This window comes from Vulpes vulpes, chromosome 1 (assembly GCF_048418805.1).
Source record: "Vulpes vulpes isolate BD-2025 chromosome 1, VulVul3, whole genome shotgun sequence".
NCBI lineage: Eukaryota > Metazoa > Chordata > Mammalia > Carnivora > Canidae > Vulpes > Vulpes vulpes.
The window spans coordinates 183,505,902-183,794,259 of record NC_132780.1 but is presented as its reverse complement, the minus strand read 5'-3'; the positions used below and the strand labels follow the sequence as shown (position 1 = coordinate 183,794,259).

Here is a 288,358-nt window from a genome sequence, read left to right as displayed (position 1 = left end):
TAGCCAGCTTCACACGGCATCACCCTAGCAGAGCATGACTCTCCTGTCTCTCCTGACCCATTCTGGAAGCTCCAGGAGTCACCTCCTTATAGCATAGGACCCAGAGGATAAAAGTTCCCTTTCTCTCCCTCTCTGCTGGGTTTGCAGTGCTGAGGTGCGTTCTGGATGGCTCTTCAAAGGCTCTTAACCCAGAGCAGTGGCTGGCCCAGTAACAACTCCCACCCCTTGCTGTTGATTCTTTCCATCCTTATTTTACTGTTCCTCTCCCTCCCTCTGGCTCTCTGGGATCACTTCCCAAAAATAAAAGCCCTCATCTCACAGATTCTGCTTTTGACAGGAGAAGAGGGAGGCTGATGCAGTTGCAAAGAACAGGGGTTCTTGAAGTCTCCTGAGACCTCCCACATTTAAAAAAGTAAATAAACCAAAAAAACCAGCAAACAAACAAAAAAGACTACACCAAAGACTTGTTCAGCCCTGTTTCTCGGTTTATAGCAGTGGAATCTTTATTTGTTTGTTTATTACAAACACATTGTTACTGGAGAGAATATCTTCAAAACCAGGGCCAGGATGGACTTCAGGGTGTGTGTCCTGTGCAGGAACATTGGGCCCTGTGCTTGGTTTAAATCCTTGCTGACAACTTTTTGAAATTCCTAGTAATTTATGAAACAAAAGGCTCCATGATTTCATTTTGCACTGGGCTCTGCAAATTATGTAACTGATCCTGACCTGGGGTGGGTCGAAAGAAATTCAGACCATCGATTTCTCCAGGAAACCTTTTGCAATCCTATAGTTCTTGGAGTTGGAAGAACCATGCACTAAAAACTGTGGGTCTTTAACCCTTCCTTTGCTGCTTTTTCCATTATGCAGGTGGGCTAGTGATTGAATCTCTCTGGGCTTCAGTTTCCTTGGCCATGAGTGGAAGATTAGCTCAATGGCTCTCAATTGGCTGCACATTAAAATGTTTGAAGGGCTTTGAGAAATATTAAGTAAGTCAAGATGGGGCTGTGGCAGCAGTATTTATTTTTTCTTTTCTTTTAATTCAAGTTAGTTAGCATATAGTGTACTATAGTTTCAGGGGTAGAATTGAATGATTCGTCATTTGTGTATAACACCCAGTGCTCATCACATCACATGCCCTCTTTCATGCCCATCACTCAGTTACTCATCCCCCCACCTATCTCCCCTCCAATGACCCTCAGTTTGTTCCTAGAATTAAGAGTCTCTTATGGTTTGTCTCCCTCTCTGTTTTTAACCTGTTTTATTTTTCTTTCCCTTCCCCTATGTTCATTAGTTTTGTTTCTTAAATTCCACATATCAGTGAAATCATATGGTATTTGTCTTTTTCTGACAGACTTATTTGGCTTAGCATCATACACTCTAGCTCCATACACATTGCAAATGGAAAGATTTCATCCTTTTTGATGGCTGAGTAATATTCCATTATATATAATATCTATATAATATAATATATATAATAATATATAATATAATATATATATCACATCTTTTTTATCCATTCATCAGCAGTACTTATTTATGTATTTTTAAAGATTTTATTTATTTATTTATGGGAGACACAGAGAGAGAGGCAGAGATGTAGGCAGAGGGAGAAACAGGCTCTCTGTGGGGATCCCAGTGTGGGACTTGATCCTGGGACCCCAGGATCACACCCTGAGCCAAAGACAAATGCTCAACCACTGAGCCTCCTGGGCGTTCCCAGTGCCAGTACTTTAAAATTCACTCCAGTAATTGGGAAAGTCACCCAGGGTTGAGAACCCAAGATAGGACAGGGCCCAAACTTCCAGCTTTTATTCTGTGTGTATAATGTCAGGGACAGGCTCAGGCTATAAAAGCTTCCACAGGTCTCCTTTTATAACATAGAATAAATTATCAAGAGAACGTTGGACATGATTTATAGCATAGTAGTCTTTAGGGAAGAAGGGAAGAAAGCTTACATTTTCACAGGATCTTCTTGTTGGAAAGTATCTTGGGATACTGTTCTCACAACTAATATGAATAGTATTTGTTATACTTTAACTATACACACTAAGACAATAAAAAGTATTGTAGGAAAGGGGAGGAAAGTTCAGAAGAAAGGAAATCCAGATGGCTTTAATATGAAGAATTACTCAAACATGTGATGAAAATAAACAAACAAGAAGCAAGCAAGCAAAGAAAAACAGAACCAAGTATTGGCCCGCCTTCATTTCAAGGACAAAGACATAGCACCACATGAAAGCATCACCAGAACTATATCTGGAGGTTTGCAGGGCTTTGGGGGAATAGCATGATCTTATCTGGGAAAAGAGTAACTGAATCAAAGACAAGGCCTGGGGCACCTGGGTGACTCAGTGGCTGAGCATCTTCCTTTGGCTCAGGTCATGATCCCGGGGTCCTGGGATCGAGTCCTGCATTGGGCTTCCCATGGGGAGCCTGCTTCTCCTTCTGCCTATATATCTGCCTCTCTTTCTGTGTCTCTCATGAATAAACAAATAAAATATTAAAAAAAAAAGACAAGCCCTCAAAGAAAAGGAAAATAATCTTGTAAATATTAATTAAATAGCTGTCTCCACCAGAATATGGGAAAGCTCTGGTATGCAGAATGGACTCAAGAATATTATTTGATGGATAGAAAATATGCATCTGAATCCTTTCCAGGTTTTTCTCTGCTAACGTAGAAGGAAATCATTAGTAATTGGCTGTCTGTTGGAAGTTGAAATCTTTTTAAAACCTAGCTTTTACATTACTAATCTGTGCTTCATCATGTTTTTCCTACATACCAATTATTTTTTAGGGGAAGGAAGAGTCATATCCCTGTCATTTTTCTAACAAAATATGTTGTTTTGTGCTTCCCCTAGGATCACTAAATGCTTGATGAAAGGAAAACCACTTTTATTTATTATAACCCACTAGTGTTAATCTCCTTAAATTCTGAGAGAATCAATGGGAGCTCCATAAAAATACATTTCTACTTTATTCTCTTTAAAAAAAAAATACCATAAGATCAAAACTCCCTGCCTTCCCTTGCTGGTTTCTGCATTAAATGTAGTTCTGCAGGATGTGCGTGTCACTGTGCAGAAGACAGTTACTCAGAGCATCGCATGCCCTCATCAGCCGTCACGATCGCCCTAGCTTTTTATTCTTTCTTTTCGGTCTGTTTCAATCTCAGAAACTTTAGTTCTTCTTTTGAAGCATAATCAGGTCAATGAATTAGATGAGATCAGTTGCAAATCTTCTGTCTTTTTCTGTCTGCCTGATTTGGTAAGAGTCTTCCTCTGTGCCTTGGCCTGTCTCTTGAGCTTTGGGATGAGCTCCTTGCACCCGCAAGTACACTTTCTATGCTAAGCCTAATTTTTGTTTGTTACTATGAAGGCCCAGGAGGGCTTTGTTAAATTAAAGTAAAAGAAATGAGGTTGGCAGTCCTCTGTATCCTCTTGATCGGGAGGATGGACTTTTATTTAGGAATAAATAAATGAGAAAAGAATAGATTACACAGCCTCAGTGTTCATTTTTGTAAAATCTGATGCAGGGACTTCATTGATATGCTGTCGACTCAGGGCACATGTCAGTGGGATGACACGCTGAAATGATTGCATTGTGCTGGGAGAAAATTATTCTGAAGGAATCTAAGGATATTCTGCCGATTCTTCATTCCATGACTTAGCTATATTTCATGTTTTATATTTTTGTAAAACCAACAGGAAAAGAGCAGCATACTACCACTTAAGATTTATGTACCCTGTCTTGCTCTAGCATATGTGTTATATGCCCATCATTATCCTAAATCTTTATAGTATTCATATGCATTTTATAGAGTGAGAAACTGGGGCTCAGAAAGCTTAAATATCTTGCCTGTAGTCGCTGCATCTAGAACTCTCAAGTCTTTTTAGTTAAGTGTTTGCCAGGTTGATCACTCTGCCTTTTAGTTTTTTAGTGTGAGACACGTGTATAGCCCCATGGAGATACTTTTTATACCTATCATACAAAAAAGAGTATAATCATCCTGCCCCTGTTGAATACATTTTTATGGTAAAATATGTAACTGAAAAAGTGTGTTTGTTAGTGAATTTTACAGTGACCAGTAAAGTAACTTAAATGTAAAATCCAATTTCTTGAGTATTTGCTGAAATAAGCTTTAGATACATGTCGTATATAATCTACTTTCTCATTTGTTCCCTTTGGAATCAATACAATGTTTTTTTTTTTTTTTTTTTTTTTTTTTTTTAATAGCATAGGCCTTCATTTGAACTCCCAAATGAGTATCTGTCCCTTACTTCAAGCTTAGCAATTCTTGAGACAACAAAAGATTGTTTCTTATATTTAACAGGCTCATTAGAACAATAAGAATTTCTTACAGCCTTGGAATTTTATGGTAAGGACTAAGATGACCATCTTTTGAAACCACAATAACTTTGATGTGTTTTAAAAGGATAATTATGTAACCTGCACATAAATAATGATTGAGAATGAATTTTACACACATAAAAAGAACATACTTTAGGAGAGTGGCCTAAATAACCAGTTTGGTTATTTAGGGATAAATACGAAATTAATAATGAGTAATGTTTTCATAGGGATAACAACAACAACAAAAAAGTCTAGTCTCTCTCTCCACACACATACACATACACACACATTTTTAAAAGATCCATTCTGGTTTGTTCAGATTTTTGGCACAGGAATAGACTAAGAAAGCAGCATTCTACATGAAGTCATTAACTGGGTGATCCCTGGATCCTAGTCCAAATCCTACCCCTAACCTACACATACCGAAAAAATGTTAGCAGTTACCTTGCACTTCTCAGACCCAGGGACCCTTTTGGATATCCAGCCTCCTTGATCTCTTTAGTGTTTTGCTCTCTGCTCATCTCTTCCTTGGGACATGCTCTCTTTCTCTGGGCCTTGGGGACTCTGATAACTTGTTCTCCTCTTGTTTAGGTCACTGTTTTTTCAGCCTGCTTTATTTCCTGTTCTCTCTACGTAGCTGCACCTCAGTTCAGTCCTGCATCCTTTATTCTTTTTTCTTTTTTACTCATTCTTTCTGCTATCATTCATGCCCTTGACTTCAACTCTCTTCTGGCTTACAGGCAAATAATGCTTTTGAAATAAATGGCTTTCACTGGATTTTCCCTTCTCAGATATTTCTTTTGTATGCCCTGCAGTCCAGTCTCATTAAGGCTAAGTCACGAGGCCAAAGCTTATTGCTGTAAGGAAGGAAACAAAAGATACTGTCTACAACCAAAAATCCATTGGTTGGCTTTGAATTTCAAATCTGACACTCTAAAGTTCCTAGAGAAGTAGGTTTAAAAGCTAAGGGGCTGTTTTCAAATACTCAGATACAGTTGGAGAATTCAGGGCTTCCAAAAGTATAGCCTGAGGGAGCCTACATGACTCTCAAGAGAAGTTCATATTGAATGTTACCATGCCTACCGTGATGTGGGAATAGTTGAGTAACAAAGACAAAGGCAGGTGGCCTAGGCAGCTAAACTTGATGACAATGTCACTGGATCCAGTACACATCAGAATGATTCAGAGAAAGCAACTGAGAATTCCAAGGTCTCTAAGGGATAGGGGACACAGAAGTGCTGGAAGCAATATCAGAGATCTTTGATGGGGATAAGGTAGATGCACCACTTTGCAGCTGCAGGCCATGGCATCTGCCACAGTGCCCGAGTAATGCTCAAGTGGCCACATGGGACAGTCGCAATTCAGTAGAGAATGCAGGACACCAAGGGACTACATGGGTCAAGGTGCAGTTCTATAGACATAGCAAGATCCAGAAGATGGCATAAAGACTGAGCATCCTCCCCATGAAAGCCACATGGGTATATAGACTTTCTGGAATTTAATTTTAAAATTGGAGAGATGAGGAGGGGAGATCACTTAGAGAAGAAAGAAATCTTTACAACTAGATACTTACCCCAAAGAGGGTGTTTTAAAATATAATACATGTCATTGGCAAGATCAGATATTTTCCCTATCACCAACCATGTCCTCTGTATCTGCTAGGTGTGATGTGCTGTGTTTGGGCCTGTGGGTAATGAGAAAAGGACTATCTTCCTACTTTCAAGGTGTTCATGATTAGTTGGCATTGTTTCCAAGCCACTTTCTTTCTCCAGCACTGCGCCTTTCACTGTCTAATGGCTAAGATGTCAGCATGCTGAACTCAGTGCGTGCAAGACTTAACTCATTGTTTTCCTTAGTGTATCTAATACTCCACTTAAATTTATCTCTTATAACTATAATTTTTCATTGATATCTCTCACACTCATAATTTAGGTAGCTCCTTGGCATCTCCTTTCTTTTTTTTCTGAATTCCTCAGAGACAATCTCCAAGCAATCCCCCTTGATTCCATTCTCATTGCTATGACAGTAATTCAGATAACTGTGAATAAATGCAACAATGTGATTCATCTTCATCACATTATTTCCATCTTAGCTTAGAAACATTCAATGCTTGCAGGGAAGATTCCCAATTATTTAGTATGGCTAAATACTAAAGTTTTCTCATGCACTGATAGCCTATTATTTAGATGATAAATTGCCACAGATGGAGTGGCATAAGGCAGCACATATTTAATCTCTTACAGTTCTGGAAATCAGAAGTCTAAAATCAAGGTTTTGGAGGGTTGCATTCCTTTGAAGGAGAATCTGTTTTCTTGTCTTTTCAGCTTCTAGAAGCTCACCTGCATTCATTGGCTCATGGCCCTTTCCTCATATCACTCCAACCTCTTGCTTCTGTCATAACATCTCTTTCCACTCACTCTGATCTCCTGATGTTCTCTTATAAGGACTCTTGTGATTATATTGTGCTCACCTGCATAATCCAGGATAATGTCCCCTCAAAATCCTTAGTCACTTCTACAATGTCTCTCTCTCTCTTTTAAAAGATTTCATCTTTTAAGTTATCTCTACATCCAACATGGAATGTGAATTCACAACCCTGAGATCAAAAGTCACATACTCTACCAACTGAGCCAGCCAGGTGCCCCCAATGTCTCTTTTGCCATAAAAGATAACTTTCACAGGTTTTGGGGATTGGACAAAGATATCCTTGTGGGAACATTATTTTGTCTGTTTCCCACTAACCATTCTAGTCTTACACTATATCCATCCCTGCGGTAGCCGGATTCTTCCAATGGCTATCCCATGGACATTCTCATCTCCATACCTCTGCTCTTGACTTTCCCCATATTTGGAATGATTTTACTTGTGCATTCTTTAGTTCTTAGCTTTTCTTACTACTCCAGCCAACTGTGATTTTCTTTTTCTTGACATCTTCTAATTGTTATTGTATATACCATGTGAGAAGGAATGTATTTACTATATTTTAACTTGTGTTATCACAATTATCATGAAAATATTTTTAATCAGAGTCTACTCTAGGTATAGCGTTAATTGTAGAGATTAAGAGAAATACAGACATACATAAAGGTGACTCCTGACTTAACAGAATTTATCATTTGATCTGAAATAAAAAATATTATTAGGTCAATGTGATGGGTTTAAAAGAACATATATATTTTTGAATCATAATATCCTGAGTTGAATTACAGCTATAACTTGGGGGCAGTTTATTTCCATGGAAAATCAAATGTTCTTATCTACAAAATGTAGATATTATCATTGTAAGATTGATTCAAAATGCAAATTATAGTTTTTTAAAGTACTTGATTCATAATATAAACTCAATAAAGTTTCCTATATTAAAAAAATATTTAAGGGGGTGCCTGGCTGGCTCAGTCAGTAGAGCCTGTGACTCTTGATCTCAGGGTTGTGAGTTCAAGCCCCATGTTTAGCATAGAGCTTACTTTAAAAAAAGAATTTATGGGTGTTCAGAGGACTGAGAAACCAACCAGTCAGAGATGGCTTTATGGGAAAAGTACGATTTGAGTTAGGCCTTGAAATCTAATTGGAGATAGAAAACAAGATCGTGGCCATAGGAGTTTGGTTCCTAGTGACGTAGACAGCCAACCAGTTTGGGAGAAACATGGTAGGCTGCTGCAAGGAAGGCTTAAAATTTAGGCTGAAGAATTTAAAGGCCAGGCTAAGGGTTCTTCCTCTTGTCAAAAGAGAGTGATTCATTCACAAACCTTTGTGGAGGACTTTATCATTTCTACAGATAGAAACTATGTCTGTTTTGTTCCTTTCTATACCCCAGCAGCAGGGCAGGGCTTGAGACTTACTAAGCACTCAGGAAATGCTCATTGAATAAACAAATAGAGAAGCACAGGAAGATAAACATTACCACATCATTCCTTTCTCTTTTCTCATGAAGGACAAAATGATCTGGAGATGTAGATATCTTAAACAGTTTTAACTCTTCCTAAACTAACTCTTCCTAAAAACCTGTAGTGAGGAGATAAATTATCTGCTGTTCTTGAAGCTAGAAATACCTACAGACATTGGCTTTTTAAAAAGATAGTAAACAAAAATATCTTGCATGTAAGTCTCAAAGTCATTTCTGTGAAAAACTATTAATCTTATTCCTATGATTCAGAAATTTGGATTGATTTGGTAATTTGTGGTGATAGTTTGTATGTAGACTCAAGAAGATAGGTCTGACAAAAAATGGAAATGAATAAACAGATTCAATTTGCTGATGCTTTCTGGTTTTTAAACAAATTTGTATTTTTGCATAATTCATGCTATCTCTCAGCAAGTTTCTCTCTTCCTGGGAAGTTATAATGACTCTATGAAGCATAAAATGTTTATCCCTTTGAAAATTGATTACTGTAGCTAATAAGGGAGGAGAAACCTGCTCATACCATAGACACAAGAGAAGGATCTGTTGACTGTCAGAGCCTGAATTGGTTTCTAATGCCCAAACTTTTGTTTGAGAAGTTTGGACCTTACAATCTGCTAATAAACTGAAACCTCTTCTCTGTTTTCAAGATATACATTCTAATGAGCATAAGGAAGCAAGTTTAATCATTAATAGGTAGATAACCATGGCAACACCATAGTTACACTGCTATAACCAGCATCATTTTCTATCTGAGCTAAGTATAGCATAACATGTTGAGAGTTTTACTTTAAATATGATTTCTAAGATGGGAGATTGGTAGATGAGAAGGTTTAAATGCCATATTATAATTGTTCAGCCCAAATTTTGCATTTTCTCACAGGTAACGGAAACAAGTTATTGAGATGTCAATGATATTTACACCGAATGTTAATATATTTCCACCACGTCAGGCTACATCTTAAAGGGATGTGTGAGATTTTTCAATAACATTTTTTCTACTTTTTTTTTTTTTTTTTTTTTTTTTAGAAAAATAGCCACTCAGGAAGTGAAAAAGAAATGACCAAAGGTCACAGATTTGGAGGAAAATAGAAACCTATTTTCTGATGTATGTGGCAAAGCCTGCATGTTAGGTGGGACCATGAGACTAATTCTTGCTACAGAATATGAGGAGTTATAAGTGTCACCATCTAGCCTGAGATAGGCTGGGTATCTTTTCTTTGTGTTATCCTTTATCAACTGTCTAGGTGGAGAGGATCTCATAAAAGAAAGATGGTGGAGTCCCTAGATAGAAGGGTTTGTGATCCCAGAATCATTTCATAAAGAAGAGCCCACCATCCACCCTTACTGTACTATTACCTGAGCAAGAAATTTAGGTAGTTGTTCAAGGAGCATCCTAGTCAATATGGATGGGGAACTTTGAAAGTTGAGGAAATCCCACTTACTGTTGACTCAGGCTCTGGAAGAGATGTTGGCACATTGCATTCTCCTTTGTCTAATGAGCCACAGCAGGTGGATGTCTTGTCCTTCCCTGTCTCCACCTGTGCTTTTGAGGTCCCCATCCCCAAGCAACAAAGGCCATACCACATGCCTTACCTTCAGTGCATGACACAGACCTGGGCTTGATGGAAGTGGATTGTCAAAATCATCACATGTTGACAAATTAAGAAATTTAGCTAAGCTGCTACTTAAAACTCATTGGTACTGCTTTTTTATTTTTGCTTTGCTAGTAACTATAACAAGATATAATGCCAGTAAAATAACTTCATTTCTTTTCTTTTTTATGAGTATTTCATTTTCGGTATTTACTTTTCTTTTTATATGGTACAGGATATCAATAACCTCCTTTATGAAACATGGATTATTTTTATATAACCTCTTTTTAATAGCATACCAAATATTCAAGAAAGAAAGCAATTGGTAACTTTTAGAGTACATTTTTTGACATCTGGTAGTCTTAAGTAAACCCTAGGAATATTTATTCCCATGTATAAATTTTTTAATTAGCCAAAAGATCTTTATTTTACTCTTAAAAATATTTCTTCAAGGAATATAAAATGGAAATGGAGAGTCATAAGAACACCTGGGGTTTGGATCATCTATCTGAGGCTTAGGTTTAAAGAGAAAACTCACTTTCAGCTTTCTCTTAAAAATTCATTTATGAAGGTGTTGCTTAGGATATTTGTAAGAAAGTGACCCACAGGAAGATGACACATAGGATGACTTAAAAGTAGTCTTTCTACATAAAAGCAATATTCCATCTAGTTTTTGGATTTGTGGCTGCCATCTGCTTGGTTCATAATCTGCAACTCCAAATGGAGGCATCAGACATGGGTGCATCACAGAACTGGCAGTGACAGATGATCTTTGATCATGGCTACTGAGGCAGAGAAGAGCAGGGCAAAAGCAGATGGACAGAAATAAGAGTGTGGGTGTTGCCTTTCATCTTTTAGTGATTTAAATGGTACAGTCTTTTAATTTAACTTTTTGGTGACATAGCAAGACTAAAATATCTCTGATTTGAATAAGATGCATTCCTAAAGAATTAGTTATATAGTATTCTAAGGAATGATTGTTCTTAATGCTCCAGGTAGATTCTCATAATGACAATGAAAGTGTTATAGAGAAAACTCAGGGAAAACAGTATTTTATAGTTGACCCTTGAATAACTTGAGGGTTAGTAATACCCCACCCTGAGCAGTCAAAATTCCACATATAATTTTGGCTTCCCTCAAACTTAACTAGTAATAGCCTACTATTGACATACCTATAAATAGTTGGTTGATACATATTTTGTATGTTATATTTATTATATACTGTATTCTTACAATAAAGTAAGCCAGAGAAAAGAAATTTTATTAAGAAAATCGTGAGGAAGAGAGGGGAGCCTGGGTGGTGCAGTCAGTTAACTGACCGAATTTTGGTTTCGGCTCAGGTCATGATCTCGTAAAACTGAGCCCCATGTCAAGCTCCACACTCAGCCTGGGATCTGCTTCAGACTCTCCCTCTCTCTCTCTCTCTGCCCTTCTCACCCCTCTATCCTGCCTGCATTCTGTCTGTCTCAAATAAACCATAAGGAATAGAAAATACAGTGCTGTTATATATTTATTGAAAACGATCCCCTTGTATTTTTTAAAATTTATTTTTCCACTTGTATTTTTTTAATGATTTTATTTATTTATTCATGAAAGACACAGAGAGAAGGCAGAGACATAGGCAGAGGGAGAAGCAGGCTCCTCAGAAGGAGCCAGATGTGGGACTCAAACCCGGAATTCCGGGATCACACCCTGAGCAGAAGGCAGACACTCAACCACTAAGCCATCCAGGGGTCCCATACACTTGTATTTATTAAAAAAAAGTTCACACGTAACTCATAGATTTATTGGGAAAAAACCCCCACATGTAACTAAATGCAAATTTATTGAACATGTACATACTTAGAAAAAGAGACTTGGAGAAAATACATAAAACATAAATCCTGTTTTTTTAATTTTTACTTTTTTCTTTACACTTTTATGTGTTTTCTAACTTTGGGCAATGTGTATATTCTCTTGCAATTAGGAAAATACAAGCATTGAATATAAGCCATGAATTTTAATGCAGGTTAGCCCACAGTCATAAATCCCCAGTCCGTAAAGAAGGAACCATGGAATGGGGGAGGCTGTGGGTGGCAGCAATCAGAGGAACCAGAAAGCAGAACTGAAATGAACTGAGGACAGTTTGGTTGCGAGTGAATGCATTTGGCCATGAACATCAGTTAATCATAGTGAGTATTCATTTCATTCTTAGTCCGTCCCACATGCTGTCCTCAGAGCCTTACCTTAATTAACTCATTAAATCTTCACAGCAACTCCATGAGGGAGGTACTATTTTATTATTCTCATTTCATAGTTGATAAAAAGACAGAGGCAGAGAGATTAGTTAGCCTCCCCAAGTTCTGACAGCCGGTGAGTGCAGAGGGCAGGATGTAATTAAGGGCCATCACATCCTAGAGTCTGTGCTTTTAATCCTGATGTTCCAGTCTCCGTGCTGGCATGTATTCACTGGCCTTATGGTCCGGGAAGGGACTTTTAAAGAGGCAGATGCTCTTGTAGGCACATTGACTTTGACTACCAGAGTCCCTTTATTGCCATTTTAGTTGTGTGGCTCCAGAAGTTTGGCAGGGGTCAACACCAATATATTTGAATCTAAATTTCATGTTCTTCCTTTCACCATGCGAATACCAGGAAAGTGCTCTCATGTTTTATAAGAATGAATTTTGGGGGGCACCTCAGTGGACCTGGGTGGCTCAGTAAGTTAAATATCTGACTCTTGATTTTGGCTCAGGTCATGATTTCAGGGGCCATGAAATTGAGCCCCATGGTAGGCTCTGCTCTGGGTGTGGAGCCTGCTTGAGACTCTCTTCTCTATCCCTCTGCCCTCTCCACCCCCCCTAGATCCCCCCCAACCCCCTGCTCCTTGTGTGTGTGCTCTTTCTCTCTCTCAAAAAAAAAAAAAAAAGAATGAATTTTCTTGTAGGAGGGCTTATTACTCTAAAAGGCCAGCTTTGCTGTGTTGGGTAGCAGCTTGGTGCAAATACTGCTGATTATTAAACCTAATATTTCGATTAATCATGAACCATTCATGTTTTGTTTTCTAGGTGGGTTAAGAAATAATACTGTTATCTTACTTAGAAGGCAAAAGTGCATTACTTAAACATTATTATTTAGCTAGATTGTGAACATTACCAAGAGACATTATGACACAAGAAAATCAACTTCCAAAATCGAAGGAACACAGCCCCATCTGCCTTACATCTAAAAGTAACTTAGTCATCAAATTTTACAGGTAATTTTTGTGGATTAAAATAATACAATGAAAAAAGTTTATGAACTCTTTCAGTATCCTGAGCTGTCATATGCCCTTTACTAAAGGTACTAAAATATGCCAATTAATTGTGTCCTGAAAATAAATGATCTTTCCCTTAATTGTGTCATAGGAGGAATTAGCTTCAAAAACCCCTAAAAACATTGTCAATACAGAATGATTTGAGAATAATTTCAAAAGCAAAATAAATGAACCCATTACTCTCCCTAATTAAAGCAAATTAACTTCTTAGAGTGCTATACAAGGCAGGTGAATATAATCAATTTAAATAGCCCACTGATTGCAAAAGAAATTCAGATCATATGAGATTTCATTAAGGAGCACTAGATAGTTGAAGTCTGTTACAACTGACAGTTTCATACTGTTCCAAAGTACTTCATATTTTTTCAAAATATTTTGTTTTAGTGAAAATTATGGGTTTTACAGTGTTGTAAATACAATCCACAGACCAATTCTGGTGGTATAGGACTTCCCCCATCACATCCTTATTCATGGTGTCAATTCTCAGCCATTCAAAGAAAGACAATATTTTTCATTATGCACTCAATGGTTTCTTTTCCCCTCAATCTAGAAAAGTAGCCTGGATTGAATAAACAGGTTCTTGAGAAAAGTTCAATTTTGAAGATATTGTCTTAGACAACTTGCAAATGGGAATTAGGGATGATGTGGCAGTGAATGGATGAATTTGATTAAAGATCAGCCTTGAATAAATCCATCTCCCTGACCCCAGTATGAAGAGATGATGTTATCAAGGACTGGCTAATCCCACCCAATGGCTCCCTCCCACCCCACATGCCATCAGAACATGCATCTAGCTCTGGGGAATTGAGATTAAATTGCTGCTGCTTGATGGCTTACAAACTAAAAATAATAAAATTTCAGAAAAAATTATATTTCTTTTGTGTGGATGTTTGCAGACCAGTGAGGGAGAGAGGGAGAAAAAGACTGAACAGATATTATAGACACACACACACACGCACACACACACACACACACACACAGAGGTATAATGCTACTGAATTTCCAGGAGACACTTAAATTATGTGAGCAAGAAAGCCTGTCAGAAAATGTGATATTTAAGCCAAAACTTGAAGGATGCATTGAAATAGATCATAAAAATATGTGGAATCTAAAAAAGCCAAACTCATAGAAAGAGAGTATAATAGTGATTGCCAGAAACTCCGTGTGGGGTGCGGGGGGAGCGGGGAATGAAGAGACATTGGTCAAAGGATACAAACTCTCAGCTATAAGATGAATACATTCTAGGAATTTAGTGTACTGCATGGTAACTCTAGTTAAAAATACAAATTATATACTGGAAAGTTGCTCTGAGAGTAGATTTAAATGTTTTCACCACACACAGATACGCACACGTGCAGAGTAACATGTGAGGGATAGAGATGCTAACTAACCCTATTGTGGTATCATTTTGCACTATATACATATATCAAAACCATCATATGTATAACTTAACCTTATACACTATTAGATGTCAATTGAATCTCAATAAAGCTGGAAAGCAAGCAAGTAGAAAAATATGAAGAAAAAACATCGTAGACAAAGGCTGTAGCATGGGGAAAGCCCTGAGTCAGGAGAATGCTTGTACTGGGAGGAACCTGCAAGATGCCAATGTGTGTGTGTGTGTGTGTGTGTGTGTGTGTGTGTGTGTGTGTATCATAGTGAAAGAAGATGTGAGCTATGCAAGGTCAAGTAGAATAGGTCAACAGAAGACACATTTCTTCTCTCAAAATACCCCATCTACTTACAGTACTGGGAAAGGTCAATGTAACTTAACTAGACTCTGACCCAACTTCAGTATTCTTTCCCTTGGACATCTAGAATTGGGAGTAGAGGCCGAGACAGGGCAGTGGAGAGCTGATCAGCACAGCCATACTGTGTGGGCCAGTATCAGCATCAGGCAGAGTAAAAGTCACATGGAAGGTAAGGTCATGGGGAGCCAGAAACAGGAGTTTTTATTAAAGGCTTTCTTTTTTTAGTAGAGAGAACAAAGGAACATGCTCAACAAAAAGCAGAAATGAGAGCACGCATAGATCTACAGACTGAGAGACTATCAGAGACAATGGTTGCTAACAATTTTTTAGTTTCTGTGCGGTCCTGATCCTCATTCCTATAAGGTCCAGCTCTCCATAAATCACGTGAGTCTGTGATCGACACTCACCATTTTTGTCTGTTTGACACTCATTCATCTCTTTCTGGTGGGATTATCCATTACAGCATTCCTCTGGTCTTTTGGTCCAGGGATGAGCCTATAGCCCAGAGATCTAAGAAGATCAGATTTAATCTTGGTTAAGAGAACCATCCTTATCTATGATTTGGCTAACTAGAACACACTCAAAATATTAATATAATATGTACACATAAACATAGAAAACTTTCCAGGAGGACACACCTCAGTGTCTTCAAAGTGGTTATCTTTGATTCAACCAGAGATATATGTTAAAGTTCTTTATTCTACCTGTATTTAAAATTTCTCATTAAAATGACATGTATTACTTGCATAAATAAAAAAAAACTATACAAGCAATTTAATAACATAATTCATGTCCTTTAAATTTAAAAAATATTTTAAAAATATATTCTCAGCAGTCATTCAAAAATATGTATTATATTCCTATGCTGTACATGGTATGGTGCCAGGTATGGTAACGTTACTGGAAAAGGACAAGGGCAAAATAATCCATATCCATACTTTGATGGGAAAGATACGGATGTTTATACACAGACCAAGCAGTTCTTCAAGTCAACACCATAGAGTCACAGAAGAAGAGGAAACACCTGAGGCCTTACAGAAGGGTTTTGGAAAAGGCAATTGACACAGACCTTGAAATATTACACCAGATGTAAATGAGATGAAAATTAGTCCAAGGAGTAGCAGAATGGGAGTGTAAAGGGTACTGCATGTACAGGGCAGGGCCGGAGAGATCGTCCCAAAGGACCAGAGCAGGGCACTTTGTGATGGGAGATGAGGAAAGTCCAAGTGATTCACCTATGAAGACTAGATGGAGAGGCAGCATTGCCCACAGGAAAGAGCACAGCTTTGGGGTCAAAAAGACCACGATTGAAGTCTTGAAGTTGAATTCTCAGAAGATAACCAAGAGAAGCAGCTACAACTCTGTTCCACCAAGTGCACCTCTGCAATCTGAATCAGGCACTCTGAGAAGCACATTCTGGCACTAATGGCCTCAGAGGATTCATTCTAAGCTCCCCTATAAATGACTCACAGCATATGGACACTTAGCAAAAACAGAACAGGAAAACACTAACTTGACTGTTTTCCTAAAACGACCTTGCAAGTAAGCGTTAGTCCATTTTTCTTTATATTATTTCCTACCCCAAGCCTCCCAAAACTTCATTCCTTCAAGCATATATTTCAAGAACAAATCAAAATTAGAGATCTCCTTTATGTACCCTTTGCCTGACACCTATTTTCCTCATGGAAGGGAGATGCTTACCTGACTCCTTCCCAGTGCAGCGCCACCAGTGGGGGCTGAGCGGACAGTTGCAAGCCTTGCAGAGTGAGAGGATGTGGAGTGTGGCAAGCCCATCCCCAGAGGAGTCTTTTGGCACATAATACAATGTCCTGTGAGATCCATGCTCACATTTAGGCAGCTCAGACACTTCTATTTTTATTCTTGTGCCATTCTCTAGTGGAACATATAAAGCCAAGCCATTGTTACGTGCAAACTAAAGATACTGATCCAGTAAATTAGCCCACAGGCAGAAGAAATAAACTGAAACGTAGACTCAGGTTGAAAACAGCTAGGAAGGGCCATATAGTTGAGATATCTCGAGCTGTTCCATAGAACAAGACTGTTATTTGCTCTGGCCCACTCTACATCTTGGAAGCTATGAAAGTAAAAGCCAGTCACTGGAAGTATTTGGAAAGAAGAGTTTAATTGTTTGAATAATTGAAGCAACTACTGGCACTTGGATGCAAATTTGCATCATCCCAGCATCCCCAGACACCCACTCTCCAACCAAGCCTGTGAAATTCCTCTTCTGCTCTGTTCCTGGATCTCACATTTTTGTTATAACCGACACCTCTTCCTGGAGACAGATTAATGTCTACACATTACTCCTTGATGAAATCTGTCTTCTGATGCGGTAGACTCTGTAGGAGGTAGATGTGATGAAGGGGTCTAGATGGGATAGTTGGCTTCAGTTCCTGGGACTTTATTAATAAATCAAGAAAAAAAACCACCTTCTCCTCTTTCTAAAACAGGGTTCTTAAAATGTAGTCTTTCCCAGAACTGCATCATTAGAATCTCCCAGGGAATGCTTATTAAATGCAGATTCCTGAGTCTTTCCAGACACATCACATCTCTAGAGGATGGAGATCTGGAACTACATATTTTGAAAGCACTCTAGGCAATTTTGTTAGGTATTTGAGAACCACTTCTAAGGCAAAGGAGTAAAACTACCTCCTTTCCTCTCTCAGATTGCCTTGTAGCGAATTCTTTTTCCACCAAAGTTGACTTTGAAGGTGTGTCTTCGTCTTTTTGGGGTTGCTCTCATAGAATACCATAGACTAGGTACTTTATAAACAACAGAAATTTATTTCTTACAGTCCTGGAGACTGGGAAGTATAAGATCAAGGCACATGCAGATTCAGTGTCTGGTGAGAGCCCACTTCCTGGTTCATAGATGGCTGTCTTCTTTCTGTGTCCTCAGTTGGCCAAAGAAGGGACAAGGGAACTCCTTGGGGTCTCTTTTATAAGGGCCCTGATCCTGTTCATGAATAGTCTGCCCTCATGACCTAATCACCTCCCAGGTGTTGCACCTCCAGATACCACCACGCTTGTGATTAAGTTTCAACAGATTAAATGGGGGGGGGAGGAGGATGTGTGTGAGGATGGAGGGAAGTTGTGGGGGATAGATTACAGAGAAGGGATAAGAAAATCTGATGAAAAAGATCAAAATTCAAGATCCCTCCCTCATCATATCCTGACAACAGAGCTCTTCTCCTGGGACTTCCAACATACAGATTGTACCATGGATATTTTTGAAATATATACTTTCAACTTTAATACAGGATTATAGTTACCACAATTTTGATGCCTCTGATTCCTGGAGAGAAAGTTGTTGGCAGTTGAGGATGGAGATTGCAGGAAGAAGACTACAGTCCATCCGAAAAGTATTACATTTGTTTCAGGCCGATTTTGGGATATAGCTGATTGATTGCATCCATTGTCAATACTTTAGGAAATATCAGGATTCTCTGCATATGTACAATAAATTTTCATTCATTTATGCATCAGTTCAGTACTTATCCCATTATGATTAATAGATGCTCAATAAACAACTCATTTAATGCCTGTTTTTTGATATATTTGATCATTTACTTGATGTTGAGTAGTTGATCATGAATATAACCCCAATTATGTTGCTGAAAAGATGGAATGGTATAATGGAAACAGCTCATACTTTGTGGATAGAAGTTAGTGGTTAACCTGAAACAAGAGAGCTTTTCTCTTTTTAAAGTTTATTTATGTAAGTAATCTCTACAACCAATGTGGGGCTCAAACTCACATGACCCTGATTGAGATCAAGAGCCACGCGCTCCTCCAACTGAGCCAACCTAGCGCCCCAACAAGAGAGCTTTTTAAAACCATGTAACACAGTGCTGGGTGCATAATCTTTGAGAGATAGAGTTTGGGTCCCTTTGGTTTTAAGGAAAAACATGATTCTCATTACAACACATGTTCCTAAAGAGCAGCTGATAGGAAGCAGAGAGTTTAGGTAGACTGTGAGGAGCTGATTAAAACTTCTGTGGAGAATAGAGCTCTCCTGCTGGATGTCGAGACAGCATGAGGCACAATGGCTTTCATCAGCAGGTGCAAGAAGGGAAGACAGACAACCCCGAAGAACACAGTTTCTACCACTCTTGGATGCACACAGATGACAAATAGAACTAACACAAATGTTTTGCAAAAGGATATGCACTTTAGAGACAGTCCACATAGGTAATTTTTTTTTAACCTTTCACTACAGATAACAAACAAACCTATATACAAAAATTCCCTTTCCACTGATTCTTGGATAAAAGCCAAAGTATAGAAACTTTGTAGAGAAGTTCTATAGACAAACTGATCGCTAGCATCTACAAATAATCCTAAAGTAAAATCAGTAAGAGAAAAAGAACTATTTACCTGTTTTTTGACCCTAGACAATTTACTTAGCTTCCTTTAAAGCCTTAATTTATATATTTATAAAAATGGGAATAATAATACTTAAAGGGATTTTGTAACTATTAAATAAGAAAAATAAATAAATACAATGCATGGCACAAAATACATGCCCAATGAATAGGAGCTATTTACATTAAATACAATAATATGGAATGGCTAATAGTAATCAGAAATGTTATTAAAATATGGCCCTGAAAATAAGAACTGGGGAGGATGTTGAGTCTAAAACTGGACTTATTTTGACAATGAGCTGTAGATATTTTTACTGCAGCATGTGTTTTTTGTTGTTGTTGTTGTTTAAGATTTTATTTATTTATTCATGAGAGACACACAGAGAGAGAGGCAGAGACACAGGAGAGGGAGAAGCAGGCTCCATGCAGGGAGCCCTACATGGGACTAGATCCGGGGGCTCCAGGATCACGCCCTGGGCTGAAGGTGGCGCTAAACCACTGAACCACCCGGGCTGGCCCCTTGTGTTTTGTTAATTACCCTCTCCTCCAGATGACACAAATTTTATTTTTTTAAAAGATTTATTTATTTTAGAGAAATAAATATGTATTTACTTATAAATATTTATAAATATTTATTTATTTATTATTTAGAGAAAGAGAGTGAACACACATGGGGGTGGGCAGAGAGAGAATCTCAAGCACACTACCCACTGAGTATGGAGCTAGGCATGGGGTTCAATTGCACAACCCTGAGATCATGACCCGAGTGGAAATTGAGTCAGATACTTAACTAAATGAGCAACCCAGCCGCCCTGGCACAAAGCATTTTAAGTACTGAAGTAGATTTAAAAAATGGCTTTTACTTGGTTATCTTTCTGAAGTTACTATAATAATATCCATAAACCCCTCAAGCCAGCCATGTTCTCATATCTGAGGAAATTGCTTTAGTAAGTCATGTGCAAAGTCTCAACAGTAAGCTGCACAGAAATTTAGATCAATATTTTTTATGGGAGGGATCCCTGGGTGGCGCAGCGGTTTGGCGCCTGCCTTTGGCCCAGGGCGCGATCCTGGAGACCTGGGATCGAATCCCACATCGGGCTCCCGGTGCATGGAGCCTGCTTCTCCCTCTGCCTATGTCTCTGCCTCTTTCTCTCTCTCTGTGACTATCATAAATAAATAAAGATTAAAAAAAATGTTTAAATATTTTTTATGGGAAAAATTACACTTTTGGATAATGATTCTTTTTCCTCTTTTTTTTTTCTTTTTCCTCTTGAATATAAAGTTTGCAACCAAATTTCAGCCTATTTTTGGAATTACACAATTGCCGTGAATCAGTTAAATGAGCAGGGATGAAGTAGGTGGAGTTTCCTTTTTAAAAAATTTGTATTAAATCTTTTTGGCTTTTCAAATAAATACATAAGTGAAATATAAGAGGAAAAATATTTTAAGGCTTTAGAGATTATTATTTATTCTTGTATATTATAGTTTGGGTAGATTTAGTTCACTTACATGAGCCTATGAGTTTATTACATTGGCTAAGATGCAAGAATAAGACACAATTCTGTCAAAGAGCCTACATAAAGACATGAAAATAATGATACAAATAATATCTTTAGTAAAAAACCAAATGAGATGTACACGTGCTATGTGTGAAGTATACAGCATTATGGTGCTAAGGGATGTGGGATGCTTCATTGAAGCTTCATTGAAGAAGTACATTTGACCTGGGCTTGGGGGCTTAGAAGAATTTGTTTTCTAGAAATGAGTATTCCACTTGTCAGGAACGGCATAAGCAAAGTCTCAGAGAGAAGAAAATAATGACAAATTAAGGGGACAAAAAATGTAACCAATTTTGGTGGAAGCAAGGAATAATGGGAGTCATATGTAATAAATCAAAATGGTAAGCTAAGGCCCTATATGAAGTATCATAATCTTGGGAGTTGTAAGCATTGAATTATACTGAGTGGTAATCCTGATGAAAAAATTATTCATGTGAATAGTGGTGGGGACAGTAAACAGGTTGAGAACATCTGCTATAGTCAATGGAAAATAGTTGCTTTCATCACCGGAAAAGTTGATTATTTCTAAACAGAGGATTGACATGACCAGGGAATTAGAAGACTAGTGACTTACTAGCCAAGAGCAAATGATGGCCAATACCTATGTAAACATGCAAGTCAAATATAAGAATTGAACTTCTGCCCCTCTCTCAACCCATGCTAAATTGACAGTATGAGGATTTTAGTTTTTAAGCCTGAAATGCCTAAAGGAATGGAGAGGAGCCAATAGCAAAAATTTGGAAGCTGGCGGAGTTGATGGATAAAACTTAATTGGCAGACCTGAGAAATATGAAGAGCTGAAAAGTAACCCAAGTTACAGTGCAGAATTCTCAGTGGCTAAGGGGTTGGCAGCACCAGTTGCTTCTGGGACTGTGGGTAAATTGGGGCTATAAACCAAAATAATTAATTGAAAGTTTATTTAAATAGAAGATGATCCTACAGGGGAAGCAAATTTTACTTCTATCCATCTTAGGTTTTCAGCTGAGACTCTAACAAAAAGATTAACAAGAGCAAACAACAATTTATTAATATGAGTTGTACATACCACGTGGGAGAAACCTAAATCAAAATCAATTCAAAACGGTGGCTTAGAATTCAAGCCAACGTAGCATCTTCAACAAAGAATAATATGTTTGTAAAGAAATGACATAAAGAAAGGCAATTTTAGACTTCCAAGGGCAGCATACTGGGAAGGTAAATACATGGGAGGAAACTAATGGAGTCAGGTTTGTTTGTAGATTCCTTTAGTGCCATTTCTGGGCTGATAAGAGTCTGACTGGTAAAAGAAGAATTTATATCCTACCTTCAGGTAGAAAGTGGGGAGCTGTCCTTGCGTTTTCTGCTAATTGCCTTCAGCTCAAAATAATTTTTATGTCAAAGGAGCATATTTTGGAGTGACATATTCTGATTTCCTTCATCCCCTCTGCTCTTTCTTCCATTGCATAAAGCTAAGACGATCCCCTTGTTTAACCAGGCAGGAGTCTAGAGATTTATTCTCTGGGGATTATAAAATAGGTCTTAAGAGTGGGGAATACCAAATAGAGTTTAAGGCAAGATTATTATATGAAAACAAGGGCATTAAATGAAAATTTACTCTGAATCTGAGACTCTCAGCCCACTTTTTCCTCTTGTGTATTGTAATGCTGGTAGCTAGGCTTAGGCCATTCAAGCAGAAATTGGAAGTTTTCCCTATGGAATCTGATCAGCAAGAGGAAAAGTTTTATAGAAATTGATATCAGATGTTTCTCCCCAAATCTAATCTGACTGTTTGAGATTGTCCTTTAGTCAAGCTCCTCATTGACAGCTCCACATATTCATTTTTTTCAAGGCTTCCAAACAGCCCATTAGTGGGCCATTCCAAAATGTAACCTATGATATGGAAGATAGAGTCTAAAACAAAAACTTAGAGAATCATACTATACAGGGAAAAGAAAAGGAATATTATTCAATTATATATATTATGTAGAATTCAATTAAATAGATAATATTTCAATTACTTATTATCTTATATATAGTATATATAATGTTTATATATATGTGTGTGTGTATATGTAGAAAACAGTGTCTTCTAGCCTCCAGTGTGGCTATTATCTGTGACATTTTTGATCCTTTGTATGAATCTCCTTTTCCTCCTCCTACTATTTATTTTTCTATACTTCCGGAAACTTGTTGAATCTTTCCTTTGTCTCCAGTGTCCTGAAACTTCACAATGATGTGCTTTGATGGGGGTGTATTTTCATTTATTTTGCTGAGCACTCAAATCAAAGAGCCCTTTCCATGTAGAAACTTAATGTCCTTTAATAGTGAAATTTATACATATATTATGTGAGACTTATACATACACTATTCATACATATATAACACATGTATAACTCTCACTATTAAGGGACAGAAATTTTCTAATCTAGAATTCTATACCCATACATACTCTCAGTCAAATGTGAGGGGAGAATTTTACAAGTCTTAAAAAATGTACCTTCTATGCACCATTTCTCAGGGTACTACATCAGCAAGATGAGAAGTTATAGCTAGAAAAAAAGACATGGGGTCCAGAAAACAGAGCTCCAACCCAAGAGTTGGAAGATGGGATTCATCAGGGTGATGGCAGAGGGTGGTTGGCCTGGGTTGGGACAGGGGTAGGGCACATCTGAAGTTCAGTGAGGGCTGTCACTACAATGATACCGGAAGCACACCTGAGCTCTCTGAGCATATTGAGAAGAATGCTGACACCATAGGGGAGATTCATTGTTGAATTCATGATTGAGAACTCAGCAAATGACACTCCAGAGTAAACAAACTGTTCATTAAGGAAGGGAAAGACACATTATGTTACAGGAGTCAATAAAAGTGTTTACTTGGTCATAACAAACACTGATCGAACCAAATTACGAAGATTGCAGTGAGAGTGGGAGCTGAGGAGGAAAAGAGCAAAATCTTCATCTTCTGTTGAGAGAAATCAATGGCCAATGCCTAACATTAAAAACTCAAACAGTAACAGTATACACATGTTGCTTAGAAGTCAGGATGTGGGGCAGCCCGGGTAGCTCAGCGGTTTATCACTGCCTTCAGCCCAGGGCCTGATTCTGGGGACCCAGGATCGAGTCCCACGTTGGGCTCCCTGCATGGAGCCTGCTTCTCCCTCTGCCTGTGTCTCTACCTCTCTCTCTGTCTCTCTGTCTCTGTGTCTCTCATGAATAAATAAAAATAAAATCTTAAAAAAAAAGAAGTCAGGATGTGCATATCTGAAAGAATCATCTAAAAGAGCAGGGAAAGGAAGTGGGAGTCTAAAATTAGATGAGAATGTGAGTGGGGGGCAGGAGCAGTGAAGAAAGGAGGGTTAGGATTAGGTGAGAGAGATGGATGAAATTAAATCTATGGGTCTGGGCAACTAGCTAGATAAAAGAGGTCTGGAAAAGGATGACTGAGGGTTCAGGCAGGGTAACTGAGAGTACAGTGAAGTTGCTAACAGAATTCGGAGAAGAGAATTCCAGAGAAGGCATGTGTTATAGTAGGGGCAGATAAAGGGAGACAGTGGAATAGAGTAGAATTACAATGGCCCGGGAGTTTGAAGATCCTAATTCTGCCACTTTGTCTATGTGGTCTTGGATAGGCCACAAAAACTCTGTGGGTTGCAGTGTCCTTACTATCAAGTGGGGGAGGTGGTAGGGTATGGTGGTGAAGAACTCAGTCTCTGGAATTGGATTGCCCACATTCAAATACCAGCAAACCTCATGCTCCCACCCCAGGTACTAGCCATGTGGTTTGGCCCATTTACCTAACTTCTGTGTGCCTCAGTTTCCTCATCTGTAAATGGAGATAATAATATCCGCATAATATATGTTTGGAGAACTAAATGCATTAATCCATGAAGCACTCAGGACAAAATCCTATATACAAACTTGCTGTTTTTATTTTAGGTAAACTCTAATGTCTATTCCACTTCTAAGCTTTTATGAATGCATATTAGGACATGTTGTATTTGAGATTCCGATGGAATATTTGGGGGAAAGAATAAGACAAGCAGTTAGAAATACACTTCTGGAACCTGTGGGGGGAATGAGGATGGTAAAGGTAGGCAAGTTCTTTGACTGAGGGGATTGGCGAAACTGGGAGAGTGAATGAGATTGTTTAAGGATAGGAGAGAAAAAAACTTTATAATATAAAACAAAATACCCCATTATATTATAAATGGACTAATTTTAAAAATAGGAAAAGGCTGTGCAGAAGCATCCTTAGACTTTCTCCAAATGGACACCAGGTATCATAAACAGGTTTGGGCAAAAACTTGAGCCTTGGATCTGAACAGACCGGAGTGTAAGTCTTGATTCTCAAGCTATGTGGGTTGGTGACAGTTATCTTTCTTAAACCTACTCTACTGGATTTCAGTTGGGAAACTCATAGGAGTTTCGTATGGATTAATTTACATGTTATGAGCGATGTGCCCGATACAGTGCATGTCACAGGATAAGCATTCAAGTGCTCTACACACATAATGGAAGTTATTTAGGTGCAGATACCTGGGATACCTCTGCATGCACGCCATCTGGAAGTGGAGCTGTTTCATTCCTTCTGCCAATCTCTTTTCTAGGTTACCTCTCCCATCAATCAGGTCTTCATCTCTCTTAAAGTCTTGTGCATCTATAACTATCTAATAAACGTCTTTAATCTAGTGTCTGCTCTGTCAATAAGGTGAACTGACTTAGGTCACAGAGCCATGACCATGTGCAACACAACATCTATAAAGTAGGCATTGGATTTTGTGTCTCCCTACAGAGTTAATGCCGATGCTGTCATTGCACTCAAGATCATGGTTAGATTTGAGAGTCCACTGGTTTGATGTAATGAAGGAAACTAAAATCCTGGAAAGTGATATGTTGACCTGAGAGTTATATCCAGTAACTAACAGTGAAGAAAACAATCAGATTTGATGGGCAAGATATGAATACACCAGAGGTTGGTTGCGAAAGTAAAAAAGTAAAAGTAGGAGTTCAATTCATGTTTGTTTTATTGAATGCTCAGTCTACGACCCAAAGCACTGGTCTGTGTGCTTGAGGAAAGCAGGAAGAATTTTAAAATGACAACGAAATACAAATAGAACACAATCCTTCGGATAGATTGACACACAATAACTAACAGTAAGTTAGGATCTGATAGTATAAATTTATGCTAATTGTCATGGCATATTCAGAGTCTTATAACAACCAACATTTTAGCCTTTCCTTCCTATTTGGGCATCCTCACGCTTCTTCAAAGAGTTATGATATTTTGTCATTTAAAAATATGTATGCAAGAAGTTGAGCACAACTCACAGAATATCTGCTACACCCTCCAAAGTGTGTGATTAGAACCTTGGGCTTTGAAATTGTGTCTTGCAGAAGTAGAAGGAAGAAAATCAGAAAATCCTTCATATCCTTTGGATATATTCTGTTAAATAGGTCCATCTGAGAACAGAAGAACCAGAAAAGGGAGAGGCTTCTGATTGCCCACTCAGAGTGCTACACGTCTTTGTTTTCCAGTGAACCCCAGTATGATTCCAACATGTGGGTTTATGCTCTGTTTTATGCTCTAGGCTTAATGCTCTTGGAAAGGAATCAGCTGGTTCTAGGTAAACTGCTCAGGGTTTAACCATTACTCAGCATTAGTTAATGATCCTTAAGGTTTCACCTGGCCTAGCCCAAGCCAGTCAATACGATCAGTGTGGCCTCTAGTAATAGGCAATATTGTGGTTATTATGAAGAGTTTCCCTCAGCAAGTAAGGAACTGCTTAGATCCAGCAGGACACATGCAGTGTGGGGAGGCAGCACTGGCTTTGAAGCTTGAGAATTTGTGTGCTGTGTGTCTTTGGCTAATATTAAAACATCAGTTCCCTCATCTGTAAAATGAGGATAATAATACTTTGCAGGGTTATTGTGGACACTGAATGATTAAACATAAAACAAGTCCCCAACTGAGGGTCTGGTATTTAGAACTCAATAAATTAAAAAAAATAACTCAATAAATTTTAGCTGTTTTGTTTATTTCTCTGGGAAAAGAAAATGCTCCTAGATAAATGACTACAAAACCTATTTTTGTGTAGCTGAAGGCAGAGAGGAGTGTACCTTCATAGTCATGTCAGCGCCCCTCCATTTCATTATGGCCAGAGAGGTGAGCATCTGTTGGCCCTGGCAGCTTAAAACTCCACAATCATTTTTAGTGGGAGAAAGCTGGGAAAGGCAGGCTTGGTAAAATGCCAGCCACTCTTGCTTGCTCAATTGATATTAATTAATCCTCCCTGGCAGCATTTTGACAACAGACCTTGACTTGTGTGACCTTTCATGCTGGATCGAATTATTCTCTGGTTTTACCTTTCCTCAGCCAAGCCCTTCAGAACCTTCTTGGGCTTTTGGCAGAGTTCCATCAGCACTACCGTTTCCTGAGAAGTCTGAAGCTGGCACCTTAAATGTGTTATTGCTAAATAAGTAGAATGTGAGACATTACATATCCAATTTTGGTGATGGAAGATACCCAAATGATCGTTGTAAATATACAAAAATTCCCCCTCTGAGCTCTGTGGAGACTCAGGAGGATGGATTCAGGAAATAGTCTCCTGCCTCCCACCTCCAATCATTCACAAGGCCTGTTATTATTCAGCCCATCCACCTGCCATGACAAGGGGGGTATTGCTGGCAAAACAACTGCATCTCTCAGAGGATCAACACCATCAATTTAGTGCCTTGAGTTGCATGGACTTTACCTTGGTTTTGAGTCTCATTTCTTCTCCTGCTGCTTATGAAGTTTCTTATTATGTGATTTTATTTTGTATTTGAAAGGAAGGCAGCAGGAGACACAAAGCTGACACTTCTAGTCCTAACGTGGACTTCTTTCCTCCTTGCCAATGATCATGCCCAGGCCGCAATGGTGGCAGAGGAGGAGCATGTAGAGTTCTAATTATCTTTTGCATCCCCACCACTGCATTTTCTTGTATAATGTATTTAATGCAACTTAAAAAAAAAATCTACTGTCAGGGCACCTGGGTGGCTCAGTGGCCGAGCATCTGCCTTTGGCTCAAGGTGTGATCCTGGGGTCCTGGGATCGAGTGCCACATCGGGTTCCCCGCAGGGAGCCTGCTTTTCCCTTTCCCTATGTCTCTGCCTCTCTCTGTATCTCTCATGAATAAATAAATAAAATCTTAAAATATATATATACTTGAAGATAACTCTTTTTTTTTGTATATTTTTTATTGGAGTTTGATTTCCCAACATACAGTATAACACCAGTGCTCATCCTGTCAAGTGCCCCCCTCAGTGCCCGTCACCCAGTCACCCCAACTCCCCCCACCTCCCCTTCCACTACCCCTTGTTCGTTTCCCAGAGTTAGGAGTCTCTCATGTGCTGTCACCCTCTCTAATTTTTCCCACTTGTTTTCTCTCCTTTCCCCTTTATTCCCTTTCATTATTTTTTATATTCTCCCAAATGAATGAAACTATTTAATGTTTGTCCTCCGATTGACTTACTTCACTCAGCATAATACCCTCCAGTTCCATCCACGTCGAAGCAAAGGGTGGGTATTTGTCATTTCTAATGGCTAATATCCCGTTGTATACATAAACCACATCTCCTTTATCCAGTCATCTTTTGATGGACACTGAGGCTCCTTCCACAGTTTGGCTATTGTGGACATTGCTGCTATAAACATCGGGGTGCAGGTGTCTCGGTCTTTCACTGCATCTGTATCTTTGGGGTAAATCCCCAGCAGTGCAATTGCTGGGTTGTAGGGCAGATCTATTTTTAACTCTTTGAGGAACCTCCACACAGTTTTCCAGAGTGGCTGCACCAGTTCACATTCCCACCAACAGTGTAAGAGGGTTCCCTTTTCTCCACATCCTCTCCAACATTTGTTGTTTCCTGTCTTGTTAATTTTCCCCATTCTCGCTGGTGTGAGGTGGTATCTCATTGTGGTTTGGATTTGTATTTTCCTGATGGCCAGTGATGCGGAGCATTTTCTCATGTGCTTGTTGGTCATGTCTATGTCTTCCTCTGTGAGATTTCTGTTCATGTCTTTTGCCCATTTCATGATTGGATTGTTTGTTTCTTTGCCATTGAGTTTAATAAGTTCTTTATAGATCTTGGATAGTAGCCCTTCATCTGATATGCCATTTGCAAATATCTTCTCCCATTCTGTAGGTTGTCTTTTAGTTTTGTTGACTGTTTCTTTTGCTGTGCAGAAGCTTTTTATCTTGATGAAGTCCCAATAGTTCATTTTTGCTTTGTTTCCCTTGCCTTCATGGATGTATCTTGCAAGAAGTTGCTGTGGCCAAGTTCAAAAAGGGTGTTGCCTGTGTGAAGATAACTCTCAAAAACTTGGTGATAATAGTTATTATTTTGTAGTTCCAGACACTGTTACTATTATCGATGTTAATTCTCTCCTGAAACCACACAGCCCTTGTCTGGTGTGTTGAAATTGTCAGTTTATGTTTCTCTCTCCTCTAACTTCGTTTAGGATTTTTTCCATTGCATCCCAAGCATCTGGACCTATGGCAAGTACAAAGTAAACTACTCAATAAATATATGCTGAATGAGTGAATGATGTGGTCCTAATGTGAGCCGTGAGACACCAATGATAGAAATGTAGCCAAAAATTTAGACTTCATCTGCTGAAAATTAGTATTTTTTGTAAATGGTTTCACTACCTAAAACCTGATCTTGGTTAGATCCAACTTATCCTTCAGAGAAACTGAGTTTCTCAGGGAAGACTTCTTTCAGGCTCCTTATCTTTTAAGCTTTGAAAGGGCAGAGACATTGTTGTTTTGTTGTTCTTGTCCAATGTTCTATTCATAGCACTGAGTGGAGAGCCTGACATTTATAAGACAGCAAATATTCAGTGAAAAACTACTCTGTGCTCTGACTGCTCCTTTTTTTCTCTACATGTAATCTGGTTGTCTAGGCACTTATGATTCATTTAGACCACATTGGTGATCTTCCCACTGGGCTTCCCATATCTCCCCCCTCTTCACTAGTTTTGGCATTGGGCATAGCTGCCAAAATAATTTTCACCAAGAAATGCTCAGGTTATAAACTTTCTGTCCTTAATTGCTTTCAAATTACTTCTATTTATTAACTTGTAAATAGAGACTTTTGAGTTTCTTTTGAGTGTGATGGAGTTGCTCTCCATCATCTTTTGAAAGCTCATTTCTCCACACAAGTATTTGTACTACTGAGCCATTTTATGCATTGTCTTTATTTTTATTTATTTTTTAAAAGATTTCATTTATTTATGTGAGATAGAACACACCGGTGCAGGGGGAGGGGAGAGGCAGAGGGAGAGGGACAAGCAGGCTCCCTGTTCAGCGAGGGAGGCTGATGTGAGGCTTGATCCCAGGACTCCTGAGATCATGACCTGAGTTGAAGGCAGATGCTTAACCAACTGAGTCACCCAGGTGCCCAGGTTGTCTTTAAATTTATATATACGTCTGTCCAGGTATGCCCAGGTTCTTGTTTTTCCTTCAGTCATGAAGGTCCAAGTCTTCAGAGTCATTTTTATATTGCATATCCCACATGCTTTACATGTATGAAAATGACCCAGAAAATGTTTCAGTTCCATAGAAAATGGGCTCAGTGGATAAAAACAAGTAACATGAGGAAATGAACTACGGGCAGAGACTTGAAATTATTGAATCATCTGAAAGAAATGATAAACTAAGCATATTTAAGCTGATCGTAGAAATAAGTCTTTCCCTGTTAGCAGGGAAAGGGAGAGGAGGAGGAAGCAGGGAGTGGAAGTCCCCACTGTGTCACTGCTGCCTCACTGATTCACTGAGCTGGAGTGGGATGGGGTGGAGGTATGAGTCTTGGAAGTGAGTAGAAGCATCTGGAGGTGGTGGTGGTAGCAGATAGGAAATAGTGGATAAGGATAAACTCAATAATGTCAGCAGCAGCAGCAGCAGCATTGATTGACATTTGGAAGTGAGAGAGTCAGAGTCTGGGGAAAATATCCAACTCTATCGGAAAGAAATCAGAGGTCTATAGGCCATCTTATTAGAACTTGAATGCCACTCAAAATATGTGCTGATATCTATGGTCTATCTATAATATTTTTTTGCCTTTTTTGAGGCAAAGTATAGTTTGTCCCCAAAACAACAACTATTTCTTGAGAATATAAATTGAGGGATTGGGGGGTGACGGAGGTGCCTGAGTGGCTCAGTCAGTCCAGCAAACAACTCTTGATCTCAGCTCAGATCTCAATATCATGGTTGTGAGTTCCAGCCCCATGTTGGCCTCCACACCCAGTGTGGAGCCTATTTAAAAAAAAAAAGGATGGGGGAAGTATACCTTGCATTCACTAGGGACTATCAGTGTACTGTTGGCCTATAAATTCAACTGCCTATGTTTTTTTTCTTCTCAAAGGAAATTATAAATATTAATTGAATTTATTCATTTTATAATGAAAGTAAAATATGGTACAATATTGAATCATGAATAGTTGTGAAAGATTTCCATTAAGTAAGATTTGGAACTTATATAGAAAGCCTTTCAGCTGGTTAAAAATTAATATGAATTTCTGCAAAGACAACAGATTATTGTGGGGAATTTGATAATGCAGTTGCCATGATGAATGTAGAAGTGCTTACATGGATTCTTCCTGTATTTTTGAAGTTTCAGGGAAAATGAAGCCAAATTTCAGTAGATTCATAATACCATCAGAGTATGATCAAAGAGGAAGCAGATAAGCAAAAAAGTCAATTTAATACTGCTTACCTGAAACTTTTAATACAATATACTTTCATTTTTAAAACTATAATGTGTACTAAAAAAAAAAACTATAATGTGTACTAGTTTTTTCCCAAATAAATAATGAATTTATGTGTTCCTCACCAATTTATCATTTAGTAAGTGGCAATTACCTAAGAAATAAAAGCTTTTCTCCATTTCTAAGTATGTTTCTTATCAAATTAAATTACCTATTCCATTTTCAAACAACTTTTATTCTAAAAGGTTATAGCTATACATTCCAAAGTATAAACATAGAATTGATCTTATTTTTCTCTTTAAATTTATTATGACTGAAAATACTAATTATTTTTATCCATGATTTCTTTATATTTATTTACCTTTTTATTTAAAAAATTTTAATTCCAGTGCAGTTAACATACAGTGTTATATTAGTTTCAGGGATACAATGTAATGATTCAATAATTTTATACATTACTCAGTGCTCATCTACCATAAATGTACTCTTAATCCCCATGGTCTATTTCACTAACCACCCCCACCACCTCTCCTCTGGTAAACAATCAACCAGTTATATTTCTATATAGTTAAGGGTCTGTTTTTTGGTTTCTCCCTTTTTCTCCTGTTGGTGTGCTTTGTTTCTCAAATTCCACGAATGAGTGAAATTATACGGTATTTGTCCTTCTCTAACTGACCTATTTCACTTGGCATTATACTCTCTAGCTCTATCCATGTCATTGCAAATGGCAAGATTTCATTCATTTTTTCTTTTTTGAGAGAGAGAGAAAGAGAGAGAGAGATGGGGGGGTGGAAAGGGAGAGGAAGAGAGAATCTTTTTTAAAGATTTATTTATTTATTTATTCATGAGACACACACACACACACACACATAGACACAGAGACAGAGAGAGAGCAGCAGAGACACAGGCAGAGGGAGAAACAGGCTCCATACAGGGAGCTTGATGTAGGACTCGATCGTGGGACTCCAGGATCATGCCCTGGACTGAAGGCAACACTAAACTGCTGAGCCACTGGGGCTGCCCAAGAGAGAGAATCTTAAGCAGGCTCCAGATCCATCATGAGCCTGGTATGGGGCTTGAACTCATGACCCTGAGATCATGACCTGAGCTGAAATCAAGAGTCAGTTGCTTAACTGACTGAGCCACCCAAGAGTCCCAAGATTTCCTTCTTTTTTATGGCTGAATAATTGTCAGGATCCATTTGTCTATTGATGGACACAGGCCATTTTCATAATTTCCCTATTGCAAATAAGGCTACAATAAACATTGTATGTATCCATTTGAATTAGTGTTTCCATATTCTTTGGGTAAGTACCTGGTATTGGAGTTAAAAAATATATTGTAGCTCTATTTTTAATTTTTGAAGAACATTCATATTAACTTCCACAGTGGCCATACCAGTTTGCATTTCCACCAATGAGACACAAAGGCTCCTTTCTCTCCATATCCTTGCCAACACTTGTTTCTTGTGTTTTTGATTTTATCCATTTTGAAAAGTGTGAGGTGCTATTTCATTGTGGTTGTGACTTGCGTTTCCCTGATGATGAGTGATGTTGAGTATCTTTTCATGTGCCCGTTGGCCATCTGTATGCCTTCTTTAGGGAAATGTCTTTTCATGTCTTCTACCCATTTTTAATCAAATTATTTTTTTTCTGGTATGTGTTGCATTGTATACATTCTTTATATATTTGGGATACTAACCATTTATTGGATATGTCATTTGCAAATATCTTCTATTCAGTAGGTTGTCTTTTAGTTCTGTTTCCTTTGCTGTGCAGAAGCTTTTTATTTTGCTGTAGTCCCAATAGTTTACTTTTGCTTTTGTTTCCTTTGTCTCAGGAGGCATATCTAAAAAAAAAATGTTGCTATGGTTGGTGTCAGAGAAATTATTTCCTGTGCTTTCTACTATGATTTTTATGGTTTCAGGTCTCACATTTAGGTTTTTAATCTAATTTGAGCCTATCTTCGTGTAAGGTGTAAGAAAGTGGCCTAGTTTTATTCTTTTCTATGTAGCTGTCCAGTTTTCCCAATACCATTTGTTGAAGAGACTTTTTCCCATTGCACATTTCTTGCTTCTTTTGTTGAAGATTAATTGACCATGTAATCATGGATTTATCTCTGGGTTTTCAATTCTGTTCTATTAATCTGTGCCAGTACCATACTGTTTTGATTACTACAGCTTTGTAGTATATCTTGAAATCTGGGATTATGACACTTCCAGTTTTGCTCTTTTTCAAGATTTTTTGGCTATTCAGGGTCTTTTGTGGTTCCATATAAATTTTAGAATTATTTGTTCTAGTTCTGTGAAAAGCACTGTTGGTATTTTGATAGGGATTGCATTAAATCTGTGGATTGCTTTGGGCACTATGAATATTTTAACAATATTTGTTCTTCTAATCCATTAGCAAGGAATATCTTTCCATTTTTTTGTGTCATTTTCAATTTGTTTCATCAATATTTTAAAGTTTTCAGAGTATAGGTCTTTCACTTCTTTGGTTACATTTATTTTATTATTGTTGGTGCAATTGTAAATGAGATTGTTTTCTTAAATTCTCTTTCTGCTACTTCATTCTAGTTTATAGTTAGCTGTAAGTTTTTCATAGGTGGCTAATATAATATAATATAATTTTGTCGAGGATTTTTACATCTGGTATTTTGTTTGTAGTGTCTTCATCAGAGTAATGCTGGCCTCATATAATCAATTATATATTTGGAATAGTTTAAGAAGAATAGGTATTAACTCTTTAAATGTTTGGCAGAATTCACCTGTGAAGCCATCTGTCTTGGACTTTTGTTTGTTGAGAGTGTTTTAATAACTGATTCAATTTCATAGCTGGATATTGGTCTGTTCAAATTTTCTATTTCCTCCTGCTTCAGTTTTGGGAGGTTATATATTTCTAGGAATGTATGCATTTCTTCTAGGTTGTTCAATTTTTTGGAATATAATTTTTCATAACATTCTCTTGCAGCCTTTGTATTTCTGTGGTGTCAACTGTTATTTATCCTCTTTCATTTCTTATTTTGTTTCTTTGAGCCTTCTCTCTCTCTCTCTCTCTCTCTCTTTTTTTGATGAGTCTGGCTAATGGTTTATCAATATTGTTGATCTTTTCATAGAATCAGATCTTAGTTTCATTGATGTGTTCTATTGTTTTTTTTCCAATTTCTATATTTTGTTTATTTCTGTTCTAATCTTTATCATTTCTTTCTTTCTACCGTTTTGAGTTTTGTTTGTTCTTTTTCTAGCTCCTTTAGTTGTAAGGTTAGATTATTTGAGATTTTTCTTGCTTCTTGAGGTAGGCCTATATTGCAATAAATTTTCCTCTTAGAGCAGCTTTTGCTATTCCAAAGATTTTGGACTTTTGTGTTTTCATTTTGATATCTCCATGTGTTTTTTAATTTCTTCTTTGACGTTTTGGTTGACCCATTCATTGTTTACTATCATGTTATTTAACCTCCATGTATTTGTATTCTTTGTATATATATACATACATATACATGTATATATATGTGGTTGATTTCTAGTTTCATAGCATGGTGGTAGGAAAAGATGCATGGTATGACTTTGATCTTTTTTGATTTGTTGAGATGTGTTTTGTGGACTATTGTGTGATCTATTCTAGAGAATGTTACATGTGCACTGGAAAAAATATGCATTCTTCTGTTTTAGGAAGGAATGTTCTGAATATATCTGTTAGGTCCATCTGGTTCAATATGTCATTCAAAGCCACCAACAAGTTTCCTTATTGATTTTTTTAAAAGTTTGTATACAAATTCCCATTAGTTAACATACATTGTAATATTAGTTTTAGATGTACAATATAGTGATTCATCATTTTCATACAATACCCGGTGCTCATCACAAGTACTCTCCTTAATCCCCATCACCTATTTCACCCGTTTTCTCATTCATCTCCACCCTGGTACCATCAGTTTGCTCTATATAGTTAAGAATCTGTTTCTTGGTTTGCCTCTCCCATAGTTTTCTCCTTTGCTCATTTGTTTTGTTTCTTAAATTCCACATACAAGTGAAACAATATAGTATTTGTCCTTTTCTGACTGACTTATTTTGCTTAGCACTCTCTATCTCCATCCATGTTGCAAATAGCAAGATTTCATTTTTTATTGCTAATAGTCCTTTGTATATACATACCACATCTTCCTTATCCATTCATCAGTTGATTGACACATGGGATGTTTTCATAATTTGGCTATTGTAGATAATGCTATTATAAAAATGGGGGTGCATATATTCCTTTGAATTAGTATTTTGGTGATTTTCTGTTTGAACAATCTATTTATTGATGTAAGTGGCATGTTGAAGTTCCCTACTTTCATGTATTACTGTTGATTACTTCCTTTCTGTTTGTTATTAGCTCCTAAATGTAGTTGGGTACTCCCACATTGGGTACATAAATATTTACAATTGTTGTATCTTCTTGTTGGATTATTCCATTTATTATTATATGGTGTTTTTCTTTGTCTATTGTTGAAGTCCTTGTTGTAAAGTCTATTTTGTCTGATACAAGTATTGCTACCCTGGCTTTCTTTTCACTTCCATTTGCATGAAAAATGCTTTTCCATCCCTTCACTATCAGTCTTCATGTGTCTTTGTGTTTGAACTGAATCTTTTGTAGGCAGCATACAGATGAGTCTTGCTTTTTTATCCATTCCATTACCCTCTGTTTTTTAATTGGAGTGTTTAGTGCATTGACATTCAAAGTAATTATTTTTAATTTTTTTAAATTTATTTACGATATTCAGAGAGAGAGAGAGAGAGAGAGAGAGAGAGAGAGAGAGGCAGAGACACAGGCAGAGGGAGAAGCAGGCTCCATGCACCGGGAGCCCTACATGGGATTCAATCCCGGGTCCCCAGGATGGCGCCCTGGGCCAAAGGCAGGCGCTAAACCGCTGCACCACCCAGGGATCCCGACATTCAAAGTAATTATTGGTCCGTATACACTTATTGCCATTTTGTTGGTTGTTTTGGTAGTTATTCTTTGTTCCTTTCTTTTCTTGCTCTTTCCTTTCATGATTTGCTGGCTTTCTTTAGTGACATGGTTAGATTCTTTTCTCTTTATTTTTTGCATTTCTCTTACAGTTTTTGAAAAAATTTTTTTTTTAAATTTTTATTTGTTTATGGTAGTCACAGAGAGAGAGAGAGAGAGAGAGAGAGGCAGAGACACAGGCGGAGGGAGAAGCAGGCTCCATGCACTGGGAGCCCGATGTGGGATTCGATCCCGGGTCTCCATGACCGCGCCCTGGGCCAAAGGCAGGCGCCAAACCGCTGCGCCACGCAGGGATCCTTCTCTTATGGTTTTTGATATTCAGGTTGTATATGACATCTTATGCATATAACAGTCTATATTAAATTGATAGTTGCTTACATTTGAACCCATTCTTTACTCCTCTCCCCTCTGTGTTCCAGATATATATAGTCATATTTTATATCCTATTATTTTGTGAATCCCTTGACTGATTTTTATAGATAGACTTATTTTTACTGCTTTTGTGCTTCCTACTTTTCTTACTTATGGTCTTTTCTTTCCACTCAAAGAGTCCTCATTAACATGTCTTGTAGGACTGGGTTAGTGGTGATGAATTTCTTTAACTTCTGTTTGGCTAGAAAACTCTTTATCTCTCCTTCTATTGTGAACAATAGCCTTACTGGACAGAATATTGTTGGGTGGCAGTTTTTTCTTTTCAAGCTTTTTGAATATATCATGCCACTTTCTTCTGGCCTGCAAAATTTCTGCTGAAAAATCAGCTAATAGCCTTGTGGGGTTTCCCATGCGTATAACTGTTTTCTTTTCTCTTGCTGCTTTTAAAATTCTCAATTTATCATTACTTTTTGTCATTTTACTTACTGTAGTGTCTTGGTGTGGACCTCTTTGAGTTGATCTTGGTGAAGGCTCTCTGTGCTTTCTGGATCTGGATCTGTTTCCTTCTGCAGATTTGGGAAGTTTTTAGTTATTATTTCTTCAAGTAAATATTCTGCCCCCTTTTCTCTCTCTTCTCCTTTTGGGATCCATTTATGTTAATGTTATTATGCTTAATGATATCACTGAGTTCCTTATGTCTATTTTCATTTTTTACTATTATTTTTCTCTCCTTTCACCTTGATTGCTTTCATTACTCTGTCCTCCATGTCACTGATCAGTTCTTCTGCTTCCTCTAGTCTACCATTTACTTCCTCTAGTGTACTTTTAAATTCAGTTATTGAGCTCTCATCTCTGATTGGTTCTTTTCTACATTTTTTTTTCTTTTTGTAGAGGATCTCACTGAAGTCCTCCATTCTTTTCTCAAGTTCAGTGAGTATGTTTATGACCATACTTTAGAATCTCTAACAGGAATATTACTTGTCTCTATTTCACTTAGGTCTCTTATTGCGATTTTATTTCATTCTTTCATTTGAGACATATTCCTCTGTCTCCTCTTTGTTTCTAACTCTCTGTGTCTGTTTCTATGTGTTAGGAAAGTCAGCTATGTTTCTTTCTCTTGAGACTAGTGGCCTTATGAAGAAGAGGTACTGTAGTGCCCTGAAGTGCAATATCCCTTGTTCACTATAACCTACCACTTTGGGGATATATCCTGTGTGTTTTTGGCACCCTCATGTTGTACCTAAGCTGTGTTTACCTCTAGTCCAGTCATTTACAATGGCTCTCTTTGTCTGTTGTGGGCAGTGTTTGGTCCCTGTGTTGTTAATGGGCCAGCATGGGCTGCCTTGGTCTTAAGTTGAATAAGAGTAGGCACTCATCTGAGATGCAGTAGCACTGAACTGCGGTGTTCCTCCTCTGTGTTTCCCTGAGAAGCTTTTGTGGGGAGCGGGGCCTGTAGTCACACCAGATGTCTTCCCCTAGCCCACTGCTGCAACTGAAGTCAGACTGGTGTATATGGTTATCTTTACTTCTCCCTGGGGGCAGGAATCACTTTGGATGGTGCTGGACCCTGTTAGGGCTGCTTGCACCAAAAGTGGCTCCAACCTTATGGCAATACTTTTGATGGGTTCTGGCCAGGGTTATGTCTGAAGGAGAAGGTGGCGGTGAGGAGCATGGTGCCCACAAGGTCCATGATGATCTGCTGCAAGAGGGGACCTGCAGCTGCAAAGCATTGAGGCTGGCATGGTTCTAGGGGTGGATCTGCAGAAGTACTTTGGGGCAAGGCTCATGCTATAAGCAAGGTTTGCATGGGTCCACTCTGGGAGAATAGCTGGAGCTCAGGCTTGACTGAAGAGTGCATATCTTCATGAGAATATGGGAATGGGATGCACTACTAGCAAGTTAGGTAGTGAGTGTTGGCACCTACTGGTTCTTACAGGTGTAAGTGACTAGCCTTGGGGATAGGGAAAGGAATGGTGCCTTCCAGCTCCTTTGTTTTTGGAGAAGTCTCCCTGAGAAACACTGGAATCTCAACTGCATTAAACATAGGCCACCACTGAGTCCCAGGTTTAGTTAACCAATGAAACTGTTAGAGCACATTCTGTCTGTACAAGTTAATTAAACCAAATATCTCTAGTAAGGGCACCAATATAAAAGAATTCAGGAGATCCCTGGGTGGCGCAGCGGTTTTGCGCCTGCCTTTGGCCCAGGGCGCGATCCTGGAGACCGGGATCGAATCCCACGTCAGGCTCCCGGCATGGAGCCTGCTTCTCCCTTTGCCTGTGTCTCTGCCTCTCTCTCTCTCTCTCTCTCTCTCTCTGTGTGTGACTATCATAAATTAAAAAAAAAAAAAAAAAGATTTGAATCACCCAAAAAAAAAAAAAAAAAAAAAGAATTCAGCCTGATAATGTATTATAATTTATCCTTGGTATACAACTTTAAAATCTATTCATATACATATTTCTCAGGATTCTTCAAAATACATTAGCAAAATATTACAATTCTTTGGTATGTAATACTTATTCTTTGGTCATACTTGTATTTGACTCCCTGGAGCAAGTGCAGATTTGACCTTAGTTATGGCTCTAGTCACAAAGGGTGTTGGAGTACATTTTGAGCAGAATGGGCATCGCCTATTAAGGCATCTGTCTCAGGTGTGGTTATTATGGGGTTTACAAGCAAAAGAAGGGTATTCTTACAAGGAAGAGCAAGCTCATTCTCCTGGTAAGAAAGGTTGATGACTCAGGTTTAAAGATTCTCAGTGTTGTCTCAGATATTCCCATTCAGTTTCAAGGTCCTATTCCTTACCAAAAAGTGCACTAAATTTTACATAAGAAACTTGACAAGGCTTCAGATTAAACTGTTTTTGTAATTTTGCAATCCACGTTTAAAATTTTATATTTAATTTTAGTTAATTTTTAATATTAAAATTTTCCAGTTCAAATTACTGGTGTAATCTCTGTCTACTGACCAGATTCTTATTTATACAGAACATGAATTACAGAAATGTTTACTAAAACATTGACTTCAAAATGTCAGCATCCAGTTAGAAGATTAAAATTATGGTAGCAATGACAAGAAATAGCACTGACTGTGATGTGAAATAGATTCTCTTAAGCCCATTTAAGTCCTTACATAAATAGAATGACAAGCTCAAGTCACAGTCTGAGGGCCAGAGAGTTACATAGATTCCTAAAAGAATCTTTAGCTTCTCAAATTTATGGGGCAGATATTTCTGGGGGAAAAAAGTCTCTTACTCCTGTATTTTCATCTTCTCCCTCTAACACTTGCTATTGGCAGAGCTGATATCAGGTCAGCTGGCAAAGAAGAAAAGTAGCTTGCAGAGTTCAGGTCCAGCATCATAAAGTAGGGAAAAGACAGGTAGGCTTGGCTCCAAGGGGCAATGAGTTATAGGCTTGAGGCAGACCTAAATGTGGCACAAATAAGCAGCCTGAAAATGAAACAAGTAGATCTATTTCTAACTAAAAAAAAAGTATAAGTTGTTCCGTGATTTATAGGAAAAAAGAGATAGAAAAGAAATTCATGATTTAACCACTCATTTATAATCATTTTTCTTACATATAAGAATTGTGCCCTTAAAATAGTGATACATATAGATAGCCAGCTTAAGGAAGTTAGGAGATGGAAAGAGGTTTTGGCTTTCTAGTCTATCTTCTTGTCTTTGGCATGCCTGTGTTACAGAATATTAATATTAGCCCACTGTATTCAAGCCATGTTTCTTTGTTCTGAAATAACATCCTCACACAAGAGTGGAAAAAGGACCTAATGAGAAGTTAATTCAGTCGTCAGTTTTTGTTAATTTTTAGTCACCAGCTTGCTATTTTTTAATGGGAAAATAGATTGACTCCTTTGGTTCTTGGTTTCTTTACCTGTGAAATAAAATCTTTGAGATCTGATATCTGATATCTTATGCACATGTATGAGAGAATCTCACAGGATGCCCTCACATTCCACTGGGATTATGGAAGGTATCTGTTAGAACCACATTTCCAGTTACATGTTTTACCACTGAAATGGTATGGAGGTGGAAAAAATTAATTTTCAAATGACCCCTGTCACAAGATTTTATTTCTGAGAATATGCTGATACTTAGTATTTGTGAGTTTTATGGTAATAAGCCAAGTTATCATATGTTGGGATTTTTCAGCTGTCATTTTTAAATGTATGAGAAATGTTACTATAAAGAACCAGAGAGTATTCAAGCTCATTAAAAGACAGAGGCAGCACAATACTAAGTTTCTTTTTTTAGGTTCAAGATTTAACTGTAGCACTTGTGAATTTCTAAGGTTTCAAACTTGACTATTTTCGCATCCATATTCATGATGCTGTATCTTATCTGTAAGTGCTACCCACTAGGTTTATTTTAGATGATCCTGTTAACACCCTGACAAGCAGTGAACTTCTCATCCCATGTTTCTGTAGCAGACTCAGAAGTATAGCACAAAAGATTTGGTGTGGTGGGGGAGGGTGAGAAAAAGAAAGAAAAAAAGGGGGAAAAGTTCTTCTATTAATACTCAAATACCAACAAGAAAAAAATTTGATGTGGAAATGAATGTGAAATATGGGGAAACAAAAATGTATAAAATATTCTAGTGATTGGGGCATAGAATATTCTATTCACTATCTTAAATTATTTAGTTATTTCAGAGCAGAGGAATATTTTCAACTATATCAGAGATGTATTTTTCAAGGATTAAGTACCTTAAGAATGGTGCATTTGACTATTTTAAAAGAAAGAAATCTGAGGGGTGCCTGGGTGGCTCAGTTGGTTAAGCTCCAACTCTTGATTTTGGCTCAGTTCATGATCTCAGGGTCCTAAGATCAAGCCCCGTGTAGGCTCTGTACTCAGCAGAGACTCTGCTCTAGATTTTCTCTCTTCCTTTCCCTCTGCCCCTCTCCTGCTTCCTGTGCTCCTGCTCTCTTTCTCTAAAAAAGAAAGAAAGAAAGAAAGAAAGAAAGAAAGAAAGAAAGAAAGAACAAAGGAAGAAAGAAAGGTAGATCTGAGATCACTGAAGGATCATTAATCATAGCTTTAGACTCATACTTTAGTTTTAAGTTATTTTCTACTATTTTTGTGAAAAGAGTAACATTTTAATATAATCATAAATATATAAAATATAAAAATTAGATTTCCATGACCTTTAGGGTAATCTTTTCAGCCACAATAACTCAACAAGAGGGTTTGAGGCAAACCTGCTTCACTTATTAATTTAATTTTTATTTCTGATGCCTAGTCATCTTTCATTTTTTTCTTTCAAAATGTGCAGTCTGGGGTAGATATATGTGTTGGTGTAAGAAGGAGGAAAAAGAAAATCCATTTTAAAAATTGATTATAATCTGTAAAATAATTAGTTTTTTTGCAATTTAATAACTTCAGTAATGTACTTTTTAAGAAGTACACTCAAATGTATCTAATAAAAATGTCAGTTAGGGATTATATCATCAAATTACTCATTACATTGAGGAAATGAGGAGTTTGACTCAGTCTTCCACTTCCACTTCATATTATGTTTAATAGAATGGATGACATGTGTAAATTGTCTTTCTATGCTCAGTGTGAAGAGTACTTAGGCCCTGTTTGGCTGGACAACCTGTAGAGGCATACCCCTGGGCACTTTTGGTTCCATTTTGAGACTTAAATTGTAGAGCTCTTGAAAAGATAAATGAAAACTTGGTGTAGAGACTTCTCTCATCCAAGTACAAACCAGGTCCAACGCTGCTTAGCTTCCCAGATCTGACAAGATTGGGTATGTTCAGGGTGGTATGGCTGTAGACTGTAGAGACTTCTGATTTTAATATTGGTCATTTAAAGCATCCCTTAGTCTTACCAATGTAAAATAAAAATGCCATAAGCACATTACATTCTCCTATTTTCTCTAGGAAGTCAAAAGAATCCCACAGAAATGGAATTTTTATATGGTATCCTCCAGAGTTCCTGAAGTGACAGTGATATCTGTATCTTAAATCAGAACATATCTGTCACTGGCAAAATGAATTAGCATGACTAAAACTCAAATGAATCTTATTTCTATTCCGTCACCACCTTCCGGGTACTTTATTTCCTTTTATTGTTATTGTTTGTTTCATTTTCTGCCTATGACAGTATAAGCTAAGTAAGGACAGAATTTATGTATTCTATGTTGTAAAACAATCTGTATTAGATCTAATTAGATTGTTTTACTCTGTTGTCACAGTACTTAGTGCAATGTCTGGCTTATGGTAAATTGTTTAGTAAGTATTTGTTGAATGTGTGTCTGAAGAATAAATGGATGAATAATGCTATGATCTCATTGCTAAAACAATTCGCTACTAGAGGGAGAGCAAAAATTTTTAAATAAGTGCACTAAAGCCCACAGTAGGAATAATAAAATGATTCATCCTTGACCAAGGGTCAAGGTCTGAGCCAATAATATTCAATGTACTGGGAAATTATAAAGTTTAGCCATTCATTAATCATCCTTTGAAAAGTACTTAGGAAACACGGTTATAAACTGGCTCCTGGAGAAAGCATTAGGGTGGCAGTTTCCATCAGGAGCAGTACCTAACTCCCACCTCCCTCCCTGGTGGTGTTTTGCAATTCACAGGATATATTTTGTTACCGCATTCATGATACTTAGCAGTCAGGAAAACAATAATTCTAGACCTCTTGGAATTTGTAGGACAGTACTTCACAGAGAAGAATTGTTCCAGGTTCCACAGGATTTCAAAGTATTTTGTAAGACTTTTTTTTGTTTGTTTAAAAATTTTATTTATTCATGAGAGACACAAAGAGAGAGGCAGAGGCATAGGGAGACAGAGAAGCAGGCTCCCTTGGGAAGCCTGAGGCGGGACTCCATCCCGAGACCCTGGGATCATGACCTTAGCCAAAGGCAGACACTCAACCACTGAGCCACCCAGGTGCCCTGCAAGACATTTGTGTATCATATTTCATTTGATATAGATACTATTAATTTCAAGATGTACCACTATTTTATGTAATTGAGAAGGAAGAAATGCTGCAGGTGAGACTATGGCACGGTGCCTTTACTACAGTTCTGCGTAACACTCACATCAGTTTCAACAGCTCTTGTTCCTTTGAAATCTCCTCTACCTACTCTGAGGGAGCTACACATTCTCCTGCCATCTGTTGCATTGAATTACATGTGATAAGCAATCCTTGCACAGGTTTCATTAAGAAAAAAATATAAGCCACCAGGTATTCATGGTGCCTTCCTTTCTTAAAGAAGGATTGTGCTCTTCCTTCTTAAAGAAGGAAGCAATTAGGTGTTCTTTTGGAAGACAAATATTGAATGGTGATCATTCTTCCAAAGATGAATATTTTAAAATTTCAAAATGATGCCCCACTGCTCTGTTTCCATGCTTGTGAATAGCTATTTATTTCGATGCTGAATCACAGCATAATCCTTGAAAATGACATTTTCTATAGTAATTAAACTCAAAACAGATAACACAATTCAAGTGACACTAAGCAACTGACATAGTTTGCTGATTTGACTGCCACCTAGTAAAGAGACTGTAAGAAGCCATCGACTGTAAGATGAATTCCCTAATTTCAGAAGTTAAAGTGTGAAGAAACAGTGTACTTAGTGACAATAGGTGAAAGTTTTGTCTTTGTAATTATCTGAGTCCAGAGCCGAACTCTATTGCATTAATTTATTAATGCATGTGTGACCTTCCCAAGAAGGCAAATATTGTGTGAAGCACAAGATTGTACTTTGCTTCCTTTGTAATGCCAAGTTGTTTGTCATTTTGCAAATTTGAGTCACTGATGGAAAAGATATTTGTGGTATATGAGTCTCTTACATATTCCCCATAACTGTCTGCATCAGGAACTACTACAATGTAATGCTTCACATAGTTGCAAATATCTGGCTAATTAGAATTTTGTTCTGTTTAAGGATTTATGTAGTGACATAGAGCCTCCTTAACTATAGATGATTTCCTTTTGTTATTCCTTTATACTATAGTTGAAAGCATTTTTAAAAAAGCTTTTAATTTATTTGTCAGAGAAAGAGAAGGACAAGAGTGGGGGGTAGGAGAGGTAAGTAGAAAAGGAGAAGCAGACTCCCCACTGAGCAGGGAGCCTCCTCTACTCAGGGCTCTGTCCCAGGGACCTCAAGATCATGACCTGAGCTGAAGGCAGCTGCTTACCTGACTGATTTCTTTTGAACATGGAATGCTGCTTTATTGTATTTAAAGTAATATATAAAAATATAATTTCAAATGATTGGAATGACATTGTGTATTGTGGTCAATAGCATTTATATATTGATATTGTGATAGAGTTTATATGATATTTGAAATTCACTGACCTTCATACAGATGTAGATTTGGGATGCATGCACATGTTTTTCTAAACTTTTAATCTGCTTTTATTCATATTCTTAGAATTTTCACACATCCTTAATGCGTTAACAAAGCTCAAGGATGTTTTTTTCTGAAAGAACTTGCCATTTTTACTAAAACAATTATTCCCCAAAGAAGCTGTTCTTAATAGTACATAATAAATGATAGGATACTGATGGTTTTTACCTAGTTCTTCCCATTTAGAACAAAAACAAAAACTTCCACCAAGCATTCAGACTGTCTCCTAAAGACTGGCTATATCCTTGAAACAGAATTCACTCAAAGACATTTCAGACAGCCATTTCCATTTTATTAGATGAAAATTGTAGCCTTCAATCTGAAAATCTTCAGCTTTGAAGTTACTAATTATCTCAACTTTTTGAAGATTGTGAGCTGGAGGAGAGGTCTAATTATCAATGGTCTGATGTGATTTAAATAATCACGAAGATCTCTCAAAATTTGTTCGCAATCACATGGCTTCAGGTCTGTGATGTGTGGGATGGTGTAGGCGATGCTGAGAGGCCCCTGCAGGACCCATGTCTCCAGTTCCCTTGTAAGTAAAGTTCACTGTAGAATGATAACTGGACAGCACCAGCACTGTCAAAGTGAGATTTTTGTGGTTTTAAGCACATGCAACGACTCTTTTGTCATTGGTTTGGTTTTGATTGTGTCAATAACTGCTGGCAGTTGGTTACTTCCTTGGTTTGAATAATCTGAATTCATCGCTTTGCATTCTGTCCCTGAGTCTCCACTGAAAAGACTGGTTCTGTCTTCTCCTGGTGAAAATCTTAGACTCTCCAGAAAGGTCTCTGGATCCACGGGCATCTGATCTTTACTTTCTTGTAAGACAATTCCTAAGTGTGTGTGTATGCCTTGATAAAGCACAGTAATATCCTCTCAGGATAGGGATATGGCACCTGCACACCGGACACGGATGGTGCTGGCATGTCCTCCCTGAAGCCACAGTGAGAATGTGTTAGGTCTTCCTAGAGTGACCCCAGCTGCCTGCAGGGCTCTGGCTCTGTGTCCCAGTAAGAGGGCTCCAAAAGTCAATAGTTCACTCGTGCAGCAGGCAACTCCTTAGGCTGCTGGTAAGGCATGGGGCTTATTGATATTTTATGTGTGTGTTTATGTAGGGTGCATTAACTATGGATTTCATTTCAGGGTGATGAAAGGACTGAATATACTTCTACATGGAGGATTTGGTCTGATAAGATGGAGAGCCACTGAATAGAAATACACTATTTCTGCCCTTAGGTAGCTAGTAGTGTCATGAAGAGGCAGAAATAAACAATTGCAGCAAAGGGGTTGGGGGAGAAGTGTTGTGATCCTGGCAAGCACACGGTGGTGCTATAAAAGCAAGCAGGAGGACACCTAGCACTGTCAGAGGAAGGGACAGGCAGGGCTTCCCAGAGAAGGGGATTGCTGAATTGCCTTGAAGAAAGAATGGAGTCCGCCAGATGAATGGACGTCTTTCCAGGCAGATGAACAAGCTCTGGAGATGCGAGCCAACATAGCATGCATGAAGGAGATCTTCAGAAAGATTGGAAAGTTGAATCCAAAGATTTAGTCATTAGAGTCAACTCTCAACTTCCTTTCAGATGCCCCTCCCCATCCCAAACAAAATGTATAAAACCACAGGGTAAAAAAAAGAATGAAGGAGGGGATATTAGTAGATGAAAATTTGTTACATTTTACGAAGTAACAGAGTTAATAAGAGTCAGGATAATGTTTAAAATATTTGAAAATAATGATGGCACAGGGTGTAAGCAACAAAAGAACTGTCAGGTGTAGTGTGGGAGTAGTTTTCTGGGGACCCTCTGCTGAGACAGTTGTGTGCTGCATGATCTCTCTCATGGGCTGTTCTCCTCCTGACCCTTCAGGCTGAGAGGGCTCCCCCGTTCCTTGGCTTGGGTTCCTGTTCTTAAGCAAACAGAGACACAGGGATGGGTTGGTGGTGGTGGCTGGCTGCTTCCCTCCCTGGCTAATGTTTGGTGGTTCCCGCTGTGCTCTGCCTGTGACCACCACTTCTGCAGGGTGATCACTCACTCTGGAGCTATGACTACGCTTAGTTGTGACAATTGTTCCCTTTCCTTGTCTCTTTAGGCCCAGAGGAGTTGAGAGCTTTTTAATCTTGATGATTCAGGGAGCCCGTCCTGTCATTTGCTGATTTCTCTTAACCCTGTCCACATCTATGTCAATGGTGTCTTCATTAAATCCTTCAACCAGTCCATTTCAGGGTACTGTCTGTTTCCTGGTACAAGGTGTGTGTGTGTGTGTGTGTGTGAAGTGGGGGGTTTCCAGGAGAGCTCTGTAGCAACAGGGTACAAAGGGGTTTTGAGGTGATGGCTGATGACCAGCAGGTACAAGAGTATTTCTCTTTCAAAAGCCGGCATGACTAAACTCCTGAATCCCAATCGACTATCAGCACTGGATAAAATAAAAATTACATACTCAGTAGAGCAGAAGTTTATTAAGGAGAGGGGAGGGCTCCTTTGACCCCTCAAATGCAGAAATAATAAAAACTTAGGGATAGTGTGAATGTCAAAATACAGGAAGGAAAGCCCAAAACTGAAAGTGGTGCAAACAAAAGCATGGGTTATATCTCTATATGGAACTGAAACCTCGGCTACTATGTCCCTCCCTGTGTACATTGAATAAGTATTTGGATGTGTAGCTGTTAGACATGAGATTGTGGGTTATTCCTCTATAGAAGTTGAGCAAGAAATGTTTGATATTTAGGGCAAATGCAGGGGTGTTAAATGAAAGTCTTCATCAAAGGGTGACTGATCTCTATTTCCTTGTCCCCATCCAGCCTACCTCATGTGTACCTCCAGACAGGATATTGGAAAATTCTTCTCTGGAGAACAGAATGGCTCCAGAGAAAAGTTCTTCACCCATGGAGCTGATCCAACAGGAAGTCAGAGAACTCCTCAGTGAAAATATGGCTCCTACTCAGTCACCCCAAAGTGAAACATGCCAGTTGACATAGATCTTCCATACACGGAGAGCAGCAATTAGCTTTTTAAACCTTTATCCTTAATGTGTATTAACAACCAAAAGTCTCTAGGCATGAGAATAAAAGCCCCCAAATGAAAGATAGGCAAAAATAAACATTCAGAAAAAGTATCCGGAGGAAACAGAAACAGTGTAGTCGGAATTAACCTGTCCCACATAAAATTTCATGACTCTAATATTTTAAGATGAGCAAAAATATATTACAGCTATTAAAAAGAAATTCAGATTGTCTTTTGGTTTGCTGACTGTTTCCTTTGCTGTGCAGAAGCTTTTTGTCTTGATGACATCCCAGTAGTTCATTTTTGCTTTTGTTTCCCCTGCCTTTGGAGATGTGGCTGGCAGGAAGTTGCTATGGCCAAGGTCAAAAAGGTTGCTGGCTGTGTTGTCCTCCAGGATTTTGATGGATTCCTGTCTCATATTTAGGTCCTTCATCCACCTTGAGTTTATTTTTGTGTGTGGTGTAAGACAATGGTCCAGTTACATTCTTCTGCATGTGGCTGTCTAATTTTCCCAACATCATTTGTGTTGGGAAAAAACGAGAGACTTGTCTTTTTTCCATTGAATATTCTTTCCAGCTTTGTCAAAGATGAGTTGACCATAGAATTGAGGGCCCATTTCTGGGTCCTCTATTTTGTCCCATTGATCTGTGAGTCTGTTTTTGTGCCAGTACCATACTGTCTTCATGATGACAGCTTTGTAATGGAGCTTGAAATCCAGAATTATGATGCCACTGGCTTTTGTTCTCTTTTTCAACATTCCTCTGGCTATGTGGGATCTTTTCTGGTTCCATACATATTTTAGGATTATTTGTTCCAGCTATGGAAAAATGTCAATGGTATTTTAATAGGGATTAAATTGGATGTATAAATTGCTCTGGGTAGCATACATATTTTCACAATATTGTTCTTCCGATTCATGAGCATGGACTATCTTTCCACTTCTTAGTGTCTTCCTCAATTTCTTTTATGAGTGTTCTATAGTTTTAAAATTAAAAAGTAAATAAGTAAAAAGAAATCCAGAATACTACTTTAAAAATCAGTTCAATCCAATAGATTTTTTTAAAAACCGGGTGCCTGTACTGGTATAATAAAAACATTTGTCAGCATGGAAACAGAAAGATGAGTCTGGAAAAGTAGACAGGAGTCTAATCTTGTTTATCATGGTTAGCAGTTTGCAGTTTAATGTGAACAGATTGGTGTTTTGGAGATGACTCCTACGGTAATACGGAGGATACAGCCAAAGGGGCAAGAATCGGTAGTTATACTAAACAACAAAGAAAGAGGCTTTTGTATGATTAGGTGACATAAGGAAGATTAAATCAAGGCTACTGCAGAGAGGCTCAGGTCAGGCAGTTTCAGAGAGAGCTAGAACTGACAGCTGTGTTATCAACACCGAGAAGAGAGTGGGGGCAGGGAAGAGGTGGTGCAACAAGTGGTGAGGTCCCTGTTTCTGGATTCCTTCTGTCCCATTCCATCACCCATTTTTGTTTGGGCAAGCTTCTGTAATGGTGCTATGCTCTCTGTTCCTCCTCTGTCAAATGGGTCTAATGATAGTATCTTTCTCACAGGTGTGGTGAACATGACATGCGAGAGCACTTAAGAAAAACTTAGCAAGACGCTTAGTACAGTTTGAAATAGTGGAGTTGAAATAGAACTCTTAATAGAATTAATAGAGAAATATTTTTAAAATTTTCAATGAGAACAGGGACAAAGAGAATGAAATGTTTATGATCTTAGGGTGTGACAAAAGGCATCAATGTCAACTGCTGTTATTACTGTAGTTGATACATCCATGAAGAGAAGCACAGGAAAAGGCTCAGAGCATGGACTGGGAAGACCTTAAAGTCTCTTCTGGAATGTGAGGTTTGAGGTACTGGCTATCTAAGTGACTTGTCCAGGAAAAGAGGAGGTACAGGAGAGAAGTTGGGCTCATGCAGGAGTCACTGGGATCTAGGCAGAATTTGAAACTATGAGGAAAATTAGTTCTTCATCTAAGAGCAAGGAATGGGGAAGATGGCAGGAATGCCACTATGTAAGGGAAAGGGAGGCTTCAAAGAAATGAAGAATGAGAAAGCAGAGATTTGATCATAGGATCAGTGGGGAAGAATTGGAAATAATTTCACAGAATGCTTCGACATGCTTCAGCACGATGAGGCCATTAGACATGTCCATTGGCTTAGCACCTAAGGTACTGATGCCAACCTTGGTAGCCTGAAGAATGCAGGGGCCAGAGGGCACAGAGCAAAGGTGCTGCAAACGTGAGAAAAGCAAATGGAGCCCCCAGTTGAGGACTGTCCTTTCTAGAAGCCTGTCTGGGAATGAGAAAACTGGGAGAGATTTGAGAGTGTTTACACATGAAAGTAAGATTTCAAAAAGAGAGATAGAGAAAAGAGGTGAAAGACTGTACATGAGTGAACGGGGTCCCCGAGGATCTGTTCTCTTCTGATTTTTCTATTTTGCCTTCTTAGATAAGCAAGATCTGTAAATCCCAAAAAGATGAAGTATTGTTTCTGGCACTTACTTACATAAGAGCTGCTTTAAAGCCCTCACGGGAGAGTGTGTTTTTCTTGTTATATATCCTTTCTCTGCATGTTTTCTTAAAATAAATAACAACATATGCAAAGGAACAGTGAGAGGGGAATCAATCTGAAATGACATCACATGTCTGGGGATTATTCTCTGTGCCCAAACAGAAATAGCTCTTTTTGACAGCTTCTCCTATTAACATGCCACCTGTAGGAAGAATAGGCAAGTGCTGTGCCCCACAGTCAGAAAACTATTTTCTATTTCAACTTCTCCAGAAAGGTAATTGAGTGATTTCATCTGGCTATAAAGGTGTGTGTGTGTGTGTGTGTGTGTGTGTGTGTGTGTGTGTGTGTTTAAGAGAGATTGGGAGTTGAAATAGAACTCTTAATATAATTAATAAAGAAATATTTTAAAAAATTTCAATGAGAACAGCGACAAAGAGAATGAAATGTATATGATCTCAGGGTGTGACAAAAGGCATTTCTGGTAACAGGCAGTAATGCACACAGCCTCTGACAGGCGGCTTCTGCCCTGAGCTCTCTGCTCCTGCAGCTCTGTTTCAGAGCCGCCCTGAACAGGAATAGTGCACCTAGGAGAACAGATTAGCTTTCCTGCCTCAGCATCGGATCGACCCAGGAAATGAACCGCTGTCAGAGTAGAGGATGAGCACTGGATGGTTATTTTAAAACTAGTTTGAAGGTTTTCAATGCACATGCTGCTTGACTTGTAAGGAAGAGGTGATTTACATTTATCATTTTGAAAGAGCTGATGAAAGCTTGATGAAAAATTGCCTTCATGATTACCAAACACATGTCCTTGTAATGCAGAAATGCTGTGATTTGTGTTCCCCATGTGAGTTCTGATTTCTTTTTTGCCGGGCAACCGTGCTACATATTTTAAAAGCATTTACAAATTTTAGTGATTACAATTCTATGTCATAAATACTAGTTGCCCCCAATCAGACGATGAATTTGAGACTCAAAGGACTTTCCTGCATTTCGAGATTTGGTATGTGAGATTAAAAGCTGTGAGGAGGGAAGGCCAGTCTTCCTAGCAGTGATATTCTGAGGCAAAACAACCAAGATGCAAAGAAAATTTCCTTATGTAGGTGCACTAGCCATTTGTCTAAAGAGAGTCCTCATGTCTAAGAAAGTTTGGTCTTACCTGAAAAACTCAGCAAAGTTCTGCTATTCTGATTGGTTATTTTCAATCATTTGTTCATATATGTTATATGAATAAGATCTAATTACTTTTCAGAGCTCCTCATTTTATGGAATTGATATACTCCTCAAAAATTGTGCCTAGTATTTTTTCCTTCATTTTTTCCTTCCTTCCTTCCTTCCTTCCTTCCTTCCTTCCTTCCTTCCTTCCTTTCTTCCTTCCTTCCTTCCTTCCCTCTCACCCTCTCTCTCTCTCATTCCCCCTGTCCTCCTCCTCCTCTTTCTTCTCGATTTCTAAATGCCTACAGCTCAATTTGAAGGGGCTCCTGCTGTGAACACTGGGTAAAGAATAGTTTTATGTTATTAAAAAGTATAAATGATTATTTTCCAAATAAGCACACTTGTCTCTAACTAGCTACACAAATGGGGATCTGAATGCTTCAAAACATGGAGTTAAGATATGAACTCCTTATAAATTGAGTACCATGGCACATGGTGGCTGCTTAGAGATGGAGCCTCTCTCCTCCAAGGTGACTGAGCCAACTTGGGCCTAGGATTACCTATAGTCCAGTGGCACACAATCTCATGTCCCCTTTTTGCTGGGGTTATCTATTCCATCAATGTTTCCATGGTTCCAAATATTTTATGGAATATTTTTTTTAGGTTTCCTCTAGTCTACTAAGAAAATGTTACTGTGTGTTCCTTTATTTCTTGCTTGTTATTTTTGTGTTATTTTAGACTTCTAGCAATGTGAGACAAATAATACAAAGAACCAAGCACACACCCTTACCCAGGCACACCACTTGCTTACACTGTGCCCCACTTACTTGCTCTATCATTTTCTGTCACTCTTTCTAGATGTTTATTTGGATTATTTTCTGAAACACTTGAGACTAACTTGTAGACATCATGCCCCATTGTCTAACTTGTAGACATCATACCCACTAATGACTTTAGTGTGTATTTACTGGAAGCAAAAGATATTCTCTTATGTAACTTACATAACTGCAATTATAAAATCAAAAAACCTGACACTGTTATATATCTATTTTACTTTTTTAAGATTTTATTTATTTATTCATGAAAGACATAGAGACAGAGAGAGAGAGGCAGAGACACAGGCAGAGGGAGAAGCAGGCTCCACGCAGGGATCCTGATGTGGGACTTGATCCGGGACTCCAGGATCATGCCCTGGGCTGAATGAAGGCGGCACTAAACCACTGAGCCACCTTGGCTGCCCCTAACTCTGATATATTATTATTATTATTATTATTATTATTATTATGCAATCCATGCTCCATATTCAAATTTTATCAACTGTCCTAATGATGCTCTTTATAGTTATTTTTACTCCCAGTCCAAGGTCCAACCCAGGATCATTCATTGATTTAGTGGTCATGCTTCTTTATTCTGGAACTTTTTCTGTGTCATTCATGATCTTGACATTTTAAAGAGGTATGGGCTAGTAATTTGCTAGAATGTCCCTCAGTTTGGGTGTGTTTGATATTAACTCACGATTAGACGTTAGATCATGTATCATTAGTGACAATACAAAGGAATGATGTTGTATCCTTCTTGGTGCTTCACAGCAGGTAGCACAAGATTCACTTATTCCCGTTGCTAGGGATCCTAACTTTCATCACAGTTTAAGTGCCGTCTACCAAGTTTCTTCTCTGTAATTCTTTCTCTTGGTAATTAGCAAGCAATTTGAGGGGCATTCATTGATGATTCTTTGAATCACTTATTACTGTGATGTTGCAAAATTGTGATTTTGTAACTCTTTTATAGCAAGGAACTTCTTCTCCACCATAATGTATTTATTCACATATTTATTTACATCAATTTGGATTTGTGGATTTTTATTTTATTGAAAGGGCACAATATTTTATTATCATTATGAGAGGTGATAGATGTGTTAACTAACTTGATGGGGAAACCCCTTCACAATTTACATGTATGTCAAATAATCACATACACTTTAGATATCTTACATTTTATTTGTCAATGATACATCAATAAATCCAGAAAAATACATTCTCAGAGCATGGATTTTGACACTACTTAATATATACAAAATCAGTTATGAATAATTAATGATTTTAAAGACTGGTAGTTTTGTTTTAATTAGTATGCAACTTCTTAAACAATCTACTAATACTACTGATATTTCCTTAAAAAAAAAAACTAGTATATTATGAAGTCCATCACCATCGGTAGCATGGTTTTCTTTTTCAGATTTTGGGTGCTGGTACATTCACATGAGCCAAACCTTCTGTAAGATTTTCCTGCTTTCTCTGCTTGAGCACCCTCTCTTATCCTCAAAGAACAGAGGTTAGGAATGGATCAAAATATACGTTTATAATAAAGAGTCGCTCCTAATTATTATTGATTCGTTTCTTCTGTGTAGTTTAATTGAGTAAGCATTATTCATTTGGGCTGTCAGTAGGTCGGTTTTGTTTGGGATATCTTTGGGTCAGTCCCTCTTTTAAAACCCTACATTGTAGTATTTTCAAAATTGGACCTTATTTGCCTGTGTGGAAACCTGTAGACTTAACACCCCAAAGTAGATCTGTGGGCATAAACTTAAGTGTGAACCTATTGATTATCATTGCTTCTCATATTGTCAGTGAACAAGGGAGGCATGGAAAGATTTTATTGATTTTGTACCCACAAAACTCTGCACACTGTTTAAAAGCTAAAGAATAAGGAATCTATTAATTGTGAAACTTCCTGGAGGAACATTTCTTGGAGGAAATTAGTTTGGAAGACTTGCAATCTAGATCTGAAGTATGGAAGACATAGCTATAGTGCCTTTTTGACTAGGCCTCTTCTTGGACTTAGGAAAACAGGTGGGGCTATTAGTAGTGAAGGAAAGGCTTTCTTGGGCAGAGGCATTGAAATAAGACAGAGGCATCAGTTCAGCAGTTTATTTAGGGCTTGAACTAGTTTTGTATGTAACCCAAATAAGGCATTCTTTTGGTGGGGAAGTATTTTCCCTAAGATACTCTAAGTCCTTATTGTGTTCTGTGGTATTTTTGGAAAATAGCCTTGACTCTCCATTAGAGAGAGGTTTCCTTGAGTATGCAAGTATTTTACAAGGTGAAAGCCATACTGATGTAACACTTCACTGGAAGTATGGTCCTAAGTACTACCTACTTTTAATCATATTTAGATACTTCTCTTGGAAAAGGAGTTTCTGTTTGTGTGCATTTAATTTTAGGGAAATGCTATTTGGTTAACAATGGCCTCAATTTAACCTATCTGAAATGTTGTTGGTGCAGGAAAGAGCAATCTATACGAGGTTCACATTTATTTGCCAGAATCACTGATAAAAAAGTTAAATATCTCCATGCTGCCTAGAGTAGAATATAGAAAATGAGTTCAGATGACCTCTTTCTATGTCCAGATGTTACGGCTTCCATTCTTCTCACACCGATTCAAACAGCTTAAAAAGTAAGTCCAATTGCAGAAACGGAGTGGTGCCACTGTTCTGTGGGTGCATAATGGTTTGCCGTTCAGCCTTGCGGAGCTGGCTGTGGCTCAGTGATTGCTCATCAGCTCTGCAGCAGAGAGCTTCAGTATGAGGATGATGAATCCTCCCAAATTCAACCGTGTACTGCTCACACTCATTTTAATGAGAGGGCCTTTGCCTCTTTACTATTGCTGTTATCCTTTTTTTCTTACAAGAATGTAAGTATTTACAATCATTTAGTCAGTTAATTCGGGGAATGTTTTTATATTTTAGACTCATTCTTATGACCATTTGATGACTAGTTTCAAGTTAGAAGCAAATGTTGATTGATGATAATACTTATTAAATGTTTGCAAGTACTAACTGAAGCAAAAAACGTTTGCAAGCTATGTTTCCTATCATCTAACAGCTCAATCTAAGATGATAAAATAGTCATATATTCACCCTTCTGCCTTACTTATCCATTTATCCAAAGGAGAGTGGCAATTAGTCTGTGAGTGAAACAATACCTTCTTTAGACATTCTTTTTTTTTTTTTTTAAGATTTTATTTATTTATTCATGAGACAGAGAGAGAGAGAGAGAGAGAGAGAGAGGCAGAGACACAGGCAGAGGGAGAAGCAGGCTCCATGCAGGGAGCCCGACGTGGGACTCGATCCTGAGTCTCTAGGATCAGGCCCTGGGCTGAAGGTGGTGTTAAACCACTGAGCCACCTGGGCTGCCCTTTTCTAGACATTCTTAATTAAGTCAGCTCTTTGTTATGTAGAAGGTGTGTGAGAATGTTTTGGGGAGGGGTAATTGATTACAAGTGGGCCCAAGGGAACTTTTTGGATGATCAAAATGTCCCCCATTGATTGTGCTCACGGCTACATGAGCGAATACGTTTGTCAAAACATGTCAAACTGCATATTCGAAGTGATGAATTTTAATGTATTTAAACCATACCTTGCTTCTAGTTTATAAAGCAATCCTACAGGTTAATATAAAGCCTACCTGATATAATGTTCTTCAAAGTATATGAGCAATCAATTTACAGAAAAGGAAATACATATACTGATGCTACACTCTCCTCAAAATAAAGGAAAAACACATTAAAATAACATGAAATACTCTTTTGCACCTGTAAGTTTGGAGATGATAATTGATAACAAACACATTGTGTAGAAAAATAGATGCTCTCATGCTTACTTGCTTGAAATGTAAACTGGTACATTTCTTTGGAGGGTAGTTTGTTTGCCCAAACTTTATGCTGGGGATAAGTTAGATTTAAGAAATAAATTTGTAATTTGCTTTTGAATGACACTGTTAGAGGATGAAAAGGAAAGGCTAGACTGGGAGAAAATATTTGCAAACTGCATATCAATAAAAGACTGGTAAGTAAAATATATGAAGAACTCTTAAAACTCAACAGTAAAGAAAATCCAAATATAAAACAAGGCAAAACATGAAACATTTTACTGAAGAGGATATAAAGATGGCAAATAAACACATCAAAAATATGTTCAGCATCATTAGCCACCAAGAAAATTCAGATTAAAGCATGATGTTACTACACACCTTTCAAGATGGCCAAAATAGGGGCACCTGGGTGGCTCAGTGGTTAAGTGTCTGCTTTGGGCTCAGGTTGTGATCCTGGGGTCCTGGGATCAAGTCCCACATCAGACTCCCCACCGGGAGGCTGTTTTTCCCTCTGCCTATGTCTCTGCCTCTCTCTGTGTGTCTCTCATGGAAAAATAAAGCCTTAAAAAAATCCCATAAGGTTTAAAAAAACCCAAAAAACCCCAAAATGGCCAAAAAAAAAAAAAAAAAAGCTAGTGACAACACTAAATGCTGGTGAGGCTGTGGAGAAACTGGATCACTTATATAGTACTAGAGGGGATGTTACATGGTAGAGCCACTCTGGAAAATAGCTTGATAGTCTCTCATTAAACTAAATATACAATTACCTTGTGATCCCTGAGTTTTACTCCTGGGAATTTATTCCATATGAATACAAACTTAGATACACACAAAAACCTGTACATGAATTCTTATATTGGTTTTATGTATAATAGGCATACATTAGACATTTCTCAGTGAGAATGAAGATACAACCACTCAAAATCTTTGGGATACAGCAAAAGCAGTCTTGAGGAGGAAATACGTTGCAATACAAGCATCCATCCAAGAACTGGAAAGAACTCAAATACAAAAGCTAACCTTGCACCTAAAGGAGCTGGAGAAAAACCAGCAAATAGATCCTACACCCAGCAGAAGAGAGTTAATAAAGATTCGAGCATAACTCAATGAAATAGAGACCAGAAGAACTGTGGAACAGATTAACAAAACCAGTTGGTTCTTTGAAAGAATTAATAAGATAGATAAACCATTAGCCAGCCGTATTAAAAAGAAGAGAGAAAAGACTCAAATTAATAAAATCATGAATGAGAAAGGAGAGATCACCACCAATACCAAGGAAATACAAATGATCTTAAAAACTTATTATGAGCAGCTTTATGCCAATAAATTAGGCAATCTAGAAGAAATGGACACATTTCTGGAAAACCATAAACTACCAAAACTGGAACAGGAAGAAATAGAAAACCTGAACAGGCCAATAAGCAAGGAGGAAATTGAAGCAGTCATCAAAAACCTCCCAAGACACAAAAGTCCAGGGCCAGGTGGCTTCCTAGGGGAATTCTATCAAACGTTTAAAGAAGAAACCATACCTATCCTCCTAAAGCTGTTTGGAAAGATAAAAAGAGATGGAGTACTTCCAAACTCGTTCTATGAGGCCAGCATCACCTTAATTCCAAAACCAGACAAACGCCCTATCAAAAAGGAGAATTATAGACCAACATCCCTGATGAACATGAATGCAAAACTTCTCAACAAGATACTAGCCAATAGGATCCAACAATACATTAAGAAGATTATTCATCATGACCGAGTGGGATTTATCCCCAGGATGCAAGGCTGGTTCAACAATCGTAAAGCAATCAATGTGATTGATCATATCAGCAAGAGAAAAAACAAGAACCATAAGATCCTCTCAATAGATGCAGGAAAGCATTTGACAAAATACAGCATCCATTCCTGATCAAAACTCTTCAGAGTGTAAGGATAGAGGGAACATTCCTCAACATCTGAAAAGCCATCTATGAAAAGCCCACAGCAAATATCTAGGAGCCTTTCCCCTAAGATCAGGAACACGACAGGGATGTCCACTCTCACCACTGCTATTCAACATAGTACTAGAAGGCCTAGCCTCAGCAATCGGCAACAAAAAGAAATAAAAGGCATTCAAATTGGCAAAGAAGTCAAACTCTCCCTCTTCGCAGATGACATGATACTCTACATAGAAAACCCAAAAGGCTCCACCCCAAGATTGCTAGAACTCATACAGCAATTTGGTAGCGCGGCAGGATACAAAATCAATGCCCAGAAGTCAGTGGCATTTCTATACACTAACAATGAGACTGAGGAAAGAGAAATTAAGGAGTCAATCCCATTTAACAATTGTACCCAAAAGCATAAGATACCTAGGAATAAACCTAACCAAAGAGGTAAAGAATCTATATCCTAAAAACTACAGAACACTTCTGAAAGAAATGAAGGAAGACACAAAGAGATGGAAAAATATTCCATGCTCATGGATTGGAAGAATTAATATTGTGAAAATGTCAATGCTACCCAGGGCAATTTACACATTTAATGCAATCCCTTTCAAAATACCATGGACTTTCTTCAGAGAGCTGGAAAAAACCATCTTAACATTTGTGTGGAATCAGAAAAGACCCCAAATAGCCAGGGGAATGTTAAAAAAGAAAACCATAGCTGGGGGCATCACAACCAGATTTCAGGTTGTACTACAAAGCTGTGGTCATCAGGACAGTGTGGTACTGGCACAAAAACAGACACATAGATCAATGGAACAGAATAGAGAACCCAGAAGTGGACCCTCAACTTTATGGTCAACTAATAATCAACAAAGCAGGAAAGACTATCCACTGGAAAAAAGACAGTCTCTTCAATAAATGGTGCTGGGAAAATTGGACATCCACATGCAGAAGAATGAAACTGGACCACTCTCTTTCACCATACACAAAGATAAACTCAAAATGGATGAAAGATCTAAATGTGGGACAAGATTCCATCAAAATCCTAGAGGAGAACACAGGCAACACCCTTTTTGAACTCGGCCACAGTAACTTCTTGCAAGATACATCCATGAAGGCAAGAGAAACAAAAGCAAAAATGAACTATTGGGACTTCATCAAGATAAGAAGCTTCTGCACAGCAAAGGATACAGTCAACAAAACTAAAAGACAACCTACAGAATGGGAGAAGATATTTGCAAATGACATATCAGATAAAGGGCTAGTTTCCAAGATCTATGAAGAACTTATTAAACTCAACACCAAAGAAACAAAGAATCCAATCATGAAATGGGCAAAAGACATGAACAGAAATCTCACGGAGGAAGACATAGACATGGCCAACATGCACATGAGAAAATGCTCCACATCACTGGCCATCAGGGAAATACAAATCAAAACCACAATGAGATACCACCTCACACCAGCGAGAATGGGGAAAATTAACAAGGCAGGAAACCACAAATGTTGGAGAGGATGTGGAGAAAAGGGAACCCTCTTGCACTGTTGGTGGGAATGTGAACTGGTGCAGCTACTCTGGAAAACTGTGTGGAGGTTCCTCAAAGAGTTAAAAATAGATTTGCCCTACGACCCAGCAATTGCACTGCTGGGGATTTACCCCAAAGATACAGATGCAGTGAAAGACCGAGACACCTGCACCCCGATGTTTCTAGCAGCAATGTCCACAATAGCCAAACTGTGGAAGGAGCCTGGGTGTCCATCGAAAGATGAATGGATAAAGAAGATGTGGTCTATGTATACAATAGACTATTACTCAGCCACTAGAAACGACAAATACCCACCATTTGCTTCGATGTGGATGGAACTGGAGGGTATTATGCTGAGTGAAATAAGTCAATCAGAGAAGGACAAACATTATATGGTCTCATTCATTTGGGGAATATAAAAAATAGTGAAAGGGATTAAAGGGGAAAGGAGAGAAAATGAGTGGGAAATATCAGAAAAGGAGACAGAACATGAGAGATACCTAACTCTGGGAAACGAACTAGGGGTGGGGGAAAGGAGGTGGGGGGGGGTGACTGGGTGATGGGCACTGAGGTGGGCACTTGATGGGATGAGCACTGGGTGTTATGCTATATGTTGGCAAATTGAACTCCAATTAAAAATAAAAAGAAAGAAAAGAAATTTCTCAGTGAGTGAAAACTTGAAGAAACAGGTATGTCTCTACTGTGAAATGGTACTTAGCAAAAAAAAAAAAAAAAAGGAATGAACTAAATATATGCGACAACCTGAACAATGTCCATCCATTTCATCTACCTGCTTCACTGACTCAGTTTTTTTACCCCTAAGATTTAATTAAATTAATTAATTAACTTATGTATTTATTTTAGAGAGATAATATGTACACGTAAGCAGGAGCAGGAACCACGGTGAGGGGAGAGGGACAAGCAGACTCTGTGCTGATCATGGAGCCTGACATGGAGCTCCATCTCATGACCCTGAGATCACAACCTGAGTCAAATCAAGAGTCAGTTGCTCAAAAGACTGAGCCACCCAGGCACCCCTCATTGACTCAATTTTATCTCCTGTTATTGCGTGTATGTGTGTATGTGTGTGTTTGGTGGAGGGGGAGTAAGGAAGGAGAAATGGCATATCCTATGCCATTTAGGCATAAGGCATTTAAGGCATTTAAAGACCCAATTTAGTCTTTGGGTTTCTAGTCGTTTCTCAATTTACTTTCTATCCCAAAAGCCCACACGTATTAAATAATTATATGTACTATGTAAATACTTGATATGTTAGTTAACTTAATCCTTGTTATATTGCTATGAAGAAAGTGTTATTATTGTCATATCCATTTTAGAGATGAAGAAAATAAAGCTAAATGAGGTAAACAACTTACCCAATGTCATCTAGCTAGTAAGGGGCAGAACAAAGATTTAAATGCAGGTGTTTCTGACATCAAAGTGTATGCTCTTTGCTGCTTAGCTTATCCAGATGAGGAGTTATTACATGAGCTTTGGGAGAACAGAGGTGATGCTTCAATGAACTACATGTAACACATCTCCAGAAGATTTCATGGGGAGAGAGGTGAGAAATGGGTAATATATTGATCAGGTTACAGTAGTCTGTATATGAAGTGCCTGAGTTACCATCAGTGCTTGGGTCATCTTGAAGGAAATGCATCCTTTATAGAACGAATGAAAACCATTTTGTAAAACAATTGAATGTAGGAGAAAGGAACAAAAGGTTTGAGGTTCTGTATTGGGGAGAAAGACATGGTTGTGCCTCTTACCAGGGATAAGTGGTAGTAGAGTTAGCTTGGTTATAAAAGAGAGAAAGAGAGAGAAAGATAGATAGATAGAGAGAGAGAGAGAGAGAAATGCTTTTATTGCCTGATTCTTCTAGATGTGTCAGAATGCTGTCCAGACAGATAATGAGGAAGAGGACTGGCTACTTGACATAAGGGAAAGTTGGTGATGTGAAATTTATCCAGAAATTGTGACTCAGGACAATTAGAATGGCTAAACTTGTTTACATAGTGTACTTGGAAAGAAAGCTACAGTGCCAGAACAAAGATTAAGAAAAGAGCTAAAAAAAAAAAAAAAAAAAAAAAAAAAGAGAGAGAGAGAGAGAAAAGAGAAAACAGACAGCTAGAGAAAAAGAGTAGGGAAGAGAGTTGACCATGAACCAGTTCAATGATAGATTGATAAATTTGAAATAGATCTTTGAAAGAAACTATCAGATACATTTTGTGTAACTGTTTAAGATAGGATGGTTCCCTGTGCTGAATTATGTCACTGCATAATTTTCAGTTAATTTTGGGCTGATAGAAACATCACTTTTATGTAGCCTGCTATATCTCACTTCTCCTCATGTTTGGATTTCTGCCACTGAAAGTGTACTCAGGGACCAGAGCCATAACAAAGTGCCAAGTCCCATTTCAACTCTAACATTGACCATTATGGCCCTTTGGGAACCCCAAAGATAAAGAGTCTTCAATTGTAAACTGTTGCCTTTCCTTTCTGCACCTCTTCACTTTGTAAGGCCAGAATTCGTGCCTGGCTCCCTCAGATAAATGTTGGGTGGCGGCCAGTCCTGACTGAGACAATGGTTTAGAAAAAGCCTCTCATTGATTTCAGGGAATTTTCACACAACATGGGAGAAATACTCCTTCCTGTGGAGTGGCTTCCACCTCAGAGGCTTCATGGACCAAGTAACTGCACACAAGAAAGCTCTGCCTGGGGAGACAGCCTCTGTGTTAATCCTGTGTCTTCAAGAGAGAAAGTCTAAGCCCAAAGAGCTGTTGTCAAGGTCATTTCTTTCTTGAGAGTCCTTCCTCTAAAGTCAGCCTCCCTCCCTTGCACTGTCCAGTTGTAATGAAAGACTCTCTACAGCTTAAAGATTATCACCCAATCCACAGTTTGGGGCATGTACAGTAGACTTCTGTAGGTTTGTTAAATCACTGTGTTCCAGTATCCAATGCCCCATTTGCTACTGATGCTTAACACAGAAGAAACTTTTTTTTTTTTCCCCTCAAAGGAAATGGTTCCTGAGGGGCTTACAACTATTTAACAAGAATCAAACATAGCCTAAAATTTAAACAAAATGGTAGGGGAAAATAAGGTAAACTTTGCAGAACTAAGGACTTTTCTATTCTTCCTGGTTAGAATTTATCTGATAAGATGCTTTCTGAAAATAAAAATTTGGTTCCTCAATGCTGACCTATACCCCTTAGGGCCAGGACATCTAGTAATGAATGAGATCTAGATAAAATGGGTTCTAAAAATGTAATTATTAATTAAATACCACGTAATGATTATGTTCTCTTACAAAGAGCCCTTTTCTTTTAGAGAGTCATCCTAAAATTCTTATAGATAGGGATTTGCTTCAAAATAATTTGTATGAAAAAAAATAATTTGTATGTGACATGAAGGGAATAGGTAGAGGTACAGATAAGAGATTGGCAGGGAGTTGGATTTGGGTGACAGGTACATGAATGTTCATTACCTCACTCATCCTACTTTTGCATATTTTTTCCATCATAAAAAGAAAAAAATAATATCATGTAATGATTCTTGTGAACATAATTATTCTCCTCAAAGATAGATCATCCAAAAGTTCATAGCAACTGTACATTATACTTACTACTTACCTACTTGTCCCCTAGGTCTTCATTTAGCAAGCAATGTTGACAAAAAGTATTAATGACTTTTTGAAGAGAAGCTCCAGGGAATTCAGCTTGATAAGCCAAGTGGAGAAGAATCTATCCCATACCTACCTGTCTTCTAAGAAATACCTGTCTCCCTCTTGGATCAAGAAACTTACATGTTCAAAGCTAGAAAAAAAAAAAAGGAGGTTTTAAAAAAAGAGGATAGAATGTGAACAGAACTCAGTTTTTATTACTCTTTCTGAGCTCTGGAGTCGAAGCCCTGTCAACAGATGTTTATAGGATTTACTTAATTAGAATTTTCTTGAAAATTCCAGTAAGTGCATTTCAAATGCTCTTATTTTGCAAAATACCAGATTACTGAGTTCAATTACAATCTCATCCAGGAAAATAGCATGCCCAAATGTACTGATTTTTTTTTTTTTTTTTTTAGAGTTGGCCTTTGCCATAGCACAGTTCCCAGATATATTATGCTTATTTTCCAAACAGGTCAGCAGTTATGGCTTAAATAATGTAGGAGTCGTAACTGTTAGAGCATTAACTGTTAGAGAGTACAATTTTAGATATTGGTAGAAAAATAGAGAGGATATAGTTTATTCATTAATCAACTATTTATGAGGAATTATGATCTGTTATATGCTCAGACTCTAGAACCAGACTGTGTGGTTGCATGTCATTTTTTTTTTCTGCTGGTGTGGCCTTGGGCAAGTTGTGAAACTTTTCTGTCTCACTTTTCCCCAGCTCTGTCATAGTGGACTGATTAAGTTAATATTCATGAAGACTCTAGAACAGTATTAGCTTTTGCACTCATGGAGTATGTTGTTAGACATCAATTCTAGAATTTGATGCTGGAAAAAAGATGATAAAGTCTTGTCCTATCCTCTTACTTTATAGGAGGAGGTTTTAAAAAGTACTGATGTCCAGTCTCTATCGTCAGGAATTTGGAATCTGGGGTAGAGCCCTCAGGTGACTCTACCGTGCCACAGGAATGAGAACTGTGGCCTGAAAGTTATAGAAAACCAGCCTTCTGGAGGCTTTTCTTGCTAACTTTAATATCTGACATCCGGATGGAACATTCAATGTGAGATCCCAGTCCTTCTCCCACATGTCTGTGCATCTGTTCGTACTATGTTAAAGCAGAGCAACACAAACATATAATTAGCATGCTCAGACCTAATATTTATTACTGTGAAAACGTCTGATTTTTCCCAGCTTAAAAATAGTTGTTTGCTTTAAAATGCCATATGTGAAAAGGCCAGCATTGCTAGGGGTAGAGGTGAAAGCATTTGCTTAGATCTGAAGCTAAGGAGCTGGGACTAATCCAGTTAAATTGCTTTGGACAGTAACAATTTTCTGCCATCTAGTGGATAATTCAAAGAATAAACCATGTCTTTATTTTAAGACCACATTATCACAAAACTATGATTTCCAGGCCTCCTGCAGCTAGAAGAGAATGTTTTTGTGTTAAGAAAGCAAATAGTTTTCCACAAATTGTGCATCAAGTCTATTCTTACATTTTTATTGATTTGCTAATTTTTTTAATGTAAAAAAATTCGCTACATCTCATTTCTTCTCTTGATGTTTCTAAAAACAACTGTGGATGCTCAATAGAAGAGAAACTCAAATACAGTTGTTCCCCATAGACACAGTTTTGCTTGCTGTGGTTTCAGTGACCCGGGGGTCAACTGCAATCTGGAGGCAGCTGGTCCTCCTTCTGACCTATCCGAAGCTCCATAGTAGCCTAATGCTATGTCATTCACTTCACTTCATCTCAACATGTAGGCATTTTATCACGTCACATCATCACAAGGAGAAGGATGCATGCAGTACAGTAAGATATTTTAAGAGAGGGACCCCATCCACATAACTTTTATTATACACATTGTCACAGTTGTTCTATTATATTATTAGTGTTAACCTCTTCCTGAACCAAATTTATAAATTAAACTTTATTATAGGTATGTGTGTATAGGAAGAAACATAGTATATAGAGAGTTCGGTATTATCTGTGGTTTCGGGCATCCCCTGGAAGTCTTGGATGTATCCTTCCCAGATAAGTGGGGGGAAGGGGGCGAGGCTACTATCTGTTCGATTTGTGAATGTTCAAAGGCACAAACAAATGTGTTTATATTTTGCTCTTTTAAAAAATTCTTTTTTCTCCAATGTTGGAGGAGACAGTAGTTTCCGAGGTTAAAAGCATGGGCTCTAAAGTGAAACCTCCTGATTTAGAGTTTGGGATTTTCCTTGTGCTAACTATGGGAATCTGGAGAACTGAATCTGTTTGTTCCCCAGTTTCCCCATCTGGTAATGATAGCACCTGCCTCATAGGGTTGCTGGAGGGATTAAATCCATGCCGAGCACTTGGTGTTCAATATCATTACTGTTTTTAGCATTGTTATTTGTTTGCATGTGTACCAGTATTTCCTAATTATGAGGAAGAAGTTCAGAATTGGCTTGTGCTTAGACTCAGTTCAATTTAAATAATCAACAAACCTTTATTTAGACTTATTTGATATTCAACATTATGGGTGATACAAAGCTGAATAAGACACTGCCTCATTCTTGAGTCAATGTTCTCATAAACTAAGGGGGGAGAATTAACTATAATCCAGAACAAATATAATGAGTACGAGCCCCAAATTATCATAAACAAAGTTTGGAAGAGGAGAAGGATGTTTCCAGTGGGAGAAGTTGACTAATGAACTATCATTTTAAGTAATAGATAACATTTAATGGAAATTAAATCATGTAAGTGGAGATGGTGGGAAAGACTCCCTAGGTAGGAGAACTATTTTAAGCAGAGGAATCAGTTTGGAAAAAAATCTAGGATTTATTTATTTTGGGAGCAATAGGTAATAAGATCTGGCTAAACCACAAGACTTCTTCATTCTTATTTGAGCACCACCTCTGCCAGGCTCTGTTATTGACGGTACATATATGCTAGTGAACAGAATATACGAAGACTGCATCCTCAAGGATGTGTATTCCCGTGTGGAAGCAATACTGGGAGAGAAACCTAGGAAGAGTTTGGGGCTAGCTTTTGGAGGGGATCTAATGGAGAGCCAACCAAGGCTGCTAAGCAAGATGGAGCCATGATCAGCCATGACTTAAGAAATATTTATCTGCTGGAGGAAGTATGTAGGATGGACAAAGAATGAGGCCATGAAGCCAAGGAAACATATTTCAACAGGAGGCATTTTAAAGAGTCTATGCAAGATGTAATGCAGCCTTTGCACCATGGATGTGAAAAGGACAAAAGAGGAAGATATCCAACAGGTGGAAGATTGGCACCTGCAGGGAGTGGGCATGTGGGGAATGCTGTGAAATGATGATTCTAGGTTTGCTGCAGAGAGAGGAGGCATAGTGTGTCCAATGTATTGTTTGCATAGCTGACAGCATAGATTCTGGAGTCAGGCCCGCCTGTATTGGAATGAGTCCAAGCAATCATTTTATCTCTTTAAACCTCAGTGTCCTCATCTGTACAATGGGAATAACTAAAAATACCACTTTATCAGACTGTTGTGGAAAACAAAGACAGCTACCCGCACATGACTGAGGATATGGTGACACTCCACCCTGGCATCTGTAATGAGACGAGCAAAGACGTAACACAGAGTCACCTACACCTGCCTGCCTTTGGCATCAGATGCAATTGAAGGAGAATTTGCTCTCACCTTAAGACTACAATTATTCACAAAGAAAGATAATTAGCTGATAATTATGATTCCACATGAGAAAGCAAACCACAAATCAAAAGATCTTATTCTGCATTTGGGAATCAAAATAGTTGTGAATTTTGATATTACTCTGCTCACCCACTGGGAAAGACCTCATACTAGAATGAGGAAACATACCTTTTACGAGAAAGGTATGGAACATACTGGAAAGGTATGGAACATACTGGAAACATACCTTTTATGAGACATAAATATTTCATGAGAAACCCAAGAAAGAGAATTAGACTACAGTTTCAGTCTGGGTGGGGTTTTATTTCCCCACATCTCGGGACCCATCTCTGAACATTTGCTGGCTGCAGACCTCTATTATCCCCATCCTTAGAAGCTAGACACAAAGCTTAATATAGAAGCATCAGGCAGCAGAAATGTGGGCGCTGGTAAAGGACCAGGCAGTACGATTTCAAAAGGGCCTTGATGTTTATTTTCTGGAATTCCACCCAAAGTAATGCTGTGACTAGTTAGAAATCTAAGTCTGGAGAGAATGAATGCACATTAAGAGAGAGAGAGAATACAGGAGAGGTGAAACTGTCAAGAAAAGGAGAAGCTTAATAAGGAGGAACAAGAGCAGTGCTGTATGCCCTGGGAGGACTGGGGCAGCCCATGCATGCTGCTCCGGCATGATAAGAGAATTTAAGAGGCCCAAAGCTACACATTCTCAGCAAGTCAAAATAAAATCCTCTGCACTTTGGAGAGACACAGAGAATGCATTTTGCCTTTTGAGCAAAGTAAGTGCCATTACATTTCCAACTGTCTGTAAGTACCTGATACAAAGCTTGTTGGACAGATTGACTCCAAAGTTGACAGGCGTGGGGACGTCTGGCTTAACACAAAGCTACACAGTGTATGCAAAATCTACTTTAGAGGTCCTCGAGGAAAACTTCAGATGCAGGCAGTTCTTCTCCGGAACACCTGAAAAGTAAATGTCTCAAGACACCCGTGTGCGTGCTGGTTGAGGGGCACCCTCTACAGATCAGCGGTCTGTAGACAGAGGAAACAGTGACACCAGCTAGAAAACTCTAAGCAGACCCCTGAAATTGCAACTGCTGATTTTCAATCGAGCTACTTCTTACGTGGGCAACTCCGTATGACATGATCAAGGTGAGGGGCAGCCCTGGGTGGCTCAGTGGTTTAGCGCTGCCTTCAACCCAGGGCCTGGTCCTGGGGACCCAGGATCGAGTCCCACATCGGGCTCCCTGCATGGAGCCTGCTTCTCCCTCTGCCTGTGTCTCTGCCTCTCTCTTTCTGTGTGTCTCTCATGAATAAATAAATAAAATCTTAAAAAAAAAACAACAGATCAAGGTGAGTAGCAAAAAGGATTTACATATTCAATCATGGTAATTGACAGTCAACACAAGGAGAAATGATAATATTTTCACAACTAGAATTTTGTTCAGTAAGTATCTTTTGGTTGTGTATCGAGTGCCAGACCTTTGGCTGAGCACTGGGTATATGAAAGATGATAAGTACATGACCTACAGGTGGGCTGGGGGTTGGAAGGAAGGTGAAGGTAACTGATATTTAATAAATTACTGGGTTAAATATGTGCTGGCTAGATTTCAAGCAGTTTGCATGTATTTCATTTAATATTAACAGCAACTTTTTGAAGTTCGTATTATAGATCCCCAATTAAAAATAGGAAAATCCAGGCCCAGAGAGTTTAGTAACTTTACTGAATGTCACACACCAAGGAAGGGGCAGAACTGAGATCTGAATACAGTTTTTCTGGCTCCAAAGACCATCTTCTTTTAGATTGCCTCCCATTCCTAACTTGTAATTTAAATCAAGCTGTTCAAAGTTCTCACAGAACTGTAAAGGTTAAAGAATGATGACTACATTTTTCTAAGGGATATTAAGTTAAGATTTTACATAAGGAGTAACTTTGATTTGGGCTTTAGAAGTTGATTAAAATTTTGACGGGCAGGTGAGAGGAAGGAGACTCCTAGGCACAGAAAAACTAAAAGCAATGGTATTTGGGGGGAAAAAAAGCTTGCAAGGAAAAATTAAAAGGTTGTAGCTTTTCTTGCAGGATTCAGAAGTAAGGCACTGGGGAAAGGAAGAGTCAGGACAGATTAAAAAAAAACACAGCTTTGTTGAGATATTTTACATATCATACAATTCACTAATTCCAAATATAGAATTAACTGATTTTTAGTAATTTTATCGAGTGATACAATCACCACCATAGATGAGTTTTAGAATATTTTCATTCTCCTCAATAAAAGTTCCTCATTCCCACATAGAATTAATTCCCATTCTCACTCCCAGTCCCAAGAAACCATGAATCTACTCTCTGTCTATAAACGTGCCTTTTCTGGATATTATATGTAGATGGAATCATACAATCTGTAGCCTTTTTTGTCTGACTTCTTTTCCTTAGCATAATGTATTCAAGGTTCATCCATGTAGGGGCACTTGTACTCCATTCCTTTTGATAATTGAATGATATTCCAGTCTATGTTTTGCTAATCTGTTCATCATTTGAGTACTTGAGTTGTTCTACTTTTTGGCTATTATAAATAATGATGCTGTGAACATTTGTGTGAACATATGTTTTCATTTCTCTTGGGTAGACACCTAGAAGTAGAATTGCTGGGTTTTATGGTAGCTTTATATTTAACTTTTTGAGAAGCTGCCAAAATATTTTCCAAAGTGGCTGCACCATTTCCCATACTTGCCAGCAATATATGAGGCTTCCTGTTTCTTTACATCTCAACAGCACTTGGTACTCTCTGTCTTATATATCATAGTTGCTCTAATATGGGTGAAGTGGTACCTCGTTGTGGTTTTAATTTGTATTTTTCCTAATGATATACGGTGTTGAGCATCTTTTCATATGATCAAATCAAAACTTATAAAGGCTCTGCTTGGATAATGCATTAATTAAGATGCAGGATGTAAGAAGATAAGTGGAATCTGCAGGAAGGATAATAGAGTTGCAGTAAACTGTCTGCACAGCACTGGGTTGCATTTGTCCAGAAGCCAGCAAAAAATTTGAGACAGTACCTCAGAATTTAAGGCAGGGGATGTAGGTTTGGGATGCAGCTACACAGAAAAGGCAGTTGAAATCAGGAAACTAGGGACAGCTGGGTGGCTCAGTGGTTGAGCATCTGCCTTCGGCTCAGGTCATGATCCCAGGGAGGGATCCCACAGGGAGCCTGCTTCTCCCTCTGCCTATGTCTCTGCCTCTCTCTGTGTCTCTCACGAATAAATAAATAAAATGTATTTTTAAAGAACCCTAAAATCAAACAAAATAAATCATAAAAAAAGAAATAGATGAATGGTATACAAAGTTTTAGGAGACATAGGAGAAACTGGTGTCATGGATGCCATGGGAAGAAAAAAATATTTTTTGCTAATGTTAATATTTTATTGCACTTTAACAAAAATTATTTATTTATTTATGAGAGACACAGAGAGAGAGGCAGAGGGAGAAGCACCCTGGGCTGAAGGTGGCGCTAAACCGCTGAGCCACGGGCTGCCCTTTTATTGCATTTCTTTGCAGACTTTTCTTTCATATATAAATAAATAGCAACATCGGATATCATATCATACATGTTATTTTATAAAATTCCATTTCCACTTAACCTTACATCATGAACATTTTTCCATGCCATTAGTCATAAAGTTATATCTTTCTAAAAAGGATTTTATGTATGTATGTATGTATGTATTTATTTAGAGAGTGAGTACGAGGAGGGGAGGGGCAGAGGAAGGACAAGCCGACTCCACATTTAGTGCAGAGCCTAATGTAGGGCTCAATCCTAGGATCCCGAGATCATGACCTGAGCTGAGCTGAAATCAAGAGTCAGAAGCTTAATAGACTGAGCCACCCAGGCACCCTAAATGTTATGTTTTAATGACGATTTTTAAAGTATTTCATTGCAGTTAGATACCATAATTAATTTTTCCCTTTTATTATATATATATTTGATATATATATGTGTGTGTATGTCTGTGTGAATATATATATATATATATATATATACATATATATATTTTTCCTTTTTTGGACCTTTTATTTGGTCCAAATAAATTCATTTTTATTTGGATTTTTAGGTTGGTTTCTTCTGGGGGGACTGTTTTATTTTATTTTATTTTATTTTATTTTTTATTTTATTTTTTTTGTAAATTTTTTTTTATTGGTGTTCAATTTGCCAACATATGGAATAACACCCAGTGCTCATCCCATCAAGCGCCCCCCTCAGTACCTGTCACCCAGTCACCCCCACCCCCCACCCACCTCCCCTTCCACCACCCCTAGTTCGTTTCCCAGAGTTAGGAGTCTCTCATGTTCTGTCTCCTTTTCTGATATTTCCCACTCATTTTCTCTTCTTTCCCCTTTATTCCGTCACTATTTTTTTATATTCCCCAAATGAATGAGACCATATAATGTTTGTCCTTCTCCGATTGACTTACTTCACTCAGAATAATACCCTCCAGTTCCATCCACGTCGAAGCAAATGGTGGGTATTTGACGTTTCTAATGGCTGAGTAATATTCCATTGTATACATAGACCACATCTCCTTTATCCATTCAGCTTTCAATGGATGTTTTAACATAAATAATAAACATTCTAGCCTAACAATATTTGTGTGGCTCTTCAATGACTTCCCCAATATAAGTTCTTAGGTATGGGAATATTTTGGTCAAAACTTATGAAAACGACTTGAAGGTTCTCTTTACATGCATTGCCAAATTCTCTTCCAGAAGTATTTTTCTCTCCCCATCAATGTATGGAAGTAATGAACATCTGCTGACTGCTTTTGAGCATTTGTGTGTTTTTTTTTTAGTTTTTGAAATTATTGTATTTTTAAAGATAAAATTTGTATATTTTTAAGATGCACACCATGATCATTTGTCATACATCTACATAGTATGACAAATCATTACAATCAGATTTTGAAAAAAACTGGGGGAAACCAACAATAGCAGATACCTCACAACAGCAGAGAATGCTGAAGAAGAAATGAATATTGGCTTCAGCAACTACATATCCATTGGTGGCACCTGAGAGAGTACTTCTTGCTTGGAGACAGATACTGTTTTGTAGTTCCCAAGTACAAATGGTTTTTGCAATTTTTTTGGTTACAATAAATAAAAATAAATAAAATAAATTTTATTGCAATTTATTTTGATTCCTGTGAATGCCTTGCAGTTTTGGAAATTTTTTATTATATCAGGAAAAATTTTTAAACCTTCAATTTAATTTTCCATTTTTTTCAGGGATGTCAATTTTTATTGCCACTCTTTTTTCTTCATTTCTCCTTTATCCATACTCCCTCTACAGCATCTCATACTTCATTTCCTATTTGAGGGCTTGAATTGAAGTTCTCAGGTAAACAGCTTCATAAGTGATGCTGTAGAGACAAACCAGAGATAGGCTGTCATCTGTATAAAGAATAAGCCTTTGGGATTCAGTGTGTGGGCTTCCATAAATATCAAAGTTGATTTTTGTTTTTGCGTGTGATGAGAATAGCATTTAATGTCACTGTTTGAGTCATTGAATGGATGTCTGTTGAGCTCATTACTGTTTCTCGTTCAGAGAACCCTTTATGGACATCCACTCCATAAATTTATTACCATTCGTGGGAAAATATTTGACCCAAATACTCTCTGCTCCTCTGTGACATGGTTCATAATTCTATCACAGTGAGCTGTTTCCTTTTCAACCGCAGAGATATACAATCCAGTCATTCCAGATACACATAAATGCTGTTATTTCTTTTATATAGTCTCAAACTTGAGCATGAATCTCTTGTTTCTTTTCCCTCCTTTCTGGTTTCCAGTTTGAGAAATATCTCTCCCACCTTCATGTTCAACAAGGTAGCTGGTCCTAAAGCTAGTCATTCAGGAAAATCCAGAATGGCCAGAATTCTGAAAAAGAACTTCTCTAATTCTCTTTGGATGGTGCATATTTAGTATGATGTAGGAAGCCAAGTCTCAGTGGATTTCTATTTTCTCTGGGTGGTTTAAGTGAAGATCCTTGCTCCTTGGTGTCCCTTTGTTATGTTGGCATAAAAAATCCAGACACAGTAATTTCTGAGAAGTTGTAAGGTCAAATCTATTTTATGACATCTTTTCCCAAGTTTTGATAGATCTTCTTTATCTCTCCCTCAAAAGCGCTCCTTAAAATTTCCCAATCGTTTCTTTATAGTTACTCCCAGGTAACTCTTAAAATGTTTCTGGTTGAATAATAAAGATCTAAAGGTCTGAAGCTTCTTGGGGAAGAGGTTCAGGATAAAAGTAATATCCTAGCAATTATTTCTAGTCATATTCTGACTCTTGCTGAAGAAACACTATTCCAAGGCATAGGGTTTTTTTTGAGTGCCTGTTTAAATTCATTATATTTTAAGGCCATGTGATTTTCAAAAATGAACTAGAAGTGTTTGGTAAGAGATGTTTTTCCAAATATTTCTTTGTAGGACACATCTGGATATTAAATGAACTCATAATCTATAACATAACTCTGAAAAGAACCTAACTAATGCATATAGTGTGAATTAGCTAGTTTCTTAAGACTTGTGTTACAGACACACAGTTTGCTTAAGATAAAATAAGAGCTTAAAACCACTTTGTTCTTTTTTTGAGGTATAATTGACATATAACCTTATATTAGTTTCAGGTTTATAGCATAATGATTCAGTATTTATATATATTGCAAAATGATCACCCACAAGTCACCATACTAGTTACAGTATTTTTCTTGTGATAACACTTTTAAGATCTACTCTTGGCAACTTTCAAATATGCAATGCAGTTTTATTAACGGTAGTCACCATACTGCACATGACATCCCCACGACTTATTTATTTTATAACTGGAAGTTTGTACCTTGTAGCCCCATTCACCAATTTTACCCTCTCCTACTCCCCACCTCTGGCAACCACCAATCTCTTTTCTGTACCTAAGAGCTTTATTATTTTTTCTTCTCCAAATTTTTATTTAAATTCCAGTTACTTAACATACAATGTAATTTAGTTTCATGTATAGGATTTAGTGATTCATCACTTACATACAACAGCCAGTGCTCATCACAAATGGCCTCCTTAATCCCTATCACCTATTTAACCCAACCCCCTGCCTACCTCCCCTGCAGTAAACCTCAGTTTATTCTCTGTAGTTGAGTGTTTCTTGGTTTGCTCCCCCCACCGCCATGTTAATTTGTTTTGTAAATTCTACATGAGTGAAATCATATGGTGTTTGTCTTCCTCTGACTTATTTCACTTAGCATTAGCATTATTCTCTCTAGCTCCATCCATATCTTTTTGCAAATGGCAAGATTTCATTCTTTTTATGGCCAAGTAGTATTCCATCGTGTATATAAACCATATCTTTTTTATCCACTCATCAGTTTATAGTTTGGCTTTGTAGATGATACTGCTATAAACATTGGGGTGCATGTATCTCTTTGAATCAGTATTCTTGTGTCCTTTGTGTATCCATGAACTTTAAAACCACTAAGAATCCCAGCAATTCCTCCAATATGGAAATAATAAGAAATTAGCTAAAGACTATCTCAGTCAAAATAGGATAGTCAAATTAAAGTGGGCCTTTTCCAATAGAATATTTTTAGAATCACAGGAATGATAATTAGAAATAAAACAATTCCCAGTTTAGAATATTTAAAAATTTGGTCACTGTAAGAAAGACCACAGATGTGTTTCTCCTAGTTTAACAGGAGAGGCATTAGTATCTGAGTCAGACAGAATTCAATTATGCTATTTTTCTAAAGACTTTATTTATTTGTTCATGAGAGACAGAGAGAGAGGAGAGACATAGGCAGAGGGAGAAGTGGGCTCCTCGAGAGGAGTCCAAAGTGGGACTTGATCCCCCATAAATCCCTAAAAGAATTTTGAGGAATTTGTACTATGCAAATCAATTCAGCATAAGAAATTTCTGAAAGTGACAATTAGTAAAATAAGTAAAAACTGCATTAATATTATCTATAAATATATTTGAGAATAATTTATGTGCTCGGTTAAATATATCTAAGACATACTATAACAATCATTTTCTTATTTAAAATATAAATTATCAGTACACCAAGTAGATTACAAAATACCTTTTTCCTTAAATTCAAAAGTGGTATGACTAAAATCAGACATATGTTTTTCCGTTGATTTTTAATTTGTGGTTCTGTATTTCACAACAACTTTTAACCAACACCATTTGTGACAGTGTTATGCATTTTCACAATGGTTGGCCAATCTTTCATTCCGATGAACAACTTAATGTTTCTTGTTTTTTTCTCAATTTTTAAAATAGTTTAGTGACTGTGTAAGTTTTGAATCCATGATGGTACCGTCATACTTGGCTTAACCAATGAACCTATATTTTTCTAATATAACATATTTGTGATCTTGTTAAGGGAAAATTGAAGCCATAATAACACTCTACCTGTTATTACGGAAACAGAAATTCTTTTCTACATTTTTCTTTGTCATATTTAATACTAACATGATAACATAAAATACATTGATTTGTTACTTGTATTCTCATCTCTTGGCTTGCATTACCCATTGCTTCTTCTCTCTTTTCTGTAGCCACTCACCAAATGTGCTACTGCGTTAAGAGATGTAGCCTTTGAAATCTTGACCTCTTCAGTTCTAGGCCATACAGAATCATTAGCATAATGTTCCTCAAACACTGTCATCATGCTTTTCTCCTTTATTTAAGAGCAGTTAGTAACTTTCTAGTGCCTGTTGTATCAAATATAAAGCTTTTATCCTAAGAGTTAATATTCTGTCTTCATCTGACCTTTTTCTCTTTTAGCTATCTCATTTCTTCTTGCTCTTTGGCACAGTCTCTCTGATACTTCCAAGCCATCTGGTTGTTATTAGCACACAGGATTGGCTTCTAACTGCTTCTCTGCCTGTGCAGATGTCACTCCCTGAATCACTGGATGCCCACTGCTTCCTGAGGCACTCTGGTCCATCTTTGGATAGGTCAGAGAGCTTTTCTCTTTACTGACCCGAAACCAATTATAGTACACAGTGTAAGATTTTTACTTTCATCTTTGTATGTATGGCAGTCTAATGAGATCTTCCTTCTTAATTGTTTTGCGTATGCATCTTACGTCCACAGTGACACTGTTGATCAGCTATAGGGAAGAGCTTTATATCTGGTAATGTCGCATTTCCATACCCTGATCTACCCTCCCACCACCCCAGAACCACAACAGTCTGAATTCTAACTCTATGAACAGTACATGTTTAATACATATCTGATAACTAAACTATTTTCTAACTATGGAATTATTTACATGTGAAAATATATATATTTATGTATACATATCAAAGCATAACAGAATCTCTATCCCAGAAATGATTCTATGAATTTTAACAAAACAGATAGGATACAAGCCTGATCATGTGCCTACTCACTCCCCACATGAGGGAAAAATGCTTAAACAGTACTAATTGTTTCAGAAAACATTAGATTTTGCATGTTTTTCTATAATTGGTTAACAGAGACAATGTTACATTTTGTATATTTATCCAGACCTAGAAGGGCTTGGTTTTCTAAATATATGTTCTAGATCATGGAACAATTGGTGTATTTAGTTCTATATGTGCAGTTTCAAACAATGCAGCAAAAATATTGATAGCTTTACCTACTTTTTATACTGTGAATGTGAGAAATTATCTTGGTATTGTTACTGCAAAAAAAAAAAAAAAAAAAAAAAGACAATTATCTTTTAAAGAGCCTTTGTAGCCTGACCTCTTATTAGCAACTCTAAATTGTTAACATCCTCAAACGTCCTTGCATTTTGAACTATTTCAAAAATTGTTTCCATAACAATTTTAATTGCATCTTCTGTGATACTATTTTAGTTATTGTAATCAGCTACATCATATAATTAAATTTCAATCAGAACCTTTAATGCTATGCGGTGATCTGAGAGTTGACACTTATGAAAATGTTATGTTTGTGTGGGTTTCTTCTCCTGACCTTCCCCTACCCCAGCTAAGTGACACTTATATAACAAGGACGACAATTGACCATGGAGAAAAGAGGTTGCTTTCCATTTGTCCCTCATTATGTGGAAAATATAGCCCAGGAACAGCTTGGTATGGCCATCATCAGTTGACGTCTGGTAGAAAGCTATGGATATATGGTGATAGAATTCTCACTAAGGCTGTTACTTCTCTTGTGACCAATAAACACTGAATTATTTATAGAATGGCTGCTTAAGGTTGGGAATGTACCTCTGGGCCACACAGGTGATTGGAACTCTCGGGACATGGTTGGCATGGGGTGCAGTGGATGGCACAGGTATGGACACACAGTGGGGAGGGCTCATCTATAGCCCACATTGCTCTATTGTACTGCTTTGCAGGTCCTGAATTATCAGCAGTGAATTATTCTTTTTCAGTTCTTTTTATTACTAGAGTTTGTGAAAGCCCACTTTTATGTCTTCCCATTAATCATCTATGTAATTTTAGAAGGCAAATTCATGAAGCTCAGAGCTAATTATGCATTCTATTATGCTTTTAGATATCTGGATGAAAGTCATGTTCCAACGCTCAATCCCTTCCCTAAAACTCATTTCCACAAGTGATGACTTAATGATCTATTTACTTTAAAGGTTTGCCTTTGGGGACAATGATTATCCTGGTTAGCTCATTTGAAAGAATAGACTTCTCTTTCATGGAATCTGTAAGTATTTAGAAAAATCATTGTGCGCTTTGAAAATGCATTTGATACAACGTGTTGAAACCTGTGCTTTGACAATCTCTAGATAGAGAGGACCCCTTTATACCCATGCAGAGTAGGAGAGCCATGATGTCCAAATTCTCATTTCCATTTGTTAAACATGGAACCAACCAGCTGTGGAAGCAGTGCGGAATAGGGCAAATTGCAGGTTTCTTTTGCAACTCCAAAGGCAGTATGTGTGAATAAAAGAATGATAAAATGATAGAATTCTCAAATAGGGTGATTACTAATCAGTTTTCCCTGACCCATTTTGTTCTTCTACCACAAATAGCTAGTCTATCTCATTATATATAACTACCTAGCTAGGAATGCAAACTAGCTTCACATGTGACTGTCAATTTAGTCCCTTACTTTCCTTTTCTTCTGTGCAGTTTTGAAAAACATCAGTCTTTGGTAATAACATCCATGACTTCTAGGTATAGGTTATATGTTTGATTAGACTAAAGCAATATTTTCCTATGTTTTTAACAGCAGAGTGCAGTATTTTGCAAGGAGAGATGCCTTGTGAGTTAGGATACACTCAATTCTTTTAGACTGTGCTTTTTCTGAGCTCTTGTGATACAGCTGAAACAGAATGTGTGCAAAAATCCTTCTGCTATAAACTCTACATTAATATTTGTAAAACTTATTTCACAAGCACTACTTCAACCAAGTTCTGGATTTAGTATGAACAAAACCAGAGTGGATTTCAGGTGAGGAAAGATCGTCTTCCTCTAGATGTCGGTGTCCAATCCAGAACCACATTTGCGGCAGAAGATTTCCTTGTTCTGGGTCAGGAAGCCTTCCCCCACCAAGGAGACTGAGCACTTCCCACAGTTAAAGCATTCACTGTGCCACTGGCGGTCTTGAAAGCAGATAAACTTGGCACCTCTGAGACCTGTAAAGGAATTGGGGGCAAAGAATATTCTTCCAAATGAATAGATTAAGCATTCCATCAGGTACTCTTCTAGGAACTGTTGATAACAGCAGTGAGCAAGACTACACAGAGGCAAGGAACCTAAGAAGGAATGTGGCCTCCCACGTTCCTGTGTCCAACTGGGAATGTCACCAGAGGAAGTTCCTCTGATGAGATCCAGCCTGATTCCCAAATTTTTCCATAATCTATAAAAATAGGTAAGAATCTAAATATACAAACAGATAAAAATTGCCTAAGGCAGATAAAGAAGTACAGTATAATGCTGTGGGCAGAGGGCATAGATTTCAGTCAGGGATATCTAAGTATGAATATCTTCTTTCCCTTTTTGTAACCGTTTTTCCTACAAGCAAAATTAAGATACAATAAAATAAATGTATACTTCCTAGGCTGCTGTCTGATGTTTTAATGACTTTGAGTTCTCTTTCCTCTATTTCTGCTTAGTTTTACTTAAGATAAAGTTCTCTGGTCATACTGTGGTTTGGGACACAATTTCCAAACACTCCAATAGAAAATTTCATTCTGACCATTATGTAGCTAGCCTAACATGATGACCTTATTACCTTGCCCAAAGACAACCTCAGCCTAGACTTGCAACAAAGACCTGTGAATCTGATCATTCTGGCCACTGAGGCCATGCTATCCAGTAACTAGTCTTTGCCAAGTGCCTTGTCAGCCTCTACCACTTCCGCTTGGGCTTCACTTGAGCCATAACATTTTGAAGAAAGGTAGTAGAATTTGAGTCTTCAGTGAGAATCTCTTTCTCTATTCCTAATATGCATCCAGGCTATAGTTTAAGAAATTGATTTTGAGGGCTTGAACTATGTTAGCCCTACTCTGTGAGTAATGAGCAAACCATGGGAAATTCGTGGCATGATGATCACTTAGAAAGAGCTTGGGAAATAAAGACCCAAGGCATCCCATCCCTACACCTTTTCTCCTTTTCAACTCCTCAAAACCACATATAATTCTCAAATACTCCATTTGAGGAAGCAAAAAAGGTGAATAAGCATTATTTTTAATAAATGCTCCATAAATATGATAATGAACATTTATTTCCATTCTAGAAATGTTATTTGATGTCTTTACATATAATTTACTGGTTTATAGATAAATGTACATCAAATTTCTTTACTTCCTTTGATTAAATGTATAGCTTGCTAATTTGTGATGCTATCATCATTACTCGCTAATAAATCAATAATGAACCAGTTAATTCCCTGAATGTTATTCAAAACATTAATAAGCCAACTGCAAGAATCATGTTCTATATATGCATGAATTATCTCTGTTCATAAAACTAATTATTACACCTCTTGCATTTTGATGCTCATGAGTTTTTCTTAATTTTATTAGTATGCCTGTAAAAGTGGTAAATATAAAAATATTTTCTAGAATTTTACAAATAAGAGAGAAAAAGAAGCACCTGGTAGTAGGAATTTTAAAAAGGCAGAGTCAACATTTGAGACGTTTATAAATTATTTCAATTTTGGATACATTTATTCCCTCAGGTCATGAGGGTCATTTGCATTAAGAAAGTCCCCTGGGAAACCCATCTTGGGCACCTGTTTTGTTTGGCTTCATTTATCACTGAGAATTTAGTAGAATAAGAGCTAGCGTTTGTTGAGCACTTGAAAGGGAGTCAGTCACTATTCTAAGCCATGTACTGCTTTACATAGTTCTCACCTCACCTTCATGAGTAGATATTATCATCAACTCTACTTTGCAGACAAAAGTTGATGAATAGAGAGATTCAATCACTTGCCCAAATCAGCCAGCTGGCTGATCTGGGATTAATCCTAAGCCATCTGGCTTCAAAACCTATGCTCTTAACTTTCCCAAGTTCAGTCTGAATTTATCTTTTGTAAAGACCATGACCAGAAAAATTAGCATTCCTTTCTGAAGAAATAACATTTGAAATTTCTTTTAACACAAAATAAACAGAAATGGCAGGAGCTAAGATGTTAGCTGTTCAACTCCTCATTTGCAAGTAAGGCAAAGGAGGACCTCAGTGGTAACTTTTTCACCCATGGTCACACAGTAGTCTGGGACAGAGGCAAGACCAAGGTCTTTACTCCTGAGTCTAGAGCACTTCCCACTACGTCAAGCTGCTTCATCTAGCCCAGAAAGTTTGAAAGGCTAATCCTATCTTAGAGGAGAAAAAAATTGTTATACCTTGAGTTTGTTCAAATGAATCAAATTTATTCTGATGGGATTTAAAAAATTCACACCTGAGACTCATGGGTAGATTTAGTTAATATAAAAAAGTATTTTGAAAACACCCTAACATAGTTTTTAAAGTGACACATTGTTTGCATGAATGTGCAACTTTCAAAAGATAAACATATAACAGCCTAAGAATTCCCTATGGTACATTAATTCAAAGAGCTTGATTTTAAAGAAATACTATTGCAAAGCATATATATAAAGAATCAAATTAAGAAAACCCATCAAAGTGAGTTGGAAGTTTTTGAAGCCATTTAATCTTAGGTGTCTCTCCTCAGAACCAAGAGATTATGATAATTATTTAAAAAATGATTTTTTTTCTAAATTAAATACATAATCCTGTATTTGGATTATTTTTGGGCCAAGTCAGTGGTTCTTGATCATATTTATGTTACATGCAGGGCAATGAGTTTTTTTCTGTCTGAACCTGAAAGGGGCTGGGCTCAGTGATTGACATGAAACAACCCAACAGAAAAGTGTCCCTTAGATACGTGAATCTGTGATGGATCAGAATTGAAACTCCTCAAATCCAGGGCTCACATGGGCTCTTTGCAGGTCAGTATTAGTCCCCTGAGTTCCCAGGAAGTTTTTAAACCCATTCTGAGTTGTTGAATCTTCTCATTTCTTCATGAAAGCACTTTTTTTTTTTCTTTTCTGGCTAGTTCAAGAAAAATGTTCTAGAATAGACCAACTGCATGCCTTGGGCTGTAATTGCAGATTTACCAAGGAGATTTTTTTGAGCTCCCGGTACTGATACATTTCTGGAAGTCCCATTTTCTAAGTAAAACTGGTAGACAGCAGATTATTCTCTTGATCGTAGGAGCTGTCAGATGTGTAGAAGCAGGGGAGTAGAGTGGTTAAGAGCCCAAGCTTTTGAGCCCGATAGTATGGGACTGCCAACGGAATCCAGTGCAAGGGCTGGGAAGGTAACAGAGCTGAGGGATGGAGACAAGCTGTGGGGTACAGAGAACTGGGGCAGCCGCTGAGCCAATGACAGAAATCCAGCTGGGGAACGTGAGGACAGTCTGATCACCCTGGCAGGCTCTTCATTTGCTTTTGGCCGCAAAGATGGGTTATAACACTAGTTGTTTCCAAACATATGCAGGCCAAACAAAACACCTGCCCACCAGCCGTAGCCCTGGACCAGGTCAGATGCTGAAAAACATGGTGTCCTGTGCAGACAAATGGGACCTTGTCTGTTTGGGTAATAATCTCCCTCCCCTTGCAGGTCAGTGGAAAACTGCTTAGCTGGCTTTGCAGTGAAACTCTTTTCTTTCTTTGAAGATGTAAGAAGATTCAACTTTTATTTTGTGATATATTTGAAGATGGAGGAGGAGGAAAAGGATAAAATAATCTTTAATTCTGTGTTACATAAACTGAACTATAAGAAATGAAATATGGTCCAAGAATCCTAGGAATAGGGAATAGAAGTACAGTTCTGCTGTATTATTAAGTAGGTGACTATAAATTGCCTAAAAGAATAGCTCCTGGGTTTTTCAGGTCATGCCAACTTCATTTTTTTTTTTCAACTATAGGATTAGCACTCTGGAAGTATCTCTGAGGAAAATTTAATGCATCATTTTACCTTGAAAATCTTTTTAACATGAATCAATTTACCCATTTGTGATATTTTCAAATCACGTCACATAAATGTATTCTGTTCCTTCAGCAGAATGCTATCTTGTTTTATTTCATCTATTCATAATTAAAATGTATTGCAAGTGGATAGAGAGAAAAGAGAATGACACACTTGTTGGAAGCATCTTCAAATTAAGTCTAATTAATTCCTGACCTCTGCTAGCTTAATTATTATAGCTTCAAATTTTTGTACAATATTTGCATTTAACTGAAACCTTTTCTATTTTAGGGCCCTTTGGCCTTGTTTGGAATTAAGCAGGATTTTTATTTATAGGTACTTTTCTCCCACTTAAATCTTTAAATGTCGGGCCTCTTCGTGAAGTTCTTCTCTGATCTCTCAGCTCATCCTATTCTCTTTCTCTGAAATATTACTTAAGTCATTACTGTTAGGTTTAGTATTATTTACCCTCTACAGAACATGGCTCTCCTAATTATGCTCTCCTTGAGGGGTCTAATATTTATATTTATGTGTGGGTCCCCTTGTGTGAGGATCTCAAAATATTATCTTTTTTTTTCTTTCCTTCCCAAATTAACTATATAGCATCTACATGCCATAAATGTCCCGTCATAGGACCATATTAAACTAAAGAACTCACCAGTGATAGGTTTGGTGCAGGCTGCACACTTTTTGGCATAAAGGTGGTTGTAGCAGTCCAAACAGAATGGATAATCATCTCTGGACATAAACTCCTCTTCACACAGCTCTTTCCTACAGCCACTGCACAGAAAACACTCTTTATGCCATGGCTGGTCATGAAACGTTATCCCACCTGAAGTTATCACCTGCCAAAAGATCACAAAAAGGCAGTGACCATGACTATTGCGATTCAAACCTGTTGTGATCCTCTTCTGTGTCCACAAGTGGTACTTTGGACATCCTTGTGTCAGGATGTCCTTTCCCTGTGATTTTTTGGAATCAATATGAGAAGCAAAAGGCTATAGGGATTAAAGGGAACTAGCAAGAAATATCCTAATTTTTTTCCTACAGTGAAATAGAAAAGATCAGGGCCATAATGGACTCAGGAAAATGAAAAAGAAGCTGACCCTTGATTCCTTTTCTCCTCTTTCTCTAACTTTCTTGTTGGGCTTCAAAGATCTGCCATGAGCACTAAGATCTTTTCTATATCAGGTTCTTATTTCCATGTCTAACGTTTAGACATGCTGAAAAAAAACACTTTCCCCTGAAAGCTGTATTCCAGCCATAGCAGCCCTGAATGGAATTGGTAAGCACCAGCATCCACCAATAATGACTAATATTTCTGAAGTGAGCTTTCAGTCCTCAGCGCTGTGCTAAAAGGGATGACCTCTTGTTTTGTTCTTAACATCTGACACAGCCAGGATGATTATCTTTTCCCCTTAAAGAGGTGCAGAACCAAGTGTTAGAGTGGTCAGGTCACTTGCTAGGTGACACAGAACGAGCATGCAAACCTACAGTCTGACTCCGTAGCCTGTGTGCTTAGCCAGTAAAACTATAATACTGAGGCGCAGTTACTTTTCACTAACAAACAGCTGCTAAGTCCTTGTTGAAAGAACAAACACCAAGAAGAGAAACATCGGTACAGCAATTCCAGTATTGTGTCTAGCACAAGTGGGGTGCTCTGGCAACTGTGTGAGTTTTCAACTTTAGAACTAAGCAATAAGCACAGCTTGCATGTTGAACCTTAATGGTTAATGTGTGATATGCTGGGGTTTTGTCAGAGATGCTTATTATTCCTCCATTACATTTTTTTTTCTAAACCAGTTTAATCCATGGGTTGTACTTTTTAAAAAGCCGATGCATCTTTATTTAGAATCAGAGGGTAAAGGATGCCTGGGTGGCTCAGTGGTTGAGCATCTGCCTTTGGCTCAGATTGTGATCCTGGGGTCCTGGGATTGAGTCCTGCATCAGGCTCCTCATGGAGAGCTCTGCTTCTCCCTCTGCCTATGTCTCTGCCTCTCTCTATGTGTCTCTCATGAATAAATTAATTAAAAATCTTAAAAAAAGAATCAGAGGGATAAATATTGGACACCTATTCTTGGGTAGCCATTCTTAAATCTTAAATCAGAGTATCTTTCGAACCCATGGCTGTTGAGTTCCTGGAGTAGCTGTGGCATCTGGAATGTGTTGATATACTATCTGAGGTGATTCCTGTAATCTCTGTATTAACTGGATATAGAAAATGCAGAGCCTCTTCTAAGCCATCTTATTGCTGAAAAGTTAAAAAAAATGTTGTCTATGATACATGCTTTTGAAGAGATTATTCTAAAGATATTTTTGAATCTTACAACAAATATATTAAAAATTAAAGATATTTGATAGAAAAGTTATTTTTCCTAAAGGAAAAAAATGTATACTATTCTAAATAAGTAAATGGGAAACATAATGGTGTATGTGAACTAAAGCAATTTAAAATACCCCCTACTGATTTCAAATGCCTCACTGCAGGCACAGCAGAATTCCAGATTCCTTTGATTTGTTTGGTCAAATTATTAGCAGGCAATGCTTAAAAGATTCCAAACTTGAAAAATGTATTCACAACAAAATAAAACTTGATATATATACCAAAGACTGTTTAATTAGGGAGAAAAAACTCTGGAACATTAAAAATAGTTTGCTTATGATTATGTTCCTTCTGAAGAGGCACGCAGGCTAGGATGAAGTCAAATATCTAGACGTGGTTTTTGCCATTGGTTGATTCCAGGATTTGGATCAAGTTTCTTCTCTGGCAAAGTGGAGGCAGTATTGGTTTTGTGCTTAGTAGACCACAGCTGATGAATCAGAGAACACTCTATATGAACTTCGAGGAGGTTGACTTCAGAGCACTTGTAGTTTGGGAATACTTGTTTTTGGTAGAAAGTAGGTTTTATTTATTGGTTGATATTTATTTATTTATTTGGGAGGGTGGCAAGAGGGAGGGGGAGAGAATCCCAAGCAGGCTCCATGCCCAGCAAGCAGCACAATGTGGGGTTTGATCTCAGGGCCCTGAGATCATGACCTGTGTCAGAATCAAGAGTTGGACCTTTAACTAGCTGAGCCACCCAGGCATCCTAGAAAAGAAGTTATAGTTTCACAAAATAAAAATGTTTGAAAAAAGTTCTAAGGGTCTGGTTGTCCAAATTTTTTTTTATTTTTTTATTTTTTTGCCTATTTTGTTTGTTTTATTTGGTCTTTGGTTTGAGTCGAAACATTGTTTTTCTTCAGCTTGGATCATTTGGATCAGAACATTTATATCCAGCTTTCCTTAAATGACTTGTGGTTTTAAAAATTAAATAGAAAATAATCTGGCATGTTGTGATCTGTCTACTACCCAATATAAATATTTCACAAAGTTTTGATGACTACAAATCATCCTAAATATAGGACAGGCTCCTATAACTTGGGAAATGCCAGTGCTTTGGCTTCAAATAGTGCTTAGCATGGATGTACTAGAGAAATTCCCCTTCTCAAATCTTTATAGCATTGACAGAAACTTTATATTGTATGCCCAATAAATGATTGTAAGATAATTCCAATGTCTCGTTAATATTTTACCTTATCTTTAAGAGACACAATCTGAACATGGCCAACTTGGCTGTCCCACAAAACAGTGAGATAAATCTACCACTTTATTTCCAGCATCTGTTTCTAAAATGTATGCCATCATGCATGGGTGGCTCAGTCAGTTGAGCATCTGACTCTTGATTTCAGCTCAGGTCATGTTCTCAGGACTGTGGGATTGAACCCTGTGATATAGCTCCATGTTGGGTGTGGAGCCTGCTTAAGATTGTCTCTCTCCCTCTCCCTCTCCTCACCACCATCTCCCCCCCCCCCCCCCACTGTGTGTGCTTTCTCTCTCTTTCTCAAAAAAATCAATCAATCACATGTCATTAATGCTGGCAATTCTTCTGAGTTTCTTTTTAAAAGATATTTTATTTATTTATTCATGAGAGACACACAGAGAAAGGCAGGGAGCCTGATGTGGAACTCGATCCCAGGATCTCAGGATCATGCCCTGAGTGGAAGGCAGACACTCAATCACTGAGACACCCAGGTGTCCCTTTTTTTGAGTTTCATATATTGCAGGGTCATAGGATCTGAGGGTTGCTTGAATTCATTTCCTAAGTCAGTGTTTCTGGTTGAATAATGGAAGTCTCTGGGTATAAGATGGTTTTATATCAATAAAATAAAATAAAACCATCAATTGATGGTTACTATCAATTGTAATTTCAGCCATCATTATAGTATGATCTAATCATTATGACTGGAGTTTTATTGATGCCTCTGCAAATGCAGTCCTAGTATTTTCAATACAAGTAGAAAATTGCTGTGCACATGCACTCCCATAGAAAGTGGGAGTGAGATGTCTAGCTGTCCAGATGCAATTATACAAATGGTCTTGAGATCCGCCAAGGCAGCCCATAGATCAAAAATGTTTAGACACGACTGCTTTCCCATCACAATTTATAGTGTTATTTTAAACTGTATGATGCCTCATGGGTCAAGGATTTTTTTCAAGCACATCAATACATAGTTTATGAAATACAGACAGGTTTTTATCAAGGTTATAGAGATGAGGGACTTTTTCACATAAAAGCTTAAAGGCTAAAAAAGAATTGGACAAAGTTTACTTGAAAGCATGATGTTTTTCTTATTGGAAGATATGTTTTGAATGGGTATCCAAGTCAAAAGGTCCTAAATGATGCTTTGGAACTGGAACCAAACCACCTGCTGCCCTTAGTTCTCTTTCTAATGAATTTCCCTAATGATCTTGCCAGTCTCTTGATCTACCTATTTACTCTTTAGAAATATAAAAGCTTCAAGCCAAGAAGACATTTGTGCTGCTGGGATATAATGTGAGAAGTTAAATATCCTGTTAGAATTGGCTCCCTTAGTGACTCTGTGAGACAAATTAATATTTCTCTGAAACTAAATGGATCAAAAACTCTTTTCTAAGAAATATCTTGTATTCACCAAGAGATATGTACCCTCTGCCAAAATACATGAAATCTTGTGTGTAATAGCAGTGACCACAACTGGAATATCTTGAGCTTTTGTGATATTACATTCATGTTCCGGGTGGAGTTTTATGATGATAACAATAGGTGACCATCTTCATTGTGACACGTAGTGTGCTTCTAGACATGTTGGAATTCAAAACTAACATGAATGTCTAAAGACAGACATGACATGATGGTATTAGTTCATTCTGAGTATATAGTGAAGTTAAAAAGCAATGGTCTGGAAGGTTCCACAAGCTTTATCCTTTTTAGATAATTACCTTCTTACAAAAGCTGCAGTAGTGCGCAAACTCCTTCTCAAAACATGGCACACAATAATTGCCACTCTCTTTCGAAATCAAAGGTTTAGTTCCTATTGGCTGTCGGCAATGCTCACACACAAAGCAGGTTTCATGCCAGTAGTTTCCCTTAAATTCCATTTTGCGGGAACCTGTCCCCCCCCAGATAAGAACCTGTTAGTACAAATGAAGTATCATTTTACTTATTTTAAGTAAAGATATGTCAAATTACTTAAAAAATATATTTTTAACATTAAGATGATAAACTTAATTGCCTTTACAGAAAAAATAGTGTTTTGTTGGCTTCTAAGACATTTATCTGAAAAAAAGAAAGGTAGAGTTCAGCCATGATGATGGTGAATCGCTCTTTTACTGAAAACTGTGCTGTGTAAGCTACAATTTGAGATTTGAAAGTACAACTAGTGGAGACTCTGAAGGGCTGTGTGTGGTTTAGATAGATTGGGCCATAATTATCAGTACTGGGATATTAGGACTGCCTGAGGCACAAACTCTTGAGATTGATGTTGTGTAGTTATGGTCTTCTAGAAGCTCTTTGAATTCTTAATAAGAAAATGAGAGAGAATCGTGTTTTATGCTGCTGTCCATAGGGATTTAGAAGAGAATCAAAATAGAGAAAGTGCTTGCCTGGAAGTATAATGATATACATGAATCCTTGTCTTGCCTAAAAGGAATAAAGATGAGGGGCCCTCAAATCATTTTTTGTGCTGCTACAAAATGATGGTTGGCCCCATTCTCCTATGATGGATTATGCTTCCTGATGCCATTGTTTATGCCTAGGACAGGGTGTTTAATGCAGTGTTAGTGTTATTAGTTTAGATTTTATATTTATTCTATGGCTCAGATTGTGGTTGAAAATGTCTCTATAAATTGACTTCATGAAAATACATAGAACACTGTAATTTACCTATACAGAATAATTACCCAGAAAGAATAATCCTTTTATTTCTAAAATACACAAAATGAAATAAAGAGATAGCAAGACAGATGTCTTTCTCAGAAGTAGGGTTTTCCTAGCTACTATACTCTTCCTGTGCTTGGGTGTAATTCAAAGTGTTGCAGTTTCAGTTAGAGACTGGAACTCCCTTGGGATCTTACCAGGCATGATGGTCTTCTTGCAGTGGAAGCACTTGGAGGAGCACTCATTAGAATAGCACTCCGAGCACAGCAGGCGCTCATCCTTGGCAGCAAAAGGCTTTTCCACCAAAGAGTGATTGCATTTGGCGCAGTTGAAGCATCCTTCATGCCAGTGTCGGCCTTTGTAACAAAGATCCTTTGAGACAGAAAATATGAGTTAATTAAATGTGCTAGTGACAAAATAGGTCATTTTATCAAACAAAACTGAACACTCCTTGGACTCTGGTGTCAGTAGTGTGTGTGTGTGTTAGTAGCTTGAGGGAAAGTTGTCATTGATACTATTACCCATGGAGAGGATACTCTGGGGAAGTTAAGAGCTAGAGCCTTGGGGCCTCCTTAGTTGGCCACTAAAGACAGATGGAAAATAAACTCTTTCCTGTTTCTTCAAATTACTTCTTGCTTCCTCTTATGAACTATAAGAGGGTTTTTTTTTTTTCCATGGGAGTGATTTTTATTTTTAGGTTGTAATATCCTATCCTTGTTTCAGATTACACAAAATCTCAACACCACAAGACAAAGACAAAAAAGAAAAAGAAAAAAGTACAATAATGTGCATTGCAGGAGGAATGGGTTGTATGAGGGCACAGTGCACTTAGTGGAGATGAGCCTAATCTGAAGCCAGAAAATATAGGCTTTTGAATCTCTACCCTTCCAATTATTTATACATTTATTTATGCTCATGTCATTCCAGAGATAAACCAACATCTTAGCTGTGTGACTTTGGGCAAATAATGTAACCTCTTTAATCTTTAGCATCTTAAAAAATCATTGTGAGGATTAAAGTATTTGTTATATTTTGGAGTGCTAAACACAGTACCTGGATACAAATGGTAACTGAAAGATGCTTATATCTAGTAGTAGAGCAATTCAGTATTAACAGTTAATATTGAAGAAAATGAGGCATTCCAAAGCATCCGTCTGTCTGTTTGCATGCAGTAAATTGAAGAAAGACCCACCTTGGAATCTGACTCGATTGGTTCTTTGCACTCCTCACAATAGTTAGAAAAGATACGATCGTAACATGAAACACAATATGGATTGTCATTCTTTAGTACATACTTCTTCCCAAGAAGTGATGCTGTGCAGTATTGACAATCAAATCGAGCAGTTGTCATTGTGGTTCAGTCCTGTGAATAAGAAAATGATTCATGTACATGAAAGCAAATTTTTTTATAAGATAAATTATGAAGGAGTCAAGCACTTGAATGAATTTATATCTTAAGCAAAAAACCACCAAATTAGGAAAATATGCTGTAGTCATGGTGACATTCAGGGTGATTTAGGAAAGGCTACTCTCCCATTTTGGCAGTTCCTGTGTGTTTTGCTAGCAAAATACATTAAGCCAGCAGCCAGATTGTGAAAAACATCTTGTATTCATCATTCACTGATGTGAACTTCAATGAAGATGTGGTATGTGTTGAAAGAGGATGGTTTCACCTCAAGGATATAAATATGAACTGTTGATAGGTCTTTCACTAACTGTCATCACTTACTAACTTGCTGGAGAGTTCTGGAGGCAGAGTTCTCTGGAAATCACAGCAGTCTGAGGTGGAAGTTAATAATCAAGTACATTGTAATCTTTTAGGCTATTCTTTTATTTCTCAGATCTTTACTGGGCATCTAATGAGGGTTTGGCACATTAGTCCCAAGATCTTCCTGTAGTATATACTCTCTTTTGGGACATTGTCTTTACTTGTGTCTTTACATGTGTCTTTACTTAATCTCCCCAAATATGCTGTGGACTCCCAAATCTGTGGCTAAAGTTATCCTTGCCTCCTGGGCATCTCCATTTAGATGGCCCACGCTAAACTGGCCAAATAAAACTCCTTAGCAGGTAGGATTTAGTCCAAGTGCTGGGTCTTCATGTTTGCTGTTGAGCAATTGCCCAGATATGGAAGTGCGTGGAAACCATCAGTGGTAGAAGAGAGCTCTGTGCTGCTTTGGGTTTTGGGATTAAACTAAAATTATATAGAATGGTTAATAGCAGGAGTATCTTGCTGAATGAAAAGCTGATAAGAAACATAAATCCAAGGCAAGGATAAGAAAACCATTAAAAAACAGAACATATGGATTTTAAAAGGTTAATTAGGCATTGAACATGAGTTTTTCATTGTCACCTAATCACTGATTTTCTTGGAAAATGAGATTGGTTATCTCTGGGTTTACTGGAATATATCAGGAACTATGAATATTTTCCAATTCTCTACCTCAGGAATTTTTTTTAAATTTTAGCAAAATCAAAAAATCAAGTAGTTATTGTAATGCTTTTTACAGCATTTTTAATGCTAGTTTTTATTTACTACATTCAAATTGTATTCCCATACATTTTTGTCTTCCTTTATTTTATTTTTTTTTAAATTTATTTATTTATTCATGAGAGACACAAAGAGGGAGGCAGAGACATAGGCAGAGGGAGAAGCAGGTTCCATGCAGGGAGCCCAATGTGGGGCTCCATCTCGGGACTCCAGTATCACGCCCTGGGCTGAAGGCGGTGCTGAACGACTGAGCCACCCAGGGATCCCTATTTTAATGATGTTTCCAGCAGACTGTCTTGCTGACTATATATTGTCATTAATTCTGTATGTAGCAGTTTTGCTATATTGTTCTTCACTAACAGAGAAAAGGCTGGAGATTTGGAACATGTGGGGTTTTTTCCCAGGAAAGATGAAAATTCATAGTAGAAAGTTCCCAATGGAACATGCCAAAATTATCTGCAAGGAACATTGAATTCCCTATTTGATTAATTCCACAGAAATGTCCCTTTCAAGTGAATACAAACACACTCAAAGAGTTATTGAGGGCTTGGAAACAGAAGGAAAATAGATCTGTTTCCCTTGGAAGATTTTAAAATGTGAGTTTTGTTCACATTTACAGTGATCATGCATTGGTCTCTTAATAGTGAAATAAGGGACATACACCTTTAACTTTCATCACTTAGTATAGAAAATGCCATTTTCATTATTAGAACTTATTTGGTGTTAGATGTATATAAAGCATCCTACTTCCATTTTGTGAGGCTTTTAGTAACCTATAAAATGATGCAACTGAAGAGATTACAAAACTGGTAGTATTTCAGCACTTTAAACACAACATTACAATACCTATATCTCATTTGGTGATCAGGTCAGGAATCTAAATATCTAAAATTTGAATATCTGAATAACTATTTATCTTATAAGTATATAACTATTGATACCAAAATACATATCAATAAATAGAAATACTTGTCTAAATAAATAAGTAAATATTTATATATTTATTTATTTATTTATTTATTTATTTATTTATTTATTTATTATTTGGACTTTTAATACAAGCAGTTCTAAATAAGGTAGGGGCAGGCAGGAGAAGCAAAAGAATTTATCTAATCAGATCATTTTTTACCTAACCTTATTCTTTTCTAAACATCATTCTGTCCTTTTTCCTTTTCTTTATCCCTGACATTAATATTTTTAAATACACTGGGAATAGCTTGTGTCCTAGAGCAGACCAAATGGCTTGCTTTTAGTCGTTCCCTAACAGGTAAAGCTGTAAGAAAGAGGATGAGGACCATGTGATTCTTGTCTCAGGAGCCTGCCTCTCAGGGTTAATTTGGCAAAGATACTGGGAAATTTTTTTCTTTCAAAGATTTAAAATCCTTGAGCAAAGCTGATCTATCATTGTGAACCATAAGAAATCTTAATATTGGGCAGCCCTGGTGGCGCAGCGGTTTGGTGCCGCCTGCAGCCTGGGGTGTGATCCTGGGGACCCGGGATCAAGTCCCACATTGGGCTCCCTGCGTGGAGCCTGCTTCTCCCTCTGCATGTGTCTCTGTGTCTCTGCCTCTCTCTCTCTCTGTGTCTATGAATAAATAAATAAAATCTTAAAAAAAAGAAATCTTAATATTAACAATGTAACCCAGTTGGAGAGCATTTAACTTTTTTAGGTATGAACTCAGAAATGCTAATAATATCAATATCAAGTAGACATTTTTGTCAAACTCATTTCAAAGGGATTATAGATATCAATGAAATAGATTCTAGGCAAACTTCTTGTAAAATTGTTCTGTAATTATACAACAGGTTAAGTACAGAATTTTGATCATTGCATTTTAGAAGACTGCTTTAGATATATATATATAAATATATTTGATATAAATATATCAATATCAATATATATTGATATAAATATATATTTGATATAAATATATATATATTATATATATATTATATATATATATATATAAAAGAGCTAACATATTTAAAACTAACTAAATACCTCAGAAATCCAATGTCATGACTGGACTTGGCTTTCACTTTCCAGTTCCCTATTTTATTTTAGATTTCTACCTAAAAGGATATAGTTTGTTGGCAATAGTTTTTCCATAGCTGAGAATGCTGTTTCTTAGATGTTATTTTTTAAACCAGGAATAATTTTGCATCGTTATATGTTATGGTGAATTATTGATTAGAAGGCTAATGCTATGAGGAATATATCCACTTATATTTTTACTATGCTGAGCAGAATTAATAGATTCACAAGACATGTACTTGAGAGAATGTCAAACAGGAGAGACGCAGAGACTTGATGCCTGGTATCTTTAATATGCTTTTGTTTGCAAGGTATCATACATCATTCATTTACCCATGCAGTCAATAAACATATAAGTATTTTTTTTATTTGCAAAATAATCTGCCAGAAGTTGTGAAAGACATAAAATAGAGCTGATTCAAATCCTATCCTCAGAGAACTTATTATCTATAACTAAGCAAAAATTAGGAAGTGATGAGGGGAAATGAAAGATTGTAAGAATTTAGAGCAGTGGTTCTAAACACAGAGTGCACATTAGAGTTTAAAAATTTCCAAAGTGAAAAAAAAAAAAAATTTCCAAAGTGCAGGCAGCCCGAGTGGCTCAGCGGTTTAGCGCTGCCTTCGGCCTAGGGCGTGATCCTGGAGACCCGGGATTGAGTCCCATGTCAGGCTCCCTGCATGGAGCCTGCTTCTCCCTCTGCCTGTGTCTCTGCCTCTCTCTCTCTCTCTCTCTCTCTCTCTCTGTCTGTCTCTCATGAATAAATAAATAAAATCTTAAAAAAAAATGTCCAAAGTGTACCCCTACCCCAAACCGATCAAATCAGAATTTCAGGAGGTGAAGAATGAGAAAAGTTTTTTTCAGTTCCCAGGTGGTTCTAATGCCCAGTAAGGTTTGTCCAATGGTGGTGAAAACCACCAATTTAGAGGAGGGAGAAGAATTATTACTTTTATCTAGAAAAAATCCAGGAACAATTTGGAGAAGGTGGAGTTGAATGAATCATGCAGTAGATATTATGGGTTGGCTCTTTCAACCTTGGCTTTACCCTCCTCACTGGAGAGACTGGGAAGCTAAAAATATTTCCTGGCTTTTCTTCAGCTAGTGTTCAGGAGGCAAATTTGGCTCTGCTAACTCAAACCATGTGTGTAAACTGGAAGATGGGAGGGAAATGGAGGATATGTGCCTGTTGCTGTTGATGCTGGCAGACTGTGTCAGATATGTGAGTGGTTTCTACTATTTTGAAATGCCTGGACTCAGGTTGTCCAGGGTTCAGTGACTAGAATTTTGGCTGTGAGAGACAGTTGTAATGGTATCATCAGCAGCTGCAGCTGGCCTCTGGATTACAGAGCAGAATGGAGGTAGAGGTGGGCAACGAGCAGCCTCTCCTACCCTTGGTATTTCATAATAAAAATACTATCATATTTGGTATCTAGTGTTCCTGTTTCCTGAGTGCCAAGTATGGTATTAACCACTTTATGTGGATCATCTCCTTTAGTTCTCACTTGACTCTATAGGAGGGGGGTCTATTTTTATTATCCCCATGAATAACATTATCCCCTTAATAAAGAAACCAAAGCTTAGTGAGGCCAAGAGCACCTAGCTGGTAAAAATGGGAGACCTAGAATTCAAATCTACGCTTGTCAGGAACTAAAGTGTAGAATCTTAGCCTGTGCAAACCTGTCTTTCCCTGGAGATGTGGGGAAGGACATTTAAGATAGAGCAACAGAATTAGGGTAGACATTCCTACTCTGTCCTCCACAGGCTCGGGAAGTGGCAAGTAATTTATTCAAAATGGCTTGCAGGGCACAAGAGCCAGATATTGAAGGACAAATTGGAAAGCTAGACTGGGCAAAAATCATCAATGGTTTAAGTTTCAAGCTAGAGTTGAACTTTTTTTTTTCTATAGAAAAGAAAATAACCACTGATGAGGGTGGGGGGAGGGGAAGAGGGGGAGAGAATCCCAAGCAAGGTCCTTGACCAGAGCAGAGTCTGACATGGGGCTCAATCCCAGGACCCTGAGATCATGACTTGAGCTAAATCAGGAATTGGACACTTAACTAACTGAACCACCCAGGTGCCCCAGGAGAATTCTTATTGAAGAAATAATGGCCAGTCTTCCAAAACTGACAGATTACATCATGTTACAAATATTTTTTTAAAGAGATTTTATTTACTTATTCATGAGACACACACACACTCAGAGGCAGAGACACAGGCAGAAGGAGAAGCAGGCTCCATGCTGGGAGCCCAATGTGGGACTCGATCCTGGGACTCTAGGATCAGGCCCTGAGCCGAAGGCGGCGCTAAACCACTGAGCCACCCGGGCTGCCCTCATGTTACAAATTTAAAAAAACAAAACAGAGCAAAAACTACAAACCTTAACCAGGCTAAAAACACACACACTGAGGCATCTCAGGGTAAAACTAATAACCAAAGGCAAATAATATCTAAAATATAGGATTCAAAATATTACTTTCATTGTAACAACATATTAAGAAGCTACCTCCTTCTCAATAGAAAAAATGGAAGCTAGGCAATGGGAAGATAAGGTAAAATTACTGAAAGAAATTAGAAGCCCACTTATAGACTCTAGACTTATCTGTCTATACTCAGATAAAATAGCTTTTCATAATGAAGGTGAAAAGAAAAGACATTTTTCAGACAATCAGAAACTGAATATATCCACAGTGAACCCATATTAAAATAAATGCCAAAGACCACTTTTCAGGCAAAAAAGCATTGATCTCAGATTGAAGCTCAGAGATGAAGAAAGCAGTGAAAAACAACAAAAATTATAAATATGTAGGTATATTTAAATAAATATTGACTATATGGAACAACTTTAAAGAATTAGAAAATTTGGATAAAGTGGAAAACTTCTAAGATAAATAAAACTTTAAAACTAATAAAAGAATATAAAATTTCAACTAGTTGGTAACTATCAGAGAAACTGAATTTGTTATTAAAAGCCTATGCACACAGTAAAATGCAAGCCCAAATAGCTTCACCATTGAATTTTACCAAGCCTTAAGAAATGGCACCTCTCTAATAAAACTACGCCAAATATTATAAACAGATAATATGTTAATTTTGAACCCATTAAAACTCTGATACCAAAATCTGAAAACATTAATGAAAAGAATTTATAGGCCAATTACACTTATAATAAATAATAAATTTTGCAGACACACAATATTTCCTCAAATGACTAACTGGTCCTAGTGATATTGAAAATATTAATCATATCATGATAAATTGCTTTTATCCCAGGAATGCAATTTTGGTTTAAAATTAAAAAGAGGGCAGCCCGGGATGGGGGGTGGGGGGTGCTCAGCGGTTTAGTGCTGCCTTCAGCCCAGGACACGATCCTGGAGACCCAGGATTGGGTCCCCTATTGGGCTCCCTGCATGGAGCCTGCTTTTCCCTCTGCCTGTCTCTCCGCCTCTCTCTCTCTCTCTCTCTGTGTGTCATGAATAAATACAATCTTTAAAAAAATTAAAGTAAAAAGAGAATCACTCTATTTCACATTTACCGAGAGAGAGAGAGAGAGAGAGAGAGAGAGAGAGAGAGAGAGAGAAAGTCTTAGAATTATCTTAGCAGATTTAGAAAAGGCCTTTTCAATTCATTTAAAAAAGTTTTTTTAAAGGGTTTTATTTATTCATTTGAGAGAGAGATAGAGAATGAGCAAGGGGGGAGAGGGAGAGGGAGAGGCAGACTCGAGCCCAACTCGGGGGCTTGATCCCAGGATTCTGGGATCACGACCTGAGCCAAAGGCAGACACTTAAAACAACTGAGCTACCCAGGTGCCCCGACTTCAATTCATAAAAAAAAAACTTAGTAAGTTAAGAACAAAAGGAATTTCCTCAATGTAATTTAAAAAAAATATAGCAAACATATTTATCTAATGGTGAATGCTGATAGCTTTTACTCTGAGGTAAGAAACAGGAAAAGAATCCTTGTGATCACCACTTTTATTTAGCTTTATGTGAGAAGTCTTGGTCTGTGCACTAAGATGAGAAAATGAAAAATATCAGAATTGAAAGGGAACAAATAGACTGTCATTATTTACCAATGATTGATTTTGTGTGAGGAAAATCCAAATGATTCTATAATAAACAAATAAAATTAAAAAAAAAAAACAAATAAAATTTGTAAGTGAGTTAACAGAGTTGCTGGATAAAGCATCTATATACGAACATCAAATTCTTGTAACAACAAACAGAAAATGAAGTTTTAAAAATATGTCATTTATGGTACCATTAAAAACTCCTCAAATATCTTGTAATAAATCTAATAAGCATATATTAGACTGCTACATAGAACATTTTGAAGAACTATAAAGAAAACCCAATAAATCAGGGAAAGAAAAGATAGGCCATCTTCATAGACTTGGAAATGCACTATTGTGAAGGTGCTATTGCTTTTCTATCCCTTTTGGAATACCAGAAAATGTCTTCATTAGCTTGTAATAGGGAAAATTTTCTTTTTTAAAAAAGATTTTATTTATTTATTCATGAGAGACACAGAGTGAAAGGCAGAGGGAGGAGGACCCTGGGATCACAGCCTGAGCCAAAGGCAGATGCTCAACTACTGAGCCACCCAGGGACCCTAGAAAAAAAATTTCTTAGACAAAGTAGCCACATAGGGAAAATTTAATAAGTTGGATTATATTAAAATTAAGACCACTATTTAAGAAATATTCAAGATAAGAGAGTGAAAATAAGAACCACAGAATCAGAGAAGGTATTGCAACTCATGAATCAACAAAGCAGTCATATCCAGAACACAAAGAAATTCTACAAATCAATAAGGAAAAAATGGACAATCCAATAAAGGAGCAAAAGACTTGAATAGATACTACACAAAAGAGGATGTCTAAACACTAACAAAAATGAGATTGTGCTCAATCTCATTATCACTGAAAGAGGGTTTAGCAAGTTTCTTGATACAAAACCAATATACAAAAATCAACACAATCCCTATGTGCGAGAAATACAATGTTAAAAAATACCGTGTTTGGGGCACCTGGCTGCCTCAGTGGTTGAGCCTCTGCCTTTGACTCAGGTTGTGATCCCAGGGTCTTGGGATCGAAACCCACATCGGGCTCCCTGCAGGCCTGCTTCTCCCTCTGCCTATGTCTATGCCTTTCTCTCCATGTCTCTCGTGAATAAATAAATGAAATCTTTAAAAAAAAAATACCATGTTTGAAAGCAATAAAAATAATACTTGTACTAAATGTAGCACCATATATCTAAATTTTATGATTGTGAGAAGACTTGTCATATGAAATCTAAAAACTTAAAGTTGTTAAGGAAATGTAGTTTAGGGGATCCTTGGGTGGCTCAGCGGTTTAGCGCCTGCCTTCTGCCCAGGACGTGATCCTGGAGTCCCGGGATCAGTCCTACACTGGGCTCCCCGCGTGGAACCTGCTTCTCCCTCTGCCTGTGTCTGCCTCTCTCTCTCTTTCTGTGTCTCTCATGAATAAATAAATAAAATAAAAAAAAAAGGAAATGTAGTTAAGAACTGGATAAACCAAGACCAAGTGGGACAGAATGGAGAACCAATCAGATATGAAACAAATCAGAACCAAATCAGGTCAGATAAATATGATAGATTTATTTTTATATACTTATATTTAAAAATAGTGATATATTTGACATACAAATAATGATATTTCAGTTTAGTGAATGTAAAAAAAAATTACTCAATGAATGATCCTAGAATAATTGGTTACAAAAAATTGAGTTGGATTCCTACCTTACATTATACTCAAAACAATTCCATTATCAATATGAAAAGCAAAACTTATAAATATAGGATTAAATTTCTATGATCTCAAGTTAGTGAATGTTTTTTAAAAGATGCAAAAACACAAACTATGAATGAGCAGATTGACAATTTGAAAAAAATATTGGTCATTGAAAGATGCTATTAAAAGAGAACCACAAAATAACAGGTTAACAGATGATATTTGCCACACATATAAATGACCAAGGATTAGAATACAGAATATATAAAACACTCCAATGAATCAATAAGAATTAAAAAATAAGGGATGCCTGGGTGGCTCAGCAGTTGAGCATCTGCCTTAGGCTCAGGGCGTGATCCCGGGGTCTGGGATTGAGTCCCACATCGGGCTCCCTGTGGGGAGCCTGCTTCTCCCTCTGCTTATGTCTCTACCTCTCTCTCTGTGTTTCTCATGAATAAATAAATAAAATATTTTAAAAAAAAAGGGCATAAAAATAAGCTAATGGAAAAATGGGCAAAAGATATAAGCAAGCATAAGTATTTACCCAAAGGATACAAAAATGCTGATTCAAAGGAGTACATGCTCCCCAATGTTTATAGTAGCATTATTAACAATAGCCAAATTATGGAAAGAGCCCAAATGTCTATTGACTGATGAATGGATAAAGAAGATGTGGTATAAATACCACATAGTAACATGGAATATTACTCAGCCACCAAATAGTGAAATCTTACCATTTGCAACATGGATGGACCTAGGGAGTATATTATGCCAAGCAAAATAAATCAGTCAGAGGAAGGCAAACACTGTATGATTTCACTCATATGTAGAACTTAAGAAATGAAACAGATGAACACAGGGGAACAAAAAAAGAGAGGCAAACCAGAAAACAGACTCAATTATAGAGAACAAACTGAGGGTTGCTATAAGGGTGGTGGGTGGGAGATGGGTTAAATGGGAGATGGGCATTAAGGAGGGCACTTGTCTTTGAGCACTGGGTATTATGTGTAAGTGAAGAATCACTAAATTCTACTCCTGAAGCTAGTATTACTATATGTTAACTAATTACAATTTAAATAAAACTCAAAACTCAAAAAATCCACACAAATACATAGGAAATGTTTTGATTTCTTAGACCAAATTGCTTTTATACTTTGCATACATATATATTCTTTCCTATATGTGAAATGCTTAATTTTTTTTAAGGATTTCAAAACATGAGGTGTCAAATAAGTAGGGTAGTATGTATTAAATTATCCTTTCTTATGTTTGTCAAAAGAGAAATAATCTACATGAGTGTAGCAATATCTAGAGAGAGCTTTGCCTGCTAATGGTGGTCAGGGAAGTTGTTCAAACAGGGAGGGGGGTCTGGGATGCATAGGGACTGAATCAAAATGAACCTGAGGGGGACCACTTTAGATGCAAGAGAGGGGGGAATAGAATACACAGATTTTGTATTCTTTCTCTCTCACAGTACCATGGAAGTGTGCAAAGCAAAAACATGGTTACAATACGCATGAGCTTTGTGCATGAACATTGTGCAAATCAAGGACAACCTGTATGTATCTTATTACTCTCCTGTCATGGATTACAAGTTTCAAAAGTGAGAGGGATTTTCCTTTCTGTGGTGGAGTTGAAATGTACAAAGATATAATTTGAGCCTCTGGTTTCCAACAATGTCTTTATTGTCAGCATATTTTTGAGGAATTTTATTTACTTGAGGTAGTTGAATTACCACCTATTTTTTATTCTAAATATAAACCAAGTACAACTTACACTGTGTTCTGATAACAGCTTTTTGTTCCCCATGGAGGCAGGTAATATATAAAATCATCACATTGATTATAATTCTTAAAATAGAGGATATACAATAAATGGTATTTAAGATTACTTTTGTCTCTAATACAGGATTTGTAAATTTTGCTAAGTAGATGCAAATAATGCAGTAACTACTACTTTGGCACATGTGTAAAAGTCCACTGTTCTTTAATTCAGCGTTTCCTAGAATTTCTGGCTTAATTTCCATCTGATTATTCAAAGGACCTTCGCTCAGTCTATATAAATACATCTATGGTCCTGTGAGAGTGCTGCATGACTATTTCAATTGCCCATACAGGCTTTCATTGAATCAGTAAAGTGGTTTTGTTTCTGCTTTTCTTTAGGGAAGAACTTGGGGAGAAATTAAATCTAAGTGGTGTAAGGAATATTAAAATCCCCTTGGGAAGTGTTAGTAGTACCAAATGTTTAAGTCTTTGAAATTTGTGAGTGATATACCAAACTTCAACAGAAACAGAAACTGGATGAAGAATCTGAATTCCAACTCTACTTAACTGAATTTACCTGTGATTTTCCCACTTAGGATTTTAATTTGAATCGTTGCTGGGATGGCCAGTCAGGAGCATTTTGGAGACCTCACTGAACAAAGTCTATTTCTCTATGCTCTATGGTTACAGAAAGCATCTGTAGTGCATAGTTCTATAATCACCTAGTCTCCTGAGGCAAGTGTTTCCATCATTCTCCTCTCCTCCTCCCTGCCCACATCCCCTACATGTTTACTGGGTACCACTTCAGAAGCATCCCTTAGATCTTAGCTTAGGACCTCTTCATATCTCTGATGGGTGGTAGTGGTTTACATTGACCCGAAGAGATTATTAATGATTTCTTCCTCTCTTGAGTAGAACCAAGCACATTTCTATTGCGTGACTTTTGTCCTCTAATGATAAGCTCAATTTCCCATAGGGAGTTCTAGAATATCCTCTACATGCTCAAGAAGAACCTTTTTCATACTCCTCTGATCATCTCCCCTCACTGGAAAAAACCTCCAACAGCTCAGTTTTGATTAAAAAATGAAATCTAAGCTCCATTTGTTAGCATAGAGACCCTTTACTACCTTGCTACCTTCCCCCTTCTTTCCAGCCCTTTCCAGACCCAGCACTGCCCACCACACCCACACCCCACCTATGCATTAGCCACTTCTAGCGACTCTTTATTTTTCAAATACACTATATCCTTTTATGCTGTTGAGGCTCCACTGTGGCTTTTCTTCTATGTCCAATACCTCCCTCTTTGTCACACTGACCTTGTCTGCCTGATGCTTCTCCTCATCCATCAAGGTCCAGTCAAAAATTCTCCTCTCTGTAGTTTTCTCATATCCCTCAGGAAAGAGCTGCTGCTCTCATTAGTTCAGACAAATGTCTATTTTTCTTTTGCCACATTTTGTGATGGTATTTTTGTCTCACGTGTGTGTCTCTCTCACTTGCAAGCTACTCAAAGAGTAAGGATTTGCTTATTTCATTTGTGTACCTCAGATCTAAGCATGGCAGGACCTCACAACATGGTTTATGACTGAAAAAGAAAATGATTGGAAAATGTTTTGGTCTCTAAGGGCTTGGGGTCCAAGACAAGTACTGATGAAAACATATACACCAAGAGAATTCTATAAACAGAATAAAAGATAAAGTCTCAAGTAGGAAAAGAGTTAAGAATTTTTATGCTATATGTCCACTTGAGTAGTGAATTCATTTATATCTCTTATATATGTGGCAAATACGTCAAAGGACTGAAAATGAAGGTGAGGGAACAGAAGGTAAACCCTAAGGGCCTGTTTGTGGCAAGGAGAGTTCTTTCACTGTCCCTGAGAGGGCAGCTGAAGAAGACAGCTGGATGGCTCTTCCATTACCAGCCGAGGAAGATATCAAAGAAACAGCAGAAATAGAAGGTTGATCTGTTGATATTATTAAAGTGTTTTTCTCTAAACTAGGGGCACTAATATGCTTCTATTGACAGTTTGTTTTTTAAAAATTTATTTATTTGAGAGAGAGAATGCACAGGAGAGGAGGGGCAGAAGGAGAGGGAGAGAGAGAATCCTGAAGCAGACTCCCTGCTGAATGTGGAGCCTGATGTGGGGCTTGATCCCAGGATCCTGAGATCATGACCTGAGCCGAAATCAAGAGTTAGCCACTTAGCCAACTGAGCCACCCAGGTGCCCCTATTAGCAGTTTTTGAGCTGTTGGATTAGATACTTCAATTGTCTGTTGGAAGTTACATTGGCTTTTTCGAGTCTGTGCACATAACATTTTGAGACAAACCATGTCTTTACCAAGATCACCAAGGTCTTTGTCTTCTGACATCTCTGATGTTAGTTGAAATGTTGTTTGAGTGACTGAATTTGACAAAGTTTGGGGGAGTTAAATGAGATATATGAAAAAGTAGATCTTCCAAAGTCTGTGTAAACTAGGCCAGATGGGATAAGTGTATGTTCTACAGCAGAATAAATCAAAATGCACATATTTTAAAAACATGAAGGGGTTAGGATAACTGGAAAGAAGTTCTACTTTTAGGTTTTTCTTTCTTTTCCTGATTCTGAGGGCTGAGTTCAGCAGACCTGCATGTACTTTCTTACCTGTTTTTGCTTGTAACCCAAGAATAACATATTGAGAAGAACTAGGTTAAAAATCAGAAACTGTAGATTGTTGCACTGGTTGCTTTTGCACTAGCATGTAACTTATCCACTGTTGTGGAAACCATTTAGCCTTCTGGCCCTTATATTCCTTAACTATAAATGAGAACAACAATAGCTGCTCAGGATCCCACCCAAGAATCGAGTGAGATGAAGAATGGGAAAGTCATGGGTAAGTTAGCTGTAGGTGTACTTGACTTGATGGAAAATGTGCAATGATAATTGTAGTTCCCATTTTGAAGAAGGAGGCTATTTTCTTTCCCCCTCAAACACTACTTTTTAAAAACTCAACAAACAATTTTAAAAATAACTGAAGCCATAACTTCAGGCCATCAATCAAAAATAACCTAAAAGAAGCATCATAGAATTGTGGTGGAATGTTTGATATTAGTCTCTAGGGACATATTTGCAAGCCCAGTTTGTTGGAAGCTGAATGTCTTGTGTGGAGAGGTCAACTACGAATTCTCTTGAGAGCTGATGAACTACTCTCCCATGAAACAAAACAGCTGACAGAGCTTTCCATCTGTTTAATTTGTCCTATGGATACTAACAAAGAAAAGAAAGTGCTTTGATGGTTTTCTTGGGGGGATTACATTCAGAATCACTTAATTAAGGCAGCTATTACTGAAATAGTAAAATATATCATGGTAACATATAACTATATTTTATCAAACATTATATTCTTTAAAAATAAAAGAATTAGAGCTCTTATGAAATATATCAGTTTAATGCTATCCTTGATTTTTTTTTTCCCTCACTGGGATATAAGAAAATTTTCGAGGGCAGCCCGGGTGGCTCAGCAGTTTAGCGCTGCCTTCAGCACAGGGTGTGATCCTGGAGACCCAGGATGGAGTCCCACATTGGGCTCCCTGGGTGGAGCCTGCTTCTCCCTCTGCCTGTGTTTCTGCCTCTCTCTCTCTCTCTCTGTCTCTCATGAATAAATAAATACAAATCTTTAAATAAAAAGAAAGAAAAATTTCAAGACCAAAAGAAACCATTCCTTTTATGGTGAAACTATATTATCTAAACCTCTTTCTATTCAGATCCCAATTTTCTGGTTTTAAATTCATCATCAAGTTTGCTTCTACAATTTTGATCACAACGGAACCACAGGCACTTCAGTAGGTATAAGTTGAGTTTCTCTTCTACTTCCTGTAAAATTGCTGTTATTTCGATAAAAGGTGTTCTGGAAGAGCGCATCCAGTTCCCAGGTGGATTTAGGATCTCCTCAAAGTCTGGTTGAGATTCTGATTAAGTGCAGGGTTTGGTAAACAAAGGGACAGCACTAAAAGAGACAGTTTATCTAAAAGTATTTAGCATAGGGTCAGCACATGGTAAGGGTAGGGTGAATATTTCTTATATATGAATCCCCCGAATCAACCCCATTTCCTACAGATGGAGTCTATGAGGACACTGCGGATCTAATATAAATATTAGAAAGTATTTCCCCTGCCTCCTCTATACTTTTTGAAAAATTCAACAAATTCTCTATGGAATTCCTCAAGGGTAGTAATTGTATCAGTTTGTTTTGTTGGTCTTCCTTTTATCTGAAGATTACCTTCATCATACTCATTAAGTACTATCAATATGTAAACACTAATAGCTGTTTTCTGAGCACTGAGGAGGGACCTTCAATGATTCATCTATTTAACACTGTTTCTATCTGCTTCCCCTTGCATCTAATGACAAATACAAACTTATTTAGCAAGAAGCGTGATCTGCCATTGTAAAAACTAAGTCTACTGAGGAAGGACTGAATCTGGAGCCTTGACCATGTCTAGACGTAACACACACTAATCAATGGAATCACCCCTATAGGACCAAGTGTTTGAGTGTACGAGATCACATGAAAAATTTGCTATGGTCTGGGGAATTACTTCATCAGAGAGGAAATACAATGTCTTTTGTACTTTTTTTCTTTCCATTTTTGAGTTCAATATCATGTGTTATAAAGAGATTGTGAATTGATCATTGTAAAGCCAAGATGGCTATTTTATTTTCCCAATGTTTTAAAATAGCCTCTAATTTCCCTCCATAATTAGTGATGAGAAAGCTCAATCCTTGCTCAATTAATTCACTTTAAGAGGATGACAAACATGTTCAATTTAAACAATGGCTTGAGAGCAGGTTACCTTAATAACCATGGTTCTAGGCACTGTGCCGAGTGCTCTAATCATCACAGGACCATCGATTCATCTGAACCTATAAAATCTTAAAATAACTAAAAGTACATACTCCTTATAGGTGAATCAAGCAAAAAAAAAAAATACTTTCTGTGATTTTCTTTAAACAAATATTTTTTTAAAATCAAGAAATATACCATTGTATTCTGATAAAACAGTATTAGAAACTATCCAAGAAAATGAAGAGTGTTCTTTATTTGAAAGGTAGCCAATATAAAATGAGATATGTATTTTTTATCTAACAGAGCCTATAAGGTTGTTTTTAAAATCCATGACTTACTTAAATGACAACTCCAGTTAAACAAATTAGGAAGAACTTTTGGCCATTTAACTAAGACCAATAATTAAGATTTCACAATCACATAATTCTTTCCCGAGAATAAGTCAAGTCTAACCATACAGTATATTGGCTTTCATATATCCTGGCATTAATGTGCATTATAGATTCTGTTGGTTTATGATCTTCAAATTCATAAAATGCAATGCTGAAAGATGAGCTCCTTTTTGGACCTTCTTAAATAAGGACAACCTGTCAACAAGTTCTATATTTCATCTCAGACTTAAAGCTGACGACACTTCTGAATTTTAAGGTATATAAAGGCACATTTATAAATTGTACTATGAATGTTTAATGAATGCCTTATGTGTTTCTCTTAGATATTGTTTACATTTTACCTTGTATTATAAATGTTCTGGAGGTTTGTTGTATTTCTCATAGTCATAATGTCACTGAGAGCTACCACTGTGTCTTACTCATTTCTGCACTCCATTTGAAGCCTAGGAGTACCCCATACTTACTGGGTCAACTTCAAAAATGTCTTGGATAAAATTGATGGTAATTATTAAAGGATTTCTATTTTATTGAAGTAATGATGGCTCAAGAGCAGCTACAGCACCTCCAGCCTTAGAATTTTCTGCTGGGCGCATCTTATGATTCCTCAGTGACTTGAAGCACTCTCCAGGCTTCTTTTCCTTGATTTCTGGAGCTGAGGCGCCAGATACCCTTTCTTTTCCTCTGAACTGATAGGTCAAATCAAAGGATAACAAGGATCCTATCTCTTTGCAAGCCTATCAGCAGTTTTGCAGATGATTGTAAGCATGGAGTAGGTATTTGCTCTTTCTTTGGATCTTTTTATTCTGTTTTCAAAATTAATAGGTCCTATAGCTTTTTGATTCCAACTGAGCGTATTGAGGGCTGGAGAGAGGAGGGCTGGACCTTTGATGGGAGGAGCTCATGGACCTGGGAGGATACAATCCCAAGCACTTCCATGAAGCCCAGCAGCCTGTTACTAAGGGCCGGTGATAAGGCATATGCGCTCCTTGTCATATGCATGACACTTCTAATTTATCGCCAAATTCTTTAATTATTTAATTTTAAAAAGTTAAAGTTACTTGAGAGGGAGCAAGAGTGAGAGAGAGAGAGAGAGAGGAGCAGATTCCCTGCTGACCAGAGAGCCAGACTCAGGGCTCAATCCCAGGACTCCGAGATCACGACCTGAGCTGAAGGTAGACCCTTAACTGATTGAGCCCCCCAGGTGTCCCTATCATCAAATTCTTAACTTTCAGTTGGGTTTTTGGGACAGGTACCAGTAACATTTTATAAAACCAGTTATCAGCAAACTGTTTGGCATTTTGGCAACACCTAAATATACATATAGTAAAAAAAAAAATGGCATTTTTATTCTGCCTTGCAGAAATAGAATATTGTAAATGATATCCATAAACGATGCTTTGGAGCAAATGAGATAACATATACTGAAATACCTTACAAACAATGATGAGTTATCCAAGTATAAACATTGCTGAGGAGGAAAGTATATAGAGATTAGAGTAACTGTAGATGGAAAATGACAAAATTTTAAGAACATCTATAATTTGTTATCCTAATAATGTAATATATAGTATTGATCAAAACCAATCTTGGCTTCTTATCAACTGACATTTCACTTAAAAAATACTTAGAGTCAGGGGGCCTGGGTGACTCAGTTGGCTAAGCATCCAACTCTTGATTTCAGCTCAGATCATGATCTCAGGGTCATGAGATCCAGCCTTATGTCCTCTGGCTCAGCGCTGTCTGGGCGTGGAGTTTGCTTAGGGTTCTCTCTCCCTCTGCCTCAACCCCTACCGCGTCCCCCTGGGCTCATGCACTTTCTCTTAAAAAGAACAAACAAACTTAGAGTCATTCTTGAAGAATCCATAAGACCCAGTGTGATGAATAGACAGGGAAGGTGGGGAGATTCACTTTTTGCTCTATATAGCCTTTTGTACCTTTTGTATTTGGTTCCAAATACATTCATGGCCTATTTTAAAAATTAAATAAAATCTTAACAGAAATATAAAGACTAAAGTTATTTCACTGTCTTGTTCCTGATCATAGACTATAAGAACTAAAAGAGATAGATCAGTTTCAACTCATTTTACAGATATGGAAACTAAATACTGAAGATGGTTATTCATAGTTACTTTCCAGAAAGATTAGGAAAAATGGAATATATCTTCTAAATAAAATTTTGTAAGCACCCACACTGCTAATCAAAATGAATTTTAAAAATCTCACACACTACTTTATTTACCATGTTTGTCATTTGCATGCATTTTAGCAAGCTTCTTTTTAGACTTGATTACGACTTTGTAATGAGTGACCTAAAAAGGACCAGGTGGTTAAACAAACATGAAAGATTTTAAGATCGGCCAAAACTAGATACCAGTTTCATGGCCCACTTTAAGAATCTTACACTTACCACCATTTTGGTAATTTTTTACAATTAGTTTCTCAGCTCTGCTTTGTGAGACCTTGTTTTCTCAAGGAGAAACAATTCACTTCCACCCTCCAGTAAATTAGTTGCACAATCTCGTCTATAATAGTATACTTAAAAAAAAAAACTGACCATCAGAACGAAGAGGGTGAGGAGGGAGAGCCCAGGAGAGAATTTGGGGAAACTCAGTAAAAGGAATCCCTATGGATACAGTAAGATATTCAGAGATAAGGCCTCTTACTCCTGCAGTCATTTTGATATTTTTGCTTCTCTAATATAAAAGCATGCTTCCAATCCAATCTCATTTTTACAGAACCACTAAATCTAGGAGCTGGGAGGGATGTTTTGAAATTCCCCAGTTTGTTCCTCTCATCTAATAAGTGAGAAAAACTGAAGTTCAGGAAGGCAAACTAACTGTCTTTTAAAGCTGACAAAGTAGTTAGTGGAAGAGCCTCCACCAGAGTTCAGATTTCCAGCTCTAATGGAAGCCGTTTGTTGTTGTTTTCATACATAGATAGACACAGAGCTTGTATGGAGTGACAGCTTTGGTTCCTGCTGTGATTTTTCCCAAAGAAGAAAAAGAAACAAAAGCTCTCCTCATTTGTATCTGGCACTCTAGGGTTGAATTACTGACCAGGTAACAACCTCACAAGCATAAACAGAGAGAGGTGCATCCAGTAGCTCAAGCCAAGCTGCCTCTAGCTGTACAAAAGAAACCAGTTCTCCTCAAAAGCAAGTACATGTCCCCTCCAACATTCAAGGCAATTCAATTTCAATTTAGCTTTTGTTTATTATAGTTATTATTGGTTTACTCTGGAGTTGGGAAAAAAAATCCAAAACCACATTTGGTTTCATTTTCTGCATCCTCACCTAAAAAAAAAAGAAAGAAAAAAAAAAAGAAAAGAAAAGAAAGTAATGTGTGTGTACGTGTGGCTTGTATGTTTGTGAATATGTGTGTATGTGTGGCTTGTATGTTTATGTGTATATGAATATGTGAGGCTATGTGTGCTGTGTGGTGTGTGTGTGAGGGGAGCGGGGAGGGTGTTTGGGTTGGGGATGTGGGGCCGGTGGTGGAAGTTGATGTTAACTAGTTTTTCCAGTGTTTCTGCCTGAAGCAAAATAATCTTCTTCCTACAACAATGTGATTTAAAAAGATACAAGGCAGTACTATATCCTGTGCTTTGGTGATGACACTAATCAATAATTTCAAACTACTCTCTTGACAGTTTAAAATTTATTGGTGATGGAGGGGGTGACAGTGATATTTAAAACCAGCTTTAATTTAATTTTTATCTGTTTCAGTCTCAGAGATTTAGACAAAGTGGGTCCTTGGCATCTGTCAAAGGAAAATGACCACAGTCCAAGTGCTCACTGGCTCACTCGGCAACCATGGTTTACACCTACATGGTGTGTTGATCTCAGGTTGCTCAAAATGCTAATTTTGTAGAGAGAGTAAATGAGAAAATCTGTTATCATTCCCTTGGAAACCAAATGTTCACAGTATTGACTGACAAACATTGGTTAAGATTTAGCATTATTTTCATTTTCACCTGAAGCATTACTCAGTGTATGCATTTTTAAGGCACACCAGTGTGTCACACTGGTGACACAGAAGCAGAGGCCTCTCCTGCCTTGTTCAGGGCTGTGTCCCTGGCACCTGAAACAGAGCTTGGCTCAAATATGTGTTGCATGAATGCAGGAAGAAAGATGTAAGATAGTTTGGCCACAGAATCTTAAAAGGTTTAGAGCCAAAGAGCTGAACGGCTCCTCCCGTTTTATAAATAAAGGTCAACCCGGAGGCTTTAAATGCCTGGGGTTTGAATCACACTACTTCCTGTGACCTTCATAATCCAAGCTCGTTGGCATAGCATTCCAGACCTTTCATAATCTGGCTCTTCCATTTTTAAACCCAACAATATCCAACAGCCATGGCCCCAACTCTGAGCCATCCATGATGCTTGGCTCTCCGTACTTCTCACAAACAGTTCACCTTAGCTCTAGTTAATCATCTGTCTTTCCCGCTCAGCAGTGAACTTCAGGCAGGACAGATGCTCTGTTCCCACCAGATTCCCGGTGTCTAGCATATTACCAGCATATGCTGAGTATTCAGTAAATATTGCAGATGGAAGAATGAGGGCAGAAAGGAGAGATGAAATGTGGAAATACTTGGACAAATGCATGGGGTGCTTTGGAAGTTTCAGGAAATTTCTAGAAAACTTCCAAGTAAACCTTCTTCTAGAGCTGTGTCTCAAAGGTTGAGTAAGGCAGGTCTCTCTCTAGGAAAAGGTGGGGAAAGGTTCCTAAGCAGTGGGGAGTCCACACGGCTGTGGAGGTGGTGCAGTAGCATGCCGAGGGGTATGGATGACAAGCCGGGGAGCAACTATGAGAGTGGCTTCAAGGACCATACCTGGAGAGCAGCATTTCGACCATAGCTGGACAAAAAAAAAAAAAAAAAAAAAAAAAAGTCACTTTGAAACTAAACTATCTTTACATGTAAGAGCTTTGAAAACTCAACATACATTGCTACAAATATTTTTGGCCTACTGTTTTCTTCTTGGTCAACTGAAGATCACACTTTGTAAAAGCAGGTCTATGACATCACTGCTAACTAAAAATCTCTTACTTGGCATTGAGGCAATTCACATTGATGGACTTAAATTTATAAGAAACCAGGAATGCTTTTTTGAATTCAAAATCATGAGAGAAAAAAAAATCCTATAAGAACTCTTCATTTCTTTAGGTTTCTATACTCATCGTTTAAAGGAATTTCTCTTTCGAAATTATGGGAATAAAACATCCCTCCCCTGGATCTCGGATTCTATTACACTTGAGCGACTTAACTGATAACTGGGCAAAGGGTGTCCTCTCGAGGGTAACCCACTCTCTCCCCATCACTGTGGTGGAAATTGCCAGTGCGCAGGTGGCAACCGCCCCCCGCCCTGGAGGGAGCCCACTGCCCTGTTCAGCCCAGGAAAGGAGCCCACGTTCTCTTCCCACCCTGGGCTGGGAGGGGTCGGTCTTGGAAGAAACCTTGTTTTCCAATTCAGCTTTAATAATAATAAAACTGATAATGAGTTGATTCACACAGGACACTGTGTCTACTTCGCAATCGTTTTAGAACTCTAAAAGTAGAGACACATGATTAAATGGGACTTGCAGATCCACACGTATGTCACAATAAAAGTGGTTTTATTCCTCAGTCTGTTATACTGTGTTGTATGCATACACGGGGAAAGGAGAGGAGAGAGGTAATATATATATACACCAGCTTTTATTAATTATTTTATAAATTAATTAATTATGGCATTTAAAAATTAGGATTTTCTGGGGGCGCCTGGGTGGCTCAGTCTTTAAGTGTCTGCCTTGTGCTCAGGTCATGATCCAGCCCAGAGACTGTTTCTTCCTCTCCCTCTGTCCTTCCCCCCTGCTCATGTTCTCTCTCTCCCTCTCTCTCTCTCTCTCTCTCTGTGCTCTCTGTCTCTCTGTCTCTCTCTCAAATAAATAAATAAAATATTTTTTTTTAAGTTAGGATTTTCTGATTATGTTAGCTTTGTAGTTTAAAACTTAAAAACAAAATGAAGGAATGCATAGCATTCTTTCTAAGCTTTTGGCTCCGTCAAAAACCAAAACAGAATACATATTCTAATTGCCTTAAACAGAATAACTGTTAATTCTTAGTTTAAGTGTGTTTGGGAATTTAACTTAACTATTTTCTCTTTAGGTTATAATTTATAAGGTTTTTGGATTTCAAGTAGCAGTTTCCCAGGTGCATTTTGGATAATGGCATACATTTATTTCTATTAATCAAATTTTTTCAGATCACCTGGGGTTTAATTGAATAACATCATAAGTGAAGTATCAATATGTGTTTTAATAATGATTTATGGTTGGAGTGCCTCGGTGGCTTAGTCAGTTAAGCAGCTGCTTTTGGCTCTGGTCATGATCCAGGATCCTAGGATGGAGCTCCCACATCAGACTCCCTGCTCAGTGGAGTCTGCTTCTCCCTATCCCTCTGTCCCACCCTCATGCTCTTGCACTCTCTGGCTCTTTCTCAAATAAATGAATAAAACCTTTAAAAAAATGATTATGGTTTACAAAGTGCTTTCATGTATATTATCTGAAACAGTGATTTTTCAACATTCTAGTTTAAGAATTTATTTAGCATCTAATAAAAGCTATTTACCTCTTCTTAAGAATGTATATATATGCTTGTGAACACAGAAGCTTCTCAAACCTGGTGAAGCCAGGGTTCTTGAAACCAGGCTTCAGATTTGAGGTTGCTAACTCTAGCCCAAGGACCAAAATCTAGCCATTGCCTGTGTTTGTATGACCTGAGACTTAAACACAGCTTTTACATTTTTAAATGATGAAAAAAAAAAAGCCCAAAAGAAGAATACAATGTTTTGACATGTTAAATGATATTAAATTTAAATTTCAGTGTCTATAAATGAAGTTTTCTTGGGACATGGCCACACTCTTCCATTTATATACAGTCTATGGCTCTTTTTTTTAAATTTTATTTTTATTTTAAGTAATTTCTATATTTACTGTCTAACTCTTTACGAAAAATGTTTACTGATCCCTGATATAAAGTTTCAAAGTATATTTTTTGTTTTTTAGTTATATTTTGTTGACTGCATGCTTAAGTTTAGGATTTGAAAAGGACTTCTACAAGCTGCTTAAAAGAATATAAAATTATTAACTGACTTTTAAAATAATACTAGAAATTATTAATATGGTACTTGGAAAAGTATTTAATGACATGGCAAAATGGTACCGATGTTGATTTTAGTAAAAAAGAAAAAAAAGTATGCAGAGAATAATAAGTGTGATCTCAACCACATAAATACTATTAAAGAGTAGAAAACAAGTTTAGAAAAAATTATGCTCAACTGTTAGGCCTCTTGATTGAAGTTATGGATTTTTAAAAAACATTTTCACTGTTCATTACTTTATAAAAATTGTACAATGTATCACTTTAATAATAAGGAAAAATAAAATATTGAACACACTTAAGAGTACAGTTATTTAATTAAAAAAACTCTCACAGATTAGAATCTTCAGTGACAGTATAACTATAAAAATGTTCAAGAGAATGGATTAATAGAGTGAATGTAATTATAAGACCAGAAATCATTTTGAAAAATCAAATCTTATTTCATTTAGGTAGTATGACAAGTTGGTGTCAGATTCTTTTATTGTTTTCTGGATGCAAATTATACTCATGAATCTGAGAAAGAAATGTTGATCTTTATGTTAAGACACAGTTTTCCACAAAATCGAAGCATTGTTCTATACTGAGAGGCATTTGGTCAAAATTTATGATAGACTATTTCTTGTTCATAGGAGACTCAGGAACTGGCCATCCACTTAATGTAGAGATTCATGCTCTAAAGAAAACTGAACAATTTGATCGGTTTTTCTTTAGGTGCTATACTGGCTTGGTCTACTTGATGAATGAATGAGTGAATATATGAATGAATGAATGACCTCATGTAGGACTTTTGGGATCTGAAAAGAAAGTTTGATATCTCGATCTGGACAACTATTAATACTCTTTTCAAACATTAGGAGTTACATGACCATGTTAATTAAATTGTTTTATGAACAGCTATAAAGAATCATTAAAGAGAACAGAGTTAAGCTGGAAGACAGGAACCCCGAAGCCCATTCCCCACCATCTTCAGTGTTATAATCGTGATTAAACTGCAAATAAAGTCAGAGAATGTATTCTTTAACATGAAGGGAGAATCTGATACATCAAAGTAATCTACTGAAAAATAAAACTTAGGATCCATTTGGTGAGTACTGCTCTGGCAAAATGAATTAGCAAAGGAGTATCTCAAATCTTTGCTAGTAGCCACAAAAGTATTACAGAAGAATTTGAGAATAAAAATAAAAAATGACTTTTACTGTAATACAAAATTCTACAAAATGGGTGCTTTTATTTCATCTTTAAGGCAGGGAGGCAAACTCATTTGTCTGAGTTCATAGGGCAATCCACAGGAATGGTCCACATGGACCAGACTTCAAAGCCTTGACTCTCTTCTCTGTATCACACTATGGCCATTTCATTGACTTTTTAACCTTATTTATTTATTCTGTGAATTTGAAACTTTTCCCTCCCTTTCCAGTGTGTTAACAGTCGAACCCAGAAGAGATTTTGGAGGGTTACATCCAATATTTCCCTTTTTAAATTTATATTTTTTAAGATTTTATTTATTTATTTATTCATGAGAGACATACAGAGAGAGAGAGAGGTAGAGACACAGGCAGAGGGAGAAGCAGGCTCCACACAGGGAGCACAATGTGGGACTCAATCCCTGGTCTTCAGGATCACACCCTGGGCTGAAGGCAGTGCTAAACCGCTGAGCCACCCGGGCTGCCCTATTTCCGGTTTTTAAAACCAGATCTTAAAGCTTTCTGTTCCTTGTCTCCATTTCTCATTTTACAGGTCTTTGGAAATGTATCTATAAAATGCATTCATTCCTTATCGATCCCTGCAACCTACAGAAGAGTGTGTGAGATACTAGAAAGTCAGCAAAGAATTGCCACAGTCCTTTAGTCTACAGACACAGATAGTCTTTTAGGAGATGCAGATAAATAAGATTATAATGTGAGACCAGAGGACACACCAGTAATGTGAGAATACGCAAAAGTGGTACATAATGTGGACTTGGGGGGAGGGTAGTCTGTAAATACTTCCTGAAAGATGCAGCACCTGAACTGTGAGATCTAAAAGATGAGGGTGACTGAGTTGAGTTAGGTCTGTGTGCAGAGGGCTCTGCCAAAATATGCCTATAGAAGCTTGACAGAAAAGAGGCATTTGCTCTATTCTTAATTTGCTGAAGATCATTCGGTATGAGTGAGCAGTAGTTTGTGTGAGCGTGTGTGTGCACACATGCACATCAGTGCCATAGTAAAAATTGGTTTGGAGAAGAATGGAGAGGCAATGTTATTCGAGGTCTTGACAAGTGTTAATACTCTGTACTGGGCAATGTTGCAAGTAGTTTTTATATGAGGTGTTTATTCCTCATAACAAACCTAGGAAAAAGGTATAGCATCATAATCTCCACTTTATATACAAGGAAAAAGAGACACACAGAGGCTACGTGACTTCTTCAAGTTCCCAGACCTAGTGAGTGACACAGGTGGGACTTGAACTCCAGCCAGTGTGACATGAGAAGCATGGTCCTTGGATAAGTATTATCAGCTTCACCTGGAAGCTGGTTAGAAATGTAAATACTCAGGCATCAACCCAGACCTACAGAACCAGAATCTGCATTTTAACAAAGACCAGGTCCTATCTGAGCTCCTTAGCCTCTGAAGAGATCTATTTTAATCCCCTATGCTGTTGTTTCTCCTTAACCTTGAGAAGGAATCTGGACATTATCTTAAGGCCAATAAGGAGTCAAGGGAAAGTGTGAAGTGAGAGGTTGGCAAAATTACATGTGTGTTTAGCCCAATTGTTGTAGCTCAATTGTTCTGGCTTCAGAAAGGAGAATGAAGTAGAAGAGGACAATTCTGGAGGCAAGGAGACCAGTGAAAGGACTTCTGTTCACCAAGTGAAGGAAGATGGCAGCCTGAAATCAGACGGTGGTAGTGACATAGGAGAAGTGTAGGAGAATGCCCAAGGCAGCCTTGCCAGAACTTGGAAGATGCCTTGGGGCTCCAAAGATACCTAAGTTGAGGGAGGGTAGGAGTTAGTTCCACCAAGTTTCTGGCTTGAGCAACTGATTTCATCATGGTGTCATTTACTATATAAGAGTCTACAGGAGGGAAGTAAGGTGGGGGGTAGAAGAGGGAAATGATGAATTTACTTTTAGATTAAATCATGAGATTTGAGACTTTGGGGCAGCTAAGTAGAGCTGTTTAGCCAGGTCCTAAAAGTGCACTGGAAACCATAAAAAATGGCAGAGAAACCATGTAACTTAATTGAGCAAGTTGGAAGGGGTCTTAGGGCAAGTCCTGGTTGTCCTTGATGTTCCTCCCTCCTCCCCCATTTTGCTCACTGGAATCCAAGCCTCCTCTGGGTAGTTCTGTATCCAGCGGACAATAGCTCAGAGAAAATATCTCCGATCTAGATTTTGGATTCATTAGCCTATAGAACAGATGATAACTGAGGCAATGGAACTGTCCAGAAAGAGAAAAGGAGTCCAGGATACAGAAGAGGAGAAGGGGAATCTGCACAACAGACAGAGAAGGGTGGTCTTGGTAGGAGAGAACCAAGAGTTTGGGATCATGGAAGCCCTGTGTCGAGAGTGTCTCAAGGTGCGGAAAGTGGGTTAAATTGATTTGAGACAATGAATAGATAACGGGAAATGTCTGCTGGATATAGTGATATGCTAGTGATTGATAAGCTCCATGAGAGCTGGGGAAAACTGGTGAGGATGAAGCAGACTGCAATAGACTGAGAAGTGGGACTCAAGAAGAGGTAGAGATTAATAGAGTGTAGACAACCCTTCAGGAGATTGATCTATGAAGCTGAGGGAGAGGACTGGAGGAGCTCAGTAATGGAGCAGAGGCGTTTTAAGACAGGAAATGTGAGCATGTTTAAGTGCTGATGGGAGGAGCCAATAAAGAAGGGAAGGTTAAAGACTGTGAGCCCTGAAGTGAGGGTGTGAGGTAACGGGCACCTGTTTAGATCTTTCCTTTTATGTTCCAGTAGGCAGGTATGGAGATTGGAAGGATGATCAGAGAAACAGGAAGACCTCTCTGCAGCTATCTATTCCACAGTCTGGGGTCTTCAGTGGGTTAATCCTATCACCCTTCTATCCTAAGCCTTGCTGTCTACAAAAGGAATTGTTCTACTACTTGAATACTCCACTTTTATTTCCATGACACACAGTATGGCCATGAATGAACTAAGCACCTGCTTTAAAAATTAACCCTTAATCTAAAATCCTCGCCTTAGCGTTACCTGTCTTTGGATGAGGACAGTTTAGAGAGACAGTTGAGGTGTATTTCCACCTTAATCTTTTTAAAGATTTGGTGAACCCCCACACTGGCACCAAGGTATGCCTGAAGCTGAGGTTTCTGGCTTCACAGAAAACAGTGGTTCATAATCAGGACCCCAGAGAATACTTGAGGGCAGATTTCAGGAGTCTATCAACCCCACAAATGTCATTAAAAAATCTATTTGCAATAGGCATTCTTGTTGTTTTGTTTTGTCGTATTCTTAAGGGCATCTGTAGTCTGTGGAGATAGATAAATGCTCAAACTGATCATTTCCAGGGGATCAAAAGGTAACCAAGAAAAATGATGACAATCAGAGAGGAAAAAGACAATTACAAGAACACGGAAATACATGTTAGTTTAACTGACATCTGACTCAGAACTTTCCATGTGAACCCAAGTATCTGGTTTTCAATTCTAAAGAATCATGTTTCCTAGATTGAAAACATAAAAAAACAAATGAAACTTCTTCCAGTGTGTTCTAGAAGAACATTTATTTTCAATATTACAGTAGAAAGTGACGAGGCTTGCCTAAGGAACCCAAATTAATCCACCTTTTTTCAAAATGTTGTTGGCAAGTATAATAAAAATGAGAGGTAAACTTGTCAGTGAGGTGATGTGACATTAAAATGCAAATGTGCTGCTCTTAGTTAGGTAGGACAGGCTCGGAATTGGCAACTAATGATAACATGTGGAAATAAATAGAGCAAGTGTGGAAAACAGACATCGGAGTTTACCTTCCCCATCACACAATTTGGATCATGGCTGCAGGCATATATCATAACAAATATGCTATGAAATACCTTGTTTGACACATGTTCGCAGTATTTGTGTTAAATATTAATCTATAGCCTTCGCTAATGAAAATGCTAGCGTTTATACAGGATGATATTGTGGATGTGAAATGACAGCTAAAATGACTTGAGGGTTTTCTTACGTTTTATTTATAAGGATTACACATCTTACTAATGATGTTTTTTTAGTTTCCACATTTTTGAACCTCAAACTGACAGCTGAGGAGTTGCATTCACTTTGCAGACGGCTGACAGACAGTAAAGAGGGCCTGGCTAAAAACTGGTGAAGGAGAAAGTGTAAACATGTGGGATGCGTGTTTTTGCTGAAGTAACACTGTTTGCTTCAAGAAGCAATGCTTTTGGGATACCTGGGCGGCTCAGCAGTTGAGCGTCTGCCTTTGGCGCAGGTCGTGATCCCGGGTCCTGGGATCGAGTCCCCCTCAGGGGGCCTGCTTCTACCTCTGCCTATGTCTGCCTCTCTCTCTGTGCCTCTCATGAATAATTTAAAAAAAAAAAGCAATGCTTTCGATTCCTATAACACATTATGTATTTGTGTTGGTCAGACACACAGATATTTATTTCACTGCAGTCTTCGAAAACCTCATATTAGGTACGGTCTTTAAGCCTGCATCTGGAAAGTAGGTGGATTTTTCTTGACGATAGCAGGATTCTCAGTAACTCACTTAAAAACTGTAAGTGATTTCGAATGTCTCTGGATATATAGACTCAGCCATAAAATAACTGCAGTAATAAAGTTAGTCACTTAAATAAATTAAGCCAGATAAGTCCCCAGAATCCTGCCATCCCCTTTTTATGGCAACAAAGGTATACCCCCATGTATAAAGACCATTTTCACAACATAGGAGGCAACTCTAAAGAGTTATCTAAAGAGTTATGCGGCCTCCGCATACACATTACTGAAATGAGAAATCTGAAAAGCTCAGCTTATAAAATTTGACAACTGCTGGCTCAACTGACTTTTGAAAAGTTTCTGAAAAACTTTGACATACGCACTTACTTGCCAAGTAAACATTTTCTCATAAGCAGTCACTAGAAAGTCTATAAGAATGTCTCATACTTAAAAAATAAAATTAAAGCCGAAATACCATCTAAAGAAACACAAAGGAAACATTACAGAAAAGAAAACAAAACTTACTTTTTCTTGAGGCTGCTTTTTCCTGTGATTTAAAGAGTATGAAAGGAGAATATGTGATGACTATTTTTTTTCCTCCAGCACATTTAAATGTCAACTCCAAAAGGAACAGAATGGACCACCAGAACTATCTGAGGGTCCCTCCCAATTGCAGCCTTTTCAGCTTTGCAGAAGGAAATAGGAGGGTGAGTGGGTTTCCTCCAAGTCTTGTGATATGCACATAGCTGACTCCTACTGGGCTGAAAAAGCACTCCTTGTCAATTTTTACTTCGAATTGTAACAAATTCTCTGCAGGATATCCTTAAAGGGAAATCCTGCCAAAATTGGTATTTGGAGTATCTGGATAAGCTCCAAAAAGTTTAAAATACAAAGTGCATATACAGACAACTCACATACATGCTCAAATTTCCACTACCTAGGCTAAATTAAGGCTAATTAAATATTTAATTAATTAAATATTTAAATTTTTTAAGAATTTCAAAAAGATGCTGTATTTTCTTTTTCCTTGATTTAAAAAAATTTTTTGTTTTGTTTTCTGATAACTCTCTGAACCTACCTTTTTGGTTAGAAATGGTTGCAGTACAGAGTTTTCCGGTTGAACCATCTGGAAAGAGAGGAGGCCCCATGTTCTTACCTGCAGAATTTTTGGTAGCTTGAGAGAGAATCCCTGGGTTGTGGCCCCTATCACTGCCTTCTTGGGAAGTTTGGGAACTTTGAGCCTTGGATTTGACTAGAATAACTCCAGGTATTTACCTGCTTCCTGAACCTGCACTGTGGACTCACCGTTGCCTGCTTCTGCCTATTGCCCTATGAGCTGGCAACAATTGTTACGTCACAGCATGGCTGTGTGACTTCATTTAAGCAGAGACTTGGTCTTGTGAAATCTTCAATTAAAAAAATAAAAAGTGGATAGAGATTTCGAGAGTTGGATCTAAAGAAATGTTTGAATCTTGAACTAATCCAGAATATGTGGGTCAATTTGATCCATAAAGCAAATGACGTTGGCTCCTGGACTCTACTTGAGGCTGTCTCTTCGTTTTGTAAGATGAGGTGAGAGAAGAAATGTTCTGCCTTAAGTTCATTTATTCCCAGACAAAAGCTGTTCTTATTCAAAGTGCTAATGGGAGTATATACTAAGATTTTATGAGATCAAACTCAGGTATATACAATAAAAAATACCTTGAGTTAGGGAAATGCAAAACCGGTCGAATTTGATGCATTGCTCTTCACCCGAATTTGATGAAAGATATGAAAATAAAAAAAAAAAAACTGGTGAGCAGCAGCCACAGATTGATGCAGTGAAAGGACACAAGTATGTTCAACTAGTAATAGATTCTGATCCTCATGATACTATTGCAGGCATTATTTTTATCCTTTCATAGGTGAGGAAGTGGAGTCCTGGAGATATAAAGTTGCATATGTTCCCATCTAATTATGGGGCCATTGCCCTTGTTTACGCCTGTGCTCCCTAAGAGGGTGATCTACATTCACTGATAAAACTTCTAATCCTGTTTCCTCCTCAGACAGTTCCAGAGGTCTTCCACCTGGACCACTTCACCAAAAAGCTTCATGATTAAGTTCATCAAAAGGTCTTAATCGGCACTCTCAAGGGCACTGTCATTAAGCTTACCTGAAATTTCTCATTTCTGGACACGTCTGTTTCTTCTTTGAAATTTGCCCTTGGTTCACTAAGTTGCACTGATTTCCTCCTTGTGCTCACCATCCCGAGCCTCCTCTCCCTTTATTCATCTCACCCTTCCCCAGAGCTTCCTCCACAGTTGAGTGTGCCTCTCTGTGCACTGACCGTTGCGTTCCTTAAGGAGACCATTAGTAATGATAGGACTCCCACACCTGTACTCTCAGTCGTTATCACTAAGGTCCCAAACCTATATCCTGTTGTCTGTTGGTCTTTGTCTTCAGGTCCTCAGGCACCTCAAACTGGAAAGTCCCTAACAAACCACCTTCTTCACCCCTCTCCAAACCTGCTGGTCTGCTGGAGTTCGTCTCTCAGGGTATGACAGAGTCATCCAAGCCTTCGTCTTAGACTGTCCTCACTCATTCTCCACCAACCTCATTCATCCCCATCCCCAACTTCTGTTGGTGCTACTTCGTTAGATCTCCCTCAAATTTGTCATTGTCCCTGCATTCTGGTCCTCATATTTCTCACTTGGATTACTTTATCAGTCCTAAAATGATTGGTATCTGCCTCAGTTTGGTCCCCTTCTGTCATTTTGTTACATGACACTGTAAAACAGTATTTTAAAATATCAGTTTATCAAATTTATAATTTGACACATGCTTCTTGCAGAAAACCTGTAATAAGAATTGAAAAAATAAAGAAAACTTAAAATGACTTGCAATCTAAGAGACAGTCACAACCCAAATCTTAGCCCAAATCTCTTTAGAGTATTTTGTATGCACGCATAGAACTATAAAACGAAATGTTTTTGTAAATGTATTTATGCAAATGTTTATACAGTATATTTAATTAGAAAACCAAGACATTAGATATAGTTCTGCATCTTCTTTCACTTAATATACTGTGAATGACTTCCCAAATCAAACATTTTTAAAGTGGTTGTGAATAAAGGCTACAATATAATGAAACACATGAAATATATTCTGGAATAGTCCTCTTCTGTTTCCTTCAACATCAGAACTAATCCTGAGCGTTTATAATGTATGAATCACAAGGACTTAGATTTCCACAAGAAAGGGGGAAGGAGAAAAATACACAACACTCATTTTGGGCTAATTTCCATTGATTAGATATTAAACTACTATGTATTCTTACTTACCATGTGTCCTGCCTTCAAGCAATTATCCAATCTCTAAGTCTATGTAACAGAGTGAAGTTAAAGGTACATTTTAGGTGAATAGACAGGCTTAGTAGGAAAGCAATTTGATCAAGTGCTTTTTCTTCACGCTGAATGTCAAGAAACATGAAAGAAAACCCTTGGGACCTTTGTCTTAGCTTGGCTAGGCAGAGAAAGGGTTTTTTCCTTTGGTGGATTAACCTCTGAATAAGCAAGAGTATTTCAGAGCCAAGAAGACCACCTCCCTTCTGTGCAAGACAGGTTGGTTGTCCATGCTCCTCTTCGATTACAGGCTGGGAAAAAAGATTTCCTCACATTAAGTTCACATTTTGCCTATCAGACAGGAGAGACACTGATTTCACAAATATTTTAAAGTTTTTGGTAAGTTGTCAAACTAACTTTGGGAATGGGTGGTTTTTCTAAATGACAAATCTAATTCCCTTCTTTTCCTGGTTAATATAATTGTGAAAACGCTCCCCTTGTTTTCAGGAAAACTGCCAACGTTTTTCTTAGCGTACATATGAATTTCAGGATCTCTCTCATCTCTTAGCTTCATCTGATACTACTTCCTCAGACCGTTTTTCATATTTCTCATACTTAGGGTTTCCCAAAGGTCTATTTCATATTAGTTCATGTCTTAGCACTTCCCAGATATCTTCTCTCCCAGAAACACCTGCCTGCTCTCCATTCCCCTATTTTCAGGAGGCTAGTCCTACTTTTCTTTCAGGACTCAGTTCAGGTCATCTCTAGCCAGTTTAGTTCCCTCCCTGCTGTGCAAGACAGTTGACTTTCATTTCTTCCCCCACAGCAATCCCTGCTTCTCTCAGAACCTTATTAGTTGTTGATCCTTGCCATCTCCTTGAAAACAAGGTGTAGGGGCAGCCCAGGTGGCTCAGCGGTTTAGCGCTGCCTTCGGCCCAGGTCATGATCCTGGAGACCTGGGATCGAGTCCCACGTCGGGGTCCCTGCATGGAGCCTGCTTCTCCCTTTGCCTCTCTTTCTATGTGTGTCTCCCATGAATGAATAAATAAAATCTTAAAAAAAAAAAGGTGTATTTTTTATGATTTACATTTGTACTTTAGTACTTAGCAGTCAGACAGGATCCAGATTGCTGAGCCAAGGATTTAAATTCACCAGGTCTCCCCTTTCTTTCATCACACAACATAATCCCTTCCTTCCTGGTGTTTAAACATGTGCCAAGGTTAAGTCCTACTACTAATCGCTGAAGAGAAATAAAGGTACAAATAGAGGTACAAATAGAGGCAAGGCTGGTAAAATAAAACACAACACTGGGAACTTATAAAAATTTAATACATGTTTCTAGTAATTATTCTTGTTTGGTGATGTAGATGGAATAAACATGGTTTTTGAAAGCTTGAAAGTCAAGGTTTCTTTTTTTTTTTTTTTTTGATGGTTTGGCATAAGTCTCTCTTGGTTTCTATTTATTTTTTGCTTAGTGCAGTCTTCAAGGTAGAACAACTTGTGTGAATCCTTTGGCCATTTTAATGGCCACTTTAATAGTGGCCCCAGATTTTCATGGAAAATGTACATCCGAGAGTTTACCCATGTGTGTTTCTTTCATCTCCCATATACACTAGAGTAAAGGCTTCACTGGTATTTGTCAAAGAAAGCAAATCTTCCTTTTGTCCCCACCTCTACCCAACTCACAGGTTAGTTCTTGATAGGAAAAAGAAAAAACAAAATCCCATGTGGCCCTGGGTCAAGTAGCATTTCTGGGGAAGGAAGGAACTGTTTCTTCTCAATCTGTAGGCTGCACTAGCACTGGTGCACTTTGACCTCATCCTTGGTACTTTATGGTCTAAAACATATTCTCTAAAAGGTTCAAGATGGTTCTATATTCAGGTTAAGCAACTTCTACACTTATTATTCTGATTCAATATCAATGTATTTTCTGAAAATTCACTGTAATTTTGATAAGATATGCCACAGTTCACTGAATCCTTCTGAAGGCCATAAGTGGGTTTCCCTGGACTCTTCAGAAACACATGGTCTGGAGATGGAACACATTATTCAATTATCTCTATAGTATCTCCAACAGTAGAAAGTAGCAGATAGCTGCACACTTCCTGAAATCCAGCTAACTGAAAATGATTTACTAAGGTGAAATGGTTCATGAAAGGCAAATGCTCAAGAGATGAGATACTGAGGACTATGGAACTATTTTTGTGTAAGAAAAATAAAATCTTTGAAAAATGTTCAGTATAAGAATTTTAAAATGTAAATGTTACATATATGCACAATGCATTCTAGTAATTAAAATAATGGAAGCTTCAAAGTACTACAAAATTTAATAGAAACAGGCAACTTTATTTTTAATAACATTCTTAAATCTGCCCAAGATCATAATAATCATTTAAGAATTTTTATTTTATTGAAATTAGAATTTTACATACAAAATCAGCTATATAACTTTATCTTCAAAAACGATAAAAACCGCTCTTATTTACTATGGAAAATATGAACCATTTTGATAAATGAAAAAAATTAATGTGAACAAGAGAGAATGGTTTTCTTTTCATTTGCTTGTCTCTCATATTTTTACTCCTACAAATTAAGAAAGAAAGATTTTATTTGCTTCGTTGTCTATGATCTAGTGTGATACAAATGTGGATTACTTTGGTATCTGCTGAAACATAGAGGATAAGGTTTTTAAAAGACTGAAAAAAACATGAGGCTCGTTGTTCAATATTTTGAAAGTTGAATAAAAACTAACGAGTTTGTGGTCGCAGAGAATTTGTCATTTTTCTTCCTTTGCCCATATGAAAATACATTAATAGAAAATTATCAATGGAAAAACATTTTTAAATTTATGTTATATTTCTATCAAGTTTAATAATAATGCTTAGTTAACAATTATATCAGTTTCTTTCATTCAGTATTAATACTTCGTCTGGAATTAGAGGTAGACCGATACTGGTATTCAAACATTTTGAAACAAGAGTTTTAAATGATGTATAAGGAATTACATAAAATAGTACTTTGTGTACTTGAGATTTGACTTACTATTATATTCAAAATAATTTTTTTTGATATATAGTAAATTGTTGCTTAAAACTCATTTGCTTGAAATTATTACTCCAAGGAACTGTTACTTTTAACTACTAATAGTCTTCAGATAATAAGAAATCTATTTTCTCATAAGGATTTTCATTTTGGGGGGAAAAATGTTCCAACGACTTCAATGCACCTAGAGATCCTACCACAACAAAGAATTAGATGCCAGAGTGACTAGTGATATAAAATATAACATTTAGAAATGCAAATTGGGTTAAAGAAAAATACTTGTATCACATTTTTAGTTATTCTAATGTTAAAATGTGACTTATATCTCTTAAGAAGTAACTTTTATCATTCCTCTCACTCTCTAGCATCTTGTGTTAGAATAGACCACAACAGTGTGTGAGCCCCTCTGGTATTCTTCTGCACCTGCAAAGACAGTCCCTCAAACTGCCAACCACATAAAAGTCCACTCTTGTCAGGGAGATGGGAGGCTCTCTGCCAGACCAAGAGTATAGTAATAAATTTTCTTTCTTTCTTTTTTTTTTTTTTCAAATTTCTGTATTTTAAGTTTGAAGCACTCTTTTAATTTTAAAATCCACGATTTTTATTTCTGACACCAAAGGGTTTTCTTTCCTTTTTTAAAAAAACATGACCACATTTTAAGGTTCTGCCTAATATATATATAAATAATGTCACTTGAAATCTAACAACACAACGAATGAGTCCTTTTCTAGACATGACAGATATCAGAAAATTTATTCTTCATTCAGCATCTGAAAATAAAATAAACCTGAAATGGTAATTTTTAGAATTATGTGAAAAAGAAATCTTCCATGGTTGAACCCAATTTACAAAACTTTCACATTTTTATAAGATTTACACTAAATACAACACTACTATTTAAACTGAATTATGTGTGTGTGTGTGTGTGTGTGTGTGTGTGTGTGTGTGTGTGTGTAGGGGGGTGGTGACTGGGGCGAACCGAGGATTGTGAAGTGAGTATTTTTTGGTAACCAGTCACCTTAAACTTTGGAAAAAAATTATTATTATTATGACAAAAGTAAATTATGGTCATTATTCTTCTGTCACAGATGATTTCCTGGATTTGAGAATAAGGTCTTTAATGGATGAAGAAAGTTCTTGAAGCTCTTTACGAGTAGCATTGCTGATATCTTCTTGTTCTTTGTCTAATTCGTCACTTATAGGATCATCTCCCTGTCCAGTCTTCTTATTCTGACTAACTAAATGCTTTACAACTAAACCTTGATACTTTACCAAAAGAGCATGCTGATCCTGTGGAAAGATAAAGGAGAAGAAACTTTAACAAACATCATTTAATTTTCTGTGGAACAAGTGGATTTGTTCACCAATACACAAAGAAAGTCTTCATTTTTACAAATCACTGGCCACATAAGTAGAAAGCTAAATCCAGCAAGGTCCTTTGCTGGCAAGTGGTTTACAGGTTAGGGATGATAAACATGAAAACAGATCATTTAAATGTAAACTGACTTAGCTAGGTTCTATCACCAGAGATTAAGTCAAAATGATTATGGAAGCTCAAAGAGCCAAATTATTTTTGGCTGAGAAATCTCTCAGAAGAATTTGTGCAGGGTAAGACTTTTTGAACTGATCCTTGAAGGACAGGTTACATCTGCATAAGCTGCAATGAAAGACTTCTTTTTTACCATAGATCTTATAGAATCCCAAAAGATTCCTAAGCTATGCTAAGTTTTTAAAATCAATCTTCTGATTCACTGTTCACATTCTTGGAACAGGAAATCACATTAATATGTTTTGTGTCTTATTGTTCATAATGATTCATATCTACCCGTTCAAAATATTCAGAATCTGAAAGCTTTAAAAGTTTCAAGTGCATGCAAAATGTAATACCTCTGGAATTTTACTATTAAGAAAAGCAATGATCTGTGGGACACATCTTCCAGGTGCATGGAGCATGCTGTGGGTTGAGAACTGAAACAGAAGGACTGCTGTGAGGTGCAGAATAAGAGCAGGGTCTTCTGTGACTTTTAGCTGCTCAACCAGTGCTTGTCGATGCTGGAACAGTATCTGCCTAAACAAAAATAAAATCACAAAAACACATTCTCGTATTTTAACAAGCTCTCACCAATTTTAGTTCTTCCCTTCTGTATTCATTTTTAGCTTCTCTAGTTTAATTATCTAGCTCCATGAACATCTTAAGGGACATTTTAAATATGAAATATAGACACACTTAACCCTAAATGGTGTGGATAAACTAATATGCTAGAAAATGATAGGAGAAAACTATATAGCAGGGATCTTCAAAGTGTACTTTTTGAGTTACTGGGGATCAAACAGAAGTGCACTGATGTAAGTAAGATGTCCTGTGAAGAAGGTCTCAAAGCTAGTAGAAAGTTCCCAGGCTTGATCAACTATGGCATTAGGGGAACCTTGCTACTTTATCAACATGGGCCAGAGGGGGACATCTACGCATTGAATTTGAATATGCTTGAAGGTTTGTAGCCATCTGGATACAAGAGTTCTCTGTGCAAGATTCAGATAGTCAAATTCCACCTTCATGTCACACATCTAAGAATTTATTAATCATATAAGATTAATTCGATGTTACCTTTCCCTTTTTTTGTCTCCCCTTTTCACCATAATATCACAAGCTTCTGCTGCGGAATCCAGACAAGAAAGAAAGTCTTCTATGCTCTGAAATAGTATTTAATGCCACGATTTACTTTTATTAACAGGCTGCCTAAAGAAATATAGTCATTTAATAATGTTTTATAATTTTACACCCTTAAATACAATTTTTAAAGAGGTCATTTTGTCATTAAACTTGAAATTGTGATTTACGACTAAAGAGGATAAAATGTTCCCAGCCTGTTCTCCCCTCATCTCTCAGAGAGATTTAGTTTACATTTATCCTGATAAAAATCTACTCAAAGACCACAAATTCTAGCCCGATTATCTAAACAGAATCAAACTTTACTTACCTTTTCATTCAGAGAGCTATGGAGTTTTGTGAGAGCTACTTTGGTTTCTTCTGATAATTTACTTAAAATTTTTTTTCTTACCTGTAAGGGGAAAAAATTCTTTTGGGATTATGACTTTGACATGTTGTAGATATAAGATTAAACAAAAGAAAACAAAGTATATTTATTATTATAATAGGACACTGAATGGAACTTATCTTTGTTTTTGAATTTTAGCTTTCAAACTAGGAACAAAAATATGTTAAAAACATTCTACAATCTGAGAGCTAGCTGATAGCCCATCAGACAACCAGGCTAGATAAAGCCCTACTAGCCCCTTTCTGGCCCAGCAGTGTTAAGAAGAAGATGGGGTGGCGGTGGAGGGAATGGGGATAGACAAAACCATTCATCCTGTGGGAAAAAGAGAATTTGGGGTAAGAGGCTACTCTCTCTTTTCCAATGGAAAAAAAGAGTATTTCTCCCTAATGCCAGATGAGGGGGTTCCTACTCCTAAGTTTAAGAATGCCTATAATAAACTAGAGAACTTGCTCCATGGATGGCTGCTTTTTATACTATATGGTGTGTGGAATCTTTTCAGCACCCCTCTCCACATAGATGTGCCTCATGAAATTTGGTGGCATTCTTCACGAGAGTCTGATGGCCCTATCAAGTGTGAAATTTCTAGTGGAGGACTAGTGGAATGGTTTGGCTAGTGGGCCCTGAACATTACAGTGAGTCTTGGAAGTCCGGGGAAACCTACTGACTCACTGTCACATGCCACACCGGTTCTTCTGTAGGCCCTGAGGGCATGGGACAGGACCCCCTGTATTCCCCACAGCAGAGATTGGTACAGAGGCAGGTTACATGGAATTATCCAGGCAGTTAGTTGGGAGATTCACTGCTCAAGGTGAAGAAGGGAAGGGGGATAGTACTTTGCTAGGGCAGAAGAGAAAAATAAATGTATCTCTGTTTGGAGGTTTAAGGGGAGGTTCTTGCTATGAGGGGAAGCCACATGCTGAAAAACAGCCCCCAAAACAACCTATACCGCCTATGTGGCAACAGACACATCATGAGGTCACACAACATTGGGCCTAGATCATAAATAGTGATATGCAGTCATTCCTATAAAACACTTATGCCTCCTTCATTTTTCCTAAATCTCCAGCTTTAAGTGGAACTATAAGGATATAGAAGAGAAGGAGGAGTGTTAGGGACAGAACACATAACTGGGAGCCACAGCTCTACCTCACATTTTGAAAAAGGAAGAAATGAACTTTGAATTTAGTTTGATATTAGCATTTTAACAAGTAAACTACAATTCATCTAAATATTGAAATGAGATGGGGTCACTACATTAAAATGATTGTAAAGTTATGAAATCTGGCCAGAACATGGTCAAGGGATCAGCAACTCAGCAGAAAAGGGGATGTAACATGACAATGATTAGGAAAAAATAAAAATGTTGATTCCAAAGGAATTAAGCATCATTATTTTCAACAGACTGGTTATATTACCAATTTAAACTAAAAATCTGATGGATATTTTTCTTCTTAAAAATCCTTTCCTATATTTTATAATACTTTCCTTTAGACTACTTCCAATGTGAGAAAATAAAATATGCTTTAGTTTCAAAACATAATACATCGAGAATGCAAGAAAATCACTATCATACTTCACTTGTAATAGCTGCAGGATCGTCTACTGCCATCATTAAATCCGAAGCTAAGAAGTTGAAAATGAGGTTAGTGATATCAGTACACACTGTCTTCAGCAAGTGCTTTGTAAGCGCAGCCTGTGTATCATCTGGAAAATAAAGGTGCTTTATTAAAATGAATGTCCAAGAACAACTATGAAAATCAATGAAAAAATAGTATTAAGTATACCTGTAAAGAACTTCACCCCTTTTTCAAACAGCCGTATATTATTGTACAGGTTTGAAACCTCTTCTTGCAAGTCCTTGATTGTGCGCTTTCTACCAGTTCCAGAGGCAGAAGTTGAAGACATGAACACTGAACGTACCACCTCGAGATAAGCTTTGTTAAGAGGTCTGTGCACAAGATAAATATATTTAGTGTAGTAAAACACACTGTGTTTATACATATAAGAAATTTTGCTTCTATGGAAATAAGCCTTAAGAAAAGACCTCTATACTTTTTAAACAAATAAGATGAATTTGGAGAATAACTCACAAGAATTTGTTTTCAATCCTAGGATTTATAACTTAAATGCATTATTTTTCTCAATTTTAAAGTACTCAAAATTATTGCACTAAAGACAGTAAGAACAGCAGTAACAGAAGTTTAATTCAAATTCAATTCAAAGTAGTTTTTAGAAGTTAGTTTGGAGAACAGACTATAAATCTGTTCCCCATCCTTAGGAATATTCCAAGAAATTTTCAATTTCTGAAGTACTATAAAAGATATTAAAAACTTTTTTTTAAAACCTTTCATGCTCAACAACTTCAGAATAGATTGTTTTAAGTAATGGTAAATGGTTAGTAGTAACTATTCTACTTTTCAAATGTGAAAAATATGATTATGTACTGTATACATGCACAAAAAATATTCAGTGAAATGAAAAACATCTCACTACAAAAGCTGTTTCTAAATTCAAAGTCAGATGCACTGGGTTCATGGATTACATTTATAGATGCTTACACACTGGAACTAACTTGAGGGAAAATAATGTTAGTTAGTAATGGTCAAGTTATTCACAATTTCTTTTACTTCTTTTTTTTTTTTTTTTTAAAGATTTTATTTTTTTGAGAGAGAGGGAGAATGTGAGAGAGAGATCACAAGCGGTGGGGAGAGGCAGAGGGAGAAGCAGACTCCTCACTGATCCCAGGGCCCTGAGATCATGATCTGAGCTGAAGGCAGACACTCAACCAACTGAGCCACCCAGGCGAGCCATAATTTTTTACTTCTGTATAATAATAATAAATTTAGCTTGGCTCAATTGCGAGCTACTGCTGTCTAAATTTATTCTTTGAAGGCAGTTTGTTACATTATTTCTCCCTAAAAGTGCACTGTTTATTCTCTGTCAAATCTAGATAGAAACTGGTCTTTTCTTTCTTTTTAGCTGTTACCTTTCATGCTACATCAGTGAGCATCCAGTGATGGGTGGTAGTGTTTTTCTCCTAACCAGGACTGCAACAGCAGTGATGGAGGATGCCTTTACACTCTCACCTTTTATTTCCCACACTGCCTCACCCAAAGCACTTACATGTTTGTTGACGCGAACAGCCTTTATAGGCAAACAAAAGCTGGAATTTGGTGGCTACATTAAATTCTAAGCTTTGAAGAGATCTGAAATTCTGTAATTCTATAACCTTTGTGAAAATTTTAGTTAATAACATTGAATTTCTATCATAAAACAGAAAAATACTTTTTTATACTTACTTTATTAAGAACTCAGCAAGTTCAGAAATACATTCCTCTGGGGCATCTTGTATATGTTTTCTTAAAAAGTCTTCAATCTCATCCTGGAGCATGAAAGTGATCTCTGGCTTCTTCTTTCCTAGAGTAGAAATGAGCAATGGGAAAAACAATGAAAACATAAAGCAACCTAAAAGCAAAGGAGGTTCATTAACATATTTACTAAGGTAGTAATTCATTCACAGCTTGCCTTAAAGACTCTGATATTGCCAGTGTCAGATAGCAATAAGCAATGAAAACAATTTTTGAAATAAGATATGTAGAGGTATTTCTTTTGAGTAGTAACTTTCTAACTTTATTTAATGACTATTTACTGAGTTAATCAAAAAATAGTAAAGATGAATTAAACTTCTGTTTAATCATCCCTAACTTGGATGATGCAAATAAGTGGCAAATCAAAACAATGAGCTGGACGGAAAAAAAATCTTTTAAGAAAAAGTTAACTTCTCTTTGTTGAACAATGTATACCGAGCAGAATTTCCTTCTTTACGAAAAAATGATTAGTTAGTAAAAATCAAATCATCCTTATAATTTACGGATCTTCAGAAAAAGTCTCTAATCATGGTAAAGTACATCTCCTATAGAATTAAGCTAAAAATTGTCTCTTGGGAAAGGCACAGATGAAAAAAAAAAAAAAAACCTCATAATTTTACACTTATAATTTATTTTTTCTTCTTACAAAAATAATTCCATGCCGGGGACAATTTGTATGCAGCTACTGTAATGGAAATAATTGTTAAGTGTGGAAATGTCATGCCTTCTCACCAACTTGGATAAGCATGGGTTGCAGACAAAGAAAGCTAACAATATTTCCATTATTAATATGGTACAAATATAAAAGTGATTATTTCCAGCTAAATTTGGTTTTTGCAAAACCTTACAAATAAAAACTAATGAAATAAAATAAAAAATAGCTCAAAAATCAATCTTCACTATGTGTCAAGATCTAAGCAGCTGACATTACAGCTTTAGAACAGATACTTTAGAAGAGATACACTAAGGTGGTTCTCCTTTCTTTTTGAGAGCTGCTATCCATTCCTGATCTTTCACATCACATAGTTTCTGCTTTCTCTGTTTATTTCCTGCATGTGTTTTACAAGTTATTAAATTATATTTCCATATAATTTAATCTTTCACACTGAGTTGATGCTGTATTTTAGCTGAGAACCTAATTATATCCCCCATTTCAGAGATTATAACACAACTTATTTTCAAAAGCACTGAAATTATATTTTTTTAGGTAGAATGGTTTTACTATCTTTATAGCTCCTCTCCATAATTTGTGCACAAAAGAAGTATCATATGCCTCATTTAATGATTTCTTAAGGCTACAGATATTAGAGAAATATTTTATTAAATGCCCCTTCTCTCCCACCCCTAGTACATCTGGAGAATAGAGAAAGTCATTAATCAATGAAAAATTAAAACCGACACAGGACAGTCTTAATACTGTTTAAAATAAGAACAGGGCCAGTAGTTTCTATGAAGATAGTTTTAATTAATTAATATTGTTTTATGCATGTTGAGAATAGTAGCTATTTTTTACCTATCTTAGAATACTTTAAAAATCAATCTTAAGCAATTCTGCTATCACTAATAGTAGCACATTAATAGCTGAAGCCATGGCACCTGATATCTACACCTCCCAGCTCTAGCCCATATATAATGACATCTGTGGAAGGGGGAAAAAAAAAATTCAAATTATCATCATTTCAAGTTTTCTTTTATTAGGGAAAAGGTAGAGGGAAGAATCATAGTTTCATTAAGTAAGTTTATTTAAAACACAAGCATAAAAGAATCATAATTTTGCTTAGAAAAACTAACATGTCTCTTGCTAACTTAACAGTACCAAACACTAACAAGTCTCCAAAAAGGAAGATGCATATACTTGATTTTCCCCCTTACATAGAAGCAACCAATTACATGTTACCCTAAAACTTAAACATGCATAAAACAAATGTTTCCTACTTAGTCAGAAATTCACTATTTACAAAATATTGTAATTTGTTTTGTATGGCAGTGGGAAATCATAAAAATGACTATGCAAGTTGAAACTGTGCAGTGTTAATAAACAATGAGAAAATTTATGATTGTTCTGTGATCTTTTAAAAATGTCTGTGAAAACGCTGAAAACTCTTACTGTTGGTTATAAATGTAAAGGGAAATAAAAAAGAAAACTAATAATAGTTTAAGTAAACTATATAATTCAGCTCATCAGAAACACTGGGCAACAAAGTATTTTATTTCTTTGTAAAAAACTTACCAAAAACAGTCTGACTAGTGCTTGACTTCTTCTCATCCTAAAACTTACAAGACAGGGCAAGCATCTTTTCTATGCCTTGGTAAGTTGTCATACTCCTTTTTTAACTTGGGAACACAGTTCACAGCATTTTATCCCTTGCCCTTCCAATGTTGTGAAACATCTCTGAGAATTCTTTAATATGAAGTTTCTGCCAACTTCACATCCTCTGAGACATTTTCATTCTTTCTGTCACAACCACTTTCCCAGCTGACGTCAGTAAGTGCATTTACCCAGTTCCTTGGGCTGCATACCTAGTCTCTTGAACAGTGGCAATGGCAGCATTCCCACAGACAGCTAGTTCTTCTCTAACACCATTTATTTGTGATCCATATTTTGTTTCCAGTGTTATCACTTTTCATTTCTTTGCTGCATTTTCATCTTTGGTGGCCAATTCCCCTTTGATTATCCATTTTGTAAAATGTCATATGGATTCATTGATAGGAGGCAAGGAGGTAACATGACTACATGGTTTGTTGTCTGTGCATAAAGTGAAGAAGGGACACACAGTGATCAATCACTGACAAACTCTGAAGTATGTGATGCGACTGTCATGGCTCAATGATGCATGTGTGTTATTTATGTGCTGATCAATGGATGGAGGAGCCAGCAGCAATGTCTGCACTTTATGCAATTACTCAGTTACTCCACCCTAGTAATTAAAATACGAACCGTGTTGTTGGAAGGCAGGTGTCATCAACTCAACTATGGTAAATGAATTTGTGACCACTGAAACTGGGCAAAGAAAGGACTTTTTGTATAAGCTATATATCTAACTCTATGCATCTTAAGAAAATGTTTACAAAATCACACACATACAAAGGAAGAGTAAAACAAAGCTACACACCAGTGTGAGATGACTCATCATCACTATCCTCTTCTTTTCTTCCTTTCTTCTTGATTTTTTTCATTTTGTACTCTCTAGCATTGCCACCACCACCTCCTCTCACACTTCCACTGCCCTCTGGTGGAAAATGATATTCATTAGTATTACCTAACTAAACAACCATTTTTAGAAAATGGTGACACTATATTGTCATATTTAACTTTACAGCAGAATAATAAAAGCCAAATAAGTTTTAGCTGCTACTTAAGGTTGGAGGTTTTTTTAAATTACAACAGAAGTTCTGTAATTCAGTCAATAAAAAATTAATAAAATGTTAAATCTCTTGAATTTGAGCAACTCAGATAGCTTACCTGATCTAAATGCAGTCTCTTCTCAGTCTCTTCTTCCTTCTGTAAGGATACCTCTTTTCTGTAACTCTCACTTTTTCTTGGCCAAATCCATTCCTTTACCACTTTTTCTACCTTCTCCAAAAGAAATGTGCCCTCCTTTGCTCATCTCTGTTATCACAGCCTCATTAATATCCCCTATTACAGTACTTCACAAGTTTAATTATCCCTAGTTTTGTCTTTTTGGTTGAAAGATAATTATTCATGTTTACAGGGGACATCCTGAGTCTCCCACCATCCAGAGAGACAATGAAATTCTTGAGAACAGGGAGCATGTCTCACTAATGTTTGTATCCTTAGGATTAAAGCAATGCTTGACACCTTAACATGTGCTCAATAAATGCTGCCCATGAATGTTAGATTGGATGAGTAGAAAAATACAGTTATCGATCACCTGTTAGCTAAATAAAGTTAAATAAAGACTTAAAAAATACAAATTATGAGACAAACTAAAACACTAAGTAAAAGTAATGTTATTGAGATATTTCTCTGCTACTACATATTTAACATTTAAAGTATCTACTCAACAAAATAGAATAGTTATCTAATAATGGGATTGAAACACTGAAAAATATTAAAATTATATTTCTTCATAAAAGATTCATTTATCAATAAAGTAAAATAACATACAGATCTTTTTCTAGATTCTAAGTACAATTCCTTTAAGTTTCCTCATGTCCTATAATTATAAGTTATATGAATTTATTTCCTTTGCTTTAATGAAAGAAAAATACAATTTTCAAAAGCACAAATCTAAGGTGAGTGTGCTTTTTACATTTGGCAATAAATTTCTTATAGGGAAGACTTTTCTATTTGACATTATTCCATGCACTATACCTAAACTATTGCAACATGATAGTACTATCACTGAGATGATGACCAGATAACTCTGAATTTTTAGAAGGAAATAAAACAGACTAGCTATTCTGACATAAGTGCAACCAACTGATTAAGGTGAATTTATATCTTCAAATAATATGATAAGATATGCATGGCAGTGAATACTATTATGATTTATTGGAGTATAATTTTCCCAGAAAAATACAGAGAAATTTCAAAGTATCAAAATTGAAAGATTTTGTAGAAAAAGGTTTTTAAAGAGTAAAGAAACAATCTCAAAGAAACAGGAGCAATTTCCCACAACAAATAAAAATGAAGTTTTTATAATAATCTTTAATATAGCTGTATTAATGAAACATGTTGAATATCTAATTTCTTTAACCCCGATATAGAATAAACTTGCTTCTACTATTAAAAAGTATGGAAAACATATGTTGATTTTCAAGTGCAAGTTACCAGTATGCCAGTACTACCTGGAATAATTTCCAGTGACTCTTAATTAAAAAAAAAAAAAAAAGAAAAAGAAAAAGAAAAAGGGAAAGATCTTGGGAAATTCATTTATTCAATAAATATTTTATTTATAGAGCATCTATATATAATACACCAACAAGTGCCCAAAGGACTATAGAAACAATAAACAAGATGGACAAGGTTTCCAAACAATAAAACACATGACACTGATAAAAGCAATACAAAAAACTATATGATAATATGATGGAGAGTGACCATGTCTATTCCATGTCAATAAAGCCTCTCTGAGGAACTGACATTCAAAGTTGAGCTCTGAATGACAAGAAGAAATTTGTAACCTGAAGTTTGAGAGAGAACATTCAGGTAGGAGTGACTAGTACAAAGGCTTTTAGATAAACACAAACTTGCCAAATTTGAGAATTAAAAAAAAATTGAAAGGCTACTGGGCTAGAACATAGATGGTGAGGGAGCAAACAATGGGAGATAGGCCAGGTCATGAAATGAACTTGGTTCTCACAAAATAAAAAAGAAGAAGTAATCACTAATATTTCCATTTTCATAAACAAAATTTATCAGAAAGATATGGTTAATATTAGCAGTTAAAGATGAATCAAATTTCAAAGGGCCTAATAAATGCAGAGTTCATTGCAACAAGTAAAAAACCTCATCTTTCAATCTTCTTTGTTAATAATAATTTATTACCTGTTGCTTTTCTCCTTCGTTCATCTTTTTTATCTTTTTTACTTGTATTAATGCTTTCTAAAATGGAGACTTGTTTCAGATCTTCTTCAGTGATTAAATGAACAGGATTATTTTTCATTTCCTGAAATAAAACATACTTTTCTTGGTAAGCAAAAATATTTGGCATTACAGAAAGCATAAATAGAAGTTATTTACATACTCAATTATTATTACTCATTTTGATTGTTCTTGTTTGATCTCATGCTAAGAAGAACTACAGAGCCTGATTCAACAGTTGCCAGTCTGAGACTATTTCTCCTTGCCAAAGATCAGTCTCTCCTCTTGCTGTTCTTGGCTTTTTGAATATGTGATCATATAATGAAAAATCCTATCTGGTCTGTGAAAAACTGATCATATATCAGATGCAATCTTCTTCTGCTGATTTGGCTTTTTTTTTACCTCTGCTTAATAGGTGATCCTTGCTCTTTTTCTTTTTGAGGCTCCCAAATCCAGTGCCACTTGGATACCGGAGATTACTAGAAAGATTAACAAAATCTCCATCCTCCACCCTAACAGAACAACCATGTATGATGAGTTGCATACTTAATCAAATGAAGTGTTTTTATTTCCTCTGGACTTAATCTTGATCTCAGCTTTTAAAAAATTTGTGTTAAGAATAATGAACTATTTCCATGTTCAGAAACTGTTTTTTCATCATGGGACAGGGTTCTAAATCTGTAGTGACAAAAGTACATTTTCATAAAAAATGGTATTTCCTTTTTGGTTTTCTGAAGAAAAAAGAATGTTGACAGTTCAAACAATAAAATCATCTTTTTTTCCTGAAGTTATTTTTGTAGTTGGAGGGAGGAGAGCAAAGAAAGAAAAATTGATGACCATGTTTTTATTTTAGTGTAAATAAATAAAAATAATGTAGCCATTTAAGGACTTGGAGATATTATGTACTAGACATTTTGTACATATCCCTCCTGTATTTAAATTTATATTTGAGAAAGGAGGCATCATCATTCTTTCTTTGAAGATGTAGAAATTGGAGGTCTATTTGTCCAAAGTCGAAGACAGTAAACAAGTTGAGACTGGCAGGTTTACTGTTATCAATCCTATGTACTTTTACTCGTCTCTGATGCTTAGCAGGCAAGATGTAGAAAATTGTCTTTCTTTTAAAAAACTATTAAAGAGCTTTAGACTAGAGATGAATACAAATTATTTATATAAGCTCTCATAGATTTATTAACAGTCTAAGATAAATGGACTTGTTCTCCCTATCCGTGAGCAGGCTTTTTAAGTAGATGGGACTGTTAACTAGAATCATGATTTGAATAGACATTAAAGCAGACCCCGCAGGACCTCTGCTTCTAAACAGTTTGACAGCACTTGCTCTGAGGGGCTAATCAATTTTTGATAGTAACAATTTTTCCCCTCAGTAAGTTATCCCATTTGTGCATCCCAAATAGGTAAAATTAGTAAGGCTCTATTAGATTTAGTAAATATATAGTGTAGCGATTGATAGATGTACTGTGTATTCATACACAGAATCCACAGACAGCACTTCTGTGGATTTTAATGTGGGACCAATACCCTTAGGTGACTTAATTATGAAGTGTATGATTTCATTTATATGATTTTCATTTATAAAATTGGCTCCCTAAATTCTAACTTATATATCCTGATGGGAATGAAGAGGGGGAAAAACAAATTGAGGAGGAGAAATAAAAAGGAATGATGTATTAAAGGGAAATGATGCATGAAACACAATGCTCATTTCTGGGTATATGCTGCTTACTCCATTTTTCAAAAGACGTCAGATCACTCTAACATGAAAATCCTGTTAAGATTAGTGGGGGAAAGGAAATCTGGCATACCTTTTCAGCTTTCTGGTGCATCAGTTCACTGAAGAGTTCAATACAGTTATTTATGAATTTTTCACTGACTACGACTGTGTCGCTAAAGACTACAGCTGATGCCTGCTTGCTGAATGCTCTCATCACCTGTTGAAGCAACATCCCAGCATCTTTGACTGATAACGAACTGGGTAATAGAGGCTAGAATCAGAAACAAAATGAAAACAAATATAAATATAATATCATACAGATAAACCTTGATAACCTCCTAAATTATATTTCTGCTTTCACGATCACTTGAGCTCTGGAGTTATATACTCTACTTAGTCTCCCTAACATCTCTGCTCTTATGCTTAACAGGCATCTCAAATTTCACATGTCCAGAACAACAGCCGCCTACCCCCCAACACCTATCTCCCATCCACCCTTCGCCATTGTTCCCCCATTTCAATTAATGGTACTGTTCTCCATGCAGTTGATCAAGCCCCAAACCTACATGTCACACTCAGTTCCTTTCATAAACCCATGGGTAATCCACCATCAACTCCTGGCAAATTTACCTCAAAACCAGATTTCTTCGTAGCTCTTTGACCTATCTGAAGTCATTATTTTCATGAACTATCTCTCCCGTAAGTAACTTGTGTGAGCACCACAATCCTAGCAAGTAAAATGGTTCCTGGCACACAGATGGTACTTAAATTTGTAGAATGAATAAATGAACACCTAAATCTGGAATCTCTGGAAATTTGTTTATCTAAAGCAAGTTAATTTTTTGCTTTATGAAGAGAGTCTGGGTCTTGACTAGTAGATAATGGATTGGCCTCTTGTTCCTTTCTCTTCACCGGCACTTATCTTTTTGGCATAATAAAGGCAGGTCATACTGAATATTGAAGCAAAACACTATCAGGGCTGAAGCAGCTCATATTAATGAATGGATAAGGAGTACACAACTGCTAAAAATGCCTGATGCCAGTAAAGTTATAAATGTCTGGATAAAATTGTGAGAAATCTCATTAATTTATGTATGGCTCATATATTATATATGATATATCATATATATATGATATAACTCATATATGATATGAGTGTTATATTATTTGCTTGAGATTTATAAAATTCTGGATGTTGAGTATCCATATATAAAAGATCATTCTACCTCAAAAGCTATAAATTCTTTAAGCATAATTATGATTGTTTTTGCTATAACACTGATTGCTAGAATTTGGCTACGAAGCCAAGATTACCTTTATGTATCCTAACACTTAAAATAACTACATACTAGTGAGTATCAGTTCTCATTGGTTTAAAGCAAAATTAACAAGAAAAAGATAAAACATACTGCAATATCAACCCATGTTCCAGAGCTGATAGCTTCCTCTACTGATGCTTCCACCTGATCCACAAGTCCTTGACCAACACAAGCTGCTTTCAAAAACAAGAGTTGTGTTGTCTTATATCTTTTCTTTATATAGCTCACAGCATCTGGGATTCCAAGTCTGGACAAAGCATCAAATTCTAGAAATATATCACAAATAGAAATGGAATGGAATACATTGGAACAGAATTGTCAATCATTTACATCTTTTAGAAATCTTAGAAAAAATAATTTCTACCAACACCTATTCTTTGAGAATGCATCTTTCTTTCCTTTCTTTTCTTTCTTCTTTTCTTCTCTCTTCTCTTCTCTTCTCTTCTCTTCTCTTCTCTCTTCCCCTCCCTCCCTCCCTCTCTCTCTCTCTTTCTCTCTTTCTTTCTTTCTTTTAGAATAAGGCATAGAAATATACCACAGCCTATTCCTTGGTTAGGCAGCTACCTTCCCAGATTTTTATTACTAAACATAGCTGTAGAAAAATTAGTTCAGGGCAGCCTGGTTGGCTCAGCGGTTTAGCACCGCCTTCAGCCCAGGGTGTGATCCTGGAGTCCTGGGATCGAGTCCCACATCGGGCTCCCTGTATGGAGCCTGCTTCTGCCTCTGCCTGTGTCTCTGCCTCTCTCTCTCTTTCTCTCTCCTCTCTCTCTCATAAATAAATAAATAAAACCTTTAAAAATAAATAAATAAACAAAAATTGGAACTTATTTTGCTTACTATAGCTAATTAAAGGTATCAGACAACTTAGGACAAATTGTTTTACTGTTCAGTCTAATTTAAACTAGTAAGAGACGTAGCATATAAACAAAACTAAAAACAGAAAAAATACTTAAATTTATAGCCATTAAAGTTACTGGAGATATCTATTGTCCTCTCTGTACCCAGATAAGCATATTTAAGAAAATTAATTATAACGAAGTTCTAATCCAAGTCCATGGTTGAAGAAAACTGAAAAGTACATTAAAGAAAACCAAGGAAACATAAGGGCAGAGCCCAGTATTCTAGCATAGAATTAAATTGTTTGAACATTAGTGTTTTATAGGTTTATTTATTGAGAAAGCAACTGATCTCTTACATGATTTGACTTGGGTTATGAATGTGATCAAACTTACAAATACATATGTAATATATATAAGTATTATATATATGTATATATATATATTTGTTAATTGTATTAATGGCTAAATTTAGTCAATCTACTTTATCCAAATGACAGAACCTCAGAAACAGAAGTCAGAATAGCTTCAGGGTTTCTGAAGAAGTGGATGATTTTGTGACTGACTGTACAACACAAATCCATGCTCTAAATTAAGATCAAAGTTATCAAGTCATCAATTATTACATGAAGAACTTTACACTGTAAAGCTGACAACTAATAAAGTATTTCCAAGACTATGTAATGATTAGGCAACTTATAAAACATAATAAATATAATTACTTTTCATGAATTAATATATACTTGAAGTTGTAATAGTATCATATCACTGGAAGGCTGGTAACAATACCAGCTTTTGGCTTTTCTATAACAACTGTTCTAAAAACTATGAAATTAAACTCAGTTCCAAAACCAACAAAACCCTGCAATTTGGTTACCTTTACACTCAGAGAGAACCATTAAAATCTGCTGGCAATGGTAAAGTATATGTATACGCCTTGGACCAATACAATACTTTCTAAGAATGTGTGTAGTATTAGAAGTTTTAATTTTAAAGACAAAAAGAAATAGTTACCTAGATAGCCATTCTGTCTGAAAAAGGAATCCACCCAAGTACTCTGTGTTCTGGAGTAAATGTCAGGGACAAATACTGCTTTATCCTGTCTCCCACCAACCACAGTGCCTCGTAAACGTCCACTATTAACAAGTTCTTCAAGCACAGCTTAAAACAAAACCAAACAAATACAAATAAATCAGAGCCGGTGTAAATGTCAAGAAGTAAAATACTTTCACAATTTAGTTATTCTTACCCTTTAAAAAAGCAATATAAAGTTTAAATTGCATAAATGAAGACATTGTATTTCAGACAAAACTTTCCTGCCATGTATGAGAGTACTCAGGTCATAAATTTAGGAAATTTTGGCAACTAGCTAAAGGTGCTGAACTTGTAACTCAAACTAGTTAATATTAACATTGATTTTTTAGTTTGAATAATTTTGGGGAAAAAATGCCATTATTTATCTTATGATATGTTTCAAAGTGGATAATTAAACACTTTGAGAATAGATAGTACCCAAGTACTAGTGTTACCAAGTTCAATTTTCTCTTATTTAGAAAACCAAAGACACCTGGATCACATTACAATCAACTATGTGAAATAAAGCCATTAAAATTTTTATAAACTACTATATTTCTACTGTTTAAATTGCAACATATGTAAGAGAAGTATAATACTGTGGTTAAGAGGATGAATCTGGAACTAGACACCCTTTAAGTCCAAACCTCAACTCTGTTACTTCCTCACTGACAAAAACTGGGTAAGTCATGTTACTTATGCCTCCATTTTCTTAGCCATGAAATAGCGATAATAGTAACTGTCCCAAAGAATTGTTGTATTCAAGTAAAGTGCTTGGAATAGTACCTGGCATATAATAAGCATTCAGTAAATGTCAACTAAGTATCATCACACCACCACCACCACCACCACCACCACCACCACCACCACCACCATTATCATCAAAAGACTGATGAGAAATGGACAGTACTGCCGTTAGCATAAAATATATGCTTTTAGTTAACTAAAACATTTAACTAAACATTTTATTGATTAAATATAAAACCCCCCTGAAAAAGACAAAGCATATAGGAAGGAGTTATTTCTAAGCGACTCAGAAAGCAGTCAAAAGATGCCTGGCAGAGAAATGTTTATGAAAATCAGCCTTTTTCAGAAGTAAAAATTAGTTTACATGTGAGTTTCTGGATTTTGGTGCTGAATAAACTATGATACATTAGAAAAGTCTAGATTTTTCAACAGACTGCAACAATAATTTTAAATTTTGTGACTGTACAACACAAATCCATGCTCTAAATGAAGATCAAAGTTATCAAGTCATCAATTATTACTTGAAGAACTTTACACGATAATGAAATCCTATCAATCTCCAAGTAATAGATTCCAATATGTTACATTTTTCATTTTAAATGTCTTAAACAAAAAATTTAAATTTAACTCCATATTCTAAAAAATATAGTGAATTAAAACTAACTTTTGGTTTTATAAATGAATTTCTTTTCCAGTCTTCATTTTAATTCTATTTGCACAGGTATCTAAGCCAAAAGATTTAAGTCATTTAAAAAAAAATTATTCCAGCAAGACTTTAAAAAGCCCCTCAAAACCTGATTAAGAGCTTCACAAACACATACATAACGTAGGTAATGAACCAAGACTATTTTGAAGATAATTACAATGCTGTCTGAATGCTAAAAAAATTATCTTGAGTGGTATTATCCTCTTTGTAAAAACTTATTTTTTTATGTCTTAAAATATTTATTTGTTTAGTGAGTAAGTAAGCTCTATGCCCAATGTGGGGCTTGAACTTATGACCTTGAGATCAAGAGTTGCATGCTCCACTGACTGAGTCTGGCTGGCATCTCTAAAAATTTTTTAGACAAACACTATTTACATTCATGTTAGAAAACATAACAAAAATCTAAGAAAAAAAAGTGAAGATTATTCTTAATCCTAAAATTTTAAGCCTCTCTCTATAAATGTATATGCATAACATTTTATACACACACACAATTTTTTTAATTCTACTCCTCTGAGGGTAGCCAACACTAACTGTTTGGTAGATATAACAGATATATACATGAAGATTGGTATAGAGAACTTTTCAACTAAAACAACTTTAGTTATGTAAATTTTAAGATTAAAAGAAGTCAAAACATTAAAATTAGTAAGCTTTATAGTAACAGTCTATCAGCAGCTAATTAAGTGACATATAATTTAAAGCAAACTCACAGTAAAGCAGCTGCTCTTGAAATCCATATTTGGAAATGAGAGAATTCACTGCTGTAGGCCTTCATGGAAAGAAACAAAAAGATATTCTTACTCATTCTAGAGTTAAACTTATTTATGAATTAAAAAATAATAGTTTGCTGAATTTCAGGGGAATTGATTTATATTCACAATCCAGGATCAAGGATCAATTCACTTTTTCACCAAATTTTTACCTCAGATTTAGTGATATCTAAATCTGTTTTTTTTTTTTTTTTTTTAATGTTTGTTTTTCTTCATTCAAGTCTCTCTGGGAGGCTCTTTCTCCACCTGGGCATAGCCAAGTGAATGTTATCTAATTCTATCTGAAGAGAAGTGAAATCATATATGTAGTAAAAGAAATCTGGCATGATATACTCTTAAGATTAGGTGGGTGACTGGGAGGGGTCCACTTAAAATGCTCCTTTTTGCTTATCACTATTTTCTGTAATGTTTCCTTACAAAAAAAAAAAAACCAGTTTTAATGGGGTACAACTTACATATCATAAATCCAACCAACTTTAAGTATACAATTCAATCATCTTAATAAATTTATAAAGTTGAGGAACCATCACTATCTCTAAGATCTTGAATCTTAGAAGGTTTCTACCATCCAAAAAATTCTTCACAGATGTTTGGAGTTAATTCCTGCTTCTACCCCTACTCCTAGAGAACCACAGATCTACTTTCTAGCTCTATAAATTTGCCCTTCTAGAAATTCCATATAAATGGAATCAAAATGTAGTCTGTCTGGTTTCTTTCACTTAGCATCATTTTGAGGTTCATGCATGATGAAGCATGAATCAGTATTCACTCCTTTATATTGTTGGTTAGCATTTTACTGTACAAAGATCCCACATTTTATCTGCCCATTAGTTGATGGACATATGGATTGTTTCCAGTTTGGAGCTATTGTGAATAATGCTGCTACAAGCATTTGTGTTCATGTCTTTTGGTGGACATTGTGGACATCTCTCTTCATTTCTTTTAGGGAGATCCCTGTGAATGCTTTTCTTTTATAATAATTATCTTTTTTTTTTTAAGTAAGAGAAATTAAAAGGAAAATGACATAGACTTTCTTTTTCTGACTATATATTTTCCCCTATTCATTATAAGTCAATTATGCCTGTTTTCTGGTTTGAGTTTAGTCTATGTTTTTATTTTAATGCATATAACTAAGGGACTTTTAAGTTATTCCAAATACTAAATTCTCTGTTGCTGATTATTTAAGATGTTATGAATTCTTTCTATGACAAACTTGGGAGAAGCAGAAACATTTGTCTTGAATATGAATTGATATTTAAAACCCCTATGTTTGGGAATTTTGACTAAATTATTATTTTTACCAAATTCTTACGTAGATTATTTTTTATTAAATTGGTTTATCCTACTTTTTCAGCTAAATTATCTAGAGTCCCAAACCAATCAGGTCCAGTTAGATGCTTGGTGAAGTTTGCTCTCCTCTGTTTATCTCTGTTTATTACAACCTTCCTATGTTTTTTTTTTTTTTTCCCTGTCCCCTTCTACCTGAACACATCCCTACAAAAATGTAGAAGGCTCCTTGAAGGACTTTATCTTAAAATTTATGCACGTGTAACTTATTGTGGGTGTTTAGCAAACGTTTAATTGAATTGCGCAAAATACCTAGTTTTTGTACAATAAAACTCAGTTGTTGAATTTTTATTTCAATTTAGAATACAAGGTAGTTTAGTATACCTATATATCTCACCATTCTATCTCCTGTTCTTCTTTTGGCTACCTATAACAATAATATATACCCTTTTAAAATCAGAGATACAAGTGTTTTCTCTAAAGTTAGACCAGAAAAGTGGGGGGTGGAGAGTTCCTTACATTTAAGAGATAAATATGATGACATGGTACATTAAATGGAACTATCTGGAAGCCATATAGCTTAGCAATATCTTCTGAGGCTCAGAATTTGTTCTGCCTTCATGCTTTGGTAATACCTCTGCACAGAGAAACTCAGGGCTACTGTGAGTCAGAAAAAATATTATTTGCCAAACCTGATGAGAACTACACTCACCACAATTAGTCAAAGAAAAAAGATAAATATCTGTCAATAGGAAAATATGCTCTTAGCTTTTATTTTGATCTAGTAATAAATGCACACAGTACAAAAAAGGTACAAAACGGAATCCCCTTTCATTATCAGTTACCCCATTCTCCCAGAAACAACTACTCTTATCAGTTTCTTGTGTTAGGAGGGTGCAAGCTGTCAGAGCCTATGTCGGGAAAGAAGGGCATCCACACAGGGAAGAGAAAGCTGCAGCAGCAATGGGAAATCAGTTACATAAAGGGGAATCATTCAAAAAAGTAAATTTAGCTGACCCTTGAACAACATGGATTTGTTTTGTTTTGTTTTTAAAGATTTTATTTATTTATTCATGAGAGACACACAGAGAGAGAGAGGCAGAGACATAGGTAGAGGGAGAAGCAGGTTCCCAGCAGGGAGCCCAATGCAGGACTTGATCCCAGGACTCCAGGATCATCCCCTGAGCCAAAGGCAGATGCTCAACTGCTGAACCACCCAGGCATCCTGAACAATGCGGATTTGAACTGCATGGGTCCACTTTACATATAGAATTATTATTTTTTAAATATTTATTTATGAATTTGAAAGAGAAAGAGAGTAAGAACACAGGAGCACAGGGTGGAGGGGCAGAGGGAGAAAAGGTCCAAGCATACTCGTGCTGAGCACAGAGACTGACATGGAGCTTGATCTCAGAACCCTGAGATCACAAAATGAGCCAAAACCAAGAGCTGGATGCTTAACCAACTGTGCCACTCAGGCACCACTATATGTGGATTTAAAAAAAAAAAAAAAAAAAAAAAAATATATATATATATATATATATATATATAGGGCAGCACTATAAATGTATTTTTTCTTATGATATTATTTTTTAAAAGATTTTATTTATTTATTTGAGAGAGAGAGAGAGAGAAAGCAAGCACCAGTGGGAGAGATGGGTAGAGGAAGAGGCAAAAGCAGACTTCCCCTGAGCAGGGAGCCCAACTTGGCACTTGATCCCAGGACCCTGGACTCAAGCTGACGGCAGACACTTAAAGGACTGAGCCACCTAGGCACCCCATCTTTCTTATGATATTCTTAATATTTTCTTTTCTCTAGCTTACTTTATTGTAAGAATATAGTATATAATATATAAAAGATGTGTTACTCGACTATTTGTCATTGGTAAGGCTTTTGATAAACAGCAGGCTGTTAAGTTTTGGCGGAGTCAAAAATTATTCACAGATTTTCAACTTTGGTGTGGGGGTTGGTGCCCCTCACCTCTGTGTTGTTCAAGAGTCAACTGTATATTAAGGATGACAGGAACTAGGTTTCTCAGGGTCCAATAAGGGAGTTGCAAATATGAAAACGAGAAAACTAGGACAAAACTAATAGGGGGCTTGGAAGGGAACTGGAATTTTCAGTGTGAACTCATGGTTTTTGATAAGTATAAAAATACAAAAATATAGATATATAGAGGGTTGTATACACATGTTTACATGTATCCCTTAGCTTATCTGCTAAAAGGACTTGGGAACAATGATGACCAGACAGCAATAAGCAATTTAGTGTCCAGAACTTGGGTTCTAAATAGTACACTCTACTAAAAAGAATCAGGGTTTCTTGGGGAAATGGCTGATTCCAGGTTTGAGACAAGAAAAGTACGAACGGAGCCTACAACTTCTTGTTGTACTAGAAAGGAGTGCTCCAAGAATGATGGAGACATATTAAAAGGACACAGAAAAGAGACTGATAGGTGGCCCAATAGCTAAATTAGAGCCAATTAAAAAATATCTAAATAATGATAATAATAGATTTCAATTCCACGAATTAGATAGGGAGCCATGAGTCATAGTGATTTAAATAAACTGAAAGTTTGATTAAAAAAGCACAGTAACTTACAAGATCTCAAATTGCCCTCCACACAAATAATTAATTATAAAGGAAAAACAAGTAGCTTTATGACAAGCCTAACAGATACCTCCTTATTAAGAAGTTATAATGTACACTATCAGTAACTAGAAAAATCTAAACTGTATACCACCTGCTAGGACTCAATGACAAGAACACAGAACTACTTTGGTTACATTCCTGTCAAAGATGCATAACCTGAACTTCAACATGAAAAAATAGCAGACAAGCAAAATCGAACATCTTATAAAATAACTGGCCTGTGGTAGGTATTCAAAAGTGTCAAGGTTATGAAAGTAAAAAAAAAAAAAAAAAAAAGACCAAGCAAGCATTCCAGATTGAAGGTGACTAAGGAGACATGCCAATTAAATGCAATATATGATTCTGAACTGGGTCCTTTATAGTAAAATACATTATTGGAAAACTGGTAAAACATGAATGAGATCTAAGGACTAGATGGGAGGAATGTATCAATGTCAATATTTGATGTTTGAATTATAGTTATGTGATTATATAGGACAATGCCCTTGTTGATAGGACACAAACTGATGTATTTGCGGTGATGGATATTATGTTAGGAACTTCCTCTCAAATGGACAGGAAAAAAAGATTCTTCTGCAATTTTTCTGTAATTGTGAGATGTTTAAAAAAAAAAGGAAAAAAGAAAACAGTTGCACTAAATTGCAAGCTTTCTCTTCTAACCCAGTCTTTTGGACCAGTGCCTTGTGTGTATTAGGTGCTCAAGAAGTGCTTTTGATTTGTTGAATGACCAAAAGAAATCACTGTGGCTGTCTTATAAAAAATGTCCTGGAAGGTAATAAGAGTAGAAGAAGGGAGACTGGTTAGAAAGCTACTAAAATAGTCCAGTTAAAAAATGGACTGATCTGGGGGGAATGGTGATGCCACACAAGTAAAGATAACAAATATTTAGAATACAGAATTCAAAAAGCCTTTGTTTTCTGAAAAAGGGGGCACTGAGAAAAAGGATGATGTAAAGGATGACTCCCAGGTCTGTGGCAAAACCAAATGGATTAATACCATTTACTGGTAAAATACAAACACAAGTGGAAAAATAAATTCAACTAGGGTAGAGTGGGGTAGCTCAGGCATAGTGAGCTATTTTAAATATGGTGAATTAGAGGGATTTGTAAAACATTTCAATAGAGATGCTGTGTGAGTAATAAGTCTGAAATTTAAAAGAAAAGTCAAATCCCCTAGGAAGACAGTGACAAATGAAGAAGAAAAGGTGACCTGAAACAAAACAAAACTTTAAAGGCTAGGGAAAGGAGGAAAAGCCAAAATAAGGTGACTTATAAGGTATAACCAAAGGAAGTAAGAGGAAGGCAGTAAAATGCGATGTTAAAAAAAAAGAAAGAAAGAAAGAAAAAAAGAACATTTCAAGAAGGAAGACATAACTGGAGTTAAATGCTACTGCCAAGTCATGTAAAACATGTTAGAAAGATTTCATGATTTGACATTGCTTTGTAAGTTGGTAGAAGCCAGACAGGTGAGTTGAGAAGTGACAGAAGGTCTGAAAACTGAGACAGTAAATGTAGATATCAACTCCTGAGAAGGTTTATTTTAGGAAAGGGACAAACAAGGTGATAGAGTAGAATATGTGGTTGAGAGAGGTTTGATTGTTTTAAAATGGGAGAAATCTGGACTCAAAAACCACTGAGATAAAGTTAATGACCCAGGAGAGAGGAGATACCTGAGAATGTAGGTTTTCTTAATTCCGTATTGGAGAGTCACTCAGGCTCCAAATATTTCAGAAACTCTTACTTTAGAGTAAGAGTTTAATTTTCTGCTGCAGCTCATATGGTAAAAGTTAAAGTGATTTTGATATTAACATTGTTAGTCATGAGAATTGTAGGATGTCATTTAGTGGAAAGGGCTCTAAAATCATCTAGCCCCACCTGAGGCTCAAAGGAGTTAGGAGACTGACTTATCTGCTGCAGCTCATACGGTTACTTTGTGATAGAGCTGGGACCCGAGGGCTTGTCTTTAGACTGCAAGCCATGACCCCAGGATGACTTGATATACTGACCTGGGTATTCTGCAGACCTGCATCTGGGGTCATGAGGGTGATTAACATAGGCAGTGAAGGATATGTGGGCTGGGGAGTGTCTGGCTACATTCTAGGGCTCTGGAATCCCGAACCCCAGTCACAGAACTCTATCTCCAAGAACCGAGGGGAGGGTCCTGAAGGAGACTAATAAAAAAAAAAAAGAAAAAAAGAAAGAAAGAAAGAAAGAAAGAAAAAAGAAAAGAAAGCTGATAGAAAAAAAAAACTGTAATCAAAGAAATGTAAAAATATACATATTTTAAAGCAGGCTTTAAAAACAAAAACAAAACCAGGCTCACCGGGTAATGGCACTAAACAGCCCCCGGATGCGGGCTTTATGTCGGGCTACGAAGGCTTCCGTGAATATTACTCCTCTGTTATCAAGATCGATGTGTCCATTAATGATTCTACCTAGTCGCTGAGTTAGTGCCTGGGGGTAAAGGTGCAAGTTTTTATTAATCTGAAAGAACAGAATTATACATAATACAATTGTATAGGTTTTTTTTTTTTTTTTAAGATTTTCTTTATTTACTAATGAGACACAGAGACAGAGAGGCAGAGACACAGGCAGAGGGAGAAGCAGGCTCCATGTAGGGAGCCCGATGTGGGACTTGATCCCGGGACCCCAGGATTACACCCTGGGCCGAAGGCGGCGCTAAACTGCTGCGCCACCCAGGGAACCCTAAATGTATAGTTTTAATGAAGTCACGCTACACACTGATGTTGTATTATCATTATGATTGAGAGACTTCAACAAGTACAACAAATTCATAGGATATATAAGACTTAGTATCTAGGAAACTTCATCATCTCAGAATAGAACCAAGAATTGAATGAATCAAATAGCTGGTATGTTAAAAGGCTTTGCTACTCGCTAAGAAGGGCTATTTCTAATGGAAAATAAAAGTGACCGATTAACCAATTTTCTAGATACAGGCAGCCTGAAACATACAGGCAGCCAAGACATGTATGTGGGTCTTGAAGAAGACTCTGCTTGGAGCTTCAAACACTGAGTGAAATAAATGTTATTCCAAGATTCTGAAACCTAGGGAAACATGAGACCTAAAAAGTTATCTTCTCTGATGCAAATATTAACAAGTGTATCTGTGCCCAGAGATCTATACTCGCAGACAACAGACAACAGGATTTCCTAGTAATCCCAAGGGAGTGTTTCTCCACAGCTACAGTATGACTGCGGTCAGGTATATCTGAAATAAGTCTGGATATATATCACATCCCAAGAGGAGTTAAAACTACTCAAGGCAGCCCCCTGGCTGAAACTTTTCTGGTATAGAAACATGCATCTCAAACAACTTCTTAATGACGTTTTAGAGTACTGCCTGTGATATTCAGAAAAACTAGAACTGAAAAATTTTAAGAAAACATACACACTTCCAAAATGTATCAACAGCACAGTTTTATAAAAAAATCTTTTGGGTCTGTACTGATACTTTTTAAAAGTGTTTTAAAAACATATTCTTTGACCTGTGATTAATATATATTTGCTCACTTAAAATAGAACTTAGTCTCCTGAAATGCTATGTAAAATAGGTCTATATTCAAATGGTCTTTTAGATGCAATTATAGGAAATCACTCTCTCAAAATGGATGAGTAAATATGTCTGTATTATAAATTAATCTCATGTAATTATGGTCTGATAAATTTTTTAAGCTGGATTTTCATAAAGTGATATATACCTAAGAAGAGATTTGGCTTTTCTCTTATTTATTCCAGTAAATACAAAACAAAATCATCATTTATTGAGTACCTCCACTGTGCCAGACATCTCACTAGATATACCATCAATATAACCTTACTGGAGTCTATGAAAAAGACAATCATTTCCATTTTAAAGATACGTAAATTGACACAAAAAAAGAGTTGAAATAAATTTCCTAACATTGAATAACTAAGTAGTGGCATAAATGTATTCAAAGTCTGTTTTACTCCAAAGCACACGCACTTTCCACTATACAAAATAGATGTCTATAATTCTAGAGTGTCAAACTATTTTAAGAACAAAGAAGTAATCATTTCTAAATGGTCTCATGAGAGCCATCAATATATAGGAAATATCCCCAAACACTTGCAAAACATTAATTTATGGTAAGAAAGTCTAGTTTTTTTTTCTTTCAACTAAAATTCTTTACCTGAAAAGACATTATACTATTAAGAAAAAATACCTGTGTCAGAAAGTTTCCAGGAAGATCATAGGTTTTACATAGCTCTGATATGGTGACCTGACCACTTTCTTGCAATTTATCATTAACCTCTTCTGCTAACCGATCCAAATAGTTCCTAATAGTTAAAAAAAAAAAAAAATTAGGAATAATGCTTTTCCTCTTTTAAGTACAATAACATATGCCCACAAAAGAATGAATAGGCTATCTTTAGGTAAACATGATTTATGACTCATATTCTGAAAATTATTTTTTTCTTATAAATGTAACTAAATGGAAGGTCAACCAAATGACAAATGCTGGCATTTTTTAAACAATGTAAATTGTGCAATCATTTTTCACTAATTTTTTGGAAGAAATTTGTTTTCAGAGTTAAGATCAGATATAAAGACTGTAAAAATTACATTTTGTGCTGCTTTAAGATAATAGAAAAAAAAATCAAAGTTTTTATTATTTCCAAGAACTCCATACAATTAAGCACTTACTTTTTAAGTACAATGATCTTAACAATGAAAATCAGCATTATGAGAGTTCTAAATGCCAAACTGGTCACAATTGTTTTAAATTTAAACACTATTAAAAAAAAAGAGAAAAAGAAACACAAAAAAAGTGCTCTTATATGCTGTACTTACTCATCTATCAGTTGTCCCAATACTAGCTGAACATGTTTTTCTGATTTTACAATGTCACCAATTCTACTTTCAATATGAGTCAGATCCACATTAATTACCTAGAAAATAAATAAAATTCTATAAGTTGTAAGTTCATATCGTCTCTTAAGTTTAAAGTTACATATTAGAAATATCTTTTTAAAAACTTGCTTTCTCTTAAATGAATTTCAAATCAATTGGAAGTATTGTGAAAAGTCTCAGACAAATAAAAATTTAGAATCTTGTTAACTTTCATTTCTGAACAACTACATTTTCACTTGCTAGGAAAGCTTGCATTAAGAAACTATAGTTTCATACAATAGGCACCTTTTATAAAGATTTTCTAGCTTCTTAAAACATAGTGTATCTTGCTGATGACCTGCATGCTATATTTTCTAAAAATATCTTCTACTTTTAAAAATATTTTTCTATTCCTTCCATAAACTAAAAGCACATAAACGTCAAAGTTATTTTTCTCTCCAAATTACATAAACCCAGTAATTACATATAATGACAACTATGGGTTTATTTGGTAAAGGATAAGCAAATAACTGAGAAAGAACTTATTAAATTGATTAAAAGTATTAGTGAGGACTATGAAACTATTTCTTCACCAACATTATACAAAATAGGATACCAGTATTAGTGAATACTTTAGTCATAGTATCAAAAAATTGAGAAAGGAAAAAAATTTATAAATTTAAAATTTACCTGTTGCAGATCAACAATGTTTACTCGACCTTTAAAAAAAGACATTTATTGATTTTATATTTACGTGTAAGACACACAAGCCAAAAAATACATTTCAACAGATATTTATCTGGACAGTGGAAGTCCTCCTTCTACAAAGGAATAAAGCCACAATAATTAATGTTTTCAAATACAAACCATTAGCTAAATAATAAATAAGTCTTTATGGCTGGAGGCATAGGCAATAATTTATTTTTGAAGTTTCATTTGTCACATAGGCTAATAACAAATGAATACACAAGTTGCCCAGGCCTACGGATTTAAGATTTATCTCCCTTCACAATTTATCTGTGACCAAGGAGATACAACTAAATTCAGATGAACTTTAAAAATTTTTTGGAACAAGTAGATTTCCACCTATTGGCAAAAGAAAATCTGTCAAGTATTCTAAATTATAGCTAATATTTGATTAGCTAACCATGCAGGAAGATGAACCAACACCAAGGGTATATTTGATAACATCTAATGAGTTGTTTTCATAGTTGCTTCTATTTTAACCAAATAGTGCTCAAAGTTGCTTAGTAGTTTGTTCAAATTTTAAAAAGACAAAGAAAAACAAAAACTTTATGTGTTTCTACTAGCGTTTCCTACAATATAATAGGTATAGCACTATATTGTTTCCTAATTTGCAAATACTGAAAGGTAAGTTTTTAAGAGTGTGGTAGTATTGCTCTATATTTTAACAATCTGTAATCTTTTAAAATCTCTGTTCTCCTTTCATAATTACCACCTGATAATAGATAGCTTACCCTCCCAAGTCATCCAATAAATTCATGAATTATGGATAGAAACAGTTGATTAATTCACATACAGAACACATAACTCATAATAATAAAAGATGCTATTTTGTAAGGTGACAATATTTGACTTCATTTAAATTATATGATCTTCTTTACCGGAAGCTATCAAAAATATCGAGGCTGATTTTTATATTAATAATTGGGAAGGATGTCTTCTATCCTCCAAATAATTTATTATTTATGTTTTAAGGGTTTCCCCCCCCACCTTCAAATAACCAGAGGAAAAAAATAAGGAATTACTTACCACCTCGGACATGTAGCTCATCTCTCATTTCTTTACTAATCTGAGCTGGTGTAATATATTCCTTCCCATCAAGTGTGTGAACTACTTCTAGCTGTTTTTGAGCAATCAATTTATTCACAATCTCAATGCAGTTCCGCTCTGACAGCCTGAGAGAGACAAGAAGTTTTATTATTTATTTTTTAATAAATTTATTTTTTATTGGTGTTCAATTTGCCAACATATAGAATAACACCCAGTGCTCATCCCGTCAAGTGCCCCCCTCAGTGCCCGTCACCCATTCACCCCCACTCCCGCCCTTCTCCCCTTCCACCACCCCTAGTTCGGTTCCCAGAGTTAGGAGTCTTTCATGTTAGAGACAAGAAGTTTTAAAATGCACTTGATATATTTGTGCTTAACAAAATTAACAATGTATGAAAAAAAAATTTTTTTTTAAAAAAAGCCTGGGTGAAGAGGCACTCTACATTACAAAATCTGTATCTTTTATTAGTAAGCCATATAGATTCAATAAGTCTAAAAAAATAAAAACAACTCTTGGGGGGTAAGCAGGTTGACATAAACTTCAATCGTGCACCTAATTGGTACAAACCATCCTATTACAGAATTTCAAGTTTGCTCTGTCCTCTGCGCCTGCTTCTACTCTTCAAATCTGATTAGAAAGGCGAGGACATAGAATTTAGGTAGAAAAAAGGTCTGCCCTTTTACCTCAGTTTCCATTATAAATTCAGTTAAAAAAACAAAAACAAAACGAAAGACAAAAAAAAAAAAAAAAAAAAAAAAGCAAAAAACACCCCCAAAACCAAACAAAGCACACTTTTCTTTTAAACTAAGCGTGTAATTGCTTCACTTCTACTACCATTCGCCCGTAGGCAGGAGACAGGGCCTAGGAAAAAAACCAGGACTGCAACTGTTATCCCAGCACTTCAGGATCTGCCCTGGTTCGCTCTCAGCGCTACACAAATACAGTATTAAGGGATTAAGGTCTTCAAGCCCCAGAAGGCACAAAAGCATCAAAAGGTGAGAGATATAGTCAACTGATTCAAAAAAAAAAAAGGGGGGGGGGGATTCTATTAATATTGTATATGTGTTCCGTAATATTAAAAAGCAGAGCTTTTAACCCCTAAGCTTGATGGCTCTGCGAGGAATGTCCGTGTTCCAGGAGTCCTTACAAAAACTGACAGATGGGACCAGGGGCCCGGCCTAGCACTGCTCTTCCGGTGGACAAAAAAAAAATAAAAAAAAAAGGCAAGATGTTGCACGAGTCAACACAGCACTTGCTAAGCGCTGTATGTTGGCGTTGGAAAGTCCTGGGAGCGTCGGACAGGCGAGGGTGCCACGGGACTCGACGGGTGATTAAGGATGCGACGGCGCTCGTGGGGCTGGGACGGCTCCACGGGGCTCAGGCACAGCTCGGCCGTCGGGAGGGCGGGGCGCGCCGGCCTCGGGCCCCGGCGGACTCGGGGTGGGGTGGGGCGGGGTGGGGACTCCGGGGCGTAGAAGCTTTCGGGCTTTTCCGCCAAGAACTATGCCTGGAACCGCCGCCCTCCAGGCGCGGGAGGAAGGGGAAGGCAAGACGCGGTGGCACAGGGTGGGTGGGAAGGTGCGGGGTCCAGAGCCAGGGACCCCCCGGCCTCAGCTCTCATGTGGCTGCCCAGGGGCTACTCAGCAACGGAGAGGGAGGGTCGGCACCTCTGAGTGGCCTCGGCGAACTGCGCCCGCTGGAAGTCAGCTGCCAACCGCCTGATCTCCTCCCAGGCGTCCGCCATCACGGCCGAGCCGCCGAGAGCCGCCGACACGTCAGCCCAGACGCGGCGGGAGCCGAGGCGGAACGGGCCGCGCGGAGGGACAAGAGACTCCTCCCCCGACGCAGAGGCCGAACGCGCGCGCCCCGCGCCGGAGGGGCGTGTCGGGAGAGCCGCGGCCCCGCCCACTCGGAGTGGGCGGGGCTTTGCGGGAGGGCAGGTGGCGAGGTTCTCGCCCCGACAGTGGGAGGGCGGGACGCGGCAGGTCAGCAAAGTGCTACTTTAGGTCTTTTTGTATTCTAACTCCTGTTTCAGGGCCGTGATGATTGAGTTAACCACTTTTCCTTTTCTTCTGCCCTTCATTTGTGTTTTGGAGAGGGGCGGGGAGGTGCCAGCAATTAGTATTCTCTCTTCTTCCCTGGCTATTAGCAAGAGCAGTCCATTGGGTATCGTGGGCACAGAGCAGTTGTACCTTTTGGGAGACAGTATTGAAGGTAGGTACTCTAATTTTTTTTTTTTTTTTTTTTTTTTTTTTTTTGCAGAAGAGGTGACTAATTTGGTTACTATGAAGGCTGGGAATTGCGCTCATGTGCTTCTAGATTCAGAATGTTATTCTTATCTATTTCTCCTGTGGGGGAGATTGACTCCATCAAACAATGAAGAAACAGAATCATACGATAATACTATATATATGTATATATGGCTACGAATGAAATGGAGGAGGCAAAGGGCACGTTTATTTTGCTTGCCCCTGCATTGATACTAGGAAAAGTTAAGTATTTACTCTGGAGTCAATTTCATGTCCCCTTTCACTTTTATACATAACTCTCCGCTTTAAAAGGAAAAAAGAATTCGTTCCTTTTAACTGCATGCGCAATAGAGTTGGTGAAGGGGAATTGTTTCAGTTCTTTTCCAATCTCAGTATCTTATTCAGGGTGACTCAGATCCAAAGCCACAAAGGTACATGTGTGGTAAAGTTCCCAGCTTTATTTAAAATGCAGAGAACACAGTCACAAAAACCTGTTACTAACACCAAACAGTCGCATAGTCTGGCAATGTGATTGCCAACCAAGAGGTGGAACACCAAAAGTCAAGAAGGTAACTTCTTGAGGAGGGTAGGGGGTGTTGTTCCAAAGGGCATCAAGCTTCAGAACAACCAGAAACATTCATTCGTGTAACAAAGACTTGTCGAAGGTCTATCAAATACCATGGAGTACATTGGTTGGTAAGGCAGACATGATCATGCCGTAAACAACTTATAAATCTAATAAAGCATATATTTTCTTAAAAAAGTACTTAGTATATACTATAAAAAGTATAGCAATAGGGAAAGTATAGTGTGCCATGTAACCACTTGGCAGCCAAACTTCTTCCTTATCATACAAGACTCTGGCAGCCTGGCTTCTACTTTTTGGCAGCATCAGCTACTGTCCACCACATGTGAAGTAATGGGCTAGACACACCAAGCCCTTTCAGGACTTCATATCTTTCTGGAATGCTTGTTCCATACATCACTGCACCATGCTCCCATTTATTTATTTTTCTATGATGTCCCAGATTAAATAAAACTCTTCAGTGAAAAAAAAAACAAAAAACAAAACAAAACAAAAAAAACTCTTCAGTGAAACCTTTTAAAAATTCCTACAGTTATTCCATGTGCAGTGTCCCCACAATTCTTTATTCAAGCGTCTCTAACAGCAAGCAAAACTATATTGCAATTTTTACTTACTATACCTCTAAATAGTCTGAGCTCTTCGATGCTCCCTAGCATTAGTATGATAACTGGTTCATAGTGCCTGGCATATTTCATGTATATTAAGTGAATAAGTCACTGGAAATACTTTGGTGCAGCGTTTTACTTTGGTATAATAATAACATTTACATTTATTCTTAAAGGGCAATAATTCCTAAAAAAGGATAATTCATGATTGTGTTTTCTAGTGATGAGACTAAAATTATAGCCACTAGCAAGTTGAAGCTATTTAGATTTTAATTAATTAAAATTATATAAAATTATACAACAGCGAACAAGTGGAATTTGAGATCGAAAACACAGTGTAGTTTATACTAGCACCCCCCCAAATGAAATAGGCATAAACTTAGCAAAATACATAGAGATGTATGTGAGATAAACTATAAACTTTGATGAATGAAAGCAAAGAACAGCTATATAAGTGGAAAGGCATTCCATGTTCATGGATAGGAAAACCAAAAAAAAAAAAAAAATCTCATATTATCAAGATGTCAGTTCTCCTTAACTTGATCTATGATTCAATGCTATCCCAATCAAAGTCTCAAAAAATTATTTAGTGGATATCAACAGACTTATCATGAAGTTTATATACAGAGGCAAAAAAAAAAAAAAAAAAAAAAACCAGAATAGCCAATACAATATTGAAGGAAAATGAAGTTGGGGTACTGACACTACCTGATTTAAAACTTACCATGAAGTTACCCTAATCAAAATAATGTTGTATTGATGAAATAATAGATAAATGCATCATTGGAAAAGAATAGAAGTTCCCAAATAGACCCACAGAGATATAGTCAACTAATCTTTGACAAAGGAACAAAGGCAATGCAATGGAGAAAAGATAACCTGTTCAACAAATGTTGCTAGAATAGTTGGACATTCATACACACACACACAAATGAATCTAGATGCACAACTTACAGCCTTCATAAAAATTACATTTGGATCACAGATCTAAATGTAAAATGCAACTAGAAAGCCCATAGAAGATAACTAGAAAATTTAGATGACTTTAGGTATATTAGTGACTTTTTAGATACATTATCAAAGGCACAACACATGAAAGCAAGACTTGATAAGCTGGACTTCATTAAAATTAAAAACTGCTCTGCAAAGATGTACGTAAGTCAAGAAAACAGAAGACAAGACACAAACTGGGAGAAAATATTTGCAAAAGATATATCTGATGAAGGGCTTATCAAAATATATGCAGAAGTCTTAAAACTCAACAGTAAGAAAGCAAAGAACTCAATTAAAAGATAGGCCAACGACCTTAACAGACACCTTGCCAAAGAAGGTATACAGATAGCAAAACAACGTATAAAAAGATGCTCTGCATCATGTCATCAAGAAATGCAAACTGAAATGAGATACCACTACACAGCTAGCAAAATGACCAAAATCCAGAATACTGATGAGGATGTGAAGCAATATGAACTCTCATTTGTTGCTAGTGGGAATGCAAAAAGGTACAGCCACTTTGGAAGACAGTTTGGTGCCTTCTTAAAAAACTAAAAATACTCTTACTGTGCAAATCAGCAATTGCACTCCTTAGTATTCACCCAAAGGAGTTGAAAACTTATGCACACAAAAACCTACACACATATATTTAAGGCATCTTTATTCATAATTGCCAAAACTTGGAAGCAGCTAAGAGTCCCTTCGGTAGGTGAATGGGTAAATGAACTGTGATATACCCAGACAATGGAATATTATTCAGCACTAAAATGAAATGAGCGGTCAAGTCCTGGAAAGACATGGAGGAACCTTAAATGAATACTACTAAATTAAAGAAGCCATCTGAAAGGGCTACATGCTGTATGATTCTAACTATATGACATAAAGGAAAAGGCAAAATTATGGAGATGATAAAAAGACCAGTGTTTGCCAGGGGTTGGGAAAGGTAGAGGGACGAATATGCACAGCAATGAGGATTTTGAGGGCAGAGAAAATACTCTATATGATATCATAATCACGGACATGTGTTATTATACATATGTCTACACCAATATGATGTAGGACACCAAGAGTGAGCTTTAATATAAACAGTGAACTTTGAGTGATTATGATGTTAATATAAGTTCATCAATTGTAACAAATGTTCCTCTCTGGTGGGGGACTTTGATAATGGAGAGGCTATATGTGTGTGGGAGCAGGGATTATATGGGAAATCTCCATACCTTCCTTTCAATTTTTCTATTAACCTAAAACTATTCTTTAAAAAATTGTCTTTAAAATAATTAATAAAGTTTAAAAGCTAGTTGTTCAGTCATAATAGCCACCTTTCAAATGTGCAATAGCCATATGTGGCTCCTGGCTATCTTATGGGACAGTATAGAAAGCCATTTTCACTTGTACCAGTTGTGTTGGACAACTCTGGTTTAGACCTTTGATAAAGGCACATGTTTGTTCACTGAGATCGTGAGACTCAAAACAAGGATCTGCACCTGGAAACCATATACCTTAATCGCAGTAACAGTTGTTTTGAAGAGGGAGTAAGAATGTGAATGGGAACTATTTTAATGTTGGCTAACATTGTGATACAGAGTTGAGGAGCTTTAAGTAACCTAATGTATGAGTAGAATAGTAAACAGTACAAGTGGCCACTGAATAAGAGATAAGAGATTCCTTTTAAGAACAAGCTTTATGTAGACTTCAAAAGCAGAGCTTCAGTTCTGTAAAAAACACTTTCTAACAGCTTGTCTAAGTCAAATGTTGACATGTATATTATGTGGGAAAGACTCAGAGTCTTTTCAACTATACTAGGTACATGATTGTGACACCATCCTCGGATTCATTTTAAATTCAAAGACTAATAAAATATTCTAACATTTGTAATATGGATTGATGGCTTCTTTGATGATATAAGATGTGATATTCTGAAGTTCCTGCAAGATAAAATTTTCTGCTAATAAAACTTGAAGCATTTCCCCCCTACTTTACTAGAAAATGATAAAGTTTGAAGTACTTTCTCTAACTCAACCCAGGAAAATAAACCCCAACAACTGCAAAATGTGTACTGTCAAACAAGTCATTGCAGAGAAATTACAAAGACATGTGTTAATTAAGTCACTGTTATTATCTTATTTTAGTTAGGGACTTAACAATTACCTTAATACCACCATCAAACATGGCAGTAAAATCTTATACATAGAAAGCATCAATGCATTATATGGTTTCATTCATTCGGTGAATATAAAAAATAGTGAAAGGGATTAAAGGGGAAAGGAGAGAAATTGAGTGGGAAATATCAGAGAGGGAGACAGAACATGAGAGACTCCTAACTCTGGGAAACGAACAGGGGGTAGTGGAAGGGGAGGTGGGAGGGACAATGGGATGACTGGGTGACAGGCACTGAGGGGGGCACTTGATGGGATGAGCACTGGGTATTATACTATATGTTGGCAAATCGAACTCCAATGACAAAATATACAAGAAAGAAAGCATCAATGCCTTAGGAAACCAATATGATTTTTGGGTGGAAGAAAAGCAAAAAGGTGAATTGAAGAACCAGGAATAAAAGAAGCAGGAAGGTATAGGGGATGGAATAGTTAACAATATCTCTATAGAGTCAAAAAGAATGAAAATAAATGGAAGCCTATTGGCTAGTAGAGTAAAAAAGGTTATGACTTTTAAGAGGAGATTTTTTTTTCCTACTCTGGTAGCGATAGAAGTCAGATTGTAAGATACCTATGAGCAAATGTAAATAATGAGAGCAAGAACAAAGAGAGACCTGATCAGGTCTTGAATGAATACAAGATAAGTTAGCGAAAAGAGAGATTATGATGATGTTGAAGAGGTAGGCAGCAATCACTCAGGGATCACAGAATCACAGCATATTAGGGCAGGAAAGGCTCTTCAGATCATTCATGCTAATATCTACCCACATAAATAATTTCTCCACAAGGCCCTGGCAATTTATGTACTTTTTGCTTGACCACTTCAAGTGATGAAGTATTCCTTTTTTTTTGCAAAGTAGGTTAGTCCACTTTGGGACAGATCTAACAGAAATTCCTTCCTTATACTAAAGCAGGATCTGTTTCTTTGTAGCTTCCATATTCTTTCCTTGGGTCCACAGAGTGACTCTAATATATTTTTCCCATGACAACCCTCCAGATATTCAACATGTCCTTCCTGTTTTCGTTCTCTAAGTTAAACATCTCAGACCCTTCAATTATATCTCCTGGCAGAATTTCTGGACCTCTAGATATCCTGGCCACCCTCTCTTATTGGACTCTAGTTTGCCAGTATCAGCTGTAGAAAGTGATGCCCAGAAGAATATAGTATTTTACAAGTAGTCTGGCTAGAGCAGATAACAGTGAGATTAATTTCCCTAGATATTATATTTCTTAATTGGACTCAGCTTAAATAGAGCTGGGGATGAACTATATCTGACTGGTTTTTATCTAAATTGTTATCAAACGAGGTTTAGTCAACTCTACCTGAAAAAATTAATTTCACCTTGTTAGCTTTGACCCATTCATTCATTCATTCATTCATTCATTCATTATTTTAACAAATAGTATTTGAGGTCTACCATATGCCAGGCTTTGTGGTATGCCTTGAGGATACCAAGAAGCACAAACTGTTTTAACCAATTGAGATTATTTCAAAAATCAAATGTCATTCAACATTATTATTTCTGCCATCCCTTATCATCTACAAATTTTTAAGATATAATTAAGTTTTTAAGTTAATTACAAAATTGATTAAGAGAGAAACAAGGATATATACTGTGATAAACTGATGACACTGGTGTGTTAGGATCCTAGATTCAAAAAATTTTAGAGCTAGAAGGAACTTTAGAGATATCTAAAAGTCTGATTCATTTATTTTATAAAGTAGAGTTAGCATGTACTTTTGAGTGTGATTGTCTTAAATACAGATTTCTCTTTTTGTTTAAGGGGAAAGTCATGGAATGCCAGCTTGTTTGTGGAATTCCAGATTCAAATTTATCAGTCTTATAAGGAGCAAATTTTTCAAGACTTATTCTTAAAGAACTCATGCTATTTTATAATAGTCACCATTTTCTTTATCAAAATCCTACAAAGCCATCTATTTAAGAACTTATTTCAGAATTTTTTTGCTTGCCTATATTTTTCATTTTCTTCTCATTCCAAAATGAGGTCTAAAATTCTGTTTTGATATTTGTAGGTTTTGTTGGGGGGTGAGGGAGCAAGTTTCTGTTCATTGTGACCTTTCATCTTTATCAATAAAGCAATAACTGTTATCCCTCTGGTTCACATCACTTTATCATTGGTACATAATCCTTTATAGTGTGACCTGTGGAGTCAAATGCATGTAAATACTTTATAAAGTTATCTTTATATTTACTCACCCCCTTACTCCTCACTACTGTTGTGACTGTATTGTCAGGGTTTCATTTTAGAGCCATATTTTTGTGAAAATTGTTCTGCAAATACATATATTTATTCCACAAACACTAAGTATTCTTTTGTTTCCAAGGGAACAAATTCCATATTATTCTTTTCTGGTTTTGTTCTCTCTACCCCATCACCAATTTCTTCACAATTCCGTATTTAGAGTCAGACTTATTAGCTCCAGGCATCACTTGCTTTCCTATGTATACTTTTCTACAGTGTAACTGCCAAGCAAAATGACAAAAAGGCAAATTTGCAAAGGAACAAGTTAGTGTTATTGTTGTTGGTTGGGTATTGTTCTCAAAGGAGCTGAAATTCTTCTATTTTATCAACAAAATGTGGTATAAAGGAATATATTGGCAGTGTGTATCACCGCTAAGGCAGAAGTATGTAGAATGCTATGTGAATTTAATAGTCATAAGGACACATTCTAAAAGAATACGTAGTATCTGTGTTTCCTGCCAAACAAGGAAAAAGTCACACTGGCTCAAATCTCCAGGAATGACTTGTATGTTTCTTGTTCTTCTTGGTATGTTGTACTATTTTCACCCACTGCTAACATCTCACCCTGGCAACTGACTGATCTGTATTTATGACTGATCTCTGTATGTATGAGTTTGTTTTATTTTAGATCCCACATATAAGGGAAATCATATAGGATTTATCTTTCTCTGTCTGGTGTCTTTCTTCTTTATCTCTTACTCCTTCTCCTGTCTTGGTTTTCTCCTCCTCCTCTTCTTCTCCCATGTGTTATTTAATAATTACACCAACAAGATGATATGTTATAAAAAGATTGAGGACTTGTAGCGGATGCCACATTATAGCAGCAGCAGGAACAACATCTGGGAAGTTGTTAAGAGCCACAGCTGGCATCGCTAATATTTACCTTTTTAGATTCCATTCTGAGGAGATTGTTTCTGAGAGTAAGTTCTGGTCAAGCTCCTAAAAGTGCCAAAATCAAGGGTAGTTGGCATCTCTCCAAGTTCATGTGCAAGGTAAAAATGTCTTCAGATATATAGATGCACAGTCTATAAAGTATTACAGTATTATAGTATTATAAAGTATTATAGTCTATGTAAAGTATTACAAATCTTTAAGGCAATTCTTATATGCTCTTACTTTGTGTCTTTGAATCTTAGAATCAGTGTTCATATTTTAAGCAGATTGTGTTTGTATATGAGAGAGATACTATTGCTGATACTTGCTATTCATCATAGTAACTACATTCTAGTGTAATTTTGACATGGATTAAACACTTAATGTCTTGCTTACATCTGTTTGACCATAGCAATTCCTATTGATTTCATTTGGTCAGCAAATACACGGCGCAAAGACCACACTCTTCCTTTTAGTACTCAGGATAGACCACTAATCAATTATGGCATTTGTCTTGCTAAGCCTGGAAATTCCTGAAAATCCTTCTCAAACAATGTTCCAGCCAACTGCTAACATTATATCAAAGTTGGCACTTGCTATGAAATATACTCCTCATTCTAGAGCAAGGCCATATCTCTGAGAAATATCCCAATGTAAAAAGACCTCTGGGCAGTGGCATCAGAACTATAAGGATCACCTATGGAGTATGTCAGATGCCTTTCTGAGTGGGGAATTACACCAGGAGAATCAGATACAGAACCCAATTTCTTAGGAGCCAGGAGAGAAGATAATTCTGGTTTGGACTTAGAGTAAAGGTAGGATGGAAACAAAAAGAGAAAACATACTTTGGGGCTCTATCTATAAATCTATAAATTGTCTATGTGGCCACCACTCAGATTCCTCTTATTTTACTAAGTGTTTTTTTGTTTGTTTGTTTGTTTGTTTTCCACAATGGTGTTTAGTTGTGATATTGTAGATGTTCCCTGGGGCTAATGATCCAAAGTAGTGAAAGGGAACATCTTTGTTTTTAGTTTTGTTTAACCATAACATAGAGGAAGGAGCTTCTTAAAAAAGGGAGTTCATTCTTTTCCTAGTGGCTCTCACTGTTTGGTCTCAGGAAACTTTTATGGTCTTAAACACTCTGAGGATCTCTCAAAGACCTTTTGTACATGGGTTATATCTATTAATATTTACTGTTAAAGTTAAAACTGAAATAAAATAGTTATTGAAATGACTACAGTAAAATGTTAACATAGATAATATATATATATTTGTAAAATTGATCTGTAGAACAAAAAATTTAGTGAGAGGAGTGGCATTGTTTTATGTTTTTCCAAATCTCTTTAACATTTGACTTGTTAAAAGAAAATTCAGAGAACTTTATTTGAAATGAATATTTTATTGAGCAAGCAACAAATTATTCGTAAGCAGGGAGACATCAAAACTGAAAGTGGTGGAAGCATGGCTTTCAGTGGTTACAACTCAGTTTATAAAGCATAAATAAGGAAGTGCCTTGTTTTCTGTTGTGATTTGTTACTAGAAATTACATACCTTTTAGGGTAGTAGCACTCTATTTGCTGATTTGCTTGCCTGTCTGCTTACTTGATTGACTAGGAAGCTATAAAGTCATGCTGATATGAAGAAAGGATAAGTTTTATTTAAGGTCAGAGTCAGCATTTCTGGAAATCAGGACAATTTTAAACTTTGATTACATAACTATAAATGTTTGGTGTTTGGGTATCTTCAGACTGTGCCCTTCATTTTGAGGCTTAATGGAAGCTTCTTAATTCAATTTGTTATATATCACATATCATGTAGTCTCTGGAAAACTTCACTGTATACTCGTGAAAAAGACAAATAATGACTTAATGCCATTTTGAAAATAGTTTTGACCTCACAGACCCCCTGAAAGATTTTAGGGACATCATCATTCCTGACTGACCCTTTCAGAATTGATGCTTCAACCCTTTCTGTGATAAATGCTGACCTGAAGTAGGATGAATGTATAAAGTCTCTTGCTAGGGCTGTCCTTGGCATTTCATCATTTAAAAGTATTGGGCCTGAGGAAACGACATAATCAACTGAGATAATTCATTCAATTCAATGTTTATTAAAGATATTTTCATAACTTTTGCAATATTTATATTCATAATTTAGAGAAAGTATACCCCCAAATACAAGTAAACATAGAAAGTCAAGATCTGGGGAAAAATAATGCAGGTATTCAGGTATCCATATAGTTCTATAAAGCTGGCTCATTCATTGATTTAATACATATTTACTGAACACCTATACTGGGCATAGGGGATGCATGAATGACCTTCATTTATTGTTGCCTATATTTGAGCTTACATTCTAGTATGACTTGTACCCCAAATATGGCTTTTGGCCAAACAAAAACAAAAATAAAAACCAATCAAACAAATAGGCCAATTATAAGATGATCATTGGCCAGAGAGTGAAGAGGGATATTCAGGGGGAGCAAAGATTTTTGGAGATTTACTAAATAGTTTTCCTACAGTGAATGTCACAGTGGACTTTGTGAAGCTATTTATTATAGCCTTCATGATTGGAAGCTGAGAAAATGAGAACAAAATGGAGCTGAGAGTACCACAGAAACTGCTTTCTGTGAAACAAATATTATCATCCGTTTGTTGTCCATCTTATAAGATGGTGACTCTAAACTGAAATTACTTTTCTTTTTTATATCTGCATTTTCATAGTATAAACCTTTATTGGTCCATTAGAACTGTAGTACTGCCTACCAAAGATTAGTCCCAAGTTTCTACCTTATAGCAAGAGGGCCAAGAAATGTGGAGAAACACAGGCTATTTGATGGGAAGTAAATGTCTGATACAGCTGGTACATTGAGGGAGTATTTCTTTAGATGGAAAGTTTTTTGTTTTTATTTTTTCCAGAATGAGAAAGAATGGTCTGTGTTATGGAGTGAATTGTGTTTCCCCCAAATTTATTTGTGAAAGTCGTAATCCCAGCACCTCAGAATGGGACTGTTTTTGGAGATAGGGTCTTTAAAGAGGTTATTAGGGTACAATGGGGTCATTAAGGTTGGCCTTAATTCAATATGACTGGAGTCCTTATAAAGAAGGAGATTAGGACAGGAATGCATGGCGGGAAGATCATGTGGGGAGAGAGGGAAGAAAGCCATCTACAAGCCAAGGAGAGAGGCCTCAGTAACCAAGCCTGCCCCACCTTGATCTCAGATGAGAGAAAGGGAGGAGGAAGCAGAAGGGTGGGAATCAGGGAGAAAATCCCAGAAATGGCAGAAAAGTATGAGATAAAATCACAAATGTATGGTGTGTGGTCACTTAAAAAATAGCATCAAAAGATATCCATGTCAATTCCCTGGAAACAATAAATATTCCTTTGTTTTATTTAATTTTTAAAAGATTTATTTATTTTAGAGAGAGAGAGAAAGAGAGAGAGAGAAAGCATGCACCCACACATGTGGGGAGGGGCAGAGAGGGAGAATCTCAAGCAGACCCTCCACTGAGCTCTGAGATCAGATCATGACCTTGAGATCCTGACTGAGCCAAAACCAAGAGTCAGAGTCTTAAGCCACTGAGCCACCCAGGCACCCCTGTAAATATTACTTTATATAACAAAAGGTATGATAAAGTTAAGTTTCTTGAGAGGAAAAATTTATCTTGGATTACCTGAGTGGGCCCTGACCAGAATCATGTACATCCTTATGTAAGAGAAAGGCATATAGAAAGGGAGAAGGTAATGTGATGTAGTCTCAAGCTGAAGAATGCCGGTAGCCACTGGAAGCTGGATGAGGAAAGGAGCAAATATATTTCTGGTGTTTTAAGTCACCAAGTTTCTGGTAATTTCTTATAGCAGCCACAGAAAACTAATAAAAATGGATTAAGCTTGGATATCACAAGGGAAATTTCTTCCTTTTAGACATGAAGTACAAAAGTAGTGTTGGTTTATACATTAATTATCTTGGAGGTGGTAAAGTAGTTGAAGTAATTAAGACTACCCATTTTGTAAGTAATACTGCCTCACAAACTTCTGATTTCTTTTATTTGGTAGAGGCCCCAGAGTCTAGACTGAACCCCAAATATAATAGAAAGCCTTGAGATTCTAAAAAATCTTTTGCTAACAACCTTTTACCAACAAACAGTAAAGCTTCTTATTTTACTTCATGAAGCATTTAGTTACAAAAAAAAAAAAAATCAGACAGTAAACAAAGGGTCAGTAATGAAATACCCAACTCCTCAAGATACGCATGTTTTTATAAGTAAAGTTAGAAATTTCCAATTGCTTTTCCTGAGGTCAAAACAACATTCATAACAAGATTGCTTCTTTGAAATTCTGTAACAGTACAACGTTCTAGATTGTGATATACTGCAGCATAGCAGAGTCTAATGGATTTTCCTCATGAAAATCTATAAAATTGCTACGATTGAACACTGCTTCAGAAATTGGTAAATACATTGTTTATCTAAAATCTTGTATGTGTTATCATACTTACTCTGGCAGGTGGGGGGAAAATTTGGGTGAGTGTTTATTGTTAGCACAAGAATGAATTAGTTTTCCAGTATGAGTTGGCATCCCATAAAATCCATTCACAAAATAGTTGCTTACTGGAGTTTTTCGTCATTATGGCTGAGAAAGAGAAGCACATCTGTGCTCTTTGCAGTATGATACATTCATCTTTCAAACAAATGATACATACTAGAATGGATTGGGATATGAGAGAAAAAAAGATTCAGTATGTAGTTCTACTTGGGACCTTGATTCCAACACTAGAGACAGAATTGAGATTCAATCCTATAGCTTCACCGTGAAAAGCCACATAACCATACGGAGGCTTCACACATTTCACTTCTGTCTATGATGACTTTCTTTTGAGTAATTTGGTAGAGAAAACAACATGAAAAAGAAACATATTTAGAAATCCTCGAAGTTTTACTAAGTATTTGTTTAGCTTGGCTTCAGAAATTTGATACGCGGCTGTCTTAAACAAATATGAAATTCTCTAAGCATACAACATGAAATCATGTTCTAAACCTGAAAGCGTGTTTTCTTCCTAATGGCATTTTTTCAGCAACACACAAGCCAGACAATGGAAAGGGACATGTGCACTCACTGTAATGAGTGACTAGAAGGTGTGGAAAAACCAACCACCAAGGACATCTTCTAGCACTTCTTGAACCCCAAAGATTCTTTACCTCTATCTCTTACGGCCCTCACCTGTTTCATATCTCTTTTCAAACATCAGCAACCTGTCTTATAAGTCACCTGGGTTTAGGGACAATGTTATTCATTTTTGTACTCACACATGTATATACCTCAGTGCCTTGAGGTGAAATATTAAATTGTCACATTATACAGTGATTATCACAGTAGTCACTTACCTGTTTTGCTGATTTCAGTTTACATTTCTACAACATACTTATATTAAAAACATAATTATATTAAAAGCGTGCTTCATGCCACACATGCTTTTAAAAATACTTAGTGGCTCTGCATTGGTCAAAGCAATGAAGTAGAGACTTAAAATTCTCCTGAAATAACCCTATATAATCTCTCCCCAAGTTGCTGCTCCAGCTGTATCCTAATCATCCTCAGCACCTTTAATGAAGGCTGGGATCCAGCCACATGCCACATTGTTGTCCTTCTCAAAATCTGCAGGATGACTGCAGAGCTCTGAAAATTTGCACATAATAGTTTGTCTTTCTGAAAGGCCCTTTCCTCTCATCTTTATCCCTGGCCTTGTAATTTTCTCCCTCCTCTGTGCTCTAATAGCGTTATCTGCTCTCCTCCTGAATAATATAATGACCTTAGAAAACTTTAATTTTTTCCACTTAAATAATTTTTAAACGTTATTCCATTATTTTATTCTCCAAATTAGTCAAAAGGCATAACATTTTTTTTCCCTCTGAGTTTCATCTTACCCATCTACTCCTTCTTTCTTGGCTCAAATTCCTTCATTATGAAATAGATTCATTAGTAATACTCTCTGCAAATAGCCATCAGTAGTAAAACTATCGTAGTCTTTATTTGTTCATCAGCAAATCCCATTTGATCTTCAAAATGGCTGCAGAATCTGACCTCTTTTACCACATCCACCACCATCATTCTAGTCTTTTTCAAATGGGTGATAGGAAGACCTTGCTACCTGATATCCTGCTTAAACTCTTGTCCTCTCAGTAAATATTGCTAATTACCTCCCAAAGATACATTTTCCCCTCTTATCAAAAATCATATCCTATTATATTGGAGTGACATAGTAATGAGCTAAAAAAAAAAAAGACATTTCCTTATCTCTCTTGCAAATGAAGTGGTTGAGGAGGTGTCAGAATTGTCTCTGGTTGTCTCTGCTTGGAAGGAGCTGATAAATCTGGGAAGAACACTCTTTTTGTACTTCTTCCTGCATCTTAATGCCTATCATGTGAAAGTGGTAGCAAGAATTTCAGCAAAGTCTAAAAAGTAAATCCAGGAGAACTACTGAGACTTTAGTACTGATATCTTTAAATAATAGAGTCTATATTAGCAATCTCCTAATTGATACAATTTAAGACTACTGCCCACAAAGCAGCCAGGAAAATATTTTTAAAATGTTGGTTTGTAAGAGAAAACATAAAGAAATATTTTTTCATCTCTGAGTAGATAAAAATTCTTTATACATTACCTCCCAAAATACTAACCAAAAAAGGAAGACGTGACAAATTGAAGTACCTTAAAATTAAAAACTTCAATTGAGTGATAGCAATAAATATTGAAGACACAGTGGTAAAAAATAGTTTTGATACATATATATGACCTGGAATTTATATGCAAGAAGTATAAAGGACTTCTACAAATCAGTAAGAAAAATACTACAACCCAGCAGGAAAATGAGCAAAAGACTTAATAGGTACTTCACAAAAGAAGAGTATCTAAATTACAATTAAACATATGAAATGTATTCAACCTCATTAATTATTTGGCGATTGCTAATGAAATGAAAGTGAGGGATGCCTGGGTGGCTCAGCAGTTGAGCATCTGCCTTTGGTTTGGGTCATGATCTTGGACTACTGGGATTTAGTCCCACATCAGGCTCCCTGCATGGAGCCTGCTTCTCCCTCTGTCTGTGTGTCTGCCTCTCTCTGTGTGTCTCTTATGAATAAATAAATAAAATCTTAAAAAAAAAAGAAAGTTAAATGCAGTGAAAACTAAGGTGATGATATAACAATATACATCCATCAGAACAGCTAAAATTAGGACTGAAGGTACCAAATATTGATGTGTATGTGAAACATAGCTAGTGGAAGTAAAGATACAGCAATTTAGAAACACTGATTGACTTCTCTACTAATTCTGAATATAGTGAATATTTTATACACTAACAATTTTACTCCAAGGCAAAATCCAATAGAAATGCATATGTATTGTAGTAGGCTGAATAGTGCCCCCCCCCCCCCCCCCCCCCCCCCCCCCCCCCGAGTAATGTCTACATCTTAATCCTCAGAACCTTTGTTACCTTACAAGACAAAGGGATTTGGCAGGTGTGATTAAGTTAAGGCTATTGGGATGGGGAGATTATCTTTGATTATCTGGATGGGCCTGAGATAATTACAGGGATCCTTGTAAAAAGACTGTAGGAGGGGGATCCCTGGGTGGCGCAGTGGTTTGGCGCCTGCCTTTGGCCCCAGGGCGCGATCCTGGAGACCCGGGATCGAATCCCACATCAGGCTCCCGGTGCTTGGAGCCTGCTTCTCCCTCTGCCTGTGTCTCTGCCTCTCTCTCTCTCTCTCTCTCTGTGACTATCATAAATAAATAAAAAAAAAAATTAAAAAAAAAAAAGACTGTAGGAGGGGTCAGAGTCAGAGAGAAGGCAAAGAGTGGAGTGATGCAGCTATAAGCCAATGAATGCCAGCAGCCTTACTTAAAGTCAGAGGGACAAAGTATAGAATATCCCTGGAGCCTTCAGAAGGGACCAGACCTACTTACATCCTTATTTTATCCTACACACTTCATTTCAGACATCTGAACTCAGAACTACGAGAGCAGAAATAAATTCTCTGTGTCCTGGGGCATCAATGATGGTCACATAATACTTGCTGGTCTTGAATTTCCACAGGGAGATATCAATGGTGATACCAGGTTCATGTTCAGCTTTCAGTTTATCCAAGACCCAGGCATACTTGAAGGAGCCTTTTCCCATCTCAGCAGCCTCCTTCTCAAATATTTCGATCGTTCTTTTGTCGATCCCACCACATTTGTAGATCAGATGGCCAGTAGTCATAGACTTGCCCGAATCTATGTGTCCAATGACAACAGTATTGATGTGAGTCTTTTCCTTTTCCATTTTTGTTTAGGTTTAGTGGTGATTTTCATGACACCTGTGTTCTGGCAGCAAACCCATTGCAAAAAAGCTCTCTCCTCTTCTTCTGAGACTTCAATTACACATCTGTTCAAACTTTTGCTGTATCCCTATGAATGTCCTGTGTAATTTTGTCTATTTTTTTCTTCCTTTAATTTCTCTACTTAATTCTGTACATTTTTTCCCAGTCTATTTTCCAGGTGACTTATTCTTTTTTCATGTATGGCTAATTTACTATAAGTCCATATATTGAGTTATTGATATTCAGTCATTACCTTTTCTTCATATCTAGAATTTTCATTTGATTCTTTTTTTATAATTTATACTTGTCTGCCAATATTATCCGTTTTACCTTTTAATTCCTTAAAAAAAATCTATTTCCAAATTCTATTAGTTGGATTTCCTGTTTGTTTCTGTTATCTGTTTTTCTCTTGGTGGTGATCATGTTGTCTTATCTCTCTAAATCTTGTTTATTTTTTAATGGAAATAGCACATTTAACGCAAAGTAATTAGCTAATTTAGGAGTATGATGTTATTTTCTATCAGAGAGGATTCATATTTTTTTCTCATTCTAGGTAGGGCAAAAGAAAGAATTTCTAAATACAACACTGACTTCTTGTGGAATTATTATTCAGATTTATATAATCCCTATCCTAGAAATTAGAATAATGCAACCATGGGTATCTGGCAGAAGCAAATAAAATTACTCTCCAGAAAGGTCCAGATTTAATTTCAATCCCATCATTATTTCCATAGATTTAGATTACCTGAGCTCAAAATTCAGAATTATAAAACACCTAAGAAACAAGCCATCATGAGTGAGGATCAGTATGAACAACAATAGAATTTTAAATTTGCTACAGCATCTACAGGAGTTTTTGTTTTGCTTTGTTCCATTTTTTTTTAAGATGGGATAGACTTAAGTATGTTTCTAGGTCAATATCAGAATAGCTTTGGATGGAAGAGTCAGGGGAGATAATTGACAGAAATCCTGGAGCACACCAGAAGAACAGAGAACAGAGGTTGAAGGAAGAGGGCCCATTCATCCCGTGAGGAAGGGAAGCTGAGGTTGAGATATGAAATAAGCAAGGACAAGCCCTTGACTGACTTCAGGTTCAGTTTTCTCAATGTAATAGGAAGACTGAAGGAGGTGAGAGTGAGTAGTGGAATTGGAGCCTTGAGGACAGAGGTAAAAGTTTAGATTTTGCATGGAGGACAGGAAGATGAACAAGAGAAGGACTGATGATCAGTGTTGAGTGGCTGAATGTGGACATGAGAATTTGAGCCGTATTCTTGTTGTGAGGTTGTGGCATTTTATGTCAGGTATGGAAAGATGGGAGAAGCTGTAAAAACGAGTCACAACCAAAGGCATATTTAGAGCAAGGGCAAGTGATAACTGCATTCTTTCAAGTGATAAGAATCACTTGAAAGCATCAAGAAAAATATGAAATTCTTTTTAATATTCAGATTTTAAGAAAGAAGGAGTTGTGTATAGGAATTTTGAAAGCTTTTGTTGAAGTTGAAGTGATTATAAATTTTAAAGTTTTCAGCTAGAAAGAGTAAACATTAACTATCCAGAAAATTCATTTCCATGAATAGTTACTGGACAAATGAACTCTTACTGAATTTCTTTAATTTTTACTTGATCATATTGATTGCCAGAAATTCTAAATTGTTTTTTCTCTTTGCAAAGCATAGAAAAACAACAACAACAAAACAACCTTAAAGCTCTTTTAAACAATGTATTCAGAAACTGGTTAGATACTATGCATGTTAAGTTTGAAATCTTGACAGCCAAACAATCAATAAGTACATGTATGAATTTTAAGCGATTTCCTCCATCATCATTTTAATGCAACTGGAATCATTCACTCTGTTAGGTGCTCTAATCACTTATTGATTTTCTGGTAACTAGCATGGCAGCAGCAACAAAAGCCTTACCACATTTCTGTCTAGAATTGCTGCTGTATCACAGCACCTGCTGTGAGGAAAATTAAGTATAGATGAGAGATCCTTGTTGATTTTACTCCCAGCAGGTTCCACATGAAAAAAAAACAAAACAAACAAAAAAAAAACTTTAGTCCAGGACATCCTGAAACAAAAAAATAAGGAGAAATAAAGGGGATCTGAAACAATATAAAAGGTAAAATAAGTTGAAAAAGTAAACAAGGTAAGACATAATTTTTAAGAATTGTGAAATTCAGAGGCTGAGAAGAAGGGGCATCCCCAATAATGATTTGGTGAGAGAGGTAGGCCTGGGAAGTGTCCATAGTCAAAGGAAGTTGGGAGTTGGTCTGACTCCAGGGCTTTTGGCATCTCATATAGGTCTTTGGCAAGCCAGTCTCCTCTGGAGGCTGCTAACCGCTTAGTGCCCCTCAGGGGGAGCTTACAAAGAGCATTAGGTAATATAGAGTCTTATTTAACTTAGCTGCTACATTTAGTTTTGCTACTAAGGATTTCATAAGTTGCCCATATTTTCTTTTTGTTATTTGAACATTGTAATGTTTGTTTGGAAAGACAGTGGGAGTTAAAATGAGATATATTTTAGGCAAAGGAACCTCTAGCCAAACATCTTATAGACTCATTATTTTGACTTAGCATAGGAAGCTCAAGGAAGCTATTTCCAAACCACCCGGTTGTTACATGCTACTCCCTTGACAGCCTGCTGCTTCGGTCCATCTACTCCCAGCTTGTCTCTGCCTCAGGAAAAGGAAGCACCTAAGGCAGAGTACCTGAAATTCAACAGAAATATGTTTACCAAAAATATGGTTAAAGGAAGTAAATTTTTTTGTTTATGAGTGTGACAAAGGTAACAGCTCCTTCCAAAAAACAGTGATATAAAATGAAAAGTCCAAAGGAAAAGTAAAATAAGCATCTCAGTGTTTAAACTTCTCATCATAAAGTCCTGATGCTTTATTTTATAGGAAATCCACTTCAGTCTTCATCCAGAGGCTACCTTTTTTCCCCACTTACGAAAGGCACATGGGGTAGGTAGATCTAGACAATCCTGAGAAATCCACTAAACTACAGACTGCATTAGGGAAGAGATCATATTTATCTAATTCAATTTTGTGTTTCCAGGGCCTAGCATATGCCTACCGCACAATAGAAGTACAATAAAAGTTTGTTGAATAAATGAATAAGTGAAAATTAGGGGGAATCAGGAAATCTAGATCTTTCCTATTACCCAGGCCTATGATGTATCCCAAGAGACCTGAAGAATCTCAGTTGTGATGCTAACAGTCTTGCCTTTTAGAAATAATCAGAATGGAAAATATTTCACTTTTTTTCTGAGGTATGTTAGCTTTGTGTTGAATGATCTAAAATGTGAATTTATAACTGAGAATGTTGGCAACTACTTAGATCGAAAACAAACTATATTCAAAACCATGACCTCCATGTAGAAAAATAATATACTGTTATTGGCTTCTTAAGCCAGGCTTATTTTTAATGTGTCTTGCATCTCTAAAACATAGACTTTATCAAACTTAACTCTAAGTTATGATGCATATAACCTAAATATTGTGTCAACTAAGAAATTTTTGATCAAAGTAGTAAGCTTCTTATTGCCTTAATTCAGTATAAGGCAGCCAGACTCCAGAGACTAATCCCATGAGTGTAGCAATAGTCCTTGAGTAGTATAGATTCCTTTTGTTTCTATTTCTGAGAAAGATAATGAAGAGCAAGGTAGCTGTAAACAATAGAAACCTCTTCTCTAACAACGTGATCTAAAATGAAAGCAAAAACATGTCAGGATATTATTAGTATGTGTTGTAAGCAAGGATGTGTGCCAGAGAATAATCTTTTCATCTAGAATGAGAAAGCTAACCATAAAATATGTTGATTAAGAGCACAGACTCTGGAGCCAGACTAAGGTGCTTACACCCTGGCTGCACCACTTAGTGGCTATGTGATTTTAGTAATACTTAACCTTTCTGGGCTTCAGATTCATATGTAAAATGATGATAATCTTATTACCTATATAACAGGTTTGTTGGGAAAATCAAATGATTTAATATGAAACTTTCCCAGAAAGTGCCTAGAATATCTTTAGTGTTAAGTGTTTGGCCTCCTATCCTTTCTGATAAAGTAACATGGAGAACTTTAATCATCCTTTGGAGAAACTTTTGTTAAAGGAAAGAGTTGTTGTGCCCAAGATTGCGAATCCGAGAAACCACCAAGGAGCAGACACCGATGCAAACACACGAGGGTTTATTTACAAGCTCGAGCTTGGGTCCAAGTGTACCCGACACAGCGGAGCAGGGACTTGGACCCCGAGACTAAGAGGCGTAGCAGCTTTATAGGGGCCAGTGGCCAATGGGATACACAGAAAGTTGCACAGTCATGTCGGTCCACACGCAGGTGGCCAATTGAATTACACCTTACCCTATAGTATCCATTTGAGCTGGCCTGTTACTTTGGTCAGAATTGGTGCGCAGTTTTGGCGGGCACAAAGCAGGGTTACATTGTTATGAGCCGATTTTGGATTAGGGTGTGCCCAGCGGCTTGACTAGGGTGGGGCAGCGCCTTAAGCAATAAGCAGGTTATGTGGGGGGTCATACAGGAGGTGGCAGGTGTGGCACAAAATGTAGTTAGTCCTGCTCTGCTTGTCCAGGGGTAGGGGATTTTTGTTAAATTTCCTGGGTCCCACAGAGTGACGTGTAACCATGTCACTATTAACTTCATCAACACCTTGGCTGTATTCTCTGTGCATTTGGGCAATCATTTTACCACTGTTTCTGTCCTAAGATGACTTTATTTTGGTGGATGTGGAAGAGATTTAGGGAATTGGAGACCGAACTCCTCAGTATGGCTCTTTCTTGGTTTAGACTAATGTACCTGATTTGAGTAGTCACCCTCTTGAATAGAGAGCAGTCAGCCCCCAGGAGTCTAGCTGTCCATCTCCCACTTCTTTGCTGAGGTCTGTTTTTCCATGTAGGTGACAATTTTGGATCTAAGATACCTCTCAAGCTTGTTCTCTCTAATATGTACCCATATCTGCCCACAGAAAGCAGACATTCATCTTTATGCATGCTAACCCCAAAGCAGTAACACCTCTCCTTGCCACCACCAAAGCAACCTGCCAGCGTGCTCTTGCCCTCCAGAGTTGCTGGCAAGAGGCAGTCACTAGTCCATGTGGCTCTTCCAACCCTGGGCATATATCAAGTTCTCTGAGTGCTCCTCTTAGGGACCATCTACCCCACCTAGGCTCACAGAATCTCAGTAGCTATCTCCACAGAACCCCTCCTCCTAATCCTTTCTTCATTTCCATGGCTAACCCATCTATACTTTCTGCATGAGCTTTAGAGTTGTCTAATTTTTGACTACACCACTTTGAAATGTTTAAGTTCTACTGGATGTTGTCCCTTAACTTATTTTAATATATAGTGTTCATCAATCATATTTTGGTGCCTCAATTAAAATTTCCTATTTTGTTCTTTGATAGAAGCAAAACTTACTTCAGTGAGGATGTTAATGATAGATTTTTAAAAAAAGCTTTTTATATAAAATTTCTGTTTCCTGGAAATTCTTTTTACAGGGTGTGCTTTTGTTCTCTGTCCTTCATCCTGGCCATTTCCTCAACAGTCTGGTGGCCCCTGTCTGCTCACATTTCAGAGTGAAATACAGGTAGTTGACAGGAAACCCTCTCTTCATGTACGTAGACTGACTGATGGATTTCTCTGTAGCGTAATCCAGCTGGGCAGTTTCACTGCAGACAAGAAAGAAATTCCCCAATCTCCTGCTTTTGAGTTATGGATTATTGAAACTGGATTGCCAGTTTCTCCAAGCAAGAAGTAGAAGGGTATTAGGGTTTCACCATTTATAATGACTAACACAATCTGTGGAATCAGCTCTACCACCTTTGTAGAAGTGACATTTAGATGAGAACCTGAAGATTAAGTTAGGTGATCCATCTAGGGAGTAGAAAAGAGACTGGTTTAGTAGTGGGTGCAACATATCTTAAATCCCTGAGCAGATGTGTTGTTTGGTAAGTTTAAAGATTTGAGGTGTTACCAAAACCCAACGGGCAAATAGAGCAGGTAAATTGGACTTTAAAAGATGGATAGGGGAGTGATTGTGTAAGGCGTTAAAGACCATATTTAGAATTCTGGATTGATTCTAGGTGTAATGAGAAACCATACAAAGATGTTAAGGAGAGTGGCATGATTAATACAGGGTTTCTAATAAAATAACGCTGGCTGCTGCAGGGAGAATATATTTTAACAGAGCAAAATTGTGAGTCAAAGAAGAGTTTAAGGCCCTTGGGAACTAGAGGCTGTTGCTGTAGTTCAGAGTGATGACTTCTAAATGAATGCCAAGGATGGAATTCTAATCCCAGTAATTGCAGAGAACTGGACTGACCCTTCCACAAAAAGCAATTATAATGCATACACATACATGCATTTGTGTATGTACAGTTTGAATGCATTGAAAAATGGCCAGAAGCAGGTAGAACTTAAAGGTTTAACTCTTAAAAGAAGGCACCCATACATACTGGGTGAAATTCACATTTGTATAATTTTTTTAACACAAGCCATGCACCATCTGCATGATATAGAATATCTACACTTAAACAGAAAGCCAGAATCCTACCAGTTTGAGAAATGAGAAGATAGAGTTCAAGGATGCCAGAGGGACTGAAAATTTAGAAGAACCTCTTGCAAAGGAGGAATTTATAGAGAAAGAGGGACTAAAAGTATGAAGATGAACTCTGAAGTCCTTGGCTGACTTCTGAACCAGCTATGCATGGGGAAGATGCCTTGAAGTCCATTAGAAAGTAAGAGCTGAAAGGATGGAAAACTGAATAGAAATTTTAGATGCTTCTCAAAGCAGAGAAGACAGAGTTGAGTTTGAGTCTCTTTAAATTAGGGAACTTGGCAAACCCCATGGATTTTCCACCCACCCACCCCCACAAAGCATAACACTAAGCCCCCACATATTCTAGGTGATTATCTAGTAATTTAACTTCCTTCCAGAACAAAAATCAACACTTTCTGAGGAATAGATTCCAGCAATTCTACAATAAAACACAGTACCTAATATATAACACAAATTTCTAGACAGGCAAAAACCCCACAAAAGAATGTGGCCCATATTCAAGACAAAAAAGCAAATGAGTCAGATGTGAAAACTAGCATACACAGACTTTAAACTTGATTTTAGAAATATGTCAAAAGACCTAAGGGGAACAATAGCTATAAAGAGTGAACAGATGAGAAATGTCAGTAATTGTTAGTTCACAACCTAGGGAGTTCCTAGGGTAAAATTCAAAACTGGCCCCCATACAAATAAGGCAAGTAGAGACCAGGTTCAGAGGCACAACACTGCAGGTTGGTAGGTGATAGTTTTAACAAGCAAAAGAACTTACATATGACTTGGTCATCTGCAAGACGAGTAGATCTCCATACCTACCCACCAGAATTTAAAGTTTATATAGAAGCCTTAATGGGGTTCAATCATACTCAGTCCAAGTAGTTTGAACAACACACTTCCCTCTCACGTCTGTGTCCTTGCAATGGGGACAGTGAGTTGAATGTATATTTCAAGGATAGGGAAGGGAATGAGGAGCCTCTGATTGCTTGGGTTCTGCTCACTAGTCAATTAGCAGTGATGTCCTTTTGATGACCTCCTGCAATAGTAAAGAATGAGAATCTTTAAAAAACTAGAAATTTTAGAATTGAAAACTTCAGTTTCTGAAATGATAAAAACTCATAGAATGGGCCTAACAGCAGATTGGACAAGGTAGAAGAGAGTCAGTAACTGGAAGACAAGCCAATAAAAATTATTCCATCTGAAGAAGAAAAGGAAAATCAAGATTGGAGAAGGAATTAGCATAGCTCCAGTGGCCTATGGGATGATATTGAGATGTAACATAAGACTAGTTTGAATTTCAGGAAAAAAAAAGGAAACATAGAATGGAGAAAAAAATGTTAAAAAAAAAAAAACAGTGGCTCAAATTAAGTGAAAAACATCATCTGACGGATCCAGGTAACTCAGCATTTTCCCAAAAGGATAAATATACAAAGAGGAACCACACCTCAGGCATATCATTATCAATATGTTGGAAAGCAAGCATGGATTTCCATCACGTTGCATACACAGGAATGGTGATATGAATGGTAGCTGCCTTCTCATTAGAAACCTGGGAAGACTGAAGACAATAGAATGGCATCTCTAAAATACAGAAGGAAAAATAAAATAGTTTTTGAGCTGGGGTTATATGTCCAATGAAAATATATTTCAAACATGAAAATAGAAATATTTTCAGATAAATGAAAGCTCAGAGAATTAATTCTCAGTAGGACTGTACTTTCAAGAAATACTAAAGGCTGGTCTTCATGCCAAAGAGAAATAACAGATGATGAAAATTGGATCTACTGGGAAGAAGAAAAGAGCAAGAAATAGCAAATATGTAGGTAAACATAAAATATTGCTTTTTTTCTATTCCTCTTTTATGTATAACTGACTGAGCTTCATGACATTTATAACACAAGTAAAATATATAAAAACAATGGCAAAGAAATAAGAGGTAGTTAAGTGGAATTTTACTTTCACCAGATTGTTAATTTTACATGAATTAAGACACCATTAAGCCTAAGTAGACTGTGGTAAATTAATCTCTAGGATATCCACCCCAAATAATACAAACAGATATAGTTAAAAAGTCAATATATGAATTAAAATGAAATACTGAAAACTATTGGGTTAACTCCTCTTACCCCCAAAGAAAGTCAGTCAAGGAGGAACTGAGAATCAAAAAGCAGGACAAATAGAAACCAAGTAGCAATATATCCACAACTGCATTAAACTTAAGTGGTCTAGCAGACAAATCCAGAGGCAGAGTTGATGACAAGAGAAATGAAATTGAAGGATGAAACAGAGAGATGGGTTGGTAGTAGATTCTGACCAATGTGGAAAGTATGTATTGTGCAAAGTATCTGATATAAACTGATACTGCTATATTTATATATTAGAACTTACACAGATTTATCAGGCCTAACTTTCCAGTCACAAACAGAGCTCACAATTGCTAATGGTTTACTTCATTCCCTGCCTCCACTGGAGACTAAAGCACCTACCCAGGTACTAAATTATCTCTTTCTTTTGTATGTTTATAGTCTGGAAGGCATTGAAGTACCTAAAGGATAATAAAACAGGAGAACTGGGGCCAATATACCCTTGGTTATTTCTTTCCAGAGTTATTACTTTCCTTTGTATCATCCAGCACAATGTAGTATGTATCTATTTTTAATGACACCCAAGGGATAAGATTCCTCTTGGCAACTTAGTGCAATGCTTAGCAGGTTTCTCTGGAAAGGAATGTTTTATATGTAGCACGAATCTCTTGTGTTGCTCTTTGAGTTTATTTGAATAAATTAAGAATTTGTTGAACACCTGCTATGTGCAGTACACCGAGGGATGACAATTAAAGGCAAAACCAATATTAAAAAATGTCTCTATCTCTTACTAAATTTAAATACCTGTGTGGAGAGAGCTATATTCAAGTAGTTAATTAAAAATATAAGAAATATGACAAATATTAATTGACTGGCATAGACAATAAATGCGATATAGGTCCCTGAGAAGTATGGACAACTGTGAGATGCTCTGGTTAGGGACAGCTTCAGACAGAACATGAGACATCAAGGGTAAGGTTCAGACTGATAGAGAAAAGTGAAGAAAACTGAGGAACAGTGCTATGTGCTAGTGGAACTACACATCGTGCTTGAAAACAAAGGGACAACTAGCCTACCTACAGAGGATTTGAGTGGCCATGCACCAGGCCCTAAGACAGGAAAGGTGAGTTAGGTAGAGCTTATGGGAGGCAGTGGATACCTGTTAGGTTATTTTTACTGTCACCAGGAAGCCATTGGCTGTGGTTGGGGAGAAATGTAATATGGTAGACATAGTAGGAAAATTAACCTAGTTATGAAGAGTTGCCCAGATCAGAGGCAAGAAGATTCCTCTTATTTTGACTTGAGTATAGTCAGAGGAAGATCTAAGTAAAGCAGAATTACATGTGAAAAAATAGTAAGTATATTAACTCTAGTCCACCTTTATAAAGCAGATAAGGAAATGCTAATATTGTTAATTGTGGAAACATTCCAATGACAATATTACACATTGTTGAGTGTCTGTGAATTTTATCTTAAGGAAATTTATGTGACGTTAGTTATGATCTTTTAGTAATCATACAGTTATGTCTTCTAATAGCCCAGAACTCAATTTAGATGAACTGCCCTGGGTCCCCAGGAGAAGGGCTCAGAATTTAAAAGTCTGTCATTGCTGTGACTTTATTATCTCTCCTTTGTTCACGGGGCATAGAAGCTTTCTATAGAAATGCAATTTTTTTATTAATAAAAATGAATTAATAATGCCTCCATAGAGGCTTTCATTCTGTATTTCATTTTGGTTTCAGGCTTATTTCAACCTTCTTTGTGATAAAGTGGAGGCACATTTTTATCTTTACTTATTTGCTGTGGAAAATTTATGTAACTCAGATACCAAAATATCTAGTGCACCTGAAGGAATATGGAAACTTCAGAGTGCTAATTGGCAATATGGTACATCACCAGATAAGCACATCAGATGGAACTCTTGAAAAGAGATATCAAAAGCCCCTTTCTTCTACTGTTCTTGATAACAGCTCTCTTTATTATGAAATACTGGGGATTGGGTCATAGGCTGAATTGGGAAGGAATTAGAGAGGATATTTTAATGTGAAAAAAACTTTAGAGAGAAATTTATTCTTTTGAGCTTTTCTTTTGATAGTGTATCATTTACACCTATGATGCTGGTAGGCATCATAGTCAGTAAAATTCCCTATGAATTATTCTGTGCCTTGCTTATGTCACCCTAGTGTATCAAGAAAGCTGTATATATCAAAGGGGGCCCTCGTAGCAATATGGAATAGGACTCTGCAATGTGCTGATGTAATGATACTACCCGTTAGATCATTTCAGGTAAAAATTTGATAATTAGGCTGGATGTGATTTATATAGTACTACCATGGATGAAAATGTTAGGAAACCATTTAATTCTGGCTTCTTTTCATTTTCGGCTTTTATATATTATTTTGAATCATATGTGTTATTAAGATTCAATGAAGGCAGAGATATTTTAATGTTATCCAGAATTCTACAAGCCTGCTGCAATTTGGGTACGTTATAGATAGTCAGAATTACTGACTTTTAGATGAGTGAATCACTGTATGTTTCAAAGTAATTTCATATGTAGAATAAAGTTTAGTAGTTTTTAAGATCTAGCTCTTAAACTGTTTTCCTGTTCTCACATAAAACCTAGCTTTAGACAAACCATTAGAAGAAATCAGGGAAAATTCTCAGAGAAAGTATCCTGCCTGTTAGAGTCTGGAAAAACCTTGGCCAGACCATTTCCATCATGGGAAAGTTCCAGGATAATTATTCTTGACGAACCTTTAAGGACCGTGGAGAGGGTAGCCATTAAGAGATGGCAAAAGGTTATTTTGTCCTCCCTCCTCTTGTTCTGAGATTTCCCATGAATACATTTTAGTTTTCATGAAATAGAAGAATCCCACATATAAATATGAAGGATGGATATGCAATTATTCACATGTTGACTTTCATCTGCATCTCACAATGGTTTAGAGATGTCTTAGTTTGGCATGGCTCTATTTCTGGCTATTTTCCCTTGCATTTGTTGAGTGTTTGTGTATGTCTGGGTTTCTAATCTCAGGCATGCTTCGCTGTGCTTCCTTATTTTTTCTCTTTTTGCAATTTCACGTGGATAATGAATCCTTTTCTCATATATTTTGTCTATTTATTTGAAGTAGAATATTAACAAAAGCCATTCAAAAGCATTGCTTATCACAGATGTTATAAAATAGCTTGAAATACTCAATTTAGTATGGAGTTGGCAGAGAAACCAGAACCTGCTTTGTATTCTCTGCAAAAGAGTGGTATAGTCCTGAGTTTGACTGTAGCAGAGCAAAATCATAAGATAGAAAAAAAGAGAGGAACTTCTTGTAACTTATACTTTTCTTGTCCTTGGTCTAACCTTCCAGAACAAATATGGTACAGTATTATTATGATACCTGTTCCTAATTGAAATCTATAATTTTATTGTGGTTGCATTTAGACACATGCAGTCAAATTCTATCCTGCAAACTGATGGTTATCAGAGGGAAGGTTGTGGAGGGGTTAGATAGATGATGAGGATTCAGGAGTGCAATTGTGATGAGCACTAGGTGATGTATGGAATTATTAAATCACTATCCTATATGCCTGAAACAAATATAATACATACACTATATATACTGAATAATACATACACTATCCGGTATGTTAGCTAACTAGTGTTAAAATAAAAACTTAAAAAAAGTCCTATCTTGTTGTGAACATGGAGACCCAAGTTTCTATGTTCTCTCTGAATGCATTTTATGCTATATGAGAATTCAGCCACTAAATTGGGGGGTTGTAGTGATCATGCTACTTCTCGAGGATAATTGGGAAATTGGATTGTCACTTGGCTCAGTGTCTAAGGAAAGGAATGCCAGCTTTGTTCATTTTAGATTTCCAAGTGTCTGTTGGACTATAGCTAGGACACTGTTTGGAAGTTAAAATTCTTTATATTTTTTCCTAAATGTGACACCTTTCCTCAAATGACCGAAAAATATCTCTGATACCACCATGACTTTGCTTCATTCCATTCTCACTCTGGTTGGTTGCAGGTGGTTGAGGAATTGATTCTACTCCCAAAGTTTGTAGATGAACGCAAAGTTGACCAGAGTATAGGGAGGGGTTAATGATGGAAACAGTAAAAAAAAAAAAAAAAAAAAAAAAAAAAAAAAAAAAAAAAAGAAAGAAAAGAAAAGAAAAGAAAAGAAAAGAAAAGAAAAGAAATATGCCTAACAAGAATCAAAGGCAGTTGCAGTTTATGAAAGTGTCATGACAGCAAGAGAGATTTGAAGGCTGGAAAGGAGGCATTGGTCATGTATTAATGGAAAATGTGGAAAACTTCAATATATTTATGGTTGGACAACCCTTGTGCATAATGAGTGATATTCTTTCAAAACATTCTTTCTTGTGGAATGGAAATACTTTTCTTCTGATCCTCATGAAATTTCTAATTATAACCAAAAAACTTAACTAGCTGCTATGTCCTGTACTCTATAGTATAATTTAAATCCCTGAACACTGAAAATGGTTTTACACAAAGGTGTGTGCACGCAGAGACTTGTAGAGAGATAGAATGCCTGTAGATGAGGCTTTAGGAGAAGCCCAAGGCATATACCATCTGGTCTCTGTTCTCCTGAAGTGTGTGGTTTATCAGAGCACAGCAGGTGGGGCTTAGACACCCACGCATGGGTGGTAGGCCAGAAGGCAAGAGGTTTTAACTCCTAGATATTCCCATTCTGTTCTAAACGATTATTCCAGTCATAAAACAAAAGTACTGCATTGCTGTGAAAGTAACTGGTTTAAAAATATTATAGAGGATGCTATTTATTTCTACTTTGAATTACTTTCCTCTTTTTCTTAACCCTACTTATTTTATATAAATAGGTAAGTAACCAATTTACATTATTATTATTATTATTATTATTATTATTATTATTATTATTATTTTAAATGGCATTTTGAATGCATGGCCAAGTTCTATTCTAGTGGCCTTTCAATATCAGGGCCTTGTATCTTTATGAAATAACTGTCTCTAGGTGGCAGCATTTCAAGCCTTTGTAGTAACGTATTTTAAAATGTACAAAACGAGGTGGCTGGTAATGATTTGGAAGAGCTGCCTTGTTTGCGGAGAAAAATCCAAGGACTTTTTCAAATTTTAGGACATATTTGACATTAGTTGAAACCAAACTGGCAGGAAAATAACTGCCCATGAAATAAAATAAGACTGTGTTTTTGTTCACAGCTGGGCTTTCTAAAGATTATCGGGGGTGATTCTCCGTCCACCTTAACCTCTAGAGCTTTGATGGAAGGAGACCCTGTCCTTCCATCCTTCTCAGAGGGTGTGAGTGCAAAGAGCAATCTCTGCTGCAGCGTCTGTGTGGCTCCCTCACCAGTGTAGCAAAGGGGAGGAATTAGGACCCGGCCCTTAGTTGCAGGCCCCAGACAGGTACTAGGTTGGATGTCTGTCATTACAACTAGCATTTATTGCCTGCTTACTGTGTGGCAGCTTCAGTCTATTTACTTTACATATGTTTGCAGATTTCTTCCTCACAATAATCCTGACAGATAGGCACTGCTACACTCCACTTTGCAAATGAAGTGCGAAGGCACAGAGAGGCTCAGTGATCTTGTCCCAGGTAACACAGCTAGAAAAGCAGCAGAACTGAAGTTTGAAGTCAGCCTTTAGGCTCCAGAGATTTTTGCAATGATCTAGCATATTCTACTGTATAGTCCTAGCCAGGGAGAAGGCCTGGAAAGAGTGAGAAAAGTAGAGCCACAAGTAGAGCACAGCTTTCATTGGGCTTAAGGGAGAAACACCACTTCTTTATGCTCAAGGCTCTGGAGGGGATTCTTCTGAAGGTTTGGCATCTATTTTCTGACCTGGTAGTTCAATTCAACATACGTTTATCGAGTGCCTCTTATGATCTAGGAATCATGTAAAGTGCTGGGGACAGAAAGGCAGATAAGATACAGATAAAACTACACACTGAATCTTAGAAAGGTGTTCTTTATTTTATAAGTGTCCTCTGATGGCAGTTCTTTGCTGATGTCCTTGAAGTAGCATGATGACACAGTGAGAATGCAAAGCTCCAAATGCATGCTTGTTTCTTTGCAGAGGTCAGCCTCCATTTTGTGCATATCTCAAGTCATTCAGTGAAGTACAACTGAAGATGTACATATCATCATTTTTGTTTTGAACTCTGACTTCACTTGTCCTTTAAAATAGCAAATAGCACGTAGAAAAATCTATCCTCTGTTAAATAGTCATGCAAAGAATGACATGACAATACTGCCTCTCTAGCAATGAAGAGATTTTCTGAACTACTACCAGCAAATTCCATGAATTACTTAAAATAAATAAATGGAAATCCCATCCTTTAGCTGTTTAGCAGCAACTGAAATTCTTGATCCTATGATTACTTTCTACAAGTGATGTTGAAAATTAATTGGGAATTGGAAATATGAAAAGAAGTTGCTGGAACCTCACAAAGATGTTCACAAGAAGGACTTCAAAAGACTTATTATCTTCATCTCTAATATCTAAGGGTTAAGTGGCACATTTAGAGGTAGAGATAATTTGGGGCCACATTATTGGTATCACCTCAAGTATTTCATGATAGTAAAAACTATAACCAATAGTTACTGAACCAGGCCCAATGCTAAGTATTTAACGTGTGTCATCTCATTTAATCCTCTCAAACATCCATTTTTCATATAAGAAAAGAGGTTCAGAGAGGTTACGTTTCCAAGGTCGCATAGCTAATATGGAAGAATGGGGTTACCAACCTGCGAGCTTTGTCAAAGTCCACACTCATAGCTACCTTTCCATGATCTCTAACAAAGTCATCTTATTTATTAACTCTAGTTAGTGCCCACTCATTCAGTGTATCACAGCCATAAGTCACTCCCAAATCCTTGAATTTTTGTGGATTTATTGTGATAAATAAATTCATCGCCTAATTAGATACTGTTACTGCTCCAGATACCTTCATTTTACAATTTGTCATAGTCATTATTTTACCTTCATTTGTGTTGTAGATTTCATTAGTGTCAGGATTAGTTATCTATTGATGATACAAATTACTTCAAAACTTTGTGGCTCAATGCAACAATCATCACTTATTATCTCTCCTGGTTTCTGAGGGTCAGGAATTCAGATAGAGTACAACAGGGATGGATTATTTCGCTCCATAATGTCTGAAGCCTAAGCTGGGGCTAGAATCATCTGAAGGCTTGCTCACTCTAGTGTCTGGCAGTTGATGCTGGCTGTCAGCCAAGGGCCTAGCTGAGGCTTTTGTTGGAATATCTATACATAGCCTTTCCATCAGTCCTGGGCTTTCTCACAACATGATGACTGGCTTCAAAAGAAATTATCTCATGACAGAGAGCACCAATGCGAAAGCCAAATTACCTTTTTTTTTTTTCTTTAAACTGTGTGTGTGTGTGTGTGTGTGTGTGTGTGTCTGTATGCAACTTTATTAAGGTATGATTCACATATTATTGTTTACCCATTGCAAGTGTATTGAATATCTTTCAGAGTGTATACCATTGGCATTTATATAAATGGATGCATAGTTAAATAAAATATATGCTTGTGCTGGGATTATTGATAAAATGAAGATAATTAGGTGTTCTGATAGCATCCCATAAGTCATTTCAGCATCTTGGACTATAGGTGCTTTATTTAAAAATATGGTCCTTGATTGGAGAAAAAGCATGTTGAATGCCTGTGCATTATAAATACATACTCTATATATTTGTCAGGAGCTTTCTGTACCTGTGTGACTACCACTATTATGTGAATAGTTACACAAAATAACTGATATTGTGACTTCTTTTGTGACAGAGTAAGGAATTCCAGCTGTAGATACTACTGACTAGATGTCTTCTGTTTGCTCTTCTCACTTCATTGCAAACAAATCTCTGATGTTGTTCAGGTATATGACTAACATGTGAGCAGGGAAGGTGGAATTCCTAGCTCCAGGGAATCAGCAGTGTAGTGAAGCCCACATTCTTCTTTCATGCCTTTGGAGATGTGGTATGGGGGAAAGACACTTGGCAGTGTGACAGCCATGTTGCGGCCATAAGGGGAGAGCCAATAAAGTAGCAGAGAAGACAACTCAGAGCCCTGACAGTTTTGAGCAGCTATAGTAGCCAACTGAAACCTCTACTTCAAAGAGTCTTGATAAGACACTAAAACATCCTTGATGTTCAAGACATTTTAAAATGATTTTTTAAGATGTATTTATTTATTTGAGAGAGACAGACAGACAGACAGAGAGGAAAGGGACAGAGGGAGAGGCAGAGACAGAGAGAAACCCAAGCAGACTCCACTGCTCAGCACAGAGTCTGAGGTGAGGCTCAATCCCATTACCCTGAGATTATGACCTGAGCTAAAACCAAGAGTGAGACTTAACTGCCTGCAGCACCCAGGTGCCCCTGTTCAAGCCATTTTAAGTCACATGTTTTGTTACTTGAAGTGAAACTCCTCATAAGTGACAAAGTCCTGTGAAAAAAGACAAGTCATGCTTATTGGAAACAGAACAAAAGTATAGGACTACTTGCTTTTCATTAACAGCATTGCTATAAACTGTGAATAAATCTTAAGATTATTATAATTTATAATTTTTCTTTTGGAAAGTCAGTGTCAGTAAAAGTGTTTATATCTCCTGGGCACCTGAGGCCATAATGACGGTGTGTTAAAGAAATATTAAATTAAGATTAAACTAAAAAAAATAGTTTACCAAGTTTTGAACTTTATGCTTTAAAATATTACAGGAGAGGGACGCCTGGGTGGCTCAATGGTTGAGCATCTGCCTTTGGCTCAGAGCATGATCCTAGAGTTCTGGGATCGAGTCCCACTTCGGGCTCCCTGCATGGAGCCTGCTTCTCCCTCTGTTTTTGTCTCTGCCTCTCTCTTTCTCTGTGTCTCTCATGAATAAAAATACAAATCTTAAAATAAATAAAAAATTATAATAATATTATAGGAGATGGGAGCCCTGGGTGGCTCAGTGGTTAAGCATCTGCCTTTGGCTTGGGTTGTGATCCTGGAATCTCAGGAACAAGTCCCGCATGGGGCTCCCCACAAGGAGCCTGCTTCTCCCTCTGCCTATGTCTCTGCCTCTCTCTGTGTGTCTCTCATGAATAAATAAATGAAATATTTTTAAAAATTTAAAAAATAAAAAAAATATTATAGGAGATAAAGAGAAAGTTCTAAAGATCTGAGCAAATGATTTCGAAAATAAAAGGCTGGGGATTGGAAACCATAAAATATCTTTATGGAAGGGGCATAGACTACTAGGCTAGAGATCATTTTGTACTACCAAATTGTGTGCAGGACTCCCACTGAAGTCAATCAGAGTCATATGCAAAAATCAATGTCAGGTTCTTTCTCTGAAACCATAAATGAGAATAGCTGAAAAATCTGGGTTATTTCTTGATATTTGTCTAGGAGAGCACCAAATGTCAGGGAGGCCAGGTGTTTGATGGAAATGAATGTGCTTGATACTCCAATATTGCTGGACAAATTAACAAGAAAAAGAGAATTCCATTCACTGTCTTTTCTTAAACTTGAAATGATTTTTTTAAAGCCCTCAGTACTTCTTCGATAATTATTTTTTCCAGATGGTTGAGAATTTTAATGAATAATATTCACTCTTTGTAGAATGATATGAATAGCCTTTTTCTTTCCAATAATCTTAGAAAAATTCCTTTCCTTTTAGACCTAAACTTAACCTGTGGGTCAGAGGTTAACTTCTGTGCACTCTTGTTTCTGGAGTAGAAGGTATTAGCTTACTATGCAGTGCACCAACCACTTTATTATAAGTCTCTTTAACTGTTAGAAAGCAGGTGAGGAAGGGAGGGTGTCGCATTTGGCAATGTCGAGCCTCTGAAAATCAACCTTCAGAAAAATTTTGTCATGGAGTTTCCAGGGAATAATCAAAAATCATCTTCTAATGATTAAAAATCATCCAGATATGGTTATGTAATGTAAGCAGAAGTTGTGATTTGTGGGAAAAAATAATGCTTTAATTGAGGAGGTATTTGAAGAGCCAGTACATAGAATTTTTCTTGAAGTCAGTGTCATTTAGAACTCTTTCATATCAGTTGTGATAACAGAAGGAATTTTTTTTAAAATCTTGATTTTAATCTGTAGTTATGAAAATTTTCAGTCTTTACCAGGCCAATTCTGTAATTTATAAGCTCATCATTCATGGGGATAAGTGGTTATTGTATTTTGGTTGCTGTCTCCTTGTGGGACACACTTCATCATTTTTATTAGAATGTTATCACTCTATAGTATTTATTAAGTTGGTAACAGAGATTTATACTATGCATCATTTTAGGGTTTGCTGTGTAAGCTCTAAGGCAATTTTGATAGAAAGTAATAGTATTGATATACTGATGGAGCAATCTAAGTTTTTTTTTTGTTTATGTGAGAATCTTAAGAGGTTCTTAGTGGATAAGAACAAAGGTATAGACAGTCTAGGATTTGTAGACAGAGCCCTCAAGAAATCTGCAATTTGCAGGAAATGTGATTTTCATGGTATTATGTAGATTTTAGGCTTTACAGATCCTGTATTCAGCTCTCTTTTACATTCAAAGGACTGGAGGAGCACCTAAGAGGTCCTTTATCTTGTCTAGGACCATACAGTGGGTTAGCAGAATAGGAAGTGAGGCCACATCCTCTGACCTTTGTCCAGAGGTCCATAGACTTTGTCATAATATCAATCTCAAAATTCTTTAGTAGTCTACTGGGGTCTATCATTTTATAGTTATATAAACCCTTGTTTTTCAATGACATTGCAGAGTTACAGGTTCAATTAAAGTATCAGCACACAAAAATTCCATTTATTATTTTTGTCTTAGAACAATCTTTAGGGGTGCCTTCATGGCTCAATTAGTTAAGCATCTGCCTTTGGCTCAGGTTGTGAACCCGGGGTCCTGGGATTGAGCCCCATACTGGGGTCCCTGCTTGGCTGGGAGTCTGTTTCTCCTTCTCCCTCTGCGCCTACCCCCACTCATGTGCACGCCCAACACGTGCACATGCGCTCTCTCTCTCTCTCTAAAATAAATAAATTAAAAATTTATATATCTTTAAAAAGAACAATCTTTAAAATTTCAATGCTACTTCTGGCTCCAGTGTTTTGGGATTAAATAAACAATTGCACAGTCTACTTCTACTCTTCATAATATAGCTCCTCTGGATTGCAGTGGGCTCATCATAAAATGAGGATGTTGCTATAATTGATCTCGAAGGTCCAGCCCTAGCATTTTATTAATCTATATACAAATTCTACTTATTCTTTGGATGAACTCTTCCTGGTATTAGTATTTTATTGTGTTTTTCTCATTGGGTAATAAAGGCTTTCTTTGTGTATGTAAAATGATTTTAGGCATGAATGGTTAGAAACGTCTTTTTTTGGCAAGTAGTCTCTTTATTCCTGAATTAAATTGAGTTTAAGACTGACCCTGAAGGAAAAACCACTGTAGTCTTTTAGAATATCCTAGAGTCTGGATTACAAGTCAAGGCCCTGGGCTAGCTTCTGTCTTCCATGTTCTTCAATACAAGTCTCTCTTTTCTGATCTCTCAGTCCTTAAATTCTGAAGTGTCAGAAATGCAGAGGAATTACTCATTATCCCTTCTCCTACCACCTGCAACTGTCTGCACTTACTGAACTGACATTTTGGATAAGCTATGGCCTTGTTCTCTAAAATTCCAAAGACTTTAAAGCCTTCTGTTGCCCAGTGCTCCTGGGCATGTCAGAGGTGGTCTGGTTACTAGGTGCTCAAAGACTTATCAGATTGTGGTCATGGGCCTGGAAGAACACTGATGGGTATGAACATGCTCAATATCAATACTAGGGTATGAGGTAGGAGTCAATGGTGTTTGAAGTCCAGGTCCTGGTTTTTCTGTGTCAGCACAGTGTCATTGTGAGGGTGATTATACTGATGAGGATGGGGAAGAGAACTGAATAGTAATAGTTTACTCCAGTGGGGCAAATCTATGCTCATAACAGATACAATATAAGGAGGGAAAATTCAAAATTTACACTGGTTATGAAAAAAATATTAATTATAGTACTTCTGTGATCTGACTTTAATTTTATTTTTTGAGCAGCAAAAAATATTTATATATGTACATATATGTGTATATATATGTACATATTATATATAATATGTATAATCATATATATGATTATATATGTAGCTAAATATGTTACATGGATTTTATTGATTCATTTTCAATTTTATTCATGTACTTTTGGTGTTCATATAATCTAGTCCTCCTCTCATGCAATGGGGTAATTGTTTTATATCTTAAAGGAAAATTAGATTTGCATCCTGACCAAGGTAATTCTGAGCTTAAAGGATATGTGTGAATGCTAATGAATGCCCATCTGAGAACTTTCAGGTACATATAGGCAGATTTTTGAGAAGCATTTTGAGACAGAGAGCTTTTCTTTATTTTTTTTTATTTTTTAAATATTTATTTATTTATTTATTTATTTATTTATTTATTTATTTATTTATTTATGACAGACACAGAGGGAGAGAAAGAGAGGCAAACACAGGAGGAGGGAGAAGCAGGCTCCAAGCCGGGAGCCTGATGTGGGACTCGATCCCAGGACTCCAGGATTGCCCCTGGGCCAAAGGCAGGCACCAAACCACTGAGCCACCCAGGGATCCCTGAGACAGAGAGCTTTTAATCACATATTAATTCTCTGAACAAATATTTTAAAATATTATCTTTTGTTTGTTTCTACATATTCATTGCAAAAGTAATGGAAATAGAGAAAAACTAAGTACATGAAAGAATTATTTACTCACATACTCCAGATAAATGAATGCTAGTAACATTTTGGTGTAAACTTTTATAATTTTTTTTATACACGCACATACTTTTTTTGGATGACAAATTGCTCCCAATCTATTTCTTTTGTTTCTACTTTAAAATATTAACTCTTCTAGGTCCTAGTAGATTTACCAAAAAATGAGAGTGTTGCTGTAATTGATCTCTGAGGTCTAGCCCCACCAATTCGATGGACTTTTAAAATTTTCACATGTTCTTTGGGTAAAATCTCTTGCACACCAACATAAAAATTCTTTGAATCTACCATTTCATGCCTAAACAATGCTTTGTGAATATTTCTATGTCATTGAGTATTATTCAATAATATAATTTTAATGGCTTTATATTATTCTGATTATATCATAGTGTTTTAAACATTAAGGATATTTTTTCTAATTTTCCAGTTGTATTTTATGCTCAATTATTGTCTTTATAAATAAACTCTTATGCACATGTCTGATGATTTGTGTAAAATAAATTCTTAAGTGTATAATTTATAGAAATCAAAAGATTCCCAAAGTTCAAGTATTTTATAAGTGTAGCAAAAATTACCTCCAGAAATGATGCTCTAGTTTTTATACTCCTGAATTTTAGCTCAGTATATTGTTATTTAAAAATATTTAATGATCAAGTTTAATGTGATGACAAACTATTTTATGCTCCTTTGTTTATTAAATTTTTCATATATTTATTAATCACTTATTAATTTCTTTGCACACTTTTGTACTTATCTACTCGATTGATTTCCTTCGCATATTAACACCTTGTCGTAAATAGTGCAAATATATTTTCCTGAGTTTAGTCTCTGGCACACTAGCTGTGTGATCTTGGGAATGATGTTTATTTTGCCTGTGGCTCAATTTCTTTAATATTACACTGATCTAATCCATCTCTTCAGTTAATGTGCTCTGCATCTGGGATGTCTAGGTAGGATTGTGACTTTTTACAAAAAGTTTTATTTATTTATTTATTTGAGAGGGAGAGCATGAGCTGGGGTGTGATACAGAGGAAGGGGAAGAGAGAGAAGCAGGCTCCCCCCTGAGCAGGGAGCCTGACATGGGGCTGGATCCCAGGACCCCAGGACCATGACCTGAGCCAAAGGCAGATGCTTTATTGACTAAACCACCCAGGCACCCTGGATTGTGACTTTTTATTGGAGTGAGCACCCTTACTTTCCTACTTTTCTGTTCTTACCTTTGTACCTGGCTATAGAAGTGAAGTGAAATAACACTACTGTTGGCTGCAGGACTATTCTGCTCCTGAGTGTCAAGTTCTTTCAACAGCTCCCTGTAGAGGTCAAAGCCCCAGGTTGTCCCTCTGACTCTGCCAGTTGTTCAGGTAATCATGGCCTCCTGGCTTCTGGTACTGAGCACCACTATGTAGACTCTCATTGCCATGGGTATTAACAAAGCCAGCTCTGGGTCTGCCTCTCCCACAGTCAGCCCTGGTCTTCAGCGGTCACCTACCAAACAATTTTTAGTGATGTTGGCCTCCTCTCACCAGTGCTTTCCTCACAGCCTTACTGAATGGTACATTGGTGTCCTGTTCTTCCAGTGGAACATAATCCTCTGATGAGTATTCCAGCCTCAACTAATACATTTATTCCAGCTCACCCACCTCCCTGAGCCGCTTAATTCTTTACTACCTGTCAGGCAAGTCAGACATTACCACCTCATTCAATGGGGGCCATCACTTTCCTTAGACTTCCAGGAGCCATTCTGGCAACAAATGTAGTCACTCCCTCAGGTTCCTGCCAAATTATTAGCTCTCATGCTCTGAAAAAAAATGCCCCAAATAGATAAATCCTGTTTTATCCAGTCCGATTATGGCAGCCCCACTTAGTAAGCTCCTTCTAAATCTGATACCAGATTCATTCTCCTGGCTCCCGCTGGTGTAGAAGTAGCTAATTCTTGCAGACCCTTGGGTGTATAATCCCTTTCCTTTGTCAGACCCAGCGTGGCCCCACGCAGGTTATGCTGGGATGCAGTCCTAGCCCACAGACTGGCAACCAGGAGAGGAAATACAGGCAGTTTCTGAGAGGTGTACTTTTTGCTTTGCATGGGAGGGGCCTCTGCAGCATCTTCCAGCACAGGGACCTAGGGATCAAGGTCTCAGGTTTTTCCACCCAGGGCTCTGACCTTAAGACTACAGAGCCTCCTTGCCTGAGTATTTAATCATCTGTGGAGTTCTGAGACCTTAACTTTCAAAGCTTCGATTTCCTGCTTGACTGTGTCTTCTCTTCCACTCCGTAAGCTATTAAACAGACCACTGGCTCTCACACTTAGCCTTTAACTGCTCGTTCAAAGTGCTCAGTTTCCTGTTATTCCTCTGTAGTGAGCAAAACGATTTACCTGTAATCAACCAACTCTTCTGTCTTTATAAGTATGGTTCCTCCTTATCATCCAAATGCCTTTCAGGTCATTGTTGATGATTGTTAGTATTGGGCTGCCTTGTGCCAGGGACTATCCGTGTCCCATATACCACTCAGGATGGCATCATCTTTGCCTGCTGAGCAGGGAGAGACCTCATCCCCAAAACCCATCTTATTGCCTCTTTTCTTGGATTACAAGTGGCACCAACTGTGTTTGTTCAGGTCCTCAGGAAGCAGGTGCCAGGACAGAATTAGACACGTGTATTGGTCTCCTATGGCTGCTTTAACAAATTGCCATAAATCTAGTAGTTTCCAAAAACACACACTTATTCTCTCACAGCTCTGGAGGCCAGAAGTTCTGAGATCAGTTTCACTGGGCTGAAATTGAGCTGTCAGCAGAACCACACTGCCCCTGGAGACTCTAGGGGAGGATCTGTTCTTTGCCTCTTCCAGCTTCTGGTGGCTTCTGCTATACTTTGCATTACCAGCATCTTCGGATCTCTCTAACTGCTAATGTTCATGTTGCCTTCTCCTCTGCTTGTGTTTGTGTCAAATCTTGCTCATCCTTTCTCTTTTGAGGGCATCTGTAATAGCATTGGGGTCCAACAAGGTAATCAATCCATCATCTCCAAATCCTTAATCAATCACAGTTGCAAAGACACTTTTTTTCAAATTAGGTACATTTACAGATTTCAGGGATTATGAACTGGTATCTTTGAATATCAAGAATATTAAACTATAGCCTTCTACAACATGCAAGACATTTATTGGGGAAGTAGATCAGTGAGGAAACAAAGGGAAGAGACTAGAGGCAGTGGAGAAAAGCCTTCACTGAAGGCCTGATGTCTCTGAAAGAGAGTGAGAAGGACGGGGCAATGTGTATAAAGTGTTTCAGACTGCAATGTAATTCCAGAAACTTTGTGCAGGCTGGTAAAGAGTCCTTGAGTCCAAGTATTCCACTGAAAAGGTCCTGTGTCTACAGGGAGGGGTGTGTATCCATAAGCCCACTTGCAAAGTCAGTGGCTCAGTGCAGCCCATGGGAATTGTGGCCTGGACAGGAATGTGGTGGTAGGGGACACCTGGGTGGCTCAGCAGTTGGGCACCTGCCTTTCAGGTCATGATCCTGGGATCCAGGATCGAGTACCGCATCAGGATCCCTGCAAGGAGCTTGCTTCTCCCTCTGCCTATGTCTCTGCCTCTCTCTCTCAGTCTGTGTCTCTCATGAATAAATAAATAAGTCTTAAAAAAAGAAAAAAAGGTGGGTATCCCTGGGTGGCTCAGCGGTTTGGTGCTTGCCTTTGGCCCAGGGCGCAATCCTGGAGTCCTGGGATCCAGGCCCACGTCGGGCTCCCGGCATGGAGCCTGCTTCTCACTCCTTCTGTGTCTCTGCCTCTCTCTCTCTCTCATAAATAAATGGGTAAATAAAACTTTAAAAAAAAAAAAAAGAAGAAAGAAAAAAAGGAATGTGGTGGTAGATCCAGAAAAGCAACAGTTTGAGCCACAAGACAATTATGCTCCCTAAAGCAGGAGAGCTAAGCATGCATTTTCATGGCCACCACATTCATCTATGTTCCTTTTCCTCAGATCTTGTCAACAATCTTCAACTTTCTAAAGGTCCCTGACTAGTTAGGCAACCCATAGCCATTAACCCATAATCATTAGCGATTCACTGACTCCTACAATTTACTTATCCTGTGTAGACCATCTTGAGCTTGATTTTGAGTGGACCTGCCACATCAAATAAGGCCTAGTTCATGATGGGCAGCCACGGTCACATAGTCACCTGGTATCTTGTATCTCTGCCAGACTCAGTTCCAAGCTAACACCTGCTTTTCAGATAAGGGCTGGTGTCGGAAAGAGATAGCATATCCTTACTCCCAGATTCAAGATCTGTGTTGTGGTTCTTCTATTTAGCTATCTGTGTGCCAAAGTCACTTCAAATATCACTGAATCTGTTTGGTTGTAAAGCTTAAATAGCAGTGCCACTCACACCACAGCTTGTGCCCAGTGTTGAGGCCTGTCTTACTCTGGAACCCACTTGAAACTGGCAGCTTTATATATTGCCTTGTGAATGGGTTAGGACAGCACATTCAAATATGGAATATATTCTCTCCAAAATCTGAAAAAAATCTACCATGCTCTGTGTATCTTTTTTCATGGTAGGAGTACCAACTGCAGACCTGCCACAGACCACTGCTCCTCTAGGTACTTCATCTAGGTGGTAGGTCTCTGAACTTTCAGGGGGTTAAGCTCACCTCACTGGGTATGCTTGTGTATTTCAAAAGCATCTTCTTTTACTACTTCCTGATCACCAGGTCTAATTAGTATATTGCCATCAGTGTAATGAACCAGCAAGATATTCTGTGGAATATCAAGGCAATCAAGGTTTCTCTAGGATGTAAGACTGATGGCCAAGGGCTCATATAGCCTTGGGGTAAAAGACTGAAGGTGAATCACTTCTCATTTTCTCTATTACTTGGTGCAGAAAAGAAAATGTTTCCTGGGTCAATGACTGCATAAAAGGTGCTAAGGGCTGTTATGATTCGCCCCAATGGTGTTACCACATTGGCAACAACAGCTGCAATTGGTGTCACAACCTGATTAATTTTATGATAATACATAGGTATCCCTGAACATACATCTGGCTTGTGTAGTAGCTAAATAGGGGAGTAAAAAGAGGATATGAGAGGAATCATTACCTCTGCATCTTTCATGTCTCTGATGGTGGGAGTGCCAAGTGCAGACCTACCACAGACCACTGCTCCTCTAGAAACTTCGTCTGTGTGGTAGGTCTCTGAATTTTCAAGGAGTTTAGCTCACCTCCTTTTGGCATGCATGTGCCTTTCAAAAATATCTTCTTGTACTACTTCTTGATCACTAGGCGTCTGTACCATTCAGGGAAACAGTACTACTTTCAGTAGTGGAGGGAATGTAAAAGGACTTTTACCATAATGGCCCTTAAACTCTGGGTTACAGAACCGATGTGTGGACACTCCATTTTGGAGAAAAATAATAACAAAATGGGTCTGCAGTTCCAGTGGATCAACTCTGAGATGGACTCGGGCCAAACCTCCACCTTACCGACAAAAGCTTTCTGACTGTCCAACCATGGTGGCATTCTAGGCTTTGGGGGTGAACATGAGTTCAGAGTAGTATCTGTTAACCCATGAATATCTTAGTATATCCCTTTCTCTAGTGTATAGTCAGTCACCCTGGTGCATGGCCATATGTCCCTCTGGAGAAGGCCTGGAAGAAGAGTTTGGTAAGTATGTGTGGCCACATGTGGGGTCTACCTCAAGCCCGCAATCAGGGGACTTTGGGTCTGAGAACTGGCTTAATTTAGGAACCACTTAAGTGGTCTTTTATCCCTACAATAATGACTCACATCAAGTTTCTGCCACTAGACCTAGAATTTTTTTCACTTTTGTGTGTCAAGCAGTATTTTAATGTCCGCCCATTTTTTATCCTTCAGAATTTTCATACTCAATTAGCCACCACCAGAGATCATTTTAGGTTAAAAGACTTTGATTACTGCTCCACCCCATTGGCTTATTATAGTAATTGCACACAGCAAGTCTCTAGTGATTAAACAGTGCCACCTGGTCTCTATCCATCTGGAAATGAAACGAGGGAACCCAATTTTATGATGGCATTTGCAGCCATCATCTCTGTCCTACAGAGAACAACCACCATAAAGCTTTTCGGGGATCCTGGTCTTCCCCACATCAATGCAATTATTAATACCTTGGTAAAGGGAATGTCCTCTGGCCCCAGCAAGTGGAATGGCTAGAGATGGCTACACAGCTTGCATATAGTAGTTTTATTTGAACATTATCTCAAGTCTTAATAATCTGTTTTATTCTATGCCAGGGTCAGGCATCTTAGCCTCACTAGCTCTAAGCCACTAATGAGCTCATGCTTTAAATTTTATCCCTCATTTCTAGGTGCTTTGTATTTGGAATTTTTTTGCTGCTTATACAGTCTGTCATATTGCAAGAACTGTGTTATTCTATGGTCTAAGATTAATGTTTATATTAGTTGGAATGCCATCTACATTTATTCATTATTTCATATTTCTCTTGACTACAGGGACCTTGTTATGCTTTAATTATCTGTTAAAAACTCCTTACCATATTATTAAGATTGTTTAAAGTATTTGAGCATAACCATCTATTATCAACTCACAAATAAGTTTTAATCTTAGTCTTTTGTGTTTTTATAAATCTCTATGATTATGCTCTGCATTCTAGTGAGTTTCTTGGTATTATCTTCCTGCTTGTTAATTCTCAGTTTATATACACTCTAAAGTTTATCTCCTCCATTGCATTTCTCAGTCCAATTGCTACATTTTCTATTTCCAACATCTTAATTTAAAAAATTCACATGCAGGGCACCTGGGTGGCTCAGTTGGTTACGTGTCTGCCTTCAGCTCAGGTCGTGATCCCGGGGTTCCGGGATCAAGCCCTTCATTGGGCTCCCTGCTCAGCAAGAAGCCTGCTTATCTCTCTTCCTCTGCTTGTCCCCATAGCTTGTGCTCACCCTCTCTCTCAAACGAATAAATAAAACCTTTCTTAAAATTTATATGAACCTCCTTCCCAAAATAATCTATAATACATGTGTGATGGACCGAATTCTAAGATGACCCTCAAGGTTTTTGTCCCTTGGTGAACATGCCCTGTATAATCCTCTCCCTTGTATGTAAGCATGTTTTTCTTACTTGTTTTTGTTACCCATCTCTGAGGAGTGGTTTTACTGTTGCCTCCACTCAGCCCTTTTGTTCCAATCTAGAACCAGGTCATATAATTTATTTAATGCCAATTTCCTGTGATGATGTTGGGGATGGTGAATACAGAGGTAAAGTGGTGAGGGAGAGAAAGTTGCCTGGTTTTAGGTCCTGGTTTAGAGGTTGTTCTAAATCCTCTGCCTCCCTAATTTGGACTATAATTCCAGGCAGTATTCTACAAGAATATATATTTTTTATTACTTATTATTTTTAAAGGTTTTTTTTCAGGACTTGTCATAGCCAAAATATAGACCCTGACTTCAAAAAATGAGCTTGGCATTAGTTTTATGTGGAACTTTTGGACTTCCTTTGTCCCCAATATCAAGTCCAGCCATTCTATGGATTCAGTCCCCAGACACTATTTTGCTTTTCTGTCCATTACTAGTCCAAATAATGTTAAATTGTTATTTAGTTTTCTCTTTTTATATTAATTTTCTGTCATTTGTATATCTCTGAAACAGAAACAGTTTTAACTATTTGAACTTATTTTGCCATTTTCATACAGTAGTCCTTCAGTATGGTTATTTTCCTTATAAAATGTATTTTGTTTGTTATTTCAAGTCCCAAATTAAACATTTTGTAATTGAAAGAGGGAATTTAATCCATTTATATTTATTGCCTTATAGGCAAATTTGAGCTTTCATTTATTTTGGCAGTGCCTACGAATCCTATTAGTGGACATGAGATGACTGCAAGAGATCTCATTCATGAATAGATCCTGGTGAATAAGTCCTATTCTTCTGGATTATTGTGTTGATTTTGTCCCTTGAGGATATTTGTAGATTTTTTAAAAAGTTACCATTGTCTTCATTACTAGAAGAAAATGGATTAATAAAACAGAGAATATAATAAGATTTCAACATGAAATTTAAGATAAGCAGACTAAACCTAGGTCTTTCTCAGAAGATCTTGACTGAAGAGTTGCTACTGATGCTGGCTGCTATCTTTACTTCAAAGACTTTTGGTGTATATAAGGCAGTGGCTTATTTTAACTGTTTTCTCCAATTACTATCCAGGGCTCCAGCTCCCTACCTCTTGGATCTGATGAATAAATAAATTTTTTAAAAATAAAATTTTAATTTGGAGTCATTTTAGATTTATTTACCAAAAAATGAAAGACAAAGATAATACATAGAACTTCCATGTGCCCCTTAACTAATTTTCCCTTAAGTTAACACTGATCGTTCATGGTACATTTACTTTAGCTGAATTCTAGACTTCATTCAGATTTCATCAGCTTTTTCACTGATCTTCCCTAATTCAGGATCCCCTCCAAAATACTAAATTGCATTTAGTCATGATGTATAGATTTTAAAAACTAAATAACATAGATTCAAAACATTGGATTTTTTAAAAAAGATTTTATTTATTTATTCATGAGACAGAGAGAGAGGAGAAGCAGGCTCCATAGAGGAGCCTGATGTGGGACTCGATCCTGGGACTCCAGGACCATGCCCCAGGCTGAAGGCAGGCACTAAACCACTGAGCTACCCAGGGATCCCCAAAACATTGGATTTTTGACACTCTAGAGCAAATTGTAGCTGTATCTAGGATATTTGAATTTGAAACTATGATGCATAGGGACCACTGATGTTGCCTTCTGTGTAAAGCCTTACTATTTGGGCCATAGCATCATATGTAAGAAAGAATTTTCTTTTCATTTTTAAATATTTAATTATTTATTTTAGAGAGAGAGTATGAGCATGTTGGGGGGGAGAGTGAAAGAGTCTTAAACAGACTCTTTTGCTGAGCACGGAAATTGATGTGGGGATTGATCTCATGACCTTGAGATCGTGACCCTAGGACAAAACCAAGAGTTGGGTGCTCAACCAACTGCACCACCCAGGCACCCCAAGGAAGCATTTTCAGTCAGTTGCCTTGCCACTGTGGAGTGCAATGAAAGTGGAGAAAAATTAAAATATCAAGGCATTGGCATCATGTTTAGTTGTGCCTTCTTACAGACAGAGATTTGTTGTTAATACAGAAAGGAAGTATCAGGAATTCAGGACAGGTCAAGCTGACCCAAAGAAGCATCTCAAGATGGATGGCAGACCATTTAACATCCCAGAGAACTGGACTCTCTAAGCTGGTTTCCCTGGCTACTGGAAGATTCTCTCCTCAGTGGAGTTGAATGACCAATTGTTGCACATTTAAAAAAGGGGTCAGGGAATGAACTATGTGTTAATATTGGGGGTACATAGCTACTAAGAAGGGAAACTATTTTCAGATGCCTATAGGCAAATGAAAGAAGATAATCTCTACAAAGATACATACTGACTTATGAGAAAAATCTTAAGTTTGTGTACTTTTGAGACTCTTGTGCCCTTCCTAGCAGCTAGAAAGGGTGGAACTTTTCACTATTAAATGCTCTTACTCTTAGCTGACCAAATCCTCATAGGATTCAGGGGGAATACATAAAGTAGCACTTCATTCAGTCTTGAGTCAGACACTCCAACCTATAGAGTCCAGAGGAATTGAGGAATGGCTCCCCTACTCTATTCATCTCATGCCCCTGGCTTTTCAGGCTCAAGTCTAGAGCTGCTTTATGAAGCTTTCTGTCTCATAGTTACTGGGAAATTCAAAACCTATGCTTCTTTTGACCTTTTCTGCTTTCTCTTCACACCTCCCAGCTACCACTGGCCCCAGTTTTTTTCCTGTCTCAGGGGCATTATTATTCAGTTCTGTCTGATTCTATTTTATTTTATTTTTTATTTTATTTTATTTTATTTTTATGATAGTCACACAGAGAGAGAGAGAGAGAGGCAGAGACACAGGCAGAGGGAGAAGCAGGCTCCATGCACCGGAAGCCTGATGTGGGATTCGATCCCGGGTCTCCAGGATCGCGCCCTGGGCCAAAGGCAGGCGCCAAACTGCTGCGCCACCCAGGGATCCCTGTCTGATTCTATTTTAGATGGAGTTGGGATTGTGTGGGTGTGGGCAGCTGCACTTTGGATTGTGTGGAAAGGGAAGCTGTAAAGCAATCTAACATATTACTCAGACATATTATAGTACACATGTCCCATGCACTATTATGCTAAGAGCACCCGGGCTTCTTTCTCTAGCTTTAGTTGCAATACCAAATGTCTGCTTTTCTTCTTGCTTACATATGTAACAGGAAGCCAGAAGAGAGTTGGCATTTTCTAGAAATAAGGAATGGAACTTGGGGGAGTGGGATGAGGATGAGGAAAATACCTTGTTCCGACTTACTTATTACATGCTTTTACGTTCTTCAGACTTGCTAGTTTCTCTTTTTTTCCCCCTGTATTCCAATTTAAACTCAGTGTGTCGGCTTGTTTTCCTCCTCTGGTGAGTTGGGGAGTCTACTTTCTATTTTTACTGTACTAATGGCTATTTTGGACTTTTTATACCATATTTGAAGTTCCTTCTCTCTATTGAACAATTCTCTCAAAAATGAAAGAATGTTTACTGCAGAACTGAAATTCAAACCTAAGCAGTTTCATTCCAGCATTGTTGTGCTTAATTATTATGCTTGTAAACCTACACAATGATGTTTCAATCATCCTCTCATTTAGACTTTATTTTTAGCATTATTTCCTAGCCTTTTTAACACAAATTATTTAGAGTCAGATTTCTTGAACTGAGGTTACATACTCCTGGGATATTCCTGGCCTAAGTTTATCTTAGCCAGTAAACGATGGTTTGTTTAACTGGAATGCTGTTTCTCTGAATACCTGGGGAAATATTGTCAAATCTTTGTTGGCGTATATATTTACAAAAGAATCAGCAGAATCCAAGCTCTGTATGCATATTTGTACATTGTGCATCTATGTGTGTGTGTGTGTGTGTGTGTGTGTGTGATAGAGAGATGGGGGGGGAGATTACCTAGAAAAAAAGAAAATATGCAAAGAATATATGGAAACTTGAAACAAAGTGGAGTATGCCACAGTGCTAAAAACATGCTCATGCCATCCACTCCCATAACTTTTGCAAGTCTGTCAGATAGAGGTGCAGAGCTGTGTGCTAGTTTACTAAGTCTGTGGGGATCCGTATAAGTGTTTTTTTTTAAAATAAAATTTGCTACTTCATGAAACATTGCTTAATTCCTCCACTTTAATTAATTACCAACCAACCAAACTCAGCTCCACCTATTGATCAATTAAAATTTGTGCTGAAATTGTGCTTTAATACATTTTAATTTATAAACCTAGGACTTTGCTTTCTTTAACATTCAATTAAAATGAGTCCCTTTAAAAAAATGTCCTCAGTTGTTAGTTTTTATTTTACTTTTCCTTTACCTTACCTAAGTATCCGCATTTACTTTTTAAAAATTTTTGAAATATATTTTTCTTTGAACCTGGATGTGTGAAACACAATCGTAAACAGAGTGTAAGCACAAAGCATCATAAGGAAATTGAGAACAATATGAAATCATCATATATTGTGGTAGATGAAGGCATTATTCCTAAGGTTCCCACAATGAACTTGACAACAAAGAAGATGATAGCTTTTTCCAAACACAACCACTAAGTTGATAGCAAGCAGTAATCAATCGAAAGAAATTTTGGATATACTTAGATGCCAATTTAAAAGTTTAGGCTTTTATTATTGTAAAGATGCAAATGAACCTAAATTTCGGTATCTTTTATGTAAGAAAACAATGAGTGATAACTTCATGAAATAATCATTCTTTCCATATCATTAACAAAAACTGTATTCACTCTCTTTGTGCATGTAAGGTTTTTCTTTTTCTTTTTCTTTTTCTTTTTCTTTTTTTCCAATCTCCATGTTCAGACATTTTATCAGAATGTATCTAAGTATACATTTTTCTCATTGATTATTCCTAGAACTCTGAGCTTTTTAATCTTTTGATTTGAAGACTCAGGTGTTTCTTTAGTGAAGAGCATTCTTTGATCAGCTTTTTGCTTTTTAACTGTTCCTTCTTTTCCATTCATCTTACCTTGGAATTCTTGCTTTTATAGGTTGAATATTTCATATTTGTCTTTTAGGGATTATCATTTGCTTCTCTTAAGTTTCTCTTCCTCTTATATATGATTTCTCTAACTTTTGGTCTCCTATGTAACGTATTTAAGTTTCTTTAGACAACAACTTTCTGGTATTCTTTGGGTTCTGGAATATTTTTTCTTTATATTCTTTTAATAACATGCTATTTGAAAGACTGCTGACTCCAGGAACGGGGAGCTAGCTAATTTAGACAAATAAAGAACACCTAAACAGATTTGTAAAACAAAGACAAGAGTTGTAAAAATAAGAATAAAAAATCTGATCAAAGGCACTGCGGAACTGCCTTCCTTGGTAGAGAGGACCTGCCTGGTTACAATATGAAGAAAACGGAAGGCCAGGAAAGTGTGTGTCAGACATTTGGTCTTGCCTTTTTCCCTCAGTCCACTTGCCAATTTGAAAGCAGTGACAGAGCCTTGGAAGCTCTGCAGCACTTCTATCAATCTCATAGAATTAGCAGAACTGATACTGGAATTGGACAATAAGGAAGTATACCCACACACAAACTAGGCTTTCAGTTGAAACCCTGAAGGAGTACACCTTAGGAAGAAGAGTAAAAATAACATAGACTAGCGCTTAGAAGGTCCGACCTCACCTTCAAATCTTTTTCATCTGTGATTGGACTAAGGGATATCCTCATAGACTTATTCCTGGCAGAGAAAATGCAAATCAATTTTGGACGAAGAAAAAAATGATATCTTCAAGTGATCTTAGATATTTCTACATATAATTTGTAACACCCAATAGAAAATAACAAAACATTAAAGTAAAAGTAACTAACTAAAAACCATGAAAAAACTAAACATGTCCAAAAGAAATGTAGATATTAAAGTTGGCAGACACAAATTTTAAAATTACTGTGTTAATATTTTAAGATGTTCAAGGAAAGTTTGATATAGTTGACTAGAAGACTAGAAATTATAAAATACCTGAATGGAAATTTAAAAGTAAAAACCAAAATAAAATTAATTATGTGATCTTTGACTTTAACAGCAGATTGGATGCAGTTCTGAGCCCCCACAACAAAAAAGTGAGCTGGACAATAAGTCAGAAGAAATATCCAAAGTGAAACAAAGAGAGACAAGATGGAAAAGATACAATCGAAAAGAAAATATTATTCATGTGACATGGAGTTAAAAATGTCTACAATTGGAGTCTTTGCTGGGGAGGACTGAGAGAATGGGGTAGAAGCAATCTGTGAAGACATATGAGTGAAAGTTTTCCAAAACTGATGAAAGATACCAAACCATAGAAGCAAGAGGATAAGCCTTCAAACAGGGTAAGTATAAGAAAAAGCCCACACAGTAACACTATTGCAAATGAAGACAGAGGTAAAAATCTTGGGAGAAACTAGAGAAAAAGATATATTATTTCAAAGGAGGAACACCAAGCTGACAGTTGGCTTCTCAGAAGACAAGGGAATAATATCTTCACAGTATTGCAAATAAATAAATAAATAAACAAACAAACAAACAACTACCAACACAGATTCTGTACCCAAAGGAAATAGTTTTCAGAAGGGAGGGCAAAAAAGTCTTTATCATAAAAACAGAAACTGAAAATTCATCAGCTATAAAACTACAGTGAAGGAAATTTCAAAGGGCTATTATAAGATAAAAGATAAATGATCAGATGGAATGTTGGAGGTGAAGAAGAAATGAAACATATTAAAAGAACTAAATATTCGGTAAATATAAATGAAACTTGTCTTTGAAGAAATGGTAATAATAATGTCTTATGAGGTTTTAAATATATTTAGAATTAAACAAAAATGACAACATCAAAAACTTAGTGTCTGGGATATGTTTAAGAAAGGTAATATTAAAAAAAAAAAAAAAAAGAAAGGTAATATTCCCCGTATGAATGAAACATATAATGTTTGTCCTTCTCTGATTGACTTACTTCACTCAGCATATGTTTCATTCATACGGGGAATATAAAAAATAATGAAAGGGATTAAAGGGGAAAGGGGAGAAAATGAATGGGAAAAATCAGAGAGGGAGACAGAACATGAGAGACTCCTAACACTGGGAAACGGACAGGGGGTAGTGGAAAGGGAGGTGGAAGGGGGGATGGGGTGACTGGGTGATGGGCACTGAGCGGGGCACTTGATGGGATGAACACTGGGTGTTATACTATATGTTGGCAAATTGAACTCCAATAAAAAAATATTAAAAAAGAAAGGTAATATACATGAATAAATCTTTAGTAAATCCAGTAGTCAGACTGTGATCACAGATAAGAGTTCACTAGTTTAGCAATAGTAGAAGAATATATAGACCACACATTTAGTTATGGGGGAAAAGGCATTAGGCATATTTAGTAAATCCAAAAGAAGATAAAAGAGAAAATGCAGTACAAATAGAATAAATATTGACTAGCAGTTATATGTGAGGCACTGGGCTAGGGGTAGGAGATATATTTAATAACATATCCTTTGCCTTTACAGATTTTAGAATCTAGGTATTAGGGAGTGTTATAGGGCTGGTAGGAATGTTTGGATTCTCCAGAAGAAGACCTGAAAAGGATTTGTTTGCAAGGTGCAGGATACAACGGTAAGAGAATGAAGAAATGAGACAGTAGGAAATACAGCAATAATAGGTGTGCCATCAAGTGGCTATTTCTATGAGGTAATAGAGCTTAATTTCAAAGGAAAACATTGGGATATGGTGTACATGAAACACCTTGAAAGTATCCTACATGAGGGAAAAGGGCTATCTTATTTCTGTCAATGGTTGGAGAGCAGTTTTCAGATGGTGTTGATTCCTTGGTGCTTCCAGGCTAAAGTTGTCTCCCAAGGCTTTGGAGAAAGCCGTCAAACAGATGGCTATCCTGGTGTTTAGAAGTTAAGGACACTGGGTATTGACAGCTTTGGCTACATTCCATCCCTTCACCATTTACAGCCACTTTATTTTTGCTCCTAGTAAGTGTCACTCTGTCTTATAATAGCCTCTTCAGGCTGGTGAACATTCAAAATTTCTATCAAAAATGATTTACATAGCAAGGTTTGTAGGACAAACTATATTCTCTAGTGCAGCTGATGCAGAGACCACAATTCACACTCATCACCTACTTTATTTACCACCCATTCAATATGTTCCTCACCTTCAGCCAGCATTTCTGTTGATTCTTGGTGAAGGGGGTAACCCAGATCTTTATGCCTGAGGGATCTGAGACTGTGGCTATTGTACCCCTGTAAGGCATTGGCTGCTACAACTGTCCATTAAGAGTTGTCACACATGTGGAAGTGCTCAGAGGTAAGTCAGTGACTTTGCCAAGTCCCAGACTTTCTGCCCATCATCTAACAGCAATTCTATCTCCTCACGATAATCAGAGTAACTGATTATTAATTACTCCTATTAATATAGCATAACAGCTCTTTGTTTTTGCCTCAGGGTCTTCTGGCATGAGGAGCTTAAAATTGCCAGGCATAAGACATAAAGTTAGATTGAGTGGAATCTTTGCTGTGCTTCTGATGGAAGTATCTCCTCCTCCACTCCTGGGGACCAGAGCCAATCAGCAGAGGCAAAAGTGGGGACAGAAAGTATAAATTCTCCAAGTGGATTACTGGGAGTAACATTTAGAAAACCCACTCCTATTTCTACATTTTGGGCTGCTGTTTTACATAACAGTAAAATAGACATTGGTTCAGTGTATATACTACACTTTGAAGGACAGCATTGCACACACAAGCTGGAATCTCAGCTACACTATTAAGGGACCATTACAGTGTTAAATTAGGAGCGCATATTTTGAGAGGTGAAGTTTATGGTAAGACCAGGAGAGTCTGTGTGTATGTTCATTACCACACTGTATTTCCTGTGAAGTGGGTTCCTTGGACTGTTAGTGATGTTACAAGGATCCCATGATAATAAACACTTTGTAAGTCCTTACAAAATGATGCTGGTAAAGGGACTTCCCACAAGGAGTGCAAAACTATACCCAGAATGTGTGCTAATTTTCTAAATTGCTGGCCCTGCTGGAGTAGACAAGATCTGAAATAACCAATTTGGTATCAAAGTAGCTGGTTGGTCTCCTAGTGGGGTGGTATCCTATTGAGGACATAATGTCAGTCTCCATAGCCATTCAGCTAGATTCCAGCAGTGACAGGAGCCAGCTCAGTAGAGGTGAGAAGGAGACTATGCTTCAGACCATGCACAGCTTGCGGAACAAAGGGTAACATGGTTTGGTTGGCCTTCCTGGGTTGATTAGATGTGAGACAGTAACCTTCTTTTCACCACACAAGCTCAAATTGAATTCTTCTGACTATTCCCTCATAACTGGGTATAAATCCCAGCACTCTATTCAAATTCAGATTCCTGGTATTTATTTGAAGTAGGTACATTTCAATCTTGGGTATATTGCTTGGTCTAAATTTTGTATTTTTAGGTGCTTTATTTTCAGTTTGTACTTGTCTTATTTATTGTTGATTGTAAATCTGAGAACATAATCTTTTTTTCTTAGTTATTGTTTTTGGATTAAACTTACTAAATACTTTGTATTATTTTAATAATGACAATAGTTATTATTAAACTGGCAGGTAATATTCTTGAATTATACAAGTATCGCAAGGGCAAGGATCTCTGCTGTGTTCATAATATATTTCAGGGACTTAGGAGAGTGCCTAGCACATAGTACATGTCAAGAAACATTTATTGACTAAATAGATTTTCCGTAATACTCTCACAGGGTATTGTTATCCTTCTCTTACTGACGCAAAAGTTAAGGCTGGAAGTGGTTAAATGACTTTCTAAGCGTAACACAGCCAGTGAATGGCAGAGGGAAAATTTTGAACTTAATTTAATCTGACTTCACAGGTGTCACTTTCTCACAACTCAGTAGAGATTACAGGGTGACCCTGATTGTCAGACAATTCATTGATTTGTGTTTCCTGATATATGGAAAACTCAATGGGGGCAGGAAACTTAACTTATCAGATTTTGTAGCCTCAGGAGTTAACAAATAGCTTGACACAAAACAGGCCTTCCATAAATATTTGTTAAATAAATGGTTCTGATTTACTCAAATAACTCAGGCGAGTTTACTGCCATAGGGAGTCTGACATTAAATTTGTTGTGTGTATTTATTGATCATGACAGTGCTCTTTGAGTGTAATCATTCTGCCAAAGTTTTCAGCTTCAGTCACAAAGGACTCAATGAGGTAACCTCAGACACAAAGAATGAGAGGCTCATTTACCTATTAATCTTGGAAATGGGAAGGTTTGGAGGAGAGAGAAAGATAGGTTCACAATCTTTTCCCAGTACTTGAAAGCCGCATAAGGATTTCTTAGCAGCTTTAACAGAAATACCACCTATAATCCTTGGTTAGAAAATTATCACTGACATTATTATTACTTATGGCTATGGTTATTACCACTGACTCAATTATTATTCTGGGTTGATTTTTTTTTAATGGTACTTGTATGGTCCCCAGTGACGGGAGTTTTTCCCCATAAAAATGAACAGAAAAGTCCTCCTTGAATTGGAGTTAAGTGGCTATATGTATTTCTAAACTAGCATATTCAGAGAAAAGAATCTTCTGTGCTTGTATTTGTTTTTTGTAGATCCTACGTCTTTGAGATTTCTTATTGTCATGTGGGAATTAGCATTTGGTTTCCAGAAGGCATTACTGAAAACATTTTTTATTTTCACAGAATTATGGGCATATGTTTGTTTTGAAATATGAAAATAACTTGTACAGATGTAACAGAAATGCAGGAAAGGAACAAAAAAGAAAAATTAACAAACCTGTATTTATGGGGTCAAGGAAAATAAGAGATAGTAGTTCTAGTCATAAGGGTAAAAAAGAATTAAGAAAAATTATCAATCCATTTTATGTTTTGACTCAATAATTCAAAATAAGCCCTTATTTTCCCTAATAAAAATATAACCAAAAAATTTAGTTTATAGATCAGCAATAAGATTCTCAATATAATTATAGTGTAAGAATGGCGAAGGCAAGGAGAGGAACTTTTACTAATAACAATCAGACCAGCATGACAGATAGCCTTGGAATGCAGCCCTGGTGCTATGACAACTGGCATTTAAAGCAACTTCCTCAAATACTAGCAAAGAGGCAAAGAAAAATTTTACCTTATTTCTTTTACCTCAGAATTTTGAATGTCAAAAATGAGATAAAGGGGAAAAATACCACCAGGAAACTTAGATTGTGTTAGAAATTTAGAATTTCTAAATTTAGAAATTTTAGCTTCTAGGAAGAAAAGAAGAAACTTTAGTTTCATTGACATTCAGTCCCATGATTATATACTTGAGAAAAGATATTTAAATATATATTTTAATATTCCATGAGTTCCGGATTGTGTGTGTGTGTGTAGGTGGGCGTATTGCTGGTTAAATCTATCATCTGTCATTTTTGCTAGAATAAACTTTTGATAGATTTAGTCTGAGGAACATCACTGCTATTATCAGCTTCTTTAACAGTAGGGGCCAAAATATGAATGCATAACATTAGATTGTATCCCAGTGGAAAAGAACTAAGAGAGTTTCTGAAGCAGAGTAGAGAGGTTTGCAGTGTTCTGTTATAATTAATGCTCTTCCTGGTCTTTGGATAAAGAGGCATTTATTGCCCTCTGCTCTAAGCTGACATCTTCTATGATGAATTTGCTTTGAACTGTAAAACAAAGAGATTTTTCAAAGTATAGACTATAAAGAGATGATAGTTTCTAAGAGGCTGACCAGTATGATGAGAAAAATATTTCCATTCATCATGTAGGTTTATATTTCACTCTATAAGATTAGGAAAGAGAAAGTTACTCTTCTTTTACAAGGATCAGTAAAATAAATCTCAGTAACAAATACATAGTTGAATTTTATAATTCCAAATTAATTAGTATCAACAGTAAAAAAGTAGCTCAAAATCAATATTGATCAAACATTTAAAGTAATTTAAGTCCTTTGTAACATCAATACGATCATATGGATATTGCCAGAATCATGTGAAGTCTGGTGGGTCAGGTGACCGATGGATCAGGAAATCCATTTGTAAGAGATTACATCCCAAAAGGAACCATTCCCAAGTATTATGGGGTTCCTCAATCTGATAGTTTTATCTGGTCATTTTCAGTGTTTCTATTTGGCAGTACCTAAAGAGATCCTTTTTTTTTTTTTTTTTTTTAACATTCATTTTTTTAAAGAGAGAGAGAGAGAGAGGCTGAGGCAGAGACACAGGCAGAGGGAGAAGCAGGCACCATGCAGGGAGCCTGAAGGGGGACTCGATCCAGGGTCTCCAGGAGGTGCTAAACCGCTGCGCCACCGGGGCTACCCAAGAGATCCTTTTAACTTGAAACTTTTAGAGAGGCACTGAGTCCACAGTATGGTATAAAGTATGTAGGGTACACCAAAAGTTAAATTTAAAACACCAATGTTGCTAAAGCTTAGCTAGAAAACCTTTTTCTTATGATGTACCCATAGTGATATGTGGCATAAAAATCTGAAATCATGGAAATGTAGGGAAGACAGAGAAGACAGGTAGTGAATCAGATACAGTATTTGAGACCTAAGGTATACGTGTGTGGAGAGGAGCCAAGAGTGGATGCCAGCAGTGAATGTTTAGCAGAGAGCTGAGGGAGAGCAGCGCTGAAGATTTTGCCAAAACACAACTGTGGAAAGCAGGTGAGATGGCAGGAGGTGGAGACACTGGGTCATTGAAGTTAATTAAGTAAACTGCATCTCTTCCTGGCCTGGGGCTGTTTATAATAGGCTGGCTGGGTGTGTGGCACAAGGAAGTGCTGACTAGTACCTGAATAATAGAATACTGCTGAGATCATGAATAGGATTGGGTCCAGTAGTGCCTCTGAGGCAATTCTTTCTGCATTTATCTTCTGGTTTACCTTGTTCTCTGCTAGTGCCTCTTCTTTGAAGGTCCATGAGCTATGCTCATCTGGTTGCTTCCTGATGTCTGCACAAACTAATATATATATGTGTATGTGTGTGTGCGAGTGTGTATAGTCCTGTTAATAAGTGTCTCATGGGAACAATAGTGTTCTGGTTCAGTGAAGGCATAAAAACAGGGAGACCCTGGGGTACCTGGGTGGCTCAGTGAGTTAAGTGTCCAACTCTTGATTTCGGCTCAGGTCATGATCTCAGGGGTGTGGGATTGAGTTCCTCATTGGGTTCCGTGCTCAGCAGGGAGTCTGCTTGAGATTTTCTCTCTCCCTCTATTTCTGCCCCTCCTCCTGTTTGCACACACTCTCTCTCAACATAAATAAATAAAATCCTTTAAAAAACCTCAAACAAACAGGGAGACCCTGAAAGGTGAATGATATGAGCACCAAGGCAAATTCTGTTCCTTAGTTTTCCTCAGGACACCACTGTTTAACGGTCCTTCAAATCATATGCCAGAGTGTGAAAAATATATCAAAGATGAATTATGATCTAGAAATGTTTCCCATTATGGGTGTTGCAAGTGCATAATTTTGGGTAAGAAATAGCTATTGTATTCACTTAGTATGTATATTAAGAGCAAGGGAAGGAGAGAGGGAAAGAGGGAGGAAAAGAGAGAGAAAGAAGAAAAAAGGAAAGGAAAGAAGGAAGGGAGGAAGAAAAGGAAGGATGGAAGGAAGGAAGGAAGATGACTTCAGAGATAACAATGACAGAAAACCCTGGCCAAGGTGGGGTGTCAGATGAGACATCCAAAAAGGGGGTGACACCTGAGCAGAGTCCTGACAGCTGAGTGGGAGTTATCCAGGGAGGAAAAGTGTGGGTGGGTAGAGATTTGTGGAGAGGGCTTTCCAAGCTGAGGGAAAACGCTGCAGATGAGAAGGTGGGGCACATGACAGAGACTGCAAGTAGATGTGTGGCAAGGAGGGTGTTAGTGAGGGATGACGTTGGAGTCATAGGAAAGGGGGGCCACACAAGGGGTTTTTGCAGTGCTTGGGGATCTGGATTTGATCCTCATGACTATGCGGAGTTCAGAAAGATTTTAAGTGATACAGTGTCATGATATGCTGTGTGTCTAGAGAGTCATTCTGATGACAGTGTGAGGCATTGGTTGGAGGCGTGTAAGGGTGAGAGAGGAAGGCCAGGGAGAAGGCAATGGCGGGAGTCTAGGGGAGACTTGAGTGTGACTGGGACTGTGGTAGTGAGGGTGGAACTCAGTATAAGTAGGTGGAATAGAGAGATATTAAAGAGGTCTGTCTGTTCTGGGTATTATTTCTTTCTAAAAAAAGTTTTAATTTTTAAATTTTTTTCAACTTCATTGAGTGTGATTGACAAAATTATCAACTACTTGTTTTATTTTATGTTTTAGGATTTATTTATTTATTTGACAGAGAGTGAGTGTGTGCATGGGTGGGGAGGAGGAGATGGGGGGAGAATATTCAAGTGTGGAGCCCAACATGGGGCTTGATCTCATGACCTATGAGATCACAACCTGAGCTGAAACCAAGAGTTGGACGCTTAACTGACTGAGCCACCCAGGTGCCCCAAATTAGAAGCTATTTAAAGTTAACAATTTTATGACTTGATACACATATATATTGTGGAAAGATTCCCCCCTATGGAGTTAGTGAATTAATTAACACATTCATCACTTTAGATATTTACATTTGTTTTTGGTAAAAACATTTAAGTTCTACTCTCTCAGCAAATTTCAGTTTTATAATGTAGTGTTATCACCATGTTGTATGTTAGATCCTCAGACTTTATTTTATAACTAAGATTTGTACCCTTTTACCAACCTCTCCCTATTCCTTTCCTGCCCTAACCCCCTGGCAAGTACTTTTCTGCTCTATGTTTCTATGAGTTTGACTTTTTATTTATTTATTTTTTAAAGATTCCACACAGAAATGATAGCATGTGGTGTTCCCTATCTCTGTGTGGCTTATTTCACTTAACATAATGATCTCCAGATTCATCCATGTTATTCCAAGTGGCAGGATTTCCTTATTTTTTAAGGCTGAATAATATTCCCCATCTTTATATCTCATTATCTTTATCCGTCCATCTGTCGATGGTCTCTTAGGTTGTTTCTGTATGTTGACTACTGTAAATAATGCTGTAATTAACAGGAGAGTACTAGTGTCTCTTCAAGATAATGGTTTCATTTCCCTTGGATATATACTCAGAAGTGGGATTGCTTGTCATATGGTAGTTCTATATTTAATTTTTTGAGTAATGCCCATCCTTTTTTCCATGATGACCGAACCAATTTACATTCCCATCAGCAGTGCACATAAGTTCCCTTTTCTCCACAACCTTCCAGTGCTTGTTAACACTTGTCTGTTTGATGATGGCCATTGTTGCAGGTGTGAGGTGATATCTCATTGTGGTTTTTGATTTGCATTTCTCCTGTGATTAGTGATGTTAAACACCTTTTTGTGTACCTGTTGGCCATTTGTGTGTCTTATTTTTTATCTATTTGCTACTGCTTAGATTTATGCAATGCTGAAAAAGATAGGGATGTGCCTTTCCCTGCTTTCTACCAATATGAACATCACTGCTAGTGTCTTCTGCCAAAGGCAATCTATAGAATAATGCCTTCAGTGACTACATGGGTGGATTTCACATACTTGCCTTAATTTGGGCGGGAAAAATATCTTTTACATACAGTGTTCAATAGAAGGATTCCATTATTTAGATAATTTTCTTTGGTAAGACATGTTATCTCATCCTCTGGCTACTACAAGTGGGTTTCAGGCTTTTTGCCTGTGGCATTATGGAGGTCAAGTTGGTTGTCTGTTTCACGATCAGTCATGCTGAAAAATATCCTCCAAGAGTCTGAGCTAGTGTCTCTGATGACACTTCAACAACAAGATCAGTGATTAGCAAACATTTGGGTTTATCAGAATCCCCTTGAAAAAATTTTAAATAAAAGATTCCTGGGCCCTTCGGGTACTCCAATTCAGTATATAAGGGATGGGGCCCAGAATCTCCATTTTTAATAAATGCCCTTACTTAGGTGATTCTGAAACAAATGGTCAGGTAATTACATTACCCATTCTCCCCATAGAAAACACCTTTTCTATAACTTGATTGTTTATATTTTACCTGATTTCTGAAGTGGAACTTGAAATAAATGAATAAAACATAATTTTTGTATATGTTTATTTTGCTATATCTTTTGTAAGCTATAGTCAATTTAAAATAATGAAGGTATGGAGCTTGTTAGGTGAATGATAAGGTATTCCAGGATGTTAAGAGTGGCTTTGCATGACATTTAGAAATTAGAATATCCTGATGATAGGCTAAGGATCAGTCCTATCTTGCTGTGGGACTTACAGAATAGGCATATGTTAGAGGTGGAGGTGTGTTCTGGAGCAGTGAGACCTGGTGTGTGTCAGGCAGTCAGACAGCATTAGCATCACCCTGGAGGCTATTAGAAATGCAAATTCTCAGCCTCACCCTGACCTACAGAATCAGATCTTTTGGGGTTTGGGGTTTTCTGTGTTTTAACAAGCTCTCCAGATGATTCTGATATACAATGGAAATTGAGAATAACTGGTCTAGTGCACTTCTGTCTCTCCATGGAGACTATGTTTGGGTTTTTAAGGTTTAGCAGTGTGTCTTAAATTATGGAGGTATTGCCTGACTTGTTTCTCTAGAATAAACCCACATCTTAGGATGTATTTAATTAGGATTTGATTCACTCTAAAGTGAAGATTTAAAAGGTAGAAATTGCTTTCTGTCTTAAAGTACAAGTTAGAGCAATCCAGGACTGGTTTGCATTCCCAAATCCACCTATCACCTTAGGAGACTGCTTTGTCCAGAGAATGTATATCTACATTCCAGTCAACAGAAAAGGGAAAGGAGAGAATGGACACTTTACAGGTGATGTAGACACTATTGCCACTTACATTCCACTGGCAAAGGCCAAGCCACCGGTCCTCTTTAGCTTTGTAGAAGGTGAGGATGCGGAGTTTTGATTCTAAAAGGCGATGTGAAAAAAAAAAAAAAAAAAAAAAAAAAAAAAAAAAAAAAAAAAAGGCGATGTGCCCAGCTGAAATTCAAAAGTTTTGTCACAGAGGATGATGAGGAAAGGAGAAATAGGGTGAGGAGTAGGAGAATAGATTGGTTATTTCTGTCACAGTGGGAAGGTACACTTACCTGGAAGTGTATGTTTCTGATATATTCCTTTTTTTCTTCTTTTATTTTTTTAAAACTTCACTTCTCTTGTATATCATTATATATTCATGCTTTCTATCCTTCCACTTCAGATTTTTATCTTTTCTTTAGTCATTCTCAATGACTTGGGGAAAAGGATGCTGAATCCTACAGAAGTTATTATGATGAAATGATTCTTACTATATCTATCTATCTCTATCTACCTATCATCTATCTCTGAATCTGTCCAAATGTGTACATAAGGTTTCCATGACAAACTTTTGCTTCTGTTAAATATTGTTATTTACCAATTTGTTATATATGTGAATGTATAAGGAAATTCCTATTTTTTAAAATAATGCTTCTAATGGCCCACTTTCTCAGATTTATAAGTTATGCAGTGTCAGAGAATGATTCCTGAACCTTTAGGGAAATATCAAATTTACATGATAATATCAATGACTTATTTTAGGCCACTTTAAATAATTCACTCTCATTTTTTCCAGTTTAATATTTCCTGACATTTGAACTAGACAATGGCTGAATACAAATGTTTTATGTGCTCTTTAGTGGAGACACCTACTGTAAAATGGTTATTGAAAAGCCTATGAATCATCCCTTCTCTAAAATATTCAGTTCTTTAAGCTGATTGCTATTAGCTGTTCATATTATTTTAATTAGAAGAAAACATGGCTGCTGAAAATCAGCTGAAGGTTCTATAAATAAAAGTATCCATCCTGCAGAGTCAAATTTTAATTAACCTTTTAGTATGCCAACCTTTCCACTAGCATTTTTCAGGGCTTGCAGCCATTCATTTTGTTCAAAAGCCATATCGGCTATTTTTCATCTGTATATAATCCAAACCTATGAGAGAATGTTCCTGGAATACAAACGCACTGTTCATCAGCTGTCTCTTAAATACCTTTTTTTAAATGAAAAGACACACAAATGCAATACAGTGTGGTGTGGTGCAGGGGAAATACACAAGATGGAATAAAATAACTATCTCTTCTTTTTCTCATTTATCTCCTCATTTTAGTCACAATTTGTGTCCTGACCTGCTTTGGGCATGTTAGGTTTCTTAACATACAACTTACTGGTGATTAAAGCAACACCAGGCTGTAATTACTGGGAATCAGTCCACTTTTTACATCTAGTCATTATCCACGTGAAAGGTGTTTTCATAAGCTATTTGTTGGAAAATCCATAGGTGACATAAATAAGTATTTTCTGCTGATTGATTTTGTATGTTGCTATGATCGTGACTGTGGAAGAAATGCCAGATCAAAGTACAAAAGGTGGCTGGACCTTAATTCACTTCAGTCCCTGGTTACCAGAAAAATTAGTTTTCAGGAAAATGTTTCTAATTGTTATGCAGTCAATGAAAGCCATCAAACACAACCATAGCAACCACTGTCAGAACCTGACCTTAATAAGCAAAGAGGACTGATATTAATTCAGTTTCTATGGTTATAGTCAAAGTAAACGTGATATTTTTCTATTTAAAATTTATAACTCTCTGTGATTATTATAGTAATCGAACATCAACTATAACAAGTTTATTAAACTTACAAAAGAACCAAACGATAAAGCACTGCAGTTTGCAAATAATACCCTAGATCTATAGTGGTGATTGGGTGAATCCAGTTTTGAGTAGAAGACATAGGCTGAACATTGAAAGCTTAAAACAACTCATTGCTATGATCCTACCCTATCTGGAAATTTCTACTTCTCCAACCACTGCTTTTCTGCCTTTTGGTTGTATCTCTTTCTGAAACTCAGTTCCTTATAGGTAAATACTTTTTAATCTATACATATACCACCATATAAATATTAGCTATCGGGCAGGACAGAAAATTAGGCAATCAGGGCAAATAATTAAAACTAAGGGTTTAGTGAGTAAAGAACCTTCAATGGTAAAGACACAGTGAGAGTCTAGGGTGAATCAAAGGAGACAGAAAAGGATAGATGTAGATCTGGAATGGGCAAGCCCTACAGCTAGGGTGGCAGGCAGCTCTGACATAGCTCCCAACCCTCTCTGTCCTCCAACCTCTGTAAACACTTGCCCTCCCATTTCCTTTAAGCATGTTTGGCAGGTAGTCTCTCAAATGGCCTCCAGTGATCTTCACCTCTGGATATTTATACCCTTGGATAATTTCTTCTCTTTGGGTGGGTCTAGAGATTTGCATCTGATGAGATAAACATAGCAAAATTAACTTCTATTACTCCTGTGATTTGATTACAAAAGAGTGAATTCCATCTTACTGGCACACTCTCTTGCTTTATAGCTTGTTTCACTTTCATGGAGCAAACTGCAAGGTTGTGAGATGCTCAATGGAGAGGTACATGTAGCAAGAACCAAGGTCAACAGCTCACGAGGAACCATGAGTCCAGCAGCTACAAAGAATTGAATCTTACCAATAATTAACACGAGTGAACTTTAAAAATGATGCTTTCCAGTTGAGTTAAGCTCTAGGAGTTAAGCCATGCCTAGACTCCTGACCCACAGAAACTGTGGGTTAATTGCTATTGTCATTTGAAGCCACCAAGTCTGGAATAATTTGTTACATCACCATAGTTAAACACCACAGCCAGATTCTGAAACAGCTATACAATCTGGTCACATAGAGTGGGATGGGGTGGGAGAGTGGATATAGACAGGGATACAGCATACAGACAGGGATCAACATTCAGAGATCAGGAGGAGAGAAGGGAAGGAGGGCGAGGGAGAGAAAAAAAAAAGAAGCAACGTGAAGCATATTTTCCCTTAAAGATTAACTTTTAAACTGGAAACAGGACAAGGACAACATAAGCATCAATGAAAAACAGGATGCAAGGGTTGGTTGTATCACAGTACAACCAGAGAGAAACTTGACTTTCAACATGGATCATGTTGCAAGATCCCCTGCTCCTCACCAGTTAGTATGGACCCAAAGAATTATAATTAGAAAAGAATAATCCATTACATTCATAATAGCTCTCTCCACAGGATCCTCGGTTTAAGAACTTGCAAATATAACTCAGACGTACAAATCACAAATTATATACCTCATATTTCATGCCCTATCATGTTTTATATTTTATATTTTATTGTAGAGTTGTCTTTTTTCTCCGATTCATGCAGATATTACAGGGTGATGTGAGTGGGGTGTGTGTGCAACGCAATCTGAAGAAAGTACACCGTGATGTGCTATCCGGAGCCACTGCCTACAGCTGTCACACTGAGATGCCTCTCAGTCACAAAGCTTGGTGTTTGCAATGTATGTCACTCAGAAAACAAACATGTTTCTGCAGACATCTGCGGTTTAGCTGATAGTCACAAAGAACCTTCTATTCGTCATCCAACTTGGGCTCCAGAGAATTCTTGCAATTCCATCAGGGACTGTTGAGAGAACTGTTTCAGGAATGTGGTGAGTGATAGTCTTTCTGCTTTGCTTACAAATATGGCCAGCCAATAGGTAGACTGTATATTCTTCATATCCTGCTGTAGATGAATTCACCAGCTATGGCAGCCAGGGATCCTCATGACCCATTTCAATTACAAGTTTTGCTGCTCCTGGAACCACCATTTGTCCCTAATATTTAAGTCATGGTGCCTAATGGACACATTCTAACAACTCACTGTAATTAAAAAATCTCTCTTCAACTGCCCATCTCTTAGGACTTAGCTTCCATGGGAAGGTGGAAATGGGCAGTTTCTTCAGGCATGTCGTTATAGATCCAAACTCCGAATTATAGGTATATGAGACAACTTTTGAGTATTAATCAGTATCCATTTCGAACATTATGTGAACTTTCTCTGATAAAGAAAAATTATCTCAAAAAAAAAAAAAAAAAAAAAAAAAAAAGAAAAAGAAAAATTATCTCACTTACACTTACCCCGCTTTTCCTTTCAATGTAATTTTATTGGTTACCTGGTAATTTTAAATAATTTAAATAATTCACTAAATTTAAATTTAATTTAAATAATTTAATTTGATATTTATATAATTTATTCATATAATTTTATATATTTATAATATATTATGTTTTATATAATTATTTTTATATAATTTATATATAACAAATTTAAATTAAATAATTTAAATAATATGCTTAAAATTTTGTCTTAATTCATCATTTATAGATAATTCCTCCTTATCCTTTACTATCACAGAGAAGCTAGTATTTAAGATATGAGGAAACAGTTTACTTGTCAAACTCTGGCATAGGTGCCCGTGTGGAATTATTTTTTTCCCTTCTCACTCCTTTCCAAAACTGCCTAAGAAAGGAAGGATAATTTTGTGAATCTTTGTATATATAAGAATATCTTTATTCTACTCTTACCCTTGAATGAAAAAATTCCAGGTTGAAAATTACTTTCTTCCTGAATTATGAGGTGTTATTGTTGAAAAAGCTTGATGTAATTCTGATTCTTATTCTTTGGATGTGACTTCTTTTTATTAATTAGTTAACTAATTAATTAATTTTAAAGATTTTATTTATTTATTTGACAGAAGGAGAGAGAGAACCAGAGAGCACAGCAGAGCACCAGAGAACCAGAGAGCACAACAGAGGGAGCAGGAGATGCAGGCTTCCCACTCAGCAGGGAGCCCAATACGGGCTGAATTCCAGGACCTCAGGATCATGACCTGAGCTGAAGGCAGACACTTAACTGACTGAGCCACCCAGGCACTGCTGGATATGCCTTCTTTTTAAAATTATTATTATTAATTGTTTAGGGTTGTCTTTTTAACATGGTATTCTGAAATGTCATGAAGATATACCTTGATTGGGATATTTAAAAATAATTAATTGTGCTGGTACATTTTTGGGTTCTTCAATCTGGAAATGCAAATTTTTTAGTTTTGGAAAAGTTTGCTTTTAAAAATATTTTTATCCCCATGATTTTCCTTCTTTTCTCTTTATGAAACACATAGTAATTAGTTATTTGAGCTCTTGGTTTGATGCTTTTAATTCTTAGCTTTTCTCTCATATTTTCCTTCTTCCTGACATTTTGTTTACTTCAAGGCTTCTGTAGAAATTTTTTTTCAACTGTTATTTTAGTTCTTCCTTCTAAGTGACATCATTTTTATTGATGAAAAACTTCTATCTCCCTGATACATTAATTTGAGGTTTAGTTTTAATTTTGAAATGTTCTTGCATTTCATGCATTATCTCTCCTCCGGATTTCTTTTCTTGGTTTGCTTACTTGGCCTTTCTTTTATATTCTGGAGACTTCCCACACATATTTCCTAAACCTTGATGACCATTCCTATTTAACAACAAGGCCCTCAAATTTTGGTTGGAAGCTCTGTGATCTCTGGTGCTTGCAGTGAGTACTCCTCACTGTTGTGAAGTTGGTCTGAATAATGGCCCATCACCCAGGCCTCATTTATCCATGCAAGGAGGTCAATCTCTGCAATCTTTTAATATCTTCAGAAAAAAATTCTTCACTCTTCTACATGGGGCCTGACCATTGGTTTCTATTCATCTGTGTAGGGTGAGGCAGAGGTCTTGGGATCAGTCTGTTATTGACAATGGTTTAATAATTACTCTTATTTTTAATTGTGTACCTCATCCTTGCTCTCCTCTGGGCCTCATAGTCCAATGATTTTACCTCCACTATTCAATATTATTAGTGACTAAACTTTTATACCTACGCCTGTATGTCCCTGGAGATAAGGTACCTGACCATTTGTATTTAGTGTGTGGAAGTGGAAAAGGGAAATTGAAGTGTTAAACATAGACTGTCAACCTATCTTCTGCATCCCTCCTCATCCCTGCCCCATATCTGTTTTATTCTCTATAATTTTCTGCCTTCCTTTGTATCAAATGTTTCTAAATCCTGTGCTTTACTGAGTTTCTGAAGGGGCTGGTGCTGGGAAATAGCCCATTTTTCATCAACATCCCCTTCTGCATGCTGTTAGTCTGGGATTCTATCCCCCAATATGTTTTTCCTGTCATATTAGCTAAAATTTTTCTGAGATCTCTAGTTTCTTGATCTCAGAGCTAATAAATATATGTTCAATATAGTAGTCTTGAAGCTGTCAAATACAAAATAATTTATATATATGGATACCATTTATTGAGCCTTTATTATGTGCCAGTCATTTCACTCAGCACTTTATATATGTTATTTCATGTAATATTTCTAATTTCCATTTTACATATGAGGAAACTGAGGATCAGAGAGATAGTAAAGATTAATATAAGATTCCCAATACAAATTTTTATTCCAATGACAATCAGAGTGTCTTTCATCCCACGAGGTATTAGCTTAATGGCAAGACTATGAGTATGTATTTTGATGATAAGTTTATATATTAGGCATTTTATGTCTAGTTGAATGACAGGAAATGTCATTTACAATAAATATTGCAAATTTGGAAAAGAATGGATAATTTGTTACTCTGGATTTTTTCAAAGAGTTACTGAGGGTCTATCTGAAAGGTGCATATCCTATCCAGTGTGACTTTGTCATAAATAGCACCTGCAAGGGTTGTATTCTAATCAGGGTTCATTGGTGAGTGAAAAATATGTTGTACTTTATGACATGAAGACTATAAACTAAAGATACAAATGAATGGAAGAAATGTTCTGGTGAGGAAAAGGATGCACAAATGTCCTGGGATCCCACTCCCAGCAAACTCATTCCTTATTATTATTATTTTTTAATAATGGAAAGAATCTTGATCTCACTAAACAGAAAACTTCGAGCTCACATAGTTAATGATAGACAGTATACATTTCGAGTCTTCAGCATTGCTGTAGGCTTACAAATATCCAGCTACTTTAGAAAAAGTTTTCTTTATCATTCATAAAAAATGCATCAAAACTCTTTCACCAACAATAAAAGATTTTTTTTCCTAAGGCAGAAGAATAATTAGCCTGATTCTTGCTTCCTTAGTCCTATTCTTGCAATCAAACAAAATAGAACCAGACTTGAGATGAAGGCATGTATTACCTTCAGGGTCTTTTCTTAGTAGGACGAAAGAGATTTCTTCCATTCTATGTTTAGGAACTACCCTCCAAACACCCTGGAGCTAGAAACACTAGAATTTTGTACTATTCTTTTTTGACTCACTAGTCTCCTGTGTAACAGCTTTTTTGGGGGTGTGGTGATGGAAGAGTGAGTTTCTGACTTTGTGTGTAACTTTTTATTTTGATATACTTTCAACTTACAGAAATATCTCAGGAATGTAATGGGAACTAGAAATATACATAACAATACTGAGATTCAATTATTTTCATTCTGTCTCATTTGCTTCCTCTCTATATACTTGCATATTATTCTTTTTTTTCTGAATCATATGAGAGTAAATTGAAGAGATCACAAGTTTTACCGCTAAATAATATAATTCACAGTGTGTTTCCTAAGAGTATGTTATTTCTCTTACCTTTTGACGACATAGTTATCAACATGAGGACATTTCCTTATTTTTTCCCTATTCCCATGAGCATGGATTGCATTTATTTTTTATGTCTCTTTGGTGTCTTTTAATTTGGAAGAGATCATCAGCCATACTTAATATTTCTGGTCTTAAATTTTTGAAGGGTTATAGATCAGTTATTTCATAGAATATTCCTCAATTTGAGTTTATATGATGTTTCATCATTATCAGTTTCAGGTTATGCATTTTTGTCTTGAATTTCACTGAAGTGTTATTTTAGCCTTCTCAGTGAATCCTATCAGGGCACATGTTTCAAACTACATTAAAATTAGTGACATAGGCTTTGGTCACTTGGGTAAAGTGATGTCTACCAGGCTCCTCCATGGTAAAGTCATCATTTTCCCTTCCTAATTAATAGGTAGCTTGTGGAGAGACTATGTATCCTATTCATCAAACTTTTATCTACTAGATTTGATGTCCACTCAAGGATTTTTTTTAACTCCATCATTCTTTCTTCGTTTATTGGTCTACATTCTACCATAAAGAGTGCATTTCCTTTTTGGGGGGTGTTTATCTTTTAATTCTTTTATGTATTTATGTCAGTATGGAGTCATGGATTCTTATTTACTCACCAGGTTATAATCTGTTACTATCGGTATTTATTTTGGTGGTCAAATTGTCCCAGATTCGGCCAGTGGGAGTCTTTTTGAGCTGATTCCTGTGTTCATTTGACATGTTCCCTTATTCTTTACTTTTTTACTTTCTGTCACAACAAGAGGTTCCAGACTTATCTTGTACTTTGCATGTCTTAGCACTGGTATCATCTATCTCTCCTAGGAATCCTGGTTCCATTTAGTGGAGAATAAATTTAGAAACTAAGACCTGGAAAGTAGGCATGCCATTGCTACTGGTGTCTGCTTCCATGCCTTCTCAGTGGATAGAAAACATACATGTGTGTGTGTGTGTGTGTGTGTGTGTGTGTAAGTGAGAAAACTTCCTCCAGTTATCTTCAATATATTTATTTGTTTGCTGAAGCCTAGAATACACAAAGGAGAATTTCAGAATTGATAAGCTGCAAAGAAAACCTACTAGCTTAATACTTTCTTACTTACTAGCTTAATACTAAGTTTTCTTTTTGAGGTAAAATTCACATAAGTTGAAATATATAAATCATAAAGACACAATTCAATGAGGTCTGAAAAAACAATATACCCACATAGCTGAATCTATAACAAGACATGGAATATATTCTTTACCAAAAAGTTCTCTAATTCTTCTTCCTGGCTAATGAACTCTCCTAAACCCCAAGAAAACCACTCTTCTGATTTTTTTCACCTTAGATTGTTTTTGGCCTTTTAAAAATTTTTGCATCAATATAATAATGCTCTCTATATATCTATATATCTGCATCTATCTATATCTATATAATGTATGTATAAATCTTTTTGGCTCTTTTGTTAAGTAAAATGTTTTTGAAATTTACTTGTTGTTGCATACATCAGTGCCTCATACCTTTTTATTACTCAGTAGTGTACCATTGCATAAAAAAACCAGTTTATCCCTTCTTTTATCGACGGACAATTGAGTTGTTCCCAGTGTTAGGCTATGAATAAAGCTGCTATGAACATTATGTACAAGTCCTTGTGTGAATGTATGTTTTTATTTCTCCCAGCAAATACATAAGAGTGGAATTGCTGAGTCATGTGGTAAGGATGTGTTCATTGGACATAAAACTGTCAAACTCTTGTCTGCAGTGGTGCCATCTTTTTTGCATTCTCATCACAGTGTATGAGAGTTCCAGTTCCTCTATATCCTTGTCAACAGTTAATATCTTAAGTCTTTTAAATTTTGGTTATTCCAGTGAGCATGTAGTCCCATCTTATTGTAATTTTAACTTGAATTTTCTTGGTAACTTATGATGCTAACCACTTTTTCATGTGCTTATTATGTATTTCCCTTGTTATTTATTAATTCCATTTATTAATATTAATATTATAAATGATTTTGAAAAATCACAAATAAATGTTGACTTCTGGAAAATATTTTCTGCATCCATTGAGATGGTTTTGTCTTATTTTGTGTTCTGTTAAAAAGATAAATTATGAACTACAGAAATGATCCCTGAAAAGATGAATTACATTGATGGATATTTTCAAGGAACCAACTTGCAGTTTTGTTAATTAATAATTTTCTCTTTATTTTCTTTGTTCTACTTGCTTTTGTTTTCATTTGTTCATATTTTGCTGAATTCCTAACATGGACTCTTAAATATCTGATTTCAAATCTTATTTTCTAATGCAATCATTCAAAATTATAAAATTTCATCTAACCACTGCTTTATTTGCATCACACAAATACTGATATGTTGTATATTTATCATTATTCATCAGGAATAATGTCCAGTTTTCAGCCATCAAATCTTTTACCCATTAAATCATACCATCTTGGTGTGTGTATTGCTTGTGTGTAAGGCTCTTGGTATCTGCTTTCATGACCTATGTTGACCACAGTTATCAAAATAGTAACACAAAACTTGTACCTGATCCCAGAGTCAGTTATCCAAAATTAACTAATGGTAATTTTGTCTGTGCTTCATATTTGAAGTTAATTCTACAGATTCATTGTCATGGAATGTATGCTCCCCTCTACCTCAGCCTCCATTAGGATAGAGTTATCATTCAGTTCACATGTGTAGTCCTTGGGGAATGTGCAAGAAACATGCTTCCTCCTTTTTTTTGCTGTTCATCTTCCAAACCCCTTTTATATTTTAAGAAATATCCTATTCCTAAAATCTTAATTGAATGCAGAGTCCCAGCTCCCGATACAGAAGGCAAAGAAAGACAGACTTTCCTCCCCTTTACTAGCCCCTGGCATTTAAGGTATATGAGTTGGTGATATTAGCTCAGCAGATTGAATGCTTCTGCTAGAGACATTGACTCCAAAGTAGTAAATAAAAAGATGGAGGGACAGTTTGGAATACAGTACCAGTTGCAATGTATAACAGTGACTACGATGGCATCCAGTGGTTTCTCCAGTAATTCCCAGTGACAGCAGTGTCTGATGGTTATAAGGGTGGGGAGCTAATGGCAGCTTTCTGACCAGATTGGTTTTGCAGTGACCTCACCTATTGCTCTTCTGCCTGTCTGTGTGGTTCCTGCCTTTTTAGGAAGCCTGATATCCAGTTTTCCTAACAATTCTTAATATCCTACAACCTTCTGGTAAGAACCACTTCTGCTTAAGTTAAACAGATCAAAGATCAAAAGTCAGAAGGACAGTTTGTTGCCAGTAAATAGAAATACAGTAAATAAAAATCCAGTGTATCTCTCATTACCAGGTAGCAATAGTGCCAACTTCTCAGCTTGAAGCTGTAAGTCAGGTGAGTACATGTAACATAGAATGATTTAGAATTTATTCTCTTAGGTATAAAATGATGAAATCTACAGGGTATTGTAAATGGTGTGTGGTAGCAAATGACAAAAAGTATATCCTAATTCTTATACACAGATCACTGTTTTTCATCAGTAATGTTAGAGGTAGAGAATTATTAAAAACATAGATCATTCTTTCATGGGATGGTATAATACTACGAGCATCCTAAAAATTCTATCAGAAAATAATAACTACACCTTAAGGAAATATGTATATGGTTTCATGGCAAAAATAGTCCAGCTTAAGTGTTTTTCTATAAACTGTGTGTAAGCTTGGAGTTGTATAGTTACAGTATAGATGATATGGCTTTTCACTACAAGTATAGCCTGCATAGATGCTAACAGTAAGAGCTAACATTTGCTTTACTACTAACACTTCTATATAATTTAGAATTATTATATTTTTTGTTTATTTATGATAGTCACAGAGAGAGAGGGAGGCAGAGAGAGAAGCAGGCTCCATGCACCGGGAGCCCGATGTGGGACTCGATCTCAGGTCTCCAGGATCGCGCCCTGGGCCAAAGGCAGGCGCCAAACCACTGCGCCACCCAGGGATCCCCAATTTAGAATTATTTTTAGCATTAATTACCTCTTTAACTTTTTTTTTAGGACATTAACATTAAGATACAGCATTAGAAGGAAAGCTACATGAGCACATGACTGGAGACACAGGTGTTGGGCAAGCAATTAGGCACAAATAACATTAAACACTGCACTCATTTTTTTCTGCAGTAGTATAATTAATCTCCTAAAGTCCATTTTCCAGAAAATGACACCTTTTAAACTTTTAAATCTAAACTAACTTAGAAGTTCATGCACACGTTTTGATGCTATTTCATACAGAATTGGTTCAGATGTGGAATCAAGATTACAGCCTTGATGAGGAGAAGGGTGTGAGTAGGGAATCAGCACTTTTTAAAAGTTTCCCCAGGTGATCCTGACATGTAGGCAAGTTTAAGAATCTATGTGATAACCGGTGGCCTCAGGGTCTTGCCTTCTACCCTAAATTGCTTTTCCCCAAAGAATAATGGTGACAGGTTTTTAAAATAAAGGAGAAGAACATCATCTTCCATTTTAGCTGTGTAAATGAAGACTATTTTTAAAAAGCTATTTAATATTTGATTATTACAAAACACTAGCTATCCTGGAAGAGAAAATAATCTTCTGCTTAAATATTTAATTACTTAAGAATCTTCATTGACCAAATATACCATATTTTCTCACATAATATATTCTCTGGGAGTTTCTACCTTTAAGATAAGGCTAGATGAATAATAATGTCAGTTAATATTCTTTTAGCCACTCCTGAGAAGGTGAAAGTCATAAACGTTGGGTCAGATGTATCTTCAACTTGGAGCAAAATTGCACTCCTTTCTACTCTCACCCAAGTCTTTAGTAATTGATCTGACCTCTGGGAGAGGTATTGGGAGTGCTTATAAGTTGTTCTCTGTTTCTTTTTAGCTGCTTGACACCTCTTCACCTTCACTGACCAAAGTCTTCTGGGTGATTCTATAGCCACTGACAATCACAGAAGACTGCCTTGAGAAGCACGTGGAGAATAGAAATACATTTCCTCCTCAACTCTGGCTGTGGAGTAGAAGGTGGATTATGGAATATATAGATACACACACAATTTTGAACATAAAAAGCAATTTTGAACACAAAAAAGTACAATGAAATAAAGGAATAAGAGTGAATAAGTGTTATAAAAGATATAAAAAGTAATTATGCTGGTAGTGAATAAAACTGAAATAAATACATGTAATTTGAATAACCTGAATAATTTAACATTATATTTTTTTTATTCAGAAATTACCTGGAGAAAAACAAAATCCAAACACAAACTAAATACATTCGTTATGCCTCTGCTACTCAAGTTAGGATGCCAGTGTGGTGCCTAGTGGTCCCGGGTGAGGACCAGAATCCACTGCTTCCTCCAGTGCTTTGTTTCTGATTGCTATGCAGTTGATTGCCCAATTTCCACTCCCATTTAACTGTTTGATTGTAAGAGAGCTGGACTAAATGAGAGTTACTCATTAAACTGCAAATTTTGCCATTACAAAACTATATTTTCTAGTGAAAGTGAAAATTTCCACTGACACAGGTATGTATAAGAATACTTTACATTGGGATCCCTGGGTAGCTCAGCGGTTTAGCACCTGCCTTTGGCCCAGGGTGTGATCCTGGAGACCCAGGATGGAGTCCCACATCAGGCTCTCTGGGTGGAGCCTGCTTCTCCCTCTGCCTGTGTCTCTCTCTGTCTGTGTGTGTCTCTCATGAATACATAAATAAAATCTTAAAAAAAAAATAATTTTTTTTTTTTTTAAAAAGAACACATTTTAGAGATGCCTGGGTGGCTCAGTCAGTTGAAACATCTGACTTCAGCTCAAGTCATGATCTTGAGGTCCTGGGATGGAGCCCCACATTGGGCTCCCTGATCAGAAGGGAGTTTTGTTTCTCTCTCTCCCTTTCCCTCCGCCCCTTCTCTTACTCATGCTGTGTCTCTCTCAAATAAATAAATTTTTTTTTTAAAAAAGAATACATTTTAAGAATAGGCTGTATGAATTCTTTTGGAAGGAAATCTCCGTACTCTTTGTTTGAAATCACCTCCAGGCACTTTTCACATCTCCACTAAAATAGTCAGCCAAGTGGATTCCTTTTTATTTTTTATTCATTTTTTATTTTTTTTTTAATTTTTTTGCCAAGTGGATTCCTAAAGTAAATTCAGTCACCAGGTGTTTATGTAAACGCAGAACATTTTTATAATTACTTTGGTTTCTGTTCATTGTGAATACATTTCATTAGTACTAGTATCATCAGGAAGCAAATGTAGTGAAAAACCGGGGAGATGTTCCTGAATTGGGGAGATGTGCGTCGCTGGAAGAGTTAACAAGTCTTTTTCCAGGTTTTCAGAGTTTATCAGTTTGGAGCGAAAAGTTTAAAACGACTGCTTGGCCTTGTAGACAAGGTTCAGGACACCAAGCCTACAGCCTGTGTCTGCAGGGTGCTACCCAGAGGAGGAGGCAAGGAGGCAGCGCTCCCCAAGAGGGAGGCATCAGAAACCCCCCTTCGAAGGACTCCCCAAACAAAGTGAAGCTAGAGGAGGGTTTCTGCAGCCTCTGTTTCCCAAGGGGCGCTTTGGCCCCTGCGAAGTAACGCTTTCGCTTTGATTTCCCTTTAACGAAGCAGGTGAAAGGCCATTTGGCACCAGGCGGTTCCCTTTACTCCAGCTGCTTGTGAAGAGCGCGGTTGCCAGGCAACCAAGTCCCTGGCTCTCTTTGTGCCTACATCAGGCTAGGAAATTTGGAGGTTTTTAAAGCTGTTGTCTGTTGCACACAACTTACACCGAAATGCTTTTAGGTTTCTGAGGCTATTTTTTAATTCCTTGCAGTAAAACTACATTATCTCTCCTAATTTTCTCTGTTTTGTAGAAGAGACTGTTTAAGTGTGCATGGCTCTATTTCCACAGGAAAATACCAAGACCTTGACTTCCAAATCACAAGTCATTTACATTTTAAAAGAAGAGCAAATGAGCATCACAGCTGCATTTCATATGTTCCTTCCTGTCAGCTTATTTTTATTTTTATTTATTTTTTTTTGGTTTTCTTTCTTCTCTCCTTCTTTTGCTTTTTTAAATTTTTATTTGCTTTTCTCTCTTTTGCCCCCTTCATTCCACCTCACTTCGATGTATGCTTCTTTTATCTCTTTCTTTCTTAGTCTATCCAGACGTGAACTCTGTTATGTATGCATTCATTTTTAATCAATTGCTCAGCCAGTGAATTTGAAGTGAATCAAGCTTTTCTTCACAACTTTCCTGGTTCATATTTTCTTCTTACTTCAAACTCCTTTTATTTTTATTTTTCTAACCTGTGGCTGGGGAGGGCCATTGGGAGATAACTGACAGACTATATTCATTTGTTATTTGGACTTGTTTTGTTCCTGACAGAGAAACCTACACCATTACTCTCTGAACCTCCCAATGTGGTCTCTTTGCTTATATGGTAGCCCTCTTGGCACATTCCATTAGCCCTGAACCCACAGAGTTCTCAAAGGTATTTTGGTCCTACATCAATGTAGGACATTCTCTAACATACTTAATGGAATGAAGATATTTCATGGAAGACCATTCAATTTAAAAAGACATGAAAAGGATATGCTTCCTTTTGTTCTTTTTCTCTGCATCTGGCAACAATGCCTCAAAATAAATGAGAACAAATTGGTCTGGCTGTGCTCTTACTATCAGTGCTTGACTCTGGTGCTGCAAAGGGAAACACCTGGTAATGAGAAAAAAGAAAAAAAGGTCAAAGTTCTGGAAAGATGTATACTCAAGACAGTGATGTAGTTCAAATTTGGACACTTTCTGGTACTCGCTCCACCTTCCCACTCTGCCAAAACAAAGAAAGGGACCCTGGTATTTATTTATCATTGTGAGGTAATAAGCAGTGAAAGGATTTTTATTTATTTGATCACTAAAGATATGTTATAATATGGGAGTGGACCTATTTGACATAATTGCCTGAAAATTCACTGTAGCAGATAAATTTATCTGTTAAGGCTGTTAAATGAAAAATGGGCTTAATTATTAATATACTTACTGCTGTGATTTTGAGTGAGTAGTTATGCAGTCAACTTTATATATTTCTAGAATTTATAGTAAAAACTACTCTCCCTTTATGACTCAGTATGGAGATCTTCCATATATTTGCTATGAAAACCATAATAGAAGAGTTTTATCCCTTTGTATATGATAAAATAGGGTACTGTATTGTATATAGTAGGCCAGAAATAGCCAGTATGGGTTTTAATCTGACTTCGATCCCTAGCCTGCTTTCTTGACTTTGGGCAATTCCCTTAATCTCAGTCTCAATTCCCTCTCCTGTAAAGTTGTGAAGTTAGAGTAAATCTTCTTTGAGATACATTCTGCTATTAAAATTCTATTATTGAATTTGAAAACCACTAAACCTTTCAGTGAGCATGATTTAGGAAAGGAAAGACACAACTTTGTTTTAGCCAGTAAAGTTTTTAAGCGAAAAAAGTGTTTTAAACCTCTTGTATTTGTTAATTGAGCTATCTTTTTACTTAGACAAGGAAGTTCAAAACCATCTGTTTCTGACTCCCTAGCCAATGGTTTAAAAAGTACAATTTCTGGAGATTGCTCATGCTTCATCACTTAGTAGTTGTGGAACATGGGCGTGTTCCTTACAGTCTTTGTGCTCAGTTTACTCATCTGTTGATAGGGAATAATAACAGTACTCATAACCTAGGGATATTGTGAGGATTAAGTGAGATGATTCATGTAAGCTCTTAGCAAGTGACTAAAGCATTACTATGTTCTCGGTAGACTCTGCAGTCGCCAACTATCCTGGGCTATTAGCACTCCATACTTTATTAGTGTAATAATAACCTCCCAGTTTTAAAGTCTTTTCATTTAAAAATCTGTTCTATACATTCCTCCCAGCTTAGACTGCCCCAAATACAATTCTCATAATTTCCCTCCCCTGGTAAAAGCAATAGCAACAGATTTCCAGTGAACCCATAACCTGGCATTTAAGGCTCTCATTAATATATTGCTTCAATTTATCTTCCCAGCTTCATTCTATTACTTCCTCATATATAAATGCTCTGCCTGAGTGGAACTCTGCAAATGTCGCTGAGAACAAGTGCTCTGCTGGTCTATTATACAATTAAGAGCAGAGGTTATGATACTTCTTTATACCCTTTTAATCTAAGACCTGGTACACAGTGGGTAAGTGATACTTGTTTAAATGAGCAGCCTCTGGTCATACTGTTTTCCTCCCAGAAGTCCTCTGTTCTTACCTTTGCCTGCATAACACCTAGCCTTCAAGGTCCCATTCAAATATCATGAGTTACTGTAATTCATAAGCTACCCACTTCCTCTCATGTATCTATCTGGTAATAACATGTATCTATTTGGTAGCATTTATATTCTGCTGTGATTATAATTATTTTTGTCATTATCTTATGTCCTAATTTTTCAGTGGCACGGAGAGCAGCGTACTATGTCTCATTCAATTTTACTTCCTGCAATGCCTAGCATTTGGCTTTGACTATCTTAACTGCCAGTGGCTAGTTGTTGAGTGAATGAACATGACTAACAAAAATATTATTCATTGTTTTGCCATCCTCCAGAAAAAAAAATCCTATTTCCACAGAAGCAAATCTACATTACTTGCCAGGCTTCAGAGTCTCTCCCATGTCTATTCACATCCTTTCTGTGTAACATGATTTTAGGTAGCTGCCCAAGTCCTACTGGCCTTCTCAGTATTGCAGGGACATGGCATATTTATTCTTGCTCCTATCTCCTTGCTGATGTTTCCTAGGCCTGAGTCCAATCCTGTCTTCATTTCAACTACCCAAACCTTATTTCAGGGCCCATCTTAGTTTCTGAATTCCCAATGGAGCACTCCATGATTATTTCGGCAATGTTTCTTTTCTTTCACAACTGAAAGAAATTAATACACTTAATTTAGTACTTAATCATATAAAGACACCCCCCCCCCCCCCCACTGAAACCCAGAACAATGAAACTGGGAAAGAATTTAAAAATGTGATACTACAGAAATTATAATGTGAAAACTTGAGAGGGTCTATTTCCATATTAATCTACTTTCTGAGTTATCTTCTATTATCTATACAGATTTGCATCAATGACTACTTGTTTATGAGATATTTAAGCAACTGAATCACTTCTAGCAAATAGTATGACTTTACACATGGTAAGTGCTGATTATATTCTAATTCAATAGAAAAATACAGCTTATATTTGTATCTTATTTTGCATGTGTTTTACTCTTTTAACCTAATTAGATATTAGGTCCTTGAGGGGTGAGGTCAAATCCAGAACCCTTTGGATTTCCTGCATTAGTAAGCATAATGCTGATTGTGCTGGAGATTCTCAACACACGAACAATATCCATTGTTAGGTGGGACCTACCTGCCAAAATGGCCTAGTTTTTACTTTAAATTTATTTTGTAATGCCTGACACTCTAACCTCATTTCGTTTTTCCCAGTCTATTGGTTCTAAGTTACTGCCATACTTACAGTTTTTCCTTGCTCTATTGCCTTCTAATTTACTGTCATACTTACTGGACTTCTCAGTAAATAAGGCAACTAAAGCTCTATCTTTAGAGAAGATATACACAGATACATCATGAGGGTAGGTACACAGGGTGGGAGAAGATTTGCTTTCTATATCACATTCATACTATTTTCACCTTTGAAGATGAAAATGGGATGTATTATAAATATTTTTTGAGTGGTCTATGTTAAGAAAAGTGTGCTAGACTATTTATATACACAATCAAATTTTCTCTTCTCAATAAGCCTATGTAGTTGATGGTACTAAAATACATTTATAGACTTGAAAACTAAAGCTAAGAAAGAAGGAATTTACTCAAATCTTTATCCTTAAACCTGATCTCAGATCTGTCTGATACCACGGTTCCCACTAACAGAAGGAAATAAGACAGTGGATTTCCAACTTCAATGAACAGAAAAGTCACCTAAGGAACTTCTTAAAATACATATTACTGGGATCTGTTCCAAAGATTTCAGTTTGTTAAGATTTGGAGAAAGGCCCAGAAATGTATATTTTAACAACATGAAAAAGGATTCATTCAGAAAAACTTTGACATAAGGAATAGTTATGATAATAATAGTAATAATAACAACTATACAACCTATGGATCAATAGCACACTGTCTACCAACTACTGCACCACATTACTATTCATCAGATATTGTGTTGTGAAGCATTTAATGTATTTTGTCATTTAATTCTCTCCACCACCTTATGAAGCATATATTATTAGCACTTTCCGTATATGTAAGAAGGGATCTAGGGTCAGAGAAGTCACATAGTTGGTGAGTGGTGGAAAGAATCTGATTTTAAAGCCCATGCCCACAACTATAGGAAAAGCCAAATGACAGGAAAACCGGGGAGACTGCTGTCATAGAGCCCACAGGAAGAGAGCACAAGAGCAGAGCATGTCAGTGCCAGAGTTAAGTAGGACAGGTAATGAGAAACATTCCCCGGATTTGTCAATGAGAAGGTCATTGCTGATGTTAGCAATACAGACTTGAGTAAAACGTTGGGAGTAGTAATGGGAGTAGTACGGTGGAATATAAAGAGCTAAGATGAATGGAAAGATATAAAAAATAGAGAGCTTAAATCCCCATTTTATGAGTTACCAAAAAAAGCAAGGGAATGAGGGGAGGTTGTTTTAGGGGAGAATGCAAATTTGGTGAGCATTTTAAAAATATGGGATATTTATGAAAATGCAATGAAGAAGGAACAATGAAGAAAAAGAGATGGATAAGGATAAAAAAAAGGTAAAATTAATTACACAGAGTTTTGAAGAAGATGGGATAGATCTTTTAGCTTTTTTTAGAGGTACTTATCTTTCTGGGGAAGAGGGAATAGGGAAAGGATGAGCATAGCTGTGGATAGATATGAGTATTTACTAGAGATGCAGATGTGGGCATTTACCTATAGTCCAATGGAAATTTAAAGTAGCTCATGTATGATGGACTTTATTCTTTGTGCTGGGAAAATTAATAGAGCCCTCAAGCAAATTAATGAAAATTTAGTATAGCTACTGTGAGGAGGTTGAGTCAGAACTGACTAGAAATATAAAAAAAGATTGTTGTGGGGTTAAAAGTCCAGCTGAGAGGAAAAGTCATATATTTTAATAGCATCAGTACGCATTACTCTGTAGTTTTTGTTCAATGGTGATGAGTGGAGGCAAGGAAGTAGATGCCACAATTGAGTTCATCTTAGTTTAGGGATTTAGTAAAACAAGTAGTGTGGGCAACAGTGACATGTATTTGAAGGTGTGGATAGTAGGTTTGGTGAAATGAAGGACTCTGGGGCTGGAAATTAGGGAAGGCAATGAAGCTAGTAGAGACTTATAGAGGTAAGGGTGGCTAAGGAATTGAGTTTGAAAGAGATGGTAAAGTAGTAAATAGTAAAAATAGTGAAAGAACTGGAAAAGTATGCAGTTATGGGCTGAAAATGGGAATGAGTAGGACCTGTTATGTTTTATTGTACATGGCAGCAAACTGAAAGAAATGCGGTTTCTTAGTTCCATGATCCAATCTATTTTTTCTCTTACTTTTTAGAAATATGAAATCCTAATGTCTAAGAATGAGGTCTAATTTTGGTGTTGTGTTGTCCTCTCAGGTACTGAGGGTTTTATGATTACCCTGGACCTTTATTCCTTATGCCACCATCAATTCAGCTATCAATTACTTTGTTAGTCAAATTAGGACCAAGAAGTATTGATTCCTCTAATTTCTAGAATAATAATTGCAATGTGTGGGCCATACTTCTGGCTCATCTGGGCAGTATATTAAAAATGTACATTTCTGGCCTTTCACCAGACCTACTGAATCAGAATTCCTGTGGGAATAGAACCCAAAGAATCTGTATTTTTAATAAATTCCAAAGGAGATTCTGACTCAGATGACTATTTCAGGAGATGACAGTTTCAATTGGGCAGAGTTTATTAGATTTTTCTCCAGTGATTTACAATTCATACTCAGTATGTTTTTGCTGTTGACTCCTATTTGTGGAGCAATAATACTGCTGGTGAGCTTTAAGGTTGGGGTGGAGAGGCAAGAAAGCAACAATTCAATCTTGAAATTGGTACATTTCCTAAATTTCTTTTACACATAACCTCTCTTACTCATGTTTGGAAAAACAAAACCAAGAAAGCTCAAAGTGCAAGAGATATATAGAATTAAACTTGACAGAAAAAGTCTAAACAGCAAAAATGACTACAAGTAAAAAGTATTTTAGAGGTTGGGTAGGTGTGGAGAATGAGAGGCGAGTGAAAATTTCAATTTGGAAAGAGATGTGTTAATGGTGACCACAGATGTACTGCGCTGCTTTCATTTGCATTAGACATCTGGTAGATGCCCACACATTTGGAACTTATGCTGTTGCTACATTTTGCTTTTTTGGTAGTTCTGTGATCAATTAATAATAAATGGTATATCTTGCCACCAACTCTTGTGTCATTAGATCTTCTACATTGAAAACTTTCAGTTTACATATAAGAAGAAATCTTATTTTTGGTATCCTGGTACCTAGAGGCAAGTAGAGCATACATGATTATTTTCAGTATCTGTCATCAAGTTTTCAAGGAGCAAAGGCACAGTGCTGTATCTAAAATCTCCCCTCAGTCACATAGAAGTCAGGCTTCTGTATATTGGGACTATGAATCACACAACAAATGAATATCCTTAGAGATGAAAATATTCATCACTTGATAATATTCTACATGGTGATATCATAATCCATCAGCAATGAAAATATTTTTTAAAATATCACTTTGAGAAGGAACCATATCTTAGATAAAGTGTCTTTACGTTTGCAAATTGTGCTTTTATTATATCTTGATTAATGATTTCAGTTTAACCTAATACAAAAACTCTTTCTCCCCTCTCTCTTTCTCTCCGTCACCTTCCTCCTTTTCCTCCTCCTCCTTTTCTTCTTTCCATCTCCCTCTTCCCCACTCCCCATAGCACGCTAGTACTCTTCTCTTTGCTTCTCTGTGGATATAGGCTCATTAGCATGTTTGTTACTTCATGTTAGAAATCTTATTATAGAAAAAATTACTAGAGTAAGAATAAGAAAATTAAAAATCACATAATCTGAATAAGATTTAGGATATGGAACATGCCTTTCTTTGATGAAGAGTAAGTGGCTGGTTCTCCAAGACCATGCAAATTACTCTTCACTTGATAAGAAGTCACAAATTTTCAATGTGGACCATGTAAGTTTTGATTCTCTGAAGTTAATTACCATCATCTTGTCCCTTCTGCTCCTGCTCCTGGTGCTCAGGGGCATGTCTCTGTTCAGTCTGTACTGCATGACATCAGCAAACATTACCATTCTATTGCTTCTACAAATACCATTTTGAATTTTTCATACTTCCCAATGAGAAAAATTTCTTTTAGGTTGGGCCAGAAGAGTCACCATTAGCTCAGTTTATTCACTTAATAAATTCTGTCTGATATTAGTTGTTTTTTTTTAAACGAATATACAACCTCTCTTTTCTAAAATCCATAATCTAGATGCCCTATTCAGTTTGAACTCTGGCTAACAATATTCATATCCTGAGCTATGTCTCTTGGGTTTGTTCATACTTTAGGAATCATGCCTATCTCAGGAGTAACTAGCCCTTGCCATTTTCAGATTCTAGGTCTTAGCCCAACTTGATATTCTTTCAGTATTATGGCTCCAGTGTTCTCTGATCTGAATTCCGGGGCCATGATTAAAACCATGCCATATTGGGCAGCCCGGGTGGCTCAGCGGTTTAGCACAGCCTTTGGTCCAGGGCCTGATCCTGGAGTCCCGGGATCAAGTCCCATGTCGGGCTCCCTGCATGGAGCCTGCTTCTCCCTCTGCCTGTCTGTGCCTCTCTCTGTGTGTGTCTCTCATGAATAAATAAATAAAAATCTTAAAAAAAAAAACTATGCCATACTGCTCTTTGTTTTAGTGTCAGTACATCTGACTTTGTATTCCCTAATTAGTCCTTTCTTACAGGATAGCTGTCTTCCTTCATTTAGATGTGATTGCCTCATATCTCGATGATAGAAACATTCTCCTAAATTGCCTCTGTGCCACTGCTCCACAAATCCGTTGTCTATATTATTGCCAAATTAATAGTCCTAAAAATATACATTCACTGCAATACATTCTTTTGTGAAAAACATCAATGGCTCTACAATGCTTACAAAGTGAAACTGGTAATTCTTAGTTCAGCATTTTATGTCTTCATTCACAGTCTGTTCTCTACTTATTTTTTCCAGCCTTATCTCTAGTTATTTTCTTACATTGCCTTAACTCTGACTTTCTTGATATTGCTGGATTATACTTTTGCTTTTTTATTTATTATATTCTTTCTCCCTAAAGTACCCTCCCTCTCTAACTCACTTATAGAAATCCTACTCATTTTCTAGGGTCAATTAAATTCTATTTCTTCCATGAGGTTTCCTAATCATACTTATACGGCCTTAACTTCTTTATCTAAATTCCTATGGGCTTATGTTTTACTAATTCAGGACTCACAGATATTACTGTAGCTATTTTGAAACATAGCATATCTACTCAAACAGATAGCACACCCTGAACCAAGGAAACTATTTCTTATATATCTTATGTATCACAAGTTTGGATATAACAGATACTTGAAAAGTATTTTTTTATACATCAAAATAGGATACCTCCATGAGATAGTGAACAATAAATTTAAGATAATGATAATCAACCTTTAAGTATGAGGGGTGAAATTCACTGGTATATAAGACCAATTCTATGGCACCCATATAATCTCAGTAGGGGATAGTTGGCTTTCAAAACTAATTCCAAGTAGCATATCATAACACTTAAGTAGAGTTCACCAAGGGGAGTATTTACTTTATTGATTCATATAGAAAGTAACGCTAGAACACCTTAGGATTCACCACTCACTAATATCAAATTTAGCTTTATTATTTGTAAGCAAACAATAAAAAAATCTCAGAAACAAACAAAACCATATGGCATTTGGCTTAGGGACTCATTCATTCCTTTATTTTTTTTTTTCATCTAAAAATTACTTATTTTTAAAATAAAAGTTACTTATTTTTAATTTTTTTTTAATTTTACTTATTTTTAAATTTTTAAAAAAGATTTTATTTTATTTATTTGAGAGAGAGAGAAAGAGCACAAGCAAGGGGAGGGGCAGAGGGGGAGAGAGAGAGAGAGAGAAGTAAACTTCTGACTCAGGGCTTAAACCCAGGACCCTGGGATCATGACCTGAACTGAAGGCAGATGCTCAACTGACTGATCCACCCAGGCACCCTAAAAAATAATTATTGCAAATTTACTATATGAAGGCCACTGAACTTGGAACTAGGGATATGATGACAAACTGTTTCCTGGGCCATACTGAATCTGGGGAAAATTAAAGTAGTAAATAAAGTATTATTATTACATGAAGCAAAAAATGCATTTGCATTACAAAGATAGACAAGAGAATATGAACTATTTTGGGAAGATGAATGACATATTATCAAATTTTATGAATTCCTCAAAAACAAAAAAACTACTACGTTCCATGGACTGTGCTATGTGGCAAGCATAGGGCAGCTGTTGCGGACTTTATTTTTGTTCACTAATTTAATCTCTTCTCCCCATCATGTGGACAGAGATACTTCCTCATTCCATTGATTTTGCACTGGTCCATGTGATTAGTACAGCTTTGACCAATGAAATGCAGGCAGAAGACACAGTGTGACCATTCTTAAATAAAGCTTAACTCCCATGAGTTTGTTTCCTCTTGCACTATTGTCATTTACTATAAAATCATACTGCGTGAAGTCACCGTTTCTTCAGTCTTGATTCCAAAATGAGAAATAAACGTGGAGCAGATATAAACTCAAGCAACCTGGAGTTACACTTAGCCAAGCCCAGCTGAGTCCAGTTGGGTCAAGCTGTAGTCAACACAAAATCGTGAAGTAATAGATTTGTTCTCAGACTCTGAGTTTGGTTGTTTGTTAATCCACCGAAAACTTATAAAACAATGAATAAAATACTGTGTGTAGTGGAGAAGAAAGACATTAAATAGGTAGCTACAGATAATCTCTGTGTTTTGAGGAAATGGAGTGTTTCCAAGTATGTATAGCCAGTATTACATTATTTTGAAGGAAGAGGAAAATCTCAGTGGCTGCTATTTATACATTAATCTATTTAATTTAACTTCTAGTCATTATTTAGTGTGTGTCCATTAAAGAACAGATATATCTTTTAGAAACTATATACCAGGAAAATTAAATGCTATATTCACAACAGGAAGCAATTGCTATTTTTATCTTATGTAGTAGTTCTACACAGTGATATATTAATGAAGGACTAAAGGGATCCACTCCTATATTTTCACTTAACATCAACATTCTTATAGTTTCTGTGTGACAGGTAATGTCTATGTAACAGGTACAGATTTGTTCTTGACATATAGTCATAGAGAACTCAAGTTGTAGACAGAATTTAGATTAGTATAGTCCTTGAGATGACCTGGCCAACACTTCATTTTGCAAGACAGCCACTGGGGCCTACAGAGGCAAAGTTACTTTCCAAAGTCTCCTTTTGGAGTTTGGAAAGGTCATATATGCAGATTAGGTGTCATGATATCCAGATCGTAATGCCTTTGACATTGAAAGAAAATGTTTTTCCCATATAATTGTCTTTGAATGAATTTTAAGGAAGGAGTTGATTATAAACATTCCAAGTTCTGGGATGCCTGGGTTGCTCAGTTGGTTGAGCCTCCAACTCTTGGTTTCAACTTGGGTCATGATCTCATAGCCCTGGGATCCAGCCGCATCTCAGGTTCATGCCTAGCACAGAGTTTGCTTGAGTTTCTCTCCCTCTGCCCATCCTCCTGCTTAGGCAGTCTTTCTCTGTCTCTCAAATAAATAAATAAATGAAAAAATTGTACATTCCTATGGTTCTTATGGTGATTAAACTTAGAGGCAAGAAGTAAATTTTAGAGGTTGAAAACTTTTATTAGTTGTAGGGCAAAAGGATCATTAAGCTATCTATCAAGTTTTCCTACATTTTCCTGACAACACCAGCCATATTATACATTATTATTTATTGTATTTTCATAATTTATCATTATATGATTATTTGTGTGATCATACAATTAATATATATCATTTGTATAATTTTTCTCCTAGAGTCCATTAAAGCAGAGATGATGTATCCCCAGTAACTGACACAGTACTTAACACATGGTAAGTACTCAATACACTTTTGTAGGGTTAATGAACAATTTTCATCCATTCCACAGAAGCAGAATGATCATGCTTCATCATATGATGTGAAGTATGTCCTATGCTAAATGATCTCTTGCTGCCAAATTGTCAAGCAAGTATATTAGTTTTTCATGAACTCTGAAAGAAATGGATTAATGACCTGCCTTTAGTAGATTTTTATTAACAGATCACATAATGAATGTAACATTAAAATGTAGCATTAATAATAACAACAATAAAATCTAAATTGACACAAAATTATTTCATTAAAATTATTTTATTTAAGAAGAAAATAGGGTGCACAGTGACTCATGAAGTGAAGATCTATTCAAGTGGAATTAATATAATTATTAATAAAAAATTTTAACAGTATTTGAATGACTAATGCTTAAGATATGGGGAACCAAAGGCAATAGTGCCTCTAACTTACTATCTTGTTATTTAGAAGAAATATCTATTATATTAGGGTGGCCTGATTACCTAACTCTTAAGTGGTATATTACTGAGTCATGTCAAAAAATAAAGTTTTAAAAAGAATAATATAGAATACTTATTTTTGCCAACATTCTGGGGACTCTGGGGCTCAAAGAACAAGAGAAAGGGGAACATCTACACATAGCTCTATAACTGCATCCATACTCTTGATGTTTAGGAGTTACCAGCTCCCAAATGTTTTTCACTCTCTTTTTTGCGGTTTGACCTTCTGCATTTTCTAAGAAGTTACAATGGACTGTTTAAGAATGATGCGAGGCACTCTGGCCTCCATATTATGACAATATATAGCAAAACTCAAACCAAGCAGAAAGCTTTACTACTAAGTAAAAGTTATACGTCTATACTTAGGATTGTAAAAGAACTATGTCTTGCAGTTTCTGAGGAGGCCGCCAACAAATAATATCTCTCTTTCCCACATAATTACAAAATAATTTGTGAAATAAATGAGTAAATATGTCAGGCAAAATACCACCTTTGTCACTGCTGGAGGCCAGGATGCAGATTGTGACTTTAGGTCCATTAGGCAAATGGGCTTGCTGCCTGGACCCCGGAATTTGGGTGACTTCATCCATTTACAGAAAGCACTGGACTTGGGGTAGATCTCCTTTCATCACACTCATCAGAGCTGGCTCTTACACCACTTCCAGCATAAAAGGGTCTCCAGGAGGCTGGCTTCAAAAGAAAATAGGAGAGTAAGGATATCTATTTATTCTTCCTATGCTTCCAGTCAGAACATTTACTCCATCTTCCTAGAAAGAAGTGAATAGCAAAAGCAACAACAACAACAAAGATGCCAGAGATATATTATTTGAGTTCTCTGAACCCCAAGAAAGTGAAGAGTACAAGGAAGGCTGCCCAGTTAGATGTGGTGAAAATGTATTTAGTGGCAATATACTAAAGTTCTTGTTTTCAAAGAAGCAGAGGCAAAATTAGATATCACATCTTTCCCTTTCAAGAATAAAAAGGCTTCAGTCAAAAGGGAAAAGTTAGAATAATTTCTGTCAAAATACTTATTTTAATGTGGACAACAAGACTTAGAATCTTTTCATAAAAAACAGTGAACTATTGAAAATCTATTGAAGGTCAAAAAAGACCAACTTAATTCACTTTTAAAAAGAAGAGGTAAATTTAAAATATGTTTGTCTAACTTTTAGAATTACTGGTAACTTTAATAATAATTACATGTAGTAATTACAAATTACATATAATCTATTTATTGAAAACATTTTAAGATGTAGAAAACAGATGAAAGAAATGAATCATATTCATACTGTTCAGAAGAAGCTTCTCTTCACATGTTCAAGTATTTCTCTACAAGTGTTTCGATGTGTTTTCACATTAGATCATGCAGAGTATGCAATTTTATGACATAAGAGTGTTCACATGCACCTCAGTCTGATTTACTGAGATGGTTTTAAAAAAGAGCTTTTCATGAAGGGACTCCATACAGAAGCGTGGCTAGGATTAAGGACAAAGGATGGTAGACGTCAGAGGCCAGCAACAGTAAAAAGTGATAGGGCCTCAAGGACAAAGGAAAGACATCAGGTTTTTCTAGAGCTCAGTGGAAACTTAAGTGGCAAGGAATCTACTTGATGCAGTTTGTATTAGTCAGCTTTTCAGAGGACACATCAAGGACAGGAATAACAGATCAAGGAAGAATGTATCTGGCAGGGTGAGGAGCAAATGGAGAATAATCAGCACATTAATTATTAAAAATCACTTATTCATAGATTTTATGGCTGTGTAATAGTCTAAAATAACCATACCACTACTTTTTGATTGACTGTTTAGATAGTGTCCAGTATTTTTGCTATTATAAACAACCCTGAAATGCATAGATTTCTTCACTTCTGCAATTTCCTTCGAATAAGTTTTGGGGGTTGAATTATTACACTAAAAAGCATAAATGTTCTTAGGCATCTTAAAACTTGCTGACAATGTTTTAAAGCCATACATATTATTATTCCTCCAGCAAGGCAAGAGTGTGCTTGTTTTACTGCACATTGTTGAGCATTGCATATTCCCATAAAAGTTATTTCTTACTTTGAGGAGAATTTGATGAGAATTTTTTCCACAAAAATCACATCTGCATATTTTTAAAAGAAATCTTTAAAACTGCATCTCTTTAATTTGGTTACAATTTTTCTCCACGTGCTTCTTGAATTTTTAAGTGTGTCAGCATCATGAGGTGATGATAGTATGCTGTTGCTCTTTTCCACTGCTGCATCAACCTCATTGATTTAATAATCCTGTCTCTCCAGGCTGACTTGGGTTGCTTCCTTAATCATGTAGCACATAATTATATATGATGACGTATGGTTTCTGAGGTAGCTGGTTTATTTAATATTTTTTTTCTTTTCTTTCTTTCTTACTTTTTTTTTTTTTTTTTGACTGAAGCAGAGCAGTAGTGCCAAACTGTCCTGTTAAATACTTGGACAATGGATAGCAACAACAGACAGCCTCCATGTTCTCCAGTAGAGGCTCATCACTTTCTTCTTCACCTTTTGAGTAAAGAACAGGCAGGGCTAGGTAGGAAAGATAGATAGGGGGCTATGGGATCAGGCTCACAGAAATCCCCCTAAATGCTAAGGTATAAGGAAACCAGAAATAAGGGAACAAACCAGACCACCCTTTTCTAGGTGTGGGTAGGTGTATCATTTTTATGACAGTTGCCTGTGACCAACAAGGAATAAAGAAACCCCCCAAAAAGAAGCCACTAAAGATGTTATCACAGTCCTTACTCAATTCAAGACATCATAAGAATGATAAGACCACAAGCTCCCTGCTCAGTTCTAAATAAAAGACTGTCAGTGGAGACCCATGTTGGCAACCTTGTCAGGACCCCTCTCATTCCTGAGGGCTTTCTCTGTATCCTCACTTAATAAAACTCTATTGCTTTACTTACTCTTCTTAGTCTGTGAGGTTCATTCTTTGACTCTGTGAGACAAGAACCGAGCTCTCCCACTTTACTTTCAGCCATAGCTGATCAACTTTAATGGTAATAATAATAAAATGACAACAACACAATGAACAGCACCAGTGAGTGCTTACCACAGGCCAGGCATATGAAGAAACTTCCCATCAGCTATACCACATTCAGGATGTCTCTCTTCTAAGTCAGGAAGGGATGTATTAGGGAAGGGGGCCTGGAGTATTCATTAACAAATCTTGTTGATTTTACTTTCAAAATCCTTCTTAAATTTCTCCACTTTTTTCTACTCTCACTGCTATTATCTTATTCAAGCAGTCATCTTTTTTTTTTGCTGGATTAATGTAGCAGACATTCTTAATTCTCAACTGGTTTGGTTTGGTCTCTTGCTGTTTAACGTATCTTTTTAAAAAAAATTCATTGACTATTTTTATTTCCAGAATCTCCATTTGATTCCTTTTAAATACATCTGAGGTTTTGTTTTTTTCCACATAAAATCTTTATTCTTCATGGGTTCTCTTGTTTCCTTGATCTCTCTGAATATTTTTAACATATTTTAAGCAGTACTTTTTTTTTTAATTTTTTTTTTTAATTTTTATTTATTTATGATAGTCACAGAGAGATAGAGAGAGAGGCAGAGACACAGGCAGAGGGAGAAGCAGGCTCTATGCACCGGGAGCCCGATGTGGGATTCGATCCCGGGTCTCCAGGATCACGCCCTGGGCCAAAGGCAGGCGCCAAACCGCTGCGCCACCCAGGGATCCCTATTTTTAACATATTTTAAAATCTCTATCCGATCTGTTTGATCTCTGTTTCCTTAGTATGAAGTATGAATTATCTATCCATTTATGGCTTTTCCTGAGTTTGCCTCTATTGGGAGTTTGTTCTCTAAAAAGTCTGGCCATTTCTTGGATTTTTCAAGTCCCCATATTGCAGTGTCACTGTTACCGGGATCCCATTGGGTCAACCATTTTGGAACTATATACCAGTTTCTTATTCAAGGTTTCTGCACCTCATGGATAGTGTGAATTTGGGTCTATCTTTATGGAAGATAAGAACTTTGGTTCTGTTTTGGGAAGGATAATTCCTTCTAACAAAGGCCAAGGTAGAGTGTCTGTCTCCAAATCATTTTGGGAGTTTTTGTAGTTCCCAGGTAGGCTTAGTTTTCAAACCAGTTGGTTATTTATTTATTTGTTTATTTATTTTCAAGTCAGTTGGTTAAATAGCCTAGGAGAGGAATTGTGAGATGACATAAGATTCTGGTCAGTTTTGTTAGAACCCTCCAAACTGTCTTCCAAAGTGGCCATAGGATTTCACATTCCTATCACTGATGAATAATAGTTCCTTTTACTCCACATCCTTGCCAGTAATTGGTATGTCAAGTGTTTTGGATTTTAGCTTTTCTAAAAGTATTCAGTTGCATCTCTTTGTTTTGATTTGCATTACTTTAATGATAGGCCATTGATAATCTTTTCATATGCTTATTTGCCATCTGTATATCTACTTTGTTGAGGTGTTCATTCATTTCTTTGGCTCTTTCAAAAATTAGGTTGTTGATTTTCTTATTGTTGAATTGTAAAAATCTTTTGTACATTTTGGATGCAAGTCTTTATCAGATACAAGTTTTGCAAACATTTTCTCTGAGTCTATGCCTTGTCTTTTTATGCTTGCAACAATGTCTTTCACAGAAGTTTTTAATTTTAAAAATTATCTTTAATAGTGGTAGTACACATAACATAAAATTTACCATTTTGACCATGGGTGCATTTCACTTAGTTGTTTATGTGTTTTGGTGCCCCAAAGTTTTTAATTTTAAATGCCTTTCTTCTCAAAACCATGAGCAAAACTTCTTTAAATCCTACTATTTGTCCTATAACCAACACATTCTGGTCCTAGTTTAATTTGTAAATGGACTTATCTGCCATTCCTTAAGCATTCCTCATTTCCTCCTCTTCTATTCTCTGATTCCCCATCGAAGAGCTAAAAATATGTCCTCAGACTTCTGTGAAAGATGGCAGAATAGGAAGTTCCTAAGCTCACCTCCACCCACAGATACAACTAGATAACACCCACCTCTGTGTAAATACCCAGGAAATGACCACAAGACTGGCAGCACAGACTCTCCACTGCTAAATGTGGCCACATCAAAGTGAGTAGGAAGGGTAAAGATGCAGTCAGAAGGTAAACTAACATGTGGGACTGTCTATAGGAATGAGGGATACAGTAGGAGTGGAGAGGGGAGAGGAGTAGACCCCATACTTGATACTCTAGGCATGAAGGAACACACACTAGAAAGACAAATTCCCATAATATTTGGTTTTGAAAACCAAAGGAGCCTAATGTTGTGAGGCCCACTGATTCTTATAATCAGTGGGGCTTAACACTTAGAACCTTAAAAATCAGTGGGCTTGGCTCTGAGAGAGCCAGAGGGTGAAAAAAAAAACTGAATCCCTGCCTTTAAAGGGGGTAGCACAATGGTCCAGCTGAAATAAAGCATAGAAGAAGCAGTATGAAAAATGTCTGGGGTGTATGGGAAGATATATTTACTAATCTCAGAGCATGTGTTAGAGGGGCAAGAATGTTTGGGAGAATTCTCTGAAAACAAAAGAGCTGATGGGCATTATTCTCCTCCCCTACTCCTCACCTAGCCTAGATACACATACTACCTTGACAAGAATCCATCCAAAATGACACCACAAGCCTGGCATTGTGCAAGCAGCTCCAACAGGGCCAGCACCACTCCAAAGTGACTTTTGCTCTGGGGAGAGAGGAAGATAATCACACACACACCAGTATGACTGCAGCCCCAGCAGTGAGCTGGGGCAGACAAATGAGGCAATTGCACACTCTGCCTAGCAATGAAAACTTCTCAGCAGACAACACAGAGAGAATGCCGTGCAGTTTGGTACTACTGCAACTCTGGCAAATGCCTAGTCTGACCCAAGTCAAGCCCAAGGTGACCCTAGACTGGCCCACTAACAACACAGGGACCAAACCTTGCCCATAACAGGCAAAGAGAGCCATTGCATGACTGGATTGTAGGCAAGAGTGGCTCAGCTACCTCAATAGGGTACATGCAACACATATAGAAAACACTTCTCAGGTACTAGGTTCTAGTAAACATGGGACATTGTACTATAGGGCACCATAGGACCTTTTCTTCATTATACCATTACTTTTAAGAGCAGAAGATATAGGACTTTCCTAACACAAAGAAACAGATACAGACAGTTAATCAAAATGAAGAGAAAGAAGAATATGTTCAAAATGAAAGAATAGGACAAAAATCACAGCAAGAGAGATAAGCAAAATGAAGATAAATAATACAAGATAGAAAATTTAAAGTAATGGTCATAAGAATACTTACTGGACTTGAGTAAAGAGTGGAGGACCCCACTAAGACCCTCAACAAAGAAAAAGAAAACATAAAAAAGAACCAAGAAAAGACAAAGAACTCAATAACTGAATTTAAAAATACGCCAGAGGAAATAAATAATAGACTAGAGGAAGTAGAAGAGTGGATCAGTGACCTGGAGGATACAGTGATGGAAAGCAATTAAGCTGAACAGAAGAGAGCAGAAAGAATAATAAAAAAAATGAAAATAGATTAAAGAAACTCAGAAATACCATCAAGTGTAATAATATTCACATTATAGGGCTCCTAGAAGGAGAGAGAGAACAGGGAAAAAATTATTAGAGGAAATTATAGCTGAAAATTCCCAAATCTGAGGAAGGAAACAGGTATCCCAATTCAGGAAGCACAGAGAGCCCCTGACAAAAATCAACCCAAGGAGGTACACACCAAGACACATAGTAATTAAAATAGCAAAAAGTAGTGATAAAGAGAGAGTTTTAGGGATACCAGGGGGACTCAGGGGTTAAGCATCTGCTTTTAGCTCAGGGTGTGATCCCAGGATCTGGGATTGATTCCCATATCAGGCTTCTTACAGGGAGCCTGCTTTTCCATCTGCCTGTGTCTCTGCCTCTCTCTCTGTGTCTCTCAGGAATAGATAAATAAAACCTTTTTTTTTTTTTAAAGAGAGAATTTTAAAAACAGCAAGAGAAAAGAAAATGGTCACATACAAAGGAAACCCCATAAGACCATCAGTGGATTTTTCAGTGGAAACTTTGCTGGCCTGATGGAAGTTGCATGATATATTCAAAGTGCTGGGCAAAAATTGTTTTTCAACAAAAATGATCTATTCAGCAAGGCTACCCTTCAAAATAGAAGGAGAGAAAGTGTTGTCCAGATAAATGAAAGTTAAAGGAATTTATTACCACTAACCCAGGCTCCTACAAGAAATAAAAGAGACTTAGTGGAAAGGAAAGACCATTAGGAGTAAGAAAAGTAGGAAGCACAAAAGCACTAAAATTAAGTATATCTATAAAAGTCACACTTGGGATTCACAAAATAAAAGCATGTAAAGTATGACATTATATACCTAAAACATGGAGGGAGAATAGAGTAACAATTTAGTACTTTTAGAATAGGTTCAATCTTAAGTGACCATCACTTTTATATAGAAGGCTATATGAATAAGATGTTATTTATAAAACTAATGACAACCACAAATTAAAAATCTATTTTTGGATATCTATTACTAAATAGATATCCAAAAAATAAAGAGAAAGGAAGCCAAGTATATAACTAAAGAAAACCAGCAAACCATGAGAGAAGAGAGCAAGAGAAGAAAGGAACAGAGAAAAGCTATAAACAAAACTGTAAAACAATAAGTAAACATCTATGAATAACTACTTTGAATGTCAATGGATTAAATGCTCCAATCAAAAGACATAGGGTGACAGAATGAATAAAAAACAAGACCCATTTAGATGCTGCCTACAAGAGACTCATTTCAGACTTAAAGACACATGCAAATGGAAAGTGAAGAGTTGGAAAAGCATTTATCATGCAGCATTTCACTTCCACATGAAAAGAAAGATGGAGTAGCAATGCTTATTTTGGACAAAATAGACTTTAAAACAAAGATTGTAACAAGAGACAAAGAAGGATACTACATAATTATAAAGGGAACAATGCAACGAGAAGATATACAATTATAAATATTTATACAACCAACATGGAAGCACCTAAATACATAAAGCATCTAATAACAAACATTTAAAAAGCAATTGATGCTAATAAAAAAAAGTAGTAGGAGACTTTATCACCCCACTGACATCAATAGATAGATCATCCAAGCAGAAAACCAATAAGGAAACTGTAGTTTTGAATGACACTTTGGACCAGATGGATCTAACAGTTATATTCAGAACATTCCAACCTAAAAAAGCAGATTACACATTTATTTCAAGTGCACATGGAACATTCTCCAGAAGAGATCACGTTAGGCCACAAAACAAGTGCCAATAAATTCAAATAGATTATAGTCAAACCATGCATCTTTTCTGACCACAATGCTATGAAATTAGAAATCAACCACAAGAAAAGATCTGGAAATAGCACAAATACGTGGAGGTTAAATAACAGGCTACTAACCAATAAATGGGTCAACCAAGAAATCAAGGAAGAAATAAAAAAATACATGGAGACAAATGATGAAAACACAATGGCCCTAAATCTTTGGGATGTAGCAAAAATGGTCCTAAGAGTGAAGTTTATAGTAATACAGGAGTAATTCAAGAAGCAAGAAAAATCTAAAATAAATAGCCAAATCTTCTACCTAAAGAAGCTAGAAAAAGAAGAACAAATAAAACCCCAAACCAGAAGAAGGAAGGACATAATAAAGATTGGAGGAAAAATAAATGATATAGAATTAAAACAAACAGTAGAACAGAGTATTTTGAATGAACCTTTATATGCATATTTGCACTTCCTTGAGAATTTCCTGAGGTTAAATTTCTAGATTTAAAAATATTGTGCTGCAGATTGTGCGGTTGAGATTGTAATGCAAATTCCAGAAAATTTATATAAGTTTGTCCTCTCATAAAAGTTATCCGAGTTTCCTTTCCCTCACATTCTTGATAACTAAAGATATCTTCCAATTTTTCGTCTTTGCCAATCTGATAGGTGAAGATAAAACTATCTTATTTTTTAAATTTTACTTGCATTTTTTTTACATGACAGGCACTCTGTATACTTTTTCATACACCTAGTAGATTTTTATAATTTTTCTTTTCTTAATGCACTTTAGTTTCTACTTGGAGGCCTTTATTTTCTCATGATTTTTAAACTAAAGTCGAAAAACTTAAAAAATTATGCACAACTCTTTCCCTTTTCTATATGTTGGATGTTGTCAACATTTTCTCAAGTTTAATTCCTCTTTAAATCTTTTCTTCTATCAAAATATCAATTAAAGTAGTTCAAGCAGCCATGTAGAGAGGCCATGTAGAAAGGCCATATGTACATGTGATTTGCAGTTTAAACTGAGGTCCCAGGCCACAGCTAGTACCAACCACACATCATGTGAGTGCACACTTCAGATGATTGTAGCCCTCTACCATCAAGTCATCCTCAGTCACTGAGTCTTCCCAGCTGAGACCCCAGGTACTATGTGAAAAACCCAAGCTGTCCTAAAGTGCTCTATCCAAATTCATAACTCATAGAGTATGTGAGCATTAAAAAAATGGTTGTTGTTTTACAGCATTAAGTTCACAGTCGCTTGTTATATAGCAATAGTGACTAGAAGGATAGTCTTTCATATTTCACCTATATCTAAATTTCCAGTCTCATCAGCCACCTTTTTCCTTCTAAGGAGCCTATCAGCCTGCCATACATGTCCCCAAGCCTAGGAAAATGTTTTCAACTCAAATCCTCTTCAAAGAATAGTATAGCATGATTTTTCTGGACCTTCAATAGATGGAGGAATTAACAAGAGGGTCACTTCTCTCAAACTCAGTTAATTAGATTATTCAACTGGGAATTTGGAATCGGGGTGATGAGAGCTTGCATTAATTGGCAGTAGAATAGAAAATAGGAAATACATGGGAAAATAGTTCAGTTATAAATAATAGAGGTTCTGAACTCCTCTAGTTGCTACACTTTTTGTGTCCTAGATGTACAGACTTTCCTTGGTTTTGACTGCATATGTATAATTAAAATACTATTGTTCACTCACACTAACTTCAAAGATTTCATTTTCTTGCTGCTAACTTGCTTCCTTGACTTTACTCAGATTTTTTATTCCATTTGCTCAGAACTGATTTTACTCATACCGTTCTTCTCTGGAATGCAAACTACAATGCTCAAATCTTAGCTTCTTTTGTAAATATTGTATTTCTGAAGTAGAATTTATTATTCCATCTCTAGTAATTTCACTGCACTCCACTATTTCCTTCAGAAACATCTTTCCCAGTGGATTTTAATCATTTGTGCAAATGTTTCTAACCTCATCACACTGCACACAGACAGAATGAGCATGACTGAGAATCACATACAGTGGCATAGGATGAGAAATTTATACTATGACCTCCAAGTGCACATACTTTTTATAATTCTACTCAAGAGTTAGTTGTAGGAAACAGAATGTATCTCAATAGGCTCAGAAAAATGGAAAACTAACATTTATTAAGTCCTATCATGTTCCAGATACATTCAGAACCACCTTTGGCCCTAAAAGGGGCTGAGTGAAACATAATCCTATTTGAAGATCCCTGCCACCGAACAACAACAAAGGAAGCCCAAAAGGTGGGATACTCATGGGTCGGCCATGCTCTACTAAATGAACTATTCAAAGGAAAGAGAGTAATTTACTTTTTCTTGCTACATATAATTATTTATAATCCCCATTTCTAAATATTTGTAAAATGTGTACCATCCATTTCTAATGGATGCTATATAAAAACCAGTTATATAATTTTAAGAACACAGTGAGTTATAAAATGAAAGATGCTACAGTAATACTGGGAATTATTAAGTGTCTTCCTGAAAAACAAAACAAGCAAGACAAATTCATAAGCCTTGACGATGATAGACAATTATCATCTATCCTTCACAAGAAGGAGAGGAAGAAGTGTCTCACACAAATGAATGGGTAGAGTTATAAGATGAGTAAAATGTAATGGCATACCCAAGAAAATGGAGAGCTAAATATCTAGAGGGGACAGAAGAATGTATTAACATTAAATAACAAGGGAAATTATATTTTAGGGAGCATAAACATAAGCAAGATTTATAGTTAAGGGGAAATTAGGAGAGGATGAATAATGTGAAATAAAAACAAAAAGAAAAATGTATGCTGGGATAGGTTTTCTGAAGCATCAAACTATGAACTAGCTAGGTGACTCTTTCCATTCTGCAGTGAAGATGACACAGCAGGAGATACAACTTTTCAGTTCCTTAGTATTTTTGCCATTTAGAAATGGAATATGTGAAGGAGTTTATTCTATTTAAAACAAAAATAGAATTTTAAATATGGTACCATGAAGCTAGATTTGAAATATTAATAACCTAATTTACATTCTACCTCTTTGGAAAAATGTAAGCAACAGAATTTCCATGAAGCTCCAGGGGTTTGAAATTAGTTTAGAAAGCTACTAGAGCATGGCACATTACTGCAAAATCTTTAAAAACTGTAAGCACCAAGATAAGAAGAAGAATGCTATCTGATCTAAAAGGGAATAATCAAAAGAAATAGGAGGAAATTGAGCAAAGGAAACTTTATCCTACTATCCAAAAAATTACTCAACAGTGACAAGGAAACAGAGCCCAAGGAAGTGCTAAAAGCTTGATGACATGCATAATTTTAACCAGTCTTCATCTCACTGAATAATCTCTTTAAAAATCATGCAAAAAATACTGCCTAGGCTTGGTGAGAGAGGCAGTATGTGGCCAGCATTATTTTTCTCTGATATGTGGCATCCATAATAGATCAGTTTCACATAGATTGTACACTTATTACTGTTGTATCTGGAAAATATGAATGCATAGCTCAAGGGAAAAAGCAAAAGAGAATCAGTCATTTAAAAATTGTAGAGCTGGAATCTAAGAGACAACTTTATGACCTAAATTGCTTGTTTCAGATTAAACAACCACCATCAGGTAATTGACCAAGCAAAAACAAAAACAAAAATCCAAAAACCTAATGCCTGAGAATAAGTGACTCATTGAAGGTCATAAAATTGGCCTGTAACAAAGCCAAGACTAGGACCTGTGTTTTCTGACAAAAAAAATCTAGTTCTTTTTCTAACTATCCTCTCTTGGTCATTTAACAGCTTTCATCAATTGCTCAGTGGCTGAGTGGATAATTGTGGTTCCTTTTATTGAGATGAGGAAAGCTGAGGCAAGAACACATCTAAAGAAATTCAAGAGTTTGAATGTAGCTATGCACAATTGAATGCACAAGAGCCTAATCAGTAGTCACGTAGAGACATTGAATTGGTCTGGGTCACATGAGTGTGATGCTTAGGGTAATGTTCGAAACTGGAGAATTCCCAAAGTTGTTAGATTATAAAGCAATATTTAAAGCCTATGGTGTGAGGATGGTCAGAAGAGAAGAGGTATGAGAAATGAGACACAGGAAATTAAATATGAATGAGAAATAAAGCAGTAGAATGCAGATGAAATGAGGAGAATACTTCAAGAAAGCTCGAAAGGGCCAATGAGTTAAGGAGGGAAAACATGCAAATGTGGTCATGGAAACCAACAGAAGAAAGTATTTAAACAAAGATTATTGAACACTTTGTCAAATGCTGATGAGATGTCTAGTTAAGGTAACAATAAAGAGTTGATTTTTGGCTTTAGCAAGATGGAAGTTATCAGCGACTTGACAAGGTGGTTTCAGGTGGGGGGAGAGGGGATAAAAGCCTGAGTGAAGTGACTTTGAAAAGGGAATAAGCAGGAGGAGAGAGAAGTCATTTATCAAACAGTTGGAATTTTGTTAGGTAAGAGAAATGAGTCAGTGGTTTGATTTGGGACATGAAAATAACGGAGTATCTTAAAAATGGAAGATATTACTGCATGTTTACATACTGATAAGGATAAACCAGTTGAGAGGGAAAAACTGCAGAAGAGTGTAGAATCTTTGAGTATACAAAAAAATGATGGGATTTGGAACACAAGTGGAGGGTTGACAGTAGTTGGAAGCCTGGCATTTTACCCATTTTCTCATTAAGGAAGGCAGAAGGCAGGGGTACAGATACAGGTAGGTTAAGTACAGGAAATACATTTGTACTAGAAAAAAATGAAAGAGCAGAGCCACAGATATATGCAGCAAGAACCATCTTATATGATGGTGAGGAGTGCATGACCAGTGGAAGTACTGGCACAAATAGGGAGAGGACATGCTTTTTGGAAAGGAGCTGCTGCTACTCAGCTCTATACAAGTTTTTTTTTCCCTTTGTAGCTTGACCTTGAGAAACCTAAAATGTCATTTTTAATGGAAGATCTTCTAAATTTTGTATTTTGTTAAAAAAATTTACTGAATAAATTTTGACATGTGATATTTATACTTTCAGGTATACAGCATGTTACTTTGATACATTTACATATAGTAATGATTACTGATCACATTATATAATTGAAGTATAATATTAATGTCTAAATTCATTATACTGTGCATTAAATCTCTGTGGCTTATTTACTACTCCTTATAAGTTTGTTCTCTAAACATCATCCCTATCCTATTCCCTGGTAACTACCATTTTACTCTTTATTTTTTTAAACAGTCTTAATTTATTTTTTTAATTAATTAATTTTTAAAATTTATTTTTTAAAAATAGTCTTTATGCCCAATGTAGGGCTAAAACTCATGTCCTCTGAGATCAAGAGTTGCATGCTCGACTGACTGAGCCAGCCAGGTGCCCCTACAGGTTTAACTTTTAACAAGCCCACATATAAGGAGATCACATAATATTTGTCTTTCTCTAACTTATTTCACTTAGTGTAATGTGTTTCAGGTCCATTCACATTGTTGCAAATAGAAAGATATCCTCCCTTCTCATATTTGAATAATATTCCATTGTGGTTTTGTACCACATCTTTTTAATCCATTCATTTATTAGTGGGCATTTGGGGGCAGCCCTGGTGGCGCAGCGGTTTGGCGCTGCCTGCAGCCTGGGGTGTGATCCTGGGGATCCGGAATCGAGTCCCACATCGGGCTCCTTGCATGGAGCCTGTTTCTCCCTCTGCCTGTGTCTCTGCCTCTCTCTCTCTCTGTCTATGAATAAATAAATAAAATCTTAAAAAAAAAAGATTTATTAGTGGGCATTTGGGTTGTTCCATATGTTAGCTAATGTGAATAATGCTGTAAGAAGCATGGGAGTGTGTATATCTTGTCAAAATCCGATTTTAATTTCCTTTGTGTATATACCCAGAAGTGAATTGCTGGGTTCTATAGATCTATTTAAATTTTGGGGGACCCTCCATATTGTTTTTTACAGTGGTTGAATCAATTTATATTCCCACCAACATTGTGTAAGGGTTTCTTTTCACCACATCCTTGCCAGCCAGCACCTGTTGTCTCTTGCCTTCTTGATAATAGCTATTCTAACAGGTGTGAGGTGATATCTTATTCTGGTTTTGATTTGCATTTCCCTGTTGATTAGCGATATTGACCATCTTTTCATGTGCCATTTCGCTGTCCTCTGGAAATATATCTATTTAGCTTTCCTGCCAATTTTTTAATCAAATTGTTTGATTTTTTGTTGTTGTTAAATTAGCTGAATTCCTCATATATTTTGGCTATTAACCTTGCATTCAACATATAGTTTGCAAAAAAAAAAAAAGTTCTGCCAATTGTAGATTGTCTTTCTATTTTTTGGTTGTTTCTGTTGCTGTGTAGAAGCTCCTGAGTTTGATATCATTCTACTGTTAATTTTTGGTTTTGTTGTTTGTGTTTTCAGTGTCATGTTAAAAAAAATCATTGGCAAGACCAATATGGATGAGCTTCTTCTCTGTTTTATTTTAGCAGTTTTATGGGACTCTTCCAGCCTTTGAAAGATCTCTCAATTTTTAATCTTGACTTAGATTATATAAAACAGAACAAACAACAGCAGCAACAACAAAAACATTAAGTAGAATAAGCAATTGCTTCTGGTATCTAAATGTAAGCTTGGGTCATGAGTTGGGAGCTTCTGTTCTGGAGACTTAAAATCTGGTCTCACATCCAGAAGGGCAACTGGCATTTGTCCATTGCTTTAGAGGAACTGGAGACTAGGCAAAGAGCAATACGTACCAACACACATTCTTGCTTCCAACCTATGAGGGGAAATTTGATTTCCTCAGGAATCCCCTGTTCCTTGGAAACTGGCCTGAGCAGTCCACAAGGGATTTGTGTAGAAGCTATGGGTAATCTGTGTACCTGACCATACTCTGTAGGGAGATTTCTTTTTATTCATGAGTGGGTAAATGGGAAAAAGAAACATAGGAACCAAGAAAGCATTAAGTGATACAAAAAAGGGAACAGGATCCTGAGAACCAGAGGAAAATAATGTCCAAAAAAACTACAAACTAGAACCCAAAGACTTTTTAAAAATCTGCCTATATTCTCAGTAATATTAACAATTATAAAATGGTAGTAGTAGTATCAGTGGTAGTAGCTGCTGCTGCCAAAATTTACTGAATTTCAGTATAGGCCAGACATTATTCTAAGTGCTTAATAGGCATTAACTTATTTAAGACTCACATCAACCCTGTAAGAAAATTACTATTATTACCCCCATATTCTAGGTGTAAACTGAAGCATAGAGAAGGTAAGTAAATATCTCCAGGATGTGAAGAGTTAAATGTAAAATGATTTAGTAAACATATCACATTGCTCTGATTTACTTTAAAATATTTCAGCATAGAAAATGCTATGTATGTGAGTTTTGATTTATATACACCCCAGAGTGGTTAATATGGAACTCTGGGTGGGTGAGAGAATAATCAGAATTTGAAAGACTTCATTTAAAGTCTTCATTCCATGCCCCAAAGATAGCAGCTACAAGGAAGTCAACCCTCTTGATCCCTGGTTGGAGCTAGATAGTTTATCAATCAGTATAAAGTATAAAACATGAGAAATCATTTTCATTGATGGAATTACTGATGTTTAAGATTTGTAGATTAGCTAGAGATATTAATCAAGCACCGCTGTCTTTTCATAAATAAGATTTAAAATCAAGAAAATCATCATTCCCTTTGCAATGATCCCTAGAGTCATCCTGGCCCTGAGATGAATCACAAAATAGAATTATGTCACCCGATTATGATTAAAGCCTGGCTGGATTCTGTCATTAGAGAACTGTTACGTCTGCCTCAGGTAGAGCCTGCAAAGTGCAAGAGACTGCGTCCAAGGACAGGTTGCTGGGACTTCCTCAAGCTTCCCAGGAAAGGTCATGTGACTGTTATTATACCATGTGCTGTTAATCCAGGCAGATATGTCAGGATTCAGACCACTGCTCTCGAACATCCAAACCATTACTGGGTAGTGAGTAGGACCTGTAGTCCTCTTCAGTCTTTGAAGTATCTCATACCAACAGAAGTACTGCCATCTGAAGAATCTGATAATTGTGGCGCACCAAATGGATGTAGTTCATAGCAAATAGATAAATTTAACAGTGCAGAAATCGAGTTTCAGAACATTTTCTAGAGAAATATATTTTAAATACAAACCAAATAATGTTGGATTGTGAAATTTATTTCATATTAATGAAAGATACAATTAAGATCGAAGGTATAAAAATGCTGTGCTCAATAATGATCCTAAAAATTAATAGCCACAGAGTATTGCATCTTGGGGCTTGACGACCATGCTGAGCCCTTCAGGAACACGATCTCACTTCAGTTTCACAATCATTCTTTGGGGAAGGTTTTTGTTATATCTCCTTTCCAGAAAGATGAATTTTCTTGGAAGAAACCTATTTATACAAAATGGTGGAGGGAGACAAAAAATCAAAATTTTCTTCCTCCAAAGTCTACACTATTAAGCACTATATGGTATTTTTTGGTATGTGCTGAGTAACATATCTATTCATTCATTTATTTTATAAAATATTTAATTAGGGTCTACAAGTTTTCAGATTTTAATTTAATTTTTTTTTCTTTTTAAGAGAGAGCACACAAGGGTGGGGAGAGACAGAGGAAGAGGGAGAGAGAGAATCTTAAGCAGGCTTCATGCTCAGCACAAAGCCTGATGTGGGGCTCAATCTTACAAACCTGAGATAGTGCCCTGAGCTGAAATCAAGTCAGATGCTTAACTGACTGAGCCACCCAGGTACCCCAAAGTTTTCAGATTTTAAAACTAATAATGGAGATATAACAAGTAAATAAGATGACATCGTCTGTGCATGTATGGAGACTGCCTTCTAACTTTCCCTTAGGATTATACAAATAACTGAAAAGTACAATTTTGGCACTAAAATATGCTAAAGGACAAAAACAGAGAGCTCTGAGAACCTGTAACATGTAACAAGTAATCCAGGTTGGCAGAGGGAAAAGGTTGATGAGTGAAAGCTCCCTGAGGGAGAAACTAGAGATTAATAGCCTGTTGTTCCTTCCAGAAATACAGATGGGCTAAATCTGGGAGGTGCTCTGCCGTATTATGAAACAGAATGCTTAACACAACCTAAACCCTTTACTATTAAACATATAAATTAGCAGATTAAATTATTTACATCAGCAGTGAATTCCTCACATTGCAAAAGTATCACAGGGTCCTCTTGTGTAGCACCTTATCAAGTGAGTGTTTACAGATCATTACATTCTTAAAGAGAGAGAACCAAAGCACTTGCTGCATAAACAGCAACCTGAGATTTAAATGAAATGTACCTCAATTATCATAAAAATGGGCTATCCTTGTTGGGTGGTTTATTTTCCTTTTTAATTGCAAAGGAGTTGAAATACTGAGTTCTTTGTTTCAATTCCAGATAGATTTTCTATATGTCAAATCATGTAGAATGACCCAAAGAGATTCACACTGTTGCTCATCCCTTCTTAGTTTTGGGAAACTTGATGCATAAAGAAGTAAGCTAACTTGCCAAATCTTACATGCGCAGTAAGTGGTAAAAACTAGAATTCCAATCCTAAGATTCAAACCCAGGTACCTTGGCTCAGAGTCCAGATCGTAACACCAAAACTACATTGCATAGGCTCTTAAGTTGTGTGTGTACATATTTAGACAATATCCATCTACTTTAATATACCTATGAGTTCATATACCTGTGAAATATATATGTAGGTATATATATTTCCAAAGGTTTCTTAATTAGAAGGTAGAAAAGAAAAAGAGGAAAAATTTCAAAAATCATCAAAATCTCTGCTGCAATTTACCACTTTAGTGGTAAATTGTCTTGAAATTTTTGGCAAAGGTAATTTGTACACCACATCCAACATTCCATAGTCTGTGCTCCCATCTTTTCTCAAAGAGAAAAGACACCCTGAAGCCCAAATTGGTAAAGATGGCACAAAATAAGGTCACATCCCTCTTACTTTTGAATATAAATATGAAAATTTCAAAAACAAGCATTTTAGGTAATGTAGTTTAAATATATGTAATTTATATTTATATATTATGTATTTTATATTCATATACATATTTATATATATAATGCCACAAATAAATATGATTTTCCCTGGATAAAAACCATAATTAAATATTATCATGTTAATATATAAATATCATATAATTACATTAGTAATTAAAATAAGAGAAAAATTATCTCCATAGACACTTCAGAGTGCATTTGTTCATTCATGCATTCATTCCTTCAGTCAGTATTTATTAAGCCCTTACTCTGGCAATTACTGTTCTTGGTATTTGATGCAATGATGCAAGTATTTCTGCTCTTATGAAGCTTACTTACTAGTAGAGGGAGATACATAATAAAAAATAAATATAATAAATAATTAAATCATATTGTTTGATTTAATTTTCTTCTATAAATTTCATGGAAGGATATAGAAAAAAAAAAAAAGAACAAGATCATTGAGATTGGTAATGCTAGGTGGGGTAGAAGAGCTGGTTGTGAGTTTTAAAAGGGTGGTTTCAATAGACCTCATTGAGAATGTGACATTTGAGCAAAAAGTTGTTGGGGGTAAGAGTCAGTAGCACAGTTATTCTGAAGGAGGTCATTATAGCCAGTGCCAAAGCCTAGGGTGAGAGTTTCCTTGGCATGAGAAACAGCAGAGGCTAGTGTGCCTAGAGTGGAATCAGCTAAGGTAAGGAGGAGATGAGGTCAGGAAGGTGCCCAGTAGGAGAAGGAGAACGTGTGGAGACTTGGGTTTTATTAGAGCTTTGCCTCTCATCTTGAATGAAATGAGAAGCTATCACTGAGCAGGGTTTTGAGCAGAATGAAGCATGCTCTAAAAGGATCCTTCTAGCTTTTCTACTTTAGAGTATACTATAGGAGATCACAGATTGGGTAGGAGCCGACAAGTAATCTTCACCACACGTCAGAGTAGAGGTGATGAAAGAAGGTGAGATGCTGGGTAAAATTTTGAAGAAAGACCCACCAGAAGGCCAAAGCACTGGATATGGGATAAAAGAGAAAGAATGGGGCCAGGAATGTTTTTGCATGAAGAAACTGGAAGGGAAGACTTTCGGTAGTGTAGGCTCAGGGGCAGGGAAGTAGCCGAGGCTCAGGAGACCAATTTGAATTATGTTGAATTTGAGAGATTTCTGAAGCATGGAGGTGGGTGTATCATACAAACAATTCTGGGTATAGGTGAGACTTCTGGGCTAGCGATACTAATTTGAGATTCATCTGCATAAGGATGACCTTCAAGGCCCTGGGAACAGAGAATGCTCTGAGATCACCAAGGGAGTGAGGACTGCCCCAGGAGAGAAGAGACCTGCCTGCCCTGATCCTGGGACTTCCAACATAAGGAACAGGGTGTAGAGAGAAACCAGCAAGGAAGATTGAGAAAGGAGGACCAGGGAGAGGATATTGACAACAAATTAATTGTGATCTCTGTCTTTGTTATCTTCACATGTGGTACTGTTTATTCCAGCAGCTGTGGAAGCAGAAATACTACCTCCTCACCCTTGAAGGCCATGTGGGCAAATGAATCCTACTCTGACTTTTGAGTATCCACTTATTCTCATTTGTAAGATAGTTACCAAGTCTTTTCCAAGTCTCTCTGGATAGCAGGTCTCCACCTACCCCCCATATCTCCTCCGCTCTCAATGCACACTGTTCAGATCATGCCCTCACTTCTCTCCCAGAGGCAGTGGCTACTGCTTTTGAACAGTGCTCTGTCCCAGACTGGTATTTCTTTGTACTTTGTTCCCTATGATGTTAGTGGGCATCAGTAAGTGTTCTGTGAAAGAACCATGTCATGCCCTTTGACACTCTGCTTTCTTACTTACCCTTCAAGGTCAAGTTCAAAAGCCACTTCCCTCTGGGCATATTTCCCAGCCTTCCTCCTCCCAAGCAGGAAGGAACCTCTGTGCTTCCATAGCTCTTTATGAGCACTCAATTTACGGGTGCTTTTAACTTTCATCTTGTGTTAGAGTTATTGAAGAGAATGTTTTATCTTGTTTTCTTAGATTCTGTGTTCTTTGACGTCAGTATCTATATTCCATCTCCACAAAATGTAGCAGTAATCCTACCTCAATATAAATAATAGAAAGTTATTTGAAAGCTAGAGATGAAAGTACAATAGTCATCTCATCCTATTCTGTTGTTATTTCCCTTCCCAGAACAAATCCCACTCTGAAAGAAGTGATAAATGCCACTTAGATCTATGTGAATGCTTTTTAAAAATAATTATTAAAGACTAGTTCAAGCATTGCAAATCTTATGTAATACTTTTATTGATTGATTCTAATTGACTTTAAAAATCTGTGGTGATATATAGTGAATATATGTTTTCCAATACACAAAACTAATGATTTAGAACAGATTTTCTTTCCTTAGAAATTACCCAATGAAACAAAAATGAAGCTTTATAAAGATATAAAGCATAAGTATGAAAATATTGTAAATGAGGTATCTGAGGTATAACCTACCATTAGTTTTCTATTAGCAAGGGTATAAGATAGTTCCATTTGTTTTAGAAAGATGTATTATATAAGGGACTGAAATCCCAGACACAGAAGGGAATGTACATTGATTTCTCTGAAAATGATTTATGATTTAGGCTCAGGTGGGAAATCATTTTTTTTTTTCCATTTTACATCTTACTTGAAAATGTTCACCTAATTTGATTCCAAAAGTTCTTTTTTCTTTTGCAAAATGTCTGCTAGGTGATAGTTTCTATAAGAATTTTACATTTTTTTCTGTTAATTTTAGGGCTTAGAGTTTAAAAAAAAAACATGGACTTTGAGTCCTTCTATAATTAAATTAAAGACATAAATCATTTATAGCCTGAAGATCTGCTTGATAATAGTCTATATGATAGGGAGATAGATTTAGTTCAAGTTGATTTTGCTTATGGACAAAAAGCTGTTCTAAGGTAGTTCATTTAAAAAATCTGATTTACGCATGTGATTTATATGAGAAAAGATTTCACTTTATAGATTTTAATGGCCTAATTTTTTATTAAGAGTGATGTAACCTTCTTTGCTAATGGCATTGTATTTAATATTACATCATTATTACTGAGAAAGTTCTGATATTTTGCGTATCTGATAACAGAGAGAAGATACTTGAAACTTGCAAACTTTCTTGAAAGTTTTAGGAAGCATATATTTCATGCCTATAAAAGTACATCCAAAGTTATATATGTTAATAAATTAAAACACAATTTTGGTTATCAAATGTACAATTTAATTTGCATGTAGTAAATTAAGACATAATGACTGATCTACAACTCTGATCTTGTTTAAAATATTAGCATTAGGATTATAGCTACTTAATGGTAATGCTGGATTAAAGATTGATTTAGGAAAGATTCATACGCAAACATCATATAAGAGTTTAGTTTGGATAGTACAAATTTTAGTAAGAATGGAATATTATAAAAGACTATATATAGTACACAAAATTTCCCCAGTCATTCAAATATGTAACTGTGTAACAAATTAAGAAATTAGATTTAATCGCCCATTTGGATTCTCTTAAAACAAAACAGAAAACATAAACTGAATAGAGCCTTGGGAATTCTATTTGAATAATCCATTTTGTTTATGGTGACCTCAACACCATATAAGACCATTCTTGACTAATGTTTCTATAACAAAACTTAGCTTTTTCTGTATTTCTCTGGTTTTTAGGCACTGCAAAATATCAATGTTTTTCTGTATTATACCTAGAGAGCATATATGCTACTCTTCATTAAAATCATGTTGATTTTAGCTTGCGATTTCTTTGTTTGCTATGCTACTTTTTGTACTAGTTAGTACTCTGTGAAAATTAGTATGTAGAATGAGCTACATGAATAGTATTATTAAATACTTCCTTTCAAGTAGCTCATGAACATGTCCATTCAAGTCCACGTACAAGGTCATAGTTTTTAATGGCCCAGACATGAAAGGAGTCACAGAACTGTGCAATAAAGATAAACTTTCCATAAATGTTTATGGTTCGTAATAGAAAAATGCTATCAATATATGTGCATTAAAAATACCATGCAGTTAAAACACTACAGTATCATTGATACATGAGTTTTAAGCCTAAATGGAAATTTTTTTCTTTCCCAAATTAAATTAATCTTTTTTCCTTGTGGTTCCCTACTTCCATACTTCCCTTTCCCCTTACTTTTGTCTAAATATATTTTAGGAACTCTTCATTCTTGTATGCTATCTCTTCTTGACACTCCAGCCTGACACTGCCAACCAAAATTCAGAATGGAAATTGTGAAATAAATTGTTACAATTTCTCTGTCTCTAGATTATAAATTAAATGTGAAGTTATTTTTTCACTTGTAGAAACTTGAATTACAACATGTTCTTTAGATTCCAACTACTATGCGGTGTGGTAGACTCATTTAAATGTCAGAAAAAAGCAACAAATCATTAACAGTTAGTAGAGATACCCAAAGTAAAAAAAAAAAAGTATCTAATATAATACAATTCATTATAAAGTTTGGAATTTTAAAGCCTTTGGTTTTATTTAATGAATAGAGAGAAATTAGCAAGACAGGGGAAGTAGTTATTGACTTCATGTATGTACATTGGTATTAAAAATTGTTTATCATCCCAAAACTGATTCTACAGAGAACAGCTGAAAAAGTAAATTAGTATGCCATCAGGACTGGTTAAACTCCCAGCTTTACCGCAAATGTATTTATAGGTGTGTTAAGGGAGGCATTCATCATACTGTTATGATTTAAACTTTAAATTGTATGTAATTATAGTTGGATGACAGCTTTAGAATTTCTCTTTGTTTGTTTCATCAGTCATGCTAACTGATATTTCAACTTGAATGCTAATTTCTTAGTGCTTAAAAGACAACTTTATGAACACCATAGGTTAAAGGGAGAAAATGCAACATTAGTTTGATTAATATTTTGAGCTAATAGGAAAAGAATGATTGATTTTAGTCTCCTTCACTAAGACAACCAACCTGGTACAATAATCTTCAGAATTACCAAGAAGAGAATTGATGCGATAAGTACCAACTTGTAGAGTCAGTTCTATCACAAAGGTCAAGAGCTCAGGCTTTGCAGTTTGACAGCTCATATTCTAATGTTAGCTTGACATTTGTTCATGCCTCAGTTTCCATATGGGTTTTTTTTTAAGTTTTTATTTTTTATTTATTTATTTATTTTATTTTTTTAATTTATGGTAGTCATTCAGAGAGAGAGAGAGAGGCAGAGACATAGGCAGAGGGAGAAGCAGGCTCCATGCACCGGGAGCCTAACGTGGGATTCGATCCTGGGTCTCCAGGATCACACCCGGGGCCAAAGGCAGACGCCAAACTGCTGTGCCACCCAGGGATCCCTCCATATGGGTTTATTAGGGATTAAAAGATATTACCGAGAAAACATCTAAAATAGCACCTGATTTTAATCACAATTTTATACCACTGCAAACCCATCAGAATGATTAAAATGAAAAATTCAAATAATACTCACTGTTGGAAGGAATGTGCAACATGAAGCACTCATGCATTGCTGGATATAAATAACAGAACTTCAATAAATAAATAAGTGAAAAAAAAATTAAATTTAAAAATTTGTTAGCATTCATAGTTCATAAAGGTGAATTATTAATATCAGGGCATGTCTAAATTCACATTAGAATAAATTATTTCATTTTTGTGAACTTTGGTGTTTAAATGCCTAATCATGGCCATATTTTTATTTCTTAAAGATGACCTACTTCTCAAAAATCGCTATTGATTAGAACGGATTTTCTTTTCTTTTCTTTTTGAAGATTTTATTTATTTATTCATGAGAGACACAGAGAGAGAGAGAGGCAGAGACATAGGCAGAGGGCGAAGCAGGCTCCAGGATCATGCCCTGAGCCAAACAACCACTGAGCCCCCCAGGCATCCCTATAATGGGTTTTCTATGTTTGGTAAAGACAATGAAAATTTGGAGTACAGAATATAGCTTTTTTTTTTTTTAACTAATTAAGAGAGGGGTACATCAAGGTGAAATGGTATAGTTTAGAAAACCAGGAGTTACAAATGAGCTATATTCAATATGGCCTCCTCTCTCCTAAAAATAGTGTATTTCACATATGAATATTTTCATAACAAAAAGGAGTTAGAAGACAATTTTCTCTATATCTTTCACCCTAACTCAAAAACTGCTTTTAACCTTTACCCTGTTTCCCTCTAAGCACACACATCTGTGTGTATATGCATGCATATATTCTGGCCTTAGATTATATTTTCTGTTCTCTACTTCTATCTAAAATTATATGCTAAGCTGTCATTATCTTCAGTATTTAAAATTGTTGGACAGCAGTACATTGATTTATTTCCTTATTTACTTCTCCTTATTTTCTTAATTTTTGGAATGAATTTTGCTGTTATTTTTGAGTGACATCTAACCAGGGTTGTTTTTTTGTTTTTTACACTATGATTTCCTTAGGATTATTAGGTCAAAGTGTATGTACTTAGTTATGATTCTGGGTAAGTATTGTGATGTTGCTTTCTCAAAAAAGTACCAATGTAAAGTTTGTTTCAGTGTAAATTTAAATATAAGCAAATTTAATCGTATCCCAGTGAAGATGGGACATCCTGGTCAGCAGGAAGTTTTATCATGAAAGTGGCTTTTAACAACTTATCAAGTAATAAAGACATTATTGTTGAAATTTAATTACTTTGGTCAATATTATAGTTACGTATTTTCTTAAGTTTACTTAACAATTGGATTTCCTCTTCTTTTGAATAACATCTTATATATCTTTTGACCATTCAACTATTTGAGTCCTGTTTGTTGTGTGATTAATAGAATACATACATGTTGGGATTTGTCCTTGACCATCATATGGATCAGATTCTATTTCTTTTTATTTTATTCATAATTGCAAAACCATATGTGTTTTCCTTCTGTGGCCAACATATTTTTGCATCAAAATCATTTTTTTAGGATCTTCTGCACATTCATGCCATTTTCTTATTTGTTTTTTTTCAGCGTTAAGCTTTTACATTTAACTTTTAATTACTCAAAGGCTCACTTTGTGTGTCTTTAATTACCGTAAAGTTTATTTTGTACATGACATTTAATGTGATCTAAATAACTTTCCTGAATGTTTTAACTTCACTGCATATCACCAAAACAAATTAAATGAAGCCTTGTTTAGTGGTAGGAGTCGCCCCTGATTTTGATAAGCTCCAAATACAAGGTGATAATAATATTGGGAGGAGAAATTCCCTGATGTTAAGGTTTATGTTTCTACATACACACTCACGGTTGATACCAGTAGAACTAAGATGTCAACTGGGGTTATAACATTTTTTTTTTAAGAATTAAATACAAACTGAATTAAACTTCTTTCACGAAAATGATGAGGCTACTGTTTTATTTAACATGTCAGGATGCTTGGAGAAGGTGGGCTTGCATGTTGGAGTTATATGGTTTCTCCACTTCTATCAAGCTTCTGTTCCCACTGAGTTCTCAATGTACCAAGTCTCAACTCTTGGAGCTGCTTTTCTTTCTCCACTTTAGGCATAAAATATGAACCACATAACTTCTTTTTCTAATGATACCCATTTACCCAGAACTTTTGTGTGTGTGTGAAAAATTTTGTTGTTTCCCCTTGATTTTAGGATTTTTCCCCACTAAAGAGAGAGAATGTGTCCTGTTAGCAAATAAAATTAATGAAATTAAATGTCAGTATTTATCAACATTCTTACTTTTATCCATATTGTCCAATATCCTGCCATGCTGTTTGGACTCATTTCTTCTTTGTCCTTGTTTCTTCCCCCAATACCAAAATTTCTGTTTAGTGGCTACTTCGAATAGCTTAGGTGTATTTTACTCCACTATTTCCAAAAAGAACATACTCTCAGGCCTTGATGTTTCCCTCATCAAAGTTCTAAGACGGTATTTCCTAAGCAATTGGACTTCTCTCTGGGAATCTGGAGCCAGCTGTTAAAATAGATATTTATTTCCTCTTGGTACACCACAACCTACCTCTCTATTTGGACAAAATAGAATGATATTCTCCTCTTTTTTTTTCCCCCCCCACTTGCCTACAGACGATAGAAGGAATTTAATTGTGTGAGGTGAGCCAGGATTCAAGGTTCATAAGTTTATTTTTTATTTCCTAGACCTGGCACCTGTTAAGATGAGCAAATGGAGAAGGTAATGGCAGTAGTACCTTTATGAAAGGCCACAAGTTATTTTGTACTCAATGGCCTATATTTCTGTGGTCAGGTGAATGTTATGGGCTGGACTGAAGGAGAGAGGACTTGGGCTCTGTTTCTGGCCATTCCACTCTCTGTGACTTTGGGAAAGTTATTTTGCCTTGCCAGTATTAATTGATCTCTTTCTGAAGTGATCATTTTGGCCTATTTAAAAGATCCAATTTTAAAACAGATAGACTCTTGCTTCCAAGCTTGTTCCCTTTTTGGTTTACCTGATACTATGCCTTTATACATAGTCAATAGTCTCTTGGTTATTTTTAAGATAATATTTCATTTTAAAAATATAGAGCAGTTAGGCTGTGTGGGAGGAAAGAAATTTTAAAAAATTATAGAACAGATAGGCTGTGTGGGAGGGAAAACCCTTTTAACTAAGGAATATTGATATCTGTCACAAACAACCTAATTGTGGGACAACCAACTTTTCTTGTTCACACGTTACTTCCACATAACTTGGAAAAAAACTGGAAAATACCAAAGCAAAGTTTATGAAGTAAAAATTACAGATAACCCACCACAGAGAAATAATACTGAAATGTTGTATAGTTTTAATACTTTCTGTTTTATTCTGAAATATTTTGTAAGGTATTATTAGCACAGTCCTCCACTTTGTTTATAATTATAGTAAATGTGAAATTGACTATTTAAAAGAAAGTTAATGGTCTGTCAGTATCCATAAGAATTTTGTATATATGTATATATTTTTAAATTAATTTATTATTTTCACTAAATAATACATTGGGCCCAGGGTGGAGCCCAAAGTGGAGCTTGTACTCACAATCCTGAGATCAAGAGTCAGACACTTAACCAACTGAGCCACCCAGGGCCCCCAAAATATTTGATATTGAATGACATTGTTCAAAGTCCTTAATTTTCAATTTTTTTTAATGCAATTAGCTAATCACTGCATGCCTAAGGAAAAATGTTCTTTCTTTCTCAAGGAACTTTAAAAATCTTTTTCTGTGTGACTAACAAGAATATTGAAAATATATTAGTACCTATGCCTGATAACTCTGTGTGCCTGTAGGTGGGCAGTCGTGGGAGAGGTGATTGAGTGAGCAGGAGACAGCTATGGTAAGTGGGAAGCCCTTTGGATTTGGAGTCACACCTGAGTTCTCTGAGATGAGCGAGTACTGCATACTAGTACTGGGTTACCTTTAGAAAAAAAATGAGATCCTCACAAATAAAAATGTGCTGTAAACAACATCAGGAACCAGCACAAGTGAATTATGGTGATGAGTGACTTTTATGAAAAGTTTTATGAAATATTTTGTTCCATAGGTCCTGGGTCCTCCTGTTTCCTTTGGAGGCTCTGTGGTTCCACTGCTTGGAATTGCCCTGGATAAAACAGAGCCCAGGTTGCTTTTTTTTTTTTTTTTTGCATTGCCATAAATACAAATATCATGTATTTTTTTCCTGATTTCCCAAATGAGTGATATGGTCTATGAATAAGTGGGTGATGAGGCTCAGGTGTCACAAAGAATTAAACACATAGGTAGACCGCTGCTGACAAAGGAAGATTGCCTCATTTGAGTGACTGAAAATCTAAAAGCCCTTTGAGTCTTTGCTGATTTCTGTGGGAAGAAGTGAAGGGACTTTCATTCTTAAGTCCCTTTGACTGATTCCTGCTTCCAGACAGAGTCCTTTATCTTTGCCCTGAGGTTGATCCAAATGTGGAAATGGCTTCTACCATGGGATCATAACACTCCGAAGCACCACGGATAAAAGAAAGTTATGATAGCAGCTTTTCCACTAAAGCTGTACTAAAGGGTCAGTTTGATCACCTCACAATAACTTAATATCACAAAGTTTATTTCCTACTTAGAGACCACCAGTGATTATTGCTGCCCAGGTGGAACCTTGGCTGACTGCCAACTTCCTTGCTCTTCTCTTGACCTTTCAATTGCTTCTTCTCACTCCCCTCTCACTGTTATGTAGGGCAACATTTACCTCTATTTCCTGGCCCAAACTTGCAAATCTACACCCGTAAAAATGCTCAGATTATAACGTAACAATATCCCTGCTCCTTTGAAGGCACTTGTGTTGATATATAACAGTTATTTTTCTGTTAGGCTTACGTAGCGTTTTCTATCTGTAAATATTTTTGTGATATCACGTGTTGGCTATATAAAGCTGAGATATAAACTACTATTGGGATCGCCTCGTAAACATAAGTGCATCCAGACTTTCTGTGAAAGTGGCAATCAGACTGTGCTTCTTCTCTGGCTGTGCCTCGGAGGGTGATTTGGAAGATGCTATTTGAATTCTCTCTTTGCATTATCCTGGGATTTCTTAGGCATTTTATTTTTTTCCCTGAGTACCATGCCCATACTCTGAAGTTTTCTTCTTGTCAACTCATATGGTGACACTACTTGTAAATAAATGCTATGCTGTAGTTTTTCTTTCTTATGGAACTGTTGATATAAGTCTAATGAAATTCATTCTTCATGTTGTTGACCTTTATTTTTAAAGTACATTTTCACATTGGAACAGCTAAGTCATTAGCATTTGCAAAAACATCTGTTGTAGCATTTGTAATTAGATTTTGACTGATTTTTTTTTATCATCCTATGCACTGATAACATAGTTGTTGCCAACCTATATATTGGTAACATAAGGACTTACCTATTTCCAAATCTGTGGTATCACTGCAAATCATGATGCTCTTTGAGCTGAGTAAAGACAGTCTAATCTTAGCGATATTCTTGAGTAGATTTAAAGAATCTTTTAAAATGTCAGCTAGGAGCTCAGTGATGTAGAAAGTTGGAAAGGATATTGCTCCCACCCTTACAACAAGAAAAAAAACTGGATTAACTACAAATTAAAGATATTTTGGAGCAAACAACTAACCCCCAAAATGGTGAAAGACAGGGAAAAATAGGACCCTAGAGTTTGATTACTTGGGCAGATGCTGCTAAAAGTTATATAAACCAATGAGAAAATGTAGTAATATTTTTAAAAATGAATTACTGAAGGCCAAAAATGCGCTCTTGTGATAGTTTGAAGACTCTATGGACGTGGGGGTTTGTACCCTCCAATAGGGTTTTCCTCCATGAAAGACACCAAATCCTTGCAGGGATGATTATGGAGAATCCTGACAAGGTTTCCCTGTGGTACAGCTTAACCAGGGGAATAGCAATCATTGCCAAAGTGCCATTCAGATTTATGTTCTTTATCTTCCTTATGGAATAAAAGCATTGATACAAACATTGTAAAGCAACAAAATCTGTCACATTAGAGCACTGGCGGCAACCCTTTGCATTTGGGGGAGAATAAGGAGGAGGGTGAGAAAATTTCTACCTCTTAGAAATAGGCAGGAAAACATGCTAGACTCAAATTACAGCTGGAGGAAGAGTGGGAACAGTGGTGAAAGCCATAAAGCTCAGGTGCAGCCTAACAGTGCTTGTCTCACAACCAGGTTTAATCAGAACATCAGAGAAGGCCTCCTTTCCAGACCATCTCCTCTCAGGCTGATAAGCATAGATTGAAAAGCAAAAACAGTGGAATATATGTGAGATGGATTCTCTCTGGGGGCACTGAGAAAGGAGACCCAAAGCCAAGTGGAAAGCAAACCTTGGGAAAAGCCTATTATGAGCCCACACCCTAAACACAAAATATAGCAGAAGAATTTGGAGTCTGGTGCATTGTGGGTAACTATAGCAACAACAAACTTCAAACACAGCCCATAACCTAACCAGATTCACAAAACCCCTCACTAAAGGGGTGAGCAGAAGAGAAATTGTGTTCATTTTCAAGCATAAAATGTACTATCTCAGCATCAACAGGCCTGCATGTGTGTATACAGCTTCAATAATAATTATGCAGTATATGACAAGCAGGAAGAAAAAAGTCTAAAGTGACAAAAAATATCATGACTCAGATATGATAGAGATGAGGTGAATACTGGAGAGAGAATTGAAATTTTCACATGCTAAAGACTATAATGCAGAATTTCTTTGAAAATATCAATAAAATTGATTAACCTATAGCAAGACTGACCAAGAAAAAAAGAGAGAAGACATACAGTAATATAAGGAATGAAAGATATAACATCATTACAAACCCAGATATTAAATGGATAGCAATTTGTTGCTAAAACCATTGTTATACTTATATGTTCAACAATTAAGATGAAATAGACCAATTTCTTGAAAGGCACAAACTACTAAAACTCACTTAAGAGGAAATAGAAAATCTGAATGGTTCTATATATACAAGAGATTTACACCATGCTTAAAAATCTTTAAAAAAAAAAAATAGAATTCCAGGCCCAGAGGTTTTCATTGGCAAATTCTATCAAATACTTACGGAAGAAATAATACCAATTCTACACAATCTCTTTCAGAGAATAGAAGAGGAGGAACCACTTCTATGCTCATTCTATGAGACTAGCATTATGCTAATCTCAAAACCTGAGGAAGACATTACACAAAAACAAAACTAGAAGCCAATATCCTTCATGAACATATACATAAGTTTGCTCAACAAATATATATATAAATTAAATCCTGCAATATATATAAAAGAAGAATAGTATATAACACTCTAGTGGGATTTATCCAAGGAGTAAAAGACTTATTCAAAAATCAATGTAATGCGCCATGTTAACAGAATAAGAAAAACCATATGACAGTATCAATAGATGCAAAAAATTAAACAAAATTTAATATCCATTTATAATTTAAAAAATCCTCAGCAAACTAGAAATAAAGGAAATTTTCTTTACCTAATAACAGACATCTACAGAAAACTTACAGAAAACCTCATACTCAGTGTTGACAGTCTAAATGTTTTCCCTTAAGGTGTGAACAAGGCAAGGATATTATTTCTCACTAATACTGTTAACAATGTACTGTAAGTCTTAGCCAATGAAATAAGACAAGACTAAAAGATAAAAGATATATGGATTATATGGTTGAAAATAAAATTATCTATATTTGCTAAAAATAGGATTGTCTACTTAGAAAATCTCATGGAGTTTACAAAAAAGCTCCAGAGTACATATATGAGTTTAGCAAGTTTGTAGACTACACAGTTAATATTAAAAAACCAATCATTCCTATATACCAGCAATGAACAATTGTAGTTTGAAATTTAAAAAAATACCAAAATAATTGCTCAAAAAATGAAATAGATATAACTTAAACAAAAATGTGCAGGATACAAATGCTAAAAACTTTAAAACTCTGATAAAATAAATCAAAGAATATACAGTAAGTGAAGACATACACCATGTATATTGATCAGAAGACTAAATTGTTAAGATATCAATTATCCTAAATTTGATCTATAAACCTAATTAAATCCCAACCAGTGCACTGGAAAACTAATATTTTTTATATATCGATATGCTGATTCCATAACATATCAAAATTCAAAAGAACTAGGACGGCAAAACCAATTTTGAAAACGGAGAAATTTAGTAGACATACTGTGTGATTTCAAGACTTACTGTAAAGCTACAGTAATTATTCAATATGATGTTTATGAACTTTTTTAAAGATTTATTTTTTTTTTCATGAGAGACACACAAAGAGAGGCAGAGACATAGGCAGAGGGAAAAGTAGGCTTCCCGCAGGGAGCCCAATGTGGGAATCAATCTTGGATCCTGGGATCATACCCAGATCTGAAGGCCAACGCCCAAACACTGAGCCACCCAGGGATCCCAATATAATGTTAGTGAAAAGAGATACACATTAATGAAACTTGATAGCACAGAAATAGACTCACGCAAATATACACCGCTGTATTAATCAACTCATTTTGAAAAAAAGATGCAAAGGCATATAAATGGAGAAAGGTTAGTCTTTTCAAGTAACAGTGCTGGAAGATTTGGACAGAAATGCAAAAAAAAAAAAAAATCAAAAGAAAACACACATTTTAAACTTTATAGAAAAATTAGTTAAAAATGGATCATAGTTCAAAATAAAAAATATAAGGCTATAAAACTTGTAGAAGAGTACAAAGGAATAAGTCTGAGTCAACTGGGATTTGACAATGAGTTTTTAGGTATGACACCAGAAGCATGGTCCATAAAGGAAAATTGTTAAGTTCTGTAAAGTACACTTCATTAAAATTGAAATTTTATCCTGTAAAAAACAATGCTAAGAAAATGAAAAGAAGAACCACAGAAATAGAGAAAATATTTGCAAATCCTACATTGAACAGTTCTTTCCAGAATACAAAAAGAATGTAAAATCTAATAAAAATTAAATTAAAAATGGGCAAATAAATCTGAACAGATACTTCACCCAAAAAAGTATACAAAGGGGATGCTTGGGTGGCTCAGCGGTTGAGCGTCTGCCTTTGGCCCAGGGCATAATCCTGGAGTCCCAGGATCGAGTCCCACATCAGGCTCCCTGCATGAAGCCTGCTTCTCTCTCTGCCTATATCTCTGCCTCTCTGTGTGTGTGTCTCCCATGAATAAATAAATAAAATCTAAAAAAAGAAAAAAAAGTTAAAAAGGTATACAAAGTACAAACAAACATATAGGAAGATGCTTAACAACATGATTTATTGGAGAAATGCAAACTAAAACCACCGTATGGTATCACTTCAAACCTATTAAATATTAAAATAGAAAAGCCTAACAATGGCAGGCACCAACCAAAACACAGAACAGCAAGAACTCTGATTCATTGCTGGTGCCAATGCAAAATGATGCTGCCACTTTGAAAACAGTCTGTCAGTTTCTTATAAAATTGCAAGCACAGTTAGCATAGGACTTGGTGTTCTCAAGCATAGTATTTACCCAAGAAAATGGAATACCTTTCTTTACACAAAAATCTGTACATGAATATTGGTAGTTTCTATAATTGTAAACAATCCAGATAGCTTTCAACATGTGGATGGATTAAAAAAAATAGTATATCCACATGATAACCTATTGCTCAACTTAGGAATGAACCACTGATTCATGCAACAGCATGAATAAATTATAAATGCACTTTTCTAAATGAAAGAATCCAGAGTCAAAAATGCTACTTAGTAGCCTTTTATTTATATGACATTCTGGTAAAAGCAGAGGCATAGAAAATAGATCAGTGGTTGCTAGAGGTTGGGAATAAAAGTAAGGATTGGCTGTGAAAGTTGAGTAAGAAAATTATCAGGGTTATTTAATTGTTCTATATGGTACTGTGGTGGTGGTTACATGATTCTGTTCAGTCGTCAATACCCTTAACTTTTATTATATGCAAGTAAAAAAAGTTAATGAAGATTTGAGGATCCCAGAAAAGAATGAGGACCAGGACATATATATCCTAAGTATATTACAATGCATGACATATCCTCACTAAAGGCGGAGGGGGAAGAAAAGAACTGACCTAAAATGTTTTGTTTCACCTAGATACTGTACAACTAAAAGCATAAACTGTCTACAGAAACTATAGTTTAATAAATGTATTTCTTTCACTATCCTTAAACTAATTTATATGTAAACTAAGATTGAACAAACAAGTAAAGATACCAAGATCCAGTTATCTCACTGCTATAGAAAGAAGTTAAAAATCAGAGGGAGGGAGTAGCCTGGGTGGCTCAGCGGTTTGGCGCCAACTTTGGCCCAGGGTGTGATCCTGGAGACCCAGGATCCAGTCTTACGTTGGGCTCCCTGCATGGAGCCTGTTTCTCCTTCTACCTGTGTCTCTGCCCGCCCCACCCCAGTTCTCTGTTTCTCATGAGTAAATAAATAAAATCTTTAAAAAAAATCAGAGGGAGGTTAGCATGAACTGTGTGATCATATCAATATGAGCTCATATTTGTTCTCATATATAGTCAGAAAAATATATACATAAATAAAACTAGGGTTGCTGGATTTAGCAACAAAAATTGCAGGACATCCGGTTAAATGTGAATTTCAGGTAAACAAATAATTTTTTAATATAAGTATATCTCATGCAATATTTGGGACATACTTATACTAAAAATACCATTTACCTGAAATTTAAATTTAACTGGGAATCTTATTCTGTTTGTCAATCCTAAATTATAGATAGGTATGTACATGTATGAGGTTGCATATTTAAATGTCCTTCTCTGTTCCCTGAGAGGATCTAGAGCTTGAAATCCCAATAGCAACAAGCACAACTGGCATCCAGGTTTTGTTATCTAAATATTAGTTTTTTAATACAATGTACAAAGGTTTCTTGAATGAATGGCTGATTCTGGATTTGGGGTAGGGAAATAAAGATGAGCCTGAGGTATTTGTAGTATTAGAAAGTTCAAAAGTGCTCAGAAGAAAACAAAGATGGGATCATGTCAAAGACATTGAAGCCATATAGTGAAAGAGCTCCCAAATGCCAAAACTGCAGAATTTAAGCAGTACAGTGTTTAACAATAGTACTGAATTACAAGCCAAAGAATAAAATAAATATTGTTGAGTGCATACTAGTATGAATGAATGAATTATTGAATGAATGAATGAATGAGGAGAAACAATAAATATTCCTTATAGAATTCCAATTAGTACATGTGGAAGGAATTAGTATATTATTAGCATATTGATGATTATTAGCATACCACAGCAGTAACTGTTGTAGATGAAACACTGATAAATGCTAAAATTAGTAGACAAAATATTAAGGATTAACAAGGACATTTGCACAGCCTCCACCAAAAAATTTGTTGATTACTATGATGTTTTTAGGACATGCCCACAAATTCTTTAATAGTTGTCTTGGTTTGTACAGGCTACCATAACAGAATAGCATAAACTAGATGCCTTAGAAACAACAACAAAAATTTATTTCTCATAGTTCTGGAGCCTGAGAATTCCAAGATCAAGGTGCTAGCAGATCCCATGTCTGGTGAGGGCTTGTTTCCTGGTTGTTAGAGGGCTGTCTTCTTGCTGTGTCCTTGCATGAGAGAAGGAAGCTCTCTGGGCTTTCTTTATAAGGGCTCCATCCTCATGACCTAAGCACCTTTCAAAGGCCCCACTTTTCAATATCATTACATTGGGTGTTAGATTTCAACATATATATATATATATATATATATATATATATATATATATATATATATGTTAGGGTTAGGGTTAGGGTTATCTATCTATCTATCTATCTATCTATCATCATCTCTCTCTCTCTCTCTCTCTCTCTCTCTCTATATATATATATATATATATATATATATATATATAGACACATTTGGTCAATAGTAACAGTCTTCCCTCCAGGATATGGGACTTAGCTCCCCTCCCTGTGAGGGGGCCAGGCTTAGTAATTTGCTTCTTACAAATAGAGCTTGGAAAGGAGACCAATAAGTTTTACATGGAGAAATCTGGAAGATGCCATGTTAACAAATGACCAAGGTTAATGTCACCAGTAATAAGTCATGTACACCCAATGTGATATTTTGGGAAGGGAATGTCACCTCTTTGGTATTCTTCCAAAAACTTAATAACTTCAATATAGTCATCAGACAACATAAGAAAAACTAAACCAAGGGACTTCTACAAAGTGCCGGTCAGTACTCTTCAGAAGTGTCAAGTTCAGGAAGACAAAAAAAAAAAAAAAAAAAAAAAAAAAACCCACCAAGAAATTCAGACTGGAGGAGAGCAAGGAGATATGATGATGTGGTTTTCTGGACTGAATCCTAGAACAGAAAAGACATTAGTGCCAAAATTGGAGATATCTGAATAGAGTCTAGAGGGGATGGGCCAATCTAGTCTACACCAGTCATAAAATTTTGTTGGAAAAGAGTTGTACTCACTCATGTTACATTTTGTCTACAACTGCTTCTACTCTACAGTGGCAGAGTTGAGTAATTGAAACAGAGGCCATCTCACTCACAGAGCCTAAAATATTTACTATCTGATCCTTTACAGAAAATGTTTGTGGACCCCCCAGTATATAGAAACATCTGTGTACTATCGTTTGTCAGTTTTCAAGGCTAAAATAAGTTCGATGAAAACCATTTTTTAAGTCATTTGATTTAAATCATCAGTACATTTTTAGCTACCACTGAGAGCCTAGTGTTTGCAAAACACTTTGCTAAATGATTTTCATAAACTACCCATCCTAATTAATCCTCTCAGCGGCCTGGCCCTTTATATCTTATCCTATTATTACCTTCTTTTTACACCTAAGGAAACTAAAGTCAGTTACATCAAGTGACTTGCTGAGAGGCACAGTTTACATGGTTAAAAATACAGAACTAGAGTTAAAGCCAAAGTCTACCCAAGACCAAAGTCTATATTATCCTATTCTGTCATCCATATGCTTGGGTCAATGGCAGACATCCAATGTCATCTTCATATAAAGTTCAGAATTCATTTACTCAAATTATCGAGCATCTACCATGTGTCGGCTACTCCACATGTATGAGATCAACATGCCCAACACAATTTTCTGAGATTCACGGAATGACAATTTTATTACCCACAACACCTCCTGAACTTGCCCTTACTCAAAGCTCTGATCAGATTTACGATTATGCTGACGTCCCTCCCCTGAGTTAGTTTCTTCTCTCACTATTCCAGTTGCACTGCCTCAAATAATAAAATATACCAAAGAATGAAGTTATACCCCCTTTCCCTCACCCTTGTCACAGAGTTTTCAATTCCTTAGTGGCCTCTGTGCCCCTTGTTTGACATTTGTAGCATCAGCAGCGGTTGTCTTTAATGACCTTTTATTGTTCTGTTAACAAATAAACAGACAAATCCCAGTCTTGAAACTTATTTATAACCCATTTTTCCTTGAAAATTCTGGGAATGACATGTTACCTTTTTCAGGCCATTAAAACTCATCTAAAACACTAGATACCTGATTTTTTTGGTTATTTGCATTCCTAATAAATGGAAATTTACTATACTTCTTGCTCTAGTTATTAAATATTACATATAAGTTATAAACATGTCCTTTAAAAACTAACCCTGGAAAAACAAATCTTTGATATTTACTCACACTGAAGGAGAATTTCTGGATACTGCTGTTTTCACTAGTTAAAAGAGCAAAGGAAAACAATGTCTTTGGTCTTTGTGGATACTTTAAAGTTGGGGAAGAAGACACTTTTCCCTGGAGGTTTGTAATTCATTTTAGTAGAAGTTGACTTATGGTTGACAGTATATTTTCAATGTGGAGATAAATGACTGACAAAACATTAAGTCTCATTGAACACAGGTGTTTTTACTATCAGAGCCCTGGTTTGACATAGGCAGAGAATGATTTTATTTGAGCCACACTTAGAATTCATGACAGGTTCACTTTCAAACACCAAATTTCTGATGGCATTACTGTCTTTACATGATGCTTCGATTCTCTTTTAAGAGGATACAGTGCCTGTCTGGGTTTGACAAGTAAAGCTAAAGTTTTAATAACTCCAAAGGTGTGCCATTGCCAGAAAAGAACTGATAAAATGTTTAAAAGAATTATTTGAAAGTTGTCTTATTACTTTTATATCAGAGCACGTTTACATAAAAAACAGACAATTTCATTACTGTCAAGAAGCACATTTTTCAACTCTACATTTCTATAGCAACATCTCTATCTATAGCAACACTTTACTGTTTAATTTGAGATATAGACTACACAAGGAACACACTCCATTTGCTTATTCTGTAGGCAATTCCTAATCCTGTTTAGGAGTGATATCAACATACAGACATTGTTAAGAAACTCAGCATGACATTTTGTTAGGTGGGGGGATATAATTGTGACTACAGAAAGTGATCGTATTAAGAAATAACCCTAAATCTGGTTTTTGAAGTCCTCCTCAAAGATGTCCACTCATCAGGATGTCCACTCATAAATAATTTCCCTATATCCCATGGGCTATCTAATTACCCTGATCTCCCTAATCTTTGATTTCTACTTTACCCACTTTTGAACATCACAATGTCTTCAACAATATTTTTGTAAATTCCTAGGGAGAATATACTTTCCTGTTGTTCCCTAGTTCCTGTTACTACTTTTATTCTTTTCAAAGTTGTTTTTCCATCATGGTTGTGTGGCCCCTGGTTCATACCATATTGATCTGTATGTGAAACTCAGAATAGTTTCTAAAATTGTTCTAAACAAACCACTCCAACAAAGGCATTTGAGTAGATGGTTTTGGCAAAGGTTTGGGAAGATGAGCGAATGTGGCAGCAATACAATTTCAAAATCTGTTATTTATTTCTGGTTTTAAGAGTTTATTTTCTTTTTTTAAAAATTATTTATTCATGAGAGACACAGAGAGAGGGGCAGAGACACAGGCAGAGGGAGAAGCAGACTTCCTACAGGGAGCCCCATGTGGGACTCAACAGAGGATCCCTGGATCATGCCCTGAGCCAAAGGCAGACGCTTAACTACTGAGCCACCCAAGCGTCCCATTTTCTTGACTATTTCAGTAGGGAGGTACCATTTGCCTGTCACATGGATTCACCTTCTTTTTCCTCCTCTATTCTTGTCCAGCTTCTCTACTTTCCCCTGCCCTGCCACTCCCCCGCAGCCCAAGCCCACCTCAGCTCTCCAGCTACATCCTCATTTCAGCTGAGCCTCATCTTCATTTTAAACATTTCCTGAAGTTCTGCTTTTAAACAAAGGCATGTCCCTTAGTGGGAAGGATTTTACCAAAGAGCTCTTAGGACGCTTAGTTCATCATACTTGCATATCAGAAGAGTTTCATCTGAGGTCAGTGTGATCACTGAATTTTGGTTTGATTGTCATCAAATCAGTGGCAGCCTGGCCCAAGTTCTAGATAGTCTAATTTGTGCTATCTCTTATCTCTTTTGGATGGAAATATTATCTCCCTCAGAATATGACTTTGAAAATTAAAGGGTAAGTGGTCAACACATGCTAAGTTCCTTCCCACTCTTTCTCTAAACATTTTATAGGTGCAAAATCCAATAATCAGAATGCCGTCTCTTCAGAGCCAATACCATCTCCAGTTGGCCTCCACAACACTGATTTTGGTCTTCCTGTCTTCTACATTGGCACACCTGACAGGGGCAATTTTTCTATGTATTCTTCTCTTTCCCAAACTTGGTTTTACCATGCTCTCTTGCATTTAGGTTGGATTGAATACCTTACATGCCTTTTCTGTTATTACTTCCTTAGCACTACTATATAACAACAGATTTTGTAGAAGTCTGAGGAATTGGACTATGTTTTTGGTATAGCTGTTGTGTCTCAACGACTGCTACTAGGATAGGCCAGACAGACAAATTGAGCTGGGCTTGTAGGCATTGCTGAATGTAGTTTCCTGAATACTCTAGCTATTACTTTTGGGGCTCACCTTTTGCTTTCTTGAGTCTACTCCTTCTCTGTTGCTGTTTTGTATGTCTATAGTATGTCTACATCTATAATAGGTGTCTTCATTGTTGTTACTGATTATATGCTGTCAAATCTCCTTTTTATTCGCTCTTTTACTTGTACCTCATGGTGTCATAAAATCTGCTATAATACAATAAAATTAAGATATACTTGAACACAATATCAAAATCTGTTAAAGCTCTAGGAATTTGCTGGCAGGTATTTACTGTACATGTAGACTACTTAAATAGCAGATATTTGCACAGTGGAAACGAATTACTTTGTTGGAGTAAGAAAAGATGAAATCCAAAGTTTTAGGCTGTCACTTTGGTTTTTAGTGCCCAGTATCGGGAGGGGAAAGCTTCAGTGTATAAAAAAAGGTACTGACAGTGATTTGTGTTAAAATGTATAACTTCAAAAAATTGAATTTGAAAACCAACTCTGTGAGCTTAACTTACAAATCTTACTTTTAAAATGAATCTATTAAATTAAAACAAATCTTAAAATGTTCATTTTATTTCTCTTCTGTTAAAGTTCAATTTACTTATAGATTTACTGGACTAAATTCCCTAGATTTTAATACAATTTAAACAGTTGATTAATGATTACTTTTAGCTATTTCATACTAAAATCCTAAATCTCATATATCTAATTATCTTAAACACATTACATGCAGAACAAGACAGAGCTATAATTCGAATGAAAGGGACTTCATAAATTCTTAAATATGTCTTGTGAACCTAAGAGTCTATACATACGGATTTAGTAAATTATATTTGCTTTGTCTTTAAATATTTTTTTAAACAAAATTACACATATTTACATTACCATAATAAATATAAGCAGCTCGAATGCTCATAAAATATTTAACACTTAAAAATTAAGTCTAACAATATAACAGTCCAGATTTGGCTTGGAAACTCTAGCTACTCTGGATTTTTATACTGAGACATACTGATATAAGGAAAATTTTTGAAAGGACTGAGAAACTGGGCACAACTGAAATTACTGAATTTAATTCAAGTAATTTCAGAGTCTGCTATGCCAGGACCAGAAAGTTCTTATGTGTGCAGGCACTTCTGCTGCCCCAATTTTGTCCCAATACCTATGAAAATAATGCTTAGATTCTGAAATGCCAAGTTCAGCTGCCACAGCTTCCTGTCTGTTCTCTGTTCCACAATACTGCCTGTTAGGAGAATACAATGGCAGGAGGTGTCCTCTGCTTCACTTCTACCTTTCAAGCCTCCTGAGATTATGTCTAACTGGCAGAAACTATTTCTTATATGGAATCCTAGCTGCCAGGGATCCTGAGTGATGTGATTTTTAATTCTTGGCTCTTGAGAACAGGAAGCACATGAAAAGATAGCATGTAGCCTGGAAAACCAAATCAATCATGCCCATAGAAGCCCATCAAATTCTCTAAAGTTACAAATTCAGTTTATGGATTCTGGTCATGGTTCCAGAATTTCCGACACAATTTCCCAGAAGATTATTTTCAAATACACTTATTTATTACTTAAATCCATTCTTACAGTCTGTCTGTATCTGCTATGTCAACCAGGAATCAAGCTGGGATTTCATATAAGTTTCATAACCTAAGTATTAAAGATCCCTAACTTGGGCAGCCTGGGTGGCTCATTGGTTTATCGCCACCTTCAGCCCAGGGTGTGATCCTGGAGATCTGGGATCAAGTCCCACGTGGGGCTCCCTGCATGGAGCCTGCTTCTTCCTCTGCATGTGTCTCTGCCCCCTCTCTGCCTGTGTCTCTGTCCCTCTCTCTGTCTCTCATGAATAAATCTTAAAAAAAAAAAGATCCCCAACTTACTTTTATTATAACCTCATAGTAATGCCTTTCCCAACTTTTTGTCATCTAACTTGATAGTTTGAATTCTCACCCCTCTCACCTAGACTGCAAGTAATTTTTTTATTGCCTGTTACAGAGAACATAATTTCACCAGTAGTGGAATTAAATTTGTGTTATACTGAAATTCTTTACAGCATGGCTTTTACTGAATACTATTCCTTCTATTTATGCTAAGATAGGTATTTTCTTTAGGGAAGTGAGCTTTAATTCTTGAAAATGATTCTTTTTCTGAGATAATGGACTTCCTGCAAATTCTGTCACTTAGTATTCGAGTCCTTCAATTTTGTTATTTTTCTTTAGTATTGTTTTTTTTTCTTTAGTATTTTTTTAGTATTGTGTTGGTTATTCTAGAGACTCTGTCTTTACATATTAGAATAAGCTTGTTGATACCTATAAAATGGCTTGCTGGAATTTTGGTTGGGGTTCTGAGAATCTCTAAATCAATTTGAGAATAATTAACCTATTAATAACATTCAATCTTCCAGTCTATGATCATAAAATAGCTCTCAATGTATTTTTTTATTTTATTTTTAATTATTTATTTAATTTTTTAACCAGTGTTTTTACAATTTTTTTTACATATAAATTCTGTCCATATTTTGTTAGATTTATATCTAAGTGTTTTATTTTGGGGAGTGCTATGGTTATAGATATATATCTATCTATATATATTTCATCTATATGTGGATATAGGAAAGCTTATAGTATATAGGAAAGCAACTGACATTTGCATATTGACACTGTAAGTCACATTGTGACTTACTATAGGTACTTATTAGTCCCAGGAGTTTTGTTTTTGATTTGATTTGATTTGATTTTTTGCATATTTTTTGGAGTTTTCTATATAGACAGTAATATCATTAGTGAACAAAGACAGTTTTATTTCTTTCTTTCCAATCTATAAACTTTCTTTATCTTTTTTGTTTTATTGCACTAGCTAAATAAAGCTTATAGTATGCTGCTGAATAGGAGTGGTGAGAGAGAACATCCTCTTTTGTGTGTGATGTTAAAGGGATGTGTCCACTCTCTCACTATTAAGTTTGATGTTAGCTGTAGTGTTTTCTAGATCATCTTTATTAAGTTGGGGAAGTTTTCCTCTATTCCTAGTTTACTGAAAGTTTTTTATCATGAATGGGTGTTGGATTTTGTCAAATGCTTTTTCTGGGTCATGATTATATGATTTACTTTTTCTTTAGACTGTTGATGTGGTGGATTGCATTGACAAATTTTAAAATGTTGAGCCAGTCTTTCACACCTGGAATAAGTCCCAGTTTGTTGCAGTATATAATTCTTTTTATACATTTTTGGATTCAACCTGCTAATATTTTTTTGTGGATTACAATGGCAAATGCACGAATAAATCTATATAATATGAGATTATTGGTATTATCTGGACATAGAAATTTTGAGAATGCAAATTTCCTTAAGTGGAAGGATGCTGGAGTAAGCCACTAGAATTTTAGAACTATAAAAAATGTGATTTTACTTC

General features: G+C 36.6%; 2 protein-coding genes and 1 long non-coding RNA gene across 4 annotated transcripts; 1 reads left to right on the top strand and 2 right to left on the bottom strand.

The window, feature by feature from the left end:
* Positions 1-75,195: 75,195 nt before the first annotated feature.
* On the bottom strand, positions 75,196-119,994 carry FHL5 (four and a half LIM domains 5). Of its 2 annotated transcripts, XM_026002900.2 has the most exons (7): positions 119,720-119,994; positions 111,222-111,246; positions 90,336-90,506; positions 89,341-89,515; positions 88,207-88,376; positions 83,566-83,752; positions 75,196-79,069 (listed from the first exon to the last, which is right to left on the bottom strand). In XM_026002900.2, the coding sequence occupies exons 3-7, from the start codon at positions 90,492-90,494 to the stop codon at positions 78,906-78,908; spliced, it is 855 nt and encodes a 284-aa protein (XP_025858685.1). In that variant the 5' UTR covers positions 90,495-90,506; positions 111,222-111,246; positions 119,720-119,994; the 3' UTR covers positions 75,196-78,905. The 2 variants fall into 2 exon arrangements, with proteins under 2 accessions (XP_025858685.1, XP_025858686.1); XM_026002901.2 differs by lacking the exon at positions 111,222-111,246 and having other exon boundaries at positions 119,720-119,975.
* A 4,845-nt stretch (positions 119,995-124,839) lies between these two features.
* On the bottom strand, positions 124,840-157,184 carry UFL1 (UFM1 specific ligase 1). The gene is made up of 19 exons (XM_026002899.2): positions 156,990-157,184; positions 155,304-155,449; positions 154,221-154,249; positions 153,492-153,589; positions 152,863-152,977; positions 150,978-151,108; positions 144,656-144,714; positions 142,430-142,576; positions 140,670-140,845; positions 139,352-139,531; positions 137,493-137,613; positions 135,094-135,210; positions 131,912-132,029; positions 130,397-130,560; positions 130,186-130,316; positions 128,535-128,615; positions 128,162-128,247; positions 127,444-127,624; positions 124,840-126,846 (listed from the first exon to the last, which is right to left on the bottom strand). The coding sequence occupies exons 1-19, from the start codon at positions 157,064-157,066 to the stop codon at positions 126,628-126,630; spliced, it is 2,376 nt and encodes a 791-aa protein (XP_025858684.1). The 5' UTR covers positions 157,067-157,184; the 3' UTR covers positions 124,840-126,627.
* Positions 157,185-157,229: 45 nt separating this feature from the next.
* On the top strand, positions 157,230-228,506 carry LOC112923163 (uncharacterized). The gene is made up of 4 exons (XR_011997146.1): positions 157,230-157,536; positions 208,025-208,310; positions 222,216-222,501; positions 223,588-228,506. It is a non-coding gene; the product is annotated as an uncharacterized lncRNA (long non-coding RNA).
* The last annotated feature ends 59,852 nt before the right edge of the window (positions 228,507-288,358 follow it).

Coding starts and splice junctions, on each gene's coding strand:
- FHL5 (XM_026002900.2), bottom strand. CDS start 90,494: ATGACAACTGCTCGATTTGATTGTCAATACTGCACAGCATCACTTCTT. Junction 88,377..89,340: donor CAAGAAGACCATCATGCCTG/GTAAGATCCCAA, acceptor GGGGGGGGACAG/GTTCCCGCAAAATGGAATTT. Junction 79,070..83,565: donor CTGCACCAAACCTATCACTG/GTGAGTTCTTTA, acceptor ATTCCTTTACAG/GTCTCAGAGGTGCCAAGTTT.
- UFL1 (XM_026002899.2), bottom strand. CDS start 157,066: ATGGCGGACGCCTGGGAGGAGATCAGGCGGTTGGCAGCTGACTTCCAG. Junction 152,978..153,491: donor TTGGGACAACTGATAGATGA/GTAAGTACAGCA, acceptor TTTAACTATTAG/GAACTATTTGGATCGGTTAG. Junction 128,616..130,185: donor CTGCAGCTATTACAAGTGAA/GTATGATAGTGA, acceptor TTCCCCTTACAG/GTAAGAAAAAAAATTTTAAG.